The sequence below is a fragment of the Crotalus tigris genome, unplaced genomic scaffold (assembly GCF_016545835.1).
Source record: "Crotalus tigris isolate CLP2741 ecotype Arizona unplaced genomic scaffold, ASM1654583v1 scf7180000017639.5415321, whole genome shotgun sequence".
Classification (NCBI taxonomy): Eukaryota; Metazoa; Chordata; class Lepidosauria; order Squamata; family Viperidae; genus Crotalus; species Crotalus tigris.
The window spans coordinates 2,175,303-2,391,989 of record NW_024096532.1 but is presented as its reverse complement, the minus strand read 5'-3'; the positions used below and the strand labels follow the sequence as shown (position 1 = coordinate 2,391,989).

At 41.9% G+C, this 216,687-nt stretch overlaps 7 protein-coding genes across 14 annotated transcripts; 3 read left to right on the top strand and 4 right to left on the bottom strand.

The window, feature by feature from the left end:
- Positions 1–10,764: 10,764 nt before the first annotated feature.
- Positions 10,765–36,358, top strand: CYTH2 (cytohesin 2). The gene is made up of 12 exons (XM_039335124.1): positions 10,765–10,921; positions 14,765–14,912; positions 17,237–17,303; positions 17,825–17,943; positions 18,279–18,359; positions 20,443–20,555; positions 21,082–21,230; positions 22,131–22,242; positions 28,021–28,097; positions 29,474–29,545; positions 30,067–30,221; positions 31,569–36,358. The coding sequence occupies exons 1-12, from the start codon at positions 10,903–10,905 to the stop codon at positions 31,654–31,656; spliced, it is 1,200 nt and encodes a 399-aa protein (XP_039191058.1). The 5' UTR covers positions 10,765–10,902; the 3' UTR covers positions 31,657–36,358.
- Positions 36,359–43,364: 7,006 nt separating this feature from the next.
- LOC120304405 (neuronal pentraxin-1-like) lies at positions 43,365–59,118 on the bottom strand. Its single transcript, XM_039334903.1, has 6 exons — positions 59,043–59,118; positions 49,079–49,935; positions 47,344–47,524; positions 44,614–44,861; positions 44,299–44,478; positions 43,365–44,220 (listed from the first exon to the last, which is right to left on the bottom strand). The coding sequence occupies exons 1-6, from the start codon at positions 59,116–59,118 to the stop codon at positions 44,011–44,013; spliced, it is 1,752 nt and encodes a 583-aa protein (XP_039190837.1). The 3' UTR covers positions 43,365–44,010.
- A 1,229-nt stretch (positions 59,119–60,347) lies between these two features.
- On the bottom strand, positions 60,348–69,944 carry LOC120304490 (toll-like receptor 13). Of its 2 annotated transcripts, none has more exons than XM_039335123.1 (3): positions 69,382–69,944; positions 62,309–64,885; positions 60,348–60,534 (listed from the first exon to the last, which is right to left on the bottom strand). In XM_039335123.1, exons 2-3 carry the CDS (start codon positions 64,774–64,776, stop codon positions 60,375–60,377), a joined length of 2,628 nt encoding a protein of 875 aa, XP_039191057.1. In that variant the 5' UTR covers positions 64,777–64,885; positions 69,382–69,944; the 3' UTR covers positions 60,348–60,374. The 2 variants fall into 2 exon arrangements, with proteins under 2 accessions (XP_039191057.1, XP_039191056.1); XM_039335122.1 differs by having other exon boundaries at positions 62,309–65,083; positions 69,382–69,943.
- A 19,476-nt stretch (positions 69,945–89,420) lies between these two features.
- On the top strand, positions 89,421–121,909 carry LOC120304488 (brain-specific angiogenesis inhibitor 1-associated protein 2-like). 4 transcript variants are annotated; one of them, XR_005555731.1, is made up of 15 exons: positions 89,421–89,517; positions 95,410–95,485; positions 95,618–95,704; positions 99,159–99,220; positions 99,471–99,542; positions 100,561–100,698; positions 106,164–106,316; positions 110,190–110,384; positions 110,660–110,882; positions 112,326–112,527; positions 114,316–114,387; positions 115,217–115,385; positions 115,750–115,790; positions 117,736–117,909; positions 121,176–121,909. XR_005555731.1 is itself a non-coding variant. In XM_039335119.1 (15 exons), exons 1-14 carry the CDS (start codon positions 89,470–89,472, stop codon positions 117,806–117,808), a joined length of 1,611 nt encoding a protein of 536 aa, XP_039191053.1. In that variant the 5' UTR covers positions 89,421–89,469; the 3' UTR covers positions 117,809–117,818; positions 121,176–121,909. The 4 variants fall into 4 exon arrangements, 3 of the variants coding, with proteins under 3 accessions (XP_039191053.1, XP_039191055.1, XP_039191052.1); XM_039335119.1 differs by having other exon boundaries at positions 117,736–117,818; XM_039335121.1 differs by having other exon boundaries at positions 112,329–112,527; positions 117,736–121,909.
- LMTK3 (lemur tyrosine kinase 3) lies at positions 120,031–162,937 on the bottom strand. Of its 2 annotated transcripts, none has more exons than XM_039335116.1 (15): positions 161,971–162,937; positions 157,010–157,143; positions 156,768–156,918; positions 155,407–155,483; positions 154,116–154,234; positions 153,530–153,617; positions 152,140–152,288; positions 149,674–149,758; positions 149,265–149,386; positions 145,821–145,970; positions 138,490–141,044; positions 136,858–137,219; positions 136,112–136,223; positions 129,325–129,585; positions 120,031–125,892 (listed from the first exon to the last, which is right to left on the bottom strand). In XM_039335116.1, exons 1-15 carry the CDS (start codon positions 162,056–162,058, stop codon positions 125,876–125,878), a joined length of 4,470 nt encoding a protein of 1,489 aa, XP_039191050.1. In that variant the 5' UTR covers positions 162,059–162,937; the 3' UTR covers positions 120,031–125,875. The 2 variants fall into 2 exon arrangements, with proteins under 2 accessions (XP_039191050.1, XP_039191051.1); XM_039335117.1 differs by having other exon boundaries at positions 153,530–153,614; positions 161,971–162,936.
- Positions 162,938–178,727: 15,790 nt separating this feature from the next.
- RPS9 (ribosomal protein S9) lies at positions 178,728–184,692 on the top strand. Of its 2 annotated transcripts, XR_005555730.1 has the most exons (6): positions 178,728–178,872; positions 180,532–180,655; positions 181,856–181,978; positions 182,921–183,107; positions 183,238–183,424; positions 184,423–184,542. XR_005555730.1 is itself a non-coding variant. In XM_039335115.1 (5 exons), exons 2-5 carry the CDS (start codon positions 180,559–180,561, stop codon positions 184,598–184,600), a joined length of 585 nt encoding a protein of 194 aa, XP_039191049.1. In that variant the 5' UTR covers positions 178,732–178,872; positions 180,532–180,558; the 3' UTR covers positions 184,601–184,692. The 2 variants fall into 2 exon arrangements, 1 of the variants encoding a protein (XP_039191049.1); XM_039335115.1 differs by lacking the exon at positions 183,238–183,424 and having other exon boundaries at positions 178,732–178,872; positions 184,423–184,692.
- Positions 184,693–185,500: 808 nt separating this feature from the next.
- LOC120304485 (suppressor of cytokine signaling 3-like) lies at positions 185,501–197,215 on the bottom strand. 2 transcript variants are annotated; one of them, XM_039335114.1, is made up of 2 exons: positions 197,130–197,215; positions 185,501–187,312 (listed from the first exon to the last, which is right to left on the bottom strand). In XM_039335114.1, the coding sequence occupies exon 2, from the start codon at positions 187,260–187,262 to the stop codon at positions 186,648–186,650; it is 615 nt and encodes a 204-aa protein (XP_039191048.1). In that variant the 5' UTR covers positions 187,263–187,312; positions 197,130–197,215; the 3' UTR covers positions 185,501–186,647. The 2 variants fall into 2 exon arrangements, with proteins under 2 accessions (XP_039191048.1, XP_039191047.1); XM_039335113.1 differs by lacking the exon at positions 197,130–197,215 and adding an exon at positions 196,706–197,004.
- Positions 197,216–216,687: the final 19,472 nt, after the last annotated feature.

Here is a 216,687-nt window from a genome sequence, read left to right as displayed (position 1 = left end):
ACTAGGTTAACCTTTTAATAAAAGAACATTTGTATTGGACAATTGAGAACCATCTTCTTGAGGTTCACATTTAGGAGGTTACCTCAGAAACGGTCTCATCCCAATTATATCATCCCATCCCACCCAGTCAGACAGAGGGAATCTGTTGTAGATTCCTTTGGTTAAAGTCTTTTTAATGGTAGGATCCAGGACGAGAGCCTTCCTGCTGTGGCCCCACTCTTTGGAACACCTTACTTCCAGAAGTGAGGTGGGGCCCCATTCTTCTTGACTTCAGAAAGAGTGCTAACACCTGGTTCTGCCAATTGGCATAATGTTATGCACAAGAAATAAGTAGCCGGGATAGAGTTCAAAAGCACTATGAGTTTATTTCATGCCACCTGTACACAAGAATCTGATCTACTAATGGTCAGCAGAAATTGGCAGCAGATAAGAGTCAACAGACTTCAAGGCGGCTGGACTTAGGTCTCTTATGGGACATGGTGACTCTAAATTCATGATGCTTTTGACCTTGTCCTTGGCTCAGCCTGGTCATCTACACACAGGGGTTGAAGAGTGTTAGAGAACCCTGGAGATGGTTGGTGTCATGGGGGTGTGCTCTCCCCCTTTTTAAGTTTTAATTCTGTAACCTTCTAATTTGGTTTTTAACTTTGTTCTTATTTATGCTTTTATATTTTGCAACTTGTTTTTATTGTAAGCTATCCAGAATCACTTAGGAAAGGTAGGTAGTACAGAAATGTGATGAATGGGTGGATGGATGGATGGATGGATGGATGGAATAAGGATGGAGTCAGGAAACAAAAAGGTGCCAACTAAGAAATGAAGCTCATTTGAGGAAGAAAGGTGCCTAATCAGCCCTAGGGGTTAAATGGGAAGAAGTAGAAGAGAACATGGCAACCACTAAAGCCAATCAGAAAGCAGCCAGTTAATCCCATGGATTCCCAGCCCTCTACTTACTTTGGGGACCCAGAGAAAAAAGTAAAAATATTAACACTTCCAACCAACTACATTTTTGCTGGCAACAGTAAAAATGAACCAAAGGGGGGCTGGCAAAATCAGGCCCTCGTCTGCTCAAATGCCTGGCACACTCCTGGGAACCCGAAGGTAAAGTTTTGAAAGGAACTATTCTTCTCCTCTTTTCATTCTTTCATATAAACAGAACTTGAGGGTTGCCTGTGGAAAGAACTGAGCAAAGATATAGATGCTTAAAAAAAAAAAAAAGGATACAGCAAAGTGTATCACAACTCCAAAGAAATTATTTTAACAAGCTTCATAAACATATGAAAACAGTTAAGATTCACTGGAAATGGGCTATAGAAACATGCTCCATCTCTGTTCTGTGTTAGCGCTAAATCTATCACTGGCCAAGTTGCTTGGCCAATGGCCAACTGATCAGCATCGACAGAGTAATTTATTTGACATAAGTGATTTAGAAGTGACCCCCTGTCCTGCCTCAGGCTCAAAAGTCAACACTCATACACCTTGCTATCTGAGAGAGCCAATTTTTTTTCTCGGCGCTATCAGTGCCCCCATGACAACAGCCCACTGCAGTCTATTGTCACCTCGTCCATTCCTTTGAGAGAACTCTGGCAGAAGAAATGGAGACTTCCAGAGAGATGATCCAATCCCACTCTCTACTGTCCATCACTGGAATTGCAAGCACTGCATTCGAGTTTCTTTTTTAGATATACGAGTCAAGCTAACTCAGTCCTGTGTCAATTTAACAAATAAGAAACATTGTGCACTACATATCCCCCCAATTTTTTTTTGTAGAATTGTTCAGTTATTTCCAACATTTGTCATCCAACAGATATTTCATCTAGACTGTAAGTCAGCAACTGCATCTCTGAGTTGTTTACATTTATCTAGGCAATAAAGAAATGTATGAATTGTAATTCTAAGTTACAGCTGCATTTACCCCTATGGTTCATGCATCCAAGTTTTACAATTCATGTGGAACTTTATATGCATTTCTGTGCTACATACATTCAAAGCACCATCAGATAGCAAAGAGTTGCAAAATTCTATATTTTGCTGCCTTCTAATGATTATTGTCTGGATTTGTGCAGACAGATATAAGGATGCTTGGGAATATATGATGTACTGTAGAGTTCCCTATTCTAGGTGCATTAGACACCTAGAGCAGCTCCCAGGGATGGCCAAACATAAATTCTTTTGGGGGCGGGCAAGCATCAAATTAAGGGAAGGCTGTTCTAACACAACAGGTAAGATTAAGAGTGACTGCTAAAGTCTTACCTGGCAAATTGTTTGCCATGTAATCCTAAACAGGGCTGTTCAGAAGCATTGCAGACAAATCCTTATTTGGGAGAGATTGTAAACCAATAAACAGTTCTCCCTATCGACATTCTTCTTCTTCTAAGTGGCAATTAAGTACTAAGTAAGATAACATAATTTTCTGCTACAAAACTTTACAAAAATCACTGCAGCTACTAATTAGTAAAGGGTTCTTAAGTGAATTACCAGGTAAGGACACAAGAAAGACAAGCAACTGTCTAGATCTCTCTTAGCAACAGCCTGCCCCTCTCTTTCTTGTCTGCTTCTGAGGCCAGAAAATTTGCTTTCTACGAACACAGCCAGATGGTTGTATTGAAGGGCAGACCTTCCAGCAACAAAAAAGATATCAGCTACAAATGCTCTGCCCTGAAAACCCTGTTCTGCTTTACTTACAGCAAATGAGGCCATCCTTACTTTTAACAAGGCAAAGAAATCTCTGGCTTTGCTTCTCCAATTGTTCTCCCTTATATGTGCATGTGGGGAAGGGGCATCTGTGACTCTGACCTGTCGAATGAGCTATTTCGGAACAAGGGTCTAGCACTCTTCTTAGAGGTAAACTCATGTCACAAAAGAGCCCGTGTCACAAATAACAAGCCTGTTGAGCAGCACAAGGTAACATAAGGGAGGGAGCATCTGATAATGAGCAGTCTCTGTCCTTGACTAATTCTGCAAGAGAATAGCAGCTCCAGCTGCACAGTCCCAACCAACAGCGTCCAGAAAGAACCTGTGAAGTAGACAAAATCTGGCATCCTTTTCCCAACAGCAATAGCCCTGTTTGGCAGAAACAACAGCAACCTTATATAGGTAATCCTGGCTTTACTATGGTAGGGGCACAGATTCTGTCACTGCATGACAGCCGTAAAGCACAATGTCATATGACCACACTGACTTATGATGGCAGTTGTGGCAGTTCCAGTTATCATTGTTAGCCAAATCCCCATGCGATCCCAGTGTCCTGTGGTCATGTGATTCCCATTTGCAACTTCCTGCTGGTTTCACCATTGACTTGGCTTGTCAGAAACTAGCTGTGAAGGTCGCAAATGGTGATTACATGACCATGACACGCTGCAATGTCCTAATTGCAAGCTGGTTACCAAGTGCCTGAGTCATTCTTACATAACTGCCAGTGTTATGTCCTGAGCCTTGCAAACGGCTCGGGGCGTTTGCAGGCAGTCCCGGGCAGGTGCAAAGCTGGCCGGGACCAGACAGGCTGTCGCCAGCGCCGTGCGCATGCGCGGGTGCTGGCGCGGGAAAAGTATCGCATTTACCCGGGAAATGTCTATATAAGAAGCTGGGAGGTTTTGGGAGCTGCCGAAGCCATCTACTTGTGAGCTGAACACAGAATAAAGAAAACTGAGAACTACAACTGCTTCTCGTGTCTGCTTTTCGCCAAGGACTCAACACTGGCGACGAAGGTGGGATTGCCTTACATCACCTGGAAAGGAAGAAGTGTAAGCTTACCCAAGTGAGTCCTGAGCGGCGGAACGGCGTTGACTCGGCAGCTACTCGCCAATCCAGTGCGCATTTGGGGGTAGGCTGGCTGATAGACCCGTCTCCTGAAGATGGCAAAGGTTGGAAGGCTTTCGGAGTTTGACGTCTCACATCCAGAGCGGTGGGAGTCCTACGTAGCCAGGGCGGAGAACTACTTCAAGGCAAACCAAGTGAGGGAAGAGAGCTTGAAGGCTGCTACCCTGATTTGTGTTTGCGGTCAAGACGCCTTCGAAATCGCAGAAAACCTTGCAGCACCTGTTCCAGTAGAGTCTGTTAGCTACGCAGATCTAAAGAAGCTACTGAAGGAGCACTTCCAGCCTAAGATGTCCGTCATCGCATGGCGCCACACCTTCGAGCAGAGGGATCAACGATCCGGAGAGTTGGCCAAAGAATACATCGCCGCATTGAGGAAGGCCGCCAAGCACTGCGAGTTCAAGGACCTCGAAGAACGACTGAGGGACCGATTCGTGTGCGGCTTAAGGCATCGAGATCTACAACAGAGGCTTTTCGCCAAAGAAGAACTGTCCTTCCAAGATGCCTTAAGAGAAGTCACCGCAGAAGAAGCAGCAGGCGGCGCCGTCAAGAACATGCGGCCGATCAGAAACAGTCCAGAAGTTGCATCTGTGCACCAGGAAGACGTCCAAGGAAACTCCGAGGAGGATCCGGACGAGGAAGTCGACCGTCTCCACCCCACGAAGGAAGGAAATCAGAAGGGAAGCTCTTCAGCTCCACTCAAGTGCATCGGCTGTGGAGGTCGCCACAGGAGAACCGACTGCAAGTTCCGCTCCGCTACCTGCCGGGCATGCGGCAAACAAGGACACATTGCAGCTGTGTGTCTGGGCCGACGAAAGGTACAACCTCAGGAAGAACTGCACCTGAAAGGTACCAGGGTCCCAGCCAGAATAGGGTAGGGTTTTGCGCTTCGCGAAGAAGCATCCTCAGGACAGGCACACACAAGCCCATTAAGAAAAAGCTGTCACTCAAGGTGAAGCTACAAGGGGTTCCATTAACTATGGAACTAGACACAGGGTCTGCCCTTTCAATCATCTCCTTGCATACATTTAGGAAGATTTGTTCCGGTAGTGGAACTCAGGCCAAGTTAAGGCCTTCTGACATTGTGTTAACAGATTTTCAAAATTCAAGAGTGTGTGTTAAGGGGGAGGCCACCCTTAACGTGCAATACAAGAGTTTTGAAGGTCCACTAGACTTATTAGTAGTAGGGGGTGAACGAACGAGTCTCATAGGACTCGATTGGTTTGAGGCCCTGGGGATACACGTCACAGGACTCAACAGTTTACAAACACTCGACCTACAGGAAGTCTGCAAAGAATTTGCAGATGTTTTCAGCCCCCAGCTGGGCACATTCAAAGGACCCCCTGTGTCCTTAAAGCTAGACCCCACTGTCACTCCCATTAGAATTAAAGCAAGAAGGGTCCCTTTTGCTTTAAAGAGTAAAATTGACACTGAGTTAGACAAACTGATCCAAAAGGGAATTCTAGAACCTGTTGATTCCAGTCCTTGGGAGACCCCCATTGTCACACCTCTAAAGGCAAATGGGGACATTCGCATTTGTGCTGTTACAAATGCACTCTGAATAAGGCATTGCAGCAACATGCCTATCCTGTTCCTGTGGTCAGTCATATCCTGGCCTCCCTCAAGGGGGGCGTGTTTTTGCAAAGCTTGACCTAGCTCAAGCATATCAACAGCTGCCTGTTGATGATGATGCTGCTATAGCTCAGACTATTGTGACCCACAGAGGGGCCTTCAAGGTAAAAAGGCTACAGTTTGGAGTGAATGTCGCTCCTGGGATTTTCCAAAGCGTAATGGAAAACACACTACAGGGTATACCAGGGGTTTGCCCCTACTTTGATGATGTCTTGATTGCAGGAGACTCCACACACATTCTAGCTGAAAGGCTAAGGGCTGTTCTGTTAAGATTCAGGAAAACAGGCCTCAAGCTCAAAAAGACAAATGCAAGATTGGGGTGCCTTCTACTGAATTTCTGGGGTTCAAAATTGATGCTGCTGGGATTCACCCTGCTGAATCCAAACTAACTGCTAGAAGCACCTAGGCCAAAGTCTAAGGCCGAACTTCAGGCCTTCCTGGGCCTCCTGAATTTCTACAATTCCTTCCTTCCACATAAAGCCAGTGTGGCTGAGCCTCTTCACAGGCTACTAGACAAGCAAGCAGTGTGGCAGTGGTCACAAAACATGAGGCTTGTTTTAACAAAGTCAAGGCCTTGCTCACTTCTAACAGTGTACTTGCACATTTCAACGAGTCCCTTCCTGTGTGCATCGCTTGTGATGCGTCCCCTTACGGGGTAGGAGCTGTCCTGAGCCACCTCAGGTCTGATGGAACTCAGGTTCCTGTTGCATATTACTCCAGAACATTGTCTTCTGCTGAGCGCAACTACACTCAGATAGACAGGGAGGCTCTGGCTGTTGTTGCTGGAATTAAAAAATTCCATGATTTTCTATATGGCAGGCATTTCACGGTCTTCACTGACCATAAGCCTCTGCTGGGACTGTTTACCACACGTAACAGACTCCCCAAATCATTTCCCCTAGAATGCTTAGGTGGTCTATTTTTTTGTCTGCATATGATTTTTCTTTACTCCACAAGCCTGGGAAAGAAATGGGCCATGCTGATGGCCTCAGTAGATTGCCTCTGCCAGTAGTAGAAGCTGACCCTGCGCCAGCTGTCAACATTCTATCAATCCAAGCCTTGCCCGAGCTCCCTCTTAGTGCCAGGGATGTTGCCGCTGAAACAGGTACAGATCACACACTTTCACGTGTCCGTTCCTGGGTTTTGTCTGGTTGGCCTGAGCACTGCCCTAGTCCTGAGTTTCAGAGTTTCTGGTCCAAAAGGAACGAGCTGTCCCTTTCTCAGGGTTGTCTGCTTTGGGGAAACAGAGTTGTCATTCCCACCTCAATGAGGACTAGGGTCTTAGAATCCCTCCACGAGGGTCATCCTGGCATTGTTCGTATGAAGGCTCTTGCACGCAGCCACTTGTGGTGGCCTGGTTTAGATAAAGATATTGAGGCTAAGGTGCATGCATGCCACCTGTGCCAACGATCTCGCCCAGAGATGCCCCACGCTCCCGTGCATAGATGGGAGGAAACACAGTCCCCATGGTCTAGGGTGCACATTGACTACGCTGGGCCCTTTCAGGGCCAGTTCTTCTTGGTCCTTGTTGACAGCCATTCAAAATGGCTTGAGGTTGTACCTGTCTCATCCACCACCACTGCAAAGACTATTCAGGTACTGAGGGGGATTTTTGCTGCACACGGGCTTCCAGATGTCATTGTTTCTGACAACGGCCCTCAATTCACTTCCTCCGAATTCCAAGCTTTCTTACAGGCTAACATGATTCGTCATGCCACGTCTGCACCCTTCCACCCGTCCACCAACGGTATGGCTGAACGTATGGTGCGCATCACAAAGGACGCCTTGAAAAGACTCACCTATGGGGACTGGCATCACAGGTTGGCTGACTTTCTCCTTTCTTATCGCACCACACCGTCCACTTCTACAGGGAGAAGCCCAGCTGAACTTCGTTGGGGGCGTCAACTTACTACTAAACTTGACCGGTTGCATCCGGACAGATTGCCTTCATCTACCTCACATCCTAGGGCACCTAGACAACTACTTGAGGGTGCCCCGGTCTGGACTCGCAATTACGGGCCTGGTCATACATGGGTCCCCGCTTCTGTTTCCAGGGTCACGGGTCCTCTATCCTACGAGGTAGCCCTGGACAACGGTCGTGTCCTGCGCAGGCACATCGACCAACTCCGCCCTAGGCGGCATCTTCCAGCTGAGACTCCTGGGTCTTTTCCAGGGGGGGAGGGGGACCCTTTGGAGCAAAGGGAAGGGCACGAGCTGCTGCCCATCTCCACTGATGGAGCCACTGACGGCCCATTTCAAGCTTCCGCAAGTGCTCCGAAAAGGAATTCATGGAGCTTACCCACACAACAGGCACTCACGCCTACTCCAGCCAGGGAGTCGCCCCGGGGGCATACTCACTTTCCACACACATCACACAACACTCCAGTCACGGAGGATACCCGGGAGCATCCCAACAAATCATTCCCCGCAAGAGAGCTGGCACACAATCCCCAGAGTTGGCCTGACCTTACCCCTAATCCTACAGGGGGTCAAACTTACAGGGAGGTGGTCGAGGAACCAAGTCCCGACCGCAACACCTCTAGCCCAAATCAGGAAGTAACTGAGTTTTGGGAAGGTACAGAGACCCACACGAGCCCGGACACAGAACGGGGCTTAGGGATGGGACAGCCTCCTGACAGGTCTCGGACGGACCTAGGAGGTTCTATAGAGACGCCCAGCAGTGGCTATCACTTCAAGGGGCCCGAGGGCCTACAGCTAGGCAGGTCAACCAGGTCACAAGGTGACAGAAGCCCTGGCCTGACGAGCCCGGTGGGCGAGCGAGCAGGCCAGGCATTGGGGCAAAGTCCTTGGAAGGCACCAAGGCATGATAAGGGGAACAGGCTCTTGTCACCCCTCAGTCAGGGAACACCTGTCAGAAACCCAGAGCTGAGAAGGTCACAGAGAGCAAGGAAATCTCCTAAATACTTAGAAGATTACATAACATTGCTGGCTAAACAAAAGCCAGGTAACGATAGGAGCACTGAGAAGCAGAACACTGCATAAAATAAATGATTATATGTTGGTAGTAGTTTTAGCCCGGGGGAAAGGGGTGTTATGTCCCGAGCCTTGCAAACGGCTCGGGGCGTTTGCAGGCAGTCCCGGGCAGGTGCAAAGCTGCCCGGGACCAGACAGGCTGTCGCCAGCGCCGTGCGCATGCGCGGGTGCTGGCGCGGGAAAAGTATCGCATTTACCCGGGAAATGTCTATATAAGAAGCTGGGAGGTTTTGGGAGCTGCCGAAGCCATCTACTTGTGAGCTGAACACTGAATAAAGAAAACTGAGAACTACAACTGCTTCTCGTGTCTGCTTTTCGCCAAGGACTCAACAGCCAGGATGCTGCGAAGGCCACATTTTCAAGGAACAGTTTCAAGTCTCCACATTATCATAATTTCAAACGATCGCTGAACAAATGGTCACTGAAGGAGGACTACAGCAGGGCTTTTCAACCAGCAGTACGCATACCGTTGGTGGTACCTCGGCACCTGGGAGGTGATATGAGACCTAGACATATTGGGGGATGAGCTGAAATGGTGGCAGTGCTGAAGTGCTGAAGTGGCGGTAGCGCCGCACAGGCCTGGGGCTCTGCTGAGGGCCCAGGATTGACACCTGCAGCTCCAGCTGATCTGCACTTCCAGCAGCCTCTGCTACCATTGGGAGTAGCAGACAAGCCTTGGGGTGAGAGAGTCAGCTGGAGCTGCAGGGCTGCCAGAGCTCGGTAGAGGCCCCAGGATCAGTGCGTGCAGCTCCAGCTGATCAGTATTGTATGCAATGGCCAGTTGGGGAGTGGGTGACTGCATGGGGGATTGAGACCGGGGTAGCGACCGACACTGGAGCTCTCCTGAGCCCCAGAGAGTGGCACATCTGGAAGAGAAAAGGAAGAAGGGGGAGGAGAGGAGAGGATATAAAAGGAGGAGATTTTGGCAAGAGAGGGAGAGAGAAAAAAGACAACAGGGAAAGAGAAGGGGACGGAGAAAGAGAGAGGGAGAAGATTGGCTTCTGTGAGAGAAGTAGAGGGATCAACGAAGGCGTAGACTAGAGGCTGTGAAAGAGAGACAGAGGAAAGGGAGAAAGAAAAGTCATCAGGTTTTTGACACCTTGCTAAGCACTGGTGGTACTCGAATATTATCATGTCCTAAAAGTGGTACAATCTGTGAAAAGGTTAAAAAGCGCTGGACTACAGTACCTGTAGTGAACTCCTTGGGGATAAAATCAGCCTTAGCTGGTGGTGCCTGTCTCTCTCTTCCAGTTGAAACTCATCTTTGTGCTTTGGGTTCAGTTCTAGTATTAGCACTCAACCTCGGTTTCCAAGTGATGACTTGTGCTTGATAGTGTCCACAGCAAGCCTTGTGTCAAGAGAAAAGAAGAAGCATGATTTTTAACACCAGAATAGCTAAAAGTGATTTAAGGCATCTCAGCTGCAGGATGGGGATGAGATAAAGGGAAAAGTCTCAACTGGTGTGGCATCTAAAAGTAGTTCCCTGGTGAGACATGAGCCCTATGATTCCGGCAGGCCTATGGAATTTGGGCTGCAAAACTCCAGCTAACCACAGGATGGCAGCAAAGTGACAGCACAAGACTCAATGTTTTTCAGCCTGAGCAACTTAAAGACTTGTGGACTTCAACTCCCAGAATTCCCTACCCAGCATATTCTGGGAGCTGAAGCGCACCCGTCTCAGTTGCTCAGGCTGAAAAATCCTCTGCCGCATCTCCTGATGAGCAGGATTTTTTTTTTTTTAAATTTTTGCAGCCCATATATAGTAGCCAGTCTCGATTGGGTTGCTTACGCTTCACTCATCTCGATTGACAGTTATGCAATGAGGATAGGACTCGTGTAGACGTTCGGAGTGCATAAACGTACCAAAGAGGTCGACCTCTAGATGAATATCACGTCTTTGCTGGGACAGAGACAAAACCCGCCCATTTATGAAAACTGCAAGTTAGAATAACTGGAAATGAAATTCAGGAGCAAAAAGTAGGAATTGCTGCTGTTTGGACCGAAATCTCTGAGTCCTCTTTTGGGCATCAGAGAAAAGAAATATCCTTTCACAATCAATTGAATAAAGGCTATAATGACTCTACATAATTCCTATATCTTCGTTGAAACGTGCCCAGGATGGACCGGCTCAAAGTAAGTCGAGTACAAGGCCACAAAAAAGTGTAAGATTTCATTGAATAACTCTCCTGTCAATATCATGCCGAGGATGCGTATTGGTTGCTACGAGTGTACATGTAATTTACAAGAACTTCCTTTCTATTGGCTCCTTCTCCTAGCTGTTAGGTGACTGTTCTCGAGATTTTTCTTTCCTATTGGCTACGCTTTTCGTTGGAGGTGGAACGTTCCTTTCAGGTTAGAACCCGGCTGCTGAAGGAGGGCATTGCCGTTGAAGCCCCGAAGAAAGGAGACAAGAAGAAACTGGGGTTCCCCTTGGCCCTGTTTGGGGGCACTCTGGTCGTCATGGAGGACGGTATCTATGGTAAGGTTCCCTAAGATTCTTCCATTGGGAAGCTTAAAGAGGGGAGATAAATGGGCAGATAGTGCTATTACGAGACCCGCCCAATAACTACAATAAGAAAAAGAGTGGGTGGACTGAGCCATTCAGTACCAGTTGCGTAGGGGGCGGGGCTGATCCTTACAAAGAGGGGTGAGGCTGGAGTAAACCATGCGAAAATAGAAGAGGAATGCCGGGTTAGGCCATTCCATAGTAAAGAAAGGGGGAAATCGGGATTTTATTAATTTAATGATAGGCATCCGACGCATTCCATCCCCTAAGATATACCATTACATGAATTGGGCAAGGGCGGGTAGGATTTTTAGGCTATACCATGACAGGAGGGAGGGTGGAATGTACCATTGTCTGTGATTTCCAATTAGATAAAATGGGATGGGTCTGTTTAAGCGGGCTATCGAAAGAGATGGGTGAATTGGTAACCTATTGAGGGAATTGATGAGGCGGCTCTAAAAAGCACCGTTATAATTTAAATGGGAAGCTGTGCATTCCTTGGAGGGAAGGGGCAATTTGTGATTGGATCCAACCATGCTGCGAGGGGAAGGGGGAGAGAATTGTCTCAGTACTGTACAATACATCATAGACTCTCATTCTGTTTATTTTTAACATTACTCCTGCTAACAATATTACAAGGTATTTATTAATATTATTTAATTTAAATGTTTGTGAGCTGCCAGGGGTTGGTTTAAAAAGTCTTGGTTAAAAACGGTCTTAGCATAAATTCGTTATAATTATTTTTATTAAAGTGTCCTGTCCAGAATTGGCTCGAACTGTGGGATGAGTGGCATATAAATGTAATAATAAATAAAATTTATATTATTTATGTGTTTGAATATTTCAGATTTTCATTGCCTCTGGGTTCCTTACATTTTCAATAAAATTTATTAACCCCCATTTCCTCTTTGGAACTGAATTAAAATTTTTGTAACTCAAAAAGATTTTGGATGTTATGCCCTGCCCCCAATTGTTTTTACAAATAAACAAACATAAAACACATAAGAATTATTCAGAGGACTATGTGTGCATATGCAAGGCTGTCTTCATTATAAGTTCTTGTTCTGGGTACGCCTCTGAGCTGAAAGCTGGACATCCTAGAGGAAGTAGCTTTTGCATAGGTTTTATTATTATTATTTTATATCTCTTGAATGGCATACCTCATCTCATTTCCTGCTTTTAACAACCTGGTGAAATAGACTGTGTAAGTGTTAATGACTCAAAGGCACTGTCCAGAGATCAACATTTGGACTTGTGAACTTCAGTTTCTTGACAGCTTGGTTCCTCTTACGCACACATTGTAAATGAATCTTGAATAACCACTTTAAAACTTGCATCTGCTAAACAAGATTGGAATTGTTTTAAGTTGGTCATAAGTCCTAGCTGGAAGGAGGACTTTGATGTAAACAACATGGATGATGAATAAGTACTTATACAACATTGAAGATTGGCAGTGCATGGACTTGCCTAGCCCAAAGCAGAGAGATGCAACTGAATGCTAGGAAAAATTCCTCATACCAAGAGTTATTGGACAGTGAAACCAATGCAAGGGGCTTCCTACTGGTGCATGTGTTCATACAGTGGCTTAACCACCACCTCTTAGGGATGCTTTCATTTGGATTGGGTTATAGACCAGTATTTATCAACCTTAGCAGCTACCATATAAGATGTGTGGACTTCACCTCCCCATTCTGGAATTATGGGAGATAAACTCCTCACATCTTCAAGTAGCTGAGATTGAACAACACTAACAGAAAGCTGAAGAGATAACTTTAAGGATACAGGCAAGCTTATTATATAAGCTAATAAGATTGAAACATTCCTTTAAGCTCTGGGGAGCAAGATAATATTGGCAAGAGACTGGGCAAGCTTCTCTGATTTCACTGGAACATCAGAGGGAGGAGAGCAATATTCTGTTGTTACAGCTTATCTCAATAAAATGTAGTTTTAGACCTCCTGTGAAATCTGTGTCTTTTTTGGTTAATAATTTAATTGAAGGTTTTAATAAGCATAGTAAAAATCAGTACAAACCAAGTTAGAAGAAAAAGGGAAATAAAAGTTCAGAAGATGCAGGAAGAAGAAAAAAAAGAAGGCAACAAAGACAATTAAAAAGTAACATCAGGCATATGCTAATATACTGACTATTCATCCTCTTTTAAAGTTACAAATAAAAACAAAAACTTATAGCCTAACATTAATATGCAATCAAGAAATCATCATCTTTTCAATCTAAGTTCAACAAAAAAAGTCCATTAGGACTTAATAGAAATATCAAACAAGCAGTTTATCCCTGGTCAAATAGTCCAACTTTATATTCCTTTTTTGCTCTGTGCAATCTTGACCTTTAAATCATTCCTATGGCATATTGGATTTCATCATCACTTTTTGATATTTAAATGGAGTTTTCAAATCTTCCATTAGCCTGCTCTGAAAATCCCATAAAGAGGCATTGTCCAGGATTTTTTGCCACAGCTGTTCCAGATCTAGATCCTTTTTAAAAATTTGTCTTAGGTATTCCCACTTTGTTAATATCAGTTTTCTTATTTTCCATGCCTTCAAACTCTATAATGTGCATGTCAAGTGAAGAGTTTTTTTAAAAAAAGTTTTTCTCATCTTCTTCTAAAAGTTTCTCCATTAAAATCCATCTTTTCTGAGGTATTAGTTATTAATATTTTAGTTCATGCTTCAAAAAGCTCTTTTAAGATAAAAAAAGGTTATACCCGGCTTACCCATTTAAAGTATTTTCTGCCTGGACTTTTATTTATTAACATTTATATGGCCTCTCATCTCACAAAGTGACTCTGGCCAGCTTACAACAAACTCCCTCTAGTATTCATTAGTTTTCTTTAAGTCATTTCCTATGAGTATATTTACAGAGTTTTTCATATCTTATAGCAAAAATAAACACTCTGGTCTCCCAATCCATTTAAAACTTCCTTAAATATTTTTTTTTACTTTTTGCCAATTGTATATTATTTTAAATTCTCTGCTTAAAATTTCTTAAATCCAAACAAGAAAGTGAAACTCACCAGGTGTCAAATTAAGGCTGCTGTTTTGAAGGTCTCCAATATCCATGAAATGGTGACATGAAATATTTCTGAATGTGATTCCAAAGTGCGTTCAACTGGCTTAATGTCTTTGGGAAAAATTCTGCTGCTACTGAGAGCAGAGATGTCATTTCTTTTGCTCCTGGTGCTCAAACCCACGAGAGACCACTATTTTATGGTCTTCTCATAAAGAGCTGTTGTGGCCAAACTCTGAAGCTCTCTTTCAGTGAGATTTGAAGAACCAATCTACACTCCTTCTTCACAGTCAACCATGACTGAAGAAGCCCTGTGGAATCTGTTTCTGATCTGGTCTACCTTGAAGGGTTGATACTATCTGAGTAGGAAGTTGGACTTAATACACATATTGGTTGTCCTAGATTTACAACCACAATGGATCCTGCCCATTGCGGTCTCAAGTTGTGACAATCATAAACCAGTCATCATGCGACTGGCCCAATTTTACAACTTTTTTTGTGAAAATGTGAAGTAAATGCCGATTTTCAGCAAAACATCATAAATCAGAATCATGTGACTGGGGGGGGGGGAGAACCAGCCATTGGAACTGAATTATAAGTACCTTTTGGGGGGAGGTCTGTTGGAACTTTGAACAATTGCTAAGCAGCGGCTGTATGTCTCCTGATTATGTGACACTGTCACAAGTTCCTGAAATGGAGGCATGATTGGAAAAGACACCTCTGGCTTTCTCTGATGGTTCAAAGTGCCAAGAGGAATATGTTTTCTTCAGTCTGCTTCCTTCCTTCCATTGCAGTACCTCCAGATCTGACACCAGAGGAGAGGCTAGAGTTGGAGAACATCCGGCGACGGAAGCAGGAGCTCCTGGTAGAAATCCAACGCTTGAGAGATGAACTCAGCGAAGCCATGAATGAGGTGGAGGGGCTGGAGGCCAATGAGGGAAGGTGAGGGATTCCTTCTCCCTAGAGAAGATTGTCTAAGGCACATGTTCTCAACCTTGGGAAATTTAAGGCACATGGACTTCAACTCCCAGAATTCCCCAGCCAGCCATACTGGAATTCTGAAAGTTAAAGTCCACCCATTGCCAAGATTGGGATTCCCTGGTCTAAGGACTGTTTTCCTAGCAAGACATCGTGATTTCAAGAGAGGTTTTTCCGAGACTGTTCCAGTCTACTCTGAACATATGAGTCACTTAGTCATCTCAGGATATGTCAGTTCTAATTATCTGTAGTTTCCTTGACTTCTGAGATTTTCATTCAATATATGATACAAATAATGCAGCTTCCATTGGCACTGAAGTATTTTTGAAATCTGTAAAATTTGGGTGCCTTTACTTTTTTAAAGACATCCCTCATTATTGAGCAACAGTTTTATATAAATATCACTACAGGTATTTTTTTCTTAGCAACTACAACTGGGACCAGCAACTCATTTGTTAAGTGAAGGGCTTGCAAAATGAAACACAACTGTGCTTATAATACTACTTCAACTTTCCTTTTCTGCAAAGGTCATGAATGTGAGAATTGATCATAAAACTACTTTTTATCACTTTTGTAACTGAATAGTCACTGTATGAGGCTGTTGCTAAATGAGGACTATCTGTATCTTAAGAAGTGTTCTGTTCTTATTTTGGAGATAAAAGGAATACCACTGTAAAGATGGCACTTATTAATATTTGTGCGAGCACAGTTGAAACTCAGTGAAAATACTGCTTTCTTCAGCTGTATAGTGTGTACTCATGCACAGTTATAACCGATGAAAATTGGTCAGTCTCATCAAAATCCACATAAGTCAATGACAAAAAAAGTTATTTTATTGGGTTGCAGCCTTAATTGAAGGAGATGTTAGGCTGAACCTCTTCCGTTGCCTTGGGGGAACCATTTTTTTCCTCTGTTGTGGACTGGAGAGCTGAATTAGGTATATTCTTCATAGCTACTTATATGATATTATGAGAACAAAGGGGTATTGTGAAGTAGCATCATTCTTGAGAAAGAGAAAAAATAAATGGTTGCTAGAAAGGATCTATTTCTTTTAAACAGTAGGACCCCAGAATCTGTATCGTATGGAGAGGGTATACCCTTCTATCATGCAGATCCATCCTTTTTCTTTCAAATAATGTGTTTTTATTTGCATCTGAACAAGTTGGTTGCTTATGCCCGTTATCATTTAAATCTATCTTTAAGTATGTCCTTCTCATTTACATTATCTTTCCAACTGCTATACACAGAAAAGTATATATTTTAAATGAACAAAAGACAAAATGCTGTATAAAAAATGATAGCAAGAGCTTGCTTAGCATCCACTGAAGTTGGTAGCATTCACAGGTAGCCCTGGGTTTTTTACCACCACTCGTTCAGTGTCTGTTTGAAGTTATGGTGGCAATGTGTGTATGGTTCCTGAAATTATGGCTGTTGCAGTGCCCCTGTGGTCACACATCAAAATTTGGGCACTTGGCAGCTCGCCATACTTATGACCACAGGGGTATTTTAACTCTATCTACCTGCCTACCTCCTCCTCATCTCTGCCCTTTTGGATGCCCTGCATAGTAGTGTTCCTCAGCCTTTGGCAGTCTCATCCAGCAGCCACCTCTAGGTCCATTCCAGCACTGCCACCGCAACCACCACCACCACTATCACCACCAAGAAATGCTACTTTAAGCTCCACGTACGGCCAGGCACTACAGCACAAAGCCTTTGTTGCCTTGCTCTCCTGTTAGCCCTGTCATGCCGAGCTGATCTCCTCCTTCTGCTGCTGACAAGTTGTGCCCAGTCTCAATTTATGCAAGGCAGCTTCTGGCCATGTCAGGCCTTCTTCCCAAGGCCAACCACACCTTTCTCTAAATTGTATGTGTCCTTGCAATCCTTCAGAAGGCCTGAGTTGGGGCTGAAATAGAGGCCCAGCAGTGGCTGGCTGAGGCTGCTGCTATGAGGGGTGTCATTGTGCACGATGGCCAAAAGAAGATAGGTAAGTGGGGAGACTTATAGAGGAGGCAGCCCCATACCTTCCAAGACTTGGGGTTATGGGGGGGGGGACCGATCTGGGAATGGTTTGAATCAAAACAATCAGCCAGATTTGGTTAAAGGTGACAACAGAGCCTGCTGGTCATGTGATGTCATGCTTTATGACTGCGTCACTTAGTGATGGAAATTCTGTTCCCAATTACTATCATTAACCAAGGACTATGTGTGTATTCAAAAGCCTAAATGAGCTTTAAATGTTGCAATCCCTTTCTGTAACAGTCAAAGGTGTGATTCTTTGTCTTGGACAGTAAAACTCTACAGAGGAATCGGAAGATGGGGATGGGCCGTAAGAAATTCAACATGGATCCCAAAAAAGTGAGTGAGTGAAGGGTTTGCATGTTATGATATCTAAAGATTTGTCCAAGGGAAAACAAATGTTTCCTGATGACATAATTGTTTGGAATGAGAAATCGTGATTTTTTTTTCCAGGCCTTCTTGGGACAGAATTACATGATTGAAGGGCAGGAAACCCATTTGAAAAACCTAGAGAGCCAGTATGGTCTTAATGCTTAGGCATCAGGCTGGAAAGCAGGATACTATGAGTTCAAGTCCTGCCTTAGCCATGAAAGCTAGCTAAATGACTTTGGGCTAGTCATTCTCTCTCAGACGAACCACCCCACAGGGTTATTGTGGTGAAAATAGGAGAACAAAGGTCTGTTGGATGTGTTTACCACCTTGAGTTATTTGTACAAATCATGAAGGTGGGATGGATGGATGGATGGATGGATGGATGGATGAATAGATAAATAAACTAACCTATCAGATTTCTAAATTAAAGCTATTTTGAGGGTGGGAACGTACTGCTCTACAGTTGTTGACTTAATTACCTTTTCCAGGGAATACAATTCCTGGTGGAAAATGAACTTCTGCGCTCCACACCTGAGGATATTGCTCGCTTCCTCTACAAAGGGGAAGGCCTCAACAAGACAGCCATTGGGGACTACCTTGGCGAGAGGTGAGCAAGAATGGGAAAGATGGAAGGAGCAAATGAGAGAGTGAGAAAGATGCAGCCATTGATAACACAGTGCAGATTAAGCTACAGCAGAGAGCTTCCCGGGACACTGGAAAAGAGCACAGATACTGAACTGTGATAGATTAAATTTATTCAGAAAGGTGGGGTGTTGCCAATGAAAAAAGACCAAATCTAAGTGTTTTAGAGTGAATTTTAAGCAGATTAAAGAAGTTATGAGAGAAGAAAATAGAATAAACATTTCAGTGACTGGGATGTTACGAATGATTTTGCCTTCAAAGGGGCAGGATTAACACAAACTCTCCTAATCTTTTATTCAGGGAGGAGTTTAATATTGGTGTCCTCCATGCCTTTGTTGATTTGCATGAATTTACTGACCTCAACCTAGTGCAAGCGCTCAGGTGAGTCTGGAAATCTTCAGCCATCTACTATATTAGAGTCCTCATTAGCTACAATAGTTTTCCAAATGTTTGGCTGCAGTACTTCTCATTCCTATGCTGAGGGGTGAAAGTTAAGAGCAAGAATTTACTATTTTTCCTGCTAAAGAGAAAGCAGAGTTGCCTGAAGCCACCTCTTCTGTTGCTGCCTTACCCAACTCAGAGCCCTCTAGATCAGTGTTTCCCAAACTTGACAATTTTAAGGCATGAGGACTTCAACTCCCAGAATTCCACAGCCAGCAACGCTGGCTGTGGAATTCTGGGAGTTGAAGTCCACATGCCTTAAAATTGTCAAGTTTGGGAAACACTGATCTAGATCAACAGTCCCCAACCTTTCTGGCTGCGTGGACTGACAGCGCCGGCAGCAGGGACAGGAGATGGTTTTGTGCGTGTCCCCTTTGCTTGTGCAAATGGAGCTTCACACGCTTGCCTGCCACTTGAGCGGCCTGGTTCCCAATAGGCCGCAGATCAGTACCGGTCCATAGACCTGAAGTTGGGGACCCCTGTTCTAGATGAATGAGCATCAGTTCCCACAGTCTTTCCTTTAATTTTGTAAGAGGAAAAATGCCATCCTTTGGCATTTGTCTCATTTATTATACTGAATCAAGATTTGTTCTTGGTTTCTCTACATCACCGTACTCCATTTCTTAACTATCTCATGATGTGTTTCTGTATAGATGGGTGGAGATCTTTGGCCTTCCATATTTTCTTAAACTATCAATGCATAGTACTGTGTTTACTATATGTGGACAAATTGTAGGTTATTTGTCCTAGGTAAAAAGGACAATGATGATAATGCATAAGGCCAAGCCCTATAAATGCATAGAAAACTAGAACTGAGAAGCCCTATAAATGCATAGAAAGCTAGAATTGAGAAGACAGCAACAGGCAGCACATGCTGACTCTGCAAAGAAGCTGAAGAAACAATGCAACATCTAATTAGCTGCAGCAAGAGGATCACACAGACTACAAACAGCGGCATGACAGTGTAGCAACAGTGATGCATTGGAATTTCTGCAAGAAATACCACTTGCCTATAAGCAAGAATTGATGGGACCACAAAATATACAAAGTAATAGAAAATGAAGAAACTAAAGTGCTCTGAATTCAAACAAACAACCATCTGCCACGCAATCCCCCAAACTTAACAATTGTTGAGAAAACAAGTCTAGGTAATGGACATTGAAACAGCTGAAGACAACAGAAGAGAAGAGAAAGAACTGGAAAAAATCATAAAATTCTAAGACTTGCAAATAGAATTAGAACAACTGGCAAAAGAAAAAGGAAGGAAGGAAGGAGTCAATCTCTCTGGACGAAGAATGCATAGCCTAAATTTGAATTTGTTTTCTAAGCATGCAATATTTGTACTTCTAGATGGATTTAGAAATACGGGGAAAATTAGAGTGGTCTCTCATGTTGAGGAGCACTTCAGTCTTTGCTAGATATAAGGAATGCTGAAAATCAAATGCAAAGTAATGAAAGAGGATAGAAAGACACAGGATGCAAAACATCCCAGGCATGGAATCAATTTGTATAATGAGATCTGTAGGATCCCTAGTTTTCAAAATAAAGAATACATCCAATACAGGTAGTCCTTTCAACCACAGTTGAACTGTGGTCCTTTCAACCACAGTTAAGCCCAAAATCTCTAAGCAAGACAGTTGTTAAGTGAGTTTGCCCCATTTTATGACCTTTCTTGCCACACTTGTGCAGTGAATCACTGCAGCTGTTAAATTAGTAACACGGTTGTTAAGTGAATCTAATTTTCCCATTGACTTTGCTTGTTAGAAGGTTGCAAAAGGTCACATGACCCTGGGACACTACAAACGTCATAAATACATGCCAGTTGCCAAGCATCCAAATTTTAATCATGTGACCATGAGGATGCTACAAAGATTGCATAGTCATAAGTCATTTTTTTCAGAGCTGTTGTAACTTTCAGTGCTCATTAAATGAATGGTTGTAAATTGAGGACTACCTGTATTTCAGAGCAGACAAATGAAAACTTCCCCTGTGTCTGCATTCATGGCCTCCCATTCCTCTGCAGGCAGTTCCTGTGGAGTTTTCGGTTACCAGGAGAAGCCCAGAAAATTGATCGTATGATGGAAGCCTTTGCTCAGCGGTACTGTCTTTGCAACCCAGGAGTCTTTCAGTCTACAGGTACAGCATTTCTTGAGAAAGAGAATGGGGGCCTCTTAAGTTGTGAACTACAGACTTTCTCTGGGCAGTATGAATGTGGGCAGTATTTGAATCAGACTCTGAATATTGAGTCCCAGGATGTTCCTGCCATTTATTTCCCTGTGAGTTCACCGGTATTTGAGTGCAGAGCGTATTTTTCCTTCGATGGGCTGAGACAACTTTTACAAGACGGTTGTCTAGGCTGCGGCTCTTCTTTGTGTCTCCCATTGCCACATTGTAATATAGAGTAGCCTGAAATGGTCCTGTCTAAAGACTCTGATCTCTTCTAATAACACACAACATTCAGAGCAGCCCAAAAGATGCAAGAGTCACAAAACAACAAGCTGCACTTCTGTGACTTAACGTTCCCTCCATTATTTTTCCTATAATAATGATTTAATTCTCTAATGAGAACTTACAAGCAGAAAATCCTGTTCATTACATCTACTCAGATGCCTAGAAATAAGCTCTGAAATGCTTATTTGTTGGTTTCCTCTTCCTTCCCCAGATACGTGTTATGTCCTCTCCTTCGCGGTCATCATGCTAAACACCAGCCTTCACAACCCCAACGTGCGAGACAAGCCCACCGTCGAGAGGTTCATCACCATGAACCGCGGCATCAATGACGGGGGCGACTTGCCAGAGGAGTTGCTGCGGGTGAGGAGTTATAGCAAAGTGAATTCAAGGCCCGTTTTTTAGCTATATGACTCCCTTGTTTGAAGGCTAGTGGGAGGGAGGAAAGAAACCACCTTTTCAGTTTTGTTTTTTTTTACCATTGTAAACATTCTCTGCGCAGTTCTGAGATACTTTTACGTAGGGTTTCCCAGGCTTCGCAACTTTAAGACATGTGGACTTTAATTCCCAGAATTCCCCAGCTAGCCATACTGGCTGGGGAATTGTGGGGGTTGAAGTCCATACATCTTAAAGTTGCCAAGGTTAAGGCTCCCTGTTTGTTTTAACGTAATGGTATTACTGCAACTGCAGTTTCTTCTATATTTAAAATATTTTGCTTTTGTTTATAAGTGTGTTTTCTGTATTACAGGTAGTCCTCAACTTACAAATGTTCATTTAGTGACCGTTCAACGTTACAACAGCAATGGGAAAAAAATGACTGTTTTTCACACGACCATTGAAGCATCCCTTTGATCACATGATCAAAATTCAGATACTGGGCAGCTGTTCACATTTATGATGGTTGCAGTGTCTCAGAGTCATGTGATCAGTGTTTGCGACCTTCTGACAAGCAAAGGCAATGGGGAAGCCAGATGCACTTAACATTACTAACTTAACATCTGCAATGATTCACTTAAAACAGTGGCAAGAAAGGCCATAAAATGGGGCAGACTTCACTTAACCAATGTTTTAGTTAGCAACGTAAATGTTGGGCTCAGTTTGTAAGTGTCAAGGACTACCTGTATTTTATCCACTCCATTGTATAGTTCACCAAGCATGGTCACTGTGCCCTGGAAATTCAAACAGGCATACCTTTTTTCTTGCCAAATTGGAAAGGAATATAATTCCTGCCTATAATTCCTGTCCTTCCTCCCCTCCCGCTAGAATCTGTATGACAGCATCCGTAATGAGCCCTTCAAGATCCCAGAGGATGATGGGAATGACTTGACCCACACATTTTTTAACCCCGATCGCGAGGGCTGGCTCCTCAAGCTGGGTGAGAAGCGCACCCCTGTTTCCCCTTATACACTACAGCCTTTTCTCCCCTTCCCCACTACCCTTCCCCCTGCCCTCTCCCACCATCCCACCCCATGATCTTTGCACGTCTCTGCACTCTCCTCTCTTCCCCCCACCTGTTGTGTCATTTAAAGCATGACCTCTCTCTTCATCAGATCAAAGGGATCCTCCTGAAATCCACCCTGATGTCCCTCCCTTTCCCATAAACCAGAGATACATAACTGTCTCTCTCTCTCTCTATAGATATATATATATAAAACCCATGGGGATCCATTCAATTACAGAGATCTCCCTTTTTTTCTCCCCCACCTCCCACTTGAGGTGGATCTTCTCTGACAGATGATGAGAGGGGTCTGCTGGGATTTTTGTGAATTGCCTTTAAAACAGGAGTGTCAAATTCAATTTCATTGAGGGCTGCATCAGGGGGGCCGGCTGAACAGGGTGGCGCAAATCCAAAAAGAAGCGCAATGCCGCCCAGCCCTCAGCCTGCCCGGTTTTGGCAGGCAGCGGGGCGCTCTTGTCACAGCGCCGAGAGGTTGAGCCGGGTGGTGCAAAACTCATCAACTTTGCATCTTGCTGCCTGCTGAAACTGGGCAGGCTGTGGGCTAGGCAGAATTGCACTTCTCACCAGATTCGCGCCACCCAGCTCAGCTCTTGGAACTGTGAGGAGAGCGCCCCACTGCCTGCTGAAACCAGGCAGGCTGGGAGCTGGGCGGCCTCGCATTTCTTTTGGGATTTGCACCGCCCGGCTCAGCCTCTAGGCGCTGTGTGGAGAGCACCCTGTTGCCTGCCGAAACCCCTCCCCCAGAGTCCATCAAGCTGGATATGTGAAGTAGGCGAGGGCCATTTGCTGGCCACTTCCAGGCAATGGTGCATTTCTTCATTCCTCACAAATGGTGACACCTCCCCAGCATGCACCCAGGGGGCAGGGCTGACGCGGCAGGGACTGGCTCCTCGCTGGTTCCAGACGGCCTTGTGGAGCTAAGACTGAGTGTGTTTCAGCATAGACGGCCACCACAAAATTGTACATTGGCTCCTGGCTGTCCTGGGCCAAGGCAGCGGGGGCCGTTCCCTCACTGTTTCCAGGATGGCTTTGTGGGCCACATGAAACCACTTCGCGGGCTGCATCCGGCCCCCGGGCCTTGTGTTTGACATGTCTGCTTTAAAAGCAGGCAAGTTAATTGAAAACCCAGCATCAGACCACTGAAAGCCATATCTCTGGCGTCTGTGTTTCACCATTATTGCTGGTACCTTTTCAAACCTATTGGATGCATCTGTAAGTTGGGGAGGTGGGGGACAGGGAGGTTAAAACAATGGAATGTTCCAGGCTTAAATCGGGATTCATAGTCAGACCATGCAATCTTTACTTCTCCTCGCTAATTTAGGGCAATTAGCAGAAGTACTATCAGTTTAACTTCTGTCATAAAACAATTTCATTAGTGTAGATCAGTGGTTCTCAACCTTTTTAATACCGCGACCCCCAACTGGTCGTAAGTCGAGGACTACTCAACCGGTCGTAAGTCAAGGACTACTCAACTGGTGCAGCACCGTTTGCAGAATGGGACTTTTGGCGAGCTCAGCAGGGCAGAGACAGCCTGGACAATTCCTATTGGCTTTTGAAAGCCAATAGAATTAGACTCTATTCAAGAGTCTATTCTATTGGCTTTCAAAAGCCAATAGAATAAAAGGGAGTAGCACAGCCAAGGAAAAGGGGAAAAAATGGCGGACTGCATTGTTTGGCGACCCCTGTGAAATGGTTGTTCGATCCCAAATGGGGTCCCGACCCACAGGTTGAAAACCACTGGTGTAGATAAAAACCCACATTGTAGAATAATTCTCTACTCTTGGACTACTGTGTAAACTAGAGACAAAGAATTCCTCTTTGGATAAGGAACTTTATGATGTCATTGCTAGCTTGAAGCAAAGTGGAATAGTACTCTTGACCAGAGTGGGGCACAAAATAGATAAGCTTTAGGACTCCAAGAGAACCTTCCTGTCCATCCTGTCCTGTCCATCCAAAGTAGGCCAGGTGCAGTATAAGGTCCAAAGCAGACAAGGCCATGAATGTAAACTCAGATCCAGCCAGAAGAAATCCAAAGCAACATCATAGAGTCAAAAATGTTATAATCCTTGGGATCAGCTGTTTTAAGTGATTGGCTAAGCTGGTAATGTGGTCTAAGAGGTCCTTGGGAAACTCAACTTTCAGTCTTCCTTAGAAACACATGATGGCAAGGTGGGACTCCAGTCACTGAGTCCTGGTTCCCTACCAGGAGATTGAGATAGAATAGTACAGGTACAGGTCGACTTACAACTGTTTGTTTAACAATCATTTGAAGTTACAACGGCACTGTAAAAAATGGCTTACAGATAATTCTTGCATTTATGACCATTGTGGTGTCCCCATGGTCATGTGTGCCCAAGGTTATGTGATCTAATTTGGGGTGCTTGGCAAGCCGCATGCATTTATGACGGTTGCAGTATCCCAAGTTCATGTGATCGCCATTTCTGACCTTCCCAGCCAGCTTCCAACAAGCAAAGTCAAGGGAGAAGCCAAAATCACTTAATAACCGTATGATTCAGTTAACAAAAGGGTCATAAACCTGGTCACAACTCGCTTAATGACTGCATCACTTAACGACAGAAGTTCCAGATCCAATTGTGGTTGTAAGTCGAGGACTGTCTGTAGTAGTGCTTTATTTTGCTCGGAGCAGAGAACAAGTTAAGGGATAAAAGCATACATCCGGCTGCTCTTTCACAATTCCTGGTTGAAAGAAACCCCTTTTAAATTCTTTCACCTGTTTCCTATCACAATCACCTTTTCTTGTGCTTTGGTAGAGCATCACTAAAATGTAGTGTTTGCTGTAGGTAAAATATTGCAGGCCTTCTGCTGTCAAACTGACATAGAGCAGGACAGATGGACGGTAAAGAAGAGAGGAAGGATTGTGTGGCCCAAACATCGTATGTTCAAGGTGGAGGAAACAAGAGAAAAGAAGCAACATTTGAGCAGCGAGGGAAAAATAGAAGCTAACCTAGTCACTTTCCTCAGAGGAGTTAAATGGACAAAGTGAATTAATTTTGAAGAGCTGTGCTTGGAATCCAAATTCCTGGCTTGACCAAGATGCAGCTTGCTGGACAGACCAGAGCCCTTGGTGACTTAGTACATCTATCTATACAAATGAATGATTAGCAAACTATTGTTGCAATCATTTTTGCCTCCCTATGGAGGCCATTAATGTGGCAACGTTGGTTGCATTGTGGTTTGCAAATGTCGCCTAAACTGCTAGAACAGGGATGTCCATCCTTAGCAATCTTAAGACCTGTGCCCTTCAACTCCCAGAATTCTCCAGCCAGAGTTGAAGTCCACAAGTCAAAAGTTGCCAAGATTGGACCCTCCTGTTCTAGAGATAGGGTTTCCTGTAATCTATCAAAGGTTTAAAAGGCTTTGTCATTTAGCAAAGTTATGCCTGTCCCATTTATACCCATCCCCATAAAGTTTAAACCCTTCCTCCCTCTGCCTGTCCCATTTTCCCATCCCATTGCTCCCAAATGCCTATGTCTGTGTTGGAGGATTTTTGATTTGACCATGTACTTCTACCTTATGTTGATGTAACTTGTTCTCCTTTCTCTCTCTTCCTCTCTCTCTCTTCCTCTCTCTTTTTTCTCTTCCTCTCTCTGTTTCTCACCCCCATTCTCTCTATCCTGACTCCCCTGGTCCCTGCCTTCTCTCTCTTTGCTCCCTTCTTTCCCTACCACTGCTACCCTGCCCCCCCCTCTCTCCTCCACCATCCCACGGCGCGGACTACATTTGTTCTACTGTCTGAATACTGCCCCCAAACCAGGAGGTAGGTGAGAGGAGGGGGCCTTTTGTTTTGCAGCTGAGAGCTGGTTTGCCTGATGCATTTGGGACTGGAAGCGGGTCTGCGGTTGGGCTTTAGGACAAGGACGGGTGGGACATGTGGGAATATCAGTTGTGACAGGGCTCAGTGGATACAAAATGAACGTGGAGGAGATGCAAGGAATTAGCAGTCTCTTCACCCCTAGAATGGGACATGTCTTGATGCAGGGGCAAGCATCCATTTTCTGTTCAGAGTCCTATCATTCCCTCAGTGATCATCTATTTGGGACCATTTGCTAATTGGAGGGTGGGGCTGCAGCAGAAAGCAGTGGGTGGGGGCATCCATTCTCTCTTTTTGACATACCCATCACCCTTCCCTTTCTGACACTTTCCCTTTTCTCTCAATCTGTTCTGTCCCCCCCACACACACTCCCCCCATTGCAGCAAGCTACCAGGTAATAGACACAGCTGTTCATGCAGGTCTGAATTGATGATGCTTACAGCTTTAGGACAGGGCTGCATACAATGAGGCTGTGGTGCCACTGGAAGGGAAGGACAAAAAAAACCTTAATGGAGTGAGAGTCTGAGCAAGTTTTGTGGGGCGGGAGAGAAAATGTCATCTCCCCAAGGTGATGGAGGTGTTTTAGAGAGGTATGCAGATAGGTTGTGAATTGTCCACAATCTGCATGTCATAAATAGTCCACATGTCTTAATGGGTTACTATTTAGTAAGGAGGCCTATCCTTTCCCCGCCTATTAAAGCAAGAGAGATCTCTATAAGGTGGCTGCCACAGAGCAGAGATTCTTGTATTTTATAATACTCATGCAGACGTCAAGATGCAACTTCTTGTTGAGAGGCAACATATGAATGTCAGCCTTCAAGTTGTCCTTATTTTCCCAGAAGTATCTGCCTGGCAATTGTTGGAAGCAGCAGGTTACATTGATTTTTGATGTGTTCTGAAGTTCCACAAAGAGCATTTTGGCATCTCAGTTTTGTCCATTTCCACGGGAGAAGCTATATGCTCTTTGAATGTAATTTAATTGGGGAATGCAAAAAAAAAAAAAAAACTTGAAATCCTTATCCAGTGATAAGCCAGATTTGCACCCATGCATATGTACAGATTAGCTTTGCCTCAAGCTGGAAATGACTGCTGGCTTTGCAATAAATCTGAACTTATATCTTGCTTCATGCCTAGAGCAATTGCTTGCTTTGCATGCTAAAAGCCCTGCTCTTTATGAAAATGTAGGTTGTGTTCAGAAGAATCAAGTGCTTATTATGCAAAAGCTGTTTTCTCTCTGGAGTTGAGAACTTTGTTCAGAGAGGCTAGAAATTTCTCCCAGACTCCTCCACAGTGTCCTTGTTTAAAGCAGATTGCTTGCGAGACACAATTATGCTTTGTTGGATCAGCTTGTCTTAAGTCAGGAGTATGTTTGCTTTTTAAAGTGTCAATTTATGCTCAGTGATAACCTTGATATTTAGTTGCTAAAACACACGTCCAAACTGACAATAAAGTAAATCTACTCCCATTATTGAAAGCTTCAGGACAGCCTTACAAATCTCAGCATAAAAAGGATCTTGAATTGTATCTATTCTCATGTTTACATAAAAAAAATGGGAGACAGTAAATTGGAATCCCTCAATGTTCATACAATAAATCCATTGTTGGAAAAGGTACTATTTTGTGAACTCCTAGAATCCTTTCCAGCTGTGTTTCATTACTTTGACTCAGTTTTATGTTCTTTTTGTCTTGTTCTTCCTTCTTTTATTTTCCCTCATGTGTCTTACGTTGTTTCTGAATTCCTTATTGCATTGGCTTTGTTCATAAGCATGGCTTCCCACCCCAAAATATGAAGGTAGAGAAAGTTTTGCGAGCAAAGTAAACATAGATGTAAAATGAGAACGGATTCCCCTTCTTGTTTTCAGGAGGACGGGTGAAGACATGGAAGCGACGCTGGTTCATCTTGACTGACAACTGCCTCTATTACTTTGAATACACCACAGTTAGTACAGTTTCCCTCTCCCACCCATCCTGCACTCCCCCTATTAGCAAGTGGGAATCTTAAGAGTCCTAGGAGGGTTTGCAATGCAGGGAATCAAATGGCCCAGTTGGGCAGGAAGGACTGTGACAACAGGATGGCAGTCCAGGAACAGTGGCCCACTTGAAGCAGAGAAGCTGCTTAAGAAATATTATTTTTTGCAAGAAGTATGTAGGCAGAAAGAAGGCAGGATACAACAAACTGTTAAGCTCTGCAAGATTAACAGCCGATGCATACTGTTCCCGCCCTGATTTTTATGGCTGCAGCCAAAATCAGCAGTAACTTAAATGCAGAGCACCAGGGCTGTTCCAAGTCCTGCAGTGCTATAATAGGTGAGTACATTATGAGAAGCTAGGCAGAGACTGCCACCTAGTCTGTCGTACTGGTGAAGAGCTGGTTTCTTTGGGTTAAGACTCTAATCTGCTTTATGAAATCTATATCATCTTAAGTCATTAGATAATTATGGCGAGATCAAATCTGGATCGGCCACCAGGACCAGAGATTTTGGACTCACACTGGAACCCATCTTCAGGAAGCTTCTCTCTTTTGGAATATGAGTTGGCCTATTTTGTGAGTCGTATTTATGTGGTGCCTTCCTAATGGCTGATTGATGTGTTGATGGCTGACAATTGGCTGTCATTTCCTTGTGCTGGTACTTGATAAGCTAGTGGTAAATCAGCACTCCTGTTAACTGACAAGGGGGCCGTTTTCCAGGTTTCAGTCATTTTCTTGGCTAACATGCCAGTCAGCCAATAGGATGGCATCACATAAATATGATTCACAAAATAGCCCAAAGGACATATTTCAGTAGACAGGAGTTCCCCAAGGATGGGCTCAGAAAGCTCAGAAAAGAAAATCTCTGCTTTCGGTGACCAACTCAGATTCGATCTTGCAACATTATCTTGGGGCATGTATATTTGTCTTCATTTATGAGATATGATCATTCTCACTCTTGATTTTACCTTCACAACTGCCTTGTGAGGGAGTTCCAGCTGAGAAATAATGCATCTAGTGAGTTTTGTGGGGGAGCGGGTGTTTGTGCGTGTCCAACATTAAAACTATTTCATCATAGCCATGTTCATTCTTCAAACTCTAGAAAAGGTCCATTTAACACAGCCTTTCTTGAATACAGACACACTGAGAATACAGCTCTGAGAATTTCCAGTTAGACTAGCTTATGATTAAAAATCCTTGGAGCTATCATCCAAAATTGGAGAGACTAATTAAGCTTTGCCCTCGAAAAGATTTCTTGGAACAGATGCTTTCGGAGTCCTAAGTCTTACCTACCCAGATTATTGGGCCTATTCTGTTTCATTCATATTTTTAAAATCCATTTTTAGGATAAAGAACCAAGAGGCATTATCCCATTGGAAAACCTAAGCATTCGGGAAGTAGAAGACCCACGGAAACCAGTAAGTGGTGCTGCATTATGATTGCTTACAGCAGGGGTCTCCAACCTTGGCAACTTTAAGATTTGTGGACTTCAATTCCCAGAATTCCTCAGCCAGCTTGGCTGGTTGGCTACACTTTGGAAAAAAAATTATATTTCATTTTTCTTCTGATTGTCTGCCTTGAACCAACACTCCACAAGTAAAGCTTGGGTAGGCAGGCAGGCAAATAAAACAAACCTTGAAGACACTGGATGGGCAGAAAGTTAGCAAAAGCTTTTTTTAAAAGTTCTAGGAGAGGTCTCTTTATTTACCTCTGTTGCGTGTGGTTCATATGGTTCACAACCAAACTCAGAGAGCACCAACGTCTCCATAGTTCAACCCTGAAATACAAGTATTTGTTTCCCTTCTCAAAACATTCTCTTTTATTTCCCTTCTTTGTACCCCCAAATCAGCTGGAAGGCATTTTCATGAACCGTTTGCAAATGGCTGGCTTTTTAAAGGCTTTCTCTTCCTTTCATCACTCTTTTATTTTATTTTTGTAGAATTGTTTTGAACTCTACATTCCCAATAACAAGGGCCAGCTAATCAAAGCCTGTAAGACTGAGGCAGATGGACGTGTGGTTGAGGGGAATCATATGGTCTACCGCATCTCGGCACCTACACAGGAAGAAAAAGACGAGTGGATTAAATCCATCAAGTGAGAATAAGACATTGTTTCTTTTTCAGGATTCTTGATTCCCAGCTCTAGCTCCTGATGTTCCACCTTGAATTTCAAGACTTTATTTAACAGAAAGGAACTGATAGAATTTCTGTGGAGATTAACCCAAACTTTAGCACAGAAACTTCACAAGATGTTACGATGACCTCCCCGTAAATCTTAAATTAGGGATCTCTTTTTTCCTGTTTTTTTTACCGTCTGTTCTTCTCAGTTAATATCTGTCATGCAGAGATACTATTAAATTAGAAAGATTTCTTCTTTTCAGGAAACCTTTGGTTACATAATTCAGAAATGAAGAAATTGATAGAATATTCTTAATATAGTCCTTAGAGATTTTGGAGCTACAGAAAGAGGAAGAAAAAACTGATTTGGTAATCTTAGAAGTGGTTCAATTATGTAAAGTATTGTGGGGGAAGAATAAGCTAAGGTCCCAAGTTTTAATCTTTCCACATGCATTAAGAATAGGAACGGTCCAAAGAGGCTTTTATGCAGTTTAATAAAAGCTAAATATTTCATTCAACATTCTGAATAGCACATAAATTCATAGTAGGATTCTTGGAAAACCTAGAACTAATAAGGCAAAAATTTAATGTTGTAGAAGTACCACTTCTCTGCAGTAGCATAGAGAGGCGGGTAGGTGGGTAATGCAACATCTGCGATCAAAATATTACAGTCCATGAAGCTTAGACATGTCCAATTTGCTTCCTTTAAAAATAACTTAGTAAATTACCTATTGTAATCCTTAGTCAAAACTCTCTCACTTTAATCTGTTGATCTGAGGTTGCATTTCCTCATTGCAGTGCATATAGCAAGCTTTCCACACTGTTTGTTGTGACTTAACATGTCAACAAATATGTATAAACATACACTTTACTTCCTTTCCTTTCTCTCCCTTTTTCTTCATTTCCTTGTTAAGAGAATGTTTAGGCCATTGATTTGATCCAGTTTAGTTGAAGGGTTAGTCGGCGTAGCTGTATAACACAATGGGTGGAGCTCATAGAGTAAAATTGAGCTAAAAAAAAAATGTTATGGGAGCCCAACCACTATCTTAACCTGTTCTGCATTGCAAAGGCATAACATGGTATAATTACAGATCATAGCTTGTCCTGTGAACACAGAAGTTCTCTTGACATCAAACTAATCTTGAAATGTGTGTCATATAAAAGCGACCATTATATTAATGGCTAAGCAGGATTTGGAGTTTGTACTTCCAGATCTACCCCCAGCTACGCTGCTCGAGGTTTAAGTGGGGATGGAGGGGAACACAGTCCCTTTCCCTCTTTTGTACCTGGCTCCATCATGCTCCATATCGCACTTTTTTCACAGGGCTGCTGTAAGTGTGGATCCTTTTTACGAGATGTTGGCGGCCCGCAAGAAACGGATCTCAGTGAAACAGAAACAGGAGCAGGCATGAGGTGGGGATTAATTAGTTCCCATCCTTTCTCCTCTCTGTACATCCTCCTGTATCATCTCTTGGATCTTCTAACAAGCCCACCTGGGTTGAACTCCATGAAACCAACCATTCCTATTGTGGGTCCACCATGCTACTTGGCCAGTCTAATGGCATGCCAGCATCCCACTGCCTCCACTCACTCATCTCCCCAGAGCTTCCTCTAGCCCTGTGGGGGTTTGCCAGTGGGACTTGAGCTTGGGAATTGCCAAGATGCGGCAACTTCAGGGAATGGATGCATCCTTTTGTGTTTTGAGGCAGCTTCTCCTCCAGACTGAATTAACCTTCAGCCTTTGTCAGACAGAATCAGATGGCTTTGAAGCATCTTGGTTAACCCCCACCCCACCTTGACTAGAGGGCAACCAACTTTGATCATGGTATAAAGGAGCATTTTCTACTTTGACTGGACTTGTTCGTTCTGCTTCCCAACATAACAGCTGGTCTGCATGTCTGAGAAGAAGAAAAAATGGAAAAACCCCTTCAGACTATTGGCAATTTAGAACATGGGGAAGCCCTTGTTTTCCCTCATTGGCTACAGAAAAAATGCACCTTGAGCACCTAGGCCAAGCACATCAGGGAGTAAGCTAGCATGTCTTTTGAACTGCTAGTTTTTCTGTGTTTCAGGATCACTCAAGTCATTTAATTTCCCCAAACTGCTCCCTGATGCCAATAATCACAGGAGCATTTCTGACATGCTTTTCTCTACAGGATGTCTCTTCGAGTTTGTTGCCAAACCAGCCACTGAAAGCACTATCCTGGGTCTGGCATACTTAATGTTTATATGTATTCCCCATTATCTGGGCTTAACAAAAGGAAGTAAACGACAACAACAACCAGCTGGGGGCCAGAGAGCCAGACAACTAAAGTATACGCACTGACATAATTTTGAACACTAATTGTTGCCTCCAGCAGGAATAACTGACACACATTTGTAACTGACAGCTCATAATTCTTCATTGTTAGGCCCAGAAATCATGGTTTCCAAACTTCCTTGACTGCCAAGCAACTGACTCTTTCCCCTCAGCTACTTATGAAGTCATTAGAACATTGCCTCTACCACTAATTCTCCCTGCCCTTTCCTGCCTCAAGAGTAGCAGCAACATATGTGAGGCTTCCTTCTGTAGTTAATTCAATACATTTTAGAAGCTTACAAAGGAATTCAAATAAGAACAGTGCCACTGTCATGTTATAACATGATCATTAGGACACTCCCTAATTGGGCGATGACAGTTCTGTTTCCGGTAGAACTGCAACAAGAATCGCCTTTCCTTTCTGCATTGTCTTTTCTAGAATCAGATTTTTAAAAAAAATAATCTGAAAACAGTTTTCTTCAGATAACAATAAGTCATTATGTAGCAGGATGTTTAAAAGACTGTCTCCCCCATTTTTCCAGAACTCGGTTGATACTTACTTGCACATTCAGGTTATAGGATCAGAGAACAATAAAGAAGGAAGAGAGAATGACCTTATGAATTGGAAGAAAAAAATAGTCTCTGTAACTCCCTTTTTGGTTGGGTGTTACAAAGTGCAAAGAAAAGGTAGTCCTTAATTTATGATCAGTTTCTTAGCAATCAAAATTCTGACAGATCCCTCCTCCAGATGTACTTACAATCCAGATTCGAAGTTCCAACAGCTGGGGCCCCACCTCACCCTGCAGTCATGTGAATACATTTTGGGTGTTTGGCAGCCATCTTGCATTTATGGCCATTTTCAACTTCTGGTTACGTGACTGAAATTTACCAAGGGTTTTGTTTTTTGTTTTTGCAAGAAACTGGCATTTACTTCTGATTCCTGGCAAAAATAACACCCATTGCAGAGGCCACAAAAATGTCATGAATTCAGGTGGGTTGTGTGAAGACCCTGTTTAACAACTAGCAAAATGTATGACCTTAATTCCGGACTCAGTTCTGGTCAAGGCTACCTGTAGTTGTTGTATTAACACCTTTCCCTTTTCCCACCCCCTAAGATTTTAAGAAGTTTGCTCTTCCCAGTGATGGCCTCACCTCACCGGCCAAGCCTCCCGAGGCCCTCTCCTAATCGAGGAAGTGGGATATTGTACCTCCTTATCTTGCAGCTCAGAGCTACAAATCTAGTCTTCCACCACTGCTTTTCCTCAGGTTGTCCCTTGAGTGTAACACCTCGGGGGTCTGAAGGCTTTTCAAACCCCAAGTTGAGCTTTCTAAATCGCCAAGCACTTTGTGGCACATCTCAGGCCTTTGCAAAGGAGCAGAGCAAAGTCCTCAGGAGCTGCAAAGGTCTCTGGCTCAATATTGTAATATCTTCGTCCTCATGCATTTCAGCCTGATCGGCATCCTCTGCCTCTCAAAACAGCCACATCAACTGCAGCCAGTTCAAATCCTGTTGGATTTAAACACAAAGCATCTTCCCCCAAGTTAGAAACTGAAATCAGAATAAAGGGTTGTGTTTTATTCCATTTAAAAGAAAAGCATGAGGGAAAAAAGTTAAAGGCAGCCAGTGAAAAGAAAGGGATTGATAATTAATTTTCAATCTTTATATGGGCAGGTGAAAATAAATACCAGAAAACCCAGGATACTCTAATGCAGCATTTTCCATCACAACCCTTTAAGCAGTTTGCTCAAAGCTGACCCATCTGCTTTATACCTGCTAAAACCCATCCTAGGAAACCTCTTAATCCCTAATCCTAAAGGCTGGCTGGGGAATTCTGGGAGTTGAAGTCCACAGATCTTAAAGTTGCCAAGTTGGATAGCCTGGCCCTAATCCATGCCCTCTTTTCAATCTTAATTTAATTGCTTTCCCAAAGTGGCTAGCCTTTCCCCTTTTTAAATAAGATTTAATTCTATTCCAGATCTAAATGTGTAACATACATATTTTTATAAATGCAAGAGTTTCAGAAGAGGAAGATTAAAATTATTAATCTTGTAGCTAGCAATGAGGGATTATTAATCTTGTAGCTTTTTTCCAGCTGTGTGTTATGACCAAAATCATTTCTCCCTAGCTATGATTTGTGTAGCGATGGGGGGCAGGGGAAAACTCCCTTTATTTGTTTGAAGGATCAGTTTTTACCAAGATTCTTTTTACTTACTTAATGATGATCAATTCCCCCCCCCACACACACACACACACAAACACATATTTTCCACCCTCAGTATTGCCCTTGGTTTTTTGACCTGCCTTCTGATTTTATATCTCTGTAAAAGCATCTTTGTACATTGGGACTGATTATTACTTGTTCTTCAGCAATACAAATAGGCCTCTTCTCCATTACTCTTCATTGTGGACTTGAATATCTTGTCTTGTAGGAAGGAGATATAACAATCCCCCCTCCCTCCTTACTCCTGAAGACAAAAAAAGAAAGACGGGCATTTTTTGTTTCAAGAAACTATATGATATTTCCTTTGATGGTGATGTTTTTGATTTATTTGTTTTTAAAGAAAATGTTAACTGTTATTTAAAAAATTAATGTATACATCTCTGGATGATATGTAAACACCACAAACATATCTAGGTTTTGGCTGATTCGTTGTTTTATTGTTATATTTATTAAGGACCTAAGATGGCCAAAGTTGGAGTTTTGAACTCACAAACATTTGCCTTCTCTTAGACATCCTTTTTTTTACTTAGGAAAGGGGGGTAAGCAACTCCACTTAAGACCCAGCATCCGAAAAATGCCAGAAATGGATAAGAATTAATGAAATATGACCTTTCAGGCTAGTCTGCTATAAGAGAGAGAAAGCGGGGTGGGGGAGGTGAGGTGTTCCATCTACCAAAGGCTTCCCAGAAGCCAGGTTAGATCTCTGCATTGGATTCAGGGTCACTGAGGAATCCTTCTTGAGGCTATTAATATAGTGCTGATCTTGCACATCCGTCTCACTGCCAAGGGACCAGATGTAATACAGTAAATACCATTGCTAATAAGATTGTAAACAGGTGAGTGACCTGTTTACTCCCTTTTCTCCCTAAATAAATGCTGAGTTTTCTTCTGACATTGAACATTTCCTGGTATTCTGCAAATGTGACATGAGGACTAGTAATTTATTTTATTTATACACCTTTATTATTTTTATAAATAACTCCAGATGGCGAACATACTCTTCCCTCCTCCTGTTTTCCTATTAATAGCAGTTAATATTATTAATAGCCTATATCCTACTCTGCTCTATGCCCGGGAGACCTGGTTACAGGAAATCTGAAGTTTTATGCATTGTGTCGACAAATATTTCATTGAGTAAATTCATCTTCATTCAGTGGTCTCACCTGATGGGAGATAAAGCATGTTATTTAATATCAGTAGCTCTGATGAGATTAGGGCTGCGGCTTTATTGAATTTACATAGGGAAGAAACAAACTTTTTTAAGTAAAAACTTTATTTCTGGATGAGATACCCATGTTCTGTAAGAGACATCACCGTAGCTGAGATAATGCATGTTAGAACAAGTTCCTTTTAAAATGATACTTGGAGGGGTTTTTTTTTTAAAGGATTTAAAAACTTAAACCTGTCTCTTACTTGGCGCACCTCTTAGTCGAATGTAAATTAAACATATTTAATTGATTTATTTGTTAGCAGTCAGTAGCATGAAATTATGTATAAAAGTTTACAGAATCCAGCCATTGACTAAATCAGACTTCATTTCTAAAATCTAAAAGAATGGTCTCCAGATCAAGATTAAAAATGCGTATTGTAAAATGGTTAATTTTTTATTAGTACTTTTGTTCTAAATTCACAATGGATCATTAAGGAAAGGTGACATCTTAGGTTTCTCACTATCCAATCTCTCCAATTTGGTGCCCTCCAGAAAACCTGGGAATGGAACTACAACTCCCAGAATTCCAAGTAAACAATGCTCTGAGGATAAAAGTCCTAAGTCCATATCATCTTTAACTAAACCATGAGCTTATTCTCCTAAAAATAGGCTCTGTTTGGGGGGCATGTGGGATGTACTGTTGAAGGAATACTAGGGTAGTTATAAATAATAAGAACAAAGACACATGGAGAAGAATTGTAGTTTGTTTGGCAAGTTTATTGCATCCAGTTGCTATAAGAAAATTCAAGACAAATTACGCATCCCTGTCCTTGAATAAACTGTACATTCTCTCAAAGTCAGGCAGGGCATCTGTTACTTGCAAGCAAAATCTACACTATGGAATTCTAGGCTAGAAAGATTGTGTGCTTCTGCACATCTGTATATATATGCAATAGAAGAAAGCTGGTGTTGTATTCAGAAAGCAGTATCTAGTTTTTGTCTGTTCCCCAAAACCAAGCTTTTTTAGGTCTCCCTTTTAAGTCAAAACACATGTAATATGGAGGATTGCTATCATCAGTTGCTCAGCAGTGCAATTAATTTAGACTTTGGATTTAATGGTTTACATTCTTCATTTCCTCTATCTTAAATGGTCATCTTTATTAAAATACCTGCCTCAAGATAAGCTAGTCCTATAACATTTGGATGCTTTAATGCTGCTTTTTTAAATAAATGTTTTATTGAGTTTTATAAGGGTAGGGAAAGGATAAGATCGGTATGGATATTGGATGGGGTTAGGGTATAGGGTTGGGATAAGAGTAGGGGTAAGGTACAATAGTGGGGTTACCCCTAGTAAAAAAATTCAGTGCTTTTAGCAAGCAGACTATCGTCCGGGTAGAAATATTAAATGACAGTAATTAATATAATATTAAACAGTTATAATCACTAATAATAATAATTATAAAAATAAAACTTAATTAATAAATATTCATCCTGTTAAACTTCACCATCCTTTTCGTGGCGCCCTTTCACCAGACTGGAAGTGACGCAGAGCTAGATGTATCGCTCTTAGTTCTAGCCAATTTACGTTGTGGCACAGGTCTGAGCGAGACCAGTGGCCCTGAGCCCACTGCGAGCGCAGGTGTGCTCCCCAGCCGAATAGACTGGTGTCTGTAGTTATCACTATCCGATCTGGTTCCCTGAAACATAACCCTCTGAGCATGGCGGTTGACCGCCACCACCTGAGAGAACGCGCCACATGTGGTGGGAGACTCGTTCATCGTTGGGAGGAACTGAGGTTCTGTCTCTGAAATGGGAGCATGAACCACTGTAGTTCCCTGGAGTGAAGCCTGGACCAGGGGATGATTGCTATGGCCGGGATCATTTTGCCTAACAGTTGGGAAAGACTGACCAATGTTACTGACCGCCCCCCGTGTAACTTCAGGATGGAGTCTCTTATACTGTCCCGGCGTTCCTGAGACAAGTATACCCGACACTCCACTGTGTCTGTAATGGTCCCGAGATGCAACAGCCTGTTTGTGGGGACCATGTGACTTTTTGGAAAATTTATGGAGAACCCATGGTCTTGGAGTAGTGTTACCACCAGTTTGAGGTCCGCCTTTGCGGACTGGATGGACGATGACTGGATTAATATGTCCAAGTAACATTGCACTCTGACTGGTATCATTCGTAAATGAGCTGCTAGTACCACCAGGATTTCGTTAAAGATCCTGGGAGCCGAAGAACAGACGTATGATGGGGGACGCCTGGAATCCAGAAAGGGCTTTTGTGGGTAAGAGCAGGCGCACGATGGGGTACGCCTGGAACACAAGGAAAAATTGTTATAGAATTAGAAATTTCAAATCCAATGAGTCAGTGCTAGCAGGACAGGGCCAGGAGACACCAAGTATGCAAAAAGCTAATAGAGGTGGTGAACCAAGGAATGAGTCTGGGTTGTTGTGTATTCTCTATAACAGCAACCTACTAGATCTTAATATTAAACAATTGTAGTGAAAATCCAATTAGAGCTCAACAACGAGCACCAAGGATTGTTGGGAGTTAATGTAAAGTGAAACTGATTGCATAAACAAGATGGCGGCCATTCCCCTAAATGACTGTGATGGTGGATCTGCAGTACTACCTAGAAACTGCCCACCCAATTTTGCCTGTCCCAAAATAATCCCCTTCGTGGGGACTAATCAACGTTTTGATGAGGAAGGAGCCCCTTCCTTCAAACGCAATGAATGGAACTTTCTGAAGTCCGGGACCACGTGGTCCAAGATGGTGGCCGCCAATGCGAAACCAATGGCCGCATCTGCCTTGTTCCAGGGAGCTCCGGGAGAGAAGACTGCTGAGCGAGAGAGATCCCTTTTTCTTTAAATCTGTCTCCCGACCAGAAACAAGCTCAGCTGAAAGCTTCCCCCCTTCCTATGCCGCCTATCAGCTGATCGGCGGTAGCGAAGTAGCGCGCATACATGCTTACCACCTGGGAACCAGTGGAGCAAGCCTGAGCTACAGGGGCAAACAGAGGGAAAACCCCAGCAGAAGGAATCTTCGGAGTTGCAGCCGCAACCTCCAAAGAAATTTTTAAAGCTTCCCAATCGTGTCAGAAGAGGACGAGGAGTCTCCCCCCACTTACTGCCCGAGGAATCACCGGAGCTGCAGCCGCAAGCTCCGATAAAGAGGAACACCGAGCTGAGACCGGTTGGGGAAAATAGTAGCTGCTATTTTGTCTGTGTCTCAAATACTCTAGGGCAGTGGTTCTCAACCTGTGGGTCGGGACCCCATTTGGGGTCGAACGACCATTTCACAGGGGTCGCCAAACAAGGCTGTCCGCCATTTTTTCCCCTTTTCTTTGGCCACGCCCCTGGCACCCGGTGATGTATAAGTGGTTTGGGGTCACCACAACATGGGGAACTATAATATGGGGTCGCGGCATTAGAAAGGTTGAGAACCACTGCTCTAGGGACTCTGATGAGGGAAATTGAACAGGGTTGGAAGCAGAGGAGAAAGAAAATATGGAGATCCCTCCTATACTTTCAGTTTCTCTCCCCCCCCCCTTTCTGAGTAATTTATTGGAAATTTGGAATTTTATGATGATCCTGAATGGATTAATTTATAATAGGGAAGCCAAATTCTATTACTGATCAAAGCACAGTTCAGCAACTGGAAAAAAATCCACCAATGGAGAGTGTACCTGCCTAAGAGCCAAACTTTCACGTCTGTCCTGGGCAAGATCAAGTCAAAGACTGGAATCTCTATGGTCCAGGATGGGCGTGGCAACTTTGGCTGACTTGATCTGATTGGGCAGGAATACAGTCTAAACCCATTGGTGAATTCTCCATCTCCGTTCAGGTAAGACAACGCCCCTTCTATCACATTGCTAACCATTGATAAAATTTTTCCCATGAATCTTCTTTCTCTTTAATCTCTAATCTATCCATTTCTGCACATTCTAAGATTTTTGTGATTATAATCTGGTCAGATGGTAGATTTTTGTTTTTCCAAAATTGGGCAAATGCTATTCTCGCAGCTGTCAATACATGTAATATTAAATATTCATTCTCTTTTCCATAATTAAGTCCTAATATTCCTATCAAAACAGTTCTGGCTTAAATTCTATCTGTATTTTAGTCATTTTTTCCAGCCATAAGTGAATCTTAAACCAAAATTTCTTTGCATTAGGACATATCCACCAGGCATGATAATAAGTACCTGGTTTTTGTTTACATTTCCAGCAAATATTTGATACATTTTTAAACATTTTCGCTAGTCTAACTGGTGTCATATGCCATCTATAAAACATTTTATATAAATTCTCTTTGTGTGAAGCTGCTTTAGTAAGTTTAATATTTCTATCCCAAAGCTTTTGTCAATCTTCTAAGTCTATAGAATATCCAAATTTTTGATTAAATGGGCACAAAATTTTGGTGAACCAGTTCTACTAGATACCTGGGAAATCATCTGGGTGAGAAATGTTAAATTTACACAAGCCCAGAGCTTAAGGGAGAATTTTTATAAAATGTTTTATAGATGGCACCTTGATCCACAAAAAATGTCTCGTATGTATCCCGACTTACAGCCCAAATGTTGGAGATGTGGTTGTTTGGATGCTACTTATTACCATATTTGGTGGTCGTGTAAAAATATAAAAGCCTTTTGGATTAAGATATGGTGGAATATTCAAAGAATTTTTAGAAGGAGGGTAAAATTTACCCCACAATTGTTTTTGCTAGGTATAGTTACCGATTGTGATACTAAGGAGGTTATATTGATGTTAAATTTAATTACAGCCGCAAGGTTGTTAGTAGGGCAATACTGGAAGAAGGAATCTTTGCCTATTTTGCAAGAGTGGTTTTTTAAAGTATCCTATCTGGCGGAAATGGCAAAGATTTCAGCTTTTTTAAAGGATCAATCGCAAGAGAAGTTTTTTGTGGTATGGGAAAAATGGATAGATTTTATACAACATAAGTTGGATATAAAAAATATTACTTAGTTTATCAATAATTTATATACAAATTTTAATATTTTATAGATTGTATTATTTTTTTTCTTTATATGTTTTATTATTATTTTACTTTTTTATATTTTTTTCTTTCTTTCTCTTTATTCTTTTTTTTAAGTATTTTTTTCTTTAATATTTATGTCTTTTATATATATATATATATTATTGTTAATTATTCTATTAGTAGTTTAAGTAACGTATTTAGACTTATCTATGGTTTATATTTTTTCTTTTCTTTAAGAATTCAAGAAAATTTAATTAAGCCTATATTCAGCTCTGGGAAAGTTGAGGGAGGGAGTGGGAGGGTTGGGGTGGGTTGGGGAGGGTTGTTTTTTCTTATTTTGTAAATTTTTTTTTTAAAAAAAAGAATATACAAATTTTTTTGCCCACACTATCATTGTTTCTTTTACTTGTTCTTCTTCCATCTTCCAGTTTAAAAGAAATTTATAAAGTTTCTTAATCAAGTTTTCATCTGTTTTCAAAAGTATTTTGTCAAATTGTACAAATTCTTTGTAAAATCCCATTGATTTTACATCTTTTTCATATCTTGTTTGAATTTGCAAATAAGACCACCATGTTAAATCAATCCCTTGTTGTTGAAGATCTTGCCTGTCTTTAAGTTTTCCGTCCTTGTCCAAAATGTCTCTATAAGTAACAAGTTTATCATAGTTAATTAAATTTGGGTAAGCAAACACTTCCATTGTTGAAAGCCATTCAGGTTTTTTTTTTTTTTTAACTAAAATTGTGCTCGAGCATCTTTACTGCTGCTGTAAAGCTAACACAGATAATTGTATAACAGTTATATTTTTACAGCATTTTCTAAGCAGGTTCAGGCACAGCATACTGATCAAAATTGCAGTACAAGGAGAATTCAGACATCATTTATGACTATCCACACTGAATGCTGGATATATTTGTTTTTCTTTTTGAAGGTTTAGATATTCCTCAATGAACCTTTGTCCTCTCTATATATAATGCTGAAAACAGAACACAGAAATTTCTCCTCACATATCAAGCAAGTTCTATGTATTCAGCACAGATTTCTACTGGGTGATGACTTTTCCAAAAATTTTGAGTCTTGCCATCAGTTTGCACAAATGATGTTATATTCATTCATCCAATATGAATTATGCTATATTGACCCTAACCCAACCTTTTCATTTTCATAGTCACCTTTAAGATGGATTGGGTTAAACATCTAACACAATGATATACAACTGTTTTTGCTATGATATAGCAGAATGTTGGTCAACATGGTTTTTGCAGTGATGCATAATAGGAGAAGGACAAGGGAGGACATGATAGCAGTATTCCAATATCTCAGGGGCTGCATAAAGAGGGAATTAAGCTATTTTCCAAAGCACCTGAAGGCAGGACAAGAAGCAACGGATGGAAACTAATCAAGGAGAGAAGCAACCTAGAACTAAGAAGAAACTTCCTTACAGTGAGAACAGTTAATCAGTGGAACAGCCTGCCTCCAGAAGCAGTAAATGCTTCAACACTGGAAGTTTTTAAGAAGAGACTGGACAGCCATTTGTCCGAAATGGTGTAGGGTTTCCTGCCTGAGCAGGGAGTTGGACTAGATGACCTCCAAGGTCCCTTCCAACTTTACTACTATTACTTCATGATATTTGCAAAGTCTGACCTAGGGCTTCTAGAGCTGGTTAACACAGCCTCTAATTTTGGTTCAGTCCATGTCCAGATCTACATCCAGGTTATATTAGTTCATTCACAGTTGGAACATTTTTTTCAAGCATAGCTTTATTCAAGTTTAGAAGAGATATATACAGTACATAAATACTATTTAAATTAATGGAGGGTGAGGGGAATGGAAAGAGAGGCAGAAAAATGGTGAATTCAGAAAAAGTTAAATACTAAGATATAGAAGTATGTCTTTCATACACTATACAACTCTTCCTCTAGACCTGATGGGTTTTGGCAATGATTTCCTGAGAAGAAGGTAAAGGTCCACTAAGCTGGTAGAAAATGTCTGAACAGAAATGCTGAGATTTGTTCAGTCACATGTCTAATCTATAAGAAAGCCATACAAGCCATCCTTTGACATTTTTATTGTTTTCATGAGCCATGTTGGTGTGTAGAGCTTAATTCTAGATTAATGAATGAGTCTGAGAAATTGATTGATCGATTGATTGATATAGTGCTCATCTCACCTACAAGACTCTAGGAAGCCTACAAGAAATAAAATACACAATATAAAAATTAAATAAAACATGACAATCGGATATCAGCCAACCAATTTACCTGGTAAGGTGTTCATCTATTTCTCTAAAGATTCTGAAAAAAAACCCCAGCAAATTTATTTATTTATTTATTTATTTATGAGACTTATATACCGCTTTAAGTGCAAGCACTCTCTAAGCGGTGTACACCAGTAAGCAATGTATATATATATTTACATTGCCCCCAACAATCTGGGTCCTCATTTTACCTACCTCGGAAGGCTGAGTCAACCTTGAGCTGGTGAGATTTGAACCGCTGACCTGCTGAACACAGTCAGCTAAAGTGGCCTGCAGTACTGCACTCTAACTGCTGCGCCATCTTTTTTTCCCATTCCTCTCTTGCATATTTTCAAATGTTACTGTAGAAAACTACTAGTCAAAAATAGGACTATCATAAACATCTTCCTAATGGACCAATGCTACACATCAAGGCCTTGAGAATGAAGTGTCCTATTGGCCATATTGTCATCATGAGGAACTTTTTTTTTTTTCCTGCTCCTACATTAAGAAAATCCCAATACACAGTATAGGTTTATCATGGGTGGGAATGTTTCTTATTCTGAAAATTGCTCAACTTCATAAAACATATATTCCAAATTATACTTCACTGTATTTCTGGATCTTAAGATTTTCCTACCATTAGATGCTGCATACATACCCATTTTCGTTTTGTTGCATGCATCCCAAACATAAAGGCCCCCATTCTTATGTCAAGGAACCTGGAAATTTTGAATTCCCAACCCTTTCCACCATTGTATGAAATAAATCTTGAGATCCTCCCATGCTTTACCTTTAACCATTTGGTATCTTTCTCTTCCAGAGAATATTATGTCCATGTTTCTTTGGTTGAGTTTTAGTGGCAGGCATTATATGGTAGTTTGATCACTCCTCTATGAAGTTCTATAGAGTTTTCAGTCCAATTGATAAGATCACCACCAATGGAGCTACTACAGGTTGCCATCTTGTAAATTTCAGCAGGTGTCACAACATAGCTCCACATGTTGAAATCTGACATTTCCCCAATGAAAGCTTGAGTGGCATCAAAGCGCCCACCAAGAGTGTCCTGTGGAAGAAGAGTGCAATAAATATGTATTCAGAAGAACCATGCACGATAGTGATGGAACATGCGAAGTCTATTTACCTGCTCCTGGCCTAGTATGAAAACACCTCCAGGTTTCACAGGATGCCAAGGAGCCAGGTTCTCCCCACTCCCTCTTTGGACACCATCCTGGTAAGATTTCCAGGTGCCATGCCGAGTTGACCACGTCACACAGATATGGTGCCATTTGGCATCATTAACGGCTAATGGCAAAGTGGCAACCTGCAAAGCAAAGGACAGAAAAGCTCAATTAAAAATGGGAATGAGCAAACCTGAGAGTTATGAACATGACAAGGTACCAAACTTAACACCTTCAAATAACCTGCACAAATAAACAACTAGAGATATTTCTCCTACCTTATCATTGATGAGCAACTCCATAGGGTTATTTCCCCATTGAATAAGCACCACTTCATTGGCTTGGTTGGGCACTGAGTAGGAGAAAGGTGTGCCTATCCCTGGGGATGAAATTGACTTGAGCCAGAGACAGATGGAAAAGGCAAAGATTTCACGTTGCAGAGTGCGCTTGATCTTGATATACATGTAGTTGGTGCGAAGGGGGAAATCCACATGAAAATGTTCAGAATGCTTATCTGCCTTGTTCCCTGGAGGACAGAAGAAAGCAGAAACATGGCAGTACACTGCAACACAGGGAAATGGAGGGGAAGTGCCATATACTGCCAACTGATCTGCTGACCTATTAAGAATTGATTCTCCAGGATTGCCACGTTCTTTCCATTAATGGAATCCCATGACCATTGTCAACCAGGCCAAAGTTAATGAACTTTACCAAATTTTCTTATTTTGATTACCTTGCCTCCCTTTCATTTTCTCTGACACCTTTCGTGACTTAGATTTGGTGATATAAAGATCTTAAAGGAGAGGTCTCTTCTCTTATTCTCTACATTGGCACTACATAAAAAATGATAACATTCACCCATCTCATTTTGAGCTGTCAAAACACTGTCATATGATTTCTATCACTATTCAAGATCATCTCTGCTCCACATCAATCACACATAGCTGGTTTTATAAGCTATATTTTTAAACAATGTTCATTTCCCCCCCCCCCTTTTTTTCATTCTGTCCATTCATCTCTCTTTCTGTCCTGTAGAATAATGAGATTTTAAATATTCCTCAAACTATCATTCTCTTTTATCCATCTTGGTGTCCTTCTCCATTCCTGCTGATTATTTATTTTATTTTATTTTATTTTATTTTTAAAATTTATAAGCCGCCCCACTCCTGGAGGACTCTGGGCGACTAACAATAAAAACACATAAAACATAACAAAACAAACAGTACAAGAACAGTCATCCAGGGGTCAGATTTTATAAACCCCAGGCCTGCCGGAAAAGTCAGGTCTTAAGCAACTTACGGAAAACCAACAGGGTGGGAGCGGTCCTAATCTCCGGGGGAAGCTGGTTCCAAAACGTGGGTGCCATCACAGAGAAAGCCCTCCTCCACGGCCCCGCCAAATGGCACTGCTTGGCCAACGGGACCTGAAGGAGGCCCAGCCTGTGGGATCTAACCGGACGAAGGGAACTATGAGGTAGTAGGCGGTCTCGCAAATAGCCTGGCCCTGAGCCATATAGGGCTTTAAAGGTAATAACCAACACCTTGAATTGGACCCGGAGACCAATAGGCAACCAGTGCAGCTCACGGAGGATAGGTGTAACGTGGGTGTATCGAGGAGCACCCACTATCACTCGCGCGGCTGCATTCTGGACCAACTGTAGTCTCCGAATACTTTTCAAGGATAGCCCCATGTAGAGCGCGTTGCAGTAGTCCAGACGTGAGGTGACAAGGGCATGAGTGACTGTAAGGAGAGCCTCCCGGTCCAAGTAGGGTCGCAACTGGTGCAACAGACGAACTTGTGCAAAGGTCCTCCCAGCCACAGCCGTCAAATGATGTTCCAAATTCAGCTGTGGATCAAGGAGGACACCCAAGTTGCGAACCCACTCCGAAGGGGTATATTTTCCCCCGCAAGAGTCAACACTGGACAGTCGACATGATCCTTGGGAGGCAACATCCAAAGCCACTAGGTCTTGTCAAGATTGAGCCTGAGTCTGTTAACCCCCATCCAGATTCTCACGGCTTCGAGGCATGATTATATGATTATATGCTACTCATATGATTACTTATATGATTATATGCATATATGATTATATGCTACTCAGATTCTCCAGAAATGCAGAAGTAAATAAAATAAATAAAATAATTCACCAAGTATTTAAACCTATGTTTCTCATCCACTGAAATGTTCATTAACATATTTACCTAAACTTATTTAATACGGCTTTTTTTTTAAAAAAAAAATCAGGTTTAAATGAATATAAGCATCATACCTCTTGAAGTTCTGGGCTTAACATTTCTCGTAATCCTTTGTCACTGTCTATGATAATTGGGTCTGAGGAGAATTAAAATCTAAAATGGGTTAGAGTGGGACTATTCATATTCAAATTTCAGCATGACTAGGAAAATGCTTTGAGCCAATCACTGTCTCTCAGTTTTAGCTATCTCATAAAACCAGTTGTGAAGACAAGGAGAGCGTTTTGAGAGAAAATGAGATAGAAAAAGCAATATGCAAATGATAAATCACTGAACTTCTCCATTTGTCTCAGATCTAATTATATCCTGCTGTCAGCCTTCTCCACCCCATTACCCTATTCTACTACTCAGGCAGTATGATTCAAAATCTAATGTTTGGGAATTTGGGAATTATAGTCTCTGATATCAGGAGGGCATCACTAGGAAAAAAATGTTTCTTATTTCTCCATTTGTCTACAAACTTGGCAACATCCCTCTAAACCTTTGGCTTCTTAATTGTCCATTTACTTGTCATTAAACCCATCTTTTATTATTAATTCTTTTTATTTAGCAGTTTCTCCATCCATTTTTACCTCATGAATGTGGACCAAAGTCTCCTTTCTCCTTTTGGCAACATCACAATTTCTTTTCTTTTCTTTTTAATACCTTAAAAATTAATTTTATTACTACAAAGCTTTGGAAAGTATCACAAGACTGTTTGGACTCACAAGAGGGTTGCAACATTACCCACCTGAAAACTCAGGTTTAGTTACTCACCTTTCTCCATCGTGCGTCCATGTGAAGCATGCCTTTGTCTTATTCCTGTTGCTTTCGGTATGCTGTGCGTCTGATGTTCTGAAGTATTGGATTTCTCATGGATCTGATGCTCCAACATGCTGATCTTTTCCTGAAGAGTATCCCACATGGAGGTGGGGAAGGTTGAACTATTCCAGTTGTGCTGGAGAAGTCATGGCAAGTGCTCATGTTAATAATAGTCTGCCATTTCTCTGGACCTTTCTCCTAGACCAGGGGTAGGCAACTGGTCAGGAACTCTGGGAGTTGAAGTCCACGAGTCATAAAAGAGCCAAGGTTGCTTACCCCTGTCCTAGACCACCTCTATTGTGCTGCCTCTCTCCCTTCCTTAAAATTCCACCTGAAAGCTATTATTGGTATGAAGCATTTGGTTCAATTCCTGAGTTCCTGCATATACGTCGGCCAAGCCGAATTTTAGATTGTATTTGCAAATGATGGTATGTTTTCTTCTTGCCTGAAATGAGATTCCCACTAATGGTACCATACACACTATCTCTTCCTGTTCTGTGCCTTGCTTTTACCCCCATTTAACCCATTTACAATGCAATCCTATGCAGGTCTGTTTAGTCTTTTTCAGTCCAATGGGTCTTCCTTCCATTGCATGTACATAGAGGATGCTAAATTTAGCTGCCTTCCTGCACTAACCCTGTCACTCAACAAAGAAATGCCTGGAGCTCCAGAAGGAAGTTCTGCTAAAAGGAGGGACTTTTGCTAATTTTGCAATAGCCACTCCACACACAAAAAGATCGCCTTGAATAACTTTGCTCCATCTGAAGCTTCAATGGAATCAGAATTGAACCCAGGCTCCTTATACTCTCTGTGTGGGTGTGCATATAGTACATATGTGTGTGAGAGAAAGAATGTTTGTGTGCTTGTTTGTGTGTCCATCTATCATGTTCCTTCATTTTTGGCTAAGCAAAGTTATGCCAATTTCAAAGCAAAGAATTAAAAAAGAAATAATTAAAAAATTAAATGACTTAAGGAAAAGAAAGGAAATATACTAAAGCCTAGTTTATACACTATACTTCTCAGTACCTTTTCTTCTTGAAAGGTATCCCTCCTTCCATCCCATCTGTATTTTATTTTTATTTAATTAATATTAATTTTATTTCATTTTATTCCTCGGCTGCCCATCTCCCTCTGCAAAGCAACTCCCGCTATTTTCTTCGTCATTGCCTTTCGTTCTTTGGATGGCGATTTTCTCGTCCAAATGTTGCTATCAGTTGTGCAAGGGAGCCTAGATAATTATGTTTAAAATATCCCCTTCACCCCATACATTTTCCAGACTAACACTATGGTAGGTAGGCACATTGGAAAGATTAGAAGAAGAAGCAAGAAGATTGGTTGTGAGGAGATAATTCTGGTAGAAATCTGAATGTGTGGGGAGTATTTAGCTTTTAAAGGGAAGGTAACAACGTTCCTTAGAATTGTTTGCTTTGATCATATAAAGCAGAACGAGGGAGAAGAGACGATGAAATGAAGGATCATAGATGAAAATTGATGGAACAAGAATAAAAATGCTTACAATAATTGCTGGCTGATCAGCATTTTGGACAAATTTTGAAATAAAGAGGGGATAAGGGTTGTAAATGTGAAGGTGAATATTAGGATTGATGGATAATAAACAAGTAATTAAAGAACAGATAGATTTGAGAAGATAGATTAAGTGCATTGAGAAGGATAAGTTAAAAGCTAATACCTGTAAGTGCTCCAGTCTCTCCTTCAGGGATTTCAGCATTCTCTCCATCTGATGTATTGCAGCAGATGCCTCATTAGGTGGATCTTCCAAAGCATTAGCCTGAGCAGAGGTAGATCCCTTGTGAGAAGAATCATGAGCGTTGTGCCCAACCTGTGGTTCGTGGTTCCCTGGTTCTGCAGTCTGATGATGCTCATTCTCTTGGGCATGGTGGCCTTTATGGAGATCTCGATGGCCAGTGTCACGGTGTCCCCTATGGCCATCTTCATGATGAGGCTGGTGGGCATCCTCATGATGTCCTCTTTGGCCATTGTCATGATGACCCCGATGCCCACCTTCATGATGGCTGTGCTTATGGTTATGATTCTCTTCCTGATGATTTCCATGATGTTCACTATGCCTCCGGGAATGAGTTTCACAGCGGCTCAGCTTGGCTGTCAGTTCTCTCATGGTCTCCCTCTGGTCAAGGATCATTTCCTTTTGATGCACCACTGTCTCCCTCAGATGCAGGATGGTTTCCTTAGCTTCTTCTAGAGTCCCCACCCAATGGCCATTGCCTGCACCATTAGCTGCGCCTCCATGTCGTTGATGGCCATTTGACTGGCAACCACTATCCATATCCAATGGCATAGGACTGCAGATAAATTTAGGTAAACCATGTTCAGAGGCTATCAGTAGTGGGGGAAAGACGAGACAAAGCAAGGTCCAGTGCATTGCGATCACCAAAGGTGGAATGTTTAGTGGATAGGAAAAGGATAGGAGTGGGGATAGAAATGGGCTGGGCAATTCAGGATAGATTAGATAGCCACAGAAGCAGATGATAACTTCCAGAAAGGCAAAGTCTTTAGAGCTTGAAGAATCTTATTCTACAACAGATTTCAATCCTGCATCCATTATCCAGATCTTCTCTTAGATAGCCAATCAAATTCCACCAGAAGAAATTCAACCTCTATCAAGAAGGAGATACAAAGGTCTTTGACAGGAGAGAAGATACTCTAGATGAAGCTCTTCAAGTCATGTTTGGTTTACCGGGTCACCAAGCCTTCAATACCCAGAATGGCTGGTTCCATTGTCTCAGAAACTGAAGCTTTTCCTCCTTCCCAAATATCAATTTCTTGCTTCTCAGCAGAGCCAAACTGCCAGCAGATATCCAGGCACTATAGTCAGGTGGGTTTTGTACTTTTCCTGCCTTTCCTTCCTGTCTAATTTGCCAAATCCACTGGTGATGAGGAGCAAAGCATCGTTTCCCTTGGAGACTGAGAAATTAATGGGCTTAAAGTGTTACAGCAAAGCTTTTGCCTTCACCACTGCCTACCGTTTCCTCTCTGTTGCTAAGGCTTCTAGCCTGGCAGCCTATATATAAAACCCCTCCTGAGAAGCTAAAGCTTCACGCAGAAGAATTAAGGTATCAGCCAAGAAGAAATAAATTAAATCCAAGCTATGAAATTATTCCTATTTTTCTCTTCTAATGGCAATTATTTACCCAGAGTGTATCACTTCCAGCTGGATTTAGAGTACATGAAACTTCAACAATAATAGGAAGGACAATTGTGCCAAGTAGGTAAAACACACACACACCTCTAATGCATAGCTAAATGATCTACAGATAGACCATGCCTTTCCATCCAAGGGCCTAATCAGATAATTTCAACTATATGAAAAACACAAAGCAATCTGAACCAAAATATAAACATTACATTCCCAATATTAAATTAGTGGTACATTTATCACAATGTATTCCAGTGTCCCAAGGCTTGGGAAGTTCAGGACACCTCCAACATGGTATTTTCTTTGAAACCAAGAGTTTTTATAGTGTTTTTATAAAAATGAGGAAAAAAAACTATATTTCAGCAATCTGAGAATAGGGTACCTGGCCCACAGGTGAGTCTGTGCTTAACAATAGTCCTGATGACCATTTCAATGTAGGCTTAGAAACTGTAGATCTTAGAACAGGGGTGTCAAAGTGCCGGCACAGAGGCTGTACCCAACCCAGCTCTGGCAACGCAAAAAAAGTCACAATACGTCGTGATAGATATTGACCCTCTTGTCTTAGAAGCTCTTCTACCAAGTTTTGATTTCTCTCATAAGAGACAATTTATTCACCCATATTGATAGTTTGCATTTTCCTCTCTACATTTCCTAACCACTGAATGCTAGAATTAATTTAAGGTTGAAGGACTATTAACCCACGAGTTTCATCTGTTCTAAATCTAGATGTAAGTTAGGCCATATGCTGGCTTGTTTGCAATGTTACTTATCTGATTGTAGAGCAAAGTAGTCCAATGTGGAATCCCCACCCATGAGCGATGGAAAATGTAGTCCTTCAACCAGCCTCCCAATTTAAAAAGAAAAGACTCCCAATCTAGATTAGGCCATTGGGCATTTATAATAAAGAAAATGAAAAATACAGATTGGAATAGGACAACACTTAATGTGTGTTTCTTTAATTTAAGCTTTGTTTCTACTGCAAAGAAATGACTGAAGAGTATAATGGTATGAAGGAATATCTAGGAATCCAATTGCTTCTTTCTGGGACCTGCGCCCAAATAAATCTCTACAGCAGAGCAGCGTAAATTAAATCATAGTAATTTGTTTTCATTGAGTGTAATGTGATTCAATTGTCACTAACTTAATCTGGATTTAATCATAATCCAGTTTTAACATACAAGTACCCTCTTAGGATCAATTTAACATCTAAGATTAAATATAGACCAGAAAAAGGAATTATGAAGTGCAGAGATATTTCTCTTTTAAAATCCATGCTACCAGGCCATTTAAAGTGGAATCTTTTAGTAAAATCCAACAACTATTCAGAATTTTGAATTTGTGACAAGCAATGACCTTACTGTATTAATATGAATACAAATTTACTTTTGAGGGACTTTTAAAAAGAAACCTAATGCTTTTTCATGAAAAGTGTAATCTTTTATATTTTGTTCCCTCAATGTATTTTTGCCTCCAGTTGAAACCATTAATATGCATCTCACAAATCACCATATATGTATGGTGATATCTATATAAATAAAAATGTAAATGTTCGTTTGTTCAAAATCTTAAATCTCCGAAAGTTCTTCACCGATTGGTTTGAAATTTTGACACAAAGTTGCATTCGAATACGCGTGTTTTTATGTTTTTATATACCTACTATTATATAGATGTCACACCTGTGACAGGTAAAAACATGCTTTTTGGAAAAACAGCACCATCTGTTGGACGTAAAAGCAACACACGCTACGATTTCAGACAATCTCTATATCTGCACAGACAATGGAACAACAAAAAATATTGTATACCCACAAGTATTGTGAAATTAAACATATTACAAACATGCTCTTTCTCTTTTCTTTTTTTTCCATTTAACCAGACTGAGCCACAGCAATGCGTGGCTGGGTGTATGTATGTATGTATGTATGTATGTATGTATGTATGTGTATGTGTATGTGTGTATGTATATATATATATATATATATATATATATATATATATATATATATATATATATATAGGTCTATATACAAATACCCGCGAAAACCTCAGAAAACAAATATATATATATATATATATACACACACACACACATACACATACATACATACATATATACATACATACATACATACTAGAAGGAAATGGCAAACCACTCCAGTATCTTTGCCATGAAAACCCCATGGACAGCACTAAAAGGCAAAAAGATATGACGCTGGAAGATGAGCCCCTCAGGTCGGAAGGTATCCAGTAGGCTACTGGGGAAGAGCAGAGGGCTAGTACTAGTAGCGCCAGAAACAATGAAGCGACTGGGCCAAAGCCGAAAGGACGCTCAGCTGTGGATATATCTGGTGGTAAAAGGAAAGTCCGATGCTGTAAAGATCTTTTCTCCATAGGAACCTGGAATGTAAGATCCATGAATCAAGGCAAGCTAGACGTAGTCAAAAAAGAGATGACAAGACTGAACATCGACATCTTAGGAATCAGCGAACTAAAATGGACAGGAATGGGTGAATTTAACTCAGATGACCATCAGGTATACTACTGTGGGCAAGAATCCCTCAGAAGAAATGGAGTAGCCTTCATAGTCAATAAAAGAATAGGAAAAGCAATACTGGGATACAATCCCCAAAATGACAGAATGATCTCAATTCGAATCCAAGGCAAACCATTCAATATCACAATAGTCCAAATCTATGCCCCAACCACTGGTGCTGAAGAGGATGAAATTGACCGGTTCTATGAAGCCCTACAGCACCTTATAGAATTAACACCAAAAAATGATGTCCTTATCATCATGGGGGATTGGAATGCTAAGGTAGGAAGCCAAAAGATAACCGGAATAACAGGCAAGTTTGGCCTTGGAGTACAAAATGAAGCAGGGCACAGGCTAATAGAATTTTGTCAAGAGAATACGATGGTCATAACAAACACTCTTTTCCAACAACCCAAGAGACGGCTCTACACATGGACATCACCAGACGGTCAACATAGAAATCAGATTGACTATGTGCTCTGCAGCCAAAGATGGAGAAGCTCTATACAGTCAGTAAAAACAAGACCAGGAGCTGACTGTGGCTCAGATCATGAGCTTCTCATTGCAAAATTTAGGCTTAAATTGAAAAAAGTAGGGAAAAGCACTAGGCCACTCAGGTATGAACTAAATCATATTCCTGATGAATATACAGTAGAGGTGACAAATAGATTTAAGGAATTAGATCTGATAGACAGAGTGCCTGAAGAACTATGGATGGAAGTTCGCAACATTGTACAAGAAGTAGCAACTAAAACCATCCCAAAGAAAAAGAAATGCAAGAAAGCAAAATGGCTGTCTGAGGAAGCTTTGCAAATAGCTGAGGAAAGAAGGGAAGCAAAAGGCAAAGGAGAAAGAGAAAGATACACCCAATTGAATACAGAATTCCAGAGAATAGCTAGAAGAGATAAGAATGCCTTCTTAAATGAACAGTGCAAAGAAATAGAAGAAAACAACAGAATAGGAAGGACCAGAGATCTCTTCAAGAAAATTGGAGATATGAAGGGAACATTTCATGCAAAGATGGGCATGATAAAGGACCAAAATGTCAGGAACCTAACAGAGACAGAAGAGATTAAGAAGAGATGACAAAACTACACAGAAGAACTATACAAGAATGAGCTTAACGCCCCAGATAACCACAATGAGATGGTCACTGACCTTGAACCAGACATCCTAGAATGTGAAGTGAAATGGGCCTTAGAAAATTGAGCAACAACAAAGCTAATGGAGGTGACAGTATTCCAGCTGAGCTATTCAAAATCTTAAAAGACGATGCAGTAAAAGTGCTACACTCAATTTGCCAGCAAATTTGGAAATCTCAACAGTGGCCACAGGATTGGAAAAGGACAGTTTACATTCCAATTCCAAAGAAAGGCAATGCCAAAGAATGTTGAAACTATCGCACCATTGCACTCATTTCACATGCTAGTAAAGTTATGCTTAAAATCCTACAAGCTAGACTCCAGCAGTATGTGGATCGAGAACTAATAGAAGTACAGGCAAGATTTTGAAGAGGCAGAGGCACTAGAGATCAAATTGCCAACATACGCTGGATCATGGAGAAAGCTAGGGAGTTCCAGAAAAACATCTACTTCTGCTTCATTGACTATGCTAAAGCCTTTGATTGTGTGGATCACAACAAATTGTGGCAAGTTCTTAAAGAGATGGGAATACCAGACCATCTCATTTGTCTCTTGAGAAACCTATATGTGGGTCAAGAAGCAACAGTGAGAACTGGACACGGAACCACTGATTGGTTCAAAATTGGAAAAGGAGTCCGGCAAGGCTGTACACTGTCGCCCTGCCTATTTAACTTATATGCAGAGCACATCATGAGAAAGGCAGGGCTAGATGAATCAAAAGTTGGAATTAAGATTGCCGGGAGAAATATCAACAACCTAAGATATGCAGATGATACCACTCTAATGGCAGAAAGTGAAGAGGAACTAAAGAGCCTCTTGATGCGGGTGAAGAAGGAGAGTGCAAAAGTTGGCTTGAAACTCAACATTAAGAAAACCAAAATCATGGCATCCGGCCCTCTTAATTCCTGGCAAATAGATGAGGAAGAAATGGAGGTAGTGACAGATTTTATTTTTCTGGGCTCCAAGATCACCTCAGATGGGGACTGCAGCCAAGAAATTAAAAGACGCTTGCTCCTGGGGAGGAAAGCTATGGCAAATCTAGACAGCATACTAAAAAGCAGAGACATCACCCTGCCAACAAAAGTGCGTATAGTCTAGGCCATGGTTTTCCCAGTTGCAATGTATGGCTGTGAAAGTTGGACCATAAGAAAGGCTGAGCGCCAAAGAATTGAGGCCTTTGAACTATGGTGCTGGAGAAGACTCCTGCGAGTCCCTTGGACTGCAAGGCGTTCAAACTAGTCAGTCCTAGAAGAGATCAACCCTGACTGCTCTTTAGAAGGCCAGATCCTGAAGTTGAAACTCAAATACTTTGGCCATCTAATGAGAAGGAAGGACTCACTGGAGAAGGGCCTAATGCCTTTGCTGAGAGGGCAATAGAAAAAGGAGACGACAGAGAATGAGATGGCTGGATGGAGTCACTGAAGCAGTAGGTGTGAACTTAAATGGACTCCAGAAGATGGTAGAGGACAGGAAGACCTTGAGGAATGTTGTCCATGGGGTCGCGATGGGTCGGACACGATTTCGCAATTAACAACAACAACAACTATATATATTAGAACCCTTTTTAAAAGAGCTGACTCACACTGCAGCACGGCCAAAGCTAAGGCTGAAGAAAGGAAATACCTGTTCCACACCTGTAGACGTAATGGATACCCCAATAAATTCATCAGGCGCCACAGTGCTCTGTCCAGACCTCCCCATAACCCACCTATTGGGGAGCTACTTCCACAGACTACACGTATTACTCTCCCCTATGTCAGTAACGTTTCTGAAGCCACGGCTAGGCTATTGTCACCCTATGGAATAAGGGTGGCACATAGAGCGGACTGCACGTTGCGTTCCTGTATCATGAGGTTGAAAGATCCACTCCCTGTTACTGAGAAATCTGATCTATAGAATCCATTGTATGGATTGCCCAGGTAATTACGTGGGAGAAACCTCTAAAAGAGTAAGGACAAGAATACAGGAACAGAAGCTGGCAATAAAAAGAGGGGAGCACTATTCACAGATCCTCACTCACATGGTAGAGCTTGGACACAAGTTTGATTTCAATGGGGTGCAGGTTATTGCTAGTGATGCCTCCAAGAGCGGCAGACTCCTTAAAGAGGCTTGGTTCTCGGACTGTAAGTCTATTAATCAATGTGTGGAGTTACATCCTGCACACCAGGTCATGAAAGCTTGGGAGGCACGCATTTGTTCCAGACGGAGGAAGCACCCCACTGTTTGCAATCTCGATTGTCCCAACGAAGAGATAGACAACGAGGTAAGGGCGATCCTACCATCCGGAGTGCCCCCAGCTATTAGCAATTCCTGCGCGCACCCGTTGATGAACGAAGAATTTATTGACAACAGCAACCCACCCCCTAGTGCCCTGGATGCTCCGAACACTCCTCCCCTTCCCCCTCCCCCTCCTCGATATTGCGTCTGACCTACTGAACGGTATAGAGCACTCCTCCCCCCCAACTCTTGAGATGAAACAAGACAGCTCTCCTCACGGTGATTTTGGTGCTTGCGTTCCGGAGGATTCGCTTGTTGTACCTGGCTTGGATGCCTGTTTGAAGATCGGAACCCCTGGAGTGGATGATGACTGCAACCACCCCATTAAGGGTCCCATCACACATTCCCAAGTAGCACGGTGGAAGCGTGAGGGCGCACGCACGAAGACCACAGTTGGAATTTCCTCCAAGGGGAGAGTTGAATCAGACGCCAAACTGACAGGAACGGAGATCGCAACGAACTGCTGTGCATCCCACGCACGGAAGGGCAGCGGGTTGGGGGCTATAGGGGAAGATGGGAGCACGGATGGGGTGCATGCCCCCTGAGAGTGATACGTCAGACACGGGGGAGGGAGATAACTGGATCCCGGATTTCATCGCAGGATCGGTCTGCAGTTACACAAGTTACTCTGGTACAAAGTGACATGGAATGCTCGCCTCCCAGCCTAGGAGCCGCAAGCAACAGAGAAGTAATCAGCTGCAAGAACTTAGAACTCAGAAATACTTCTGACATGAGTGATGGGAGGATCAATCAACCGGGCCCCATAACGAGGTCTATGAGCCGTGTGCAGGTGCGTTTGTGCTTATAAACGAGCTCCCCCACCCTCTGGCTTTTAACACCTTGACAACGATGGCAGCAATACAGCCATCGAAAGCTAGGTTATCTATTTATTAAACATTTAATTGTTTTACCTCCTGGTGCTCGTTTTTATCTTTTGAATACACACACACACACACACACACACACACACACACACACACACACACACATATATATATCATATTGCTAAAATAACGATCACCAAGAGAATAAGTAAAAAGATAGAATTTAATCAACCTAGCTTTCGTCGATAACACTCGACATCATCAGGGTTAAAAGGCAAACGCTGAGAGAGAACCTATATATGATCGTTAAATGCCTGTTTCTGGCTTCTGGAGCGCGTCACCGGCCCCAGCTGATCGAGTTGCGCTCTAAATACACCCCTTTCATCCATGTGCGTTCCTTTCCTGCACTCCATCGCGCACCGTTCCACTGTTAACCCCAGGGTTGGATGGGGTCAGAGTCCCCCCTCCTCCCTTGTGTGCAGTTCCTTCACCCTTTCGCATATCACTCATTCCATAGGGTGGGGGGTGTTCAACACCCTACCAATACCCCCGTATGCCCCAATCCGTCTTGATCTGTCCTACTTATCCTTCGGGACTGCGATGCGGGTCTCTCCCCCCACCCCATACTGTTCTCTCTCTTGTCCTCATTCCCGTTCACCATCCTGTTCGGTTTGTTGTTCAATCCAGCGTCTCTTTCTCTGCACACACCGAAAACATTCTTTGCCGCCATTCCATTGATAGCACTTTGCCATTCGGTCTGGTGTTGGTGAGCACCGTTCTCATTCGGCCCCAATCCCCCATGTTCACCCTTTACAGAGTTCCTCTGTCATAGCCGCAGTTGTTGTTCAACCATATGTCCCCGTGTCAAATGTACCAGAGAGGGGTGTCTCCCTTCGTTCGCTCGTGACTGAGTTACCATTACGTGTCTGACAGCGTCACTTGTAGAAGGCTCGTCTGTATCACCATCTTCAGATCTCACTACATCCCATCTGACCCCCGATCCCCCGGATCCCACCCCATTATTCTGGATGTTATCCTTGCGCTCTAGGGGCAGTCTGCCTTTAAGGCATCATGGAGAAACTTGCGGCAGTTGCTTGCTGGAACTGATCTGTTAATGACCAGGCGCCAGATGGATACTCGGGGCATACGGGATGTTAACTGGGGCTCTGTTTGCATAGTTGGACAGGGCGTCTGGAACGATATCCTTCCCTCTACCGTACAGTTTACAACCCGGTTCTCTCCAACAGTTGGAGCGGCGATCTATGCTCCATGTCCTTAATGCCTGGTGAGCTAAGCACAGGTCCATATGCCAGTTAACCTAATCTTTTCCTGAGAACCAGGCTTCCTTCAGCAAACAGCCTCCCTTTGTAGCATCGTTGGACAACATTTGTGTGTTCTCGAAGTCGAAATGGTGGTCGTATTCGGCTATATGAGCCCATATCTGCGAGTATTGTTCGCCTCTCCTAATTGCCAACTTATGCTCATGCAGGCGGGTTTTTAATCTTTTCAACGTTTTGCCTACATAATTGCTCTGGCAATCCATGCAATCAATCCTATAGACTACCGCCGATCTCTCAGCGGCAGGAAGTTGGTCTTTAGGGCGCATAACCTTTGATCGTAGAGTCTGATTGGGCTTGTGGGCTACCTTTATATTATGAGGGGCTGGCAGTCTAGCTGTAGCCTCGGAAACATTGCTGATATACGGTAGGGAGACACGTACGGTTTGCGCCATGGGTTCTTCCTTCTGCTGTTTACTTCGGGGTTCAGATACCATGCCATGTCATTTTATGAATCTCGAAGGGTATCCGTTCAGTCGGCAGGTATGGAACAGGTGCCTCCTTTCTTCCGCCTTAAACTCAACCATGCTGCAGTGCGAATGTACCCGCTTAAACAGCATCCTGATGCAGCTAACTTTATGGAAGACCGGGTGATTGCTATAATAGTGGAGGATTTGATCCGTGTGGGTGGGCTTCCGGTAGACTTTCATATTCAGAGATCCATCCTTAGAACATTGGACCAACACATCCAAGAAGGCTATCGAGCCCCGGATCTCCTCCTCCACCATAAAGGATAACATCCAGAATAATGGGGTGGGATCCGGGGGATCAGGGGTCGGACGGGACGTAGTGAGATCTGAAGACAGTGATACAGACAAGCCTTCTACAAATGACGCTGTCAGTCAAACAATGGTAACTCGGTCACGAGCGAACGAAGGGAGACACCCCTCTCCGGTACATTTGACACGGGGACATATGGTTGAACAACAACTGTGGCTACGACAGAGGAACTCTGTAAAGGGTGAACACCGGGGATTGGGGCTGAATGAGAACAGCACGGGGTTGGGGGAGAGACCCGCATCGCAGTCCCGAAGGATAAGTAGGACAGATCAAGATGGGATTGGGGCGTACGGGGGTATTGGTAGGGTATTGAACACTCCCCCCCACCCTATGGAATGAGTGATATGCGAAAGGGTGAAGGAACTGCACAAAAGGGAGGAGGGGGGACTCCGCCCCCGTCCGATCCTAGGGTTAACAGTGGAACGGTGCGTGATGGAGTGCAGGAAAGGAACAGGAAAGGAACGTGCATGGATGAAAGGGGTGCATTTAGAGTGCAACTCGATCAGCTGGGGCCGGTGACGCGCTCCAGAAGCCGGAAACAGGCGTTTAACGATCATATATAGGTTCTCTCTCAGCGTTTGCCTTTTAACCCTGATGATGTCGAGTGTTATCGACGAAAGCTAGGTTGATTAAATTCTATCTTTTTACTTATTCTCTTGGTGATCGTTATTTTAGCAATATGATATGTGTGTGTGTGTGTGTGTGTGTGTGTGTGTGTGTGTGTGTGTGTGTATATATATATATATATATATATATATATATATATATATATATATATATATAATATATTATACATCCATGCTTGGAAAATACAGCATGCAACCTCAGCAGTTACCTATCAACTTATTGTCTTCAAATTATTCTAGGTAAAAAAATAATGCTAATAAATAATTATAGTCATGTTCTTCCTGGTTTTGGCTACTCAATTACAGCGAATGGTTTGATATTTTCTTGTCTCTCAGAGCCTAAGGCTCCACGTAGTTTGGTCCAAAACACATCTTCAGCCTCAGGATCTTCGGGCCAAGTAAGGTAGCTCTCTTGTTTAATTAGTTTCCTTAGGCGATGATATGGAGACAACCTAGAAAATAACGAAAGGATTGGGATTTTTTTTTATTTTCCCCATCTCAGACACAAGAACAGAAACAAAGAAGTGTGTAAGGAAAAAATACCTTGATCCACACCCAAGCCAACTGTGGGGGAGACTTCTAAACGTAAAAGGAAAGAAACTGCTCTCTTCTGTTGTTCTGGTAATGAGTGGGATGCCATCTTGAATAGATATTGTAGACCAGTATTTCTCAAACTGCAACTTTAAGAAATGTGGACTTCAACTCCCAGAATACCCCAGCCAGCATCCTGGCTAGGGCACGCTGGGATTTGAAGTCCACTTTTCTTAAAGTTGTAGAGTTTGAAAAACACCACATAGATTTTTCTTCCACCACAAATACACACATTTATCGCTCTTCTAAAGCCATCTCCAAACTGGTTATTATAATCCCCATATCAAGTGGCAGGAAAAAAAATTCCATAAATTAATGATCACTTGGGTAAAGATTTTTATTGTTGTCATCATTCATGTCCAGTCTCTCAAGCAAACACCTTCCTGAGGCACTTGGGCTGTAATTCCCAGAATTCTTGTCCCAAAGATGCTTTTTCAAAAATTTATTTTTGAATTTATTTTTCCTTGAAGACATTTCATCTGATCATTAGCACTGAAAGGATTGTCCTTTCAGCAACTGCAAGAAAGTTCCACACCCCTTTGTACTATTCAGGGGACCCTGAGGGCACAGATAAACCTCCAAGTAGCCTCAGTGAGAAGGAGTGGTAATGACCAGATGACTGCAAGGAATATAAATCCTTTCATTTTCCACCATTCAATCAGAACTGAAGAAGCTTTTTGGATGGGAAGTGAAACATCTTCAAGGAAAAACAAATTCTAGTTGCCTTTTGAAAAAGGACCTTCCTGGATGACCTGGATGACTAAGAAACTCCTTAGACCAGTGATGGCGAACTTTTTAGAGACTGAGTGCCCAAACTGCAACCCAAAACCCACTTATTTATCACCGGGTGTCAGGTGGGCATGGCCCACTGGGTGGGCTTGGCTGCGGTGGTCATGGCAGACTGGGTGGGTGTGGCCAAGGTGGGAGTGGTCATCTTGATGTTGCTTGTGGGGAGGGATGCCTGTGGGGGCCGGGCAGGCTTGGGGGAGATCCAGGGGGTCTCTGGCAGGTGGGGCAGTGGGCAGGAGGCTCGTCCTGTGGGATGAGGTGAGACAAGACAAGGTAGGGCGGGGGGAGGGAAACCAGCCATGCTGGGATGCACCCAGCCACATGGGAACTCGGTGAGTTAGTGGGTAGCTGATTGAAGAGGGATGGTTGCCATTTCTGGGGCATTGTGTGCATGCCCACAGAGAGGGCTCTGAGTACCGCCTCTTCACCACTACTGCCTTAGACACTATGTACCTGGAGAGTACCAGGTGAAAAATCTGACCTAGCATGGGGTAAGAGGAAATCTCTATCTAGTTTCTCTGCTACAGTTTCTTTCCATCTTTAGTCAAAACAATGAGGACTACACCAGATGCCCTCCAGATGGCCCAGCAGGACAGGTGGTTGGGGAAAGCTTTATCATAGAAGCATAAGGCTAGAACGGTACTTGGAGATTTTCTAGTCCAACTCCCTGCCCAAGGTTAAGATATTTCCTGCTCGTTCTTCCTTATTCCAACCTTCTGCATCCTAACTGCACTCCTTGTATCACAAATCTTTTCTTCCCACTAAAATATAAGCAAATAAAACTCCTGCTTTATATGATAATCCTTTTAAGGCCACCTTCGTGTTTTATCAACTGTCCCTACTCACCTGTAGTTTGGGATTTCTTCCTTAAAGACCACCACCAAAGGGTCATGTCCATGATAATAGATATTGGAACAGGCAAGTTGAATTTCTAAAGCACACCATTCACTCTCCAAGTAATTTCTGCTCACCACACACAAAGTCTTACGACTTCTGCTTATTCCACTCTGCACGTTATCTATATAGTATTGTCCAGGGGCAAAATCTCTAGGCCCAAAACAAAACCGGAAACAGGGTTCATGTTGTTTTTCCAGCTTTTCCAGAATATTATCAATCACCCATTTGTAGTCATGACTACAGCAGGAGATGTAAGCATCATATTGGTAGTCCCGTCCTTTGGGGCGCAGCTGGTAGCCCCAGCCTCTGAGGAGATAAAAAGCATATCGGAAAGTCCAGCCTAACTTAGCATAGACCAAAGATGGAAGCAGTAACAAGAGGGTGGTAACTGTGGTGGCAATAAATAAATACATTTCCCAGTTCTCAAAGCAGAAGGATAAGTCTTCATCAACAAAAAAACGATTAGCCAATCCAGGACTAAAGCAAGAATAGCTATCCAGCAAGGCCACTTGAACGTTTGGCACAGATATTGACCAGTTTTGGAACCATGCATTCTCACAAGAGCATATCAGTGGATTTTCAGAAACATCCAAATGCTTCAAGGAGGAAAGTTCACTAAGCAGTTCTTTACTGATGTTCTTCAAATCATTGTTGCTTAGGTCCAGCTGTTCCAAAGAGGTCAAACCAGAAAAGATTTCTTTGGGTAGATCTGGAATGGCACTATTTTCTAAACAAAGATTATGTAGGTTACTTAGTCCTTGAAAAAAACGCGGATGGAGTTCCCAAGAACCACGTTTCCCTGGATCAGTTTCAGAGAGGTCTAGGGATTCAAGAGCAGTGAGATTGATAAATGAAAGGTGGGAAAACACACTGCTGGGGTTTCCTTTCAAAGACAGGAACTTTAGATTCTCCAGCCCTTGGAAAAGTTTGTCTGGAGGTTGGATTGGTAATTTAGGTGTCTGAAAACTAATATCCAGTTTCACAAGGGAGTGGAGACCCTGAAAAGGGCTTGGAGTATCGTATTTGTTGTAAGTAAAGAGACGATTGTAACTGAGATCTAATGTTTGCAGCTGCTTCAGGGGTTTAAAGACTGACTCAGAAAACTTGTATATGAAATTTTGATCCAAGGCAAGATATTTTAGAGAATTGAGGTTCCGAAAAGCAGAGCTCTGAACCGTCAAAATTCTGTTTCCTGAAAGCAGGAGAGTCTTCACACGCAGGCGTGTAAAGGCATAATCCTTGATTCGTGTAATGCTGTTAAAACTCAAATCCAAAAACTCCATTTTACGAGCATAGGTGAAAGTATCACGGGTTACAGCTGTGATCTGGCAATTCTGAAGCATAAGCGTCTTCAATGCTGCCATGCCAAAAAAAGATTTTTTTTGTAGATTGGTCAGGCGGTTCTTTGATAAGTCCAAATAGCTTAAATTCTTCAAAGCAGCGAAAACAGACTCATTTAAATAATCAATGTCATTTCTACTCAGGATCAGGGTTTGTAATGGTAACCCTTTCCCCCAAATATTAGAACGGAGTTTCAATATCTTGCACTTATCCATAGAGAGATACTTTAAGTTCCGAAATGTTTCGAAGGTCTTATTTTCCAGATACCTAAACCGTGAGGTATCCAGAGTCAACCAGGTGAGGTTAGTGCAAGAACCCAACTGTCTTAACTGAGTAATAGTAAACTTGGAACGTTTAACATCCAAAGAAATTAAGGATGGCAGATTTTGGAAGACAGAGCAAGCTACTGATAAATTTGTGCTTAATGATGGATGCATACTGGATAAATGCAACATAGTCAGGTTAGGAAGGGATATGTTGACAAGCTCAGAGATCTTTAGAAGATTCGAGTCTAAAGAGAGCTCCGTCAAAGCTGGAGTGGCTTGAAAGACTCCAGCTTCCAGTTCTGACATGTTATTAATACTTAAGTCCAGTTGTCGCAAGTTAGGAAAGGAACAATTGGACAGGTCCAGTCTGTGAATGACATTTCTATTCAAACTGAGATTCCTCAGGGAGGGGAAACTGAGCAAGGAAGGACCAACACATGGGGCAGAGATGCTATTGTTGCTCAGATTCAGAATGGTGAGTTGGGACAGGTTTTTTACAGCTATAGCTATCTCTTGAAAACTAGAGAGTTTATTGGAGGAGAGAATAAGTTCCTGAAGAGCCAACTGGAACATAAACGAACTCGGGTGCACGGTGGCAATTTTGTTATTCTCCAAGTGCAATACATGGAGATGTTTCAAATTGGCTAGCAAAGCGGGACCTAGGGCAGTCAGTTGGTTCCAACTCAAATCTAGAACTTCAAGGCCTTCCAGACTTTGAAAGGTGTTGGGTTCAATGTGTGATATGCTGTTATGGTCCAGGTAAAGTTCCAATAAATCAGGGAGGTGGGAAAAGGTGGTAGAATTCAGCATTTCCACTATGTTGTGGGAGGCATTGAGCCAGTAAGTCACATTTGGCAGAGGAGCAATGGCAGAATTCAGATTAACGATGGCATGGCCAGTACAAACAGCGAGGCCAGGTCTGTTAGGAGAAAGGATACAATTCCTGAAACCAAAACAATCTGCACCCCAGTGTATCCATGGGAAGAGGAATAGCAGCGTGCAAAGTTTCAAGAGAATCTGGTTCAAAGCAGGCATAATGATAAAAGCATTTGGCTTATGTGGTGGCTCTAGGTTTACTTTGGGCTTCATCAGTGATCATGAAACAACTTCATAGGTCCTAAAATTAGAACATGAAATACTTCTGGTGAGTTAAAAAGAAAGTGGTGAATAGACATGCTGGTGCTTAATCAGTGATCCAAATTCAACCACTTTATGTATAACTTTTATTAGATACAGCTTAACTCCCACTTTCTCCCAGATGATTGTTCTAGCAGAATAACAGAATAACAGAGTTGGAAGAGACCTTGAAGGTCTTCTTGTCCAACCCTCTGCTCAAGCAGGGAATCCTATACCATTTCAGATAAATGGTTAAAAACCAGCTAGATCCACATTGCCCCACTGAAGTCAATGAGACTTAAACTAAGTCAAGGTTAATGTAAGTCTCTATTATTTCAATGGCTGCCTAAGTATGACTGAATCTGAGTGCAACAGTGTCATAAAAAGTCATGTACCATTCATACCAATGTCATAGTCACTGGGAAAGAACATAGATTTTTGCTGTATTTCCAAAATAAGTCACTTTCTGGCCAAATAATATTAAGTTAATAGTTCCTGATGTTTGGCTGATGTCTTGTGATTAGGGACTGCAGAAATTAGGGATTTAACCGAAGGCATCCATGCCAACTAAAGAAGGTGACCTGATAGAAACTTGCATTGTGGAAAATACCAGATTGCATATCAGAAGTGGGAAAGAGTTAGATAAAGATACAGGAAATATTATAGTCATTCTAGCCCAGTGATGACGAACCTTTTAGAGACTGAGTGCCCAAACTGCAACCCAAAACCCACTTATTTATGCCGGGTGCCAGGTGGGCATGGCCCACTGGGTGGGTGTGCCTGTGATGGTCATGGTAGACTGGGTGAGTGTGGCCAAGGTGGGCGTGGTCACCTCGATGTTGCTTGTGGGGAGGGATGCCTATGGGGGCCGGGTAGGGTTGGGGGAGATCCAGGGGGTCTCTGGCAGGTGGGGTGGTGGGAAGGAGGCTCGTCCTGCAGAGTGAGGCAAGGCAAGGTGAGGCAGGGCAGGGGTGCCATTGCTGCAGGGCAAGGCGGGGCAGGGGCCAGGGCAGCTGCTGCCTGACACCATCGGCCCCCGCACACAGAGGCCAGTGAGCGCATGGGGGCCGATGGTGTTCATCTGCCACCACAGCCTGCCGGCTCCTCGACTGGCACACTCTGGGGCTCTGCAGCCTGCCACCAGCAGTTCAGAGAAGCATAGATCAGGGCTTTTCAACCTTTTCACCCATTGTACTTCTTTTAGGATATGACAATATCCAACTACCACCAGTCGCCTAGCAAGATGTCAAAAACTTGATGACCAAAAAAAGGGAAAAAAGTGATAAAGTACAGGTAGTCCTCAACTTATAACAATTCACTTAGTGACTGTTTGAAGTTACAATGGCACTGAAAAAAATGCCTCCTAAGCCAAAGCCGAGCAAGACACCTGCCTGCCCACCTGGCAGTGCTCTTCCTCCTGTCCGAGGTTTTCATTGTTGTGAGCATTTCTGTTGAGGATTGGCAGTGAGGGTAGGGTGGGGGGTGTTTGGTTTTTATTCCCCCATCTGCTGGGTGGTTGCAGCAGGTTTTGATCACTTCACATAACCCTGGGACACTGTGAATATGAATCAGTTGCCAAGCATCTGAATGTAAATCACAAGACCCTGGAGATGCTGCAACATTCCAGCTAATCGGCGCTTCTTCTGGGCTCAGCAGAAGCATCAGGATCAGCGCTGAGCTTCAGCTGGAGCTTGGCGTTGATCCTGGCGCTTCCACTGAGCCCTGACAGCCCCGAAGAAGCACTTATCCTGGCGCTTCCGCTGAGCCCTGACAGCCCCGAAGAAGCACTTATCCTGGCGCTTCCGCTAAGCCTTGACAACCCTGCAGCTCCAGCCATCTCTTGCTCAGGCTTGTGCAGTGCTGCCACCGGTTCAGCTCATTCCCTTCCCCCGCTACCACTTTTCTGGGATGGTCATGTACCACCAGCCAGGTGCCAATGTACCACAGGTGGTACCCATACCACTGGTTGAAAACCCTGGCATAGATTCAGTGGGTCGTGCCCGGGAAAAGGAGAGCATGCAAGGCCAGGAGGGATGGGACAGGAGGGAGGGAAATAGCCATGCTGGGATGCATCCAGCCATGTGGGACCTTGGCGAGTTAGCGGGTGGTTGGTTGAAGAGGGATGGTTGCCATCTCCAGGGCATGATGTGCATGCCCACAGAGAGGGCTCTGAGTGCTGCCTCTGGCATGCATGCCATAGGTTCACCACCACTGTTCTAGCCTGATAGAAGATTGTAGAACAGATAGCTTCTTAGAATCCTAGCTCTTTCTAAGTTGTCCTTGACTTAATAACAGTTCATTTAGTGACCATTCAAAGTTACAACGGCACTGAAAATAGTGACCTATGACCGTTTTTCATACTTACATCCATTGCAGCATCCCCATGGTCACATGATCAAAATTCAGACGCTTGGCAACTGGCTTGTATTTATGACAGTTGCAGTGTCTTGGGTTCAAGTGATCAGCTTCTGCGGCCTTCTAATAAGCAAAGTCAATGGGGAATCCAGATTCACTTAACAACCATTTTACTAACTTAACAAATGAGATGATTCACTTAACAACTATGGCAAGAAAAGTCGTATCATGGGGCAAAGTCACCTAACAGCTGTCTTCACTTAGCAACATAAATTTTGGGTTCAATTGTGGATGTAAGTCAAGGACAGTAGTAGTACATTTCTAAATGACACTCATATTGGAAAAAAATGTCTGATAATCTGATAATCTTTTACATTAAGGGCTAAACTGGGAAATGTCACTCCAGATACTTCTTACCAGCTAGGCACAAAAAATTTAGTCTTCTTCAGAAACTTCCCTGCAGAAGAACAGATTTTGACTTTGTTAACAATTAAATGGAATCAGAATTTTAGGGTTAGAATTAATCAGTAATAATAATTGCACCCAAAAATATATATGGTTTAGGAAGGAGTGGGGACTATTTAGAATGCTTCTAGCCAGGCAGTATTGTTTCTGGGGCAGACAGATTTATGTAAGTTGCTTAATTTGAAAGAAAATAATTTTGTGACTTTATTTCTTCTCTGTTTGGAAAGAGACCAATATGGAAGTAAAAACTTAAGGAAGTAAAGAAATCTTTACTAAATAAGCTTAAATTTTAGTTTCATTCTTGGCCTTTGCTTAAGTGATATATTTTTCTAGTATGTCTAATTGTACAAGCCATCTGATCATCAAGCTATTATGGCAGTACAAATAGTCCTTGACTTATGACCACAATTGAGCCCAAAATGTTTGTTGCTAAACAAGGCAGTTGTTAAGGGAATTGTGCTTCGTTTTATGATCTTTTTCGCCACAACTGTTAAACAAATCATTGCAGTTGTTAAGTGAACCATGTGGTCGTTAAGAAAATCCATCTCCCCCCACTGATTTTAATTGTCGGAAGCTGGCTGGAAAGGTTGCAAATGGGGATCACATGATCCCCGCATCAGTGCAAGTGTTATAAATACACGCCAGTTTGCCAAGTGTCTGAATTTGATCATAGAGCCATGGAGATGCTGTAATACTCATAAGGGTAAAAAATGGTATAAGTTGTACTTTGAACGCTCGCTAAACGAACGGTAAGTCAAGGATTTCCTGTGTACAAATCACTGAAAATTTATGTTTTAAATTTTAAATAATAATACCTACAATTGGAGGTAGAATGACTGTGGCAAAAGAAAGCAAAGATGCCATCAATAATAATAGACACCTTGGGTGCAATCCCAAAACATCTGAAGCATCACTTGATCATCACTGGCATTGACAAAATCACCATCGGTCAATTGCAAAAGGCAACTTTACTTGGAAGACCTTTAACTCCATCAAACAACATCTGCTTATCCCAGGTCCTTGGGAAAGACTTGATCGGTGGATAAAAATGCCAAATCCAGTCTAAATCTCTAAGTGACCAAGCAACCAACCTTAATAATAGAAACCAAGAGGGGAAAAACCCCCACAACACCAGCCAAAGTAAAAACCAGAAGCAGGGACTACAATAGAGAGAAGCACAGTGTAAAATTCTGTTCAATTAAAAAACCCAGAATAAAAGTGAAGTTCTAAAAACACTAAAATGGTTTTCAAAATAGCTGAATGCATAAACAGGGTTACTGCTTGTGCTGAAAGGACTATATAGTAATGTAGATGGCATGTAAGTCTCTCTGGAGACAGCAGCCCTGGTACAGTTCCTCCCCTCCCATTTCTTTCAACTTAAGAAAGGTAGAAGCAATACATAAGTAAATAACCATCCCTTTTAAGGGCATTAGGTTCTCTGCTATACAAGGCATTGCTTTGGAGGATGTAGAACCTCACCTTAGCAGGGCAAATGCCCCATTGGTTGATGAGCAGGACTAGAAGAGGACTTCCAGGCACTGTGGCTGGGTGAATTCAGAAGAGGCACATACCAGGGACCGACATAAGCCCTCTAGTTGGTGTCTTCAGCTAACTCAGAACGGTCTGCAGATTGTTGATTTATCCCATAGATTCCAGAAATAACAGCCTGGTAAGGATTCTCTGGTAGTCTTTGTTAGGCCTTTCCAGTAGTGGCTGTGCAAACAGCAGGCAGGGTTAAAACAAAACAAAACAAAAAATTGATTTAGTCTCCCCACTTCCTCTTACCAACTGAGCCTGTGTAACACCAAACCTTGGGTGTAAGTCAGGCTCTGCAGAATGATTGGCAAACTGGATCTGTCAATCCTTAGACCCGGATCTTCTTTGAATATTTTTTTGCAATAGTAGTGAAACATTTTCTTCTCTCGTCTCCTGTATTTATCCTGTCATTCAGGGTGAAAATCTTTCTACCTTAGAAATAGTTTCGGTTGAGAGCCCTTGAAAAGTGAAACCACAAACACGCACAAAAAGTACCGTTCTGTTTGTCAGGGGAGAAGGAAATGACACAGACTTTTTTCTTATTGTCGGGAATAACCCTGAGTTGTTTTCTCTTTTTTTTCTCCTTCTCTAGTTCCTTCCAGACGATCCAAGTTACTGATTATTTGGTGACTTAGAGCAAAGCTGCACATCTTACTAGAATGGCCAAATAATAAAGCTGACCTTGAAAACTATACTTATTTGCATGTTGGCTCTGCAGGAGAGTGAGGTGCTTGTGTTATTAGAGGCAAGAAATATTCACGGAGGAAAGGGCAATCTGATAAGCAAGAGATTTCAGATAGAAGAGAGACAGACGGGACAGACAGAGGCAGGGACAAAGGCAAATATAGAGATAAGGAGGTTTTCAACAGAACAAAAATAGTCCAAATGTTAAGTTAACACTAAGAATAAAGAAAAAGAATAAGTAAGTGAACAAGACAGAAAAAGAAAGATGTAAAAAAGACAGCAAAAAATGTGTAAAGAAGTGGCTTTTGATCTTTCTAAGTTATAAATACATTTGTTCTTTACTCTCTCTCTCTCTCTGAATGTGCATCATAATTTCCTTCTTTCCATAACCTACTCTAATAATCAAATCCATAAATCACAAGTTTGGCTTGTTCTTTCTTTATTTTAATAAAAAATTCCAGGAGTTTCCAGTCACTAATAAATTCAGGAATTGATCCTTCTCTAATTTTGCAATCTCTGCTAGTTCTGTCATCTTCACCAACCATTTCTATACTGTGGGTATTTCAAAATCTTCCCATTTTGGTGCACACAGCAATCTCACGGCAGCGATCATTTATAAACATAATCTTCCACGTCTTTTTTCTAAACTGACTGTCCATTAATCCCAACAAGAAGAGTTCTGGTTTCAGCTGAATATTAGCCTTTAAATTTCTTTGTATTTTTGTTTGTATTTGAATCCAAAATTTCCTGGCTTGTTTAGAAGTCCTGTTAAGCATGGGGTTTCCCTCCATGTTGCCACTCAAACTCTTAAGAATATACTACAAATTATTTTTTTGCATATCAAATGCTCCAATTTTCCCAACTTATGTGGCTATTACCGTAAAATGTTTTTACAGTTTGTTGTTTTAAAAAAACAGAACTTCAACAAAGGATAATCTTATTTTTTTTAGATCCCCAGTCTCCAATGGTACTTTGTACTTATTTTTGATCTTTTAAGAATTCTTTCTTGCTGTAAACCACTAGATTTGCTGCTATTCTTTAGGATTAAAAGTTGATCTCGCCAGAGTTTCTAAAAGTGAACTTTCTGAGCAAAATATATCTGTTCATTAATGCAAATTTTGTGCTTTTATAACTAAACTAAAAAAATAGAATGGCACGCTGTATATGCAGAATGCCAGACTGATCATAATATAAGTCACTATAAGTAATAATAATAATAGTAACATTGGAAGGGACCTTGGAGGTCATCTAATCCAACCCCCTGCTCAGGCAGGAAACCCTATACCATTTTGGACAAATGGCTGTCCAGTCTCTTCTTAAAAACTTCCAGTGTTGGAGCATTCTGGAGGCAGGTTATTCCACTGATTAATTGTTCTCACTGTCAGGAAGTTTCTCCTTAGTTCTAGGTTGCTTCTCTCCTTGATTAGTTTCCACCTGTTGCTTCTTGTCCTGCCTTCAGGTGCTTTGGAAAATACCTTGATTCTCTCTTCTTTGTGGCAGCCCCTGAGATATTGGAACACTGCTATCATGTCCCCCCTCATCCTTCTCTTCGTTAAACTAGACATACCCAATTCCAGCAACCGTTCCTTATATGTTTTAGCCTCCAGTCCCCTAATCATCTTTGTTGCTCTTCTCTGTATTCTTTCTAGAGCAGTGGTTCTCAACCTTTTTAATGCCGTGACCCCCAACCAGCCGTAAGTCGAGGACTACTCAACTGGTCGTAAGTTGAGGACTACTCAACTGGTGCAGCACCGTTTGCAGAATGGGACTTTTGGCGTGCTCAAGAGAGTCTATTCTATTGGCTTTCAAAAGCCAATAGAATAAAAGGGAGTAGCACAGCTAAGGAAAAGGGAGGAAAAATGGCGGACTGCGTTGTTTGGCGACCTCCGTGAAATGGTCATTCGACCCCAAATGGGGTCCCGACCCACAGGTTGAGAACCACTGTTCTAGAGTCTCAACATCTTTTTTACATCGTGGTGACCAAAACTGGATGCAGTATTCCAAGTGTGGCCTTACCAAGGCACTGTAAAGTGGTATTAATACCTCTTGATGATCTTGATTCTATCCCTCTATTAATGCAGCCTAGCACTGTGTTGGCCTTTTTGGCAGCTGCAGCACACTGCTGGCTCATATTTAGGTGATTGTCTACTAAGACTCCGAAGTCCCTCTCAAAGTTACTACTATTGAACAAGGTGCCACCTATGCTGTACTTGTGCATTTGGTTTTTCTTGCCTAAATGTAGAACCTTGCTTTTTTCACCATTGAATTTCATTTTGTTAGATAGTGCCCAGTGTTCAAATCTGTCCAGATCCTTCTGTATCTTAAGCCTGTCTTCTGGAGTGTTGGCTATTCCTGCCAGCTTGGTGTCGTCTGCAAATTTGATGAGTTCCCCATCTATCCCTTCATCCAAATCGTCGATGAAGATGTTGAAGAGCACTGGACCCAGAACAGAGCCCTGGGGCACCCCACTACACACTTCTCTCCATGTAGATGCGGTTCCATTGAGGACCACTTGCTGAGTACGGCTGGTCAGCCAGCTATGGATCCATCTGGTGGTGATTCTGTCTACCCCACATTTTTCTATCTTATCAAATAGTAGGTTGTGATCTACTTTATCAAATGCCTTACTGAAGTCCAAGTAAATTATGTCCACAGTATTATCTGATCCACTAATTTTGTCACTTGGTCAAAGAATGCAATAAGATTTGTCTGGCATGATCTATTTTTGACAAACCCATGTTGGCTTTTAGTAAGACTTTGTTTGCCTCTAGGTGTTCATTGATTCGTTGTTTGATTATCGTTTCCAGGATCTTCCCAGGTATTGAGGTCAGGCTGATAGGTCTGTAATTTCCTGGATCCATTTTTTTTCCTTTTTTGAGGATGGGAACTACATCAGCTCTTTTCCAGTCCTCTGGTAGTTCCCCTGTGCTCCAGGATCTTTGAAAAATATAGTTCAGTGGTTCCGAGATCACATCTGCCAGTTCCTTGAGAACCTTGGGGTGTAATCCATCTGGTCCTGGCGATTTGAACTCATCTAGGCTGGACAGGAGTTCACTTACTATATTCTTGCCTATCTTAACTTGTGTTTCTATTCTGTTTTTTATGGCACTATTTTTGATAGGTTGGTCTGTTTTTTCCCTTTGTGTAAAGACAGATGCAAAAAACGAGTTAAATAGTTCTGCTTTCTCCCTGTTGTGAGATGGCCAGCTGTACAAATAGGATGAATAAATAAACAAATAAACTTTATTACATCAATGTTATATCTATTCCGCATCAGAGCCCACCACTTTATTTCTTTATACTGTTGGAAGATAAGAACCCCAATGACATGCCTCCCCAGTGATGTCACATATCAGCCCCAATCATCTCTGATTCACTGACAAACTACAAATAAAAGATACAGAGAAATCTTTAAGCTCTTTCTGTCTCCATTTTACCTTCGGACTGCAATTGATTAAATGCATCTCTCTAGGAATCAGCCAACCTCAGCAAACATAACTAAAAGAGAATTCCCCTCAAGATAGGAGAACTTAAAACTGCACCCCAAATTTTAAGATCCCTCTTAAAATTCCACATGAAGGAAGAGATATATACATCTAAGGTCACACACACCCAGGAATGGATCTTACTCCATGATCAAAGCCCATTGTTCCTATAAGTACAGGCAGTCCTCGACTTACGACCACAATTGAGCCCAAAATTTCTGCTGCTAAGTAAGACATTTGTTAAGGGAGCTTTGCCCCATTTTATGATCTTTCTTGACACTTTCTTATTAAGTGAATCACTGCAGTTGTTAAGTTGGCAACACGGTTGTTAAGTGACTGTGGTTTCCCCATTGGGTTTACTTGTCAGAAGGTAGAAAAAGGTGATCACATGACCCTGGGACCCTGCAATCGTCATAAATATGCATCAGTTGTCAAGCATCTGAATTTTGATCACGTGACCACCAGGATGCTGCAATGGTTATAAGTGTGAAAAATGGTCATAAGTCCCTTTTTTCAATGCCGTTGTAACTTTGAATGGTCACTAAATGAATTGTTGTAAGTCAAGGACTACCTTTAGTAGCATCCTTAGCTTCCTAACCTCCTAGCCTACCTTCCACAGCTGAATTGTGTGTTCATTTTTGCTGTCAAATAAATTTGCCTCCACTTCAAGCAGGCATCCTCTGCTCATTTACCTGGCCATGGAACAGACCAGATTTTTCTTCTAACAATGCTTTTATTTCTAGCACTGATAAGTACTCTTTGGGGGGAAAATTGATGGCAATTTGTTGGTTTTTTAGAATGCATTTAGTGTATATGTGGGAGAGACAAAAGGGAAAAGGGTTTGGGTGAAAAATCCAAATGTAGTTTAGTGGCAGAAGAGAGCTCTCTGCACAGATAGTCCTCAAATTCAAACATTTGTTTAGCGGCTACTTTGAGTTCTAACAGCACTGAGAAAAGGGACCTATTGTCGCTCCTTGCCCTTACAACCATTGCAACATCTTCACCATCAAGTATGGTAACCACCTCCCAGCTATCCAATCATCTCAGAAGTGGTTGCTTGCAAGACCACTGGACTTTCGATCTTACAAAGCGAGGTCTTGCAAAAGATCATGCATGACAAATTCTCTCAGTTCCTCTATTGAGACGAAGGGCGATGGTATGGGAAAGTCACAATTCTCAGATTGCATGAGGAATACAAGCAACCTTCTTTGGCTTTAAATCAATGCTGGAGGCAGGGAAGGGAAATGTGGGAAAGCAACAGACAGCTCATAGAAGTGGAAAGCTATTCCCTCTAGCAGGTTTGAGGAAACTGGCATGTTCCATTCACACATGTTCAGCTTGGCTAAAAAAGATTGGGCATTTGAGATTCAGCATACAGTCAGAATCTAGGCCAGCAGATTCAGATGTAATAGTGGTTATTTGAATGTAGCTTGATGTCTATGGAGATTCTCAATCATCCAGGTCACGGTTGTCCCAAGGATGCTTGTTTATGAGGCAACTGTACTTTCTTGTTTTTCTTTGAAGACGTTTTGCTTCTCATCCAAAAAGCTTCTTCAGTTCTGACAGGATGGTGGGAGAATGGAAGGATTTATAATCCTTGCAGACAGCTGGTCATTTGCATTCTTTTAGAACAGAGTTGTCAAACTGGTGGCCCATGGGCCGGATGCATCACTTTCAGGCCACACCTACCCCGGCTCTGCAAAGACAAACAACATCACAATATGTCATGACAAGTCACATGACACGATCAAATTTGACACCCATGTTTTAGAAAGTGAACAGAGTGGGAGGGATACAACATCATCTATCTCCAGTCTACAACACAGTCCTTTCAGCAGTTCCAAGAAAGCTCCACACCCATTTGCACCACTCAAGTGACCATGAGGACACAGATAAACCTCCAGGTGACCTCAATGACTCTCTAAAAGAATGCAAATGACCAGCTATCTACAAGGAGTATAAATCTCCCCCCTCCCCCCCCTTTGGCTCTGCTTGTCAGAAGCCAGCAAGGAAGGTTGCAAATGTGATGCAGAGACACTGCCAGCATTGCAAACACATGCCAATTGCCAGACACCTGAATTTTAATCATATGTCTGTGGGAATGCTGTGATAGTATTAAACGAAAGGATCTTTCACTTAAAAGTCATTTTTTAAGTGCCATTGTAACTTCAAATGGTTACTAAATGAATGGTGGTAAAGTTGAGGATTACTTGTACTGCTTCCAGATTAAAAAAAATAGCAACACTCAATGGTTATATTCCCACAACAAGCTACATTCAAGTCCCAAAGATGCTTGTTCACAAGGCAACTGGACTTTATTTTCCTTTGAAGGCGTTTCACTTCTCATCCATTCAGCTCTGACTGGATGGTGGGGAATGGAAAGATTTATACTCCTTGTAGACATTTGTTAAGTGACTTTTGCCCCATTTTACAATCTTTCTTGCAACAGCTGTTAAGTGAATCATTGAAGTTGTTAAGCTAGCAACACGGTTGTAAAGTCAATCTGGTTTCCCCATTGACTTTGCTTATCAGAAGGTCGCAAATGGTGATCACATGATCCCGGGACACTGCAACTGCGTCATAAATATGAACCAATTGCCAAGCATTTCAATTTTGATCATGTGATCATGGGGATGATGCAACGGTCGTAAGTGTGAAAAATGGTCATAAGTCACTTTTTTCAGTGCCATTGTAATTTTGAAGAGTCACTAAAGGAACTGTGGAGGAGATGTGTTTAGTCCAGGGATAGGCAACCTTAGCTCCTTTATGATTCGTGGACTTCAATTCCCAGAATTCCTGAGTCAGCATGGCTGGTTCAGGAATTTTGGGTATTGAAGTCCACAAGTCATAAAAGAGCCAAGGTTGCCTACCCCTGGTCTAGTCTTTTTATTTTCTTCTAAAGGTATTTATTACCTTTTTTGAATGGTGTTTAAATGTAGTTTATCTCTTATACATCTATTGAGGGTTGATTTATTTGAACACCAAGGTTCCAGACATTCATTGGCATTTCTGGTTTGGCTTTGTCTAAAATGCTCGCCGTTTCCTATTTGAAACTGTGGCTAAACCTGTCCACGTGTTGTGAGATTAAGCCATTTTTCCCATGTCTTCAGCAAGAGTTTATTCACCCTTCCCTAGAAATGCAATTGTTTGTTGTAGCCAGCAGGGGGCAGGGCAACCCCCAGCCACAAAATGGCCTCTCACTACATAGGGTATATGCAGCTCTACTGCTACAGGTTTCAAGATCAGCAGTTGAAAAGTCTGAGGCCCTGGACTGGCACACTACAGGGGTCCTGGACCGAATCCCATGGGAAAAAATGAGTCGCCCAGAGCTGGCACTGCATGGCTGGGAATCATGCCAGCCCCACAAAGCAACAAAAGGAGATACAGCCCAGCCAAACCCCCTGCCAAGCAGAGCCAATGTTGTTAGTGCCCAGCATCCAGTACTGTGGCTACTGTAGTAAACCACTTTGGGAATCTGTCTCCGTATTAATCTCATCCCTAATTGAGCTTTTCTGACCAACAGCATCTGTTCCTTCTTCTTCTTCTTCTTCTTGTGCCATATCCGTTATCGGACGTTGGCGATCATGCTGGCGATCCTGTTTTTATCAGCAGCCACATGAAAAAGTGCTGCTGAGTTTTGTCCAAACCAGTCACTTAGATTTTGAAGCCATGATCTTCTTCTTCTGCCTGAACCTCATTTGTCTTCAATCTTTCCCTGGATGATTAAATGGAGTATGCCGTATTTTTCTGGGTGTGGCATCACATGTCCGAAATATTCTAATTTTCGTTTTTTAATTGTTTAGAGGATTTCCCTTGGCTTTCCCAGGCGGCTTATCACCTCCTCATTTCTGATCTTGTCAACCTAGCTTATACATAACAGCCGCCTGTAAATCCACATTTCAAATGCTTCTAGTCTCTTCAGGTGGCCTTCTGTCAGAGACCAACTCTCTACTCCATAGAGCAGGATAGGAAAAATATAGCATCTGACAAGCCTGATTTTCCGTCTTAGGCTTATGTCGTGACTGCAGAAGACCTTTTTCATTTTGAAGAATGCTGTTCGAACTTTTTCTATCCTTGTCTTTACTTCAACGGTCATGTCCCAGCTTTCATGTAAATTGGAACCGAGGTGTGTGATCCTTTCAACTTTTTCTAGTGGTATTCCTTCTGAATTTATTGGTGGTAAATTAACCGGTTGTTTACTGATGACCATGATCTGTTCCTTAGGTCTCTGTTTTCCAACCTCTGCAACTTTGAGATGTATGGATTTCAACTCCCAGAATTCCCCAGACTGGCTGGAAAATTGTGGGAATTGAAGTCCACACATCTCAAAATTGCTGAGGTTGGGAAACATGGTATTGGGTCCTCCAACAACTGCATTCAAAGACTACCTCTGCTGCAATGCCCAGGTATGGGTATGTGGATTAACAAAATCAAGACAGCAGTTGTGATCACCCATTGAAAGCTCCCCCCATTTCTATATTAATGCATTAAGAATCAGGGGTTTTGATCCTGTGGTCACGGCTATGTACATTTTTTGTGGGTGCTCAGGGTAACAATTCTGGAAGTGGATTTTCACAATAGGAAACTCAGATTTGCTGCCTGCATCCCACACAAAAAGGAAATTTGCACCTAGAATGAAGCAGGACTTAAGCAACTCGATTTTGGAAGCAGGAATTACCTATGTATTTGTACATTTCTCATTGTACAAATTTTAAGTGGTTTACGATGATGGTGAAAACAGTATGTCTTTCTAGAAGAAAGGTGTACCCTCAAAGCAGTAAATAACGAATAAAAAGTATTGGAAAAGGACATTTTCTTTCACTAGGAACTTATTGTTGAGCATCTTCATAACAGAATCCTTCAGCCATCACTGAAGTAATATTTACAGATACACACATATACACATACATATGTGCATTAGATTTTTTTAATCCTGTCTTTATAAGTATCTCAAGGTAGATGACACAGATATTTCTCCTTCCTTTTCTTGCAGCATTTTCCTTACAACACTCTGTGAGGTGAATTGGGCTGAGAGAGCAAGAGGGTAACCATTTGTTTGCTTCTTTGTTTATCCACCTTTATTTTTATAAGTAACCCAAGATGGCGAATGTATTTAATACTCTTCCTGTTCCTACAACACCCACCCACACCCACCCATGAGATGAGTTGGGCTGAGAGAGAGTAACTGGCCCAACTCACCCAAATAGTTTTTCATGCTTAAGGCAGAATTAGAACTCACAGTCCCCTGGTGATTGGTTCAAAGTCCCTCAGCCAGCTTTCATGCCTAAAGTGGAATTAGAACTCACAATCCCCTGGTGACTGATTCAAAGTCTCCCAGCCAGCTTTCAGCCTAAAGTGGATTAGCATTCATAGTATCTCTGGTGATTGATTCAAAGTCTCCCAGCCAGCTTTCATGCCTAAGGCAGGAGTAGAAATCACAGTCTCCTGCTGATTGGCCCATAGTCTCCCAGTTGACTTTCATCTCTAAGTTGGTATTACAACTCACAGTCTCTTGGGTTCTAGCCTGGTGCTGTAATCACTAGACCAGGGTTAGGCAACCTTGGCTCTTTTATGACTCATTAATTTCAACATGCTGGCTCAAGAATTCTGGGATTTGAAGTCCACGAGTCATAAAAGAGCCAAGGTTGCCTACCCCTGCACTAGACCAAATTATATAATTACAAATATATAACTATACAAAGTTGATTCTTATTACTGTTCCTTTGATCCAATGATGGTTAGATGGCTTTAGAACAGAGTCTTAGACATTTTCGGACTCTGAAAGCTGCTAGTTAAAACCAAACCAAACCAAACCTCAGAATACCTATTCAAAAGACAAAGCGATAATAAAAGAAAAAAAAAAGTTGCCTCAATCTGTCATACAACCCCATCAAATTCTCAAGTTTCTTATATCACAGTTCGAAAATAATTGTTCCAGAAGTCACTTTAAGTCAGTAGAACAGGGGTCCCCCAACCCCCAGTCCGTGGACCACCAGAAACCAATCCGTGCAAACAAGCAAAGCCCCATCCACGGGATTCAGGCAGTACGTGAAACCTCCAGTCTGCAGAAAAATGGTTCTCCATGGAGCCAGTCCCTGGTGCCCAAAAGGTTGGGGGCCACTTCAGTAGAAGACAAAAAGCCTTGGTTAATAATTGTTAATTATTTATGGTGCAATGCCTGTCAAGTAGGCAAGCAGATTTTCTCTCTGCTGTCTTATCATTCCTCCTTTACTTGGAAATGGAGGTGAAGCTGGAGAATTTGGGGAGCTGACAGGTACCTCCAAATGTCAGCCATTAATATCCCACCCGGATTTATGGAGCTAATTTCAAACATCTCAATATTCCTTGCAATCAACCACCTCTGACATTATTATCTCGGCATGAAAAATTGGAGGGGAAGTTGTGACCTTGTGGTTTATCTACAACCACTTGAGCAAATCAGAGCTCAAGGAAAAGCTGGGCTGAGCTGCCTTCACAGATGTTTCAGACAGAGAGGTGGGGGTCATTTTAAACTTCCCAAGGGTTCCCTACTGCAGGTAGTCCTTGACTTATAACTGCAATTGGGACTGGAAAATTTGTTCTTAAGTGGTGAGGTCATTAAGCAAGGCATCACGCACATTTTACAATCTTTTTTGCCATGGTCATTAATCAAGATGTCATCTGACAATGACTTGCAACCTCCTTCTGGCTCCTGCATTGACTTTACTTATTGGAGGCCAGCTGGGGAAGTTGCAAATGGCAATAATGAGACCTTGGGATGCTGCAATCATCATATAAATACATGCCACTTGCCAAGCACCCAAATTGCAATCAGGTGACTTCAGGGATGCTCCCATGGTCATAAGTGCGAGAAGTGGCCATAAGGCATTTTTTCCAGCATTCATTGTAACTTGGAATTGTTGCTAAATAAATGGTTATAAGTCGAAGACTACATGCATGATATTATGACAGCTTGCAATCAACCCACTAACTGATCCAGAATCCTTTTGTCTAACCCACAGAATTTCTACTTTGGAAAGCCAAAACTACTTCTTCAGCCCAGTTCTAGAAAAAGAGGAAGAAAACACAACACAACACACAGATATGCAGAATTTTACAAACTTTGTGCTAATCCGGAATTACAAGGTATAACTGGGTGACCATGCTGCTTTGCACATGGGGATCCAAGAAAATCCTTCTTAAGCCAAGAAAGCCAGATCTGAAAACAGATGAAAAACATTTGCAGGCCAAGAATTCCACATAAAACCCAGAGAATAAAGCCCAGTCAAATTAGTTATTTATTATTGCCTTGAAGGAAAACTCAGATTTAGGCAAGCAGAGAAGGTGGCTGGAGAGAAATATTTTACACTTTGTGCTTGGAAGTTTTTGTTCCTTCTTTGCCTTGTTGTGTTGTAGCCTCTGAGCATTTATTATGCATTTTATAGAAAGTGTATCAGAACCAAAAGATAGCTTGGTGCTTTGCTCTATCAAGAAAATCAGAAAATATCTAGCAGCTAAACCCACAATCTTAACTATAGCAGAATTATAAAGTAGCAGTCTGTTTTTCAATCATTCTTTAAGTAAATTGGATTACACTAGTGGACCTTCTTTAAGAGAATCAAGTGTCACTCCAAGTATTTCTTACCAGCTAGGCACAAAAAGTTTAGTCTTCTTCAGAAACTTCCCTGCAGAAGAACAGATTTTGACTTTGTTAACAATTAAATGGAATCAGAATTTTAGGATTAGAATTAATCAGTAATAATAATTGCACCCAAAAATATACATGGTTTAGGAAGGAGTGGGGACTATTTAGAATGCTTCTAGCCAGGCAGTATTGTTTCTGGGGCAGACAGATTTATGTAAGTTACTTAATTTGAAAGAAAATAATTCACTTAAGAACTGCAATGATTCACTTAATAACTGTGACAAATAAGGTCGTAAAATGGGGCAAAACTGACTTAACTATTGCCTTGCTTAGCAACAGAAATGTTGGGCTCAGTTGTGGTCATAAATTAAGGGTTATCTGTAGATTAATCAGCAAAACCCAAAATCAAGACTTTATGGGGGGGTGGTTTCCTGCCTCGAGCACAAAGTCCAGAAACAACTTCCAAGTAGAAATAAAACTGGATATTTTCTTTTCTCTAATTAAAACAGTCAATGTTGCCATCTCTACTAGCTCCCTCACTTCCCCCCCCCCCCATTCCTTTGTTGTGGAGGTTGACTATCTTTCCATTTCTGGGCCTACAGAATTCTTCCTGCAGGTCGTCGTGTACAATAATGAAGTTCAAAATCTTTTTTCAAACTCCTGATCCAATAATCCTAAAAGAGAAATTTCAGATTTCAATGTTATGTTAATTTTAAGAACTTGCTGCATTATAACATGGACCTGGGCCCAATATTTCTTTACTTAATTGGGATTAAGTAAAGAAATATTGGGCCCAGGTCCATGTTATAATGCAGCAAGTTCTTAAAATTAACATAACATTGAAATCTGAAATTTATTTATTCTTTCTTAAAGGGACCCCAATGGTCTTCCTACTGGAAGGACTATCCCTGTCAGTTCTACTGAGGTGGTAATGTAAGTAGGAGGGCCTTTGCCTTCATTTCTTTCTCCAGCAGTGCACCCACCACTTGGGGGGGGGGGAGGAAGTGGCAAAGCAGTTCATGAATTCCATTGTGGGCTCCTCCCCAAGGCCATTTGCCAGCAGAGAAAACACTGGAGGTGATAAGTACAGTAACTACTAGCCTGAAGTCCCTTTTCCCAAGGCTATCTGGCTGAGCAAAGGGACTGGGGGAAAGAGGCAGGCAGGGATGTCAATTTCTTTTGTATGTTTTAGTCAACTATTTTAGTGACTTATGCTCATTGGGTGCTTTTCAATGGTGGTGTCTCTTTACAGTGACCATATTTTCTGGGAAAACTGTAAAGGACAAATCTGAAAAAAGGGTTCATGAGGATAAAGAAAAATGGTGAATGTTTATTACTTTGTTTTATGAAGGAGCATTTTAGAGCAAAACTTTATAAAAATCCTATTCTAATAATACTTCTTTCTCTTCTATTTATTGATAGTTGTTGGTGAAAATAGGAAGACAAAGGAATATTTGAAGTATTTCTAGCAGAACTACCTGATTGTGTAATAGCTTTGTTCCCTATGCGAGTCTGGTAAACTGACAAGATTTGTTTTTCTTGCCATGCACATGTATACATAACCCGAACTAGACTGTGTTGTTTCTCTGTGTCATATAATATATGTGGGTATATGAATAATTCTGTATTTATTTATTTCATATTTATGTAGTATATATTTATGTCATATTTATTGTAGTCTATATTTGAGAGATGTATGCAATGAAATTTTGTTTTAATGTATGACGATTAGTGTACATTCAAAGTGATAATAAAGTTATTATTCTATTCTGTTCTGTTCTAATATTAGATATGTTTACCACCTTGAGTTATTTGTAAAGATAATAAAGGTAGGATGCAAATAAATAAAATTTAACAAGTATGGGTAAAATTATTTTAAACACACAATTCAGTGTCCAGATTGTGAAAGGTTATGTATAACCTGGCACAATTCATATGGAAAGCTTAACGGACCAAAAGAAATCCAAAAAACAGCTTTGTGAAATAAAGGACTGTCTTTATAATATAGCACAGGGGTGCATTTTATTTCTTTAACTTGGTAATCTGATATTGTTCATGGAAAACCACAAGTCAAGCCCTATGTCATATGTATGTATGTATGTATTATCTGTTGGGTGAGGCACCCGCTCTACCAAATATAAATCAGTCTGTTCTGCATTTTGCTCCAATCTAGGAGCATGTTTTGCAGGCAGACCTCACATACTGTGAACACTATAAATTCAAAATTTTGTGGCTCTTTGTCAGCCACAAAATTTTGAATATGTATGCATGTACTGTATGTATGTGAATATGATATATGTGTGTGTGTGTGTATCTGATAGATATAGAGATATAGATAGATAGATATAGAGATAGATAAATAGGTAGGTAGGTAGATAGATAGATAGATAGATAGATAGATAGATAGATAGATAGATAGATAGATAGTCTGTATCTGTGAAGTAACCACTATCTTTTCATTATCATCTAACAAAAATATACAATGCCATCAAAAGACTAAAAGAATTGAAATGGAAATGGGCTGGTCATAGAGTAAGAAGAACAGATGGCAGGTGGACCAAAGCAGTCATAGAATGGATCCCGCTTGATAAAATGTGTCCACAAGAGAGATCTAAAACAAGATGGATGGACAACATCAGAAAGTATTGTGGGATGAACTAGCAAAGGAAAGCTCAACACCATATTGATTGGACACAGGCAGAAGAGGCCTTCATCCTGCAGTGGATAGACAATGGCTAGAACAATGGTGATGAACCACTATCTGTGTCCATTAACAACTTTTTGTAAGCATGGAAGTTCCTTCAGAGAAAGTGGGATTTGCTCTATATCAGCATTTCTCAACCTGGGCAGTTTGGAGGTGTCTGGACTACAACTCCCAGAATTCCCCAGCCAGCCACACATCTTCAAGCTGCCAAGGTTGAGAACCGCTGCTCTACAGATTTTCAGCATAGCCAGGATACCTATTATCAAGTATGACCTCAATAACATCAATATATGGGAATAACCAATACCTAACATCAGTATCTGGGAAGATACTGGAAAAAATAATAAAAAAACAGATCTGTGGACATTTAGAAAGAAATAAAGTTATAACTAACAGCCAGCACAGATTTGTTAAAAACAGATCATGGCAAACCAATCTTATTTCATTCTTTGACAAAGAACCACAAGGTTCTGTCTTAAGCCCAGTAATCTTCAATATCTTCATAAATGACATAGATGAGGGAATAGAAGGGGAACTCATCAAATTTGTAGATGACACTAAGCTGGCAGGAATAACCAACATCCCAAAAGACAAGCTCAGAATCCAAAAAAATTCTTGAATAGTGGCCCCTATCCAACAACATGAATTTTAATGTGGAGGAAAGCAAGGTTTTACACCTAAGCAGGAAAAACCAAAGGTACAAGTACAGATTAGGTGAAACCTGGCTCAAAAACAGTAACTGTGAAAGGGACTTTGGAGTCCTAGTGAACGATCATTTAAACATGAGCCAGCAGCGTGCAACAGCAGCCAAAAAAAGCTAATACAATCCTTGGTTGAATGAATAGAGGCATAGAATCAAAATCACATGAAGTGTTAGTATCACTTTATAAAACCTTAGTAAGACCACACCTGGAATACTGCATCCAGTTTTTGTCACGTTACAAAAAAGGTGTTGAGACTTTGGGAAAAGTGCAAAGAAGAGCAACTAAGATGTTTAAAGGCCTGGAGACAAAAGCATATGAAAAATGGTTGCAGGAGTTGGGTATGGCCAGTCTAGAGAAAAGAAGGACTAGGGGTGACATGAGACTAATATTCCAGTATTTGAGGCGCTACCATAAACAAGAGGGGGTCAAATTATTTTGCAAAGCACCAGAAGGAAGGACAAGAAACAATGGATGGAAACTAATCAAGGAGAGAAGCAACTTGGAATTAAGGAGAAATTTCCTAATAGTGAGAACAATTAACCAATGGAACAACTTGCCTTCAGAAGTAGTGGGTACTTCATCACTGGAGGTTTTTAAGAAAAGACTGGACAGTCACCTGTGAAATGGTATAGGGTCTCCCATTTGAGTGGGGGGTTGGACTTGAAGACCTCCAAGGTCCCTTCCAGCTCTGTTCTGATTTATGTATGGACTCAAGCACACATACTGGCCCGCTTCACAGATTCGGGGAGTGGTTGATCTGCTTCCTTCCATTTCATTCAAACAGGATGTCTGGGTTAAGATTCTCAGATCCGGGCTGCAAACATCTGGACTGCCACTAGCGTTCATCTATATCAGTGGTTCTCAACCTTTTTTTTTTATTAAAAAGTTTTTATTTTCCATTTATTCATACAAAATACAATTAAATTCCTAACTATTGGTACCGCCTGCCCATTCCCCCCAGGTTGCGTCCACCCTCTCTAATCCTTCCCCACTTCCCTCCTCTTTCTCTCCTCCCCTCCTACTCTCTTCCCCTCCCCTTCTCCTCTAACCATCCTACTTCCTCCCTACTCCTTCCTCCCCTCTCATCCCTCTCACACACATGAACACAGCATAGGGGAAATGCCCAAGCGTTTACCATGACTATATTATCATTGCCCACCCCCTCACCCACCCACCCTCAACCCTCCTCCCCTCGCTTCCCAGAGCAGAATACAGGGTTATTATTAAGAAAGTTAACAATAATATAAAAAAAGAAAAAAGAAAAAAAGAGAAAAAAAACATCATACTTAACCTTTAACTCCCCTTAAATTAAGTCATATAAACAAATCTCTACAACAGTTACTATAAAATTTACTCATAAAATAAATGAAACTTTATAGTCCCATATTTTTTCTGAATATAATCTATCCATCTTCTCCATACAATAATATATCTTTCTTGTGTATGATCCTTCAAATAAGCAGAAATTTTTGCCATTTCTGCAAAGTTAGAAACTTTAAATATCCATTCTTCTAAAGTAGGCAACGAGTCCTTCTTCCAATACGAGCCTACTAATAACCTTACTACAGTTAATAAATTCAACATTAAAGTAGTTTCTTTGTCATTTAAATCCACAAAGATACCCAATAAGAATAATTGAGGGGTGAACTTTATCTTCCTTTTAAAAATCTTTTGAATGTTCCACCAAATCATAATCCAAAAAGCCTTTACCTTTTTACAATTCTACCAAACATGAAAATATGTCACATCCATATAACCATATCTCCAACATTTGGGTTGTAAATTTGGATACATACAAGATAATTTCTTAGGATCTAAATGCCATCTGTAAAACATTTTATAAAAAATTTCCCTCAAATTTTGATCTTGTGTAAATCTAACATTTCTAATCCAAATTATCTCCCATAAGTCCAGTGGTTCTCAACCTTTTTAATGCCGTGACCCCAACCGGTCGTAAGTCGAGGACTACTCAACCAATCGTAAGTCGAGGACTACTCAACTGGTGCAGCACCATTTGCAGAATGGAACTTTTGGCAGGCTCAGCAGGGCAGAGACAGCCTGGACAATTCCTATTGGCTTTTGAAAGCCAATAGAATTAGACTCTATTCAAGAGAGTCTATTTTATTGGCTTTCAAAAGCCAATAGAATAAAAGGGAGTAGCACAGCTAAGGAAAAGGGGGAAAAAATGGCGGACTGCGTTGTTTGGCGACCCCCATGAAATGGTCGTTCGACCCCAAATGGGGTCCCGACCCACAGGTTGAGAACCACTGATCTATATGTTCACAGGCCAAGTAGAATCATAGAATCACAGAGTTGGAAGGGAGGTCTTCTAGTCCAACCCCCTGCTCAAGCAGGAGATCCTTACAGAATCACAGAATAACAGAGCTGGAAGGGATCTTGGAGGAGTTCTAGTCCAGAGGTCCTCAACCTTTTGGGCACCAGGGACCCATTCTGTGGAGAGAGGTTTTTCCACGTGGTTTTGTGTGCTTCCTGCATCTCGCGGATGGGGCTTTGCTTGTTTATGTAGCTCGATTGCTGGCATGCTGTGGCCCGGTACTGGTCCATGGACCAGGGGTTGGGACCCTGTTCTAGTCCAACCCCCTGCTCAGGCAGGAAATCCTATATGTCATTTCAGACAAATTGAGTGTCCAATCTCTTCTTAAAAACTTCCAGTATTGGAGCATCCACAACTTCTGGAGCCAAGTTGTCTACTTCTGTAGTCCAGCGGTTCTCAACCTGTGGGTCGCGACCCTTTTGGGGGTCGAACCACACTTTCACAGGGGTCGTCTAAGACCATTGGAAAACACATATTTCCAATGGTCTTAGGAACCGAGTCTTCTATCTGGCCGCCACCGCCCTCCTCCGCCGGCTCCTCTGCCTCCAGGGTGTCCTTATCCACCGACAGTGCCTGTTCCTGCTGCCACAGTGCCATCCCGCGGTGACCATGCCGACTCCCAGCTGCTGCCGGGAGCTGGGCTGACTCCCAGCTGATTCTCAGGAGCCTGGCTGTCAAGCGGAGGCTGGGCCAACTCCCAGCTGATGTGCGCACGCCGGGCTGACTCTTCGCGGGCTGTTGGGAGCTGGGCGGTGTGTAGCAGCCATGCTGGTTCCCTACCAACGTCCAGATGCGGACCCAACTCCCAGCTGACTGTCGGGAGTCGGGCGGTGCTCATGGGGGCCATGCGGATGTCGGCCGGCTGCTGGCTGTGTCCTCTCTGTCTCCCGGCTCATGGCAAGCCCAGGGGCTTGACATGCGCCCCCGATGCTGCCCCGGGCCAGCTCAGCTGCTTGGGCTGCTCCGCTGCTGCTGCCACTGCTGGCTGAGCTTAGCTGCAACACCGAGACTGTCCCCATGCCTCCTGGTTGCCTGGCTGCGCTCCACCCCTGGCCGCCCTCCGCGCTGTGCCGGAGATTCCCCCGCGCCGCCCGGCCCACCTCCCTCACCGTCGGAGGCTGCCTTGGCCCTCTGGTGCCTGGTGCGGCCCTGGGCCTGGCAGGCAGGAATGACTCCTTCCCAGCTCACTGGGCTCCGGGCCTTGGAAGCGGCCAGGCAGCGGGGAAGAGGGCGATGCCCACATGTGCGTCAGAGGCCAGCTGGATGGGCCGGGAGGGGAGAAGCGGTGCCTTCTGAGTAGGAGCTGGCGCTCCGGCCACGACCCTCTCGTGTGTGACAAGTCAGGGAAGGGTCATGGCGGTGAAGGGCTGCACGGCATAGAAAGGGGCTCCCACAATCCCTCCGCTGCAATGGTGCTCAGGAGGCTGCAGGGGCGGGCAGGTACTGGGGGGGGGCGGCTGGGAGAGGGCAAGAAGTGCCGGAATGAGGATGGGGGGCTCCAGACTACCATCCCCAGCAGCCCTAAAAAGCACTGGAAGAGTGGGGAATGCTGGGAGTTGCAGTTCATCACCATCTGGGAAAACATGACTCTCCAAAGATCAATCCTTCCTTCCTTCCTTCCATCCATCCATCCATCTCCTTCCCTTCCCCTTCAATCTCTCCTTCCTTCCTTCCTTCCTTCCATCACCATCTCCATCCCTTCCCCTTCAATCTCTCTCTCCTTCCTTCCTCCTTCAATCTCCTTCCTTCTCCATCTCCTTCCTTTCCCCTTCAATCTTCCTTCCTTCCTTCCTTCCTTCCTTCCTTCCTTCCTTCCTTCCTTCCTTCCTTCCTTCCTTCCATCTCCATCCCTTCCCCTTCAATCTCTCTCCTTCCTTCCTTCTTCCTTCCTTCCTTCCCCCTTCAATCTCCTTCCTTCTCCATCTCCTTCCTTTCCACTTCAATCTTCCTTCCTTCCTTCCCCTTCCCTCCCTCCCAACATTTTTGAGCAAGGAAGAGCAAGCTTCTCCAGCCAGCACTGCTATATTGTTTTTGTGATTAATCACTATGCTTTAATTATGTTCAATTCGTAACAATGAAAATACACCCTGCATATCAGATATTTACATTACGATTCAAAACGGTAGCAAAATTACAGTTATGAAGTAGCAACGAAAATAATTTTATGGTTGGGGGTCACCACAACATGAGGAACTGTATTAAAGGGTCGCGGCATTAGGAAGGTTGAGAACCACTGCTGTAGACAAAGCTTGTCCACTCCGAGGACAAAACACTCAGATAAAGTCTGCAGCCCTAAACCTCTGTGTGGTTGGCGTGCCGAGCATACAGCTGAGATCGGCGCAGCTTTTGACTTTCTGCTCCCTGGTGGATCCGGCTGCTTCACCCCCTCCTTTACGTTCTCTACTTTAAGACCCTCCCCTTGCTTCTCCCCCCGCCCCACCCCCTTTCCAGCCCGTCCGTCCAGGCCCCTGGTGCTTCCCGACCGCCCAGGCACCATGTCCCGCTCGGAGGAGGTGAACCGGCTGACCGAAAACGTCTATCGGGTGAGCCGCACTCCGTACACTTTTGCTACAGGTTCTTCTCCAAAACTTCTTTCGGTCTTCCTTTCCCTCCCGTCTCTCCTTCTTTTTCTTCTTCTTCCCCATGTCCTTGGATTCCCTTCCGCGACTCCCTCCGTCTTTCTCTTCTCCTGTTTAATTCCAACTCCGCAATTTGGCTGGTCCCTCGATCGCTCCCTCCCTGCCGCCCCCCCTTCCCTTACCTCCTTTCCGCCTCCCGGCATACCATGTACACCCTTCCTACTCCCCAGACTCAATTCGTTATCCGAGTTTCCCTTCCCTCCCTTCCCCCTTGGTTCTGCGCTGGATCATACATTTTGGCTTTTCTGGACGGTCTTAGCAGCCTTTTGTTCGCCTCCTAAAAACCGGAGGATAGGTGGGGGTAGAAGCAGCAGGAGATGCGAATAAGGAATTGGGACACGATGTTCCAGGAAGCCCCCTAGCTCCGCTGCGCCGTTCCCCCTCCCCCCGTACCATCTTTGGGGTGCAGAGAAAATGCCAGACTTCAAGGCAAAATTAATACCAGGAGCTAGTAACTTTTCCTTTTCTTCCTGTGAACAGCCCACTGCCTAATTACTAAAACCAAACAGAGAACTTGCAGAGACGGGAGGCGGAAAAACAACAAGCCCGTTTCATTCCGCTATTAACGGATAGATTTAATAGTTTGTAGCGGTTAGGACGCCCGTTGCGGCGAATGGCGATTGGGAAGGCTTCTGTCTTTGCTTCGGCTTCATGATTTGAGCCCGAACCGCGGCGAATTTTGGCGTGTGGCTGGAGAAATGTGGGGAAACTTTGTCAAATATTTTTTTGGACTCTGTTCCTTCTTTGAAACTACCGGCGGAATCTCTAGGAAAGTTTCCTTGAGCTCGCACGTGAAAAAAATATAATAATAATAATAATAATCATCATCATCATCATCATCATCATCATCATCATCATCAATACAAAAAGACAAGGAACTTGACAAGTTAGGGCAGGGGTCTTCAAACTTGGCCCTTTTATGACTTGTGGACTTCAACTCCCAGAATTCCTCAGCCAGGCATGCTGCCTGAGGAATTCTGGGAGTTGAAGTCCACAAATCATAAAAGGGCCAAGTCGGAAGACCCCTGAGTTAGGTTCTGGTGGAGGAGTTTGGTAATGGTGCTCCCCTCCCATTCCCCCAATGGAAATGATGGAAATTTCATGCCAAATCCCCCCCCCCCTACTTGGTTGGAGATGAAAAAGAAAACTTAACCCATTTGTTGCTCACCCTCCTTTGAAACATTTGGTTCCCCTTCCCTAATTATCTTGATGGCAACTGAGTGGGTTATTTTCTTATCAGTAAAGGCAACTTGCATCAGCCAGGGTTCCTGTGCTCTCTGCTTGTTGCTGCCATAACTCAGGAAAGCCACATTTGGCATGACATGGGGCGAAGCCATTTCTTTTTGTGAGGGTGGGTAGAGAAAAGCTCCTTTAAGGTCTGCAGAATTGGGATCATGAGGATAGTAATGCCTATGGGAAACTGGAGTATATTGATACTCACCAATATTTTTTAAATTATGGAGATATTTTATGCTGGTCTCTGCATTAAAGTCAAGACTTGGTATGAGACTTATACCAAGGCTGTAATGGTGGATACTCACCAATATTTCTTACATTATGGGAATATTATATGCCAGTCTTTGCAGTAAGGTGAAGGATATGGGAACTACAAGAAACCTATAAAACAGAACAGGAAGAACAGGGTAGAACAGATGGATACTTTATTAGACCCATTGGTTGAATGACATAGATGTTCATCCTGATTTTTCTGGACCAAATCTGCACCCAAACCCTGTTTCACAATGGGCTGTGGATTCAGATAGCCCTCGATTTACAGCAGTTGATTTAGTGAGTGTTCAAAGTTACAATGGCTCTGAAAAAAGTGACTTGTGACTACTTTTCACACTTATGACTGTTGCAGCAACCTCATGGTCACATGATCAAAGTTCAGACGCCTGATGACTGACTCATATTTATGACGGTTGCAGTGTCCTGGGGTCATGTGATCGCCATTTGCGACTTTCTGACAAGCAAAGTCAATGAGGAAGCCAGATTCATTTAACAACCATGTTATTAACTTAAGTACAATAATTCACTTAACAAGAAAGGTCATAAAATGGGGCAAAACTCACAACTATCCTGCTTTAGCAACAGAAATTTTGAGCTCAATTTTGATCATAAGTTGAGGACTACTATACATGCTTCTAAAAATAATAATTACTACTAATAATTATAAATTATTAATAAGCAATAAATACATATTATTAATTAATTAATCATTGCAGGATCTAATCTGGGTTGGTCACTGGGACTACAGGTTTAGTTTTCCAAGATTTCGGACTTGTGCACATTCTGATGGAAGTTCCCCGCGGATGGGCTCCAGCACAAGTTCAAAAACTCAGAAGACTAAACCTCTAGTCCTGGAAACCAACCCAGATTACATCCTGCAATATTATGCTGGGACAGGTATATTTGCCTTCATTCGTAATAATTACTGTTTTTGGTTTAGCTGTTGACTTTGACAAGGAGAGGCCTTGAATGGAAGCCAGCAGAGACTTATCTTTGACCTTGATGCTTCTTTTTAGTGTCAGGCAAGAACATGCCCCACAGGTGATGACACAGGCCAGATTATACATGCAGCCACATGTGGCAGGAACGAACTGACTGACTTTTGTATTATTTCTGAGGGGATGTCATTTCTCTGCATTAATTTTAAGGAAAGTATCTCTGCAAGGAGAGATTGGCATTTCTAGAAGAACCTACAAGGTCTCTCTGCAGGGCTGGATTTTTGCATGCAGGAAATGTTCTGCCTGAAGAGCATTCCAGTGGCATTCCAGGGATTTGAACAGATGTGCTCTTATCTCATAAAGGTTCCTGTGACTCATTGACCAACCTGTTGATGCAATTTCAAATATATAGGTGGGCAGGCCTGTTCAAGAGGAGATAAAAGTTTGGAAGAGTCAAAATAACAGCTGGATCCTTGTGAGGGACAGGTATAAAAAGAGGCTAGGCTGAGACCTCAAGAAGGGGTGGTATGTTCATCACATGACCACAGCCAACATCTGGATTTTTTCACCCTCCCTGTTGGCCCCCTACAAATGGGAGATTGCTTTCTGGCACTACAATAGAAGACCTGACCAAACTCTACCACAAATGTGGCCCCCCCCCAAATTTTCTTCCAGATATGCAGACAATCCATGAAACAAATTCTTCCCTTTGCCATTTTTTCAATCATGCTTCCTTTTTCTCTCCATCTATCCATTTCTCTCCCCATTGCCGCCACTGCATTTCAGCCTGCTCTAGTGATCTGCCTTTCATCCATCCTTGTTCCTGCTGTTCTTCATCTATCCACATGTAGTTTATTGTAGTGCTCCCTTTTCTCTCTAGCACTAGGGATGTCTGAAGGGAAGGGGTCAAACACGCATAAAACAAGGGCAAGGGTTTGGTTGACAATTGTGGGTACCATCTTCATTTTTTGACTCCTCCTAAGCATCAACCCACCACTTTCATGATCTGCAGTAATGAGAGAGAGGTGAATAATCTATGGCTATGCATGGACCCCAGCACACCTTTTTGCAACTGTTAGGCACTCTTTCCCCTTCTTAAAATGCCAGTGTTTTTCACCTTTTATGAGGCTTTATGGCAGTGGTTCTCAACCTTTTTAATGCCGCGACCCCCAACCGGTCGTAAGTCGAGGACTACTCAACCAGTCGTAAGTCAAGGACTACTCAACTGGTGCAGCACTGTTTGCAGAATGGGACTTTTGGTGGGCTCAGCAGGGCAGAGACAGCTTGGACAATTCCTATTGGCTTTTGAAAGCCATAGAATTAGACTCTATTCAAGAGAGTCTATTCTATTGGCTTTCAAAAGCCAATAGAATAAAAGGGAAAAGGGGAAAAAATGGCGGACTGCGTTGTTTGGCAACCCCCGTGAAATGGTCGTTCGACCCCAAATGGGGTCCCGACCCACAGGTTGAGAACCACTGCTTTACGGGATGGTATGTTCCAATAAGACGGTGATGGCGAACCTTTTAGAGCTGAGTGCCCAAACTGCAATCCAAAACCCACATATGCATCGTCGAGTGCCAGGTGGGTGTGGCCCATTGGGTGGGCGTGGCCCATTGGGTGGGCGTGGCTGCAGTGGTAATGGCAGACTGGGTGGGACTAAAAAGTTCAATCAATCAGTTCCAACTTTGCAAGATCTTTTTTTCCCACGAGAAGTTGAAATTGACTGAACCTTTTTTTTTTTTTTTTGCACATGGCGGTGGAGGCCTAAAGTGAAAAGGTTTTATAAAACCCAGCTAAAGGCCTAGGACTGGGGCGACGGCGCAAGTGCCCACAGAGAGGGTTCTGAGTGCCGCCTCTGGCACCCGTGCCATAGGTTCGCCACCACTGCTATAAGACCTAAAGCTCCAATTTTAACCCTTGATTGCCCTCCCCACAAACCAAATATATAAGCTTTGCTTTCAAGAATGTGGTCCACTTCTGAAGTAGAATAAAAGAGGAGTTGAGAAGATTCTCACCCTTATCCTCACCTTTACAATACTACTATAGTATTATAATACTATAATACATAAGCCAATATATTATTAGCTCTGATACAGATCTGCTTAGGACCCAATTAGAAAGCTGAAACACACGTTGCTGTGTCTTAATATACCTGGAAACTCACTGTAGTATAAAGGGCAAATATACCAACCGAGAACTGCTATAGCCTCTTATCCAAATCTTTGTCTGTTTTTGAAGTTTGCTAAGTGAGATGGGTTCACACACACATACACATACAAAAACATATTCTCCTCACTTCTGCATCTTTTCCATACTTCTGATCAATGTATCTCTCCCCACATAACTCATATTTTCTTCTCTTTCATGTATATTTACAGTGACCTTAAGTCCGTTACATTATTATAAAGGAGAGCTCTTTTTCCCCACAAAGCTGTCCTTTAGGTTTACTTTTCAAAAAGTCACCTTTGTCCTTTATTTTGGTCATTTAAGTTTTTCCATACAAATAGTAGCAGTTAAAAGTATTTCACATTCATGTAAAAAATATAAAAATTGAACTGTATTTATAAAATAAATGCAGGTATAGTTTGATTTTAGATATTAGACTAGAATATGTGCTTTTTATAAAGTTTTTCTTGGTTTTGCTCTTAATTTGTAAAATTTTTCTTGGGTTTGCTCTTAATTTAATTTGTAAAGCAAATTTATAAACATAAACAATTACATTTTTGTCATTATGAACCTCTTTAAAATATGCCACTTTTTCAAGTTTATCCTTTATTGTTTCAAAGAAAATATGGTTGTCGTACATATATTGGACCTTTTTTTTCCAAAAAGCTGCATCCACCTTCAAGCTCAGAGATTGATAAAGGCAGTCTTGCCAAAGTTTATATATTTTTAAATTCCTGTTAGATTCTAGTGGGAAAGTAAAAAAAAACATTTCAGGTCTAAGGAGATTCTCAGTCATCCAGGTCATGGTTGTCCCAAATGTGCTTTTTCAAAAGGCAACTGGACTTTCTTTGTTTTTCCTTGAAGATGTTTTGCTTTTCATCCAAGAAGCTTCTTCAGTTCTAACTGAATGGTAGAGAATGGAAGGATTTATATTTATACTCCTTGCAGTCACGACTGCAAGGAATGTAAATGCTTCCATTCTCTATCATTCGGTCAGAACTGAAGAAGCTTCTTGGGTGAGAAGCAAAATGTCTTCAAGGAAAAACAAAAACAGTCCAGTTTTCTTTTTAAAAAGCACCTTTGGGACAACACATTTCAGGCTTTTTCGGGAGATTGTGAAGGTGCTTAATTTTGTATCAGGATAGAATATTTTATGTTTTATTTTCTTCCCTATTCTGACAAGGTGATTCTGGACCAGTTCAACCCAAGTTTAAGGAATTTTGTTACCATGGGGAAAAGTTATCAAAAAGCCCTCTCAGGTAAGGGAATACCCCATTCCAACTCCCTGACTTTGAATCAGATCAGCATTGGTCCTTTGCAGGAGAAACGTTTTATATTCAAAGTTCATTATTTGATATCTGTTCTCTCCCACTCCCTGTTCACCTTTACAGGGGTTACTGTTGCTGCTAAAGGCTACTTTGATGCCTTGGTGAAACTTGGTGAGTTGGCCAGTGACAGCCAAGGATCCAAAGAGCTGGGTAGGTTTCTTGACTGATCTGTTTTGTCTCTTCCAAAACAACAATTCAAATACCTGAACAACTGGTTCTCTTATTGGATGCAGGCCTGGGTCTCCAAGGTCTAGAACAGACTTCCGGAAGTGGCATCCACGCACTTCTGGTGGGCCGTTCTAGACCTAGGAGGCTTCCTCCAGACCTCCAAGGCCTAGAACAGACTTCCAGAAGTGGCATCCATGCATTTCCGTTGGGCATTCAGCCGGTTCTCCGAATTCAGCAAAATTTAGCTACTGGTTCTTCTGAACTGGTGCGAACCGATTGAATTCCACCACTGGTTCAGCCACTGTGTTCTTTGATAGCCTAGTTTCCTTTTACCACTAATTCCTTTTATTGTTCTATAGAATTTTCTATAGAATGTCACAAAGTACAACACAAATAACCTTCCCTAACCTGAAGTCCCATTCTTTTGAAGTGTTGGGACTTCAGCTCCCAAAATTCTTATCTGGTATTGATAAAGGAAATACACTGGCAGTGTATTGCGGGGCATGGGGGGTATCAGATTGGGGAAGATTAAAACAGCTTTGGACAGAGTTAGCCAATCAGGCTACATATCTAGGAAAAAAATTCCAAGCAGGCACTAGGTGGAAGAAATACAGGTAGTCCTCTACTTACAACCATTAATTTAGTGACCATTTGAAGTTACAATGTCACTGAAAGGTGACTTAGGACCATCTTTCACACCTAAGGACTGTTGCAGCATCTCCATGGTCACGTTATCAGAATTCGGGCTCTTAGCAACTGACACGTATTTATGATAGGTGCGCTTTCCTGAGGTCATTTGATCATCATTTGCGACCTTCCCAGCCATCTTCCAGGAATCAAAGTCAATGGGGGATGCCAGATTTGCTTAATGACCACATGATTCACTTAACAACTGCAGTGATTGACTTAAATGTGGCAAAAAGGTCATAAAATGAGGCAGAACTCACTTAACAACTGCCTTGGTTAACAATGAAACTTTGGGGCTCAATTGTAGTCATACGTTGATGATTATTTGCATGTCTATGTGGCCATCTAACAGCTGTCTGGATTTTTGCAGCCCAGATATAATAGCCTGAGTATTGTTGGCTGGGGAATTCTGGGAGTTGAAGTCCACATGTCTTAACGTTATCCAAAGTTGAGACAGACTGGTTTACCTTATGAAGATTGGCCTTGTGACCTGTTCACTTTCCCTCATTCTGGCTTGCATATGTATACTGTGTGATTGGCTATCCTTATAATTTGGCAACCAAATTATACTGGTGGCATCATGGAAACCACCCCCAGAGAGAAGTAATTCCATGCATTTAAGGTAAACTGAAATGAAGAACTTAGTTATGTGTTCAGCAGAATCAGCTGGAAAATTTTGCTTGTGCTGTACAGGTTTATAGTGAGGAAGAGTTGTCAAACATACCATTTGCAGCTGAGAGAAAAATAGGGATTTTTTTTCAAGTTTAATTATTGTCAGAACCCACCCATCCTCAAATATCAATAAGTATGGTAGAGTCAAAGGACAAGGTTATTGTTGATGGAGTTAATTGTAATCTACTTTAAGTTATTTGGGGGAGTTGGGGATTTTTAGCATTTTATTTTCTATGAATGCCTCCAGCGTTTTGTTGAGGACCACAGGAGTTGTTGGAATGCAGATTATGTTTATAGCAAACATTTTGCTATAAAGCAGATGACATGGGTTTAATTAAAACATATTTTATAAATAAAGTTAAGAGTAGGCAGACTAGTGGACCTAGATCAGTAAATGACAAGTACAACATTAGTCCTGGTACTCTAGCTGTGGATGATGGGACTTGTAAATATCAAGCACATTTGGAGGGGACTAGTTGCAAAAGGCTGTTCTAAATCATTAGATTTTTGCAGGTCTCTTAAGTTATTCCTAAATATATGTGGGGATATGCCTGCCTATGTTCATAATATACAGATAGTCCTCAACTTACAACAGTTCACTTAGTGATATTTGAAATTACAACTGTACTGAAAAAATGAGTTATGATCATTTTTTATATTTATCACCATTGTAGCATCCCTATAATCACGTGATCAAAATTCAGATGTTTTGCAACTGACTCTTATTTATGACGGTTGCAGTGTCCAGAAGTGGTGTGATCACCTTTTGTGACCTTCTGACAAGCAAGGTCAATGGGGAAACCAGATTCACTTAACAATTGTTTTATTAACTGCAGTAATTGTGGCAAGAAAGATCATAAAATCACTTAACAAATATCTTAGCAACAGAAATTTTGGGCTATATTGTGGTCGTAAATTGAAGACTACCTATGCAGTTAATCCTCAATTTACAACCACAGTTGGGACTGGAAAATTTGATGTTAAGTGGTATGATTGTTAAGTGAGATATCATATGACTGTCATCTGATTTTATGATCTTTTTGTCACAGTTATTAAGCAAGGAAACGCATGATAATGATTTGCAACCTTCCCTGCCATTCTCCCCCTTGACTTTGCTTATTGGCAAGGAAGGTCGCAAATAGCAACCGTGTGGCTCTGGGATTCTTCAAATGTAAATGCGAGATGGTTGCCAAGTGCCCCAATTGCAATCAAGTGATCACAGGAAAGCTGCAATGATCATAGGTGTGAAAACTGGTCATAAGTCACTTTTTTTAGCACCATCATAACTTTGAACAATTATTAAACAAATGGTCGTAAGTTGAGGATTATCTGTATATTACATCAGTGATCCCCAGTCTTTCTAGCTTGCCGGCCTGGCCTGGCGTGTGGGGGGGCCAGGTGAGTGGCACGCACACAGCTTCATTTGTGCAAACATTGTGTGCACATGCCCTCCTCTCACCTGAATGGAGCTTCATGCGCAAGCAAAAGGTGCCTGCACCCACGCATGAAGCTCCATTTGCACGAGCAGAGGGCACTTGTGCTTGTGCATGAAGCTCCACTTTCATGAGTGGAGGGTGTTCATGCACCAAGCATCATTACGCAATTGGAATTTTGCACACAACCACAAACACCTTCTGCTTGCGAGAGAGCTTCACATGCGCATGCTTGCCCATTTCTCCCCCGGCCTTAGTAGTGGGCTGTGGCCTGGGTGTTGGGGACCCGTGTTACATAAATTTAATTTCTATGCACCATAAGTAAACTATGTAGATCGCGGGTTGCTGATTCAAGGCAAAAACAGCTTTCTCCAAAGTTCTCTGGAGCAGGGTTTCTCAGCCTTGGCAACTTTAAGCTGTGTGGACTTCAACTCCCAGAATTCCTCAGTCAGCATTAAAGTTGCTGAGGCTAAGAAACCCTGTTCTTGAGCATGAAAGGTTTTACTGGTTCCAGTTGAAAGCTATTTCTTCAGGGAATGGAATTAACTCCAAAGGAGATTACCCTGGGACAGGGTACAAAAAGATCTTTAAATGTGGAGGGACTTCTTTGGGTGCATTAACCCTTCAGTTGTCTTGGCCTTCAGGTGATACCTTGTTCCAAATGGCTGAAGTCCACAGGCAGATGCAAGTACAGTTAGAGGAGACGGTGAGTATCCACATGTGATATTAGCCCAGCACCAGATCTGCCCATATTAGATTAATAGCCTGCTTTTTTTCTGGCTTCACATTCTTCTTATGTCCTAGATTGGACCTGCAGGCCCATTTTTCCCAGTACCTTCTGAATATCTTACAGCCATTTCTGGAACCCAGAAGAGAGGGGAGGGAGGGAGAAATACAGATCTCCCTTTGTCTGATTGTCATCTGCCCTTTTCTACTTTCCCATCCCTTCTCCTTAGCTGAAATTTTTCCACTCCGAGATGCTATCCCAACTGGAACACAAACTGGAGCTGGATATCAAGTATCTGATGGTAAGTGAAAAGATTTGTCTGCATCTCCCCACTCTGCAATTTCAAATTTGACTCTCTGTGGTTGCCTATCACCTCATCCTCATTATCATATATTTTACTCAGTTCATAATGGCTGAATTTGCATAGCCTACTGCCATAAAGCATGTTGACACAATGTGGTAAGCCAATACTAAACATGGCTTAAAGAGAGCCCAGCTTTAAATTTGGGGTTTCTTAGTGTAGGAGAAGAACAGACAGAGCTGGGGTGTGGGTAGGAGGGTGGAGTTAAGCATGTCATCAGCTTGCATTCCCATAAAGCATTTCCAAGTCCAACCCCTCATGAATTCCATTGACCTTTATCTGGCACCAATTTTGTGTTGAACTTGTGTTGACCAGATTCTTGTGGATAGGCTTGAATAAATGTCCTGCAACCTTACAAAGGGTCCTGATTCTTTGCACCTGACAGTTAAGTCAGCCAGCATTTCTCAGGGAACCCAGTTTTCCGAATCTAACAACCAACACATGTATTGGATTTCAATTCTCAGAATCTCCCTGTCAATTAAAAGTCTGATCTGTCTGGAGGACACCAAGTTGTGAAATCTAGCATCTTGATTTGGCATGTATTTTTATTCCCCACCATATTATATACAACTTTCTTTCTTGTCAACATTCAGGTAGTCCTCGCTTAGTGAATTGGCAAAGCATCACTTAGGATTGGAATTGGAACTAGCAAAGCATCACTTAGGATTTTACTTTCTCATTCTCTATGAACTCTCCTTGTCACAAATGACAATCATGTCACCCAAGAATGCTGTATATCATAAGTGTGAGGATTGGCCACAAAGCTTTTCCCCCCCACCTTTGTAACTTTGAACAGTTTCTAAACAAAGCAGTCAAAATTATTTGTATGGCCATCTGCTTCAGGTTAAATAGGATTCAAAGCTCAACAGTAATTTTGGAAACATCTGTGCTTTGATGGGTAAACCATGGAGTGCTCTACAACTTCAAAACTTATTCACCCCATTTCCCCAACTTCCAGGCTACTCTGAAGAAATACCAAGCAGAGCATCGTGCCAAAGCTGAATCAGTCGAAAAGTGTCAGGCTGAGCTGAAGAAACTACGCAAGAAATGCCAGAACAGTAAAAACCCAATGAAATATGGGGATCGTGAAGTGCAGGTAGGTTTGAAGGAGAAGGAAAGGGAGAATAACATTGCAAGAGGAAATCGCTCCATTCCAAGCATCTCCTAGGCGCTCAAACACTTTTCGCCCGGATGGAGATCTGACAGAGACATGATGAAGACTGGAAGCTCTGTTTGCATGCAACAGAAGCATGCAACGGAAACAGAAGCTCCGTTTCCAAGCGTCCCATTTGCATGCAGACAAAGCTTCCAGTCTCCGTCAGGTTTTTGGGCGAAAAGTGTTCCGGCAGTGGAGGAAAGGAGCTGGGGGGAGGAGACAGGTACCACCAGTGCTTTTTTTGAAAAAAAAAAAAAAGGTGCTGGAACTCACACACGTCATACAACCCACCTAGCCCACCCTACAAGATTCCATCCGAAAAAGGTGCCAGAACTTTGTTCTGGGCATTCTGTGACAAAAAAAGCCCTGGGTACCGCAAACACTTTTCACATTGAGAATGAAAGTTTCTGGGGTCCATGATCTCGTGAGAGTTCAGGCACCCATTCTCTGCCTGAACTCCCGCAATATTATGGCACCCTGGAGCTTCTGTCGACTCTCCCTCAAAGGCAAACAAACCGTAGCAATGAGGAAACAGATCTTTGCAAGAAAAGTGGTGTGGCAGGATGGGAGGGGAAAGGAGTTGTGGGGAATGGGGGGGGGGAAATAGAGTGAATGTTGCAGAGCCTCTACAGTCGTTCATAAGGGCGAATGACTGCTGTGGTGCTGCAATATTTGTAATTTTGGGACTTGCTTGTAAACACTAGGGGACATTTATTGCGTAACTTCGAATGAGCGCTAAGTGAACGCTCGTAATTTGGGGATTATCTGTACTGTTATTTTAACCATCAAACTGAGAATCAAAAGCCATGCCCTGTAAATGTCAACACAGGTATTTACGACCAGTTGCTTAGCAACCATTCAAAATTACAGCCTACCTGAAGAAGGGGACTTACCACCCAGATTTGAAGTTCTGGCAGTTGACCCCCTCCCCAGACATGTGACCGTACTTCTGTTATTCAGCTACATGGCTGCATTTACAGCCATTTGCAACATTCTGTGGTCACGTGACCACATCTTATGGAGTGTTGGGATTCAAATACGTTGAACAGTTCTTTGCATGGACACCACTTCCGGAAGTCCATTCTGGGCCTGGGCCTTCTGAAAAAGGGCTAGTGCTTCAGCTGGTTCGCCAAAGTCAACAAAAAATTAGCTACCGGTTCTGCTGAACCGGTGCAAACTGACTGAATCCCACCACTGATTTTATGACAATTTTGTTGAAGTGTTTGGGGGCAAAACTGTGCCATAGCGAACAATGGGTTCGCTTAATGACTAACAACCACCCCCCAAAAAGCCGTAAAATTGGTTCAGGCATGTGAACAATCTGCTTTACAACCCTAATAATCATAATGGGTTGGTTCGATTGTGGTCATTACTTGAGGACTACCTGTAGAGCATTACATCCAACGGTGTTTTCCTGTGCCTTGCTACCAAAGATAATTATGGTTGAATTCATGACTTTATGGCCATGACATGATTCTAGCTGTGAGAACATAGCTCTTCCTTACACCATTCCATGCTATGGCAAGAAAAAAGTTGACAGGTTCATCAGCTAAGAGGTTAATTCAGTCTTTGGCATCTCCAAAGGCTGGAATGGCTCCTGCTTAAATCAATATAGGTCAACTTTTTCTAATTGATGCTATGGCAGTTCATAAACTGATTTACAGCAATGCTTCTCAACCTCAGCCACTTTAAGATGTGAGGACTTCAACTCCCAGAATTCCCCAGCCAACATGGCTAGCTGGGGAGTTCTGGGAATTGAAGTCCACATGTCTTAAAGTGGCCGAGGTTGAAAAACACCATATTTACAGTCACAAATGGCTGCATTCATAGAATGCACTGGACCAAACCCAACCCAAACACATTTATGGTATAGTGGGGTTCATGTGAATCAAGCCAACTGAAAGCACCATTTTTGATTCATAATTGTTAGCGCTACAGACTACAGCCTGGTTTTATTTATTCCACACCATTTTCCTTTGTATCGGTAGGTTCACTTACTTTATGCATCATGCTCATACCATATATTTCCCTGCTTGACACAAGAGCAGCCATTAATATGGATCAGCAATGAGGAAATGCATGACACAGTAGCATAAAACTACGCCTTCTTCAACCTGTCAATCAGCAGATGTGTTGCTTTCAGTACTCATAACCATCAGCCAAAAAGGCCATGCTGCTTAACAACTATAGGATGAGTCCAGCACATCTGGAGAGCACAAGATTGGGATATGCTAAGCAATTCTACAAAAGGCATATGCAGAAGACTGTGGTTTACAGTGGCCATTGCAGTACTATCTATATGAGTAACTTCGATGTACATGATAACCACTAGCTAAACTTACAAGAGGAAGTGGGTTGACCCTGAAAATAAATCAGCAGAGCGAGTTGAATAGCCACAGATGCTAAATAAATGCTATTAGATGCTAAAACCCAGACAGCGCATAAGCACATTTCCCCCCAAATATACTCTTATTAATTCCGCATGTACAAAGAGTATGGTTTGTCATATCCTGTGCCTAGTTAGAAGGATATGCTGCATTTTAAAATTCTGACAAAATTTGAGGCCTGCGTTGTCATGGCACTAAAAATGCAAATGGATGCAATCTGGCCGCAAAAAATGGTATAGGGGGAAAGTGCTTGAAAAATTGGGTTTCTGCAATCTTTCAGAGCGGCCTCTTCCTCTCAGCTGTGCATTAGGAGTTGCTGTCTTCTTCAGTGTAAAAATGAAACCTGGCAGCTGTTGCTCCCCCCCCCCTTCCCATGTGTGTCTGGGTCGTCTGGGTCGCTCCCTGTGTTGCTGTCTGGTCCTGCGATTGGGGTCACTAAGAACGTGAGGTCTTGAAAAGGTTTAATATTCTGTGGCCATTTGGAGCTTAAAGAGATAAGCTCTGCGGAGGGGCTACCTGTGAAAAAGAAAAAAATGACCCTGATGCACAGATTGTTTTACGCACCTTCCCACAAATGCACACACAATTTTGCATTCGGTGTCCATGAACAGGCACTGTTCTCGTGCAAACGATTTACAAGCTCTGTTCTCGTGCAGAATATTTACAAGCTCTGTTCTTGTGCAAAACATTTGCAGGCCCTGTTCTTGTGCAAAACACTTGCAGGCACTGTTCTTGTGCTAAAGATTTATAGAACCCTATTTCTATATGTATTTGCTTTGCTGGAGCCCTGTAAGTGTCCGTAGTGTTCCTTTTTGCACCACCATTTTCTCAGACAGTAACTCCTCAACTGTTCTGCTCCAAACCTTAAAGGGGATGGATGCAGTCCTAAAAAAAAAAAAAAAAAAAAAAAACCCAACCCAAAAAGCAGGCCAGAAATTTGGTCTACTGCACAGTATTGTAAATGCTGCACACCGGGAAGTAGGCCACTCACCAGTGTGGGCTTGTATGTGTCGGGTGTGCCCAGGTTGGCAAGGTGACAGAATTCATCCTCCATTCACACTGTTTCCTCCTGGCTCCCTGACTCACTCTGGGCCCTTCATCCCCTATTTATCTTCCCTCCCCCCTCCTCCCCTCCCTATCCTGGGAATCCCCACAGCAAGCTTTGGGCTCCTTTTGTCAACCTTGTTGCCACAGTAACCATTACTTCAGGATCAAGGCCTGCTTCAACTGAGGGGGGAGAGCAGTAATAAAGGGGCACAGGGTAACCCTTTATTGCCCGTATCTTCTGAGATTGCCCGCTGCCTGCCAGCCTAAGGTGCTGATAATGGAGAATCTAGCACTTAACACAAATCTGAGCTTTTCCTTCCTGTTTTTTTTTTTTTTTTTTTGTGATTGCAATGATACATGCAGGACATGCGGAAGCTCCATGAAACCTTTTAGGATGGTCTTCCGAGAATCCTTTTTTTAATTTTAAGGATGGTACCAATAAAGGAGAATATTTGTAGCTCAGGGTTGACATGAAAGGTCCTTGGTGCTCTCTAAGTTCAATTGTTTTGTTTTTGTTTTTGTTTTTTTGCAGACCTTTCATTACCCAAACTAGATAATGTCATCGGTGCTTCTGCTGCTCCAGAGTGCACTGATGATGTTACCTAGTTGGGTAAAAAACATCTGCAAGAAAACAAGCTCAGAGAGTCAGAGGACCTCTCATTTAAGGATGGTGTCAGAAATCAGAGGGTCTTGCACCCTTCTGGGGTTTTGGATCACAGTTTCCAATCATCATTTGTGCACGAAGCAGCCATAGATTGTGGGTAAATCTAATGCATCTGGAAAATGACAGACTACTGTACCTTTTCCTAAATGGTGATAACTGGTCTACAACAATAATCCAGAATACCGCATCTAAAAGTTGTAGAAAATCCTGTTTAAGGCTCTGAGGAACTTTTCAGAATCTCTTTGCCAAGGAAGGAATTGTGCTTTTGTAAATAAAACTTGAAAGTCTGCCACTTTGACCCTGAATGTCGGGGAATGTAGGACTTTTTTTTTTGTTAAACCATATGCTTGTAATAATAATACGTGTGAGTCATGCAATATGCTAAGGATCCAGTATAAGCTTGAACAGAAAAATAGGGAAAAATTACGTCTGGTAAATGTAAAAATCTGAATATAAGATAGAATATTTCAGTTTTAGCCTGTAGGACAAATTGCAGGAGTTGAAATAACCGACCAATAAAATATTGCAGATAAGGGGTTGGGATGTGGGAAAGGCTGTAATAGGACTTCAGAATATTGTATGAAACAGTTATAATATAACAGCAATAATAATAGGTATATTCTACTTATATAAAGCACATTTTAACCTGCTGCATTTTTCAGGGGGCCTGACAATGATAATAACAACAATTCTTATTAAGACTGCTGAGTAAAATACACAAATTATTTAGATATACCAATGTAAAGATGCCTTTGATTCAGGCTCAGCTCATGGTGGCTTCTTAAAATTATGCAGAAGCTTTTGAGAACAATTTGAAAATCAATCAGTCCCATTTAATTTCCAGCCAAAGTTCCCTTTGCTGAAATGTTATTTAGAGCTCCAAACCTATATATCTGCACATTAGTAGAGCTTACCTCTTAGTAAATGTGTAGAGAAAGAGGTTGATACCCAGTGGTGGGATTCAAATATGTGAACAGCCGGTTCTCTGTGTGGATGCTGCTTCTGGAAATCCATTCTGAACCTGGGCAACAAAGTGATATGAACCGGCTGAATCCTACCACTGCTGATACCACCCAAACCATTTAATTCTGCTGCAGATATTAGAAATTTAAACTCAGCGCATCAGAAGAGCAGCACGATAGGCAAGATTGGCCCAGTGCATGTTTCTATGGTTTTGTCTCTGAGAGGTAGGCATTATTGAGCCTGCTGCCTCTCTCTCCCTCTTCCTCTCTCCCTCTCTTCCTCTCTCTCTCCCTCCCTCCCTCCCTCTCCCTCCTTCTCCCTCTCTCCCTCTCTCTCTCCCTTAGTATGTGGAAATCATGAGCACCAAGCAGAGCGAGCTGGATCGGTTTGTGGCGGAAGGCTACAAAGCAGCCCTGACGGAGGAACGGCGCCGGTACTCATTCCTGGTGGACCGTCAGTGTGCTGTTTCCAAGCACTTCAGCAATTACCACAGCAAGGTGAGCTGCCTCTCTTTTCCCTCCTCCCCTCTCTCCTCCTAACATATGCTTTGAGCTCAAATTCACCCTAGACCAGGAGTCTCCATGGACTGGTACTGGGCCCTGGCATGCCAGCAACCGGTCCCCACAAACAAGCAAAGCCCCATCTATGGGATACAGGCAGCACACAAAACCACACACTCTCCAGTCCATGGAAAAAACCTTTCTCCATGGAACCGGTCCCTGGTGCCCAAAAGGTTGGGGATCTCTGCCCTAGACATCTTCCAGCAAAACTTGAAACAAGGATTCCTGTGTGTGTTGTGATTCCATATTTGCAAGAAAGGTGTCAGAAAAACTTCAGTTGTGACCACTATCCTGCCTCTTATGATAATATCTCTGTGGATACCTCTTCTTGCAATGTGGGAGTACAATATTCCCCATGTTTAACTACCGGTGGTCCTCAACTTACAACCATTCATTTAGTGACTGTTCAAAATTACAGCAGGACTGAAAAAAATGACTTATGACCGATTCTCACACTTATGATCATTACAGCTTCTCTATGGTTGTGGTGATAAAATTGCATCCTGCATATATTCATAATGGCTGCAGCATCCCAGGGTCACGTGATCGCCATTTGCAACCTTTCCAGCCAGCTTCTGGCAAGTGAAGTTAATAGGAAGAGCTGGATTCACTTAATGACTGTGTGATTCACTTAACAACCATGGCAAAATAGGTTCTAAAATGGGCATAACTCACTTAATAACTGTCTTGTTTAACAACAGAATTTTTGTTGCAATTACGGTCATAAATCAAGGACTATTTGTAGAATCAAATAAGGGGGAAAGCAACATGAGAATCCCAAGATGTGTTCTTGATTCCCAGAGGGAAAACCAAAAAAACATATTGTATTTCTTGCTGCTTGAACTTCTAGAGCAGACATGTCAAACACAAGGCCAGGGGGCCAGATGCGGCCCGCAAAGTGATTTCATGTGGCCCGCAAAGCCATCCTGGAAACAGTGAGCGAACGGCCCCCTGCTGCCTTGGCCCTCCAGTGGACCATGCTTGGACACTTGCCCTGGTCCCATCCCCTTCTGCCATAAACCCTCAGATCTGTCCCACTCCTGCCCAGGCCCCCACAGGCACCCTTGATGCGAACGATTTAGAGCTGGCCACACCCACCCAGTAGGCCACACCCACTCCATCCATGCCCACCCAGTAGGCCGCACCCATCCTGGCCACACATACCCCTGAGGGCAACCGCAATGCTGATGTGGCCCTCAGTGAAATTGAGTTTGACACCCCTGTTCTAGAGGGAATGGTGGGAAATATAGACTTTCTCTAAAGTAAAGAAGAAGAAATTAGATGTGGTGTTAAGGACATCTGTTCGTTCAGCTTGAATAGCACAGATACTTTCTGCTAGGGGTGGTGATAATTACTGAGAGTGCATCAGGTTTAATTTTTCCTGCTTTCTGAAGTGCTGAAGAAAAATCCTCTCTTGTAGCTCCTGTTGCATGGAAGGAGATTATCTATTAGCACAAATGAAGGATTCCTTCCCAAAACATATTCTAGCTTCAGTGGAGAATTTTCCTCAGGAGCCCAGCAAAACCTGTTTAACCAATAAATTAAAATTCCCTTCGCATAGTTGTCTCAGATACACACACAAGCATATCTTCCAGCTGAATGTTAAATGAAGGGATATATTAACTCCTTGTTCTAAGTTTCCAGGCCATATGACTGTGCAGCTAAACTTCCTGTCAACACTTGGAATCAAAGGCAAGCAGAACCCAAGACAACATCTTCATTTCTCAAACTAGGAAGCAATTGTTCATTAACAGAACTCAATGGATTTTCTGCTGTTGGCAAGTTTTAGAAAGAAAGGGTGTAGATAAAGGAGAATGTAGCTCAGGGTTGAAATGGGGGGAGGGGCTTGGTGCTCTCTGAGCTTGGTTGTTTTCTTGCAGACATTTCATTACCCAAACTAGGTAACATCAGTGGTAGAAGGGAGTGGGGTTTGTTCTCTTTTTATATATCAGTGGCTTACTTTGTAGGTGTTAGTGGAAGTGATCTTGGTGGGTTTTTGGTTGGGTTGTTTACGGTTGGCTTATTTGGCAGTTCTTTGATTGGGTTATTGTTCACTTGGTTGTTGTCTGCAAGAAAACAACCAAGCTTAGAGAGCACCAGAAACCGCTCAGAAAGAGTATAACTTGACTTCCAGTTTGACGTCGCAGCATAACAGGCACAGAAAGATGGGGCTCCATCTTTTGTGTTTGATTTTGTCCTGCTGGGGACCCTATAAAGGGTTGAAAGTCGCCCCAAAGAGGTGATGGAGAAGGAGGGGACCTTCACTGATCGGGGGAGGGCAGCAGCCCTTCTGTTTGATCCAAGAAAGCCCTCCAAATCAGCAGGGGAAAGACTAGCTACATTCATGTGGCCAGTCAGAAGCTGCTGACAACCGAAGAAAATAAGCACTAACCAGCAACTTTTGAACAATTTGGATGGAACTGGGTGAGACCCTATCCTATCTTTATAACTTTAAGACTTTTTCCTGGCAAAAAACTACTCAAAGCAAAGAATAGATGTTCCATACTTAGTTTCAAGTGGTAAAAAAACCATCCCTAGCACCTGTCCCCAAAATCCCCAGCTTGATATACCAACAAAATGCTGATGAATTTCAGAAAGAAATTCTTTCTATGTTAAAATCAATACAAGAGACAATTGCTTTAGTTCATGATGAGATTAAAAATAATACAAAGGAGATAAAAGAACAATTCTTTAATCTAAATCTACAAACTCAGAAAATGACTACAAAGAAGGAACTAGCAACCCAGAAATAGAAGGAAAATTAGAGGAAGCAGATCCAAAGATGGAGGACCTAAAGAAAGGAACTAACAGACAGACTCAGACAAACAAAGAATTAGAAGACATAGCGATAATATCGGAAATGGAAAAGTTATCTTACCTGTCAAGATCTCAGAACACACTTGAGGATAAGAAAGAAGAGCTGATTGAATGGAAGATAGAGCTGTTAGGAGAACTGTGGGAAATTGGAGAAGGAGGGAGGCTGTTTAATGAATATCAATGGGCTGAGCGTCCTTCTAAAAATACTTTAATCAAATTGTCTTTCTTATTCCAAACAATATACACAAAAATAGAGGAAGAATTACTTGATGATTCAAATGCATTAACTTGGAAAGTTAGTTGGGAAAGGAAGAAAGCTATAATAAGACTGAAGAAAATAGAGATTTTGACCCATTATTTGGGCATTATACTATTAATCAGATGTTTGAACTTGGCTGAGAATAGATAATTGTTAAAAATAGAAGTATTATAACTAGAAAGATAGGATTTATAACTAGAATATATTTTAGTATGAGAAGGGAAATATGAAAATGCTAAGAGGGTTTGAATAAGGGAAGCTTTTAGTTACCCAAATATAATATTATGAGAAATTGTAAGCGAAAAAGACATTTTGAACACTGATGGGTAATTAATTTTTTTTAAAAAAAGCAGGAAAAACAGGATATTAATTGAACAAATGCAATTAAGATATATTTTGGTTAGAAAAGATATTTTAAACCGACATTATTGATATTATTAGGAAAATGTAACAAAGATGTTGATATTCAATTGTATATGTATTAACAATAATAAGAATTGTATTGGGGAAATGTGTACTACCAGAAGAGAGAAAGCATTGGATGGTGTAATATTGGGCCTAGATTGAAAAAGTTAATATGTACCACTGAATTACTAATGGACCCAGGACAACATGTTGTTTATTAAGTACTTATGATTGTAAAACTAGAAAATTAATAAAATATTTATATATAAAAGGATATAACTTGGCTAGCTGAAAAGATGATCAGACCACCATCATCTCATTTGTAACAGGTGTGGGAGCTGTTGGCAGCCAGACTGCCCGTCTGGCAAACATCATGCACCCAACCTACTCGTTTACCTGAGCGGGCATTGGCTTTGGTCAAGCTCACAGCTAACAACACCACAGCTGGCATTTCTGTTCCAGCCATGGATCCCCTCCTTGTCTCCAAGACCCTGGAAGAGCCTTTTGAATTGGGACAAAATCACGTGAGTGTTTGTGGGTCAAGGCTGATAAACAGGATGTTAGCTTTTCCGTTTGCCTTTAGTGTTTGGGTTTGAGTTTCTAAAAACCATTGAGGTCTCCAAATGGCAGCTTCTGATATAGCCTGGAGCAGGAATGAGGAGGGACTTCCTGGCCTTTAGGTCATGGAAGATGCATTTCTTCTACAGGGGAAAAACAAAGGAAGAAGGGATGCTTCTGAAAACCGTATGAGATCTCATCAGTACCTTGCGTTTATTCATTCCTAACTTATCTTCCATAGCGGACTTCAATCCAGGAAGGAACATTGCTGCTAAATGGTGATTTGCATCGAGGGCGGGGATCCTGTGACTTCAATCACCTGCCAGTCAGTGAGTCCCTCACCACCACCACCTCAGGTCTGACCCCCACCCAGCCCACTTCAAAAATCAAGATTGCTGACAGCTACTCTTGCACTCTGCCAATGCCACGCAAGATGTCAATGGAAACTCGCCTGGCAACTGTAGGTGGGTATTCTGCATTGATTCTAATTTACATCCTGTTCTGAGTCCATCTTTCAGCCAATATATCCTTTAACAGTGCAGGTAGTCCTCAACTTACGACCACAATTAAGCCCAAAATTTATATTGCTAAGTGAGGCAGTTGTTAAGTGAGTTTTGTCCCATTTTATGACCTTTCTTGCCACAGTGGTTAAATGAATCATTGCAGTTGTTGAGTTAATAGCACGGTTGTTAAGTGAATCTGGCTTCCCCATTGACTTTGCTTGTCAGAAGTTTGCAAAAGGGGATCACATGATGCCAGGATATGGCAACTGTTGTAAGTATGAACCAGTTGCCAAGCATCCAAACTTTGATCACATGACCATGGAGTTGTTGCAATGGTCATAAATGTGAAAAACGGTCATAAGTCATTTTTTCAGTGCCATTGTAACTTTGAACAATTGCTAAATGAATGTTCTAAGTCAACAACAACCTGTAGTCCCAGGATTTTGACATTTGATCCATCCTGTTCTCACTAAATTCTGAACTGGAGCTTTGGAAGAATGCATATGCTATTCTTTGCAAGACGAAGAATAAAACCTATTTTTCATTCCTGTGCCATTTTTGGAACTGGGGATACTGGTTGAAAAGATGCAAAAATGTAAAGAGAAGTCCAGCATTTTCTGTGACGGAAAGACAAGAACCCATATGGAGTTACTCTTACTTGGAGATGCAACTGGTGTCTCTTACCTAATCCAGAGGTCTCCAAATTTGGCAACTATAAGACTTGTAGATTTCAGTTTCCAGAATCCCTCAGTCAGCCATGCTGACAAGTCTTAAAGTTGCCAAGTTTGGAGACCCCTGCCCTAATAAAATGAGACAAAAGTAAGGTGCAATCATTAACGGTTAATTAACCCCCAATATATTCTTCCAAAAACCAGTTTCAAGTTGATTCTATCCAGCCAAATTTTGATCTGGGAGCAGAAAGAGTAATATTACCAAATACAGGCCCGAGGCTTGATGAAGCAAATTCTATAAGCAGGCTAGTTTAAGAGGTTTATAAAACCCATATGTGATCTCTCTAGAATCATGTATTTTATAGCAACCTACAGCAATCTAGTATTTTCCTTTCCTCTGAGATTGTAATTCCAGCATTCTGGCTGGGCACTTTACTTTAATCCCATAATCCCTGGGCACTTTTAAAACCTGACTGGAAACATTGCTCAAGGACAGTATTTCTCAACCTTGGCAACTTAAAGATGAGTGAACTTCAACTCCCAGAATTCCCCAGCCAGCAATGCTAGCTGGGGAATTCTGGGAGTTGAAGTCCACTCATCTTCAAGTTGTGAAGGTTGAGAAACATTGCTTGAAAGTTTACTTTGCTTAAGCAAAAAACAGCAGGGGAGAAACATATCCAACCTGTCAGGAATGCCATTAATTTCCACCTATTCTCCCCACCCTTTCTCGCAGTAGAGAACAAGACCCTGCCCCGCATTAATCCTCTTTCAATCCTGCCTCCACGTTCCGAACGTCCGAGAGTCCAGGCAATCTTCTCACATTCGGCCGGAGAGAACAGCACCCTTCTCAACTTCCAAGAAGGAGACGTCATCCTTTTATTGGTGACTGAGGCGAAAGACGGCTGGCATTATGGGGAAAATGAGGCAACTAGAATGTGAGTGAAAACCTCTCTGTTCCCTTGGCCCTAGAAAAGCTAGATTACTACAGGTAGTCCTCAATTTACAACCAGTCATGTAGCAACTGACTGAAATTAGGACAGAATCAAAAAACAGTGGGGGGGGGGGAACTTAAAATCCAGATCTGAAATTCCAAGGGTCAGTCCCCCAGGTGGTCACGTGACTGCATTTTGGGTGCTCAGCAGCACAGCTTCATTTATGACCATTTGCACTGTCCCACGGTCACTTGATCGCATTTTACGATAATTTTGCTGAAATCTGCTAGTTACTTCCAGTTTTTGGCAAAACCACACCCATAACCAGCGATTGGTATAATGATCATCTAGCAACCTCTGTAATTCACTTAACGACCGTGGAGATTTGCTTAACAACCACTGCCAAAAAGTCATACAATTTTTTTTTGCAACTGTTATGACCGTAATAGTCAGGCGCCACTACTATTGTAACTTGAGGATTATTTGTATTCTCTTTCCCATTTGTAGGATGGATCCCTCCAGGCCGCAGTGTTTCTCAACCTTGACAATTTTAAGGCATGTGGACTTCAACTCCCAGAATTCCACAGCCAGCAATGCTGGCTGTGGAATTCTGGGAGTTGAAGTCCACATGCCTTAAAATTGTCAAGGTTGAGAAACACTGCTCCAGGCAGTGTGTCTCTGCTTACAGGGATGCAGTGGGCAACTCAAATACGTGGGTCATGACATTTAGATAAAAGGGTTTCCTATTAAAGGAGAGGGTCCCATAAGGTTGGAAAAGAGACATAGCTCTCCAGCTAAGAGATTCCAGATAGCTGCCAGGGATAAGAAAGAGCACCAATCACAGTGGGGCAGTCCTGGCTAAAACAAATGAAAAGGCCAACATGATTGTTATTTACTTATTTAGAGAATTTATATGGCCGCCTATTCTCTTTCAGTGACTCTAGGTGGCTTACAAAAAATAAAAATCCAATCTAGAAAGAGTAAAAACGACACCTCCTCCCCCTCCCCGGTGACAACAAGCAATCAAACAAGTCACTGGATGGGCTCCATTCCACTCTGAGTTCTCCAGGCCGACTGGCAAAACCAGGTCTTCAGGGTCTTGTGAAAGAGTATCAAAGTGGGGACCAGTCTAATTTCCATGGAGATGAGTTTCCAAAGGGAAGGGGCCACCAGAGAGAAGGCCCTTCTTCTGGATCCAGCCTGATGTACTTGCTTAGAGGAGGGGACCTGCAACATCCCCTCTCTCCCTCCTCTGGTGGGTCAGTGGATGTAAGTGATTGCAAACTTGACTGAGTTCACACATTGCTCTTAAGCCAAAATGTGCTTTGGTTTTGGCTGAGGAAGCTGTGGCAACCAGCCTATTGTAGTTTCTAAATCAGGATTGTGACTTGATATTAACCTATCCATACATCCAATCATCCCAAACCCGTTTATTTATGATAACTTCCTCTGGGCTGAAAAATAGCAACTGGTCCCAAAGTTCTTTGTGAAATCTGTGGTGGAGCAGGAATTTGAATCTAGTTCTCTTTGCTCTTAGTCCAAGATTCAAACCACTATACTTGAATCTCCTCTGTAAAAATTCAGGCAGAGTGGGAATAAGAATTCTGGATTTACAAAGACCGCCTAAATTCTAGCTTTCCACCTTTCATTATTTTATTTCATCTTTTTTTTAAAAAAACCTTAACACTGGGTCCAATTTGACGTTTCCCCTCCTTCAGACGAGAGGGGAACACAAAAAAGAGGTTTTGTGCTATTCTTTCTGTCTTAACTATCTGCTTCTCACATTTTTAGGAAAGGTTGGTTTCCATTTTCCTACACCCGACCCTTTCCCTCAGCTGAAGGAGCTAACAAACTACTTAGCAGGTAAGTCCTGGCACTTCAGTCTTGCAATTTGGAAGGAAAACTGATTGTTGTCCTCGACTTATGACTGATTACTTATCAATTAGTCAAAATTCCTACAGACCTACCTGGGGTTACTTTTCTTGTGACCACACTGGGTACAGCCATTTGCAGTGTCTCACAGTCACATCACTGCTTTTTGCTTCCTGTTTTTGACAAAGCCTCACCCATGGTGAACTATGGGTTCGCTTATTGACCACGGATTTGTTTGACAACCACAGTAATTCGCTTACCAACTGCCACAGAAAAGGTCATAAAATCAGGTCAGTCACATAATTGACCTTTTTCTTTCCATGTTAACAGAACCACAGAGTTGGAAGGGACCTTGGAGGTCATCTAGTCCAACCCCCTGCTCAGGCAGGAAACCTTTATCATTTCAGACAAATGGTTCTCCAATCTCTTCTTAAAAATTTCCACTGTTGGAGCATTCATAGCTTCTGGAGGCAGGTTGTTCCACTGATTAATTGTTCTGCCAGGAAATTTCTTCTTAGTTCCAGGTTGTTTCTCTCCTTGATTAGTTTCCATCCATTGCTTCTTATCCTGCCTTCAGGTGCTTTGGAGAATAGGCTGACCCTCCTCTTCTTTGTGGCAGCTCCCCCTCTTAAATTAAAAGAGGTATATGCCTTGACATTCAGGTTCCCCTGACAAAAAAAAGTTGAATGAATGTAATATATCTGGAAGGCTTGGAGCTAGTCTTCAGATCCTTCAGGAAGCAGTGTGTTGTCTCAAACAGGCAGGCAATGGGGGAGAAACCCTTACCAGAAATCCTCATCTGTCCTTTGTCTGTCATTAGTGGTTTCCTTCTTAGCAAGTTGAACAGTAACAGCACAGGAAATTTGGATCGAGCTGGATCTCCAAGTGCTGAACCTGATGGGGAAGATGATTTACGGTTTGGCCCTTCAGCCCGTATCAGTATGTCTCGACAACGACCTTACAGCATGCTAAATCCTGACCTGTCACAAGTGAGTTTCATGGGGGAAGGAAGGAAGGAAGGAAGGAAGGAAGGAAGGAAGGAAGGGAGGGAGGGAGGGAGGGAGGGAGGGAGGGAGGGAGGGAGGGAAGGGAAGGGAAGGGAAGGGAAGGGAAGGGAAGGGAAGGGAAGGGAAGGGAAGGAAGATGAGAATGGAAGGAAGATGTGGAAGGAAGAGAAGGGAAAAATGAAGGGAGAAATATGAGAAAAGGAAGGAGGGAGGGAAGAAAGGAAGGATCTGTATTTGTCCATTGCCATCTGTAGGTAGTGTCCATTGTGCAAGGACCTAGATTTTGTGCATGAACAGAGAGGATCCCTGTTGAAAATTTGCATTTATCTTTTCGTTTCTTTTCCAGTTGGCAAATGAGTTTGGAAGTCCATCTGCCTCTCCTTCAAGGTAAGAAACCTCCTGTTATCTCTCATTTTCATACTTGTGGAATCACTTGTATGCCCTGTTCTGGCATTATCTTGTGAATCTGTGCTTTAGAACACAGAATTCATATTATGTGATTGGGTTCTAGTTCCGTAATTCTGATTTTATGACTCACCACCAAAGTGTAAAAATATATTTCCTAGGCAAAAAATAGAATGTGAAACTAATACGCCAACACTACAAATCTAAGGCCAGCTTAAAACCTTTTGTCCTGAATGTGCTGGTTTTATACTGTATCTGTAGGTTGGTTTTTAGTAGTTTTTATTATAATCAGTTAACTAATAAAAGCATTGAGAGGCTTTATAATGAGAGAAAATTATGCTTGTGCAAAAGTACCCAGAATACATAATCCACTTTTTTGTAATAGAAGTAGTCCTTGTCATATGACCACTAGTGGGACCTGAATTTCTAATGTTAAGCAAGGCAGTCGTTTTGTTGCTCCCAGTTTTACAACCTCTTTTGCCACTGTTGTTAAGCAAACCACTACAATGATTACATGAATCAGGCAATCATTCACGTGACGGCCATTCAGGCAGTCATTAAACGCATTTGGCTTCCCCCATTGATTTTGCTTGTGGAAGCTGGCCAGGAAGGTCATAAATGGCAGTCACACAACCCTAGAATGCTGTTCTATCGTAAATGCATGCCGGTTGCCAAGTGCCCAAATTTAGACCATGTGATTGTAGATATACAGCAGTGGTCATAAGTGCAAGTACTGGCTTCAATGCTTTTGTAACTTTGAACAGTTGTTAAACAAACAGAACAAATAAACAAGTAGAAATAGCATTTATATACTGCTTCACAGTGCTTTGCAGCACTCTAAGCGGTATATTTACAGAGTATATTCCCTCCCCCAACAACCTGGGTCCTCATTTTACTGACTGCAGAAGGATGGAAGACTGAGTCAAATTTGAGCTGTTCAGGATTGAACTGCTAGCAGTTGGCAGTCAGAAGAATTAGCCTGCAATACTGCTTTCTAACCGGTGTGCTACCATGCAGTGGTTAGTCTATAAAGCAAAGGATTTTTCAGGAAAGGGGGCTCAGCCAGGGAACTGCTTGCTGACAGAGGTTCTCCTAGCATTTTTCTTCACTGTTCCAGGGGTGGGGAATGATGTCTCTTTTATGACTTGTGGACTTCAACTCCCAGAATTGCTGAACCAGCCATGCTGGATCAGGAATTCTGGGAGTTAAAGTCTATAAGTCATAAGGGGGCCATTATTCCCCGCCTCTGGAACTTTAGACATTAACCAGAGGCCTTATGATTCTTCTAGGCCAGTGGTTCTCAAATTTTTCTTCACACAGACCCCTTTTAAATACCTTTTGTGGCCACGGACCCCCAAGATTTAATTCAGGATTTAAATCATAACATTTCTTCAAGCTTCCACGGACCCCCTGTGACAACATTGCAGCCCCCCAGGGATCTGTGGGTCACAGGTTGAGAACCACTGATCTAGACCAATTTTACTGGTCTTTTGACCATCAAGCTGTTTAGTGCTTTATGCTTAAAACATTTATTTTTTTTTTTAAAAAATCTATGTTATGCAACAATTCTAATGCTGGTGAATTGAAGAGAAAGCCAAATAAACAAACAAATAAAATGTGGGAAGCTTTACAGAAATCCCTTCATCTGATATGAAAGAGGCTATTCTGCCCCATCCTCTGGCCTTTTGTTAATGATTTTGTTGCATTAATCTGTGTCTGCAGCAGCCTTTCCAAGACACATTGTCAGCTTCCAACACCTGCTGATTAGGAATGATGGGGGGTGGGGGGTGGAATTTAATCCATCTGGAAGCCATTAGGTTGGAGAAGGTTGACCTTAAGGACAGCAGTATTATCTTTTCAGCTTCAGAAAGCTCTCTGAAACCTGGGCCTACCCATCTCACTCTGCCTCTCTCCTTTCCCCTTGCAGGATCAATCCCTTTGCTCATGTTAAGCTGAAACGTACCGTGACCAATGACCGCTCAGCCCCACTCATCCAGTGAAACGTGCAATGTAAAGTGGAGAGAGCCCACTGCCCTGCTTTTCTTCCTTCTTTCCCTCATCATGTGGCCTTTCCCACCTAATACACTGCTTCTGGTTCATAGTAGGTTTCGCACGTCAGGCTGGCCCAGGCATGCCACTCTCCCTAATGGTATAGGAAAGGTCCACAGTCTCGACGCACAGCAAAAAAGGCTTCAGGGTTTCATTGGTATTAGCAGTTCCAGGATGGGAAGGCAAGCTAGCGGCAGGAGGACAGTAACAGCCGGAAAGGAGACAAGAGTTTGGATGCAAGTGATGGAGGCAGATGTGTAACAGTTGAATAAACAGGCAGGAGAAGGGTGAAGGATGTGGGACAGGTGGAAAGAGGTCAGTTGAAAGGAAAAGGAGATCGGAAGAGAGCTGTAGATGGCATGTTACAGAACATTCAGATGAAGAGAAATTCAGCGCATGTGGGCCTCTGAAGGTGATTCGTGTTCCTTAACAACTCAAAAGTTTCCACTAAACTTCTACACTTATCATTACATAAATAAACATGTTGCATGTGGATTTCTGATAGAAAGTCCACACTAATCTTTTCAGGGTGTAGCACTAAGAGATGTTGATTTGAGAATAGAAAGGACAGGGAAAACTGGTTTAGGAGAGTAAGAGAGAAGTGTAGGAAGAATTGTTAAATCTAGGAAAATCAAATTCAAATTTGATTCAAATTCAAACTTCTAATCTGATATTTCATCACTGAGTTATTCAGCTACAAGTCCAGCTTACTTGGAAAATCACTTGGAAGTGATTATGAATTGGTTATATTGAAAAGCATCAGATCTGAATAAGTATGAAAGGTCTTACTGTGGTGTTAGTTTTGTACTGGCCTCTTAAGGCATGGAAATCACCCATTTCTATTAAACAATTATCATATGTTAAACATATAAATGTGAAACAGCTCTGGGGAGATGAGTGAACAGTTCCATTGAAGAGTAGAAGATTGTAAGTTTTACAAAAACACTATTGATAATTGATGTGCTGTCTCTACATTCATTGCACAATTGTAGGCATAGCTTAACTGTCTTAACAAGGCATGGATTGTGGATTTAAAAGGAGCCAGGATTTATGATTAAATAGGTTCTCTGAATCTGAAATGGGTCTGTGGTCCACAAAGTGATCCATGCTGCTAATAGGTTTTGATTCCTCTTCAAACAATTGTTGAGATATTCTCATGGGTGAAAAGCATATCTATATTATGAAAATGTTACCATTAAACATAGGCCACATATTTTGTAATTTATATTGTTTTCTGTAGATTTAACCAGAGGTTTACCTTACTATGATATGCAATGGTCTAAAACAGGGGTCTTCAAACTTGGCCCTTTTATGACTTGTGGACTTCAACTCCCAAATTCCTCAGCCAGGCATGCTGGCTGAGGAATTCTGGGAGTTGAAGTCTACAAATCATAAAAGGCCAAGTTTGAAGACCCCTGGTCTAAAAAAAATGTAGAGATTTCCCCCTGCTCCCCAGGAAACATGGGATAGGAAGAGAAATGCCAGAAGTCAGGACTTCTGTGCATGAAAGAAAGAAGTAGATTAAAGCAAGGCAGTTGCTGTTTTTTTTTTTAAATGTGTTTATTTAATTTCAATTGCCAGAATGTATAATAAAGGCAGTTATTCAGTAGTATTCTTGTCCTGGCAGACCAAACTGCAGGCATTTTGGTCAAGGCCAAAATAGAGCAATTCAGCTATATTATCTGAAGAAAGAAATATTTTTCTCAGTGAGGAAAGGAAATGCCATCTCACTTTTCTTTTGCCCCTCACATTCCTCTCCGACTGACAAAGAACCCAGTCATTTAAAAATCCAAGTATGCCCCCTTGCAGGCTTAGCTATGCTATTACAGAATCCTGGACAGATTTGAGTAACATGCTTACTGATCCTGTTTAATCTTGAATGCGGTTGCATAAATAAGCAACATCGATCTTCTAAATAAATGCACAAGCTGTCCACCTTTGGTGAAACTCACAACTATATAGTAAAACTTTGGCTTTGGAGCAATTGCCATTTGTTAAAAAAAAACAAGGGCTGAAAAATATCAGAATACCTTAGTTATCGGAAAGAAAACAAGATTGACATTTTACCAATGAAAGAATACTCAAAGCTGCTTTTTTTTTTTTCTCCAAAAGGCAACTGGATTGTTTTTTCCTTGAAGAAAAATAGGACTTTTTCTTGAGGAAAAAGTAAAACTTTTTTTTTCCTCAAGAAAAGACAATCCAGTTGCCTTTTGAAAAAGCACCTTTGAGAAAAGTATGACCTGGATTGACTGAGAATCTCCACAGACATAATGAAAGAATAATTTCGGGTTTTGGAGGCACAAGGTTCATAGAGTTTTTACAAAGCCATCTTCCACTTGTAGTTCACTTGAGTTTCATTATTTTTTTCTAATATGTAAAACAAAATAAAACGAAGATGGCAAGGCAGACTAACTAGATGGCTTGTTTTGAATTGCTAATTGCTAAATCCCTATAAGTTCAGAATTGAACCATTCAGTTTTCTTCTTTGATTCTGTTTACAAACATTTGCTTTACTTTGCAGTACAGGTAGTCCTTAATTTATGACCACAATTGAGCCCAAAATTTCTGTTATTAAGTGGGACATTTGTTAAGCGAGTTTTGTCCCATTTTACCTTTTCCAGCTAGCAGTACTTGACAGTGTTCAAACTTAGCTATAATAGAAATGAGAGATATATTGAAAGAACAGGTCAGCACATATGTTAGGCCCATAGAAAGAAATGGTTGGTGACTTGAATCCGTACTCTGTATTTCCAAAATCCAACATTTACTGTAAGTTGCAAAAGGTGTGGACATTGCATAGATTTGTTCACAGTTCAATACAAAGAAAAGGGGTTTTTTACTTAGAACCTTTTACACTGGTTCCCATTCGGCATGTTGTTTCAAAAGCATGAAATACGAATCTATTTTGCCTATTTTTATTACCGATCAGATCAAACTATTTTCTGAAATAGTTTTATTATTGAATTTTGGAGAGTCAAATACTGTATGAAATGTCAAGAGGGGGAAATGTTGAAGATCAGTTTAGAAATAGATTTGCAGATTAAGCACAATAGCACAGAATTCTCTGCATAACAATATGATTGCCAAATGTGTGTGTGTGTGTGTCTTATTCTGTATACAGATACACACAAACACATATCCTGGATCTCTGAAGCTGGGAACTTGTGTCTTATTAACAGCTCATTTTATCTTACCTAGGGCTAAAAAGTATACATTTATCTTTGCATTTCCTTCCTGTTGTTAGAAATAACTCAAGTCATCTCATGATTGTTGCCCTGTTTGTGCATATTTGTGTGTGCATATATATGTGTGTTTCAGCTGAAATACATCTGGAAATTTTTGAATCTCCTTCACTTGAAAGCCAGAAGAATGAATTCAAGTTACAGAATGTTCGTATCTAAGATCAGCGTTTACAGATCCTGCAACTGATGTGTGAAAATTGGGATGATGGAAAATTTTGACACTGAGACACTCTGCTTTGAGGGTACAGAGGAGATTATGAACATACCAAAACAAAATCAAAATGGCTTTCACATTTTTTGTAAAAAGAAGCAGCTTATATGGGATTCATTCAAAAGAACAAAAAAGAGTGAATGCAGGATAGCACTTATCATATGTGAAGTTGCCATACTGTATTTTTGACAGTACTGTAAGCTGATTGTAAAGAAATTTTATCATCCTGCACCATATTAGAAAGTTGGAAAATAATGGACTAACTATATTTTTATCTTCTCCATTGGGCCATGTAAGATAACTGGTTTATCAAGTGATTACATGTATGCCATAGTTTCTTACCCATTGGTAAATAATTTTTATGTTTTACTAAAAAAAAAAAAGCCTGTGCAACTCTACACTTTAGATGTTTGGTGTAGCTTGGACATAATATATAAAGAACAATGAGATTCCATTTGATGTCAGTCTCTGTGTGTGCATAATGAAAGAGGGGATGGGGAATATGTATTGTTGCATTGGGACATACATTGCCAGCTGTGCAGATATTGAGGTCTCGTTAGCTATGTCATAATTTTAAAATTAATAAAGTTTAATATAAATATGTGCCTTTCTATGTTTTCTTGGTACCTTGAAGCAACTTTATTCCAGAGCTTTAGTTTTGGAATGAAAGTGCTCTTTGTTGGAAAAATCTTTATAGACTTCACCAGTTTTCCTGCCTCATAATGTTTTCCTTACAAATTACAGCTTTACCAATTCCTTGTCTGATGTTAAAAGATCCCTTCCCCTCTCATCAACTAGGCCAGGGGTAGGCAACCTTGGCTCTTTTATGACTCATGGACTTCAACTCCAAGAATTCCTGAGCCAGCACAGAGTCCACGAGTCATAAAAGAGCCAAGGTTGCCTACCCCTGAACTAGGCTGTATCCCCATTTGCATTCCCATTTATACAATCTGCAGAAAACCCTGGATTTTATGTGTAACAAAATATGATGCTATTATAATTTTGCTATTTAAATATTTCTCTATCCCCATATATTCTTTCAATGAATGTTCCTACTAATGAATATCACCCTGTAAAACATTTATCCACCTATTTCTGCTACCCAGGCTCTCCACAGTGCATCCTTTTGTACCTTAGTAAATCATCCATTCCTTAAATATTCAGATTATTATTTCACTGGTCGACCCATCATAATTCAATATCATTCCTCAGTGGAATCATACAAGACAAATGGTCATAGGTGTATTTATTCTTCCATTCCTCCTACCAGTCTTTTTAAAGAATACCACTTTCATTATAAACAAAAAAACACCCACCCACCCCCCAAAAAAGAAAACTCTTCCATTTTAACAGAGCATTCAATAAAGATGATCATCCCTTTCTTTCTTTATTCTGTGCTACAAATGGCAACAGGAATGGGGATTATTGATATCATACCCAAACTTCTGTTTCCCTCAGAATGTATAAAAAATGGAATATATGGTACCAAGATGGAAGCCATGATCATAGAGAAAATGTTGATATCATGGCAAGAATGGAAGCTAGATAATCAGAATGTTCACACTGCCCACCACCAAGAGGCAAAATGTGGAGATGCCATGCAAAACCAGTCAGTTTCCAGTCTTGATGTTCTTGAGATAATACAGATGCTGCCCAAGCATTTGACAGGCACTTAAAGAACACTTGTGGCCAAAGTGTAGAAGGATCTTGTCACCTGCTGGGTGCACCCCTGCCACACCCTGGAGCAGGCTCAGGATTCTAATTTTGTAATGAAGTTGTTACTGAAAAACCCGGCACTTTTGAAAAGGGCACGGCAGTTAAACACAACCAAATCCAGTAAGCCAACTCTTTCTTCCAATTGGCAAGTGGAGCAAGCATCTGCAACACATTGTAAGCTGGTGTGTAACCCTACAACACCCTTCCTACTTTATTCCCACTGCTTTTAAAAATCCCAAAAGCAATGGAATCTGAGCACCTTCTGCTTTAGAGAAGGATAAAAATCTCTGAAAGAAAAAACTTCCTTGACGTCATCTCCTAATTGGGACTACTACCAGATCTAATGGAGCTGCAGTTCCCAGAATTTTCAGGCTATGCTGGCTAAGAGTTGTAGTTCTAACACATCTGGAAAGCATTAAGTCAGGCAAAGCTGCCTTAAACCTCTCACAAAGGATATCATCTGATGGAGGCATAGATAGTGGCCATAAAACTTTTTAGAGACTAGTAAATAGAGTGAGGACTTCAAAAACTTGTAGTTTACTTAGTTTCCAGTGTTGGAAATCACCATTTGGGAAATAGGTGCTATAAACAGTTTGCTCCCAGGCACCTTTTCTATTTAGTTCAGTGTTTCCCAATCTTGGGGATTTCCAGGAACTTGGACGTCAACCCCCAGAATTCTCATCAATGGTCATATTGGCTGTAGAATGCTGAGACTTGAAGTCCACACTCCTGGAATTTCCCAAGGTTGTGAAAGCCAGAATTAGTTGATAGTCCTGGACTTCCTTAGTGAAATATATAATTCACTGAATACAGTATGGATAAATGTTCTGTGGATAGCTAGCCTTAAGGTCTTCAAGAAAGATACAGCTGATGTAAAATACCCAGAGTCCACGGCTAGAGACTTTGGGGACCTAACTAAAAAAAAAAAATTCTTGTCAACACATCAGCACTCCAAAGAAACCAGCTAATAGTTCTTTTTCTGTTGAGCTTATAGAACAAGTGGACAGTATTGCAGCTACTATTTCAACATAAATCAGACTGGATATTAGCAATTGCCATCCGCATAAATCAAGCCATGCCCAGATTGCATATAACATCTCTCCAACATTTTGATTCTTATTGCATGTTCCCCTAGGAATTTGCCAACTTCCCTCTTTCATCACCATTTTTCTGGCTAATCATGGCTAAAACTAAGGAGAGCAATTATGAAAACTCACTTTTCTCTGTTATAAACTAAATCAAAAGTGAAACTATTGCCTTAAGGTTAATTAAGGTTTAGAGTCACTAAGGGCTCATTCAACTTGGTCAATATTGGCTGCTTACAGGCTCAAAACCAACCTATAAGATGCCATTGGCAGGCTGAAGAATTGTCAAAACCATCTTTCCCACCAAGAAGCACACCAGATATGTTACAATGATAACATCCATTATTCTTGGCCAACACAGGTATTACTTTTTAGACTGGTGCCTTCCAGATGTATTGAACACACATGTGGAAGACACGCAGTTAAATCAGCCAGTAGAATTGGATGCTCAAGCCTAATCTTCCATTCTTCCTCTTCCTTCATCAGGGTTAAGCACTCTTCACTGCTGCTTATAATCTCCCATCTGGCCACAATGTCCTGCAGATAAAGACAGAGGTGCTTCCCCTCAAAATGCCCACAGAGTAGGTATCTCCATAGAATTGCTTCAGTGTTTTTCAGTCCAACCCATTTCATCCTCACACCGTGGTTTTTGGCACAACTGATGACTTTTCCACTCCTTGAAAGTGCTCATCATTTCAACTGTATCCCAACAGGCCCCAAAAGACCATTATTAACCTCTAAAACAAATCAGTGGGTGACTGAGAAAGTCAGAACCAGCCACTCCCAATACAAGCCAACCATCTCCAACACAGAGTATGAATTAGGAATGATTTTCCCAGTCCAATGCGCTCACTGACCTGTCAAGACAATATGGAGGGAGTTCCCACAATAAGTCAATGGCTATCAATTATCTGGCCCCTACAAATGAGTGATGTGACCGATTTACTGTTTTCCCTTATCACGTCAGGAATCAATGAATGGACGATACACAAAACAATACTGGTGAACAGTCCTTCGAGTTCAGACCAAGGATACCCATCCAAACAACTCTCACTACCCAAGGTCCCTCTACAGCATTTGATTATTCCATCTTGCCAGTATAAATTCTGTCCGAGGTTCAACAGTGATCTTTTTTTTATGTATATAATGCTGGTTAAATGGAGATGGTCATCAGCCCTGTTCAGTTCCATTTGGCACAAAAGGACTTTTAAATTGGTAGCCATGTTCCATATTACAAGACTGCAGGTGATGAATTGCAGAAGGGCTCATGAGCAGTTGTAGGCAACTTTCTGAAGATTGGTTCCTCCCTTCCCACCCCCCAACCCTCTCAATTTGGCACAGAGGGTCCTTAGAAAGAACATATCAGAGAGTGGAAGGGAGGCTGGAAGGGGACAGGGGTTATACATTCAAAAGCCAGTGCGGAGCAGGGGCCTCAAGCACTGAGGAGATACCTTCCTCATCATATGGAGGCCTGAAACTGTTTGTACAAAAAGTTCTGCTTCTCTGCCCTCTCCAGGCAGAGATGTGTCAGTGAGCAGGAGAGCAGAAGTCCACATATGCCAAGTTGTAGTTAGCAGTAATGGCCCCATGCTGTGCACGCAGATATATACGTGCACATACACACAAACACACACATCTGTCAATCTAGCCACTGTAGAAAACAGATGTGTGGTAGCTTGGTATCAGCAGGTCAACTGGATGACTGGGTGCTGTCCCTGAATGTTGAGATGACAGGTGGCGGGGTTGTCCAATTTCCATTGATTCTCAGTTCTCAATAGCATCTGGAAGGTGGAGAGAAAAAGACACTTCTTGTTAAGGAAGAGGAGGAAGAGGAGGAAGAAAAGGAGGAGGTGGAGATGGAAGTGGAGGAGGAGGAGGTGGAGGAGGAGGAGGAGGAGGAAGAAGAAGAAGAAGAAGAAGAAGAAGGAGGAAGAAGAAGAAGAAGAAGAAGAAGAAGAAGAAGAAGAAGAAGAAGAAGAAGAAGAAGAAGAAGAAGAAGAAGAAGAAGAAGAAGAAGAAGAAGAAGAAGAAGAAGAAGAAGAAGAAGAAGAAGAAGAAGAAGAAGAAGAAGAAGAAGAAGAAGAAGAAGAAATTATATTTTAGGGCTGAGCATTGTATTTGTCCTTTGAATGCCATTTTGGAGGTCCACTCTAGAATGTCACAAGTACATCAGATTATGCTTCTCTAATCTACAACAATAATGGTGCTAAATGGAACAATTCTCTGGGTGAAATTCACTTTTGTGGAACAGGACAATCCTGCAGTTCCTCTAATAACAAAATGTCCAAGGAGCTTTGGAAATGTCCTGCCTTTCATTATGAGGATAGCTTTTCCAAAACTCCACAATTCTCCAGACTTCCTCCATCTATTTTCCAAGGCGCCTGAAGGCAGGACAAGAAGCAACAGATGGAAACTAATCAAGGAGAAAAGCAACCTAGAACTGAGGAGAAACTTCCTGACAGTTAGAACAATTAACCAGTGGAACAACCTGCCTCCAGAAGTGGTGAATGCTCCAACACTGGAAGTTTTCAAGAAAAGACTGGACAGCCATTTGTCTGAAATGGTATAGGGTTTCCTGCCTGAGCAGGGGGTTGGACTAGATGACCTCCAAGGTCCTTTCCAACTTTATTATTATTACTATTATTATTGTTGTTGTTGTTATTATCTTAATTAAATACCAAAGGAAGACAAGCTTTTTTCAGGATCAGAGAATGGGAGCTGATGAGACAGATTTTATTGTGCAATTGCCAGGCCTTGGTCAAGGACCTAGGGACTGATGTGACTGATGTGGAGAATTGAAATTTCATCTTAGCTTTCTAAAGATATCCTTAGCCTGTTTCTCCAGTCAATCTTTTATGTTTTTATCTCTCCTCCCCCCCCTTTTTTTTCAGGAGAAAAAGACAGAATAGCTATTTGATACTTGTTTTTTATCAGTAGTGCTAGGGAATTAGATGCACACATAATCTTCACCAATCGTCTATTAGTCATACACAGACCTATCATCCTTTTGTAAGCTTTGCCAACTGCAGCAATTTTATGGGCCCCGGAAACTCAAGTTACTCTCCTATGTTTGGTTACTCTGTTGCTCCTATGTATGGTTACTCCATTGTTCAATGAAAGGCCACAGCATCCATACAATCAAAAGGATGCCCGAGAAAGAGGTGGGCTTAAAGCACCAATTTGAAATTATATTATGATGCAGCCACTTTAACTTTGATAAGTGATTGGCTTAATTTAACAAATAAAGATGTTCTTTCTATTGAAAGATGGGATTTACTGTATGGTTGGCATGCATATTTGATTTTTAATAAGAAAGTTGATCGGGCTTTTAAATTACATATTTTAAGGAATGCTTTTCTTCGAGTTTGGAAGAAATATTATTATAGGTTAAATTATAAAATACCTATTTGGGGGATTCCTGGACATGTGATTGAGGGTGTTTCTAAGGGGATGAATTTTGATAAAATTTCGTATAAGGAGTTATTAATTTAGTCAGGTAAAGATTGGCAGTTAAAATCTTTAGATGTATTAAGATAAGAAAACATTTTATACTCATGGTTTCATTACGCACAAATTGTGGATAGGTGGACAGTAGATAAGACAAGTTGGAATAACATTAGGAGATGAAAATCTGATCGTTCAGATTAAAGATCAGAATCATGCTCATATTAAAAGAATCTATGATGAGTTAATAAAATTGGATTCGGAAACAGAGTTAGTAAAAGATTGTATGATTAAATGGGCTCAGAATATCCAGGAACCGATCTTATTGGATCAATGGGAGAATATTTGGATTAGAAATGTTAAATTTACACAGGCCCAAAATTTGAGGGAAAATTTTTATAAAATGTTTTATAGGTGGCATTTGGATCCCAAAAAATTGGCTTGTATGTATCCTAACTTACAGCCCAAATGTTGGAGGTGTGGTAGTACTGATGCAACTTACTTTCATGTTTGGTGGACCTGTAAGAAGGTTAAAGCTTTTTTGATAATGATTTGGTGGAACATTCAAAAGATTTTTAAAAAGAAGATAAAGTTTACTCCTCAACTATTTTTACTGAGTATTTTTATGGATTTAGATATTAATGAAACTATTTTAATGTTGAATTTAATAATTGCAGCAAGATTACTTATAGGTTTATATTGGAAGAAGGATTCGCTGCCTACCTTAGAAGAATGGACATTTAAGGTTTCTACTTTAGCGGAAATGGCAAAAATTTCTGCTTATTTAAAGGACCATACACAAGAAAAATTTATTATAGTGTGGAGAAGGTGGATAGATTATATTCAGAATAAATAAGGAACTTTAAAGTTCTATTTATTTTATGATTAATTTTTTCTTGAGGTTATAATTACTATTTATAGATTTTTATAATATTTGATTTATAGTAAATTTGTTTATGTTATTATTGTTATTATTATTTTAAGTTTAGAGAGAGTTAAGGGTAATGTATGAATTTGTTTATTGTATAGAATTTTTTTTGTTGTTGTTTTATTGTGTTTTTTTTGTTTATAATAACCCTGTATTTTGCTCTGGGAAGTGGGGGGGCAGGGGGGGAGGGGTGGGGTGGGATTAAGTATATATAGAAATATTAAAGTATGAAATAGATGGAGTAATTTAGAGGGAGGTGCCGCTCGGGTGTTTCCCCTGAACTGTATCTGAAGAGGGATAAGAGGGGAGGAGGAGGGAAGGAAGGAAGTTGGATGGGAGGAAGGGGTGAGGAGAGGAGAGGAGAGAGGGAGTAGGGAAGGAAGGAAGGAAGGTTGAGAGGGCGGATGCAGTCGGGGGGGGGGGAGATAGACGAGCGACACCTAAGGTCTTATTTTAAAGGTATTTTTCTCTCTTTTTAAAGTTTTATATATAATGTATGGAAAGTATTATATGTATTAAAAATTCAAATAAAATTTAAAAAAAAAAGGTTTGATTAGCTTAGAGCAACTTTCTTCAGTTTAGGTTCTTCTGAAATCCTGGGCAACTCTCTGGCTGGGAATTATGGGAGTGAAAATTCAATATCATACGAAGATGAAATTTGGGGAGATACATTTAGATACGAAAGGCCATTCCTCTACCATCTACTCCTGCCTGTAACCGGGCCTGGAACCAAAACTCCACAAAACCCCACATTGAATTTTCCTTCCTCACTATATCCCATGTAATGAACCTCCCCTACGTAGGATAATGGATAAGAATGGCATGCCTCTATGCCCCTTACCAGCTGTGGGTCCCAATTCAGAATCACAGGATGGAGGCCGATGTGGCTCTAGGGCAGGAGAAACGGTGAAGCGAGAGAATCTGAGAGTGTCCACGAGGCTGGACTCCGCCCGCTTGGCTGATGGTAGCAAGGCAGGTGTCATGGGCACTGGTGAAGACAGGACTGGGTGTAGCTGTGCTGTGCTGGGGTCCGACACCATGGAGACGTAAGATGGGTTCTGAGCCATGAGGGGGAAATCATCGTCCCACTCAAAACTGCCACCTGAGTAGAGAAGGAAGAAGAGGGAGGGTAAGAAGGGGACTAGATTGGCGTTCACTCTTATACTCTACAAGAGTAAAGAAGAAGATAAAAATATAATCAGTAGTTCTGACATGAGGTCACGTTTAAATCTTAATCTGGCTGGGTCCACATAACATGCTGAAGTAGACTAAAAGAATACATTGTGTGCCCAGGCCATTATATTACACCAGTGGTTCTCAACCTCTCTCTCTCTCTGTGTGTGTGTGTGTGTGTGTGTGTGTGTGTGTAATGTCATCACATGGGGTCTGTGAAGGCTTGAAGAAATGTTATGATTTAAATCTTGAGTTAAGTCTTGGGGGTCCCATGGCCATGGTCCGTGGCCATAAAAGGCATTTAAATGGGGTGGTGAAGAAAAGGTTGAGAACCACTGTATTAGACCATTGTCTGGCTGATTTGTTTGGGCACAGCATGTTGCTCTTTATGAGCAAAGCAGCTCTGTTTAATTCACCCAGCTTTAAGTTCCATACTGTATATCCTATGAGTCCAGTCTTTGAGTCACTGTTGAGTAGAAGACAGCACAAGAACTAGACAGCTGCAGAAAGATTTCCTTCGTAGGGCTTAGATGCATCAGTAGGAAAAAAATATATAGCAATGAGTAGATTTTCCTAATGTCATTATTTCCTAATTTTTCCAATTTGCTCAACTCCATATCAGGTGCTTCTGCTCTGCAGCTCCCATTTGACAAGTTAATTTCGGGATGGAAGCACAATCACTTTTAGTTCTTTAGATCAACTAGTCTTTTCACAAACATATATGCGTTTCACAAACACCTGGCTAATGATCTATGCTCACACACATCCTGTTAGAACATGTAATTTCACCATGAGGAAATTCTTTCTGCAACTAAACTTTATTGGCATGCTTTGTACAATAACTCGTATTAAAAAAAAAAGTCTTCCTATCATCTGCAAGTTCTGGCTTCCCTTTCTTCCATTATGCTAGGACAGGGGTAGGCAACCTGATTCGTGGACTTCAACTCCCAGAATTCCTGAGCCAGCCAAGCTGGCTCAGGAATTCTGGGAGTTGAAGTCCACGAGTCATAAAAGACCCAAGGTTGCCTACTCCTGTGGAGGAAATTTGAGGACTTGTACTGCTTCCCTCTCAGTCCATTGATCTGCTGGGTAGACTCTATCAAACTGAAGGGGAGTTCCAGATGCCTGTATTTGATCTAATAAGCCAAAGGAGGTCACCTCAGGGCAATTTAGGATTCCTAAAGCATCTCTTAAACTAAGCAGGATTAAAGCCTGGCTGCCCCAAAGACAACTTGTCAGACAGTGAAGACAGATGCCAAAGTGTGTTCTGAATATAGGAAGCTCCATAAATCCTTTGCCTCTCTTTGTGTCATTGAATAAGTCTCTGGGAAACATGAGTACTTGGAAAAGTACTATTTAGCTATAGAAGGGAATTTGTATAGGGAATTTAGCTCAATTTCTGACATCATTATTTATTTATTTGGATCCCACCTTTATTATGTTTACAAAGTAACTCAAGGTGATGAACATATGCAACACATCTTCCTCCTCCTATTTTCCTCACAACAACAACCCTGTGAGGCATGTTGGGCTGAGAGAGAATGACTGGCCCAAATATCACCCAGCCACCTTTCATGCCTAAGGCGGGACTAGAACTCATAGTCTCCTAGCTGCTAGCCTGGTGCCTTAATCACTAGATCAGGGGCAACCTTGGCTCTTTTATGACTCGTGGACTTCAACTCCCAGAATTCCTGAGCCAGCATGGCTAAGCATGGAAACCTCTCGCTTTCTCCTCAGCATGGCTGGCTCAGAAATTCTGGGAGTTGAAGTCCACAAGTCATAAAAGAGCCAAGGTTGCCTACCCCTGCACTAGACCAAACTGGCTCTATTTATTTGTCACAATTTGTGGCACAGGGCACTGCTTCACGTGACTTTCAAAAGACCAAAGACAAGTTCAGGCACAGGCTAATAAATGACATTTAGCTATAAAGTCTAGAGAAGCTCAAGATCTCATGAGCAACTATGACAACTGATTATTGGCCCAATGCAAGAAACGGATTGCCTGCCTTATCTACACATGTTGGTCTGGAGAGAAGGAGAGAGACTACAGTTAGGACAGGAGTAGGCAACCTTGGCTCTTTTATGACTCGTGGACTTCAACTCCTAGAATTCCTGAGCCATAAAAGAGCCAAGGTTGCCTATCCCTGAGTTAGGACATCTCCGTTGTGGTGAAGCTCCATTCAACTGAGATTTAGGCTTGTAGTAATTATAATATTTAGATTACATGTTTAATTTAATTACTGGGTATGCACAGTGCACTGAATGTAAAGTAACTAGAAGGGTTGCCTAGCTTAATTTAGCAGATCTCCAAGAATAGCAACAACAACAATAACAATAACAGAAGATTAAAATTAGATGAGGTCAGTGTGTTATGATGCAGTTACTGAAACTACTACATCACTGAGTGATACTTGGTACCCTCTGAGCTTGGTGGTTTTCTTACAGATGTTTTATTACCAAAGTAGATAACATCAACAGTAGCACCTAGTTTGGTAATGAAACTTCTACAAGACAACAACCAAGCTCAGAGAGCTCCAAGGACCCCCACAGTTCAATCCTGAGCTATAAATATTCTTCTCTATCAGTACTACATCAACGTTTCTAAATTTTGGCAACTTTACGATATGTGGACTTCAACTCCCAGAATTATCACTCATATCTACTTACATTTAAAGTGGACAACTATATTGTGTTTTATATAGGACTACTTTTGAATTATGTTTGGAAATTCCAGAAGGTGTAAAGTCATCATCTAGAGTGGTCCAGTACATATTCTGGAAATCTCCAGTTTATTTTGGATAAAGTATTATCTGTTGCTGTACATCCGTTAGTCAAGGCACAAATGACCTGGTTCCATTATCCTACTTCAGACATACTATGCGAAGACTTAGCTCTCTAATGTTGGGCAAAGCGAAAGAAAAGAAAGAAGAGGGCCACCAGCATAAGGTGGATGGACTCAATTATAGTGCTGATGAGTGCACGGTGCTGGAAGACCTGAAAGATCAGGTTAGGGATAGATCAGGGCTGAGGAATTCTGGGAGTTGAAGTCCATGAGTCATAAAAGGGCTGAGTTTGAAGACCCCTGGGATAGATCATCGAGTAAAATAATCTGCACTGACTTGATACCAATCAATCAATTAATCAATGAAATGTCCCTAAACATCAGAAACCAGATCAGAAGAACTATTTCTTCTCATGTTAATCAGCTAACAGTTCAACTTCAACACCTGCTCTTTATGTTCTACCAAGTTTTGGGGATGTGCTTGACAACAACAGAAGAGGGACTTCTAGGTATCATACCCAAACATTGGGTGTGTCTTCTCCAAAGAACTTTGGTAAGCCACCTCTCTGTTTTGGAAAGCAGGAAAGTAATATATAATCTGTGTCTTTGATCTACCTAACTTTCAGCTCTTGTGACACTATTTTTCCAACAAAGACTATTAATTTACATTCTTGGCTCCTGTTTTAGTAATCTATTGTCCTTTTAATTGTTTTTTTTTATTTTGTTTTTAGGTTTATTGTACCTTGAGTCCTATAGGGGGAGGTACACTTCCTAACATAGGAGAGAATTTTTAAAAATTGGATATATCTCCATTACTGGGCCCGTGCCACAGCACAAAGCAAATTGATTTCTGAATAAGGAAGAATGTGTACCACCATCTGCCTTAATATGACAATTTTAGATTCTGAGCGTTCATGGAGGCAATAAAATTAGGTTCTAAAAATAAACTATGTGGAGATTATTTTTTAAAAAAGAATCAGCCAACATCAGCATAATTATTATGCGATGTCTCCTACATTTCTGCTAGCTGAAGCACATTTTCATTTTAAGAAGATAAGGCTTTATTTATTTCCACTCACACATGAAATGGGTTTAAATTGAAGAATGCTAAAGAATAATGTTTATCTTCAGAGAAGTTCACTTGTATTTTCTGCAGGAGTCTCAACAGAAAAAGATGAAGCAAGACAGAAATAAAAGTGAAGCTCACCTGAGGACTGGCAATTCTGCTCTATCTTTGCATTGGAGACAACCAAATGATCCCAACCATCATACCCAGGAAAGATACAGATAATTTTATCCATCCAAGCAAAAACTGGGAGGAAAACGTTATCTGTATGAATGCACTTAAATCTAGAAATGGACAAAGTCTTGGTGGCTAGACTTAACATTTTTGTACATTTACTGGGTCACACCCAGGAATTTTTACATGTTTTCCTGGTTTTCCTTATTTAAAGAAATCTTCTTATTTGAAGGTTTATATTAGCATTTTCATATGTATTTCAACCAATGTTGAGAAACTCTGCCCCAGTTTTAGCTACTGCAGAAAGAACTTTCTGCAAAAAAAGAAACTTAAGATCACACAGGTTGCCCAGTCCTGCATTAACTGTGTTGAAATCAAACTATTACTGATAATTGTAAAAATATTAATTAAAATACTGCTAGTAGGTCAAAAATACATAAGTATCTTAGTGTCTTTTCTCGGTTCTTACTACTTAACAGCAGCAGAACAAAGTGCCCTAACAAACCAATTTTGAAAACCACTGCCTGACAGAGATGGGTGTACCAATTTCCACTTGATCACATCCAAGAGGAAACCGTGTCTCTGGTTTCTTTCCAATATTCATCCAGTCTCAATCTTTCTGTAACTCAACTCCATTATTCCCAGTTTTGCATTCTGGAATTATAGATAACCCTTCTTCCTTTTCTACTGTGTGATTTCCTTTCAGGTACTGCATGTTCTCTTACTTTATCTCCACTACCACCGTCCACCTTTTATTTTCTCTTCTTAGAGTTCTCTGCTTCCTTAGATTCTTTTCAGCTTAGTTTCTTGTCCTTCAGTCTTCTTCATTGGCCTTCTATGAAACAATTTTCTTAAAAGCATGGTGCCCAGAACTGAACACAACAATTGAGATAGGATCTGACCAATAAGAAATAAAATGGAACTATATCTCACCTGGCCATCATTTTATACCTGGAAATCTGATCCCATTTTCAAGGGTAAATTCACTAATACCATTTTTCCACCTCAGGTAAAACATCAGAGTGATTTGCAGCATTAAAAATACACACAGAGAGATGGTGCAACCATCAGTGGACAAAGCTGTACACTTAGAGATGAAGATGGGAAGTAGAGTAGTAGCAATTATTCTAGATCAATGTTCCTCAACATTAGCCATTTTAAGATATTCCCCAGCCAGGCTGAGGAATTCTGAGAGTTGAAGTTCACATACCTTAAAATGGCCAAGTTGAGAAACACTGTTGTAGATTCTCCATATTCAAATCAATAACTTCGGAGTTTTGCTGATTACAGGCAAGTCAGGGGTAAGGGGAGCCTTAAACCAAGATTCTTGTCATCAGGATCCTGTATTTTTTCTTCTACCTGCCCAGTAGGCTGAGTATATATTTTCAGGCTGTACTGTCATCCTGGTGTTATACAAATTGGATGGCTTGGAATTTAAAGAGAGGTATTTCCATCATGTTTGGAACTCGCTGGGAAAGATTGCCCTGAGAAGCATCAGTTTAGCTGTGTTAAAAGCTTTCTAAAATCCCCAGACAGTAATCCCTAAGAGACATGCCCATTCATTAAGTTTAATGTTGCACTGCCAACATTCAGAGGCAAAAGGTACAAATCTCAGCAGTGGCATTTCAGAATGTTTGATTAGACATCTGAGTCATTTAAAACTGGGGGTGGGACCAGTGTGTTTTCCTGAGGCCACCCATTCTCATTCTCATAATAACCCATCCCTCAAACAAACAAACAAACACAGTCTTGTCCTTTTAGTAACGCCATAGCATCATTGAACAGCTTCCTCCAGCCTTATAGAAAGTACCTCATATGTTGCCCGTTCCTATCCTAAAATTGGCATTCAAGTTTGATGTTCTGTTGAAGCAAGCGGTCTTAAGTCTGAAGATTTTACTAGGATTCTTGTTCATTATTTTAGACTGATACCCAAGATGATCACCCTGCTAGACTTAACTTTGCATCTGTTTCTAGCTGCATGGATGTAATACAGATTATGGTGGGAGATGGATGGACAGATGTATGGATGTATGGATGTATGGATGGAGAACTTTCTGCCTGAGACACTGATTCCAATCTGCATTTACTTTGTTCTGAACTTTGTTTGCTTCTTCTCGAAATTGTCTTCATGCCAAGTTGAGCCTTTGCAGCTTTCAGCAGTCTCCCTTCAAAATCAACCTTAACCTCTTTTGGACTTTATCCAGCCTTCATCTGTCTACTCTTCCTATATCTGACAATCAGTTTGGCAAACCTGTTCCTTCCTGAAACCTGACCCTTTTAATCCAACTTATTCATACACTGCTTTCTTATCAACAGCACCTGGATAATTCAGCCTTCTTCCATTCTGGCTCTGTAGCTGGTTTGGCCCGTTTCCTACTCAACATTTAAGGCTGTTAGAGAGAGGAATCATTTCTGACTTGTCCCAGTACTCACTGAAGCCATCAGCTGGTGGGAAAGCATCAAGTCCAGGTTCGGCAGCTGAGCCAGGAGAAGGGGCATCACCATCAGGGGCTCCCTGTGAGCTTAGTTCATTGGTTGGTGTCTCCTATTTAAAAACAAGGACAGGAATTAAAATCCCTTTGAATTATCCATCTAAAGTCCCTCTGGACTGAGGCACAGTTCAGTCAAATAAGTAAGAAAGGAAAATCATTTATCAGAATGCAAAGGTTCAGCAACTGACTGTTTAAATCGTGGGGTGGGAAGAGTGATAAGACTAGCAGGATGTGAACTGGAAGAAACCCTGGGATTTTCAGGACCTTCCCCCATTGATGTAAACTACAAGGGAGAAAAGAGCCTTCGTATTGCATGTCATCATTATGCAAATATGTATGAAACCTTTCAGCTATTGGAATAGATCAAAGGCATCCAACTGCTGGATGAAGAAAACCTATTATCCACAGATCATTGGCCGTTTCTATAAGGAGGCATGAAAGGACAGCATGGCTAGGATTAAGCCAGACCCAAAAGGAAATATGTGTCGTGTGCATTGGCAGAGAATCTAAAATGTGGACAATTGGGTGGGAAGAAATAAACCAAGAGATGTAGAAGATAAGAGAAAGGTGAGACCCAGAATCCATGAAAGAAGAAACACTGCTTGGAAATGGGACTTTTAAAATCCTTCTTTATGCTACTGTGAATCAACTTTCATACTCTCCACCCTTCACCTCCTCATAACTCACCTGATCAAAGAGGTAGACGGTGACATCATCAAAGAAGGAGACCATCTTTCGCTTGCGGTCAAACTCAGCTGCTGCCTCCTCCGCTGAGCGGGGTGACTTGAGAAGGCCACGCAAGTTGCGGGCATCATCGCTTTCACTCACCACAATAGGCACACCCCTCCCTCCACTTCCAGCCAAGCCTCCTTCCTCGTCTTCTTCAGCATCCTCTTCCTCTTCCTCTTCTGCTCCTAGGGAAGCCTCTCTCCCTCCCAGAGCAGGACCCTCCCCCAAAGCGGTTCCTTCCCAAAATGGTCCTTTCCTTGCTCCGCCAAACGTCTGCAAAGCCAGTGGTGGCAGTGACAGAGACAAACGGGATAGCTTGGCTGGAGGCAAAGGTTAGAGGTCAAAGGTGAAGATTGCCAGGAGAAGGGAGAGTGATGGAAGAGCCAAGGGTCCAGGGTCAAGAAGGACAGATAACATGGAAACCAGCCAAGAATAAAAGAGTTGGGATGAAAGAGAAAGAGGGGTAGAGAGAGACAGAGACAGAGAGAAAGAGGGAGGAAGAGAGATAATGTATTATTTTACTAAAGCTAAGTTCCTTGTAATTTTGCCCACATATAACCTAATATGACCTGCCACATGTATCAGTTCAAAATGAGTGGCTTACTCTAATTTGATTACCAAACTCTCTTGGCCTGCAAACAACTAGTATCCGTGGAAAAGCTGACAGCAAAACAAATTCATAATCATGTCTGTAACTAATTACTTTTTGCCATTTAACACTATGGATCAAATTATGTTGATCATGGTTGGATTAATAATTAATTAAAGCAGCTAAAAGAATCTAGACTCCCAAATTGGTTGGTTTTTTTTTTTTTTTTACTGTTTGTGACATTGTCTATAAACCCAACTCTGTTCAAAATTAGATTTTTTTGTAAAAAAAAATACATCAATTAGCAGAACAGCCCTCCACACACAAAAAAGTTGTTTGCCAAGACTTTGGGTGGTGTTCATGTAGTTTGGGGGGGGGGAGGATGCTTTTTAGCAAACAAAAGAAGTAAAATTAAAAACTGGACTATTGCATCAAATTGTAAGCCTCCCAGATTCACATGATTGGGTTGGGCAGGTATAGAAATTGAATAAATAAAAAAATCAAAATAATAAAAAATAATAAAAAATAAAATAAAAATAATAAAAATAAAATAAAATAAAATAACAATTCCTAGTCAGTGTCCCCAGGATATTCATAATTTGGAGGAAGTCTGTATTAACTCTTCCCTTTCTTCATTTAAGATTTTATTCTGAAGCTTAGAGGAGGGCCTCATGGGACGCTGATCCTGCTCCAGAGAACCACTGCCAAAGACATTGATGGGAAGCAGTAAAGTAAGTCATAATGGTGGTTGCAATGGTGCCATCAAAGCTCTGCCCCTTTTTATATGAACTGCATATTAAAGAATTGGGGATTTAATAATGTGGCTTAAATCACCATCTTGAATCCTCCCCACCACCACATGCTTGGCCTCTCCCACTTTCCCATTAAATTGGTGATTCTCAGCCTACGTAATTTTAAGCCATGTGGATGTTTTTCCATCCTGTTTGTTACATAGTCACCCTGTCTTCCTGTTACTGCCATCCTGAATTGTAGAATTTTACCTTTGATGTCTTCATTGGCTTGATTTACAAGGACCCCAGGCTCCTGCTCTTTTTTGAGCTGGTCAGTTGCTACATAAGTGTCTTCCTGAGGTTCTTGTGATTGTTCCATGTTGGCCATGGGTTCACTTTGTATCTCAGTATGAATAGCTTTCTCTCCTTCCTTCCTTTCTTCTTCCTTCCATTCAAGCTGCTTCTCTTCAGGTTCTCCAGTTCCTTCCTGCTTCCGCTGCTGCTGCTTTTCTTCTTCTTCCTCCTCCTCCTCCTCCTCCTCCTCTTCTTCTTCTTTATCTTCCACACTTTCTAACCACTGGAAATGCACTGTTTTCTCAAGGTGGCTTTTTTCCTCATTCTCCTCTTCCTCTCTTTCTCTTTCTCCTTCTTTTTCTTCTCCTCTCCCTACTCCTTCTTTTTCTTCTCCTCCTCTTTCTTTTTCCTTTTCTTCCTCCTCCACAGTTTGCCGTGTCTCCTCTGGTTCCAGCCTCCAAAGCTTGACAATGGCTTGGTCTTTTAAGGAGGCAATTGGTGAAAAGCTCAATTTTGGTACCTTCTGACTGCAAAGTAGATTCCGTGTGACATTCTCTTGCAGTGTGACCAACAACTGCTCTTTGCACACCTGAACCACAAAGCCTCCATCTACTATTGTCTTCTCTGAAGGCTTTTCTTCCTCAGTTCTGGTTACAATCGGTGGTGCCTCAGAAGATTCAGCCTCCCCATCAGAGAAGTAAGCAGAATCACGGTGAGGGATTGTAAGCCCCAAGCTCCTCCCTACCTCTTCTTCAAGTTCGGTCCCTTCTTCGCTCACTGAGAGTGTAAGATCGCTAGTGGACTGAGAGATGGGTGTTGCTGGGACTTTGCCAGGACCATCCTCTGCTTCTATTTCTTCTTCTTCTCCAGAAGGTGAGGGAGGTGATTCCTCTTTAAATATGAACTCAGGTGAAAAGGTGCTCTCTGTTTCATAGCCACTGTCCCCAAATTTTTGTCCTGGAGAGGAGTAGTGGGAGGCTGGGCTGCAGACATCTGAGGAGCTCGTATTAGAAGGAATGTCCAAGGAATCTACAGAGTCTAAGGTTCCTCTCTGTCGATCAGGTGCTGCTGGGGAGAGGCTCAGGGTTGCAGGGCCAGTTGAAAATCCATCAACAGCTTCTGGGAGAATTGCAATAGTCTCCTCATCATTAGTCTCAGCTAGAGTAGATAATGGTGGTATCTCTACAGGGACAATCACATTGCAGCACCCGGATGACATAGTTGGAAAGGGTGACCCAGGCGGACGGATGTTTCCCCCACCTCTCTGCTTTGGGTAATCTTGAAGTTCATAGGTCTTCACAACTGTGCCCATAAGTGGGTCATAAAATTCATTGTGCTCCCCAGTATCTCCATCACAGTCTCTAGGAGGTACTGTAGAACAGTCAGATAGGGAGCCCCTCTCCACTTTGAGTGAGGAGTCGTCCTCAGTGCCATAGCTATCCCGGTGAGGACGCCTCAAAGGTGGGCCATGGTTGCTCCAACTGCTTACCACATCCCCTCGAGGGATGGCACATGTGCAACGCGCCCTAGTGCACAGGGGACAGGGCAGAAGTTTGCGCCGCCCTCCTCCAATGCTGCTTCCACCATCATCAGTGCTACTGCCAGAACTGTGGTCCTCCATCAGGGAAGGCTCCTGTTCCCAGGAAGGTGACCCCTGGAACTCTGAGGGATCCCCAGCCAGTGTCTCTCCGGCCCCTCGTTCTTCCATCATCTCAGCATCCCAGCTACGCTGCTGATCCTCCAACTCACGATACACAGTGAGTAGGGATTCTGCAAGGAATGCTTCACCCTCTGTGGTTGGTGTCTCTGTCAGTGACGTCTCTTGGATCTCACCATCTACATGGAAAGGATTGCTTTCACTGCTGCCCCCAGACAAGAAAGGGTTAGTACTGGACTGCTCGGGTGGCCGAAGGGGGGCATTGTGACAATCCCAATCGGAGGGAAAGAGGGGCTGTGGTGCTGAACCAGGGCTGGGGGCACAGACCGGCCCCTCACCACTACCATGGTCCTCCAGGCGAATGTAATATTCACTGCTGACGGAAGGGCTGCGGGCGCTGATGACAGGCACAACGCTGGGCGTCTCCAGGCTGTGCCCACGATGCGCTGCCTGTTCATAGAAAGGGTTGCTGACAGGCACAGCTAGCCCACCATTGCTGGAGGGGTATTCGGGTGGTGCTGAGGCAGAGCTCTTCCATCGCCCCAGCCGGGCCTTCTCCCACATATATTCAAAGTTCAGCCCTCCACTGCTTTCGGTCACAGTCAGAATGTCATCCATGTCTCCACCATGGAATCCATCCAGGAGTGGGTAGGCTGAGATCTCTTCTGATGGGCAGTGATGGCGTGCTGAAGAAGAGGAGGCCGGCGGTGGGGAAGAGGAACGCATAGGTTTCAGGGCACTCCAGCGCCACTCAAAACTCTCCTCTGCCTGAGCATTGGAGCGCTCATTCAACAGGTAGCTCACCTGCAAGTGCAGCTCTTCCATAGTTGGGCGATGGAAAGCTGGTAGCCAGCATGACTGCATCACCTCGTACCTGCAGTGGGGCAGGGTTGGAAGGAGGATAGAGGAACAGTGGGAAAAACAGGCAGAAATAGGAGGAAAAAAAACACAGTTGTGGGAAGATAGCCTGAAAGGACAGCTAAGGGGAGGCAGTGGGGATTAGGAACATTTAAAACAAAGCAAAAAAAAAAAAAAAAAAAGACTGTTGCAAAAGAACAGTTAGAAAAAAAGGAAGAATTAGACACCCTTACAGAGTAGCAAAAGAAAAAGCAAAGATAGAAACAGATATGCCAAATTAGAAAGAAACGGACTACTATAACAAGAGAAAGTAGGGACAAAGAGTCAACCCAATAAAAAAATGAAGCAGAGCATATCGAAACACCATTCTGAAGTCATTCAGGAGTACAAGAGGATGGGAATACTCAGTCCCAAGAATGAAAGGAGAATGGCTGTGACATCAGGAGAGAAAAATGGGTGAGGAGTGGAACAGCTGGAAATGCAGACCATTTATAGATCTTGGAGAATTGATCTAACATAGGAGAGCTGCTATATATGGCATTAAATCATTGGCCCATCTAATCTTATTAAGAGGAGCATGCCCAAACCTAAACAGAGAGCAAATGGGCATCTGGTAGAGATGCTGAAGTTAATCACAACCCTTGGGGGCGAGGTGGGGGATAGGGGGAAGAAAGAGCAGGAAGATCAAGGTGATATAAGCATCATTGCAGCATCTCAGCACTTTCTATGGGCAATCCTAACCCTGTGCCAAGCCCAAAGGAACTTTCACCTGTAGACATCACTAACGTATATTATCCCACCAGGCAGATGGTTGGACTAGATCTTCAAGTTCCCTTTTCCCTCTTACACTCAATGATTCTAGAATTCAAATTGTGTGGCCCATTTTCCCTAAACCACAAGAAGATGAATATTGCAATTCAACTCTTTTAGGTGCTGCACAAGAGTTTCATTCACACAGTGCATTACTAGAGAGAGAGAGAGAGAAGCAACCTGGAATTAAGGAGAAAGTTCCTAACAGTGAGGACAATTAATCAGTGGAACAGCTTGCCTTCAGAGGTTGCAGGTGCTTCATCACTGGAGGTTTTTAAGAAGAGACTAGACAGTCACTTGTCTCAAATTGCATAGGGTCTCTTGCTAGAGCAGGGGAGATGGACTAGAAGACCTCCAAGGTCCCTTCCAGCTCTATTCTATTCTATTCTATTCTATTCTATTCTATTCTATTCTATTCTATTCTATTCTATTCTATTCTATTCTATTCTATCAATCAATTTTTCTAGATTGTCAACTTCTGTCTGTGTCTAATTTAGGCACTGCCAATCTCACTATCTAAGGGATCTAGGCAGTTGATGGGTAAAACTTTTAAAGCTGTATAAAAAGATACAATGAAAATACAATTAAAATGGGATGAGAAAGAAGAAAAAACAAAGCTAAAAGATAGCAGAGGGAGCCCTCAAGGCACCAACTACCACCAAGGTTGTATGACATTCCACAATCCCCATGTGTCAGATGCAAGCAACTGGAACAGCTTCAAGAATGGGTCAAGTGGGTTTCTTTATTTTTGATCATCAGTTTACAAGAAACTTGCCAGATCATCTGCCTACCCTTTAGAAATGGCAGAAATATTGGCTTAAAATGTTTCCTCCCCCAATGGACTCTAAGCTGGAATGTCTTTTAACGCCCCTCCCCTTCCAACTGGAGCCTCCTTTCCTTCAGCTGGTGGTTCCACCATACCATGTGAATTTGGAGCCCAGGACCTAACACTCTTTTGAAAAACCAGAAAAATGGAGACCAACCTCATTTTTGGGGGTAAGATATTCCATAGGACAGGAGCAACACAAGTGAAGTCTCTCTTAATAGACCCTATCAGTTGGAGACCTTTAACCGACAGGGTCTGTAACATAACCTCCATGCCTGACTGGGTGGGATAGGACAGTGTGATTAGGATAAAACAATTCTTCAGGTAACTTGGTCCCATGCTTTAAAGGTGATAACCAATGCATTGAATTGGACCCAGAAATAAACTGGCACCCAATACAGCTCACACAGCAAAGGTGTGACATATACAGTCCTTGGGGCACCCAGAATTGCCCTTGCAGTTGCATTCTGCATCAGATACTCTTTAAGGTAACCTTATGTGGAGTGCACTATATCATAAATCCATTGAAAAGACACTGAATCATAAACCACCTAAATGGGCAGTGTGCATATAGCATGCAAAGCCCTTAGAATAATAAGAAAGGTAGACAAGGCTAACACTGGCTTTGAACATTAGTTTTATTTTTGGGGTTACTTGTTGTTGACTGCTTTTTTATATAGCAAACAAATGCTGCATCAATTGAATAGATAGATAAATAGATTTCTGCATCAGGGGCAACTTTTTACAGTATGTAACATAGTATTTTTATTAAATATGGATGGGAAAGTTTTTGATTATTTATTGACCTATATTACAAGAGGAAGAGAATGCATCAGATATTTTTGATATGCATTTTCAGCATTCAATCAGGATGAACTTTTTATATTTAATATCAGTGTGAACAATATACCGTACTTGTCATTTGTTGTTTTTTGTACACATTTTTTAATTAGTGTTTGATGGTTGTTTCTTCTTTTTCTTTTCTTTATTTTGTATTTTAATTTTGGAAATAAAATTTAAAAAATTGTAAAAAAAAAAAGAAAAGAAAAAGAAACAGGTGCACTCCATGGATGCATAGGGAGAGTAGATAGACTTCTAATTCAAAACAGAGTTTCACAGAAAGGGAAAAGGCTACAAAATTACTTAGTTCTTTTTATGGAAAGCATCACACTTTTATTTAATTTGTCTAATTTATATCTCAGGATTTTTCTTCCAGGAGTTTGAGATACTATATATCACACCTCATCCTCTATTTTTTTTCCACAACAACATTGTTGAAAGAAAGTGATTGATGCAAAGTCACTCAAGGACTTTTTATGGCCTTGAACCCAGTCCAATTGTAGTCCAATCTGCAATTGCATAGACCACACTATTTCCCTGTCTTGTTGCTTTTCACTCATTTAAAATATTTAATTTTAAAATGAAGGACATGATTTAAAATTTCACTAACCTTGACTATCCCTCTGGATGAATAAAGATTTTTTTAAAAAGTTTTGGAATATTTGACCCTTAGTATATATGATGGTTTTATAATGAACAATCTTGGCTTTGATTTGTAATTATTGTGTATTTTTATTTTAAGTCAAATTTCAAATTTGGGGAGTTACATAATACTCAGATATGTTTAACTATGATAATCTATAAGTCCTGTAAATTTAAGTACCAGATTCTGTTTAGGGGGTTCTTCACGAGCACTGCATGTTCTCGTGCTATCTGTATGAAAATAGGTCTCTGTGTCACAAAAAAAAAATATTATTTGATTCTGGGTAAAAATAATATTTGCAATAGAAAGAACACCTATTTTTTTTTAAAAAATCCTTTTTTATATTGTTTCATTGCGTTCTTCCTTTCCTGTTTTTTTTATAGGATTGCACCATATGTTATGGTGAGATATTAATAATAATGATACTAGAAAAATATTTAAAACATTTGAAAGGAAATCTTCAGCCCAAATTAGCAGCTCAGACAATTGCTGACAGAAATAGAAAGCTGCAGACAACCAATTAGCTAACGTGAGCTAGGAAGAACAGGAAAAGGAAAATAAAATGGAAAGAAAAGTCATAGCTGAAAAAAGCCTGGCCAGACTGAAAGTGCAGAGAGAGAAATGGATGGATAGAGGAAGAGTCAGAGGAATACAGAGAGGGGAGAATGGAAGAACATTAGGAGAAATAAGAATGCTAAGGCAAGCATCATAAAGTTTAAGGATAATATCCCAGACCACAAACTGTCCATGAAGCCTCAATAAATGTCTGTCAAAGATGAAGGAGACAGTGACATCTGCAAGGTGGAAGATAGGGTGGGGCAAATGAAGCTGTGTCTGCCAAGCTGTCATGATACAAACGATGCAAATTGTGTATACAGTTAGCTCTTGATGTCTGTGGAGATTCTTAATCATCCAGATCATGGTTGTCCCAAAGAGGCTTTTCCAGAAGGCAACTGGACTTTGGTTTTTTTTTTTTTTTGAAGACATTTCGCTCCTCATCCAAGAAGCTTCTTCAATTCTCAGTTCTTGGATGAGAAATGAAAAGTCTTCAAGGAAAACAAGTCTAGCTGCCTTTTTAAAAAACCCCTACGGGACAGGTAGTCCTTGACTGACAACCATAATGGATGCTGCCAATTACAGTCATACATCATGACAATTATAAACTGGGTCACCAAGTGACTGACCATTTTTACAACCTTTTCTTGTGGCAGTCATTAAGTGAATCTATGAAGCTAGTGTTTTTTCAGCAAAAATGCTCCATAGAGAGCAATAGCAATGGAGCATTTTTGCTGAAAACCAGAAGTAAACACCAGTGTTTGGCAAAAAACATTGTAAATCATTGTCATGTCATAAGGGATACCACAAACAGCTGTAAATGTGGGCCGGTTGCTGAGCGCCCAAAATGCGGTCACATGATCCTGGGGAAAAGCCTGACTGCTAGAACTTGGAACTGGATTCAAAGGACCTTTTGGTGAGGTCCATCATAACTTCAAACAGTCACTTAATGACCAGTTGCAACTCAAGGACTATCTGTACACACATCATTTGCACAGTGACGTAACGGCACTTGTGATGTCTTTGTGGCTTCTACTGGATGCCTCTGGAAGGAGCCTGGGCTGATGGCATCCTTCAGGTGGGTGATGGATTTGTTTCCCTAACAAGGAAGAACTCACCAATAGTCTGAGTAAGGAAGCTTAAGGCGAGGTTTGGCCAATTTCATCTGCTGCTCCTTGATGACAAAAGTCAGCACCTCCTCATCGGAAAGATGCCGGTAAGGCTGGGAGCCGAATTCAAACAGTTCCCAGATGGTCACTCCCATTGACCTGCGAAGAACACAAGGAGATCAAGATGGAGGGGAAAATCCTCTTTGCTATGTGAACAAACAATGCTGTGCGAACAAATGATAACACTGATTATAATGCCAGCAGTAATGAGTCAAGGGCTGGGATTACCCCAGCTCGTCTCAGCTGTTTGAGGCTGTTGTGGGCATACCCTAATCGTAATACACATTTTTTGAATTGTAAGTTGCCCAGAGTCATTGACTGAGAAGGAAGCTATAGAAATTGAATAGAGATAGATAGATAGATAGATAGATAGATAGATAGATAGATAGATAGATAGATAGATAGATAGATAGATAGATAGATGAACAGACAGACACACAGAGAGGGAGGGAGAGAGAGAGAGAGAGAGAGAGAGAGAGAGAGAGAGAGAGAGAGAGAGAGAGAGAGGATAATGATAGACAGATGATAGAGACATGATACAAAGAGAGACAGAAAAAGATAGATAGATAGATAGATAGATAGATAGATAGATAGATAGATAGATAGATACAGAGAGGAACAGACAGACACAGAGAGGGAGAGAGAGAGGATGATGATAGACAGATGATAGAGACATGATAGAAAGAGAGACAGAAAGATATATAGAGTAAGATAGATAGATAGATAGATAGATGGATGGATGGATGGATGGATGATGATAGATAGATAGATAGATAGATAGATAGATAGATAGATAGATAGATAGATGATAGAGAAACAGAGAGGGGGAGGGAGGGAGAGAGAGAGAGAGAGATGATAGGAGGTGAGAAAGAGAGAGAGAGAGAGATGATAGGAGGTGAGAAAGAGAGAGAGAGAGAGATCTTGAATGCCTCAAATATGGTTTGGGAAATGCTGAGAGCCTCATTTCCACAGACTACTAATATTCAGGAAGAGCAGAGCACCTCTTTTTCAAATACATGTTTAACAATCTTGGAAAAAAGCTGTAACTCTCTCTTAGAAAAGTGCAGGAACAATCCAATCAATTTAATCTGGGGAAAAGAGTCAAATCCTGCCAGCAGTTTAGGTCTGAAAGGAAAGCAAGACAGATATTCAATTTCTTTTGTGGTCAAGTATTTTTGTGTGACCACACATTTCACTGTTTCGATTAATTAGGAAGAGGCAGCTATTTTGTGTAATATGTGGAACATTTTCGGGTGCTGTGGCTCATGCCAGCTGGTGCCCGCATTGCATTCATCATGCAGTATTTACAGATACGGCGTGTGACTCACACCGTATCTGTAAATACTGCATGATGACTACCGCTGTAGTCATTAAGTGAATCACCTTAATTGTTAAATTAATCACATGATCATTAAACAAATACAGCTTGCCTCATTGCTTGTTGAAGCCTTCTGGGAAGGTCACAAATGGTGATCCCATGACCCTGGGATATTGCAACCATTGTAAATACATGCTGTTTGCCAAGTGCCCAATTTTTGATGTGATCATGGGGACATTACAACGGTTGTAAGTGCGAGGACCAGTTGTAAGTCACTTTTTTTCAGTGCCATTATAATTTCACATGGTCACTTGTAGGTCAAGGATTACTGGTTCAGGCCATACTTATGAGTGTGAAGTGTATTCGTGTACTGTATATATTAGGAATATCTAACATCCTTGTGGAAAACTAACTTTCAGCTAAGCCACCATTACCAGATGTTTCCAAAGTCCCATCCTCTTCCAGCCACACATTATGAACTTAGTTGATGGCTGATTTTCACACTGCCAGGTGAGGAGAGAGAGAAATCTAACCATCACTGCCTTGAAACTCTTCTACTCTACATTTATAAGAATAACATTATCCCCCAGCCTTGTTGCTGAGGCTCATTTAAGCCGTGGGAGTAGCATAATTGACAACAGCATATTTTTCTGGTGTCTGGTAAAGGACAGCAACCTAAAATAAATCTCATGTGCACCAGGCTTTATAGCTGGTACCTCAGGGCATCAGTGCGTCCACAAACCTCTTTTGGCAAGATTCCTCTCCCGGGTGGTTACATTAAAATAACAGCTTTAATTAAAAAATAGAAAATTGGCAAGTTGCAAAGCAAAGCGCCAGCCTCTAACATCATCTTCATTTCCAGGACTCTCTCTGGATTCCCGTTGCGGCCCATAATCTTGATTAGCAACACTGCACAGTCCTTTGTTTTGGACAAATGCCATCTACCCAGAAAAGGGACCGTTGTGATTATGGGCAATCCAGAGCTTGGGGGTTGAGACTGAGAAGATTGGCAGGGTAAATCAGCCATCTGGTAAATAGGCAACTGCTCTCCCCCAGCCATTTCTAAGGAGCAGCCATAATATAATTTCAAACATGTCCATTTGGCCAGCAACACGGGAGGGGTTTTCTTTAGAGTAAAGGAACATGGCAGTCAAACCACTTACAAGGTTTTCCTTGCTAAACTCTGGTTTTTTTGTTTGTTTGTTTGTTTGTTTGTTTACGACAAAATAGGAAAGAAAGGGAAAGGTGAAAAATCACTTGCTTAAATAAAAAAACATTCATCATTAAGGATTGTGAGGGGTGGTTCAAAATAACTAGTTCAATACTTAGATTTCTGTAAGGGGGGCAAGTGATAAATAATAAAACCTGTATAATAATACAAATGCTATCACTTATATTTTTGCATTGTATACAGATAGTCCTCAACTTATGGCCACAGCTGGGATCAGAATTTCCATTACTAAGCAAGGCAGTGGATAAGTGAGCCATGCCCATTTTACAATCTTTTTTTGGGGGGGGCACAGCTGTTAAGAGAATCACTGCAGTTGTTAAATAAATCATGTGATCGTCAAGCTTCCCCCCCCCCAACTGACTTTGCTAGTCAGAAGTCAGCTGGGAAGGTCGCAAATGGAGATCACATGACCCGGGGATGCTTCAACTGTCGTAAATACATCCCAGTTGCCAAGCGCCCGAATTTTGATCACTTAACTGTGGGGTTCCTGCAATAGTCTTAAGTGTGAGATCGGTTATAAGTCACTTTTTTCAATGCCGTTGCAACTTTGAATGGCTGCTAAAGGAAATAAGTCATGGTTTACCTATTCATCATTTGCATTATCATTCATCTATTCCTTTTATTTGTATAAATATTAAATCTACCATGTTGACATCTATGCGCATATGTCATCACTGTGGCATCATTGTGTCTTACTGAGGATGCCTGCACTGGATGAATGCTGAGGACCATTTCCTTGTGGGCCTGGAAATGTTTATTTCAGCTTTAGCCCAGCTGGATTGTGTATCCCTGCTTGAGAATACAAATTAAATTTCTTCAGTCCAAGAGTTATCCTGGGACTCACCAAACATTGCTCTCCTTGGTTTGATCTACAACAATCACATTTCCATGCATCTCATCAAACAGCTCTGGGGCAACCCAACGCAAAGGGATCCAGAGCCGGTCCGGAGTGATGTAATAATCTTCCTATGAAACAGAAATGAGAATAGACAACTCAACATCCCAACATCTCATAGGTCCTGGATGCTCTGCTTCTCGTCCATTACAGAGTTCCCTTTAAGGCCGATGCAATATTATATAGTAGTTTGCTCTAAATTAAATGGCTCATAATAATTTCCTTTAAAAAAGAACAGGAAGTTTAATTTCATAATGGATTGGAAATGTTCTGCAAAGAATATATTGCCACATCTATCTGTTGCCTAAGACTTCTGAGAGACTTATCTTAGATTCTTTGTGGTACTTTCACCACATACCTTGTAGTTGTTGTGTGACAGGCCATAATCCCCAACCCTCACAGTGAGATCTGAGGTCAGCAAGCAGTTCCGAAGTGCCAGGTCACTGTGGAGGACAAGAGGACTTTGAGTTAGGTGAGAAGAGAGACTCTCATTTTTCACCCTTTCTTATATTATATTATACATAGTAAGGATAAAAGTTGTTGTTTTTTTCATTATGGGGGAGGTTTTTTGGGGGGAAGGGAAACCCATGCTGCCATAAAAAATTCAGAGGGCACCTTTTTATCCTCACATTAACTTATGAGGATTAAAAAGGCTGGGTTTCCCTTGAATGGTAAGGCAGGATTCTGCAGAATCATATTATGTGATCTGTTTATTTACTTAACTCTTCCTAGGATTTTGGCTGATTGACTAGAATTTATTTATTTATTTTGGTATCTTTATGTCAGTACTGACTCCTGGACTAGTCCCTGCACGGTTTTTTGGCAGGATTTCAGTAGTGGTTTGCCATTGTCTGTTTCCTAGGGTTCAGAGAGAGCGACAGGCCCAAAGTCACACAGCTAGCCTTATGCCCAAGCACAGTGGTTCTCAACCTGTGGGTCGGGACCCCATTTGGGGTCGAACGACCATTTCACGGGGGTCGCCAAACAATGCAGTCCGCCATTTTTTTCCCCTTTTCCTGAGCTGTGCTACTCCCTTTTATTCTATTGGCTTTTGAAAGCCAATAGGAATTGTCCAGGCTGTCTCTGCCCTGCTGAGCCCGCCAAAAGTCCCATTCTGCAAACGGTGCTGCAAGTTGTCTGCAGTGAAGGCGAGCTGTCTGGAAGTTTCCACCCCTCCCTGCTGAGCAACTACTAAAAATGTAAGTAAAAGAGGGCCAGGGGTGGGAGGTGGGAGGCCGGCGGGCGCAGGGAGGGTTGCTGCCGCACGTGGGGCCTGGCGGGTGCCTTACCTCCCTTGGGCTGGGCCAGCTGGTGGCCTAGCTGGTGGTCGGCCTGCGCTGTCACTGCCGCTTGCCAGCTATGCCTCGGCTGGCACAGGGGCGGCACCACGCATGTGTGGCGCTCCCGGGCAGGGAAAGTCCTCGATTTACGACCGGTTGGATAGTCCTCGACTTATGACCGGTTGGGTAGTCCTCGACTTACGACCGGTTGAGTAGTCCTCGATTTACGACTGGTTAGGGTCGCGGCATTAAAAAGGTTGAGAACCACTGCCCAAGCAGGACTAGAACTCACACCCTCCTGCTTTCTAGCCTGATGCCTTAACCACTAACTAAACTGGCTCTCTAACCAGAATCTTGGCCTTCCTTATATTGTTAAAATAGAGTTCCCAGTTAACTCAGCCATCATAATCAGTGGTGAGGGATATTGGGACTATTTTTCTCAATAATACCAGAAGGCTTCAGATTCCCAAGCCCTGGACAAAATAAAGTAGGGATGTTTTGTTTAAGTGATCACACAAACCCCGCTTCTTTGCTTGATGCGTTCTTTACAGACAGGATTGTAAATGAAAACCTGATTTTGGTATAAAAACTCTGGCGTGCAAAATGAACAAAGCAGAATATTGGATTTGAACAATATACTAAAAATCCTGATTTGTATAAGTGATTAGAACAGTGTTTCTCTATCCTGGCAATTCTAAGAGCTGTGGACTTCATTCTGGGAGTTGAAGCCCATGTATTTTAGAGTTGCCAAAGGAGGAGAAAGAGGAGGAGGAGGGCCATAGCATAGCAGACCATTCAGAATCCAGTTTAGCAATTAGTGGCTATCCAAGCAAGCTTTCTGCTTAATGATGAATACTCACATACAGACCTCACTACACATGATTTTTTTTAAAGCTGGAATTCTGTATAGGAAATTCCATAGTATTTTTTTTAATGATATCCATGATATATTTTACATCACAAGAAGGTTTTCCCCCAGGCAGGAGCCTTACTGTATTCTTTGTACTTTGGGAGAAGTAACCATATACAAGCAAACAAATATTCATATTTAAACTACCGAACACTTTTGTTATAACATTTGGCTTCTCATTTTTTGATCCTGATTTCTGATTTTAAAAAATTGATCAATGCTTTAATTATCCTAACCACCACACCACCCCTTTTCTGTTATATTTTTTAGAGCAAGGGTAAGCAACCTTGGCTCTTTTATGACTCGTGGACTTCAACTCCCAGAAGTCCACGAGTCATAAAAGAGCCAAGGTTGCCTACCTCTGTTTTAGACAAAACTATAGTGACATAGCATGATAATGGCCCAGCAGGTTTCTACCCATAGGAAAGTTCACACCTTTATTCATCCTTTACCCAGACCAGGCCCTTGGAAGTCTCCAAAAGTTTTCAACCTCCATTTTAAGCCATCACAGTAACTTCAATCAGGGAGAACCTGAAATTCTAAATCTCACCTTCTCCTCACTTTCTTTCGCATCCTGGTTCACACTTTCTTTCCCAAAGCTTCAAAAGTACAGCTTTCCAGCTGTCATCCCTACCTGTGAATGTAATTGTTTTTATGCAAGTGTAGCACTCCCAGTGTGATTTCATATGCCATGCGCTGCAATGTGCTGAGGTCGCGTGTCAGTAAATCGGGAGTCATTCCATCTGCTTTGCGTTGAGCTCGCAAGTAACGTTTCAGATCTCCCTGGAGGTGGGGGGGGGACACCAAGAGAAGAAAGTGACCAAGTTTCCAAATCTAGTAATCTTGTCTGGGATTTAGGCAAATTATCCAGACATTTTTGAAGAATCCAAGATATTCTTATTCTCATTCAAAACTCACATTATCCATATTATACATCCTGCCCTCATTCTAAACTGACTTAACGAAAGAACCAGGTAGATTGGAACTATGTTGTAACTGTTGGAAGTCAGCACCCATCCTCCTAGAAAAGGAAATATTTGGGGGATTGTTTAAAAAGGCAGAATATTATATTTCCCCAAAGGAATAATAGAAAAATCTTAGGCAGAAACCAGCCCCCAGTCTTCTTCCCCCAGGCAGAAGCCAGTTCTGTAGAAATGCAGATTTGATAATTATATGCAGAAAGACTGAGCCATTTATTCATAAGCAAAATGCTTTCAGCCACAGCCCCAGAGAAGCAGGACATGACTTTTAGGACATAATAGGATTAACCCACCACCATTAGAATGCCAAAAGGGCACACTCAAGCTCAGGTCAAAGTACAAGCCACAGGAACAGGAAGAACCTCAAATACAAAGCCCAAAGAAGGTATAAAAGCCCACCTAATCCAACTCCATTTTGTCAGCTTTCCCAGAACCACATGCTGTTGGTTCTGTTCTTCAATAAAGAATCTTGTTTCCAAACAGCCTCCATTTTATTTATTCCCGTCTTGGACTGGACCTGAAGATTTTTCTTTCAACATAACATCACAAAGCCCATTTGGAAGCTAGATAGCAAGCACTGGGCTCACTCAGACCTACATTATTCAAATTAATAAAGCCACACAAGGTATTTGATAATTACCCCACCAACTTTAAGGTCTTAAGAATCTGTTTTACAGTTTGCCCTGCCATTTTCAGGTCACAAATATGGTCATCAGGAGCAAATCGGCAGTATAGGATGTGATTTTCTCACAGTTATTGCAGGCTTCTCACTGTTTTAAAAGTAAGATGTAATTAAAGAAAAATATGAGATTAATATTCTACACAACTGCTGCCTACAAGGAAAGCCAAGCTCCCTATGGATATTTAGTTGGGCAAAGCAATTTTGAATGAATGGCTACGGAAATTAATGTTGTCACTAGCACCACAATGACAAGGAGACAGACTTTATCCTAGAGTGTCGATATTGTGGTTACTCCAGATTCAGAGTCCTGGTGCTCTGGGCATTCTCAAATCTGATTTTCAGTTACGCTCCAGTTGACTTACCAGCTGGCAGAATTCCATGATCAGGAGGAAAGGTATAGTTTCTGTGCATAAGCCGAGGCACTGTAGTATGTTTGGATGCTGGAGGCTTCTTGAAGACAAGGTAGAGACATGGGAAGAGAAATACAGAAAAAGCAGGAGAAAAAAAAACCCTAGTATTTCTGGATGACCGGACAAGAATCTCAGTGAATCATAACATACATAGGGAAATCCTTGCTTCTATTTTTGGACAATTCCTCTGTGCTCTCTGTTATAACCAACAATTTGCTAGCAGCTCATTGGAGCATCCCCAAACTCCAACACCTCTAATAGCCAGAAAAGAGATTTCTGAGCCGTAACAGAGCTCTACTTAGAGAAGTCCATGGGGAAGCCAGATTCACTTAACAACCTTGTTACTAACTTAACAACTGCAGTGACTCACTTAACAACTATGGCTAGAAAGGTCATAAAATGGAGCAAAACTTAACAAATGTCTCACTTAGCAACATAAATTTGAGACTCATTTGTGGTCGTAAGCTGAGGACTATCTGTATTTCATATGGAGATTCCTTATTCAATTTTCATCCTCATATCAGGTTCTGCTACTTACCGATAAGGCTGGGCCTCTGACAAGAACTTCCTCTGCTCCAATGATCCAGCACTAACACGCAGCTCCTTCACCACCACCTGTGCAGGGGTGAAATCTGAGAATATTTCACCCAGAATAACCTAGGAAAGAGGGGGGGGGGGATATGAAAGAGAAACCACTATGAACTACTGATATGTGGTTATTAACTTGAACTGGCTATGTAGATCATATCTCATTAGTCATTAAAGTCATTAATGAACTCACTGATGGCCAATTGATTCCCAGGTACAATTTAATTATCTATACAACTCTAAACAGCTTGGCTCCTGGGCGGCTGAAAAATTGCTTTTATTATAAGGGATGCAATAAAGGAAGACACAAGAAGGCAAAAGAGAAACAGCTTAAGAATGCCTGAAAGTATTCAGGTCCAACGTGTTTTTGAATAGGTAATTTTTTTTATTTTTCCTGAGCAATATGAATGTTTGCACTGTTTTTAAAATGTTTGTTTCTTGTTTTAATTGTTTTTTTACTTTTGGGATTGTAAGCTGTCCAGAGTCACTGATTGAGATGGATGACTATAGAAATTGAATAAATAAAATTAAAATTTGGAAAAGTAGAGTTTTTCTAATTTTTATAAAATAAAATGGCTCTAGAACAAAATCAATGGATGAATTTTTATTTTCTTACTCTTCTCCTTTGACTGTTCAAATCTGCAAAAACTGTGTGATCAACTTTGGAAGGCCCAATCTCCCATCCAAAACCTCAATTTACATTCCCCATTGCGTCACTGGGTGTACTGGGAGAAGCCTTATCAGGTAAAGGCTGGGCACAAAATTTTTGAAATTATGGTTCCTTCTTTGTCAAAAAGAAAAGTTGCCTAGTACTCTCACTCACAATGAAAGAAATTCTTGCTCCTTTTAGGATATTTTCTGTGACCTAATATTTCATTACTTTCTGCATTAAATTTTGCAATTTGCAGTTAATGATTGAGCTTTTTTTCTTTATTTGGCTGCTGATTTTTAACTGATTGTTAGAATGTTACTCCACACATGTGTAAAAGGCCCTTGCCTTTTGTTGCAAAACTATTCTGGAAGTTTTTTTTCTCTCTCTCAAGGTTATCTTTATAACCTTATTAGAGGTTGTTTAGAAATAATCACAATAAATGAATGATTTTCATCATATAGCCAACACGTTGCGCATTCCTATCCTATTTATGGGATTCAAGTCAACTCTTGCTACAAAGCATGAAAGCAGTTGCCTGAATTTCATTCTTAAATCATATTCACAAAAAAACTGAATTTTTCTTACTTACTTTTCCAAACCAGCCATTTCCAATCTCCTGCAGGTAACTGAGGTGCTGTCTACTTAGACCCAAGTGTTTCACTAAATCTGAAAGAGGAAGATGGCAATTCCAATAATGGGAATCAAGGATGCTGCACAGAGGACACAGGCTAAAAGTTATTTCCATTTTGACTCTCCCCATGCCCCAAAACTATTAAATCAAAAAAAATTGTGTTGTGAGATAAGCTAGAACAGTTTTCCATAATGTGATGTTCTCCAGATAGTGTGTCTACGAGAAACCATTGTAGACAGATCACAGATAGTCCTTGACGTACAACCATGTCTTTAGTGACTGTCTGAAGTTACAACAGCACTGAAAAAAGGGACTTACTTTATGCTTAACAATCATTGCAGCATCCCTATGGTCACATGATCAAAATTTTGATGCTTGGCAACTAGTTCATATTTATGCAGTGCCCCAGGGTCATGTGATCCCCTTTTTGCGACCCTCTGACAATCAAAGTCAATAGGGAAGCCAGATCCACTTAACAACCTGGTTGCTAGCTTAACAACTGCAGCAATTCATTTAACAGTTGTGGCAAGAAAAGTTGTAGCATGGAGCAAAACTCACTTAACAACTATTTTGCTTAGCAAGAAAAACGTTGGGCTCAAGTGTGGTCATAGGTTGAGGCCTATCTGTATGTGGAAATGGATGTGGGAAAGTGTTCATGAGATGGAAAAGGGTAAGATGGTCTCAGTTAAAGTTAAAGCAGATTGGGGACAGGATTCCTGGGGCTTCCAAAATGAAAGTGATTTGAAGTCGAGGGAGATATAGAGATCAAGATGGATCGCTGCATAAGCCAGTAGGTCAGGAAAGTCAACAATGTACATGTAGATGAGATCAGAAAGACAAGAAAGAAAGGTGACAGACAAACAATACAAGGGAAGTTATACAGAAGAAACAGCAGGTGCCACAAGAGGAAGAAAATGCAAAAGTGACAGTGAATGTCCAAATTAGAAAGACAAGGTAAAACCAGGTCAGCTAGAATCCTAGGTTAGGACATAGCAAATGCTCAAATAATAAATTACTAGAGACATTCCCATCCTATGAATGGATTTCTACTCTTCTGCTACTTTTATTTTCATTATAAAGATGCCAAGGTCTAAAGCAGCCTTCCCCAACCTGGTGCTCCCATCATTTCAAGATTCAGGTAGTGGAGACATATCTAATGGACATCAGGTTTGAGATGGCCGGCTTAGAACCACACTAGTATATTCTCCCAAGAAACGGTAGCAAGTGCTGCCAATTCTCATATTGCAAGGGCAATATGGAAAAATATCACAAACGAAGAGGGGAACCCTAATATGAACCGGTTCCCTCAGAAAACTTACCTGTTTTGGGCATCTGTTGACTGGAAGATGGGAGTGAAACTTCAGAAAGAGGCAGAATGTAGACATCTGGGATGGACTGGGAGGAGGATGTCTCCTCAGCAGGTGGTGTATACTCTCCAGAATATTCTTCTCCATCAGGGTTCTCAAATTCCTATTGGGTAGACCAAGGCATTTTTTTAAAAAAAATATCTTTGTTTCAAAAACACACCATGTCCACCTCCCGTCTCCGCCATCTAGCTCACCTTGAAACCCACATCACCCCTCTTGCAGCACAGGCAGGTGAGGAGGAGGAAGATAAAGGCCAACAAGCCTGAGCAGGAGATCAGAACCACAGCATAGGGAGGGGCCAGGGGAGCCCGGCCCTGAGATAATCCATCTGAAGAGAATAGAGAGAGGGCGAAATAGGACACATATCTTAATACAGCATTTAGACCAGGGGTCCTCAACCTTGGCAACTTTAAGACTTGTGGACTTCAACAAAGCTGGCTGAGGAATTCTGGGAGTTGAAGTCCACAAGTCTTAAAGTTGCCAAGGTTGAGGACCCCTGATTTAGACATAGCTATATTTGCCTGATGGGAAAGAACAGGTAATATGATTGAGGACCATCTAAAATGTTCTGAACTAGTAAGTGAACTTTCCTGTTTTTCAGAATTAGAAGCTGAGATACAAACTGATAAAAGGATGGAGGACAAATTTTTAGGAAGAACAGCGATTTTTTTTTCATCTAATGAATTATATTTCAGTGATTATGGTTCCAGGTTCGTGTTATCTTGCAGAAAGGCAGAAAAGCAAGCTATACAGGTAGTCCTCAATTTACAACAGTTCACTTAGTGACCGTTCAAAGTTACAACAGCACTGAAAAAAGTGACTTATGACCATTTTTCACACTTATGACCATTGTAGCATCTCCATGGTCACATGATTTACATTCGGATGCTTGAGAACTGATCCATATTTATGATGGTTGCAACGTCCCCGGGGTCATGTGACCATCTTTTGCAACCTTCTGACAAGCAAAGTCAGTAGGGGAAGCCAGATATACTTAACAACCATGTTACTAATTTAGCAACTGCAGTGATTCACTTAACAAATGTAGCAAGAAAGGTTGTAAAATGGGACAAAACTCACTTAACACATTTCTCAACATAAATTCTGGGCTCAATTGTGGTCATAAGTCGAGGACTTCCTGTACAGTAAGATGATGATGATGATGATGATGATGACGATGACACAATCTTGTCCTAACTCCATACTTCCACAAATTCCCACAAGTATTTCTTTCCTTCCTTTTCTCAAAGTGCTAGCATATATGTTCTAACCAACATACTCTTTTTATTTTCCGTTTCAGCCACAAGGTCCTTCCACTCCAAGGCTGACTCTGTTGCTGGACAATGGGAGGACATTGTCTCAGGTAGCAAAAGTCAGGCTAGCACCTGTTAAGTATCGGAAGACAGGGCTATGGAGGCTAAAATTCCCAGCTCTGCCTTCCTTAAGTTACTGTGTTATGGGCAGTCATGACAGAAGATGGTGCTTGTGGCCATTATGGACCCAAATGTTGCTTACTGCTGTGATGGCCTTCCGTTCCCCAAAACCTGGGAGGGAGGCAATGCTGATGGTCCTATCTCCTCAGGAGTTCCATCAATACGATTTTTCGTAGGGCTGTGGAATAACATACCCCCATACTTATGGCCTGCTACTTCCCTGATAAGCTTTTGCAAAGAGGTGAAACCTGGTTATGGGAGAAAGCATTGAGAAGGCGACATTAAATTTAGTGCCTGCCTCTGTTGAAATGCAACATTATGGTTTACATTATGTTTTCTGTTTGTTCTGATCTTTTTAATCTATATTTCTGTTGAAGGCCATTCAGAGTCACTTGTAGTGAAGTAATTACGACAAACAAATAAATGACTGAATGTGGGGCGTTATTTTATTCTTCACTTCAAGAAACAAATGTCTTGGACTAAGCCTACTATATATTGCCTTGTATTCTGCCGGCTGCCAATATAAGATGCATAGTAAATTTTAGGGATCTTGAACATTCTATTCTCTACCTCACCAATGAAAGTTGGTGGTAACTGATACAGTTATAGTTAGTCCTCGACTTACGACCACAATTGAGCCCCAAATTTCTGTTGCTAAGTGAGACATTCGTTAAGTAAGTGTTTATGACCTTTCTTGCCACAGTTGTTAAGTGAATCACTGCAGTTGTTAAGTTAGTAACACAATTGTTATAATGGCTTTTCCATTGACTTTGCTTGTCAGAAGGTCACAAAAGGTGATCACAGGACACGGCAACCGTTGTGAATATGAGTTGGTTGTCAAGTGTCTGAATTTTGATCACATGACCATGGGGATGCTGCAATGGTGGTAACTTTTTTCAGTGCTGTTGTAACTTAAATCATCACTAAATGAACTGTTGTAAGCCGAGGACTGCCTGTATTTCACTCATTGCTTTGTTCCTGAGTGCCAGGTTGAATGCCTCAACTTTGTCCCTACCACTTCATGGACATGTACTAGCCCATGGTACACAGCAGAGGGAGATGCTTAGAGTAGCAGAGAAGCTCTGAGCTTGGTGGCTGTAAAACCCACCACCATCTTTATTTTCCCAAAAGTTCAAATCCACCCTTGGAGACATTCTGAGGTAATAAAGATGGTACACCCTGTGCTACACCAACACTTCTAACTTTAGCACAGTGAGTCATCTCTTTTAAGATCCAAAATCATTTTTTAAAGGTTGAATCTTGTAACCAGGTGGACGACAACCTTTGCTCCATCATACAGATAGTTTTCTCACTGGTCAATTTTCATGTGCTCTTTCTGTATTCTTTTATCTCTTTCCACCTTTGCTTTATTCTATCCTATTCTAACCACTCATCGTCCGTCTGTCAAATGACGCAAACAGAAAGCACCAACTTCAAGTTGCGTTCATAAGATTTTCAAATTTTACCACAGCATTATGAAAACATTAGAAATGTGTCATTAGAAACTGTTTCATTATCCTGCCATCGCCCTGAAGGAATCTATAGACTTCTATTTTGGGGGGGGGGGGGAAATGTCATCCTCTCTTTCCCAGGAAGCTGAGATATATTTGGAAACAGAAACGACAATTTAATCAGATGGTACTAAAATTAGGCACACATTTACATTTCTAGAGACCATCTTCTATGCCATGATCTATTCCTAAGCATATTATTTATTTTTTTATTGATTGAAGTAAGATTAATATTCGAATACTATTACCAGAGGTGTCTGGCTGCTTACATTGGATTTTCCATTATGCATGGACAAAGTTATGCCAGAAATGAGAATTCACCTTGTTCGTGTAGGACAATGTAACAGGCTACAGGTCTCTGTTATTGCTTATGTGAAAGCTTGGCAGTTAGTCACAAGAAATATTTGCTAGTAAAGCAGAGCTGTCATCTACCCCACTATTTCAAATAGTCATGGGACAGACACATGGGCATCAACCCTCAAAAGTCTGCTGGCTGGAAATTAGGGGAAATAGAAGGTATCAAATTGGGGAAGGTTCATAAAGCCTTAGCTTCTTCTAAGTGATTTGCTAAGATTTGAAAAGGCTGAGGGAATCATCAGCCTTTGCTTCTTGAAGACAACATCAGAGCAAAACCTACTATGCCATCCTTAATTCTTGGCCCACGGCTGCCTGCCCTTTCTGACATCAGAGCAAGTAAGCCATTGGCAACTAATATGACATTTCTGAACTTCCAGCCTGTATTATGTCAGCAGATGTAAAGAAAGAAAGACAAGACAGAGGTGGGGAAGTAGAAGGGTAATACATCAGACAGACTGAATTCCTTTAAGAAAGGGGAGTGGAAATAGCTTTGATTATAAATTCTAAAAAAAAAAAAAAAATCTTTCCAGCTTGTTGCAACAGTAAACATGCTGCAATCTCTTAGAATGAAGCAACTGGCAATTTCACAGTCCTTTAATAATCCAATCATACCTCAACATTCTGGAGTTTTTGAGGCATGATTAGATTACCAATATTTGGTAATGATTAGAGTACAAATATTTGAAAACTAATGTTCTTGGGTATTAATATTTGACTTGATTCCTATGTCAGAGAAAGTAAAGAACCAGTGGATCAGACCCAAAATCCATTAAATGGACCATATTTTTTGGGACAGTAGCCAGACAATTGTTTTCCTAGTTATTGTATATATACCACCAACCCTATCAAGATAGTCTTCATTGCACCTATTTTACACAGTCTGAGAATGTGATGATACCACAAAAGTATCATCCAAGTTCATGGTGAATCTGTGGATTGAACTCAGGTCTGCCAAAGCCTCATTGAACACCATGTCCAGTGAACTCATGGTTTCTTTAACCCTCCCACCAGCCCATATCTATCAAATTATCTCTACACCTAATCTCCTATTTGATCCTTCTTCAAAATAGTCTTTATGCATTCCTTCATCTCTTCTTCCAGTCATGAAGTTTTTCACCATCTTCTCTATCTCAGCCATACTCCATCCTTACACAAAGCCCTCAGTGAGCCCCACATAATATTTTTTCACTTATGTCAAGAGTGCATCCCACTTTCCATGGATCACTGTCAGACCAAACACAGATGGCATTTCTGGATGTCACTAACCTGTCGGGCATAAATCTCACACCCACCTCTCAGACATTCCTTCCTCCATCACAGCTGTTTTCTTTGCATGCAAATATTTATCCTAGGTCTCCATTACCATGGAATGACTCTGGACCCTTCTTCAGGGATCATGTGCAAAAATATCTCTCTTTTCCCAAATAACTTCTGCCTTGCCTTGATAGCCTTAAGGAGTGGCTTCAATTTTCTCCAGTGCTGATTATCATTAACAACAGGGGAGGGTCAGGAGAAGATGATAAGGAATAACACCGCTGCTTTAAGGCATCTGGCAAAATCAAAGGGTTGATGTATTTGCTCTGTATAGGAATCCCAGCTGTCTCTGGAGAATGGCATTTATAACCCAGGTGCCCCCTCCCCACCTGGTCTGGAAAGAAGCCCCTGATCCAAGTGTTGTCCCCATTTGGCACCCTGAAGGGGGTGGGGATCAGGTCCACCAGGCAGTCACCTAGCTGCACAAACAGGTGGCCGCAGATGGCTGGGCAAGAGGCAACAGCAAACAAGAGCAAATTGGATGAGGGGGTGGCCGCTGGCAAGGACGCCCAGGAAACCCTTGTCCCTGCCCAAACTCACCATTTTCTGAAGGCGCTGCCAAAGCTTTCTCCGGGTTGAAATACGACATGGACGCTGCCAAGAGAAGGAAAGGGCCTTGCCTTAGCATCTTAGGGATAGTCTGGAATCATGGATCAGGAAGGAGGGGAAGGGAGGCTGGGAGGGGTCTCAAGACGCAGGTGCAGGGGGACAGGGAGAGAAATTGGCTGCCCCAGCAAAGCAGGGGGAGGACAGGCTTCAGACATCAGAACTGATGGAATGGAGCAGGAGGCAGCAGGAACAATGGTCGCAGCGCCCAAGAGGCTGTGTTGCCCGCATCCTTAAGTTGATGTGTTACCGCTGGGCTCGCGGCTACCTGCCTTTCATTCTCATGGATTTTCTTCCTTCGTTGCCCGTTGCCCACAGAGGAAAAGGAGGGATGGAAAATAAATGGGGGAGGGTGGCAAAGGATATCAAAGGTGAAATGAATGAGAGGATTTTTTTTGGGGGGGAGGGATTGTAACAATAGGTGATCTCACATGGGGATCAGGAGGGGAAGCAAATGTGTGGGGGAAGAGGGAGGGGTGGGGAAGAGGCAAAGAAGGAAACCTAAAAAAGACAACTGAAGGAATGAAGGGAGGAAAGAGAGAAAAAAAGGGGAAAGAGAGAAATGAGGGGGAAGATAGCTGGGTGTTTTCCTCCCCCCCCCCTCAGATCCAGCTCTCTGGGTTGCACTAGCAGAGAAATAGATGGAGAGAAAAGCCCTCCCAGCCAGCTGAGGTTGTTGATTGGATGACGGATTTGTCATTTATACGCTAAAGGGAGGAGGATGCAGGAATGGATGGAGGGGGGTGTTGTTGCCATGGAGATCTGTTCCTGGGTAGCAGCAGCAACACTGGGCAGTGCAGGAGTGAGAAAGTGATGAAAAAGGGTCTCAGGGCAACAATCAGCAGAGAGGATGGGTGCTTTGTACAGACTGGGATACATCTTCCATATCACCAATCCACAAGCACCAACGCATGAAGCAAATATTTCCTCTCACACACATACCCTCATGCACCCATTTAGAATAGGTCATGCACAATACTTCATACCTGTAGAAATAGTCTGTCACGGTTATTTATTTACAGCACATGACAATCACTTTTTAAATTAATGCTAAGATGCTAGTTAAAACAACAATTAATTCAAAACCAGCACCACGAGAAAGGAAAACAGCCAACGGAATAATGCCATGGCTCCAAAAATGAGATGGTAATACTTTTCAGAAGTAGTCCAGTGTGATAAGCTCCTCTAGTTGGAAGAGAGAGATGGGGTAAGGAAGAACACAGAAAGGGTAGGGGGAAACTCTGCAACTGAAAGAGGAGCAACTAATGGCCAGAGGCAAGATGAAGTTGAGATAAGGGAATATTTGGTCATTAAATTTAAAACATTTAGAAATTAGTTGAAAATAAGGATGCTATTTGTTTAATACTTAAAAATTAGACCCAAAAGGAAAAAAATGAATATGTTTGATTTATTTATTGATTAACTCAGATAATATATATAATGGGCTTTGATTTATTAAAGAAGATACTGTATTATTAATTAGATGGTGTAAGATGGGGGGGGGAATAGATAACTTTTAGGAAATAGAACAAGATTATACCCAAATAGATAAGATGTGCATTTTGAATATTATATTCTGTTATGAATTGAGATGAAGGAAACTTTGGTTACCTAAAACCTGGAAATTATAAATATCAAATGTTAAACTAAAAATTGGGAAAAACCAATAACAGGACATTGATTGAATGTGAAGATTGAATATAAAAGTAATTAAGATATGTATAAATTAAAAATGTATTGATAAATGTAATAATGATGTTTTTATTTAGTTGATATAGTAAAAACTGTATTAGTTTAAATATAAAATAGTAGATATTAAGGGAAAAAGAGAGGCAATATTTGAGGTTGTAGTTTGAGATTTGTACTAAAGATTTTTGTATGTTATTGAACTATTGAGTAACCCAACCACCACATTGCTTTTTAAATACCTAAATGTAAAATTAGAAAATTAATAAAAATATTATTAAAAAAACATGAACTTGATTTTTCTGGTGGCACAGAGCCAATGCTGCCTATTTATGTCAGAGATTGATAATAATTGTTGGATTCATAAAACACAAATAATCTTTACCTTCACTGCAGTGTGTGAGCCCAGTGACTGCCCCACTCAAATGGCTTCACACATGACAGAGAGTGCTAGCTTTGGATGAGAAATGAAAAAAAAAAAGGTGCCAATGTGTACAAATTGGTGAACTGGGGGGTAGCATTTCATGTTCACTCTAGAATCCCATTCTATACAGTAGGTTAACTGTAAAAGGGGATGCATTCTGTCATATGAACAATATTTTTTTAAAAAAATCATGCTGTACATCTTCGTATGGATCAGGGAAATTTCAGAGTTAATCTCCATTGTGTGCTTCTTGAATAATTAGGGTGTCTGCAGTGAAGGTGCCAAAATAGCTCAGTTGGCAGGCATATCTATGCAATTGAAGCATTACCCTATTTTTGTACGGCCCTACCCTAACGCTCTTCCAGCTGTAAATGAGGCAGAGCTTTCAAATTATACCACAAAAGGAAGAGAACAGTCGTAGAGTTAAATCCATCCTCAGCTTTGGGTCAATCATTACAGTTTGGGTTAAGTCCTGCCTTTCCAGTCCAGTCCAGTTTTTGTCAAGATAAAATGGGATGACAACATATGCCTAAACTCACAGAGAGCCAGGGAGGATGAATAAAAGTGATGAATAAATGAATGCACAGTGGTGACGTTTTGCACACCTCCATCCAGAAAACAGCCATGGAGTAGATAAGCATACTATGGATACCCTTTCATACAGTACAAGTAGTCCTCGACTTAACGACCAAAATGGAGCCCAAAATTTATGTTGCTAAGTGAGACAGTTGTTAAGTGAGTTTCGCCCCATTTTGTGTTCTTTCTTGCCAAAGTTGTTAAGTGAATCATTGCACTTGTTAAGTTAATAACATGGTTGTTAAGTGAATCTTGCTTTCCCATTGACTTTACTTTTTCAGAAGGTCACAAAAGGTGATCACATGAGCCTGGGACATAGCAACCATCATAAATATGAACCAGCCAAGCAACTGAATTTTGATAATGTGACCATGGGGATGCTGCAACTTTTATAAGTGCCAAAAAGTCACTTTATTCAGTGCCATTGTAACTTCGAACGGTCACTAAATGAATGGTTGTAGGCTGAGTACAACCGGTATTGTTAAACATGCAACATATCATACCAAATATCCAACCCAAACCTGCATGGGATTTTACTTACACAAAATGTTGGCTATAGTTACCCAGAACAGCTGAGTTAGGCACATACATGGGAAAGATGTTCATGCCATCTATGTGGATTTCTGGATACCAGATACTGAGGCAAGTTGCTGCCTTCATTCCTTTGTGAGTGCCTCAAAGTTTCTGCTAAAGCAGTGTTTCTCAAGCCTGGCAACTTTTAAGACATGTCGACGTAAACTCCCAGAATTCCTTGGCCTGTATACCGACTGGGGAATTCTGGAAGTTGAAATTCATGCAACTTAAAAGTTGCCAGGCTTGAGAAACATTGGGTGAAGGAAATTAGCCTTTGGTGTAAACCAACGATAGTTTACACAATTTGATTGTCTTTCATGCGTAGAAATTTCATTCAAAGGAAGAATGTTATAAGGTACCTCACTTGGGCTGATACATTGTTTTAAAGCTAGCCATAATGTGGTTTGTATGGCTTGGGTTAAGGAACACAGCCTACAGTAATGTTTTTTCAACAAACACACAGGAAATGATCTTGTAACAGAGTCAGATTTTATTTGATGAATGAAGGCGAATATACGTGGTCCCAGGATAATGTTGCAGGATCCAATCTGGGTTGGTCACCGGCATCAGAGGGTTTAGTCTTCCAAGTGTTTGGACTTGTGCCAGAGCCCAAACTCAGGGAACTTTATTTTATTTATTTTGTATGTTTGTTTATTTCTTCCTACTTGTGACTTTCTTATTACTTGTGGGGATTCTGAGTTGCTCCTGAAAAGGAGAAGATTAAAAACAAAAATCAGTTGATGCAATGAAAATCAATCAGTCCATGAATCACTGTTGAGGGTAGCAAAGCCTTAGTTGTACCTAAATTCCCTTCTTAAGAGTCATTGTCAACTGCAGGAAATCAGAAGTCCAAGCAGTTCAAGTGAATGCATGTAGGTTTATTATATATATTAAAGCTCTCTACAAAAATCTGGACTACTAACAGTCAAAGCGAGTTGGCGGTAGATATTAATGGTATTCAAGGTGGGCTGGACTTCGTTTTCTTGTAGGTGCAAAAGGACTTGAGACTGTTGACTCATTTGACACCGTCCACCCCCACCCCCTTAGGCTCAACTTGGCCATCTCCTACATCCATGTTTTTATTCCGAAAATGTAGTTAAAATGTGAGTGATCTGGAAATCCTCCGGTAAGCTGTTCTAAAGGTGAGACCATCACTGAAAAGGGTAAAGCCCAGGATTTCTGAAGATGATAGTCCCTTGATGGGGGAGCCCTTATCAATGTCATGGACTGTGTGGATGACCTTGAGATGACACCTAGGAAAGTATTAGACAAGAGAGGGAGGAGCTCCAGGTGGCTTAAGGTCAGAGAAAGAAAGTTACATCATGAACTGCGATCCATACATCAAAATAATTGAGTTACCACAAATAAAAGAAATGCCTTATGCATTAGCATCAGGTATGAACCCAGCCAAAATGCTTGAGCACCTAATAACAAATTTAAACTTTTTGCACTATAATTTATAGAACATTCTTAGATCTGGAACTGGAAAATAAAAATAACAAATAGACTTCTAGCTGAATTCAGTTTCTGGTAACTATATAAATATTGTCAATTCTTGGCAGCAGTAATGGAAGAATTCTGTCAATGCTTTCTTCCAGGATGTTGTTCAGCTTCCTGGTCTAACAAATAGCCATGGGGCTTCTTTCCAAATACTAAACTGATCCATCCCTGCGTTACAGGTAGTTCTTCGACTTACAATCATTCATTGAGCAACCATTTGAACAGCACTGAAAAAGTGACCTACTTGCACTTATAACTGTTGCAGCATTCCCACAGTTACATGATCCAGGCTTTTGGCAACCAGCATGGATTTACGACAGATGCAACAACCTGGGGTCATGTGATCATCATTCCCAATCTTCCCAACTGGCTTCTAACAAGCAAAGGAGGGAAGCCAGATTTACTTAATAACCACAGTGATTCACTTAACAACCCTGGCAAAAAAAGATCTTACAATTGTGTATGACTCACTTAACAGCAGCCTTGCTTAACAACAGAAATTCTGATCCCAATTGTAATCGTAAGTGAAGGACTACTTGCACATTCAGATGGTTTTGTATTTGCACCCTCTATATTGTTCCATCTTATGAACAACTCAATCTACCTATGCATGCCAGTAGGAAGACTCAAATCCAGGAAGCCCCTCCTGGCACTTGCACAACATTTCCCCAATAACTTTAACATCACTTCCCAACGAAAAGCCAAATAGATCACTGAACGCCCAGACATAGGAAGACATATAAATGACTGTACAAAAAAAGATGCCAGGCTTTCAATTACTACGTCAACAATGGGCAATCCTGAATAGGATTCTTACCTCACATGGTGTCTGCCAGGACTGTATAAATGAGGCACAGTATCCTCCCCTCAGTGGGACTGTGGGGTCCCATGTCAAAATGTAGATCACATCGTGACCAGCTATAAACTAAGGGCATCTACCATTCCCAGTATCTGATTTTTTTTAAAATTTAAACAATGCTGCACTTCAATGATTATATGGCCTAGATCAATGGTTCTCAACCTTTTTAATGCCGCAACCCCCCAACTGGTCGTAAGTCGAGGACTACTCAACCGGTCGTAAGTCGAGGATTACTTAACTGGTGCAGCATCATTTGCAGAATGGGACTTTTGGTGGGCTCAGCAGGGCAGAGACAGCCTGGACAATTCCTATTGGCTTTTGAAAGCCAATAGAATTAGACTCTATTCAAGAGAGTCTATTCTATTGGCTTTCAAAAGCCAATAGAATAAAAGGGAGTAGTACAGCTAAGGAAAAGGGGGAAAAAATGGCAGACTGCGTTGTTTGGCGACCCCTGTGAAATGGTTGTTTGACCCCAAATGGGGTCCCGACCCACAGGTTGAGAACCACTGGCTTAGACATTAATATTGGAACACAGATGTTTTTGACATTTATGTTTTATTGGGTTCTACTAATCTAGTTGAAATGTTAATTTATATTGCTAGTCCATGTATAGTAGGCTAGACACTAAATAAATAAATAAATTGTTCCATCAATTGTATGTACATTTCTTTATAAAATACTGGATGGCAATCCTATCAAGATATGCAAATTCCCCATGACATTCCAAGGAATTTCATAGAAGAGAATACATGCAGCTCAGGTATGAACTAAAAGTTACCTAGTCAGCTAACAAAACATCTGCTAGAAAACAACCAAGCTCAAAGAGAATCAAGGACTCCCCAAGGTATTTCATCTCAGGGGATAATGAGTAAATCATGGCCTAAATCTCACCTTTACTAGAGGTACACAACATCAGAAATTTGGACATTGGGGACTAAAAAAAAAAAAAGACATGATTTAAGGATCATTGAAATAAATGCAATTATTTTGACAGCATAGAAATATTGTGGCCTTATAAATCATTTATACATAATAGCATATCTACTGTATAAAACTAAGAAATATAAGTCCAATAATATGTATACATTTATTGAATCTAATTTTTTTGTTATAATGGGTGTATAACTTATTGAACACTAAGGCATGTGACTTTTTTTTTTTTGAAAGAAGCTGACAGGCAAAAATGTACAATGAAAAAGTAATTTTGTAAGTAAAACTACAAAAAAAATGTCATTTTTAATTCTAGTCTATGTCCTCTACTGTGGCAAATGCACAAAGCACCCATTTTCAGGTGGGGGGAAATCTCAGAAAAGGAGGGAAGCAAGACCCAAAATATTCATTTTTGCCCCATAAAAGTTCTCTATTCAGTCTCATTTTCTGAATTTGAAGAACTATTATAATCACCAGTTTTATACTTCTTTGAAGTACTGAGACAGATTTTTCCATGCTTTCACATGTTAATTTATTCTTGATTGGATGTTTTTCCAAATATAGAACACGTCTACCATTTTATGTATAATTTAAAACAGAAAATATTTAGTAAATATAGCATTTTCTAATCTATTTTTTTCAGCTTTTCTATATAAAGAGCACACAGAATGTGAGTAGAATACATCATTTTACAGCAGTCATCAGATCCACCATAAAATTGCACTCCAACATTCTAAACTTTCTATATAATATGGGAAAATGTTGAATCTATTCACATTTGCAAGTTGAATTTTTGCACATTACACCTCAGTGGTAGTTTATGGCTGAATGTTTGTATTAAATAATATATCTCCTGACAAGATCACAATCTCCTGCTCCTACGACACTAAAATTCTGGATTTCTCTGAGCAATAATCTATTTCTAGAAGGTGGTGCAAAAACTGGTAGGAAAATGAGCTAGACATTTCCTCTGTCCCAACATGTATGACTAACATCTTTCACAATTGCCTATCATAATTGTGACTTGATTGGCTAGAGTAGGGGAAAACAGGCTCCCTTCTCACCACGTGATTAGGCACTCTAGAGCCGATATATTTGATCTATGTGCTACATTTGGATCTACAAGGGCTTGTTTTCTTTTATTCAAAAACAGAAGAATTTGAGGTCATGTGTGTTTTTTTTTAAATGAAGACTTGGGACCTGGAGCCTGGTAGACTAAGGGTTAATCTACAACACATCCAAAATATGTATCAGTGCTGTTGATTTTCTGGAGAAATGGACAGAAGCCTCTAGAGACCGGTGAAAGAGAAGATTGATGACTTCTGCAGGAAAGAACTGGAAAGTTAAGGTGACCAACTTTTTTACAATGAAAAGGACACAAATAAATTGAAGAAAAAGATATCGTAAATAAAAGAAACATTTTATTCATAGCAACAATAATACAGAATACACTATAATATGATAAATGCATAATACATTTGTAACAATAACATTTTATATTGTAATTATGCTTACATGCCTATTAATTATTATTTAAATGAATACTTTTCCATTGAATGAATATTTTTTGTCAATGTATCATCTTCTAACAATATATTGGAAATATCTGAACAAGAAATATCCTTCATATTGAATTTTATGGCAAGTGCTGCAGCTAGAACATCAACATTCAATCTCGATTTCTCAGTTTTCCAAAAATCCTTAGCAATTGAAAAAACCCTTTCAACTGCTGCATTAGTTCCAGGGCAGCACAATGTAAATTGAATAAGAATAAATAAATTTTCACATGGAATATATTCATTTTTGAAATGGCTGAATATTTCTACCCATCTTTTATCAGTGTTTATTTCCCCATTGTATTAATTTTTCAGAATTTAAAAATACATTCAGTCTTCTAATTTCTTCAAAGAGTCAATTGTCGTCTATTTTAATGTCTGGCATTTCTTTAGATAAAAACTCAACACAAGATTCAATATCTGTCCAATATACTTGCGATGAAGTCAAAAAACACCACTGAAAACTGTTATTTCCTGTGATGTTCATTTCAGACCATTCTTTGATACATTGAAAACATGTTTGATAAAAATTCTGCACTTCTTTGATAAACTTTTCTGTTATGCCCAGATCTGATTCTTCTAAGTCTGACAATTTTCTTTTTATAACTAAAGGAAGACATTTTTCTTCAAATCAAGTTTTATATTGAAGGATAAAGTCATTCAAAATAAGACTAACTTCTGTAGCTGAAATGTGTTCACCTTCAATCTTTTGAATCGTTTCGTGAAAAATAGATGCTTGATTATGTACAAAATACATTAATATCTCAGATATTTCATTATTGAAAAACGATTCCAGGATTTTAGGACATTTGTCTAAACTTAAAAAATATGAACGGAGAGGCTCAAATAATTGTAGAACACGCTCTATAGCAGGTGTTAGAGCAAGCCATCTAACTTTTGAATAACCTAAAGGTTTTTTGTATTGAACATTTGCTTCTTCACAAAATTGTTTTAAAGTAGCCATACGAATGGTAAAATGACTAAAATACAAATAAATTGTAGTTATTATTACTTCTACATCAATTGGCATGGCACATAATGCAGTGTTGATTGCATTTGACAAAATATGTGCATTACAACCTATTCCTAGTATTTTCTTTTGGAGTAAATCTTGTAATTTTACATATAGATTATTGACCCCTTTGCATCTTCACCAACCAAAATTTGTGTTTGTATTATCAGCTGTTAGTGCAACAACTTTGGATTTCAAACTGTTTTCATTTATTACTCTGTATAGATCAGCGGTTCTCAACGTTTGTGTGACGGCGACCCCCGTCACACAAACGTTCTGCGCATGCGCGGCACGCATGCACGGCGGCGTCCCCATGCGCAGCACCCATGCGTGGTGGCGCCCCATGCGCAGCACCCATGCGCGGCGGCATCCCCCATGCGCAGCGTGCATGCGTGGCGGCGCCCCCTGAGGGGAGAAAATGGCGGATCGCCTTCTTTGGCGACCCCCGAAAAATGGTCAATCGACCCCAAATGGGGTCGCGACCCATAGGTTGAGAACCGCTGGTATAGATGGTTTGACAACATTTCAGCAATTTCACCCTCAATGGATTCTAAATTTAAAATTTTTACTTGAACGCCCTTGGTAACATTAAAATATCTTACTAGTATTGATACTATTTAGTTTCATTATGATTGGATGCATCAGATAAAACCATTACAAATGCTGCAGTTTCCAAGTCTTCTGTATTTTGTCACAGTAATTTTTAAATACTGATTTAATAATACCCTTGCATTTTGTCCTGGCGCATGAAAATTTAACATTGTGAAACTTTTTCAATAATTTAGTTGTACAATCCATACTATGAAAACTTTGATTGTCAATTAATGTATGGAATGCAAATGTTCCCTCCATTGCAGCTGTTTTTAATCTTCAGAATACTTTGAAGTTTTAAAAAAAACTTGTTATTTTACAACTGGAAGCAGATGCATCAGATGATTGCTTATGTTTCTTGGTGGTCAAGTGTTTCATAATAGCTGCTCTGTCCCCAGCTGCAATACAAAATTCTCCGCTGCAAATATTGCAGAAAACAATGTTATCCTTCCTTGATGTGATGAATGGAAATTCCTTATTCAATTTATCATTGAAATGGCATTTCCTCTTTTTTGATTTTTCCATCTCTAAATGAAATTTAAAATTAAAAATAAAATATAGAGCTACACGAATGATGTAAGCACATTCATTATGAATAAATAAAATTATTAAAACTGAAACAATAACATAAGTGAATAAACTTATAAATAAAATTATACATATTTGGAAATTATTAAATAGATAATGAATTAATAAAACGTGAATTATTATGCTCACCTGTGTATTATTGAATATTCACTGAGAAAGAATTGAATCTAATGCGTGTGTGTGTGTGTGTGCCGTGTCGTGTGTCGCCATGGGGCACACCCCCACCCGCAGCAGCCCCGCTGCTCCTGCCTCTTGCGCTCGCAGCCATTATTGCCCTAGCAAGGCCGAAGATCAAGAGAAATTTACTGTGGCATCGCTGCTCCAGTCTCCTCCAGGTATCTTCAGGACTAACTAGGAGATGGTATAGTTGAGTAGCAGGGAGGGGTGCAAAGTTCCTGCCAATTCACCTTCACTGCAGACAACTTGCATGTGCAAAGTTTGCTGGCTGGGTGTTTTGGCGTGCTCAGCAGCAATTTCGAAAGGCAATAGGGGGAGTAGCACAGCTCATGCAAAAGTTGAAAAAAAAAACATCAAAAAAGGTGCCAGAATGCCATTCTGAGCGTTCTATGAGAAAAAAAAAAGCCCTGCAGATTAGTCTTCAAATATCGAAAAGAAGGACATGTAGGAGGACACTTTTCGAGGGAGGACAGAACTTACAAAAGGAGGACTGTCCTCCCTAAAGGTTGATCAACTTAGGAAAGTAGAATAGAATAGAACTGGAAGGGACCTCAGAGGTCTTCTAGTCTACCTCCCCTGCTGAAGCAGAAGAATCTATACCAGTGGCGGTGAACCTATGGCATGCATGCCAGAGGCAGCACTCAGAGCCCTCTCTGTGCGCATGCATGCCGCCGCCACCAGCAGCTTGTGCAGATCCGTTAGGCTGCTGTCACTGCTGCATGCAGCAGCAGCCCCACCCAGCACAAAGGAGGCAAAACGGCCGGCTAACAAGCTCAAGCAGAGGTGGTAGAGCACACCCACGCCCAGCAAGCCAAAGGCCAACCTGAGCGGGGATAGTCGGATCACCATCAGCACAATGCTCCCCCCCAGTCCCAGCTAGGATTGCATGCCTCCCCCATCTCTGCTGGGCCTGGGTGGCCGTGATGCCAATGGGGATCCAGCTTTCCCAACTCGGGAAGGCCTTTTGCCTCTGACCCTAGGCGTGCTTTACCACCTCTATCAGGGCTTCCTAGCCGACTGCTTCACCTCATTCATGCTGGGCAGGACTGCAGATCTGGGCAGCGTCCTAATCAATCTGTGTGAGTAGCTGGAGGACGCGGTAGGTACTGACGTGCATGAGGGGAATGCACCTGTGGTAAGCACACCGGGGACCCACTGTGAATACTGGGCCAGTCCTTCAGAAGCAGTGCTGCAGTAGCACCAGCAGCACATGGAGTCAGCGGTTCCTTCTCTCTCTGATCAATTTCCAACCATTGTTTCTTGTCCTGCCCTCTGGTGCTTTGGTGAATAACATGACCCTCTTTTAAAGTAAAAATATACTAGGAGATTACTTTAAAAAAAAATGAGTGTTCTGTTTCTAAATACTTTGCATAATAAAATGTACATATCTGTATAGCTGCATTGCTCAGATACAAGTAATACAGTAGCATGAAAATATTTATCCAGAAATTATTCCTTTTAGTAGCACACATTGCATCATTAGGTTACTTTTTTGCTTGCTGATCTTTATATAATTAAGAGGATTTTAAAGAAAAAAATGATTAAACAGAGTATAAATAAAGTGAAATTTATGATAGTCTCATTCTAGTCCAGGGTGATTGGAGAAGTTTGCAAATATAACATAAATAAGGTTTTTTCCCCCCTAAACTACACTGAAGGATTTTCAGAATATTATTTTTCTCCAAACTAAGGCAGCCATGAGACCAAATTTAAGATTGTCGCCAGCTGTATCTTTTTTTAATTGCACATAGAAAGGTTTCCAGTTATTTTTAGAAAGATCTAGCAGGGGACAGCAAATCAGCCAATGACCAATGGGGAAGCTTTCCTAAAAATGACCAATGGGGAAGCTTTCCTGGTGCAATTCTTTTTACAAATCTCTTTTAAAACTGCAAACTGAATTATTAATAGCAAGAACAGTTGGATTATACCACCTCTCAGCTGCACCAGGGGCATCTTCTGTAAAGCTACAAGAATGGGGCTGTTATAATTCAGGGGACCACTAGATGGCAGCAATGAGATACAGAAAGGTCTAACTCAGTGATGGAGAACCTTTTAGAGACCAAGTGCCCAAACTGCAACCCAAAACCTACTTCTGCATCGTCGGGTGCTAGGTGGGTGTGGCCCATTGGGTGGGCGTGGCTGCGGTGGTAACAGCAGACTGGGTGGGACTAAAAAGTTCAATCAATCAATTCCAACTTTCAAGATCTTTTTTTTTCCCCCGCGAGAAGTTGAAATTAACTGATTGATTGAACCTTTTTTTTTTTGTACACAGCGACGGAGGCCTAAAGTGAAAAGGTTTTATAAAACCCAGCTGAAGGCATAGGATTGGGGCGACGGCGGCGTGCCCACAGAGAGGGCTCTGAGTGCTGCCTCTGGCACCCGTGCCATAGGTTCGTCACCACTGGTCTAACTTCTTGCTGTCACCTTGTGCACCTAGTGCTCATCTAGATGTTGGCAGTCTATGGGTTGTTAAGTGAAACAGTTGCTAAGTAAAACCACAACTGTGCTTATGATCTTGAGCGTTCCATTGCTTTAGAGATCTGTGAAGTTTGTAAATGTGAGGATTGGCCATAAAGTTGTCATCACCATTGTAACTGCAAACAGTCAGTGCACATGGGAGTCATTAAATAAGAACTACCTGTTAGACCAGACATGTCAAACTTGCGACATCACATGACGTCGTGCAACATATCGGGACAGTTTTGCCATTGCCGGGTGGGCACGGCTTCCAGATAATGCGTGGGTGGGTGTGGCTTCCAGATGATGCGTCTGGCCTGCAGGCCGGCAGTTTGACACCCCTGTATTAGACCTAGTTGTCTCTGAAATTATCCTCTTGAATATTCAAAGACCTTCTTAATGATTTTTAATTGGGAAAGCCTACCTTCTATCTCCCCTATATTTTCTGAGCCACTTTTCAATAATCTTCCAAAGACTTGGAAACTATGTTACTGAAAGGAAATACCCTGGGCAGAGGCACGATTTAGCAATGATCTTTTAAATAAATAAAATTTCACATTAAGGCTTCAGATAGGTCTAAAACACTTAAGAGCACTGACATCTGCGTGGGAGGTCAAAAAGACAAGCTGGTGTCTATGGCTGCCAGATTAAAATTCTGCCCCCTTTTTTACATGCCTGTGACATGAATGTGCCATAGCCACCAGCTTGACTTTTGCAACACTCCTCAGCCTGGTATATGCTCTTGCTGGCTAAAAGAGGCATGCAGTTCACTTAAAAAAATACAGCTTCTAATGACAGTAAAGTTGCTTGTTCCTGATATGCAACAATTAAGCTACACGAGGCTGGTTAGTAGGTGTTTCATGTATCAGCTGTAGTAGCAACAGCTCAACTACTCCAGTGTTCGGTGCAGAAAACACTATGGGCATTTATAAACCATTTAGTTTATTTATCACTTAAATAACAGAATAACAAAGTTGGAAGGCAGCTCAAGCAGGAAATCCTATATCATTTCAGACAAATAATTGTCCACTCTCTCAAAATATCCCAAGGAGTTCAAGTAGATGTTCTCATCATATACAGTTTGCCTTTCCATCATACTATTTCCTTTTGGGGGTAAGCAACATTGAATATGCCCTTCAAATGGGATGGGAAATAGCCAAATACAGATATGGTCGTAATGGAACCTGCCCATTATAGTCGTACGGTGCGACAGCTATTAAGTGAAGCGTGTCACTTAACATGTCTCATCCCTTTCTGCTAAATGCAGTTGTTAAACAAACATGCAGGTCGTTAAGTGGAGCACAGGGTACCTCAGGGTTAGTGGAGGCCCTTAGAGACCTAGCAAAGGCCTAGGTCCATCTGCCCCAGCCCTCCGAAGGCCTTCCCCACCCCCATTCTCCACTTCCTAACCCTTGGGTCCCCAAAGGCCTTTTCTCACCCATACTAGGTTCTCCAGGCCTTAGGCCTGATACCCACCCCACCAGGCCAAACATCCTCCTCCTCACTTAACTTTTGAAGACTTCTGAGGCCGTCCAGACAGTTGGAACTGATCACTGGAACGGATTGGGCCTCAAAGAGTTCCAAAAGGTCGTGCAGACTGCATTAGTGAAGCAGAATAGGTCACTTTGCCCCTTGGCCACATGGTGCGATTTTGAAAGCAGCCATGTTTCCAGCAGTGGAATTGCATTCTGGTATCACAGCTGCTTCTGGAAATGTGCCATGTGGCCAAGGAACAAACTGCTCCATTTTGCTGCCTTACTGCAATCTGTACAGCGATGCAGAAGCTTTCTGCAAATCTGCGCACCCTCGTCAAGACAACAAATAGACAGGTATGTCCCATGGCCACCATTTTTTCCTGCCTCCCCCCCCCAAGTGGGCAAGACAAAATGGCACCAGCTTCTGGATTGCTGCCATGTGGCCCAGGAAGAAACCACTTCATTTTGTTGCCTTAAGGTCTGCACAACACTGCAGAAAGCTGAAGAAAGCTTCTGTAGCATTGTGCAAATTGCATTAAGGCAGCAAAATGGAGCAGTCTGTCCTGCACCCACTATTTTGTCCCCTCCCCAAGCAGGCAGGACAAAATGGCAGCTGCTTCTGAGGTGCTACCATGCAGCTTAGTGATGTGTGACCTGACTTTCTTCTGCAACAGGAGGTATGGAGATCTTCAGAAGACGTGGTATGGGTGATGGGTGTATAGGGAACAAGCGCTTGCAGGGTCTTGGAAGGGTGGGATGGGAGGGGAGAGATTAGGGCACTGCAGCATCTGTGCGATCGATTATAAAGACAAATGACTTTGAAATGAGGATATCGTAGCTTCATTAAATGACCGGTCATATTTCGAGGACCACCTGCATATTGAGATATCAGATGAGAAAAGTAAATATAATTTTATACTACCATGTTTCCCTGAAAATAAGCCCTATCCCGAAAATAAGCCCTAGCTTGATTTTTATGTGTGAACCTAATATAAGTTCTATCACAAAAATAAGTCCTACTTAAGACCACGCCCATTTCGTCCCACCATCTGGTTGTATGAGGTAGGGCGAGGTGCATGTCTAAAAATCAAGCTAGGGCAGGGGTGGGGTGGGGGTGAAAGTGCCCCACATGCCCTGCACCCGCTTACCTTAGGACTGCTGCAGCCAGACCTCCCACGCCCCAACAATTAAAAGTGGAATAGCTTCTCTGCAGACGTAGGTGCTTCATCACTGGAGGTTTTTAAGAAGAGATTGGACAGTCACTTGTATGAAGTGGTATAGGATCTCCTGCTTGAGCAGGGGGCTGGACTAGAAGATCTCCAAGGTCCCTTCCAGCTTTATTCTGATTCTGAATAGTAGCTGGAAAGAACCAACTCTTGCCATGCAGACTGCAGGGGATTTCTCCCCCAAATGAAAAGGAACATGTAAATGAAGATTCAATCAATCAGGCCAAAAGTATCTTAAAAGGTTAAATCAGAGCATCTGTACCAAATGTTGAGCAAGATGATTCTTTGTTTTTTTCACTGTGTAATAATAACATAATAACATTACCTGCATTGTTAATTAAATATACAGTTCATTTTGGCAGTATACAGGAACTATAAAGATGTTGATGTATAAAAACATTCTGTCATAATACATTAGTATTGCCCCCCCCCCCAAAAAAAGAAGGCTCAAAGGCGGTAGAGAAATGAATGAGAGGAAAGTGAAAAGAAACAATACAAAAAAGGTTTTGGCATTTTCTTCACCGTAAATTCACGATAAACCGGATCATTTAAACCTGAAGTGAATAATTTGGTACAATATACATAATATACATAATACACACACATTTTACACATCGCATGTGTGTAACCGCATGTTATTGGAAGTAGGACCAGATGTTTTGCCCTCGTAAAAACTCGCGAGTCGTGACTCGTGGGGATTAGATGAACCTGCACAGGTAGCCTTGTTAAAACTACACTTTGCGTACTTCCTCCACCAGAACGGCACCGGCTGAGAATTATGGGAGATGAAGCCCAGTTCATTCGGAGAACACCGCGCTAAGGGATGATGTTTTGAGAAATCGGTTAGACAACGAGAAAACCCTTTTGTCGGAAGACAGAACACGCTTACAACGGAATGCCTACTCGGCAATGACGTCACTCCCCTCCGGGGGGGGGGAGAAGAGATCCAGCTAAAGGCGAAGGAGCCGTAACGCCGAGAGATACTTTCGTCATCAGCCAGTTTCTTTATCACACAAAAAGCCAACGTTCATTGGCTGTTATTCTTTGAAGGAAATCGCCGACAATAGGCCAGGCGTGAAAAATGTCTTATTCTTACTGGCTGGTACGGAGAGAAGGCGGAGCTGTTCACAAGGCCTATAAAAGCAGACTCTCCGGATTCCTCTCTTTCTTTTTTTTCCTGGTTGTCGTTGGCGTCTGAGGTGGGAGGTAAGGGAGCTTTTTATCTTGCCAGATCTAAGACTGGCGTTACCGAGTCGAACCGGGTAAATGGAGCCGAGTCGGCGGTCAGCGATCGAAAAGAGTTCGTTAAGAAAGGGGTCTCGCGGCCTACGCCTAGCAAGCGGCGGAACGCATGCGCTTGAGAAGCTTAGCACCCGAGCCTCCATTTTCTACCCGTCCCCCGCTTCCTGCACGTGCGTCGGCCTTAGAAGCGGCCCTGTGCATTTCGCAGGCGAGCTCAGGGATTTCCCGCCCCGGCATCGTGGCCATCCTACCCTTCAGGAGTTGCTGAATGGCAGCTGAACAGCCGTTCCGGCCAGCACATCTAAGAAAGGGATAATAAGAGTTGCCCACATGTTCCCCCTTCTCGGGCCTGGTTTTTTTAGGTGGTCAATAGGTTAATTAGTTCATGCACCTTTATCGATGCCCTTCCCTGGAATTAGTGATTCCTCTTTTGACGCTGAAACTTGGTTTCTTAAATGTGGAACTCTACTTTGGGAATGGATTCTCAAACTTGAATTAAAAAGCCTAGGTATCCTCAAGTGCCCTCTCCCATCTTACTAAGGGCAACAACGTAGAAAAAGAGAAACTAAACCCTGTTTCTGAGATAACTCTTTAAACCTTGGGGGCAGTGGGAGATTATTTTATATTATCAAATTTATATGCCCCGTCCTCTGACATAACTGACTCTGAAGTGACTGGGCAATATACAATAAAGATATACAAGGCCACCTAAAAGCGTTTAAAAATAAAGATCATGAAGGAATGTCTAATGTAAGCTTTGTGAGTGGCTGAATGCTGATGATTCTTTACATGCAATGTATAGGCAGCTAAGGCCTTGTCCACTTGGAGCAAATAGTTGGTTTTTGAAGTGTTAATATAATGCAGTACAGTTTTCCTCCCTTGAGAACATAACTAAGAAAGACTGCAGATTAAATGAATACTGAATTTAATACAAAATGGATTTGAGGTGGTGCAGAATAAACCTAGGTATGAAAATGGGAGCAGGTGGCTCCTGTTCGTTAAACTACATATATTCCATTCCCTAACTGGGATGTTTTACTTCCTATTAATTCAATAAATTAATGAATACTTTATAAGCAAAGCTTTATAAGGACCATAAAAGATAGGGTTTTTTAAACTTTCATTTGTTCTGTGGGGTCTTTTCCATCCCATCCATTTAAGATCCTATCCTTCCCTAATTTGGAAATGGGACATCACCATGTTTATCCAGAATTAATGGTAATTAATGTGTTACATGTGAGTTGAAACTATCTGTTTAAAGTTTAAAAATTCTGTTTGGTTTGGTGTCTTGTGGAAATTTTTCCTACCTCCCTCAGAAGTAATGTCTAGTTAGTCAAAGAGAAAGGGGAAAGTAAATTATGGCTTCTGGCTTGAAGTAAGAGGAGAATAAATTGGTAAGGAATCTATAAAAGGCTGGTGCAGTTCACTGTTGTATAAAAAGGTATTCCCAATTAAGAATTAATGTGAACTGAAAGATGAATTTGGTTTATGAAATAGCCATGGAGATAATTTGGTAGTGTTAAATGATATTGGATGAAACTGCCACTTTCGATGGAAGCTCTATCAGTTGAGTCTGTTTACAGGGCTTGCATTTGTTTAAAATGTTATATTGTTTGTCCATAGGCTTGGCCTCTGTCTCTTTAGATTAGAATGCCAGTTGCCAGGAGTTGGGTATGTCGGAAGACTTATGTCACCCCCAGGCGGCCTTTTGAAAAATCACGCCTTGATCAGGAGTTGAAACTTATTGGTAAGATTTATTCATTTATTTGTCTTGATTCTAGATAAATTGTGCCTTGTGATGTAAAACAATCTGTTAAATGAATGGATAATACAAGTATTAAGATCTATAAATAAATCCATAGCAGCTGTCAAGTGGAAACAATGGAACAACTTGGCATCTGGAGTTGTGGATTTTTTTTTATAGTTGGAGGTTTTCAAGAAAAGTTGGATAACTATTTGTCCAGGATGGTAGTGAAGGATTCATACTTTGAGCCAGGGATTGGAGCAGAAGACTTCCAAAGTCCCTTCCAGCCATATGATTCTATAAAATAAGTCCCAGGGCTGTTTTTGTGTTTCTGTCATCTTCCAAAGTGCCACAATGATTGAGAAAAGAAATACTCTTTAGTTGGGAAATGAATTCTTCAACTGAAAAATTAAAACAAAAAGATCTCATTTTGATGGGATAAATTGGAAGGGATGATATCTACTTTAACCACCAAAGATTCAAATTGAATTCTGTCCAGAAGGAGAATGGGTTTTTTAGAAAAATATAAAGAAGAATTGGAGGCCCCTAAGAGACTTTTGCATGAAATGGAAATAAAATGCATTTGTGATTTTGATGGTTTGGGGAAAATAATAGATAATAGTGAGGGTTTTTTCCAATCATAGGGTAATATGTGTGTGTATATGTATGTATATACGACTATATAAATAATTTAAGGTAGTGAACATACCTAATACTCCTTCCTCCTATTTTTCCCCCTAACAACGACCCTGTGAGGTGGGTTGGAGTGAGAAGACTGGCTCGAGGTCATCCAGCTGGTTTTCATGCCTAAGGTGGGACTAGATCTCACAGCCTCCTAGTTTCTATGCCAGCACATTAACCACTACACCAATTTGGCTGTCACAACTTTGTGATATACAATCCAAAGGAAATTGGAATCTCCTGTTTTTTCTTTCTGATTCCTCCTGCACTTTTTCTTTTTTTCCTTATTGTTTCTGCTCTGTATTAGTTTATATTAGTTTTTATGTCTTTTATAAAACTTTTAATAAAATTATACCAAACTGTCGCAAAGGAAGAGTTATGCTAATCAAGAGCAAGTTTTTCAAGAGGAATGGGGCTAATCCTAAGAAGACCTTACAAGTTGGGAAAAGAATTGGTCCTTGATTGGACAGCTGTGATCCTTATAGTAACTGCATTTTAAAAGTTATAGAATTCTTTTTCTAGGTGAATATGGGCTGCGGAACAAGCGTGAGGTATGGCGAGTGAAGTTCACTTTGGCCAAGATCCGCAAAGCTGCCCGAGAGTTGCTCACCCTGGATGAGAAAGATCAGCGGCGCCTTTTTGAAGGTAATATGGTAAAACTAGACACTGAACAACAGCTTTGGCGCAGTTGCTTTCGGACCTATGACTCACTCGAAGAAGCCTGCTGAGTACCCTGATACATTTAACTTTTTTCCCTCATACCAGCCCTGTAAGTCATTAATCTGATTATAAGATAGGTGATGTGTGTTATAAGATTATATAAAGGCCTGGTTTTCACAACATGTTAAATGGGGTCAAGGGAGGAGAGTTAATGTGTGATGGAAATACCAAAAAAGGATTAATGGAGCTAATTTACCTCTGATAGTTGAATTTAGTTGTAAACAAACCTAGTTATGACAGGTTTAAACTGTATCCTTTCTAGCTTGCATACATCTTTTTTTAAAAAAAAGTTTAAAAGAGTCTTTTCTATTATGAAGTTCACTACCAAGGTTGGAAAGGTAAGAAATACCAGCCAGAAATAGCTTGGCCACAGTGGCTAAGCCAGTAGTGTGCCAGCCTGAGTAATAAGAAAGAGGTTAGTAATGAAAACACATTATTACTCACCTTGTGTAAGAGCTTGCCAAGATACTGGGCTCTTTCTGAAATAAGTGGGTAGGGATTCTGTAATATCAGTTTTTTGAGTCAGTTAAGGTGATTGAGAACAGTCCAATTGGACTAAATATATTCTGTGAGCAAGGCTGACATTGATGCTGAGGCGTGATTTGAACTTTAATCTCAAGGTCTCTGCTCAGTTAGAAACACAGTTATTGATAATACTTTCCACAGTCTACCCCTTACGCTGTTCTTGTCCCAATACCATTTCTATATCCTGGGATTGCTTCATTTGTATTTCTTTGCATGGCCAGTTAACTGTGATGGTTGTATCTTTTTTCAATACTGCACCCATAAACATACCAATCTGGACGTTGTCTCTTTTAACATTATATGGAAAGACCAATTTGCTGATGTCTCTCAAATTTCTCTCAGGCAATGCCTTGCTGCGCCGTTTGGTCAGAATTGGAGTGCTTGATGAGGGCAAAATGAAACTGGATTACATCCTGGGTCTGAAAATTGAGGATTTCCTGGAGCGTCGTCTCCAAACCCAGGTCTTCAAACTGGGCCTAGCTAAGTCCATCCATCATGCTCGTGTGCTTATCCGCCAGAGACACATCCGGTATGCTGCTGAGAGCCAAAGTTTGGGGAATGTGAATTTTAAGATACCTGTGAATTGCTGACATTGGGTGTCAGCATCAGAACATTGGGTGTGCCTCTGAAGTAATATTTGCAATATCTTTTATGTGTAGCTTGTGCAGCGATAACTCTGGCCCTGGCCCTGGCTTGGGCCTTCATATACCACCAAACCCTTTTGTGGATCGAAACCTTGGATAGCTCAGTAGAATAGCAGTGTCAAAACAACTGTCAAAGATTTCGGCAAGGTTCACTGCGGCTTGGCCGTACACCTTGTGAAGGTCTGCCACGTGGGTGGCCAAGGTAACACCAAGTACTGCTCCTACTTAGCAAGCACAGCAGTCACCTAATATGATCCTTCTGTACAAGTAAATTGACATGGGTTGGAGGAATTTTTTTTCTATCTTCAGTTGCTGAATTCCAGTAAGCAACCCCAGCAAAAAAAAGTTGCCAAGAGTCATTGTTTGACTTTTGGATGGACTACAAATTTCCCATTAATTACATTTTACCACAAGCTGGAATTAGGTAACTTTTACCATTATAGGCAGCAACAAGCAACTTTCACGTATAAATCAGTTTCTTCCATGGTGTGCTGGTGTGTTGGCTACTTCTGAAATATAGTTCCATATCTGTTTTGTAAATTAGTATAGGATTTTATTGTACCGAATATTTATGGTATATTTATGGGGAGATAAAGGCCATGATAGGTTCTGTTTGCTTACAAATTACAACTGGTACTTCAGTGCTTTTCCTGCACTGAATACATAACTCGCTTGCACCGGCAAAGCAATTTTAAATGGTTTGGAGGGAGGGAGGCAGGGGGCTGGGGGAATAAAACAGATTAAAATTACAAAGCATAAAATTTGGTCATTGCTAAGTGAGTTTCTTGCCTGAATAAGTTACTGTCGAGTTAGCAGTAATATCATTCTGATTGCTCTATAAGTCATTGTAACAATTTCTCCTTTAAATAGGGAATATTCATAGCTCAAGGTTGAAATGAGGGGTCCTTGTGATGTTTCCTAGTTTGGGTAATAAAATATTTGCAAGAAAACAACCAGGCTTGGAGAGCACAAAGGATCTCTGAGTGAAATTAGGTCCCAAATGGATCCAGAAACCTCTTGCAGTCACTCTATACATAACCTTGAAGTTAGTGGCCGTTGGGGCTTTGACTTCTGAATGTTGAGGGTACTGAGGCTGTGAGCTCAGAAAATATTTGTAGAGCTTGTTTGTTTTGTCAAATATTTCCCACAAGTTCCAGACGAGATTATTTATTCACTAATCATTTCCTTTCTCCCTTTTAGTGTAAGGAAGCAAGTGGTGAACATCCCTTCCTTCATTGTTCGGCTAGACTCCCAAAAGCACATTGACTTCTCCCTCCGTTCACCTTATGGTGGCGGCCGACCAGGCCGTGTCAAGAGGAAGAACGCCAAGAAGGGCCAGGGTGGTGCTGGTGGTGGAGATGATGAAGAGGAAGATTAAAGTGTAAACTGGCTTTCCTGCCACATAAACTGGTGGGCCTTTGAGCCTATCTTACTAACATCATCGAATAAAAAGTATTTGTGGGTAAAATATTATAGTTCCGTGGTGTCAAGGGAATTATGAACATGTGGTAACCTGAACGTGTTTTTTCTTGCCTCTGCTCATCCGACAATGAGAGCTTTGTGAATTGATTGTTGACTTCACACTTCCCAGATTGAGATGTTTGCTTCTTGGCACAAAAGGGAAGGGAATATGAGAAGGGAATAGAGAGGAAGATTGGAGATGCAAATGAGGTGGGAGAGGTGACAGGCCTGGCTGTTTGAGAATGCTACATGGCACAATTCTTTCGTTTTGCATTACTTACTCAACACGCTCCAAGGCATAATTTCAGGGGATTGGTTTTTTCCCTTTCACCTCATTCTTGTTTGTCTTTGTCTTGCCAAATTTAAAATGAACTGGAAAGAGGCCATTTCTGATGTGGGCTTTGATCATCGTTCCCTACACCCTAAATACCACTTCTCTCTACTTTGCCTGCCCAAATGGAATTATTTCTAGAATGGGTGCACACATACACTCTGTACTCCTTTTCCTCTAAGGTTATTGATAAGGTCTTGCAGATGAAAATAGTGTAAAGGTGAACAATTAATAAAAATAGGGGAAATAAGCTAGGCTCTGTCCCAAAGGTAGATCTCTAGGAGATAAAAAGCTAATTTTTTACCTCTTGCAAGCTTTTGTTACTTTCACTCAGGAAGCAGGAAAGCAAACTGGCCTCTTGATAAAAACATCCTTTTACCTATTGTTGAAGAGGAATTGGCTAGGCTTCCCAGTAGGATCCGGGAAGAGGTCCGGCTTGCCAGTAAGAAATCATAAATGAACTCAAAAGTAAAAGAATCAAGTCAGTTTGCAGATGATCAAGGTTTATTTGAGAGCAGGAGGTTTTAAAAACATTAGATTTAGGACTAAAAATTGAATAGTTCTTAAGAGTGGAGTATCATTGAACTGTGCTACCTTGGTGAAAGTTTTGCGTGAAATGCACAAAACTGCCATCTACAATAACATTTTCTAACCTTTGTGCTGCACATTTGAGATCTTGTTTTTCTATGAATTGCCCCTTTACTATGAAACCTGTTTCCTCAGAGACTAGTATCTTCTTTGCTTTAGAGTGATATATCTGCTGGCTGCCTATAAAAACACTCAAAAGTCACAGAACTTTTTCTTTCTTTCTCGTAACTGATTTCTGAGTCAGCATTCTTGAAAGCTGTCATGTTACAGTAATGACCTTTACTAAAGGCGGTGACTGGAAGTGGGGGAAGGAGAGAGGTCAGGATCACGCAGTGGGCAAAGTGGAAATAGAGGAGGAAAGGACCGCTGGGGATTTGGTGCAGTGTGGCTTATTGCTCAAAATCTGCCTTTAGACTAGCCTTGGGGCTATCTATCTTCTAGAGAAAGAAGGCTGTTGGTTGTAGATTCAAACATTACTGGGTGTACGATCTTGTCCGCCTGAGTTTGTAAAGAAAGATGCATAATAGTTGGAGCTACATACAATCTTGTTGACTTCACGACTGGGTGGTGCTGCAGACTTCATAGATGTTCCTTGTGCAGTTAGCAAAGCTATTTGTCACGGGATTGTGCACCTTTCAACAACTTTCAGCTAAAGATGAGAAAAAGTGGGAGGTGCTTAAGGCAGCTTTGCCTATGGATAGAATAAAAACTTTTACTTCTACCTGTGCACAAGAAGCTTTTGAAATATGGAAGTAGCTAACTTGGAAGAATGGGGAAGGGTATTATACAGGATACACATCTCCAGATTGTTGACTAATCTCCGCCAATCCTTTTTCAGATAATTTTCAGTAGCTTTTGGAAGGCTCATTATAAATAGCTCCACAATGAAAAGGTTGGCTTAGCTGTCAGATGTCAAATTCCACGAAATTGGGGTGCATCAGCAGTATACTATCTACAATCAGCTCTGCTAATCCATTCTAACAGGGAAGGCTCCCAACTCTGCATTCGCTAAAAGGTCTTAAAACTGATGCTTTGGTGCTTCCTTTTAGCTGCAGATTGAGTTCAATAATGCCTGTGGGACCGGCAGCCTCTGCAGCTGAGCCCTGGTGTCACCTCTGCCCCGCACACTGGTTCGTACAGCCCGCTGACACAGCTCCTGCAAAGTGGGCACCTTGCAACGGAGTGGCTGCGAGAGGGCCAAAGGCACTGGAGGTTGACCCTCACTCTCCAGGTAGCAGGGACCCCCTTCTACAGCTCCAAGGCAGAGATAATACTCAACTAACTGGACCACACAACTGAAGGTTGGGGGATGGCCAGCTCCTGGCAAGGCCTCCAGGTGGAAAGCGGAGTCCTGCTGCTGAATACGCAGGTTGGTGATGCCTGTCCTGGTGCGGACACTCAAGGTGAAGAGGTGATGATGGTCGGAGGAATCTCTCACCAGGAAGACACCAGGAGGCTGGGAAGTCAAGAGCCGCTTGGCTTCAGCCCCTGACAGGCTGCCCCAGTAGAAGCCACTGGCCTCCAATCGTTCCAAGGCACTTTCCACTCGCTCAAACTCTCCACAGAAACTCTTGAAGTGGTAGGAAGGGACGGCAGGGCCTGTCATGGCCACTACAACTGGTGCAGATGCCGGCGGGCAGCAACAGCACAGGGGGACCATTGCGCCACCAATTGATTAGTGGACAGCTTGATCGCTTATCGGAGCTGCATCTGAAAAGGAAGATAAAGTCAATTCACAGAAAGGCACCTGAACATCACTCGCATCAAGGGTGTTAACCTGGTTTGGCCTGGTGAGTCAAAATAATTAGGTACAGGCAAATCCTCAACTTATACATTCATTTAATGACCGTTCAAAATGAAAATGGCACTGGAAAAAGCAACTTATGACCGTTGCAGCATCCTCAGTCGCATGATCAAATTTCAGATGCTTGGCAACCAGCATGTATTTGTAACGGTTGCAGCATCTTGGGGGTCTTCAGACTGTCATTGGTGAGCTTCCCAGGCAGTGTCTGACAAGCAAAGTCAACGGGAGAAGCCAGATTTGTCCACAAGATTCACTTAAAAAAATGATTTGCTTAATTATGGCAAAAAATGTCATAAAATAGGGCACGATTCACTTAACCGAGTCATGGTGGTGCAATAGTTGGAATGCAGTATTGCAAGCTAATTCTGCTGATGACCAATTGCCAGCAGTTTGATGCTCACTGGCTCAAAGTTTGACTCAGGCTTCTATCCTTCCAAGGTCGGTAAAATGAGGTCCCAGATTGTTGGGGGACAATAGGCTGACTCTGTAAACCGTTCAGAGAGGGCTGTAAAGCAGAGTTCCCCAACCTTTCTGGGTTGGCGGCCCAGAGGGAGGGGGGAAAGAGATGATGGTTTTGTGAAAGGGGCAGGCATGTGTGTGCATGCATGAGCACTCATTGCTTGCATGAGTGAGGCCGTGAGCGCCTGTGACCCTCATGCAAATGGTGAAGTAGGTCACCTGAGTGGTGCCAATGGGTGTTGAGCCTTTTGGCGGCAGGATGTTTTTTGCCCACAGGGCAGAAAACATCCTGCAGTTCCATGAAGGCGCCACACCCATTGGCACCACTCAGATGACCTTGAGGACGTAGATAAAAACTCCACGTGACCTCATTGACCCTCTAAAAGAATGCAAATGACCAGCTGTCTGCAAGGAATATAAATCTTTCTATTCCCCACCATCCGGTCAGAGCTGAAGAAGCTTCTTGGATGAGAAGCGAAATGTCTTCAAAGAAAAGCAAGAAAGTCCAGTTGCCTCTTGAAAAAGCATCTTTGGGACAACCGTGACCTGGATGACTGAGAATCTCCATAGACCAGACATGTCAAACTTGCAATGTCATGAGACATCACACAACGTATCGAGACTGTTTTGCCATTGCCGGCAATGGGGTGGGCGCAGCTTCTGTGTGACGCAGGTGGCAGTTTGACATTCCTGCCACAGACAGTTCAAACTAGGCTTGATCTCAAATTCTTCGTTGACTGACTTTAAGCTTCCGTTGGCCCTCAAACAAAGAATAGATCATCCACAGTACTTTTTTCCAGTTCATTTATCTCTGACAAGGTTTACTTGAAAAAAAAATTAGGTAAGTTTTATCCAGCTCAGCAGGTTTAGCAAAAAGTATTGGGAAAATAGCCTAGCACTGCTAAGTACCCAAATCTCAAACATTCTAAATATTTTTTACTGATAGTTTATTGCAAGGAGTTTATCCAAGCATCACACTACAGGGTACCATTTTTTGCAAAGAGCCTGAACTGAGTTGTTCAAGACGAATTAAAAAGTTGTAGTCCCAAAATATGGAATTTGACATTTTATGAAGAATTTTTGGCCCTGTTGAGCCTGGGGTTCAGGGAAGAGAATTACTCTAAGTAGACAGAAATAAATTACCACTCTGATGCTAAAGAGTATATATATTCCTTGGTCATTTTTGAAATGCCCTTTTAGTGTAAATATGAAACAAGGAAGCAGCCCTAGGTGAATTGCACAGGTTCTCACAAATTATTTCCAATAAACATAGAAGGCAAAATATGGTGAACAAGGTTCTTTGGAGACTCATGGTGGATAAGAAATCCTTGATCTTGGTGCTTAAGAGCCTCTATGCCAACTTCAACATGATTATACAGGTAGTCCTCAACTAATGGCCACAAAGGGAACCAGAATTTCCATTGCTAAAGAAGGTGATCGTTAATTGTTATATCTGATTTTATAACCTTTTTTTGCCACAGTTGTTAAGTGAATCTCTGCCATTGTTAAGCAAATGCAGCTCCCCCTATTCTGATCTTACTTATCGGAATCCAGCTATGAAGCTCACAAATGGCAATCACGTGACTTCGGGATGCTGCAACTTTATAAATACATACTGGTTGCAAAGCAGCTGAATTTTTATCATGTGGCCCTGGGAATGCTGTGATAGTTCTGTGAGGACCCATCGTAAATCACTTTTTATAATTTTAAATGGTTGCTAAATAAATGGTTGTAAGTCGAGGACTACCTGTAAGCACTAGGATGGGTTTGATTTGTTAATTTCATGTATTTTTAAACTGCTATCCAGACAGATCTATTTCAAAGAAACCTGAGCATCTCAAACTGCAGATTCATTCCTGCAAGAAAACCAGCCTGCCTTGCAAAATTCATAGAAGGGATGAGCCAAAATGTTTGCTTCTTAAACTTAAACTAGGTTCCCTTCAGGGATGGTGATGGGGAAGAACAGAGGAACAGGCAAGTGTGGCTAAACATCACTCCCCCGCAGATCATATAAAGAAATATAAGAAACCTTCATGAAACCTTGCAGCTCTGTTCTAGTTCTGGAATTCCCTTTTAGAACATAGAATCATAGCATTGGAAAGGACCTTGGAGGTCTTCTAGTCCAACCCCCTGCTCAAGCAGGAGACTCTATATCAGAGGAAGGGAAACCTTGGCTCTTTTATGACTCATGGACTTCAACTCCCAGAAGTTGAAGTCCACGAGTCATAAAAGAGCCAAGGTTGCCTACCCCTGCTCTATACCTTTCTGGACAAATGGCTGTCCAGTCTCTTCTTAAAAATTCCAGTGTTGGAGCACTGATGGAGGTCCCCCCCCCCCCGAAAGACCAATCTCTTGTAGGGAGCAGTTTAAGGTAATCAGATTTGTAGGCAATTGCTCTAACCAGAAGATCAGACATGGAAGTCAGAGGATTTAGTCTGAAATAAAATTTCCCCAAAGTGGAAAGCACAGCATGGAAATGAATATTATTCTAACTTCTGGTCTGGTGCTACTTTTTCATTTTATGGCAGTTTTTAAGAAGACTGTCATAAACGGCCTCTTCCACTTGCTGTGTGTGTTGGACTGCTAACATTTGCTTCTCCTTTCCTTCTGCTACCAAGGCTGGACCCTTCTCCTGCTAAGATCCCAACCATGGCAGCTTCCTTTTCAACTTAACTTCTTTACAAAGTGTTTAATCTCACCGTTGATCTCAGTTACAAGATGGTTTTGAAACTATTACGTAACTCAGAACATGTTCAGGCCAGAGAAAGCAGGATTCTATTTCATAATCTGAGGGTTTGTTATTGGTTTGAAAGAACTACCTGGTCCTTCAAATAGAAAAAGTCTAACTCAGCAACCACTGAAAGGCAGAAGTGGGGAAGGGAGTGAGTCCAAGAATAGCAAAGAGAACTAGCCTGCAGCTTGCAGAGGAAAAGGCAAAGATCCTTCCCAGTTGACTTTGATGTGTAATGGCTGCCTAGCCAACATGTCCACGTTGCTTTCTTGACAAGAACACAAAAATGGTTTATCGTGATTTTCTTCTAGGGTGAGATCTTTTCTCAAATTCCTCATCTAGCTTATAGCCAGCCTTGGTTTCCCAACTGTCATCCATTTGAATATTAACCAGGTCCAACCTGGTGAACTTTTTTCAAGATCAGCCAAGGTCACCTGCAACGAAATGTAGTTTTGAGAGAGTCTACTGGAATTCCTGCCAAACTTCTTTGGGAAGCAAAAGTTAGAACGACACACTGTCGTCTGCTTGCTCTCAAATTGTTGCCTTTACTGATTTGAAAGTAGAACAGGTAGTCCTCAAGTTATGGACCACAAGTGGGACCAGACCTTCTATCACTAAACAATGTGGTCATTCAGTGAGTTGCAGCCATTTTGATCATGTGACTATGGGAATGTTGGGTTGTTGTTAATTGTAGGATTGATCATAAGTCACATTTTTCAGCACATTGTAACTTAGAACAGGCATTAAACTAATGGTTGTTAGTCAAGGACTATCATTTGGCATTCTCAACCTGGTGACCTTTAGATGTATTGACCACCTCTCATTATTACATGCCAATTGGGAATAACAGGAGATGTAGTATAATGAATCTGGAGGCCACCTACTCTTAAGTCTTCATTCTGATCCTATAAAATGCCTCCTACTGAGGTAAGATACTGGCAGGTAGCAACACCTGGCGCTCCAAAATTAAGCAGGCTGAGTCCTGGTCAGGATTTGGATGATAATTTGTCAGGGGAATTTCATGGCTGAATACTAGAGCAGGAAGTGGAAACACCAACTGAAGAAATGGACCAAAACCACCAAAACATAAATTATATAAGTGCCAGGAAATCTGAATGGCCATGTTCATGAAATCAACAGGAGCTGCTCTGAATCTAAGAAAATGTTTGGCCTTGTCATGTTGTGTTTCTGTTCATGTTTCTGAGCTCATTTCCTCTAAACTAGTTGATAAAAATAATTGCAATAATGGAGAATCTTTATAAATCAGAGCTTCTCTAGTGATCTCTGATCTGGGCAATCTCCTTGCAGACTTTTCATTGCCCCACCCAGTAACATCACCAGTGCTTTTGATTTATCCCAGAATAGTATACAATTAATAAAATATTAATTATAATTGATGAATAGTACACCACCCTAAATCTTGCCTCTTGAGTCTCTGGATAGAAGGCTTTATCTATCCCACACTTCAAATACTCCCATGTAATCAGTTCAGTAAATAAGAAATAGGCTTATCCCATTGCTACCATGGTTTGTTTATTAATCTTTGGCAGGAAGCATATATGATTAATTATTTTTTTTTGTCTACTTCCCTACAAAGATACTACAATAAAAGGAGATGGTCAACTGCAACTCTAAAAACTAATCTCAGATTTATAAGAATAAGGGGAAAATATTTTTGGGACTATATCACTAAAAAGCAGTAAGTTGAAATAGATGGCATATTTGACAGCTCATATTCATTAATATTTCCCCGCATTTAGAAACCTAGAGTCTCTGTAATACTGGAGAAAGAGGTAAATCTACAATTGTACTTATACAGTAACTGCTGTAAAAATCAGAAGCCACCTCTTTATCTTTTTCTTCCTTTTCTGTTTTTCTTCTACTTTTTTTGTACTTTAGTTCTCTCTTTTGTTTCTTCCTTTTTCCTTCTGGTTCTATTTCAGTTTGTCCTCATTTTTACTCATTTTTAAAAGATTAAAAAATAAATAAATTATATTTTCAAAAAAGAAATATTTTCTTCTAAAATGGAGTATTGGTATCTTGAGGGTACAGTACTTTTTACGTGGGAAACTACAGTTTTCTAGGCCACATTTCTTCAAAGTGTTTCCTACTACGATGTTTCCTTCTAGGCTGAGATAGAATGGCTCAAAATGCCCCAGGTAGCTTCATGCTTAAAGGCAAGACTAGAATTCACACTCTCCTGGTTCCTAACATGGCGCCTTAAACCACTACTTTACAGAGAACTTTACAGGTAGTCCTTGACTTACGACCACAGTTGAGGTCCAAATTTCTGTTGTTAAGTGAGACATTTGTTAAGTGAGTTTTGCCCCATTTTACAACCCTTCTTGCCACCTTTGTTAAATGAATCACTTCAGTTGATAAGCTAGTAACAGGGTTAAGTGAATCTGGCTTCCCCACTGACTTTGCTTGTCAGAAGGTCACAAAAAGTGATCACATGACCCTGGGATGCAGCAACGGTCATAAGTGTGAACTAGTTGGAGATGCTGCAAAGTTGTTAAGTGTGAAAAACGGTCGAAGTTAAATTTTTCAGTGCTGTTGTAACTTTGAATGCTCACTAAATGAACTTTCGTAAGTTGAGGGCGACCCGCATGAAAAAGCTTACATAATACTCTTTTTAACTAATCTGTGAATAATACTTTACTGGGCAGAGAGAAAATTTAGCCCAGTTGAAAACTCACAATTTCATAGCGCTAAGATTCTAACATCCTGTTCACAAGATTCCTCCTGAAAAACCCAAGTGAGTTATTGCTCCTGTGCAAAGGCTGTCCCATGTGAGGGTTTTTGTTTTGGTTAAAAAGAAAAAAAAAGCCCTGAAGTAGCCTCACACAGGAAAATGTGACCCATTTTAAGGAGAGTAGCATCTGAACTCAAACTTGTCAACTTTAGACCATTCCCAAACTACATCCTAGAAGGAATCCACTTAGATGCCAGCAGGGTTAGAGAGGCTGGTCCAGTAGACACAACACATGGGATATGAACTCTGGGAAACGAACTCTCTGCTAGTCTCTCCCAATTCCAAAATCCTCTGAATTATCTTCTGCTCAGATAAGCAAATCCTGGACAGAAATCAACCACCCCCAGCACTGTTCAGTTGTGCAACAGAAAATAAGGAGACCAGACAAAAGGGGCTTCCTAAGTACATTAATAGAGGTGGTCCTAGTTCAGCCCTTGTCATCTCCATTGAGAAACAGACTGAGTAGCGAGTAGTAGAGATCAAGAACTGACATTAACAGGCTAAAAAAATCAATAGCTTGTATTGATGTACAAGCAACTGGTAACAGCTCCTACAGCCTGAAGCACCTCCCCTCAGAGGAGATTCTTCATCTCTGAATGAGTCACTCTTCTTATCTGCCAATAATTCCAGGAGGTGCATCCTTCTTTATCTTACATTTTGTGTATTAAGAGGAAATTTCCACCACTGTGAGCCAGTTTGGTCTAGTGATTAAGGCACTAGGCTAGAAAGGGGGAGACCATGAGTTCAAGTCCCTTCTTAGCCATGAAAGCTAGCTGGGTGACATTGAGTCATTCTCCCTCAGCCCAACCTACTTCATAGGGTTGCGGGGAGGGAAAATAGGAGAAAGTTGTGTTGGTTCTCTTCGCTGCCTATTATTTGCAAAAATAATAAAGGAATAGAAATAAAATTTTAGGATACAATTAAACTAACTTCTCTTGAACAAAGTAGTCTTGTCACCTTTCTGTATGAATCCATGATAAATATCTACCCCATCACTTTTAGATCCATCTCATTTCTACATTCTATAATTCTCAACTCAAAGAAGCTACAGTAGATACCTCCTTGTTGAATGAGGGGTCTTTGGTACTCTTTGATCTTGGTTGTTTTCTTGCACACATTTCATTACCCAGAGTAGATAACATCACTAGTCATTAGCACTGATGTTATCTAGTTTGAGTAATGAAACGTCTACAGGAAAACCAATCAAGCTGAGAGAGTATCAAGGACCTCTCATTTCATACTTTCGTTCATTGCTGTTGAAGATGAGTTTTGTATCTCCAAAAGCCATTTCTCTCTATAAACATTTCTAGCACCTGAGTTTTTCCAAATACTCTAGGTCAGGTTTTTCCAACCTTGGCAACTTTAAGACATATGGACTTCAGCTCCCAGAATTCCATGCTGGCTAGGGAATTCTGGAAGTTGAAGTCCACATGTCTTAAAGTCACCAAGGTTGGGAAACCCTGACCTAGGTCATCTCCCACTTTTTTTTATAATGCTGTATCTCAGGGATGAAGTCAAAGTCACAATTCATGGACTTGTTAGGAGACTGAGTGTCAAAGAAGGGTAACATAACATCCAACACATTGGGCGGGCACCATGTTGGGAAAAGCAGAAATAAAGCAACACAACTACAAAACCATCTTCTTGGCTCAGTCTAGCAAATAAAGTAATTTATTGGTGTCCTGAAGGCACCTTGATTTAAATATATGTTTTATATATATATATATATATATATATATATATATATATATATATATATATATATATATATATAAAACATCAGCTGAGAGAATTCTTAAACCCTGTATGTTTCAACAGAATGAGAATACAATGGGACTCATCTTTTGAGCATCTGTTTGGATTATTTTAAACTCTACTGTACTAGCTTGGACTGGGCTGTGACTTTAAACAAAAATTGCACTTTTTCTGGACCAAGGGCCACTCTGCTCTTTGAGCACATAGAGATAATCTCCGACATACAACCATTCATTTAGTGATGGTTTGAAATTACACTGCCACTGAAAAAAGTGACTTATGACCATTTTTCACAATTATGATCCTTGCTGAATCCCCAAGTGATCAAAACTTGGACACTTGGCAACTGGCACGTAGTTATGATGGTTGCAGTGTGCCAGGGTCATGTTCACCCTTTGTGACCTTCTGACAAACAAAGTCAATGGGGAAGCCAGATACAATTAACAACCACGTTATTCGCTTAGCAACTGCAGTGGTTCACTTAATAACTGTGGTAAGAAAGGCCATAAAACGGGGCAAAATTCACTTAACAACTGTCTTGCTTAGCCATGAAAATTTGGGACTCAGCTGTGGTCCATAAGTCAAGGACTACTTGTATCCTATCTCACTAAATTTGCTATTATTTTCTTTACACTTCAATAGAGTTGATAAGATTCATTCTCCAGCTACACAGAAAATATTTTCTACTTTTAGGAACGTTTAAAACGACCACTAAGGAACAATTTGGGGAAAGGATTCTCTACTTCAAATTGTGCTTTTCTGCACAATAAACAAGCAGCAGTTTCCTCAACACATTTTCTCCCTCAGCTGCAGCTGCAAGGGATGGAAACCCAAGTACTTCTCCAGGCTAAATGGTGTTCTATGAATTGCTTAATTTTTGTTGTTGTTTTTTATTCTCTTCTCGTAACTGCAGATGAGAAATAGCATGAAGAAAGAGGACGTTGCTAGTGAATAGTTATATACAGTAATGGAAGAAATGGGAAAACTATGGCTGGTAGATAAAACTTTATTACAGTTTTCCTCTGGTGTTGGAAGCAAATAAACTTGCATGAAATCTACCTAAAATACAGCTATTTTTATAACAGAGACAGAAAGACAGACAGACTCACACACACACACAGAGGGCTATTCCTAGGCATGCCTGTGTTAGGTTTAAAAGTTGAGAGTGTGTCAAATACAAAAACTTGGCTATTTGCATTGTGGCAGTTCTAATTTTATAAAGCCTAAGCTTAAGCTTCGGCGGGGCTTAATCGTCGGCAGGTTAATTTGAAGTTGCCAGATTTCATACAGCATCTGATTTTTCGAGTTATTGTTCTTATTCGGCAGCCTAAAAGTGGTCTTCCACCCTCCCCTGTGTTAAAAAAAATTAAGCGCCAAAACCAGACTGGGGCTTCCCGCCACTATTTACCCCCCCCCCCCCAATAAACCAGCATTGAACGAGTTTTCCGTACTCTGCTACCAGCCCCGAGAGTCCGGGCGCGGATCTCTTGTTTAAAGAGTGGCCGGAACGGGGTTTTTTTCTTCCCTACTTTCGCAGCCCCCTTCCCGGCTTGGAAAACAACCGCGCTCGCTCCCAAAGCCCCGGAGAGTTTTGCTAACCTTTGTTGGCGAGGAAAGCCGAGCGGTGGCTGGGTTTCTCCGAGGAGCTGGAGAGCGAAAGGGGGGGGGGACAAGCGAATCGGTTTAAAGCGCGGACTCCGCTTCGCAGGCTGGGCTGCGGGAAGCGAGTCCGGCGCGATAGCCCCTTTCTCCCATCTTTCAAGCGGCGGCGGCGGGAGGATGGAGGTGGGCGAAGGCGCACCGCGCGTCGGGATGGTCTCGAACGGAGAAAAGCTCCCCAGCTCCGACGGGGAAAAGAGTAGAAAGAGGTGGAAGTTTACGGGGCTGGGTGGGGGTGGGGATGGGGTGGGGGAGTGAAATGGAGGAGGAGGAGGAGGAGGGTGGAAGAACAGCGCCAATCTATTTCCTTTGGCTAAAGAATCGCGGCCCCTCTTTGGTTTCCTGGAAATGCGTGTGAACGTACGTGCGCGTTTCTGAAACGAGAAGCGCCTTTCCCGTTAGCGGAGGAATCGGAGAAGGCGGGAGGGGGTTGGTATCCGACGACTTCGGATACAATCTCGGGGCGGGGGGAGGGAGAGAGGGAGGGAGTGAGTAACTTAAAGGGCAGGGGAGAAAGTGCCCAAGTTTTCAATAATCGTTCGGCGTCTCTGATTGGATGTTCTTTGTGTGTGTGTGTGTATGTATGTATGTATGTATATATATACACACATGTATGGAAAACATATGTACATTGATCAAGAGAGGAGATAAGCTGGCTGTGTGTGTGTGTGTGTGTGTGTGTGTGTGTGTCTGGGGAGGGGGGAGCGTGGCCGAGTATTTATTTTTATGAATGGTCGCCACTTTCATTGGTCGCTGGGGAGTGGCTGACAGGGTTCTGATTGGCAGGAAGTGGCTGTATCAACCCCCCGCGCTCCCTCCCCCTCCCCTTTTGCTGCTGCTGCTTTCCCCCCCCCCCTCTGGGTGATTCCTGGAAGTGTGAGGGACTGTTGGTAAGAAGGAGGGGAATGCGAGTTGGTTCCCGCCTCCGCCTATCTCTGCAGTTGAAGGCGGGTTGGGTAAGGTGATCGGGCCTTTGAAGGGAGATCCCCCGCTCCCCCGAAGCGGCACACCTTTCCTTTTAACCCTCTCGGTGCAAGGGGGGCGTGCAAAAAGGTCGGGGAAGCGACCAATGGCAAGCTGCCCTCTCCCCTCCGGTCTCCCCAATTCACTCTTAAGTCGCCTACTCTGGAAAGACACGTGCGAGCGAAAGGAGGCGGGGAGTTGCCTTGGTCTGTATTGGGTGCATAGATGCATGCGGTGCCTTTGTATAACTCGGGCCTCCGTAGCTCGCGTTTGTACTGTGTGAATGCGGGCAGTTTGGATCGGTACACGAAAGGAGCATTTCGCGTGTGTGGATTCGCCGCGGGGGGAGCTTCGTAGTAGCGGCCTTTCGGTTTGTAGACGACCCAGCTGCGGAACTGAAAGGCTCAATTCGAAGATCGCTGCTTGCATGATGTGTCATGCCCAGATTCACACAACACGCTAAGCTAAACCCTGAATCAGGATTGTTAATATGCTCATAGCCTGTGCAAAGACATCAATCATGTTACAGCTTAATGGGATCTCCTGGCTCACAACCCGAGGACCACCCCTGTGAACTATACTAGGGTGTTGTGCAAACTAATCAGGATGTGGTTTTGGACAAAGCCTCAGCCCCTGTCTGCCCCATCTTGAATGTGGAGATGATACATTGATTTTCTACTCTGAAAATGCTGTAAGGGTTAGGATAAACTGAGCATGAAGTGCTTAGAATTTTTAATAGAACTACCATATACAGAATGTTTTGTATTGTTACTACTATTACTGCTACTTTGCACTGTTGACAGAGTAGCTAGAGAGCTGGATGAAGGTTTGGTTCAAATATCTTATCAGTTTATCTGATCTTCATAGCATGGTGTAGTGCTTGGCTAAGTCTGTGGAGATCTGAATTATACACATACACTCACACTCCCAACTGTCCTGTGAAAAGCAAAGATAGACTCAATTTGAATTGCTTGAAAGACAGATGGGGAAAAGCCTAATAAACAATTTGCAAACTCACTCCTGAGTTCACCGCAGCAGCTTCTTTTTATGGCTTTAGGCTATTTCAGTCCACTGTGATGCCCCTTTGAAAAGTAGAGGCTAAAATCAATGAACTTGAATATGAGAAGGGGTGTGTGTGTGTGTGTGTGTTACATCTGTGCACTTGAAGCAAAATAAAGAGGACAACGCTGAAACAGGAGCATTCGAAAATAGCAAAAAGAATATGTGAAAATCCAAAATAGGCAAATATTTTGAAATAGCTGCAGGATTAAAAGCTTTGCCCATGCTCAACAGATGGCTGATCAAGTTTCCTGCAAAGGAGGGTGGGTGGGTGGGAGGCTCCTACACTTTGAGACCCATGGAGAGCAGATTGAGATAGCCTGCCTAAACATTTTCTCTTTTATATTGTGAGTTTGTACATTAGTTTTGAAGAGCCAGTGTGTTTTTAGGATTAGGGGGCTGGGCTAGGAGCAGGAAGATCGGATTTCCTATCTTGTCCTAGGCATGAGAGTGAACTACGTGAATTTTGATCAGCCATTCTCTCTCAGACAAAGAGGGGAAAAAGACTTCCAAAAATACAGGCAGTCCTCAACTTATGACCACAATTGATTCCACAATTTCTGTTGCTAAGCAAGGCAGTTGTTAAGTGAGTTTTGCCCCAGTTTTGCAAACTTTTCTTGCCACGGTTGTTAAGTGAATCACTGCAGTTGTTAAATTAGTAACACAGCTATAAAGTGATCACATGACCCCGTGACACGGCGACCATCGTAAATACATGCCAGTTGCCAAGCACTCAAATTTTGATCACACGACCCCCATGGATACTGCAATGGTTGCCAGGGTGAAAACTGGCCGTAAGTCACTTTTTTCAGGGCTGCAACTTCAAAAGGCCACTAAACAAATGGTTGCAATTTGAGGACTACCTCTATTGGTAAGATAATGTTTCTGTGCAACCCCCAGGAGTCAAGACTGACTCAAAGACGGGACGACAGAAATACTAGTAAAAGCTGTACTGAAATATTAAAACTTTTAAAATCAAATCAGGATATACATTTGGATGTGCATGCCGGGAAAAGCAGACTCGCTCTTATGCATACAACCACAGTTGGGACAAGAATTTCCATTGCTAAGCAAGGCAGTTGTTAAGTGAGTCACTGCAGTTATTAAGTGAATCCTGTGATCATTAAGCAAATCTGGCTTCCCCTAATGCAGGGGTAGGCAACCTTGGCTCTTTTATGACTCGTGGACTTCAACTCCCAGAATTCCTGAGCCAGCTATGATGGCTCAGGAATTCTGGGAATTGAAGTCCACGAGTCATAAAAGAGCCAAAGTTGCCTACCCCTGCCCTAATGACTTTGCTTGTTAGAAGCCAGCTGGGAAGATTGCAAATGATAATCACATGACCCTGGGATGCTGCAGCCATTGTTAAATACATGCTGGGTTTGATCACATGACCATGGGGAAGTTGCAATGGTTATAAGCATGAGGACCAGTCATAAGTCACTTTTTTTTAGTGCTGTTGTAACTTTGAATGGTTGCTACTGGTAAATGGATAGTTGCAAGTCAAGGATTACCTGTATTTCTTTTGTATATTAATAAGGTTTTTCATCAGTATGGAAAACATTTGAGTATAGCAAACATATATTGTAAAGATGTGCCCAGGAAAAGCCAGGTTAATATGTGTTTTCTTCAGAGTAATACTATATGCCTTTGTGTATTCTGAATAAATATTGCAATTTATGTATGGATATCAAATAGATGCATACATGCAAGAACCTCCATGTAGCATATAGATATAAATTATATATGAATTTACCAACTTGGTAATAACACCTAACCATCTTTGCTTAGTTTTGGAAAAGTGAGCAATTGGACAAGATGAAAATTGATCTCTCTGTGTCTATCTATCTCTATCATCTTATCATTCTATGATCTGTCTATCAAACTTATATGGCTCCTCGTCTCACAGAAAGTCACTCTGGGTGACGTACAACAATCTAGTAAAAACAGTAAATAAATAAGACAGTGAAAACCATTAGATAATATTATTTTAAAAATTAAAAATGATAACAGCAAAGCTACAGCAGGTAGACAGAATAACAGATGGATGTTAATTATAAGGGAGCCGCTGTAAGGACCCACCCCACTTTGCATCTTAAGAAGACAGAACTCTTGGAATAATTCTTCCAACAGGAATCCTTTATTAAGAGAAAATGGTTGCAGGCATGCTAGACAGGACTTGGGGTCCAAGCTCTCCCATTCAAGGTTTTAAGGGGTTCCCCAGTAGTCCCACCCAATCAACCCCCCTTCCAGTGAGAGTTTCAAGTATCACAATTCCACCCCGTTTCTTCTTTCTTCCGTCTGGATGGAGACTTCAGATAACTACATGAAAGGCAAATACTCTTCTTTGTTAATGCTAATGTTCTCTGGATGCTAACGCTTTGAGGTTACAATAGGTTACAATAAACACACATTCAGCATTCAGCTCTTTGAAGTCTACTGAAGGAAGTGAGGGCCATAAAGCCCCTGTGTTCTCCCCCTTCTCTCCCTCTTATGGCAGAATCCAAAGAAGGCAGAATTGGGAGTTTCTATATTTGATAATTAAAGATGAAATATGATTGGATTCTGACATCCGGCCACTCTTAACAATAAGAGAGATCCACCTGAAAGAAAACACAAGTAAAAAAATTTAGTTAGGCTTGTTAGGATACTCTGTGTGAAACTTCTTCAATAGCTTTGGGGCTCTGACGTGACGTTTAAGGACCCACTCATTTTGTGAGGCAGGGAGGTGTTTCCAGGCAACTAGGTACTGAGTTGTTCCATGATATCTCCTAGAGTCAAGGATCTCTTTTATTTCGAAGTGTTGTTCCCCCTCCACCATGATTGGAGGTGGTGGGGGTGGGATTTTTGGCCGTAGAGGTGACTGATGCTCTCTTTTCAGCAAGCTGCAATGAAAAATTGGGTGTATTTGCCTGAGGTTTTTGGGTAATTCTAATTCTACTGTTACTGGATTTATGATCCTTTTAATTGGAAAAGGTCCTATATATTTTGGTCCATGTTTTTTACAGGGCTGTAGGGACTTTAGGTATTTTGTAGATAAGTACACCATTTCTCCTATAATGAATGGTGTAGGCTCAACCCTTTTTTTATAGGCTTGTGCTTTGTATGCCCGCCTAGCTTCATCTAGTGATTTTCTGACTATTGGCCAGGTGTTTTGTAGGTTTTCCATCCATTCTTTCAGTGAAGGGATCGTTGGTTCATTTGGGGTTAACTCTGGCATAGGGTTGAAACTTTGACCGTTGGCTATTTGAAAAGGAGTGTAGCTTGTGCTGGAGTGGACTGCATTATTGTAGGCAACTTCTGCAAAAGGAAGTAAGTCCGTCCAATCACTCTGTTGGAAATTTAAAAAACATCTCAAATATTGCTCAAGTACCGACTGGCACCGTTCCGCTTGACCATCTCCTGGAGGGTGGTGGCTAGATGTCAATCCCTGAGTGGTCCCTAAAAGGGATAAAAATTCCTTCCAAAATGCAGACGTAAATTGCACTCCCCTATCAGAGATGATGCGTTGGGGTGCTCCGTGCAATCTGTAAATGTGCTGGATGAAAAGTTTTGCTAAGGCCTTTGCAGTGGGAATTTTTTGGCAAGGGATAAAGTGCACCTGTTTGGAAAATAGTTCCGTGACTGTCCAGATAACAGTATTCCCATTGCTTTCAGGCAATTCCACTATAAAGTCCATGGCTATTTCCCTCCAGGGGGCTGAGGGACTTGCCACTGGTTGTAACAGCCCTGGCGATTTCCCTTGCAACCTCTTTGCTGATGCACAGGTTGGGCAGCTGGCAACATAACTTTCTATGTCCTTTTTATTGATGGCCACCAAAATTGCCGTTTAATTAAGTGTAAAGTTTTTACAAATCCAAAATGCCCTGCTGATTTTGTGTCATGGCAAAGTTGCATGAAAGTTAGTCTTTGAGTTGTTGTATATATAACTTTTCCCCTACCCAAGGCAATCCGTCTCTCATTGTGCACACATGTTTGTTTTTCTGGAACCAATCATCTGTTTCCAAACTTTTTCTGAATTCAATCCCAGTTTGGCTGTCCAGTTGTGGTTTTATTTTGGCTTGGGTTCTTGTGGTTACTGGCGCTGCCAGTTGTGACTCTGCCATTATTGGTCTAGAGTCTGTGGTTCGTGCGCTGTTATATTGGGGCATGCGAGATAGTGCATCTGCCAGGAAGTTCTTTCTTCCTGGTAAATGTTTGAGCTTAAATTGGAATTGGTGAAAATGCTGGGACCAGCGGGCTTGTTTGGGATTGAGTTTCCTGGAAGTTTTCAGGGCTTCTAAATTTTTGTGATCAGTCCATACCTGGAAGGGGATTTTGTTGCCTTCCAGGAACTGTCGCCACGTGAGTAATGCCCAACGTATCCCATAAGCCTCCTTCTCCCATACGGGCCAGCGCTGTTCTGTTTCCGTGAGTTTCTTAGATGTATATGCACAGGGTTGCAATACTGCATCATCATTTTCTTGTAATAGCACAGCCCCCACTGCCACATCACTTGCATCTGCCTGTATTATGAAGGGTTTGTCCATGTCTGGGTGCCTTAGTACTGGTTCGGCAGAAAAAAGTCTCTTTAGTCTCTCAAACGCTGCTTGGCACTCCATTGTCCATTTTAGTGGCTGGCTAGGTTTTACTGAGGGTGTTCCCTTCGTTTTTAGTAAGTTAGTGAGGGGCAAGGCTATCTGTGCAAATGAGGGGATGAATTGGCGGTAAAAATTTGCAAAGCCCAGGAAACTTTGTAGTTGCTTTCTTGTGCGGGGTGGTGCCCATTCTAATACTGCTCTGACCTTCTCTGGGTCCATTTCAATGCCCTGTGGGGATATGCGATAGCCTAGGTATCTATCCGTTCCTGGTGGAATTCCGCATTTTGAGAGTTTGGCATATAGGTGACGCGGCTCGCAGCTTCTTTAAAACCGCTCTTAAAGTTTGACGTGTTCTTCTTTTTGTTTCGGTAAAGATAAGAATGTCGTCCAAGTAAACAAGGACCCCCTTAAACAGGTGTTCCCTTAGAACGTCATTGATTAGTTGCATAAAGACTGCCGGGCCCCCTTGTAATCCAAATGGCAAGACTTTGAATTGATAGCACCCCATGGGGCAGTTAAATGCAGTCTTCCATTCGTCCCCTTCCTTGATTCTCACGCGATAGTAAGCTTCCCTTAGGTCTAGTTTAGAAAAAAATGTCCCTTTCGATAGGTGTGACAGCATGTCTTTCATGAGGGCAGCGGGTATAGGTTGCTTTCACTGATTGTATTCAGGGCCTATAATCCACGCATAAACTGAAAGAGCCGTTCCTTCTTCTCTCTAAAAGGCCGGGGCAAGCCACTTTTAGGCTTTGGCTGTCTCAATGAAACCTCTCCTCCAGGTTTTTTTTTTATAAATCCTTTTCATTTCCTCCTTCTCCTTTGGGCTCATGGAGTATAATCTCGGCTTCGGGAGTTTTGCCCCAGGCTTGAATTCATTGTCAGTCTGTGGGGTCGTGGTGGGGAGCTCCTTCGCCCTCAGACTCCCTCACTGAGACTTCAGCAGGTCCCTTTGCTATTCCTCTGTATTTCTGTTAATCTTTTGTCCTCTCCTATGGATGCTTTTTCTATTCTTGATTCTGGTAGCCTCTCTTGGGGTTTTAAGTCCATAGGGTCCCCTTTCGGGAATTTGATTTCTGTCGTCCTCCAATTTACCCAGGGGTTCCATTTTTTCAACCATTCCATCCCTATAATCATTGGGCATTCCATACCTGGGGTCACCACAAACGTTAAGTCCTCTTCATGGTTGCCCAGGGAGAGATGTATTGGCAAAGTGGCTAGGGTAGCTGGCACCCCCCCTGCTATGGATCCATCTAGCTGGCCAAATGAGATTGGTTGTTCCAGTCTCCTGAATGGGATGCCCAGATTCCCCACTAGTGTTGGGCTAATGAGGCAGTGGGTACAGCCAGAGTCTATTAAGGCTTTCACCTTCACAGCTTCGGGCATGGGGGGGATTAATATAGTCACTGTTTTGAAGATGGGTGTGATGCATCCACTTACCAGGGGTTCGCCCTCCGAGCTGTCATCTGAGGCATCCACCGGCCCTGTGGTGTAGGCTGGAGTTCTTTCCCCTTGGTGAGCATAGGTGGGGGTTTCTGCAATTTCCATCATTCTCATGGCCGTTTCTTTTGGCTTAGCTGAATACTTTCCGGGTTTGTTGATTGGGGATCTGTCTGGGTTGTGCTGGGGGGCCTTTGAGCGGCATTCTACAGCTCGATGCCCTTCTCTTCCGCACTTGAAACACCCCATTTGCTTCTTGTCTGTATCCGATGATTTCACCGGTTGGTGTGTCAGCTCAGGCGGGGGGCGGCTCCATTGTTTTCCTCGGCGGTGCCTCTTCAATATGTCGATCTCTGCTTCCTCTGCCAAAATGTACCAGTCCTCAAGTTGGTGTGGGTCCCCTCGGGGCAGGCAAGCGTCATATAGATCATACTTTAGTCCGTCTTTGAAATGGCTAAGGAAGATGTCTTCTGGCCAGTTCAGTTTGCTGGCAATGGCCCGAAATTCTTGTGTATATTCAGTCACCGGGCGTTTGCCTTGCCTCATCATTTTTATCCTTTCACGGGCTTTGCGATCAGCCCGGGGGTCTTCAAATCGTCTTCTCAGAGAGGACATGAAACGGTTGAAGTTACTGAGGTCTGGGGCATTGGAGTCATGCAAGTTCACTACCCACTCCGCAGCTGGTCCATCCAGGGCAGATTGCACGATCCGGATGCGGGCTTTGTCGCTGGGAATATCCTGCCCATATTCCTCCATGTAGCTGAGGACTTGGGTTAGAAAAAACCCCAAGCGTGTTGGCTCCCCTTTGAATTTCACTTCAAACGGTGGACGTCTTGGAATGGATCGGTGCCTCTGTTGTGGGTGGTAGTGCCTTCCGTCCAGATTGCCATCTGTGGTCCGGTAGGGGGTGGGAGCTCCGGGATCAGTAGATGTCCCTGGGGTTGCAGGTTCCATGTCCCCCTCGGTGTCTCTCCCTTTGCGGCTCCAGGAACTGGGGCGGCCGTAGGGTTCAGTATTCTCCTCTCCTAGGGAGCTGAGAGTTCTCTTCATCAGGGCAATAGCTTTCTCTAGGATCCAGTCTGAGTACGGTGCCCAGCTTCCTCCCTCTTCACTTGCGTGCAGGGATTTCTCCATCTCCTGCTTCCATTCTGGTTTGCTGGGTCCCCGTATCCAGGGTCACCTTTCTTGATTCCCTTTCCCCACTCACTTTTCTTTCCAAGGCCCATCGACCAGCGAGGCTTGTGGTCCGTGTCTCCACAACTTCTTCTCCTGAGGAATCTGGCCTCTCGGATCCCAACATCTGGCAAGGTTCCAACTGGGTCAGCGGCTCTCTTTCAAGGGAGTTTTCCCCCTCTCTTGCTCCATTGTCTGACATGGTAAATTTTTGCAAAATCCCCCGGCAAGGGTCTTCCTTCCAGGTGGATTAATTTTGCAAGTCCTGTCTAATGTGAGGACCCACCCCACTTTGCATCTTAAGAAGAAAGAACTCTTGGAATAATTCTTCCAACAGGAATCCTTTATTAAGAGAAAATGGTTGCAGGCATGCTAGACAGGACTTGGGGTCCAAGCTCTCCCATTCAAGGTTTTAAGGGGTTCCCCAGTAGTCCCACCCAATCAACCCCCCTTCCCAATGATAGTTTCAAGTATCACAATTCCACCCCGTTTCTTCTTTCTTCCGTCTGGATGGAGACTTCAGATAACTACATGAAAGGCAAATACTCTTCTTTGTTAATGCTAATGTTCTCTGGTGCTAACGCTTTGAGGTTACAATAGGTTACAATAAACACACATTCAGCATTCAGCTCTTTGAAGTCTACTGAAGGAAGTGAGGGCCATAAAGCCCCTTTGTTCTCCCCCTTCTCTCCCTCTTATGGCAGAATCCAAAGAAGGCAGAATTGGGAGTTTCTATATTTGATAATTAAAGATGAAATATGATTGGATTCTGACAGCCGCCTCACGAGTTCTCCTATCCGCTGGGATTCCCGGGGCTACTGGCATAAGCAGGTTTTGAGGGACCTTCAGAAATTTGGAAATGATGAAGTCAACCTCATCTCCTGGAGAAGAAGTTTCCACTATCTCGGTGCCACAGCAGAAAAAGCCTGCAACTTGCAGTACCAAGTATCAGCACCCGTAACATATCATTCTACTAGACTGGAAAGTTTTAAACAGCATCTTAGAAGAAACTAATACACAGTACCCAAATAATCAAGAGAAGTTGGACTTGACCTGAGAGAGAATTTCCTTGTCATGTCTGAACTGTGAGGAGCATGCACCTATGTCAGTCCCATTAAGAGGATATACCACAATCATGGTATGAAAGGAGACACTGTATCTAGTCAGTGGTCTCCCATCTTTCTGGCTCCACAGACCGGCGGCAGCAGTAAGCAGCATTGGCGACGAGGAAGGTGGAGGGGATGTTACACAAGTGCAGCCTAGCTCCTGCCCATGCACAAATGAAGCTTTGGACACTTGTCCATCAGTTGCGCAGCCCAGTTTCCAATGGGTCACAGACTGATACCGGACCATGGTCCAGGGGTTAGGGACCCCTGCTCTAGTGAGCTAAACATGGGTGCAGGTATATGTGTGTGTATGTATATATATATATATATTATATGTAGGTCTTTGGTTGTTCGGGTTTTCTCCCGCGTAAAATTGGAAGTGTCTTGGCGACGTTTCGACGAAGTCCCATTCGTCATCTTCAGGCTGGTGTTTTCAGCTTCGTGCTTCGAGCAGCAATGAGCAAGCTTGCTGCTCAAAGCACGAAGCTGAAAACACCAGCTGAATGTGACGAATGGGGGACTTCGTCGAAAACATCGCCAAGACACTTCCAATTTACGCGGTCCGAGAAAACCCCGAACAACCAAGACATACATACAAAATACTGCGAAAACCTGCGAAAAACCTTCGAAAACCTATATATATAATAGATATCATAATATATAGATGATATATATATAGATATATAATAGGTCGTTGGTTGTTCGGGTTTGTCTCCCGCGTAAAAATTGGAAGTGTTTGGCAACGTTTCGACGAAGTCACATCGTCATCTTCAGGCTGGTGTTTTTACCAACCGCGGAAAACCTCAGAAAACAGATATATATATATATATAGTTAGATATATATATATATATATATATATATATATATAAAATTTTTGTTCTTGTTTTCTTTCAGTCATGACCTATTCTTAGAGACTGTATGGACAAGTCCCTATAGTTTTCTTGGCAAGGTTTTTCAAAAGTGGTTTGCCATTGCCTCTTTCTTAGGGCTGAGAGAAAGTGAGTGGATCAAAGTTGCTCTACTGGCTTTGTGCCCCAGATGGGACTAGAACTCCCAGTCTCCCAGTTTCTAGCCGGATGCCTTAACCGCTATGCCAAACTGGCTTTCACGTTCTGCAATGCACAGTGATGAATCTGTGTGGAGAATTGACAGGTTTGCAGTGCGTGTGCATCAAATTACTGATTTTTGATTCCTGTTAGTGAAGCACTTTGAATGACGAAAGAATCTAACTTCTATTTGAAACGCTCATCTGAAGGGTAAACTTTAGTGGAAGAATATTGTGTTGGTCTCTAGCACAGTTAAAGAAACACGTGGCCTGTACAATGGAGTGATGCTTTTGAATGCAGAATCACGGTTATTCCTCTGAAGTGTGTTTATACCTGTACCTCTGCAGCTGAAGGTGCAAGGAAGAATGAGGGTGTAAGTGTGTCCATTAGGAAAACAGGAGGAAATAAGGGATGGTTAGAGTTTCTGTATTTTATTAATACACAGTCCTGCCCCAGTTCACTTATTCAAGATGCCCAGCCTCCAAAAGCTATTGATGCATCAGAAATCTTCAACGGGCCTTGGCATCTGGAAGGAACTTGGCTTTCTCCTGCCCCTTCTGGCCAGGAACCCAGGCATCCTGGCACTCTGCTGTGTTTCTCTTCCTGGCTTGGGTGGTGTTTATGAGCTAATCATGTGCAGTCAGGGCTTTAAGCTGTTCCTGGCAGGTCTGAAGTTGCCGGTAAAGGCACCGGTTTCCTAGCCGTGAAGGGGGGGGGGAGAAATGAGTGCGTGATGGAATGCTAAACAGCTAATAGCCACATGGAGAAGCGGCCACAATCCTTGGGGCTTTGGAAAAAGCCTGGCAGGCTGTGTGTGTGTGTGTGTGTGTGTGTGTGTGTGTGCGCGCGCGCGCACACCCACAAGGGGAGGGATAGAAAGCATAAAGCTGAGAACTCAAAACAGACAGAATTTTTCTACCCATACCTATTTGGAGACTGAATCTGGATTGATTCATATCCCAAAGCTCCTGAGATGTTGGAATATGTAATACCTGATCACAAAAGGACGCACAAAATTCTTTGCTCTTGTGCAGTAATGTCAGGTCACAGCTCCCCTCATCTTTGGCAATATCATATAGCATATAGTCATCAGGAGGCCTTCAAACTGGGGAGTGGCTTCATGCATCTAAGAGGGTAACACTTTGGGGCAGTCTTCCTCTCATGCTGATGTTACCTAAGCCTATGTCAATGGTTCTCAACCTTTTTAATGCCACGACCCCCAACCGGTTGTAAGTGGAGGACTACCCAACCATCGTAAGTCGAGGACTTTCCCTGCCCGGGAGCACCGCGCATGCGTGATGCCGCCCTCTGCACTGGCCGAGGCGTAGCTGGCAAGCGGCAGAGATGGAGCAGGCTGACCACCGGCTGGACCACCAGCTGGCCCAGCCCAAGGGAGGTAAGGCACCCGCCGGGCCCCACGCGCGCCAGCAACCCTCCCTGCGCCTGCCAGCCTCCCACCTCCCACCCCTGGCCCTCTTTTACTTACATTTTTAGTAGTTGCTCAGCAGGGAGGGCTGGAAACTTCCAGACAGCTCGCCTTCGCTGCAGACAACTTGCAGCACCGTTTGCAGAATGGGACTTTTGGTGGGCTCAGCAGGACAGAGACAGCCTGGACAATTCCTATTGGCTTTTGAAAGCCAATAGAATTAGACTCTATTCAAGAGAATCTATTCTATTGGCTTTCAAAAGCCAGTAGAATAAAAGGGAGTAGAACAGTGGTTCTCAACCTTTTTAATGCCGCGACCCCCTAACTAAACCGGTTGTAAGTCGAGGACTAAACCAGTCGTAAGTCGAGGACTACCCAACTGGTCGTAAGTTGAGGACTTTCCCTGCCCGGGAGCGCTGTGTATGTGTGGTGCCGCACCCTGCGCCGGCCGAGGCGTAGCTGGCAGGCGGCAGAGATGGAGCAGACCGACCACCGGCTGGGCCACCAGCTGGCCCAGCCCAAGGGAGGTAAGGCACCCACCGGAAAAGGGGGGGAAAATGGAGGACAGCCTTGCTTGGCAACCCCCATGAAATGGTCGATCGACCCCAAATGGGGTCACGACCCATAGGTTGAGAATCGCTGGAGTAGAACAGCTAAGGAAAAGGGGGAAAAAATGGCAGACTGCGTTGTTTGGCGACCCCCGTGAAATGGTCGTTCGACCCCAAATGGGTCGCGACCACAGGTTGAGGACCGCTGGCCTATGTCAACAGATAATCTTACCTAGAGGCCTCATGAAGGGATGTGTGTGTGTGTGTGTGTGTGTGTGTGTGTGTGTGTGTGTGAGAGAGAGAGAGAGAGAGAGAAGGCCTGAGGGACCCCATAGAGCAAGGGTCCCCAACCCATCACCTGCTACAGGGCTGCACCTGTTTGGGCCGTGCAAGTGGCAGGCGGTCGTGCTTACATGTGCATAGCTCCATTTGCACACCTGCTGCTGGCACAAATGAAGTTGCGCTGTCACTCACACAGAACTATCTCCTCATTCTCCTGCTCCACCGGTCCACCAAGCCAGTTGGGGACCGCTGCCATAGAGCAAAGTTCAAAGAGTAGACTTCTCTCTCTCTGTCTCTCCACCCTATCAGTATACCTGGACTGATCCTGGAGGAAAAGGAGAATCACTAAAACCCTGAGCCTTTCATTCCCAACCTTCTGAGGTGATTCAGGAGGATATCATCTTTGATGGCTTTGAAACTGGCAAGAAATCCAAAGAGGAGTGGGATAGATGCACCATCTTGGTCCTACCATAGCTCATTCATAAGACTGATCACTGTTACCTCAGTACTGTACCCCAGGCTTGAAATCCAGCAGGGAGGTATTTAAATAATCCATTTTCTCCAGAGCCCTCTGAAGTTGCAGCCAAAGTGTCAGAAATTGTCCAACACTACATCCTTCAATGCAGGCAGAATCACTCCTCTCTGAGGGATGAATCCATCCTGCTTGAACCCAGCTACCTGGCAACTCCTATCTGCCTGACTCAACCAAGAAAGATATGAATCTCATGAACACCTGACCAAACTCACAGCTCTGGGAACCCTAATCACTTCCTCAAACCTAACAGGGTTAAACTTTTCCCAGTTAACTATACCAGATTGCGCCTCAAGCAGTTTTAACAGGACCTGTGCAACTGGAATCCGGATTAAAGCAAGTCAGAGTGGTGCTGTCCATGAACAATCCTCATTGTTTCCCTTCTGATGGACCTCTGACCCATTTTTCCCTAAAAGAGATTGATTTACCTTAAATGGGGCCACAGGATGGCAATATACGAACCTAATAACAGTAAAAGAATAACTACATATGTTATGTTGCTCTTATTGCAGGGTAGGCAACCTTGGCTCTTTTATGAAGCTGGTTCAGGAATTCTGGGAGTTGAAGTCCACAAGTCATAAAAGAGCCAAGGTTGCCTATCCCTGTCTTATTGTCTTATTGCAACGTAATACAGTTAGTCCTCAATTTACAAGCATTCATTTAGTGACTATATGAATGACAATGGCCCTGAAGAAAATGAACGAGTCCTCATACTTCTAACCATACGTGGGGAAGCCAGATTCGTTTAACAACCATGTTATTCATTTAACAACTGAAATGATCTGCTTAATGACTGGCAAAAAGGTTTGTAAAATCGGCTGCCGTGCACTTAAAAACTGCCTTGCTTACCAGTGGGAATTCTGGTTCCAATTGTAGTCGTAATTCAGTCAGATTTGGTTTCATCTTTCTCCACTGGTGCTCTGTGCATCACTTCTGCTCAGCACCACTTTGGCAGAACCGGTAGCTAATTTTTTGTTGCCTAGGCCCAGAATGGACTTCTGGAAGCAGCATCTACACAGAGAACCGGTGGTTCACATACCTGAATCCCACCATTGCTTCTGCTGCTTTATCTCCTGGACCTCCTCCAGGAACCGGGGCACCCTCTGGAACTTGTGTGCAGAAAGAGGCAGCTCAGGGGCAATCTGACCCAAAGCCCCTGCCCACTTTTCACTCTAAAAGGTGATTAAGGCTTCTGCTGCATTGTGACTAGATTCTACAGAATTTCCCAAGTGCCCTCCAAAATCCAAGAGGGTCCACTAGGTACTCCAGATACATAAATGAAATGGGTTCTACTGTAAAGGAATAGCACATTGGCTTGAAGAAGATGTATCACAAGCATTGGGAAAGTATGAACTCAGCCCAGGAAACCAGGAAGATAGGAGAAAGAAACTCAAGACTGCCCCTTCCTGATTCTCTCTAGTATAAGAGGGAAAGAAGGAGCAACATATTTTTAATATTTTGTTGTTTTTGTTGTTCAGTCGCTAAGTCGTGTTAGACTCTTCATGAGCACACCAGGGCCCCTTGTCCTCCCCTATCTCCTGGAGTTTGGGCAAATTCATATTGTGTCAGTGACACTATTTAAACCTCTCATCCTCTGCTGTCCCTTTCTCCTTTTGTCTTCAATCTTTCCCAACTCATGGAGTCCTCTCTTCTCATTAGGTGGCCAAAGTATTTGAACTGCAGCTGTTGTTATTGTATGCATATATTATAGCTAGAATTCTAGGTATTTCTTCTGGAATCTGTTTCCTGTTTTCTGTTTTTAAGAAGAGATTGGACAACCATTAGTTTGAAATGCTATAGAGTAGGGGTCTTCAAACTTGGCCTTTTTATGACTTGTGGACTTCAACTCCCAGAATTCCTCAGCCTGGCATGCTGGCTGAGGAATTCTGAGAGTTGAAGTCTACAAGTCATAAAAGGGCCAAGTTTGAAGACCACTGGTACAGGGTTTCATGCCTGGGCAGGGGGTTGGATTAGAAGACCTCCAAGCTCCCTTCCAACTCTGTTAACTCCTTGATCTCTTCCATCTCTCTCCAATATTCAAAATCCCATCCAACATCCAAATTTAATCAATCACTTCTTAGCCAGCTTGCTTACCAGAGCTTTGGGGCAATTCTGCTCACTCACTCAGTGGAACTTCAGGTCCAGTCAAGTTAGCATCACTCTCCCCTCTTACCATAACATGCCATACAAAGTAATCCTGCATCACTTCCCAACAGCTGATTAGAAGCTTTGCTTTTGTGGCTGATCGGAGCTGAATTCCAGATCCAGCCAGTTCATTCCCTTTCCAGCATTTAACATGTCAACTGAGCCAATTATGTCTACTCAATAAAGAGTGGTTAAGCAAATCTAACATCGCACAGTGGGTGAACATTTCAGTTTGAAAGCGCAAATAGTTATCCCAAGTCTATCAGGAATATGCACTAACATGTGCCTCTGATTGATCATTACATCTATCATCTGTGCTTGGAACTACATTTTTTTTTAAAAAAAAAAATCTCTTAAATCAGGACAATGGGGTTATAGCCAAATCTAAATTATCTCCATTAGAACTTTGGTACAATGGATTTGGGTGACTTTACAAGAGAAACTTTACTTTATGCTCATGCATCAATGAGTGGCTTCAAGCTACCAATTTAATTTCCTATAATGTGCTAGAAGGAAGCTACGACAAGCACATTTTGAAAAGTGCTCATGTATTACTTCTCCTGTGGGAGCTGCATTGGTTGCCGATTTGCTTCTGGGTGCAATTCAAGGTGCTGTTTGTCATCTTTAAAGCCCTTCATGGCTTGGGACCAGGTTTTCTGAGGGACTGCCTCTTGCCAATCACATCCACCAGGCCCACTACAGCAGGGAGGCAAGGAATGTTGCTGGAGATTCATCTGGTGGGACCCAGAAGAAGGGCCTTCTCCGTGGTGGCTCCCCCCCCTGGAAAATCATCCTTCTGGAAATTAAACTGGTTCCCACACTGACACTCTTTTGGAAGTTCCTGAAGATGTGGTTTTGCCAGGGGGCCTGGGGAACCCATTAAATGGAGCCCATTAAATGGCTGGTATGAATGTGTACTTTTATTTCTTTTATATTGTGTTTTTATTTCCTGTAAGCCACCTTGAGTCGCCATGTGCGAGGAGGCAACAATATAAAATTTCTAAACAAATACATAAATAGTCCTCGACAATCATTCGTTTAGTACTTGACATTAAATGGCACTGAAACAAGTGACCAGTTTTCATGACCATTGCAGCATCCCCATGTCACATGATCCAAATTTGGTTGCTTGGCAACTGGCATGTATTTATGTCCTGTCCTGGGGTCATGCGATCATCATTCGTAAGCTTCCCAGCTAGCTTCCAACAAGCAAACTCAACGGAGAAAGCCAGATTTGCTTAATGACTGGACGATTCAATTAAGAACTGCAGGGATGCACTTACCTGTGGCAAGAAATTGGGGAAAAACTCACTTAACAACTATTTTGCTTAGCAATGCAAATTTTGACTCAGTTGTGATCATAAGTCAGAGACCAACTGTAAATGGCTGACGGTTAGTCAACAGGTTATTTTAAGGGTAGATAGCCCTGGTTAAATGTTGAGTTTAATTATAGCAGTGTCCCATAACTCTGGTATGCTCCAGGTCTGAGATCTTCTTTTAGATGTCACCTCTCTAAGATTCCAAAGCAGAAGATAACGCTTTAAGTGCCATAATGTCATTGTTCTGGATCAGCCAGTTAGATGGGTCTGTATGTTAGAATATTTGGCATTTATAAGGTTAAGCGCTGTCTCCTTAAGAGATGGCTTATGAGTAATATAGTTTAGCTATTCAGTGAATCCCATATTAACAGGTCAATAGGAGGGGCTACTAAATGCATCACAGGATATCCTGGCTATGTGCCAGTTTGGAATGTCTTTGTCTGAGATAAGCATGGGATCACCGGAGGATACATGGTCTTATTCCACACTAGAAGTTGATGTAAAGGAATTATTGATTTTTTTACCTATAAAGATGAACAGATATGGAACTTTCAGATGAAACTACCAAGAAACGTGAGTTCAGCAGTATTCCTGAATAAATGTCTGTTTTACAATCATCTTTATTGAGTCATCTGTCTGTGCTTGAATTACAAAGAGCATCTTGATTCAGGTTTCAGAACAGTCATCCCAATCTTTTTTCCTTGGGTAGCGCTGGGAGTAGCTGCCTTCTAAAATTCAGTTTCCAAATTTGAAGGAAGAATTAAAAGGGAAAGGTTGATTTACACATGCTGAAATCATTTTTAGAGATAGCGTTAGCTGAGATAGTATTTTATCATTTTGGATGCCGTCATATATACAGTACCACTCAGAAAGTTGTTTGCCTCTTTAGTAAACTAAATTAAAGTAAATCAACACATAAGTAATAAAAAAAAACTTACGGAGGAGGAGTGTAGAGGGAAAACAAGCCTTTAGTTGTATAGGCTGCTGGTACTCCAAAATCAATTCTTGAAGTGTGTGTGTGACAGACAGAGAGTTCTCTATAGCAGTGTTTCTCCACCTGGGCAACTTTAAGAGGGGTAGACTTCAACTCCCAGAATTCTGGGAGCAAAGCTGGCTGGGGATTCTGGGAGTTGAAGTCCACTCCTCTTAAAGTTGCCCAGGTGGAGAAACACTGCAGGTAGTCCTCGACTTAGAACAGTTCATTTAGTGACCGTTTAATGTCACAATGGCACTTACTTACAAACATTTTTCACACTTAAGACCATTATAGCATCTCTGTGGTCATGTGATCAAAGATGCTAGGGAATTGACTCACATTTATAACCGTAGCATGTCCGGGGTCATGTGATCATTTTTTGCAACCTTCTGGCAAACAAATTCAATGGGAAAGCAAAATTGACTTAAATAACAACCATGTTACTAACTTAACAACTGCAGTGATTCACTTAACAAATATAACAAGATAGGTCGTACAAGGGGGCAACATTCACTTAACAAATGTCTCACTTAGCAACAGAATATTTGGGTTCAATTGTGGTCATAAGTCAAGGACTACTTATACTGGGTTTGTCCCAGACTCAGATTTTGGTTTCTGATGGATCAAATCACACTGGAAATACCGTATCTTCATCATGTTTTCTTTATTTACTGAAGTCAAGCAAGCCAGCGACAAATATGAAGAAGAGGCTTTTTCCTATACTCAATTATCCCTCTCCATTTTCTTCCTTGGCTTCATTTTCTTAAAACAAACAGAAATAGCTATGGATATACAATGGGTTGCAAAGCATGTATAGATGCTTATCTGCTTATTTTGTAATGTCAGCAGCTGCATCTGTATCTGACTTTTACTGCAGATTTGCATTTTTAGAAATACTGGGGGAGGTAGCGGGGAAAAGGTTTATTACCAAATATACTGAGGTTATTTCCACGCTTGCTTGTCTGAATTATGCCTCAGCTGAGCACATTAATACACAGCAAAAGGGATCCCTAGAGAACGATGCATTCTCCTTGCTGCCTGTATATCATCAGAAAGAAACTAGCAGCTCTGTTGTTAAAATCCCACATCAGCTGCCTGGGCACAGAGCAGCTAAAAACCTGGGTATATAGCTTTGTTTGAAGTGAATGTTTTCCATGAGTCCATCTGGCATTCAAACCATCACAGCATGGCAGGGAGTCTAACAAACAGAGGCAAACCCATCCTAAAGCCAGTAGGAACTCAGCCACCAGATGGCGAAGGACGACTGTCAACATGGTTTGGAAGCCAGCTCTAAAATGCTCCAGCAAGGCATCTGCTCCTGGATGTTCT

Bases quoted from the DNA above. Each gene is read 5' to 3' on its own strand.
- CYTH2 (XM_039335124.1), top strand. The intron at 14,913-17,236 runs GTGAGGGATTCC...TGTCTTGGACAG, and splicing joins CTGGAGGCCAATGAGGGAAG to TAAAACTCTACAGAGGAATC. The intron at 22,243-28,020 runs GTGAGAAGCGCA...TCTTGTTTTCAG, and splicing joins GGGCTGGCTCCTCAAGCTGG to GAGGACGGGTGAAGACATGG.
- LOC120304405 (XM_039334903.1), bottom strand. From the start codon at position 59,118: ATGGCATGGTATCTGAACCCCGAAGTAAACAGCAGAAGGAAGAACCCA. The intron at 49,936-59,042 runs GTATATCAGCAA...TTGTAGAATAAG, and splicing joins ACCGTACGTGTCTCCCTACC to ATTCTTCAAGCTCTAAAGAC. The intron at 44,479-44,613 runs GTAGGAGAAATA...TTTGCTTTGCAG, and splicing joins AGTTGCTCATCAATGATAAG to GTTGCCACTTTGCCATTAGC.
- LOC120304490 (XM_039335122.1), bottom strand. From the start codon at position 65,055: ATGAAGCCCAAAGTAAACCTAGAGCCACCACATAAGCCAAATGCTTTT. The intron at 60,535-62,308 runs GTGAGTAGGGAC...GTTATTTTCTAG, and splicing joins GAAGAAATCCCAAACTACAG to GTTGTCTCCATATCATCGCC.
- LOC120304488 (XM_039335119.1), top strand. From the start codon at position 89,470: ATGTCCCGCTCGGAGGAGGTGAACCGGCTGACCGAAAACGTCTATCGG. The intron at 99,543-100,560 runs GTAAGTGAAAAG...CCCAACTTCCAG, and splicing joins TGGATATCAAGTATCTGATG to GCTACTCTGAAGAAATACCA. The intron at 115,386-115,749 runs GTGAGTTTCATG...TTTCTTTTCCAG, and splicing joins TAAATCCTGACCTGTCACAA to TTGGCAAATGAGTTTGGAAG.
- LMTK3 (XM_039335116.1), bottom strand. From the start codon at position 162,058: ATGCTAAGGCAAGGCCCTTTCCTTCTCTTGGCAGCGTCCATGTCGTAT. The intron at 149,387-149,673 runs GTATGTGGTGAA...TCTGTTTCATAG, and splicing joins TGTCACACAACAACTACAAG to GAAGATTATTACATCACTCC. The intron at 129,586-136,111 runs GTGAGTACTGGG...TTCTCTACTCAG, and splicing joins CCCACCAGCTGATGGCTTCA to GTGGCAGTTTTGAGTGGGAC.
- RPS9 (XM_039335115.1), top strand. From the start codon at position 180,559: ATGCCAGTTGCCAGGAGTTGGGTATGTCGGAAGACTTATGTCACCCCC. The intron at 180,656-181,855 runs GTAAGATTTATT...TTCTTTTTCTAG, and splicing joins TCAGGAGTTGAAACTTATTG to GTGAATATGGGCTGCGGAAC. The intron at 181,979-182,920 runs GTAATATGGTAA...AATTTCTCTCAG, and splicing joins TCAGCGGCGCCTTTTTGAAG to GCAATGCCTTGCTGCGCCGT.
- LOC120304485 (XM_039335114.1), bottom strand. From the start codon at position 187,262: ATGGTCCCCCTGTGCTGTTGCTGCCCGCCGGCATCTGCACCAGTTGTA.